This window comes from Apteryx mantelli, chromosome 15, assembly GCF_036417845.1.
Source record: "Apteryx mantelli isolate bAptMan1 chromosome 15, bAptMan1.hap1, whole genome shotgun sequence".
Lineage (NCBI taxonomy): Eukaryota > Metazoa > Chordata > Aves > Apterygiformes > Apterygidae > Apteryx > Apteryx mantelli.
Window position 1 is genome coordinate 18283674 of NC_089992.1, and position 250157 is coordinate 18533830.

General features: G+C 38.1%; 5 protein-coding genes and 1 long non-coding RNA gene across 20 annotated transcripts; 1 reads left to right on the top strand and 5 right to left on the bottom strand.

Moving 5' to 3' along the window:
• Positions 1 to 3177: 3177 nt before the first annotated feature.
• On the bottom strand, positions 3178 to 63706 carry LRRC49 (leucine rich repeat containing 49). The gene is made up of 16 exons (XM_067305690.1): positions 63631 to 63706; positions 62841 to 62900; positions 62167 to 62254; positions 59575 to 59677; positions 58251 to 58454; positions 53191 to 53257; positions 42395 to 42538; positions 37809 to 37870; positions 31028 to 31175; positions 21458 to 21541; positions 16213 to 16364; positions 11263 to 11500; positions 9882 to 10067; positions 7061 to 7170; positions 5887 to 6043; positions 3178 to 3852 (listed from the first exon to the last, which is right to left on the bottom strand). Exons 1-16 carry the CDS (start codon positions 63682 to 63684, stop codon positions 3649 to 3651), a joined length of 2061 nt encoding a protein of 686 aa, XP_067161791.1. The 5' UTR covers positions 63685 to 63706; the 3' UTR covers positions 3178 to 3648.
• Positions 63707 to 69306: 5600 nt separating this feature from the next.
• LARP6 (La ribonucleoprotein 6, translational regulator) lies at positions 69307 to 76508 on the top strand (the record flags this gene model as incomplete). The annotated part of the gene is made up of 4 exons (XM_067305798.1): positions 69307 to 69432; positions 69922 to 70049; positions 74223 to 74415; positions 74868 to 76508. Coding segments are annotated over 4 exons (1524 nt in total), but the record flags the coding sequence as incomplete, so codon positions are not given.
• Positions 76509 to 84370: 7862 nt separating this feature from the next.
• On the bottom strand, positions 84371 to 93763 carry ADAL (adenosine deaminase like). Of its 3 annotated transcripts, none has more exons than XM_067305673.1 (10): positions 93668 to 93763; positions 92248 to 92378; positions 91629 to 91689; positions 90695 to 90782; positions 90064 to 90145; positions 88941 to 89067; positions 88146 to 88226; positions 87684 to 87822; positions 86852 to 86952; positions 84371 to 85356 (listed from the first exon to the last, which is right to left on the bottom strand). In XM_067305673.1, exons 1-10 carry the CDS (start codon positions 93725 to 93727, stop codon positions 85165 to 85167), a joined length of 1062 nt encoding a protein of 353 aa, XP_067161774.1. In that variant the 5' UTR covers positions 93728 to 93763; the 3' UTR covers positions 84371 to 85164. The 3 variants fall into 3 exon arrangements, with proteins under 3 accessions (XP_067161774.1, XP_067161773.1, XP_067161775.1); XM_067305672.1 differs by lacking the exon at positions 93668 to 93763 and adding an exon at positions 92813 to 93028; XM_067305674.1 differs by lacking the exon at positions 93668 to 93763 and adding an exon at positions 92549 to 92704.
• A 182-nt stretch (positions 93764 to 93945) lies between these two features.
• Positions 93946 to 100164, bottom strand: TM2D3 (TM2 domain containing 3). Of its 3 annotated transcripts, none has more exons than XM_067305625.1 (6): positions 100022 to 100164; positions 98891 to 98986; positions 97885 to 98042; positions 97061 to 97235; positions 96367 to 96442; positions 93946 to 95095 (listed from the first exon to the last, which is right to left on the bottom strand). In XM_067305625.1, the coding sequence occupies exons 1-6, from the start codon at positions 100113 to 100115 to the stop codon at positions 94930 to 94932; spliced, it is 765 nt and encodes a 254-aa protein (XP_067161726.1). In that variant the 5' UTR covers positions 100116 to 100164; the 3' UTR covers positions 93946 to 94929. The 3 variants fall into 3 exon arrangements, with proteins under 3 accessions (XP_067161726.1, XP_067161724.1, XP_067161727.1); XM_067305623.1 differs by having other exon boundaries at positions 98891 to 98989; XM_067305626.1 differs by lacking the exon at positions 96367 to 96442 and having other exon boundaries at positions 98891 to 98989.
• A 1923-nt stretch (positions 100165 to 102087) lies between these two features.
• TARS3 (threonyl-tRNA synthetase 3) lies at positions 102088 to 118170 on the bottom strand. 11 transcript variants are annotated; one of them, XM_067305408.1, is made up of 20 exons: positions 117928 to 118170; positions 117573 to 117665; positions 116561 to 116751; positions 115915 to 116038; positions 114627 to 114748; positions 113744 to 113861; positions 113048 to 113112; positions 112264 to 112342; positions 110852 to 110998; positions 109259 to 109357; positions 108736 to 108902; positions 108021 to 108183; positions 107008 to 107145; positions 106437 to 106514; positions 106241 to 106341; positions 104888 to 104995; positions 104375 to 104460; positions 104008 to 104080; positions 103200 to 103314; positions 102993 to 103076 (listed from the first exon to the last, which is right to left on the bottom strand). In XM_067305408.1, the coding sequence occupies exons 1-19, from the start codon at positions 118168 to 118170 to the stop codon at positions 103248 to 103250; spliced, it is 2262 nt and encodes a 753-aa protein (XP_067161509.1). In that variant the 3' UTR covers positions 102993 to 103076; positions 103200 to 103247. The 11 variants fall into 11 exon arrangements, 9 of the variants coding, with proteins under 9 accessions (XP_067161507.1, XP_067161508.1, XP_067161509.1 ...); XM_067305406.1 differs by lacking the exon at positions 104375 to 104460 and having other exon boundaries at positions 102088 to 103076; XR_010885688.1 differs by lacking the exons at positions 102993 to 103076; positions 104375 to 104460 and adding an exon at positions 103412 to 103544 and having other exon boundaries at positions 103252 to 103314.
• A 109524-nt stretch (positions 118171 to 227694) lies between these two features.
• Positions 227695 to 230921, bottom strand: LOC106496463 (uncharacterized). The gene is made up of 3 exons (XR_001294610.2): positions 228948 to 230921; positions 228575 to 228654; positions 227695 to 228324 (listed from the first exon to the last, which is right to left on the bottom strand). It is a non-coding gene; the product is annotated as an uncharacterized lncRNA (long non-coding RNA).
• Between the last annotated feature and the right edge of the window lie 19236 nt (positions 230922 to 250157).

Here is a 250157-nt window from a genome sequence, read left to right on the forward strand (position 1 = left end):
TCCCTTAGATTCAATTTCTTTAAGCTCATGCTCAGAAAACCATGGTCTGAGCTGATGTGTAAGCAGATACTAATTACCCTTTTGTAAGAATGTCTTAAGTCTGTGTAACCTAAACTCTAATTCTTAGGTTAAAAATCAACTGGTTTATATTCACTTCAGAGTTAAAGCAACTTTATCAGACCACAAAGCAAAGAAATAACTAGTCTCCTCTTTTCCCATTCCTTATGTGCATGTAGCAGAACACCAAGTCTTACAAATACCCAGAAGATTGATGCTTCTGGTTTAAACTAAAAAGAAAGTGTTTTCACTGAAGCTGGGCTTCAAGATGTAGTAAAGCTTATGGGATCTAGGAATAGGAACATACTCATGTAATCTATTTTCCCAGTTAAAAAAATTTGCTATTATTGTAATTCTGAATATGCCCACTGAAGCCCCAATCTATAGACCACATCTCTGTGAATGTTGCTTAATAGTATGAAAGAGCAAGTATTTGTTTCAGTTTCTTAAAATAAACCAGCTAACTAAAAGCAGTTAATTATGGTATGTCACTATGATATCAAGTAGCAACAGAAAGCATCAATGTTAGTCACTTTTACAATCTATTGCTCTGATTTAAAAATGTAGTTGTTTATCTTGAATTTGTAGAAGGTATGCACAGATTGTGGACTTGCTACCTTTTGCACAATAGCATAACTTAGTTTACAGGTTGGCCAGTGTTTTAATAGCTTAACTTTTTTTTAACGGCTTATATGATAAAAGTATGATTATTTGTAGCAGTGGAGCAAGATATTTTAGTATTTTATCATAGATTTACATGAACTGGAAAACAAAGTTTTCAGCTGTTTCAGGATTCAGATCTAACACTTGATCCTAGCCAGTAGAGCAGTTTTACTTACTTTACTGTGCTTAGATAAAACCTCTTCCCAGTACCCTATTTTCCTCAAAACTGACAGGATCAGCTTTTGGGTTGTATCAAGTGAATCACTTCTCCCTTTGTTCTACTGTGGCAGCATATCTGCAGCTCTGTTACTTTTGCAGATTCCATATCAAAAAGTCTATGAAATACAGTTCCTCTACTGAAATCTGATCTTCAGTAAGGAGACTGATGCATAATAAACAACGACTCTGCGTGGCATAATAGGGCCTTCATGCATGACATGGCTAAACTGAAATTGAATAAAAACAAGATATATCATTATCTGTCCTTGTCTGAAAAAGAGGAAATTTGTCTCAGAAAACATGAGAAAACTGTAAAAAACAATTCAAGATCAAGGAAAAAACACGTTTTCAAAAGATTTAAAAGTCAAAACAGTATCTTTTAACCCTTATTTCCAAATGATGAGGAATTGCTACATAACATTCTCACTCCCTGCCTGTGCAGAAAGTCAGATTAGATGAGATCACAATGGTCCATTCTGGATTGAATGTATATAAAAGATTAATAACAACAAGATTTGGTTTTATGAAATACTTAAATGTTTTTTAAACACAAAATGACTGTTTTCAGCCTGGAAAGTTTTACTGAAAAGGTCCACAGCTTCAAAGTCAATGGCTATTCCAATCTCATGATTTACATCTGGAACTGGAAAGTCTATACACGCAGTGCCTAGATTTCAGAAGCACTAAGAAGTTGCTCACACCAACTTCAAACAGATTTGTAGGTTTCCAGGAACTCAGTAATCAGCACAGCAAGTAGAGTAATGAATCCCACAATTCTGTATGAATTGACTTAAATAATTTTGATATACACATAAACAATATATAGCATGCTAACAATTCTAAGATTCTCGGGCTGTTTACAATTCTGTGCACTCTTTGGTCTAACATCACATTAGTCCATCATTCACTTGTTTCCTAAAAAGACGACAGATTAGGAAAAACATAAGCATTTTTGTTCCTGCTGGTCCTACTTAAAGAAAATGTACACAGACCAATATTAATCTTTTCTTCATTTAAAATAGCTGCTTAGCTGCCCTCACTTTAGTCACTTAACAATCCTGTTATGAAACAGCTGCTAGAGACAAATGTCTGAACTGGCAGCATTCACACACAGCGCACTCTAAGGAGATGTTTCTACAACTCACAGTCAATCCCCTCCGATGCATTTCATTTAGTTTTTATCAAGACCCTACCTTATAAAGCCTCCAATCAGGATTATGCTTCTAAAGCCTCAGTATCACAAGGTCTGGCTTTTCTCTGGATTTTCCCATGGAGAACTTCCTGTTCTTCTAGACCAATCCACCCTTCTTAAAATGCTTTTTTCCAATCTTTTATTGCTGCTGAATGTGATTCAAAAGGGGCCCATCTGCTCTGGCTACATCATCAGAAGAGTTTTGCACTTTCACACAGCTGCTGAGGTTTCTGTCCCCATGCAGAGCTGGAATTGCTCCACCCCTCCCCCTGCACAGATGATGTAAAGGAACTGATGGATCCAAAAAGCTTTTGCAAGATCATTTCTATACTGACTGTATTTCTATACTGTAAACTCTCTTCTCACTTCTTTGCAGCAACTTAATTTGTTCCCTTAATAAAAAGCACCATAAAACTTGAGAACGCAATTTTCCAAAGGATAGAAAGAAAATCCTATCAAATACACTCATTTTACTATAAATTCCATGAAATAGTTCAAAAAGCCTGAGGAGTGATTGTTTTTCTATTAAATTCTACCAACTGCTAGAGTAGTTTCTACAGGACTTTTTTACATTTCCTTAGAATCCAAGTGATTTAACCTCTATTAAATTCCGTAAAGAAGATTGCTGCCATGCATCGCATTTTTCAGGTAAGAAAAATCTATTAAGCTGAAGAGCAACTACCTACAGCATGTTTTTGAAGATCAGATATAACATAAACCAAACCTGCCATGTTTGAAAAGTAGTTTTAACACTATGCATACCTTTGTTAACCTTAAAGGACATCAGTAACATGCACTAAAAATGGGTCACTTCTGACAATATCAATGCACCAGTTTCACCTGAGTGCGAGCTGACTGTATAATTCTCACGTTCCTATGACTACCTCTCTCCTACTGATCACCTGGCTGTTAGTCTGCTAGTTACTGTTGATAATACTGAGCACTACAATAATGATCTGAAAACACGTTCTATAATCTGTCAAATTATATAATATAAAGTCTTGATCAAGTTTAGGGTGTAAAAACAATAATTTATTAGTTTCTGCTCATAAAAAAAATTCCCTAATATTCTTGATTTTTTAAACAGCAGCAAATAGTCAAAAAGCAGATAATTGAAAAGTGTTCAATAAAAAATAACAAATGCATTCCTTAAAATCAATGTTGTAGCACTAAAGCAGCAAGGATAGCAGAAAAAAAATAAACAAGAGCTTAGTAAAACATTTATGCCATGGCATAATCACCAACTTACTTCTATGCTATCTCATTACTTCAGCCAAAGAAGCACTGTTAAAGCTTTATACAAGTAAACTTTTGTTTGAAAACTACCAAGAAGGAAAGCAGTGGAAACAGAGTTCATTAAAATTTAAAGGTATCCCAAACAGGGAGAAGTGGGGGAAGAAGGGGAAGGGAGAAATGTTCTATACTGATGGTATTTTTATATTCTATTGTTTTAAGTCTGTGAAACATCATACAATACTGAAACCAAAAACTTGCAAAAACAACAGGCCTTGACTCTACTATTTTTGATCAGCAATCCGCTGTAAGCAGAGTTTCATGTAGGAATTTTTATTGCGTATTTCTATCACTGCATCTCTGACAAGCTCAATGAACATTTGAGGCCAGAGCTTCTGCAAGGACTCATTTTTCATATTGATGTCAGCAGCTTCTTTCACTAAGTTCTCGATGTATGTCTGGCAAAGCGTTTTTCTTTCCTTGATTTCCTGGATGGGAGAACCATTACACATTGTAAAAGACAAAGGAAGAAAAGGTTAAACAAGAACAAACTTATAAAACAATCAGGAACATATAATGAATTAAAGAAAATAGTAATTGACATGAAAAGAGGTCATCACAACTTCTCTGTTAATTTCAGACTGCACAGTCCAGGATCTACTTCAGCTTTGATGCATATGGCCATATAATCTTATTACAGTTTAAATATTCATAAACTAAAATTTACTTTGAAGGAGCTATGTAAATATCTGAACAGCATTACAGTTTTTATTGCCTATTAGGATAACAAGGAAAAAAGTACAGACACTATGAAGCTCCAGACTTTTTTTTTCTTTCTTTTTTTTCTTTCCTTTCTAGCTTTTCATGATTATACAGCTAGCTGCCCTAAGAACACTGTCATTGAGAAAAATAAGCTAGTACACACCCCTTGCAGGTTTTCCCTAATGAACACTGGCATGTGCATAGCTAACATAATACGGTATTAGGTACTGAAGTAACCTGAAACTTAAAAATATATATTTTTAATAAAAACAGGAAAACACAATGCAACTACTGGTTCTGCATTTTAGTCACTTGTAAACCATATTAATTCCTCCGTAGAATGCCATAATAAGCTTTGAACAGTTATATTGGTGCTAAATATCTAACTAACTTGATTTATAGCATTGCCAAAAATGTTAGGTAGTGCTTTGGCCCAGCAAAACAGGGCTTTTTTTTAAATGAGATATAAGGCAGAGAAAATATTTTCCAACTGTTTATTTGAAAAACAGATTATTCAATAAACCTGACCTGCCTTTTTTAGCAATAAACTTTTGTTCAATCATGTTATGCTAGTTTACTGCTGATGGGAATCAGGAATTGGCCCTTATTGCCTATCTTACTCTTCTCTTGTGATATCCTCTAATATCTGCAGTCACATATAACACGCTATAACAAAGGACAAGGTGTGAATCACTACACTGTGAAGAGAAAAAAATGCATATTTTTTAATGGACTGGACAAAAACTATTGCGTTATCATAGTGTTTGTTCCATGGTAAAGGGCAAAAGGAATCCCTCTCTGGCTTACTCTATGCCATTTGTAGTTTTAATGGCTGTCTATTACACAGCTGCTATCACTCCTTTTGAAGCTAAAAATTTTGCTAAAATTTAATCTTTCCATATATGCAGTCACTGTCTCTTTTCCATGCGATCTATTTGAGGTAAGAAAAATGCAATGCAATAATTGAGTTCAGCGCTTACTGAACTTGATTACATTTCTGGCACTATAAGATTTATATATTCCCACATAATCAGAGTAGCTAAAGGAATGTGGAAAATAGTGCATACTAGCTGGAACTCATGGAGATTGCTCAGAAAGGAGATGGTGGCTGAAAGAAGCACGTCTTCCCCGGGGCAATCTCCTTTTGCCCAAGCAAAGGAGTTAGCAGGTCAAAAACACAAACTGAAACAAGTTTGACTGATGCACTTGGCTGAAAAAAGTCAGCCTGCAATTTTATTACTAACTACAACTTATATCTCTTTTCCTCTAACTCATTTAAAAGCTAGGAAACAGCTCTGTACTACTACAGCCTATGCTATCTCTAATCTTGTCTGATGGCGCTCTTCACCAATTCATTTTGGGATATGCTTTCTGACTTTCTAAATAAATTAAATAATCCTGGCATGTGCAAAATCTATTTATCCTTGTGAAAAACCATGCTTACTTCTTACATATTACTAACGTAGGCACATTTCATTACCAAAGTAAGGTTCGTAGGTGAGAATGTATTTGAGACCATGGCACTGTTCAGGAAACGCTTCTTTAAAGATGCAAATGGTTCATTATCCTGTACTCTGGCATAAATTAGTTAGATGAAATGCTTGATCAAACTGTTGATTAATACATGTAAATATGGTAAGCAGTGATATTTTAAATTGCCATTCTGAAGAGCCCAACTGAAACTTGATATATTGACAAATTCCACAAGTAATAGTCAAAAGCTATATAATAGAGAAAGTATTTTATAATGATGTACTTACCTCAAGCTTTTCCATATGAAAGTCCTTTGTGCTGTAATTCAACGTGGCTCGAGCTGTGCTTTCTCCTCCAGCTCTTCTGTTATCATTACTCATTTCCTCATTTCCAATTCCAGATTTCTTTCCCTTTCCCTCTAACAGATAGTGGAATTGCTTCCTCCTGTGAAAAGATAATAAAAAGATTTACAGTTTTAATTACTGGAAACTTTTTTAAAGTGCAGATGTTTCTAGTTATCTAATGGTCTTTCTTTTTCCTCTCTGCCTTTGAACACGTAGTTTATGAGCTTTCAGGTTATTGTATCCTCAAATCACTTAAAATATATAGATGAGTCTAGATAGTCCTCCATTAATTTGCTTCAGTACAATTTGCTCTTTGACATATATCACATCGCATGTCCTAAATAGAAAGTCTTGCAAAGAAGACTTAAAGTTTTATTAAGCAAGTCATCTGCAGAAGACTAAAAATAGCCTTTAAGCACCTTTTTTCTTACAGCACTTGCCCTAAGTCTGTCTTCAGTGCAGAAGTCCATAAATTTTCCCCAATACCAGCACAATCAGAAAATTAAACAAATAGTGCATTTGTGTGCAAGTGCCTCCTATCTTACCAAATAAACTTCATAAAGTTTCTGAGAAAACTTTTGTCTTCATGAATGAGGAAGCACTAGTATTTCTGCAAGAAGCAAAAAAACCCTTTTCTCTAAGATTTTGTGAAATTTTTATCTTTTTACCGAGAAAAGATTTCTCATGACAGTGGAAACAATTAACCAATGCATTCTAGCCAAATTCCAATTCAGTTCATTGTATTTTACCTATATACAGTTTCTCTGAAATTTCAACTGCATATGATAATCACTTTTTTGTTCTAAGATTGCTAACAACTATAACAGTATATTCTTCAAGTGATGATATGTTCCACCCAGACAGAAATCCCATTTCCATGGTAAGAAATCAATATTCTAATATTTAGAGTTCTTGAAGCTTATCAACAGGACAGAACCAAGTTTTCTCCAAAAAAGGAACTGAAGAATGTTCCAAAATAGAAAAACAAAACAAGCTAAACAAAAAAAACCCCTTTGTTCTCTCAGAAACATTTGTTGCAATTTCAGTCACTAACTGTTGAATTAAAAAGTTTTTATAGTCTCTATATTCCTTTGTATACTTTATCAACTATTTTTACCTAGATTCTCCAAGTAGTGAAAGCATGCGATAGTGTGGCAGCTCAGAAGATGCTACATAGGCCAGAATGCCAAAGAGCCTTTCAGCCATTACAATATCATTTTGAGTAACCTGTAAGGAAAAGGAGAAAAGCTTCAAAATTAGCACATTTGTATTTCACCAGATAGATGCACTGAGAATCAAGTGAAGTTTGTTATACAAAACACTGCATACAGATCTGTTCTAGGTATATCTTCAAATTTCAATTTGCTTTTACTGGCACTTCAGATATACTTTAAAAGAAATCAAATGACTTGCTTTTGCTTATTTCCTGCGATTCTGGAAGCTTTAATGTATACACATTGTAGCCTGTGCTTCAGAATATTATCAAATGACCAATTTTATAACCCTTCAAGCTGAGTATCCCAAGGCCAGACATATGAATTCTGCTCCACATTGCATGCACTTACAGAAAGTCTACTGGGAAATTTCTGATTAAGTTATGCTGTAGAAATGAAAAGACCCTGGGCACCTACATGATAAAAGATAATTTATGGTCTCTCTGATTTTGGCAGCATCACAGAGAAGACTTTATAGAAAAATTTGTATTTTCTTTAAGGTATAAGTGGCTCAATTTCTCAACCCAAGAAAATTAGTTTTCTTCCATTATAATTCTCTAAGCATCATCTATACAGCTGTTTCAGCATAAAGTTACAGATGTGCCTTAAATAAGTTTTCAATGCTTGAAAAAATTTTCAGGATGTATTTTAGACATTTCAATTTTGAATTTTGTTTAAAAAATGTGGAAGGGTTTTTTGTGTTTTTTTTTGGTATTAACTATCAACCTCTGAAGACCATGGCTTGCGACTGTCCTGCCCTGAGGACCAGACTATGAACTGACTTGAAATGCCAAAAGTTTGTTGGCACAGTTTTTAGACTCCTGGCTTTTCACTGAGTGCAGAAGGAATCATTATGATCATCTAAATCTGACCTGAATAGCACAGGCCAAGGAAACTCACTCAGTGACTTAACTTGTGGATCAAATTAAGTTTCTGGTCAAGCTATAACATGTTTTTGGAGATGGACATGTTCTTTATTTAAACTTCAGTAATTACAATCTTTACTATGTACTTCCAAACAGTTCTTGTGTTCTATACTACACAAATGTGTGAATAAAATAAGATTGCATGAATTCCTGTTTAACATTTATACACAGTGCAATCTACCCTTGCCTAAAGTACACTGCAACACAGCATAGTAGAGGTAGGAAGCCACCAGAGAACAGACAGCTCAGGAAGTTAAAAACGTAAAGAGTGATTTGACTGAGTGAGAGAGCACGTGCGAGTGCAAGAGAGCACGTATTTATAATAAAATAGATCTTATTTAGTAGCTTCAGAGTAGAGGACCTCACTAAACAATCTGTTAAGAGAGCAAGGTCTAAAACAAAGAGAGCAGAAGGCATCTATGGAGATAAAGGACATTACAGGCAGAAATACCTGCCAGAGAAATAAATGATTTTTTTTTTTATGTTGAGAAGCATAAGGAAACAGCTAACAGACACCAATGCTGAATTCACTCTCTAGTTCATAGAAATTCATGTTCACTATCTCACACTAGTACATTCTTTTCTCCATTTGTCACAAAAAGATTATAACGCTAATACCACATAAATGTAAGCCTACTATGCCTGCTCCTTGCCGAGTAAGGTATGTTAGGAAAACAAGCACTGAAAATGTCAGCAAATGTGATGCATCCATTCTAATGTATGCCATACCACTTAGTGCAAAGCATTTTGTGAAGTTTAATAACTTCAAACCTTTGCAACTCTTAATTAATCTGAGATGACTATCACATACTATAGCATATTGCACTGAGCTAAGAACAAGTAAAACACAATATTCACGCTATGGCTGTATCAGATAACTAATAAAATATCTAATCGAAAACACATGACGATGACCAAGTTAAAATACTAGATCTAAACACTAAAACTATTCAGTCAGTTAAACTAATGCTTGAAATTGAACACACATTCATAAGTTTTGTTGTATCAGAACTATTCTCATTTCCTTGTATGATCAAAGCCTAAGTATAAAATGGTTACACAATATGCTTAAATGAATTTACTTTCTGGTGATGTAAATGGGAATATAAGATGCAAATGAACAGCAATACTAATGCTCTAACTTTCTTTTCATTTTAAACACTAATAATCTTGAACACAGCAAAGGTAAAAAAAAATCTATTTGACAAACTTTTCTGCAATGAGATTTTTAGCTATATTTTGTAACTAACATTAAAAATATAAATGATCATGTACTGTAGGCTAAGCAGTCAACGCAATTTCTGTACAAGTATTCAATGTCAGTATTGTGAACCTTTTGAACTGAGCATTTTGAACATGACATAACAAAGAAGTGATTCTTAAAGAAATTCAAGAATAAAATCTTACAATTCTTTAAATTTTTAAAGATGACATACAGAAATAATAATCAAAAAAGAATAAGTTCTCCTTTCAGGTGTATCCATACCACTCAGGCATAGGTTTGGACAGTCATTTACAATTGCAACATCTGAAACAATATGACTTATCTTTATAGCAACCAAGGGTCTTAACTTTGCTAATTGTAGTACAGTGCAGTTGTTAGGCTTAAGGAATGCACAGCAAAACAAATTATGTGATGAAGTGTACTTAGTTTTTTTTTTTTTCTTTCATAAGATTGAAAGGACACTGACATGGTTCTGCTAATTTCATTAACAGTTCACCTGTGTTTAAAAAAAACACAAAAAACAACATTAGTTTGTAAGACCAATAGTAACAAAGAAGCACCACTATGTCTTACCTCTATTCCATTTATCTTCTGTAGATTAAAATGGTTCAGTCTAAACAGAACATAATATTTCCACAAAGTGAAGCTGACAACCGGATTTCCCTGAGGATCAACAGTCAACTGTTCAATGCGATTCACCTGGGCTAATGCATTGAATTGCTGCAGTGCCACCAGATTTGTCTCCTTAAACTTCAGGTGCTTTAACAAAAAATGTCAAAGCACAATGAATTAAATAAAGACAACAATAATGAGTCAACCAAGTAATTCCTATTCTGTGCTACTCCAATTATTTTCAAATTCAAATAAAAAAAGCTTTAGGTCTGACTAAAGAATTGGGCTCACCTGACTTGTACAATCTACAAGGCAAAACACATCACTGCATGAAGTAATTTGTGTATTACATATATTTAAAAACAGCAAAATTATAAGCTCTTTTAGCAATTTATAATTCCTTTAGCACCGACATTAACAGTTCCAAATTACAAAAAGCAGTGATACCACTTGAGCAAGGTTCATTTTAATTCTCACTGACACAGAGAATTAAGTACAACATATATTTAATATTCCACTCTTCCAGCTGTAGCAGGCTGGCATCAAGTCACACCTGCTATTTCTTTGAACAGCGCCATACACTAGTGTTACCGCAAGTATGGTATATTGGGCTCAACAGCAGCATTATTGCAGGAAGTGGAAGGAAGAAAAAGTGATGGTGAAGATAAAAACTTTTCCTGGGATTCTGCAATCCCCTATAGATGTATTTGTCTCAAAGAAGCAACTAGGTTCTGTTAAACTCAAAACCCTAAAAAGAAGCAGGGATTTGACCCAATTTAAAAATTAATGTAGGCTGTTACTATTTTATTTGTTTCAAAATTACTGATTTAAATGTTTGAGAAAAAACATGCAGAAGGGACTTCTTTATTCACATTACTTTGGTTCACCACAAATTTAAGAATTCCAAGAGTTGTATTGATTTAACTAGCTGTTCTCCTTGAACTTTCTCTTTTTCTCCTATCACCTATTTGGACTGTGGACTCATAACAAATGGAGGTCTCTTGATACCATGCATCCATAATAGTATTGTAGAATAATAATACTGTATTTCCACATCAGTTTTGCAACTTAAAAACAAACAGCTAGGTCTAAGGAGTTGTAAGAAATAATTATCAGTCTAAAAAGAAAACATTATAGTGTTTCAGAATTTGAATTAAAGTCTAGATAAAAAAGTATCAAATTAAAATTAGCAATATAGATAAAAACAAACAAATATTTAAGTCACAAATGTATCTACACAGATGAATACTATCCAGCATGACTTGGCCAAATTAATTTCCTAATGAAGAACATCAGATATCCTGTAGCTGTTCCCCTCAGTGGAAATTTGAGGTCTTCTTACCACAGAATTAGGAAATTTGATCTTCAATTTTGTTAACACTTGAACAATTTCATCAAATTCTATGAACATAAAGGAGACTGTGACAACAGTTCCAGCTGTTTGAACACTCCAGTTTCGATCCAGGCACTCCAGAGCTCCAGAACCATACAAGTAAAGAGTATCTCCTTCCACTTCCACCAAGTGAGACTCTAGAACAGACAAGCCTTGTACTGCACTACTCAATATTGTATCAAGAGATCTGTGAGGAGGAAATAAAAATGCAATAATATAAAAGAGAGAATTTTGAGGTAGTAACTGAATAAAGTCATACTTCACTAATTTACTAAAACCTGAATTGTCAAATATGATTGCAGTTATCAGTTTTTGTTCATTTGCAGTACCCAGTCTGGTTCAAAAACATTAAGGGTTGGAAAATCCTGTTTCTATCAAGTAATATTACAGATGTTCTGCTTCTTTGGCAGAGAAGCTCTGGGTGTACTTTGAGTGGGAGAGACAAAAAGCATCACTCATATTTAATAACCCACTTAAAAATTCTAACTCAATGCCAACTAAACATACTTTTTGTTGTTTTAGATATCTAAACACAAAGCTTCAACCAAAGTATTTATTCAGGCAAATTCACCTTCATATTCTGTTCTCTACATATGACAGGAAAAAATCCCACAAAAAGTTTCACATTAATAAGTACTATAGGATCCAGTCCTTTAAGGCCAAACAGTTATTATCAAAACCAACCAAGGATAATGCTATTCGCAGTGCTGAACAGTCATTTCCATTTATTAACAGTATCATTGCTTACTTAGAATCCATATATTGCATTTCATGACCAGGATTCATTATTCAACTTAAAGATGAGAATAATCTTGCATCTTGCTAAACTCATTTAATCCTTTGAAAGCATTAAGATATTTAGATATTTAACTAATGTGATTTTTCCAATTCTCAAGATTATTTTTTAAATTAAATAAATCCAGCTATTCTCAACTGTCATCTCTGTGCATCTTACTTCCCACATGACACATTCAGCTGAGCAGAGCTGAGGCGCACACAGAGTTCAAGATGAGCACAAGTCACAGATTTAGAAAGCTGCATAATGTTGATTACCATCTTGCTCTTTACTACCTTCCTAGTATTCCGAGCATATTTTGCTTTTTTGACTACTAGTGATTACTGAGCTTATGTTTTCTTGAAAATATCTACCACAACTCTAGGATTTCACTCTTGACTGGAAACATATTTCAGAGGCCATCATTTCATATGTGAAGCTGTAATTATTTATCTACACTGAATTTCACCTGCCATATTATTGCCTAATCCCTCATCTTGAGGGAGCCTTCTGAAATTATTCACTGTGATAAAACATAGTAGTATATCCATGTCAATTTTAACCTAGCTAGTGGGGGTAAAACAGCAACACAGGCTTTAGGGTAACAAGCTGACAAAATTATCTCAGGCTTCTCTCTTCGAACACATATTGACAGGTCTTCACTAATCTGTTCAAACCAATTTAAATCAATGATCAAGACTGCAAATACTTTCTCATTTCTCTACCAATCATGGAAAAAGTCCAAACTTTACATGAAGATCATTCCTACAACTTCATGGAAGAAGTCTTAAAGCATGACTTCTCAAGCAATGAGAATGAGTTCATTAACAGGTTAAACCTCAAGCTACTGTAGTTACAGTAGTAAATTGAACTTTATTAAAGCAGAAATAATCCACAAAGCAATTTGGAGAGAAAATACAGGATTTTGGTTTAGCTTGCCCCATACATGAATGCTGAAAAAGAGAGGTAAATTAATTCAATCACTTCCAAGGAGTACAGGCAATTTTTGGTGATCACTAAGTCAGCTGTGGTCAAGGAACAGCGCACACTTCTAAAATGCTGACTCAATACTTCACTCCCTGTTTAGAACCTATAATGGAACATACATAGACATTCCAGAAATATGTTTTCTGAATTACAGTATTAACACTGTCTCAACAAAATACAGCAGTATCTATGAAATTACAGTAGCTTGAACTAGTGGGTCTTAATACTAACAGGCACTGCACTGTGCTTCTAGAAGGACTGCTCAGAAGAACATTAGTGAATGTTACTTCAATATATTGAAAGTTAGCTAGAAAGAACAAATTCTGTTCTCTCCTTTCTACATATCAATTTCTTCTAACTTTTGCATGGTATACTAAGGCATAAGCAAAGTCCTCTCTTCATATGCAGCCAATTTTGGTCATCTTTCTTCAAAGAACTTTTATCTCCTTACACATTTCTTAGTTTTCAACAATTAGAAGAGGATACTAGAGATAAGAAAATTACTGTCTTCTGAAACAAGAGTCCTAGAATCCTTTCCCCTGTCCCCTTCAGCGAGCACTGAGAGTTATGTACTAACAAGTTAATTGCCATTTTACTTTTGAGTACTGTCAGACTTCAAAGGAATTGTATGCTTCCACATAACATGATAGCTTTAGAAGTAAACTTCTAAGGTTTGCTCTATGTCTGTTCATCACTCAGCTCCACTCCCAAACGCTTATCTCAATTAAAGTTACATCCTCATATTAAGTAGTTGTCTAGATAAAAGTAGGAGTCAATAAAAGGAAAAAACTGGACTCCCCTGCTGACTCAAAGCAGCTTGGTGGCCTGTTTTATTAACTTTGTTTCATTGACTCTGTTACACTTGCACTAGAATCTTTTCATCATTATATGAAACATCATAAACGGAATATAATGGACTCCCTTGGTAGCCTCACAGTGAGTTGTCATAAATATCTTGAGATATTTATACCTCTTGAGAATCACAATGCATTGAAAACGGACCTTAGCATGTATTTCCTCACCAGTCTCCCACAGCAATATATTTAACAGGGTCTGTGACTTAAGTTTATACCACTTCTGAAATGCACTCTGAATTATTGTAAAACAGTATCCACCTAGGATTAGAAAATGACATTTTTGCATTTGTTCAGTGCTTTAAGTTTCTGTATCTGAATTTATACTTTTCAAAATGTGAATCAGGATCACAGGGGAGGCATCTACATAATGTGCATATATAATGCCCATTCATATATATTTTAACCTAAAACGGCTATTCTCTTCTGTCAACTAGCTTGTCTGATTTTCACCAATTTGAATTTTCCCCAAACTGCTTTTTTTTTCCTCCATGCAAATACTCATTTTAAAATAGCAATATTTCCTTTTTTTTAAAGGAAGGTCTAAAAATTCCTAGAAAGTGTGTGTGTATATATTGTGTAAATATATATATTTTTTTATTTTTATTTTTTTTAACTTGGATGGGCTAAGCATAGCCCAGAATTGTATAAGCAAGGCATACACAATTCTGTAAGATACAAAGCCTAAGTAAGGTAAAATTTACTGTGAATTTATTTTTACAAGGACATTTGTCAAAGAAAAAAAATTCTAAGATTTCTAATTTGGATGTATTGCTCCTCCAGTAATTGTGTTTCATTACAGTAGCATAATGCACTCCGAATTGCATACAAATTTACCTTCAGGGCAACACTGATGATACTGATGGAGATGCCTGCTTGAATAAGGGTAGAGATGTAGAGTATCAACACCTTTTCTCCAAAAATCTTCCCAGGCTTTCAATTTGCTTCTTTTGAGATCAAAAATATCACTCTTGATATGCACATGTCCCTTTACAATGCTTATTTAAATTGCTTTTTAAATAATTTTATAGTGCAGCACATTGACTTTGTTATGGGGGGTGATTACTAACACTGAATTAAACTTTTAGGAAAAAAAGAAGGCAAGAAAGCAGCCGCTCAACAGATACTTGGCGGAAAGTTTTGGAAACACAAGAACAAAAAGGACTATAGCAATTTAAGAAGGCAAAGGAAAAAAATCTTTTAAAAGATGCAACACTTGGGATAAAAAAAAACAGCTCTAGTCAATATGATACTGAAACTGTTGAGATCTGATGGGTTCTGTTTTTGAAATGCAGAAACTTTCTGCCTGTACCTAATGCTTCCTGTGTCTAACAGTCATGGCAGGAATTTGTACTTGCTATTGAACTTGTGCAGACTATTTTTTCAGGTTTTTGCCTGAGCAAGTCAGGTCAAAAGTGTACTAGTTTGGTTGTAACCCAACTGAGGCAGACATTGTTCATTAAATTCTGCATTTGGTTTTTAAATTATATGGAGTGTTAGATGGCCACCTTTTAGATGCATGAAAATAAATCACAAAGTATGTCACATAAATGTAATATACATAGAATACTGACTATACATAAACACATTACATTGTGTATTTCAATTCACCTTTTAAAAAAGTAACTGGATTATCATCTAGCTTGTGAAGTTTCTAATCTTGGAAAAGACCAAATGACAAAAATATACTTTTAATAGAAACATAATACCAACCTTAAATTGGGTTGACTGTAGTATCTCTAAAGGTGGAATCTGAAAGTTCATTTAGCTTTCACTCAAACATATGCACCTATTGATTTTAAATGTGAACTATATGCATACAGAAATATCAATAGATTTTCCTGATGCATAGCAAGACTAAAATTCCTAAGTATGTTTCCATTTAGGCATTAAGTCCTTAAAGAAATACCAATATTTTAAAACTTTCCTAACTTTACTTAAAAAAAAGCAAGATAATCTTTTCTTTGCAGTCTTAAAACTAAGTTTGTTTTTTTTGAACTAACAATACAAAAATTTTCTTCAGAATCATTAAGTGAGGAATAAATCCAAGTCGAAGTCAAAGAACTGCTATTTTTGAAATTTACCTTTCACTTCTTTTGTCAATTAGTTGCTGTTATATTACTTGTTACTAATGCCCAACAGATTTAACTGAGAAATAAAAGATGTTTTCAGGATGAATTTGGATATATTACTTCTGATAGTGAAATACAGTGAGATCTCAAAGTTAAGAACTAACTTGGAATATAAAACATGAACAGGAAGAAATATTTCCCAATAAAATACCTGCTTTCTTCAGGAAATACATATGCAGCACTGCCATTGATCTGACACGGTTCATTATCTTTATCTGGATTCAAAGAAGCCACAAGGGCTACTCGATTCTGCTGTATCTCCCACTGATGAGCAATATTACAAATCGTTAATCGTTTCTTTTCCTGAAACAAGATATGAAAGTCATAATAGGTTATGACAGTGCAGTATCACCACACTGATTTGTTCCAAAAGAGATACGTTGCTTAATCAAAACATTTTAAATATTTTAAACATTTTGATTTGAAGAAACAGTAGTACTAGTTAGCAGTTATGCATTGATTTCAATGTGTCTTTTAGCATTATTTTGCATAACTGCCAGTGAACAATGATTTCACAGAATTTAGGATAAGAGAAACAAGAGAAGTAACATAAATAAAACCACAACTGTTAGAAGCCTAGATTTAAACTAGTTAGTCTGGATAGCCAGAGAAGTCTTGCTGAGCTGGCTGTAATATTCCTCCCACAAAAGAGGGCAGACAGCTTGTGACAAGCTCCATGCTGCTAGTGATCTTAGCACCTAAACTAACAGTTATGCAACTGCTATAGACATAGCAGCAAATGCAACATAACTGTGTGGGGAAAGTTACCATCTTCCTAAGAGGGGAAAAAAGTCTTATTTTTTAAAAACGGAAGAATGAAGTTACCTTTGTGATAGACACAAGGACTAGAACAGGTCTAAGTTCAAACATTATTTTTAAATTCTAGAGAGGTCCTGTCAATGAACCGGTGAAAGTCTTTGAGATGTCTATTAAATACTTGTTCTTGTACAGTCATGTAAATCCTGTCAATTACCTACAAGTCTACCTTTTAATATATCCAATTTAGTATGCAATACATTCACCACAAGGTTAAACAACAAGGTGCTTTTGGACCAGCAGTTGAACTCTCTTCAAATGAAAACTGTGCACAAAATAAGTCGTTTCAAAGGGTAAGTCAGCTGTTTTAGTTCATTTGTTTTTTCTGAATCGGATCTAACTGGTTGAGAGTTAGCTATCTCTGCATTACACTACTTCTTAATGAAACTCAAAGAAACAGGAACTTAGAATTTCTAAGGGGAAAGCATTTTACGGAGCTTAGTATAAAATATATTTACATCTACAGAACATGGTCACAGAGCCAACCAAAGCCAATGATTTCTTGGTTTGTACATGTTGCACTCTAAATTCCTGCTGCTACAGAAATGTAGCCTTTGAGGGCTACAGAGCAACAGCCTTAAAGTTTCCCAGTTCCTAGGAAGTACAAAAAACTTGATATTCTAGGAATGCTTAAATTTCTCTAAAATACTTCAACACATCATCACTGGAAGGGGAACAAAATATTCTTACTGATGTTTTAGAATAGAGAGAGAAGATCTGAATTTGCCATGTAGTATAAACAGAACTTCATATGCAGCCTGTTTGTCAATTTTACACATAAACAGGGAAAGAAAAAGAGGTGTAATACTGAATATTCTACTTCAAAGCACTGAAATTTTGGACTGAAATCGTAAAAACTCATTAGTTTCAAGTTGCAGTGATCTCAAATCGAGTCCAAAAGGATCTTGTACAAGTTAAATCACCATTAACAATTATTTCCTTGAAGTGTATGCTAATCACCTTTAGTGGTTTCTTACCAACATGTTACACCTGTTTAATCTCATTTGAAATATCATTACATTAGTTCCTGTCTCCATTAGAATATTTTTAGGCTGATTCAAATGCACAAAAACAACACTATACTGATTAGGATTTAAAAGGCTGTACTTAATATCCCAAAAGTTAGAATGTTAATTTATTATAAAAATCAATGCTTACATTTCTGCTTAAAGACAGGCTCTATGGCTAGTTTTGTAAAATGGAGCTACTTGTGTTTTCACATTGATTTAAATCAATTTGGTAGCCGCAGAAGAAAAATCAATATGAAACCCAAGGTTTTATTATAGCCTCTTCTTTCAAATAGAAGGAAAAAAAATAAAAAGTGTATCTGATATGCCTGCAGAGACAGGTGGGGGACCAGAGTAAACCTAGTTTTACGATTTGAAGTTATTACTTTTTAGATATATTAAGCTTGACCTGCACTCACTATGCTCCTAGTCTTAATCTCTAAAATTAATCATCATGGGACTATCACCATTATATTTTTACATAATTCCTATCACAGTGAATGAGTTCTGGACATTACTGCAATGTAGTTTATTAAGAGCTTTCTTAGCACGTGTTAGCACATTCCATGTTGGAGATATGAGGTATAAAGCTCTACAAATGAACAGTTCTTTGAAAAAGAGAAAACAGTAGATGAACAACAAATGCTAGCATTTGTTGATCTGTGACTGCTTATTTGTAAAGCCTAAGTATTTCCTTAAGATACTATTTAAATTGGTAAATGAAGGACAACTGCTTACGTTTCACAGAAACATTTAACACTGACAAGTGAATCCCACATGCTGTAGCTATTGTACCCATTACAGAGAAAACACTAAGATCCATTTAAATTTCTGATAACAGAGATAAATCCACTACACTTTAAATGCTGATAAAAATTACGTCCATGGAGATGTTTAACAATGACAAAGTATAGGGAAACTAATCTAATTGTACTTAAAATGTTTCTATTGTCTTTATTCTTTTCAGAATGCATATTTATACATACAAGAACACTCTTTTAGCCAGTAAGATCTTTCAAATTAGTACAAACTTAAAATGCAACCTTTACCTGAGAGACCATCAGATTGCTTTGTACAAATTTTCTTTAAGTCTCACAGTATCAGAAATCTTAAGAGTGTTTATTGTTTTTAAAATGTTCAAGTTCTTCATTTTAAAAAGTAAAGAGCACAAAACTCTGCTGTGTCAAACTCAATTTGCCAAAGAAGTTATTGTATTATCTGACTACATAACACTGAGTGCACATATTTCAGAGATGAATGCCTTCATATCACAGAAAGCAAGGGAAGCTGAAATAGTCAGGAGTTTTTTCCATCACATTTAGAAAATTTTATTTGTTCTGGAGGTTGGGGGTCTCTTCATTACCTCACCTACTGCACAGCTCCACCATTTGCTAGCCCTTAATTGTGGGCTGCTGACTCCTATGGAGCTTTCAAAACTTTTTTTTATTTTACAGAAACAAGTTTTAGAAGTGGGAAGATTCTGCTAACAATAATTATTTCTTTTTCTAGTTAATACTGAGTTCAGACACAACTGAAAAGGAACTTGAGACTTTCTCAGAGCAGTGGGTTTTAGCAGAAAAAAAAGTCTGGACAAAAGAGAGGAAGAAACTCCACTGTGAAGGCAGACAAATATCAGCAAAGAAAGAAGACATGGCATTGTTGAAACTAAGTTTTTCAAAACAGCACAGGAAAACAGCAATTCTTTGCAACTGAATGACTGGTTTGGCATTTCATTTATACCGCATACAGTTTAGGAAAGGTGGGAGGAAAGTGACAGCAACAAAAATTGCAGAATGATTCTCTAAATATTTCCTTCAGAAAGAACTCTTATTAAAATCATGTACATTGCCAATTATTTCACTAGACTTTAAATCTATCCACAAATTTGTTCCATTCAATTCAAAGGTGTAAAACAGAAAAGAGCAGAATCCAAACACACAGGAAGATCATAGTTAGTAAGGAAAGAGATACAAATCATCTTATTGAATCAAGCAAAAGATAGTGACATTCGGCTGTTATGCCACTTATCTATTTGAAGATAAGAAAGATACCTCCATTTAAGCATAAAACCTTCAATATCCTGTTGAAACCTGAGTGACAATGGCATTACGCATTAAAATATGACTTTTTCTTCTAGAGAAAATCTCCACCAGCAAAAAACATTAAGAAATCTAGGCCATCAAGACAAACAAATCCTCTGTTATAAGGAAACATACCTCAAAGGTTAAGTACATGAAATAAAAATAACACTTTCAACAAATACAATCTTCTTTCCAGTTCAGAGACAGTCAGCTTTTCAACGACAAAATAATGCAATGTGTGAATGCTACTTACTAATTTCCCATTTCTTTATATTACTAAGGACTGTCAAACCTTCTTACCCAAACAGATTTTAAGTACATCTGTATCTTATAAGGAAAAATACTGTTCTGAAAAAATGGAAAAATGACAGTATTTAAGGCCTCTTTGTAGTTATACAGATCCAAATTATTTCTTTGGTAAAATACAGAAAATCAAAATATACTTGGATGCAAGTATATAGAAAATTAAAATACACTCTTAGGCAGTAGACATGGAATTTTTTTTCCTTCCATATATTTGGTTCTTTTTCTATAGTTATTTTTTTAATATACTATTAACATTCTGCTCATGTCCTTTTACTTTAGAGTTTTATACATTTGCTGTACTTCTCTTTACAGCTTCCCGCAACTACTTTCCCTCTAAACTCCTTTATAAAATATGACTTTGCCTAGGCAACCTAATACAGATACGTGAAAATATTTTTTTCATTTTGATCATCAAGCTGAAAAAGCTTCCTGTATAACCATTACTGGATGACAAAAGGTTTTATTTTAGGGCATTTTTAATGAAAGCAAAGACGATTCGGGAACAAACGGCTATATTCAACAACTAAGGGAATGCTGATGCACTCACATCCTTGAACCTTGGTCTCCTATTTCCAGCATAGGCCATTTAGTCACACCAGCCTGTAAGAGTATTCTGGAGTGCACCTCAGTCTCCCCTGTTAGGGCTATTCCACCTTGTGCACATAAGCATCAACCAGGCCAGAGTTCTGTCGCCTGGTAGATGCAGGTCCTTCTGAGAAGGACAGCAGCTGCAGTCTCGCTGCTGCTCTGGTGACTACTTAACTCTTACTACAAAGAGGAACAACTTCAACAGGAAAGAACAAAGGAAAAACTACCTCAGAACACCCTATACGGCAGCAGTTAGGGCACTCATCTGAAAGGTGGGAGACCAAGTTCAAGGAATTTGAAATTACTGAAAGTCCTTTACTCTTGGATTTACTTTATTTCTGGATTTGAGAAAGTGAAGTTTGCCATTTATCACCAGTCCCATGTAATCAGTTGGGTTTTTGCTACAGTATAACTTGAATGGTTTAGGGAGGAGGGTTTCAGTTGTGGAGTGCACTGTTTAAGCTGTAAAAAAAATTTTTTAAAGAGATAGAAGCATATGGGATATAGAAAAACTACAGAAAAAATATCAGGATGTAGAATATTACTGCAAACTAGTTTACAGTATATTTATCTAATTTCAATCAATCATAGAAAATACCTTAAGCAAGGTCTGTTTATGGCTTTCACGCTTTCTTTCTTCCTCTTTCCTTGCTGCAACCGATGCCATGCGCCTTTCTTCTTCCTGGATGAAGGAAAAAACAATATTATAAAAGTAGAAATGGACCAGGTTATAAAAATATCACTGATAAACTATTAACATACTCCTTAATGGGGGTATTCGAAATATTTTTTTTGAAAGATAATACACCTTTAGAACAGTATCAGTGAGAATACAATGGGATAGATAGGCTTTGGCACAGGCAATAGAAACTCACATGGACTATGACACATACTTGGGCAAATTCAGACTGAAGCTATATATCCTTTTTTACCCCAACCAAGATCAATAGTTTTGAAGTGTCTAGTCACGCTCAAACTGCCTGTCTTGACTGCACACAACATATGCCCTGTAATGACTAGATTAGTGCAACAGTTATATTCATTTTGAGAGTGAAAGTTAACAAATTGAAAAGAGAAACATTATTTAGACCACATTAAAATCTGTTGCTTGCTTTATTAAATCAGAAATATTTCTAAGTTTAATGCCATTACTTATTATTTAATTTTAGCATATACTAAGGATAGAGTTTAACGAAGGAAAAGAAAAAAGGCTCAGCAGACATGAGTTCTCTTCCCAGTTCTACAAAGGATTGCGCATGAGCTTCTGCAAACCACTTTCCTGGATCACAATTTCTCCATCTATCAGAGAAGAGCAGTGTCACTGTTCTGTTACTTTGAGCACTAAATATGAAATGTTGTACAAAAATTAGGCGTTATTATTTCAGCATTTTAAATAAAGCAAACCTCTGAAAAATTCAGCATAGTGAATCTTATGATTTTCCAAACACATCTTAAGGATGTCAACCTAGTCCTTCCTAAAGGAGGAAGGAAAGAAAAAAAATCCAAACCCTCAAAAACAATCTCTACCCCATTTGCTACCCCATATACGATAATAGAGCAGACAGAGGATAAAAATATATTCAAAATACATTCAAACTACCCTTAAAAAAATTTTTAACAATGAGAAAAAATAAGTTTTCATCACCTCATTCTCCAAGTTTTGCTTTTGCATTTCTTTAGTTATTCTACAACTAATTGCCAACAATGTACTTTGTCACACTGCAACCATTTGCTGTTTGACAAAAGGCAGAAAGAGGAAAATTAAGTAGTAGGGATTTTCCACTGTCCTGAAAACAGACCTGAGTCTAAGAACTAAGTAATCAGTATGTTATGCCTTGAACAAGACATGGACATATAAAGAATATACAGGAGAAAATCTAATGGATTTAGAAATTTTGCTACTCAGACCTTCCAAGTGGCCTGGAGACTGGATTCTTAAGGATTAAAAGGCACCACAACCTATCACACCCCCCCAATCCCAACACATCCATCTGACATGTTAATTTCTTCTAACAACGAGGCCCATAAAAAACAATAAACAAAATTCTGGGGAAGAAAAAGGTTATAAATCTATGTGAATGGCTTGTTTTATTTTAGAGGGTAATGCAACTCTTAATAAAAGCAATGAGAATTCTTTGTTTTCATTAATGTGAGTAGGATTGAGATGTTTACTTGTTAAGTAAACATTAGAAAAATAAAAAGAAAACAGTAAAGGAACAAAACCAAACCATAAATGTTTCTGAAAACTTGAAAGCTTCCTCAAGAAATCTACAAGAAATACAGATACCTACTCAGACTGAGATACGAAAGACAAAGGTATTTATACATTAATATTCATACAGTCCTTTGAAAATGCACAAAACATGACAAGTATACCTTTTCAAAGAGCATTCAAAATATAACAGTGCGTTATATTCTTAGTATTTTTGTACCAGTTATTGCACTTAATAGCTTTTTTTTAATATGAAAATACACAAAGTGAGTGGGCTGAATTCCATTTATGCCTGAATTCTAACCCAAGAAGATTAATTTTTATAAATATAAACTATTTCTAGTGGCTTACTTTTCTCAATCAGTAACAGAACTTGATAAATAAACAATATTTTCAAAATTAACTATAATACACTACAATATTTCTCATCAATATTATTATCTATTCACATTCAAGAAGAGAGGCATTGATTCCTAAGTGAGTCATGTAGCAAAGATGTTTAATTCTCCTGGCATAGCAATTTAATGCTGCAGTACAGCCATATTAGGTTGAATGTTGCCTATTTACTAAAGTCTGAACATTCTCACAGCACGGTATTTTTAGAACATATATTTTTCAAGTAACAAAAAAATGTTCACTACAGAGTAAAAAGTCTAGAGTTCTTCCAACACAAATATTTGGGAAGCATACTTTAACTTGTTTTAATTCATATGCTATTTGGGTGTTTCTGTTAAAGTGTCTTCCAAGAACATAGAGAAACTGCTTGGTTTGCATTAAAAGAAAAAGCTCCTTTTCACTTTCACTTTCCAGAAATTTGTGAGTTAAGTGCATTAACAAACAAAAATAAACAGAAAGCTTCATCAACCAAGACAACATTTATATTTCACATTTTCTGTACAAAGAGCTTATTCTGTGTTCAGAGTATCATAAGAACCCCTAAGCATGGGGATGAATGCTTACTGGAAGATGAAATAAGACAGGAAATTCACACCTACCATTGCTGTTACATCTTTAGGTAAATCATTTCCAAAGTTTAAGTTAAGTTTCCACAGCAAGGGCATTTGTTTATGCGTATACAGCTCACCTGAAGCCCAATGGCAAACCACAGAATTTGACACCAATCTTTAAAGTGATTAAAGAAACTCCAAAACTGTCTCTCTATGACTTTAACCTACCCTGCATATATTAAACAAGTGGTCTACCCTAATTCAGATTAAGGCATGAGTCTCTGGGTAGGGGAACTTCTTATCAGTCTTATGCAACATTTCCCTGGAGCACAAATAAGACCAACTTTTTTTTTTTTTTCCTCCTCTAAAAGCTGCTTATGACCTCTTGAAGATGAAGTTTTGTTGGCAGCTTCCTCTGCTACAGGTCTACTCAGTTCTTCCTGAATGGGGGATTACCAAGGGGCTGATGTCATAGAAATAAAAAATAATTCAGTTTGGAAGGGACCTCAGGAGGTCACTATGTTTCTGCTAAAAGGAGCATCAACAATAAATTCTAAAAACAGATACAAAAGGCCTTACAGAACCTACTAGCTCAAAATACTGTGTAATGAAGCCAAATACCTGAACAGGAGGGTAACAGGCTGAGGCTGTGAAAATCATGAAATAAAACCCATTCCAGATACGTGCCACAAACATCAACATGTAATTACTAATGCAAGATAAAAATACACTGGTCCTCAAGGTACGTTACAAAACATTAAGAATTACAGACAAGGATTCTCATGACAGCTATTTATCCCAGTTACACATTAAAATGCGTTGTTTGTCTTTACTTAAATTGAAAACAGCCTCAACATAACATATAAACACTATTATACTAAATTAATGATATAATTGTACAGAAAACAGTTTAAAGCTTATTTTATTTTCTGTTTAAATCTATTCATTTGGCATTGGTTTATGCTTTTAAACTTGGCTTCCTAAAGAAACAAGATTTTTTACAATTTCAGAGTCTTAAACTTCTCTAATGACTTTCGAGCACATTAAATAACATCTTAAAAGTATGTTTAGAAGTCTCAAATTACGTTTTATTCCTGAAAGTGTGATTATTTAAAATTGGAAATACAGAAAGACAAGAAATATAATCTAGTATTCCTACCACGGGAAAGGAAACAGAAACTACCCATTCCATTTCAAACGGAAGTATTGCTGTCTTTCACACTGGGGAAGGTGAGAGGGTTAGAGAACAAAGGGCACTAATCCATAGCAAAATAGACTTACTTAATACTCCTGCTTTTGAAACAACTTAAGTTTTTCCTTCATACTTTAAGACAAACATGCACAAACTTACTTCCCTAATTCAGTTTTCTCTCCACTTCCACAAATATCCCTTCTCACCCTCTCTGCCACCTCATAAAGCCTTCCTTTAATTCAGCTCAAGAAACATACTTCTTGACACTATCTTCCCTATTTCCATACACGACAGTCTACTGCCCTCATTCAATAGTCAGTGCAGTGCATTCTCCACCAATGCAGCCTCAATACAAAGAATGAAATGAGCTAATGCAAATTATGTTCTGACAAGAGCCTTTCAATTAACTGGATAAGACTTTCTTCATGAAGAGTTTATACTAATTATGGGCATTGAAAAAAACACTTTCTTACCTATAGTTGTACAGAAAAATAAACTTGGCCTAAAAAAATCCAAATTTTACTCAGTATTCTTAGAAGCAAAATGATAGAGAAAACATCTGCATAAAGATCAAGGGCCAAAATCTACATTTTATGGAAATCAAGTCAGTATACATTTCTTGATTAATCTTACAGAACACATGCAATCAATCAAGAAAAAACAAAGTTATAAAACAAAACCTTTAATAACCTTGCCACAACTCATTCATTATCACCCATTCTTTTTTTAGCTCCAGCTCTTTTGAAACTCTTTCCATCTCCATTTTTCTTTGCTTCTCCTCATCATTCCGTTGCTATTGTCAGTAACTTTATGTCTCCTCTTGATAGTTCCCAGATGAACTAAGGCTATTTTAAACCATATCTTCTGTGTCTTGTCTTTTTGTGTGTTCAAAACAATAAAATATTAGGCTAACAATAATGCATATTTGATTTCTGTTAAAGAATTGCTGACAGCTCTGCCACCTACAAAACTGGTCCAAACCCATTTTGCCCTCTTTCCCTAAATTCAATCCTAATTCCAGATTGTCAGGACCCACTATTGAAAGAACATCTCCAGTATACCTCACAGTAATTTAAATCCCAGCTGGGTGTTTGAAGCAGCACACTGAGCACCTGTGGAAGAAGGGAAATGTCCTACTCTACCAGTCTGTCAGGAAAGAAAAATTCATCATACTAGAGTCAACTACTACAATGACCACAGGAGAAACCAAAACGCCGTAGCTCTGTTAGAGACGGGCAGACACTCTTCCAGAAGGCAAAGATGCCAGACCATTGGGAAAGAACTTGGATGTCCTCTCTTATGTTGAAATCTTCTCCATTTACTGCTTCTCCACTTCCCACCTAAAAGCTTACTAAATAACTAGGAAGCCATCTTCATGAAGAGAAACAGAAAAATAATTCTTAAAGAAGCAAAAGTCTCACCTTCTGCAATCCAGAAACCATTGGATTGAGCTTTTAAGGCTGCAGGTTTACATTTTCAGTGTGAAGCAACAGTGGTGACAGAACACAAAAAAAAACAAGGCATAATAAAGCTATTATCATCCTTACCAAAAACTTTATTTCCATAGTATTGGCATACTGATAGCTCCCCCTGCTGCTAATTGTGCACTATTGTAACAAAAACTCTACAAATCTTAATTTTAGCCAAGCCTATCATTATGCCATGCCACCAGTCTTATAGGATGTAACATCCAGCAAGACCTGAGATGGATCCTAAACAGAGCATACTGGAATGCACATATTCTTCACAACTGGCTTACCATTGTTCAAACAAGTTATTTCCAAAAGATGATACTATTCAAGTGACTGAAAAAGATGATAACTTTACAAAGAATGAATGCAATGTTTTATTTCCATAGTACATCTACCTTAAAATTATTCTAATAATTTTCATATAGATTAGCTAATATCACTTTAGCTAATGCAAAAAATTAGGAGAATATGAAATATGGCCTGGAATATAAACTTGAGTTTTCAAGTTGTGAATAGAAAACACAGTACACTTAAACTGCACAAAATTCAGTTGCCCTATATTTGCAGATGGCAGACTATGTTACATATACCACATAGGCTGATTTAATATAAGAATGAAATATGAATATAAGCATGTTTATAGCAGGAAAATATGCATGGAAAATAATAAATACAGAATTTTTGACCAATCATTGATCTTTAAATTATATTTGACAATGAGATATATGTCCTTTTTTACTTTTAGTATTAACTTCTCTTTTTTTGGTAAGATCTTATTTAAAGGGGAGGATTACTATCAGCAAGAACAAATCTGGAAGTTCCTGAGGTATCTTTTAAGGGCTAGAAAAAAAATTTTTTTAGATATTCTTCTGTAAAGAACTAGAACACTATTGTGAAGCGAGGAAGTGTAACCAGCTGATGGAATGGATAATGTAATTCTGTTCTGGATAAAGTAGTAGAATAAACTCCCCGATCCAAAGAAATGCCTAAGAAAAAAAACCACAACTAGCTCCCCCCATCCCCAATCTAAGCACCCTAAGTCTAAGTTCAAAGTGAAAAGAAGCAAAGTTTTACTGTTAAAAATATGCAGTTTAACTTTTGATCTAGAAACCACAGTGCATTTAAAAACAAACGTATACATAGCAGATTTTGTTGGGAAACCGTAATGAAGTGAGGGATAGAAATTGTGTTCCCAGTTAAATTATTTCACGCTAAGAGATACGCATACTTTTCATTCATATTTAAATATTTACTCTATGGAGGCAGACAATATCTGTTAACTTATGAAAGACTAGAGGAAAGCTGAACTGTATGCACTACTGAATAAGTCCACTTTTGAAAAATTTCAAACTACAAAACATATTCAAAAAGCTTCAATGCCCAGAAAGGCAGCCACTGGAGCATGTTAACCGGATAATGCAACAGACTATAGACGTGACTGGAGCGCACTAACTGTAATACACTTCAACTTCATATAAAACTATTTCATTTAGCCATAAATCAAATCATTTTACCTCACAACTGAGGCAGACTAAAGGTATAAATAACAGATGGTTACTGATGATTACTACAGGTGACACATGGGAATTTGTCAGGCCACTGTAACTCAGCCTTTCCCACACACACCCCTTAAGCCTTTACATTAATTTATCAGGTTTGGAGAAAGTAAAAGATTTCCAAAACAAAGTTTTAGATATGCAACAGCAAGTGGACAGGTTTTTTCAAATGGAACTCATCTTCTAGTGTGGACAACAGATAAGCATTTACAGCCTTACAGTAATTTTTTTCATAGATATGCAAAGCCCAAACTCATTACAGGTGCCTAACTCCCTCCAACTTCACTCCCAATGATTTTTTGGGTCCATGCCTCAGGGGTTTAAAAGCTTAACCCTTATGTTCAGAAACAGCTTAGGAATGAGATGCCCTAAGAAAACCCCAACTTCCTCACAGGAAAAAATTAAAAAGTTGTAAAAATATGACGCATTCTCTTGAATAAAGCAAATCTGTCCTGGTTTACAAAATACTAACACAACTACAATGCATAATGATTTTGTTCCAAGTGCAGAGTATTTTATTTGCAGGGCAGCTATATGTTTCTGAGCAGCTCCCTAAGGCAGTTACCATCCATCTTTTGCCCTGAGGTTCCCTTTCTCCAGGCAATCCTAGCAAAGAGGCCTGGCACCACAGAGTGGACATCTTGAAAACTAACAGAAATAAGCAAAGTCTCTCAGAAATTTTTGAATATATCCTTTAGCTTTTATTCCAACTTGAAATAGTTCTCACCCCAGCAAAGACAGCAATTAAAAAGCTGAAAGCAGAAGTAACAACTCTGTAAAACTCAGTTTTCCAGCAGAAGAACTTCTGATCAGGTTAGTGAAGAATTTCTAGTCAGAAAGAACAAATGTCCAGGTTCAACTCTCAATTCTTTGCAAGACAAAGCAATACTTAAGTTCAGAATGGTCTGGACATACTTCAAACTAATGAAGAAAAGATTTTGTTAGTGTAATTAGAGTTTGATTCTACTAATCAAGTGAGAAAAAGCATATACTCATACTGTACTTCCATTCCCCCACTGAGTTACATTTACCCTTAAGTTTGATGGCAACAGCATGCCACATTACTAGTCAGAATAGCTGGATTTGGCATTGCCAACTCTCTAATTTTATCACAAATCTCATGATACTTAAGTCATATGAATATCTGGGTAACACAACTTTTATTGGAAAAAGCATATAGCCTCCTCTACATGAAGAAAAGTTTAAAAAGAAATTCAAGGCTCAAAAACCAGAAGGCAAATAAAAAGAATGCAAAACACATTCCTTTTACAAGTAGTTTTATGAGCAGCACAACTAGTGAAGCCTGGTTTTCTATGGCTTTCTGTCTTGTGGTTGATCCTCTGATGTTTAACAAGCTGCGAATCCAGACTAAGCCTTTCCCATGGTTGTGCACTTCTAACAGCTCTTTCCCATGCAGAGCCCATAGAGTTTAAAAAGGGTTTAGAGCTCTTTCTGCAGTTTTTTCCATTGCTGAGAGTACTACTAGAATCTCTCTCCACTGTGTTTAGGGGGGAAAAAACAAGACCTCCCTCACACACACTCTGCGGCCTAAGTTCAGGGTACAGATTTATTTATGTTACTCAGGTTTCTGAAATAATACTAAGAAAACAGTTTAAAAGCAAAGCAATTTGCTGGTATTCAATTAAGTCAGTATAAATTCAAAAAGAAAAAATCCCCCAATACATGGGAAGAAATGATTACTGAGTATTCTAGATACTGGTGTAAACCCCTTTAGAATACATGTTTTCCCCATACATGTTATACTTTACATCATAATTGGGTCTATTTTAGATTCACAGTGGTTTGGTTACAACACAACAGGATAGATGGTACAATAGGTGCAATTTATAATGCATTACAGCCTTTGTACAAAGTAAATGAGCACTTAAAATACAGCAGATGTATCAGCATCTGGTCAAAGACGATAACTGTTGGTTGTTAAGCATATTATACCTGTTATCTTGCTGTTATGTGGATTCCTCTTGTAAGCAGGTCAAGCTTACACATCAGAGTAGATAGAGAATAATTAGCACATTTACTCTTTTATTAAGAGACAAAATAGATGCCTTAATGGCAAGGCCCCAGTTAATTTCCATACATGCTCTACCTCACAGCATATTTTCATGAAATCTGTAGGAAGCTAGCTGTCCACAAGTCCTTTTCTCCTTATCAAGATTACTTGAACTTGACCAGTAGATGCTGAAGTGAAGGGGGAAGAGCAGATTACTCAAGGTAGGGAGAAAGGCAGACAGACACACAGAAACAGTGCAATCAGTGGGTTTGCTTACAGAGGCAGACCAAAAATACACACAATTTTTAAATGAAAGAGGATAAAAATAATGCTCTTTTTAGGGTAAACAGACTATTGCTTTGGAAGAAATATGCTGTCACTTTTCAGCTACAGAACAAGCCAATACAGACTACGTTTATGTCTGTACGTTTACGTCTACATATATGTTGTACTGTATATATCAAATGAAAGTTTGAACAAAAAGCTCTACAGTTTCTACCACTGTCACATGGCATTTGGTGACCCAGTACTTGTTAATGAAGAAAAACAGTTTAAACATTTAAGAATAAATAAAGTGAAGCAAAGAAGCACACCCTTACATAATACTGAGCAAAATAAAAGGGTTAAAGCTTTGAATATTTTATGTCTAAATATCATTAAATTCCAGATTAAAATAAGAAATGCAATTTTTTTCCTCTATATACAAAACTCTACATTTTACTCTTAAATTTAAACATCTAGTAAGTTTGACAAAAATATGTTATAGAATATTTCTTACTGTGATTCTCTTCATATCTAGCTGTCGGAGCTGCATCATATGATGGAGAACAGTGTGTTTGTACCATGTCTCCTGAGCTATTGGATTGCCATCAAGGGTGATATCTGACAAGGATGAGGAATCAGCAAGGCACAGAATATCCTCAAAACTGTAACCAAAAAAGTTTATAGTTTTAATGCCATGGAGTAGGAAGAACTTTGAGACGGAAGATTTTTTTTTCTTAAGGAAAGAATATTTTTCTATACTGAAGAAAACAGCATATCATATATGACAAATCAAATTAAAAGTATTTTGAAAGGTCAAGAACAGCTGCTGTTCTACTTTGTCTCTCCACACACAGGTATAAAGAGATGCAGAATAAAGAGAAGTTGTTAACTAAAGGAATATAGTTTCACATTAAAAAAAACTAAAATAGTATATATATCAACTTAGAGCCCCCAAATAGTATGAATTGCATTTGCCATTAAAACCACCATGAAAACCACAAAAAATGTAAGAAAAGTCAAGTACAAAGACACCAGCATGATCCTGGGTGTTTGTGACATTACTATATATTGAAAGAAAAACAAATACAAAAGTGTCATAGTATCTTTAAAACAGATCTGCCTATTGTTCCAAGTTGTCTACATACACTAAAGAGTTGGCTGGTTTGGTTTCCTGACAAAAATAATTGGCCTATGTAAAATGTATTTAGAGATGTACAGCCTATATGCTCTTCCTTTTATTGAAGAAAAAATTTGATAAGAAAGTAGCTGACCCAGATAAATTGTATTTTTAATATCAGGGAACTATTTAATCTGATTTTTAAAAGAAGCTAAAACACTCACAGTAGTAAATAGGACTCCAACACCTTTTAAGAAATTGATTACAGTGCATACGTGTACAACTGCGGCCATCCTCACGCCCTGTGGCTTTGAAGTGTTGAGTCTCTGTTACAAAGTTAAACAACCAAGTTCAAATAAAAGTACAAAATAACTCCATTCTCAAAAGTACCAAGTCAATTAAAAAAACTGAAAATAACAAAAGAATGAATGATGATCACATCAAAATATAAACAATAAAGAGCATCACTTTGCTAGACAAGCAGAAACACTTAATGAAGTTCTGAAATGTGACTACTTCTGAACTGGAAGATATGGAATTATTGTCAGAATATCCAAAAATGGAGTTCCTACTGACTGCATCAACTGGTTATAGATCTTACTACTCTTAGTGGCAGGAAAAGTCTTCCTCCACTATAATACTTAGGAGGATGCAAAACCTAAAACATGCACTGGACTGTGACTCAGAAATGATGTGCAATACAGATGCTCAGACTAAAGACTGCCATTGAAGAAAATGGCAACTGCCTTTATCATCAGTATCACTCAACTTTCAAAAAGCATACCATAATCTGCTGAGGACTAACATTCAGGTGCAAAAGGCCAGAGAGCTACCATAATGTCAGATGTAAAATGAGATGTCTCTGAAAGATTCTGGATATTAGATAAAACATTTCCACAACTAAAATAAATATGCAAAACAAACAAACAAAAAAAACAAACATCACCAAATAGCTCTCAGTCTTAACCAGCAGAAGAATGGCCTGTGTATATTAAGGATCTGGACACCAGCATAAGCCAACAGGAGTGACAGAAAGAAAGCTTCCAAGAAAAGTGTCAGAACAAACAACACAGTTAATATGGCACACACGTAACTTCAACGTGACATACCCAGTGGCTGGGTATGAAAAATAACAGAGTGAAGTAGAAGACTCTACTACCCTTTTGCTCAATAGATTAAAACAACACAAGGACTAATGAAAAATGAACTGTTTGCCTTCCAAAGGAACCAGCGCAGGTGCTTAGCATATATGATTTTTTTTTTTTTTTTTTTTTGGTACATGGGGTTAAGATGAAAAATTTGACTATTGCTTTCTCTGCTCCTTTTTGTGTCCTGGTTACCTTTCCATAAAACAGCTTGCTTAACTGCAGTATTGGAAGATCATGTTGACATATTACTTAAAATATCTATTCAACATCCTCTGAAGATAAAAGATGATTTTCCCAAATGACACATCACAGAAGTCAGCAAAGCAAACTCAAATATTTTAGCAGAAGAAAGGATAATGGTGAATTTCTGTTAGACTAGAATAGATTTTACTTGACAAACTGTTTTAAACATGAAAATATTTGGTCTTCAAAATTAGTTTCAAATAATTTCAATATATTCTTTAAAGGGTTCTACTCCAAGCATTTCCAAACATTTAAGCAAATAGTACTCCTACCATTACATATGATTTACAGAATTTAAGTAAAACCAATATCTTCAGGAAATGACAGAAAAGTTGAAAGTTTGCTAGTGTTTTCAAGACCTTCCACTTAAACATACTGCCATGCTCTGAAATTCTCAGCACTTCAGCATACCAGAATATTAATTCTGGAGCTAAAACAGATGTGCTTGCTTTATCCTGCTTTTAGCTGCCCTATTAGTAACCCAATTTTAGAGCAAACAGTAGTGCAAACCAGTGAACTTTTCAGATCTTTGCATATACATATGAAAAATAAAGCTCTAGAAATTCAGTGTAGGAAACAATATATTGTACTTACTACACTGGCATCCCAATCCTAAGAGAAGCAAAGCTTTAATATAATACATGTACCAAACAGACCGCATACTTTACAAACAAGCTTCTGTCTGTTTCCCACCACAGGGACAACCGCAACAGTGGTAAGTGCTGACACTCTATGCGAATCAAGAGGCCACGTCTCAATGCTCTCTCTGGCCTCTGTTCACCACAGCGGAGTTGAGCCACTCACATAAAGCAGCTGCAGATAATGCTTTTTCAAACTGGCTCAAATAATCCTCTCCTCTAGTGCTCAGATGGAACATTTACCCTTCTTTCCGAAAAACCTTCTCCTGCAGGAACCAGGAGCAACTAGCTCTCCTTCCTTTTCTGTCTTTCTTTCTAGCAAAGGTGAATTCACCTCAAGTAGCAGTTTCAGTAATACAGACAGTATGTGTGAATTTAGGTTAAATTACCCAAAAGTGTTTTCTGGAGATTTTTTCATATTCACAAAGTAGACCATTCTGAGAACTCTGTCAAGAGGTAGGAGTCCTCCAGTCCATCCAGTTCTCTCCTCTGCCAAAAGGGATACAAACACACTTCTCCCACCTTGTATGTGACTACCGCAATTATGAAGCAGAGTACTCCGGAGTGGTGCATGTTCAACCTCCACCAGTGATACTGGTTCTCTTCTAAATATTTAGCAGGCACGAACTGGAACACTTGTCTTCTGGTAAACAGCCTGCTTACTGAGAAACACAATTGTCCTTCCTCTCTACGCTTGCACCCATGACTTTTTAAAAACATGTTCCACAAAGTGGAAAAGCTCTGGAAAAAAAGATGGAAAGCAACATACTATAGTATGGTAACTTGGGTGGTAACACGCTCAAGTTGTAGGTTCAAAAAACATTCAGTCGAAGAAAACTTGGGTCTCCCATCCCAAGTCTCTAACAACTAAGCTACTTATGAAAACAGACATTTCTACCGCAAATCAGTCTTTTGTTCCCATTGTACTTCTCTGTATAAATGTTTAACAAAAGTATTTATAATTTTTCATTCTGATGAAAAAAAAAAAAACTTGTTTAGATTAGACTAAGAACATTCCTTCTCTCAGGTGTCCAGTTCAGCAACCAAGTCAAGAAAACAATCACCAGGCCTATTGAACTGGTAGCCATTTTTCTCAATACGGCTAAATACAACGCTTGCAAATGCAAATGAAAAAGCAAACATAGTGCTGACCTGGAGCAAAGTATAATAATGAAAATACATGTTTGTTTAAAAAAAGTCTTTCCTTTTTTCACATTATAAAATGCAAGCAATAATAACCCTCCTTCTGAATCTTGGTGGGGTATCTTTCCTGAAGAAAATTATTTCTGTAATCTCTTCCCAGTACCACCTGACAAATTCAAAAACTGATTTCTCACTCCTCCTTTTAACTAGTTCTAGAGACACAAACTATAATCAGCCATACAGAATGAATACCTTCAGTTTGTAATGGCTAAATTTTTTCTGGGCTGAAGAAATGGGAAATCCTTTGTTTCAGACCTGCACCAACTTTCACAGTGTGTGGTTTTAGCTTATATTATCTTGCTAACATATACCTTTAGTGAAAGATCTGCAGAGAAACAGCAGCATTCTGAGGCCTCCTCTGAAGGTGGAGAGGAAAAGACTGTTCAGTGATGAAACCTATGATAGATTCATATGTCTTAGCTACAGACAATTTTAAAAAGGCAATCCTGAATCTTTTACTGAAACTACAATTCATATATCTCAGTGTGTATCTATTTAAGACTCAAGGATTCTTGCTGACATAAAAATAGAAAGCAATACAACTTTACATGGAAACACTGTCTAAGAAATCCTCGAAAAGTACTTTATCTTCTGAAGCACTTCAAATTTTTTTTGAAGGATTTTTTTTTAATGGTCATTACAAAAACATTTTAATGAATCCATAATACAAATATATCCAGTTTTTGGCAACATACTTTGTTGTTTCCACTTGCAGGTTTTCTCCATGCATCTACAGATGAATGAATCAGAATATCTATTATAACTAATTACCTAGAAGTCATTGGATAGAGACAGATGTTTATAGAGAAAATTGTTTTTAAAGATTACCATATGGCACATAGGAAAATCAGATAACTCAAAAATAAAGCCATTTAAAAGGGCTGTAGGAATGTTCGGACTTAGCACTGAAATTCACTACTATTATGGTTGCAGGCAACTTCTTTGATCAGTTCAAAAGCATCAAGCCAAGTATCAGATGGCTACGGAAAATGGCCAAGAACTTACTGTTACATTTAATCATTTTGCTGTTAGGTGATATATCTACAGCATAACACAAAATGAAGCATTAATGAGGCTATTTAGCCTTCAAAACTCCTATTATGCAACGGAATGTCATTACTTCAAAAACCTAACCAAATACTATAATCAAAAAAGTTTTTTTTTTCCTTAATGTATATAATTACAGGCACCTGAAGAGTTAAACCAATCCATCCATCTACCTACCTATATAGGTATTTAAAATTTGTAGCAGGGAAATATCTTTTTTCTCTAAAATTAAGATTTTATTTTTAAATCTATTCCAACTACAAATTAAAACCAAGTTAACATTATATATTTGCAAGACTGTTCAAAGTAAGTATTTCTAGCTTACATGTATGAAGCTAAGACTAGATCTACTAACATTTTAACTAAAGCTCCAAGGAATAAAAGATAAAAATCAGGATAATATACTCAAAACAAGCTACTGATGACAAAGTGAGAACTGATTATGTAAAGTTTGAGAAATCTTCTTTAAGAAACTTGCAAAAAAGTCGCAAACATTTTTCTTTCCTTGCACACTGCAAAAATAACACAATGAATCTACATAAAGCAATGTGAGAAAGGAGTCAGAAAACCACATGAAATATACTAAGTACATAAAAAACATACAGAAGTTCCACTGACTGCAGTGATGCTCCCCGATGACAAGGGAACCAGCTACTGCAGTCCCCCCACTGCTCTTGCCAGGCTAAGACATTTGTTAGAAAAACACAACAAATGGCATGTTTCAAATCTGGGAATTATCCAGCAGGAGAGAAGAAAAAAAAGAAAAAAGCAAATCCTTCTCTTCATTATCCCAATTTAAAACATGAAGTAAAGAAACTAACAGATGAACGAAGGGAAGAGTATATTAAACACTCCTGAAGTTCATCTGTGAGTTTTTAAAATGCTTAATACCCATGAGTATTTAGGAGATCACTGCATCGGTACTTTAAGAGCCTAAGGAACACAGACAAGTAGGTTGGAGCTGTCTGCAAAAAACATAATGCAGGTCAACTTAAACCATTCAAGCAGCTATTACAATAAAAAGCTCATATTAAGTATAACATTTTTACAGAAGAAAACAGGTACCACAGCAACAATGAAGTCTTTTCAGTAATTAGAGCATGAAGCATCTTTTCCCTATCCCTATTTATCTGATTCTAGCAAAATAAATCTGGTAAAGGCTTGTGATGATTAAGGGATAAAGGCAAGCCCATATCACTCAAACTGAAAATTAATGCAGGGACAATTTTTTTGAGCTTTTTTTTTTTTAATATTGGCATGAGTATAAATGCAGATTCTGAAGATGCATGCATATTAAAAAATATAGAAGATATAGAAGACAAATCTATTTATTACAAAGTATGCTTAGCTGCTTGAAACAACAGAAGCCTTTCTTAAAAATCTGAGTTATTCTATTTCTACCATCTGGTTTGAAAGTGAAAGTACCATGAATATACCTTTCAGGCTTTACTAATAAATGGGCAAGTAAAATATAATCGTGAAATACTCTAATCAACATAAGTAAGCAGAATCTGACTCAGCAGTTTGTGCCAAGCTCATATTTCATTTAATATGCAATCACTGTATTTAAGTGCCTTGTGCAATACTACTTTAACAGATATGTAGTTTAACAATAAAACATATTACTTTTTCTAATTTTCATAATTATAAATATGATCATCTTTAAAAGAAAAGTAGAATTTTCAAAGTAATTTCCATAGTACAATTACATTTAAATGCCAAAGGTTTAAAGAAGTTTTCATGTTTAAAGTAGGAAATACATAATGGCTTGATTATGCAGTCTAACATGTTACAAAGAAGCATCTGCATTCATAGTGTAAGAATTTAAAATTTAATAAAATACAGCTTTAATAGCACACCTCAAATTACTGATAGAAAACAAACTGCTACTCCCCTTACCTAGATATATTATTGAAGCTGAGGAACAAACGCTGGAGACAGGGCAAAGTATCCACATCTTTCTAGAAGGAAAGAAAGAGGCATAAATTCAGTTGCTGAAAGATAACATCTTCTGAAGCTTTCTATTTTGCCTGATGATGAAACACATTCATTTCTATATACTATAACCTTGCTGCAACATTGATTTCTGTTGAACATGCAGCTCCATTTCTCCCTAGTGCAGACTGCAAGGGAGTGTTTCAGTGCAGATATCTACTCTGCAGAACAAGCTGCACCACCTGCAAGGCAAACAATGTTAAAGAAGAGGATGAAACTGCTGCTGGTTTCTGAACAGGCTTTTGGGAAAGAAGCCAAGGTGCTGTTTCAGCATTTAAGCTGCACCTTATGTACACTGTAACCAAACTGTTAAAAAAAAAAAAAAAAAACACACAACACACACCCCTTTTGTGAGCATGCTGCAATAAGGCTTTTGAAGTGCTAACTTGTGCCAAGCAGCAGGGTAACTACCACTTTGAAATAGCAATGGCTCTTCTGCCAGAGAAAAACTGAAGGATTTTGTACACTCAGTAACCTCACTGATTTTAAGTTTATATACAATTTGCAGTCTGATTAAAGATACCTTTAGGCAAAATATGGAATTACAATTTATAAAAAAGAGCAAGCTTTAAGAATGAGTAATTCTGAGTTTAATAAATACCACTAAAGACCTTTGCAGAACACCTTAAAATAGTTCAAAGAATTAGTAAACTGAAACACATCAAGTAAGATTAAACTATTTATGAAATATAAATCCACAATGGCCAGACAGCAGTCTGCAGTGATGCACATACCATTCAAACTGTACAGTTTACCCTTCAGTCATAAGAGGGTATCTCTTCATCCTACTAAGGAGCATACTCCAACTTGCAACCAGTGGACACTAATCTCATCACTTATGAAGTGGCACAGGGGCTCACTACTTTGATTTTAGCCTCCAGTCAAATCTATAGTCCTTCCTCCCACCATCAGATCTGGAACACATCTGCATAGCATTCTGCAAACAGACAGTAGCTCATTCTACCCAGTCAGCTAAGCACAAGGCAGCTCTGAAGATGCTGTGTTGCAGCTATTAATGAAACATTGCACATGAGCTAACAAACCATACCGAGAATCATAGCTGTCTATAATAAGCAGGTCTTATTAGCTCAGGTCTGTATTAACTGCAGTCGCAAAACTCCTACTTTAGAGCTATTCCGAGTCCACCTAGATCAGACCATGGAGAGACTGAGTTCACAACTGTCATCTAGATGTACCCTCAGTGCCTAAGGCTACTTATAGTGTTGACACTTAGGGAAGGAGGGGGGGCATGATACTAGTTGAACTATACACAGACTGTGCACAGTAATTCTTCTTAAGCAGCACAGATTTTAAGTGATCAAAGATTTTTGTGTTTGGGAATACAAAGTAATTTCCTGTGAAGACTGACTTCTATAACTAGCATGATAGTCTGCTGTCCTGAAAAATATGTTGCAAGCCTCACAGGCATGAGAGTGAACACCTTAGTTACAAGGCCTGCAGCAACTTCAGTTTCAGCATGAAGTCATTAAGTCAGCCAACCTATGAGGCAGGAGTTTTCATCCTAAGAGGATGCACAACTTAACCAGTTCTCCTCCAAGTCTAAGATGAGGCTGCAGATGACAAAGACAGAATGTCCAGCTTTTAATACCTGAAAGTAGGAAAGCAGGTATTGCTTTCAAACAAAAATACAGATCACCTTCCTAATTAGGGATGCTAATTCACTACTGAATGAAAAGTAAATAGACATTCCATAATTCCCGGTGTGTAAAAATTCATGTTTTTAGTGCCAGATAAGACCCTTTGTAATCATTTATTCTGCCCACTTGCCATTCCTCAGAATAGTCTAACTTCTTGAAGACACTTCCAGTTCACCTCAGGACTGCCTTTTCCAAATCCTACAACTTTGGATGAACTAGAATTTATTCTTTTAAATTCTAGGTCCTTTGGATTCAAAGATTTCCAGTGAAATCTGATGAATATTGCAAAGACAAAGAATGGCCCCAAAATTACTAATCTAAGACCAAAGGATTATAGGAGATGATTACACATTTAATTGCTCAAACAGGCTGCAATCGAATTGGATAACTTTAATTATCTAATAGAGTCAACTGCAACTCAGTATGGAACCTCATTTTATTTGACAAATGAGAAAATCATCTTTCCTATAAAATAATAACACATTTCTAGGCCTCACAGGAGGAAAAAAATATATTGAAAATAAGGAAGATTCACAAAAATGTATTGAGAGAGAAAAAGAATTTAAATATTAATTTTAAGACTAATTTAATGATTTTGGGAGGGAAAACTTTTTCAAATTCAACATTGAAGATTCTGCCATTTAGAGGAACAATCAAGTTAAACAAGACCCCATAATTATAGTGTTGTCATAACAACTGAGTAACTAAACCACAGCCCATGCAGTAGAAGCCTTTTTTTTTTTAAATGAATTCAGAGTGGAAATTTTTTGGTTTAGCTCCATACCATACCTATATCATGATTTAAATGCCAAAAAGCAATTATCTCGCTCAGTCAACAAGAAAACCTAAACCTCTTCCTTGAAGGAAAGAAATCAAAAAAACCCAACTCTCTCCCCCCAACTACTCAAGTACTCTAGCAATAAAGTAACTTGAATGTTCTTTCCATAAAAGATAAATTTGTTTCTATGTTCCTGGATTTGCAGTAATGTCATATTGCAACAGATTTTGAATTCAATACAAAATAGTGCAGCTTTCACTCTTCCAATGCCTTTCTACTTCAAAAAATCAAAATAAATCTAATACATGAGCATTTAAAAGAAAGCACCTACCATTAAAATGGGAAAGATCTGATTTTAGGAAAGAAACATACATTTACTTCATATCTCAAACACCATGAACTGTCCAAAACTTGACTTCATATGACTTCAGAGTCCTTCTCTAGAGGAAGGAGAGCTAGTGCCATGTCTGCTAAAAATCACCATCCAATTCAAAAAGTGATCCATTAAAATTTAACTGGGGTAACAAACAATTTTATATTATAGACAAAATAAAACACTTCCATAAACAGAATGTCTTCTGAAACAGTGCTTCTGGCCAGGGAGGAATAAAACATTAAGGTGAGATATAACAGAGCCCAAGCCTACAGCTCATTAACTTTCATGTTAACTCCCCGTTTGCAGCTAGAGGAGACAAGGAGAATGCAGGAACTACTCCTGAGAGGGGTGAGAAGGCACCAGCCGTAAGCAAGGAAGAGAGAATCCAGGAAACAACTGCTGTGGGGGAAGGGACAGTGACAGAATCAGAAATCAGCAGAAATTTGAGGAAATAATGTCTCAGCAACAGCAGAAGGCTTCTCCAAAACCAATGAGAACCACCGACTTAAAACCATTTTCTAGAAACTATGAATTACAACAGACAACAGAGCAGCCTTCCCACAAACATTATGTTCTGTAAATTGCTAAATACAATCATTTTTTCAAAAAGTTAGGCTGCATTAAGCCCAAGACCTTATTAACAAAAATATGAGGACCCAAATATATACATTTAAGTAGACTGTATTATTTTAAAAGTGCTCTTCAAGTAATATACGTGCCATACACAAGTCATTTCCACAATTCCAGAAAAACAAATTAAAACCCTAAAGTAGTAAATGAAAAGCTTAATTCTGTACAGCACAAAGACTTATAATGCTAAGTTAAAGCTCCAACTGGGAAATTTTGCCTATGAGATCAATACCTGTTTTGACTTTTAGTATGAGTTTTTGTGAGGGAAAATGACTGTTGGGGGGGGGGGGAAGGGGGGTGCATGCGCACAGTTTTGCTTGGTTTTTGCTTTTACTTGGCCCACTGAATGACCCAACAAATAGCAATCAAATCTGAAGAGAGATGCTGGAAGAAATCTTGGATCCCATGCAGCCAGCAACAAAATTTCCAAATACACAGAATTACTATCCCACTTCTAATCAGCTTTGTGGGAGAGGGAAAGGAAGAGGACAAGGGATAGGGCAAGGGATAATTTGCACCAAGATTTCTGAATTTGGCTGTAAAAACACATGAAAATCTCTCATAAAGAAAACTCAGCAAGATTCTCCTGATAAAAGTAAAACCTATTTCCTTCCCTTTGAGAAAGAGGCATCAACTATGCTTTCTCCCCCAAAATATACATAAAAAGATTAAATCTAAGATGACCTAACTACTTAACTGAGTTACAGAAATTAAGGGGAGAGAGCTTTGCTTTTATGAAACAAACTTGTATAGAAGTCTCCAAATTCATGCATTAGAACTATAAAGCTTCTCCAGAAACCTTCTCCCCTGCTATCATGTGCTATCAAGATCTGTACAGCTACAAGCAACCCCATTTAAACAAAGTAACACCAAGTAAGTCACTATGTTATTTTCACCTTCATGGTATAAAAATAAGCACTGCAGAAAAACAACAAAAACAAAACAATACAGAAAGATTTCACAAATCTGAAATGCTGACATGGTTCAAACAAGTAATAGTATATCTTGGTTTAAAACAAATAAAGAGACATTTGGTTTTGTTCCTTACTATAGCACAGACTTGATTATGACGAAGGTTGAGCTCTGTGAGTGAATCCAGTCCATTAACATTTTCTACAATGGTTAGTAGGTTTCTGGCAAGGTTTAACACTCTCAGTTCACCCAAATGGTTGATATTCTCTATTTTAGTAATCTGTAAAAGAAGTATAAACATGCACAGTGTGTTTTGCATAGCTACACAATAGGTATATATAGTATAAACATATACATTTTTAAAAAGCAACATATACAGATAAAAACAGAATCAACTTAATCCAATACTGTGCTTTTTACAACTTTTCTAAACTGTGATAATCCTGTCATAAATTGCTGAAAACAAGCTATAGTCTAGCGGAGATTAAGTAGTAGTATCCACTTCACTAACATCTTTCTAGTCATACTACAGTGAAACTAAGTCAATAGTCCTCTCCTTGCCATAAGAAATTAAGTTACTTCAGCTATGCTGTCCTGTAGCAGCACCCTCAAAGAGGCTCCTTGACCACTCATATCATAAGCCTAAGAGGACACTGATGATGTCATGGTATGCCAAAATAGGGAAATTTTGTGCAGAGCTGATCCTTAGATTGTCTCCAAAGGTACTCAGACACACATCCAAATCTCTCAGTACGTCGCCACAAGAGTATGTGGTATTGTAGCTCCATACCATCACAGAAGTTGGCACTGACTTCCCTTCATGCCTTTAAAAGGTCAGCAGCAGCATTCACAGCTTTGTCTCTAGGAGCTCCACAAATGGGCTTCCCAGCAGGTCACGAGGCCTGGGACCTGCTGCACATCAGGAGCCAAGAGCAGCCACAGCCCTCTGCAGAAGGAAGCAGTTATTCTGGCACTGGAACTTGTAAGGAAGAGTTTTACGAGCTGATGATTGCTGGACTCAGCGAGACATGCTCAAATAAAAGTCAGAAGAAGAAAGCAGCAGCATCCTTAATTTGGATACACAGCATGTTTGCTTGACAGCCCCCAGCATTTCTTTGGCAACTCATGGCTTCCTGTGATCAGAAAATGGAGGGATCAAATAAAATGACTAACTTACACTGAACAGGCTGCTGCTTTAGGTTTGCTTTTATTTTCACTGTCTTAAAGATTCAGGTGATACTGAATAAATTTAATTGAAAAAATAATGATGGCTACTGACCCTTAATTTTATTTTTGACTTGTGGGGAATGTAACTGTTTTACAAGGGCATTAATGATTTCTCAGCTAACCCAATATGGCTTCATTTTATGCTGTTTGTATTTCTCAGTGATCCACTCAAGGATCTCTATCCAGATATCTGTTTCTCAGAGTAATCTGGGATCTGTCCTCCAGTGTCTATCCAGATGTTCATGCAGGACTTGCACACAGCAATATCATGGAGTAGACTGTCACTGCACAGAAGGATATTCATATCATATTCTTACCAAAACCCATGTTATATGGCAGTAAATGGGTTATCAGGTTTTCCCATAGAAAAGACTTTGGCCTTTCACAAGGTGTGGCAGTGTATCCAAGGACAGAGTGCACAAAGCTACTAAAAAATACAATGAATTCCCTTGCAACTAGATTGAACATCTGCCCCGTCTGCTGGAAATGAGATCAGCGAAAGCTCCCTTCAATACCCTGTACTTAGGCAGGCACGCTATTCCTCCTGCAAGCCACCAACAACAATTAGATGCAGACAAACAAGACAGTGATTAGTGTCAGACACCTTCCCAATGATAATGAACTTTGCTGCTTTAGACCAGTACAAATCTGGCCATGCCAATTTCAGAAGATGTCTAGTAACTTCTGGAACAGGAGAAGAGGTAAGGCAGCTATTATGAGTTTTCAAAATGTAAATAGTTTCACACGCGTGTGTATATATGTATATATAAATGACATATGACTTGAATATACTGCAAGTATTCCAGTAGTTCTTCCATAAAAGCTTTCTGAAATGCATACATGTTAAGCAGATAACAAAACTACCTAAATCACACCTCAGATCAACTTTTGATTCAACTGCTGATCAAATTATTATGCATCACACCTTTTTGTGTATTATATGCAGAAAAAAATGTACACAGGAAGTAAAATTGTTAGGATACCAAAACAGTAAATAGCAGAAGGAACAGAAAATACCACTGTTCAGAACAATGTATTTTGACAGAGACTTGTAAAAGCAAAGCCAAGAGCAGATGGTTAGCATGAAGAGTACAGGCCTCTGCAGATGTCTGTTTAGCTGGAATTACAGCAAACCACAATGCAGAATTTGAAGTGATCCTAGCATCTTACTGCTACTGCAGAGATATGGATTTCATCAACAATTTATAGCGATCCTATTTATAACTTTGCTCAGTTTTTAGACTGTCAGCTCTATTGGATTTTCTCTATTTACTATCATGCATGCATGAATTTGGTATATACTACATCTATTAATTAACAAGCCACTCATCTCTTTCCAGGCAATTCAAATAATATTTCTTTTAGCAAAAAGAAATTATATCTATCACTTTTAATGGTATTTTCTATTAATTATAATTTAAGATTATTATGAACCATCTTGAAATGCTTTTTGAATACATAAAATTAAAAGATTTTACTTGGAAATATTGAACAAAACACTGTTCTGTACTTTGTTTGCCTGTATTTTTGAATCCTTTGGTATGAAATAATTATAAAAAGGAAAGAAAATCAGAGAAGATTGTTATGCAGAGCATAACCACTAATCAATAATTAAATTGTACAATAGTAGTATCTTATGACATATTTCTGAGATAATTTAAAAAACGACCATGTTTGCAAAAATCGAGCTGCATTTTTTTCATTATGCTTGCAGCCTTGAACCTTTGGAAAAGAAAATGATTCATTGAATTAAAAAGTAGTTCTGTTTTTGTTTTCTTTTAATTTCAAACAGTATAGAGTAAGTTTCATTACAAATATACCTACTCAAGTTCTGCTTTCAGTAAAACCTAGCTTATTTTACTAACTTTAATGCACTCATTCATTAGAAGACAGAATACATTCTAATACAACTCTACCTAAAATAAAAATGCTTTAAAGGGATTTATATAGAACATCCAGCATTTATTACTTTGTTACAGGAAAGATCAAGCTAACAATTAGAGTTCTCTACACAGGCTACTCAGTGTGCATGGAGGCACATTATTTAAAAATTAAATGTTAATCTAAAGACATGTTACTATTAAGTTATAAAGACCAGGTGTAACTATCAGATAATAATCTCTCATAGCCTTAAAATATTAGTAAATAATACTCTGTGAAGCTCATTTTGTAGAGTATTTTTAATAGACACTTTTTTTGTTTCTTACCCTGATCCTGAAAATTTAATTAAAGACAGTAACTTTAATTCCAAATAATTACGCTATTTATTGCAACTGTTATTTTAACTCATAAGATATGAAAGTATTGTCACTATATTTCTTGTCTAAACAGTGCTTTTTCTTAAAAGCTGCTTCACCAGAACCTTCTATTATTGCAGATCAAATTCACAAGGAGGTAGAGTGTGAGCAGCCCTATACTGAAACCTTGCTATACAACCAAATCCCTCAGTCCTCATTAGAACGATAGTGCTGTACAGCACCGCAAAGCAAGTCTGACACTAAGTAATCAACATAATTAAAATTTGAATTATATTACATTAAGTGTACAATACACACAATCAAGTGCAAGGTCTCTGAAGAAAACAATGCTGTACTATTATCCATTTATCTGTATTACTGCTGTTAATAATAGAGGTTTTGCACAAATTAAAATTAATGTTATTAGGAGGTTGTATCTTCTTACAAATTTTAATGGGCAGTATTAAAATTAAGCAGCTTACTAAATCATGTAATAAAACCAGAAAAAAATTACAACAAGGGAATTAACTCTTTTTTTTGGTCAAGCACAAGCATTAAGTGCAGTATTTTATTGGGCATTACACAGATTTTTTTTTTCCTGAACCTTCTTATGAACCTTTATTATATGAAAGGGTTTTCTTTAAGAAATAAGATTTAAAGGGTTTTCTTTAAGAAATAAGATTTAAAGGTTTGATTTGGAACACCACCACCAAAAAATATTGAACAAAGTTTTGCATTTAAGCATTTTAAAATACTACATCTTGATGTTTTAAAGCACATTCAGTTCCCTATTACAGTCCTCACTGGGGGAGGAAGCAGGGGGACAGACAGGACTCAAAGTTCAGAACAAACTGTATTTAGCCAAAATATCCTGTACCCAAATAAATCAAAATATTTTCCAAAAAGTGAACAACAACAACATTTTACTCCTTTTATTTCTCCTCCCCTCCAAGCTCTTGGAAACATTCCAGTCTTACAAGTTTCACAAGCTGCACCCGGTCTATGGAACTGATTTACATCTGAAATGGGGAGGGAAAGAGGGACTAAGGATAAAACAGGAATCTAGCTTTCCTCTAAACTGATACAGCTCCACAAATATTAACATAAAAAAACTATTTCTAGCTAGGCTCTAGCAGTATTTTTGAAGAATTTGAAAATTCTATTTGAGTATTTATACTGGGTCCATTAAGAGCGACTGATGAAATATCTTACGTAGAACTACTGTGTATCATGAAACAGTCAACTTCTTGTTTCAGTTTAATGCATTTCAAGTAACTTTAATATAATTTGTACACAGGTTTAAATTTTTTACTGTTGAGTGATCCTCTGGAATCAGAGACAACATATAAAAGATATGTACATTAGTAATTATAGGTTCTAACCCCAATAAATTTAAAGTGATTACAAGAACCTTAGAATATTTCTTCAGTGAATTACACTACTGAAGTAAAGATGAAAACTATTTGGTCAGATATTATGCCGTAGGTATTACATATAAAATATTTTAATATTTTATTGCAAATAAGATGTCCTATGACAGCTACAAAATTGTAAAGGGAAAAAAGGGGGTGGGGAATTAAATGACAATACTTATTTCTTTCCAGATATGTGAGTACCTTTAATGTGCTCAAAAAGGACTGTGGAGTATCACATTCACTGAAGAGCCACTCTGGCAGAATAACTTGCAGGAGTCAAGATTTACTGTTTATCTCTATAGCCTACTACACTAAATTATGAGTTTCATTTAATGACATCAGAGAAGCCAAACTATAGAAAAAAAAGACTACAGAGAGACTCTGTTCTGTATCATCTCAGTTACAAGCAGTAATACTACTGCAGCGGTTTATGTTCTGTAGTGTAGTAGCAATAGTATTGTTGTCAGGCAATGTCATGCATACTATAGCGTTTCAGTTAGATGACATAATGCATGTCAAGTTATTCTTGTACTTCTTTATGTTGGGATCCATCCTGGGGACTGTATCCATGACGGCCTCATTAGGGCAATTTTCCTTAACAATAACAAAAAAAGACTCCCCTCACTAAATCATCTAATAGAATCTAGTAACACTCTAAACCGCCTTCTGGTGATTTCATCTGTCTCTCCCCATTGAGTACAGAGGGAGGCTAGTGATATTAGAGCTACTGAATTTAAGTTAGTTTTTGGTAACATTTCACCCTCTTGTATCTCAAGTAAACTAATCTTCAAATACCACTCTACTGTGCTGAAGACTGCTCACCTGATATTCTCTTGTATTAAGAGACTGCCTTCTCTAGGAAGAATAATGTGTGCTCATTAACTAAAGTGTGGCAACTTGAAAAGGTAGGAAACCCAGTCAAGACAAAGCTGCTGTATAGAAAGACAAAATGCCTTAAAATAGAATACTGTTCTAACATGTATGAGAATATGAATCACATAGGATGACTGTATAAAAATAACAGACAAATCAACCAGTTTGAAGAAAATTCAACTGTGGTATTTTTCAACAAATAAATCACTAAAATACTCTATAAAATGACATGTGATCGACCTTTACTCTAAAGCAGTAAGAGAACTGATGAATAGAAGCCTTCAGCATATACTCCACAGGAAGTGCACTAAAGACCAACAGATTTCTTACATAATTCCATCAAATGAATGGGATTTATGAACACCAAAACCACAGGAACATTGCTATCGTAACCTCAAATATAGACTGCCATTCAGTGAGTACTGTAATAGGATGTTGTTTCAGTGCACTACAGTTCAATCTACTGCCACAGAAGTTTTCATTCATGTAATAGAGGTTTTTTGCGGCTTTACTAGTGACATTTTTGCAATAGAGAATTATTTGTCACTTCACTAGTACCCTCAAAATAATTCTCTACTTTTTTTTTGGTCTCTTATTTCCCTAAACAGGGGAAATAGCTAACTAAAAGAGAGTTAACTCAGGCTAAAGCTACCCTCACCTCAGAATCAGAGAATCACAGAATAGTCAAGGTTGGAAGGCACCTCTGGAGATCATCTACTCCAGTTCCAGACTCCACAACCTGCCTGTTTGGGTTTGACCACCCGACAGTAACATTTTCCTTATGTTTAAACAAGTTTCCTATATTTCAGTTTGTGCCCATTGCCTCTTATCCTTTCACTGGACATCACTGAGAAGAGTCCAGCCCCATCTTTGTTACTGCCCTCAGTCAGGTGTTCATACACACTGATGAGATCCCCTGAGCCTTCTCTTCTCCAGGCTGAACAGTCCCAGCTCTCTCAGCCTCTCCTCACATGAGATGCCCTTCCTCATCTTTGTGGCCCTTCACTGCACTCCCTCCAGTAAATCCATGTTTGTCTTGTACTGGGGAGTCCAGACCTGGACACAGCACTTCAGACATGGCTTCATCAGTGCTGAGTAGAGAGGCAAGATCACCCCCCTTGACCTGCTGGCAATGCTCTTCCTGATGCAGGCCAAGATAACGTTTGGCCTTCTTTGCCACAATGGCACATTGCTGGCTCCTGCTCACTTTGTTGTCCACCATGTCCCCCATAAGCTTTAATGCAAAGCTGCTTTTCAGCTGGTCATCTTCCAGCCTGTACTGGTGCACAGGGTTATTCCTCCCCAGATGCAGGGCTTCACTTTGAAATTCATGAGCTTTTTGTTTGCCCATTGCTCCAGCCTGCTGCTGAATTGCAGCACAACCATCTGGTGCATCAACCACTTCTCCCAATTTTGTATCCTCTGCAAACTTCCTCGGGGTACGCTCTGTCCCACTGTCCAGGTCATTAATGAAAACAAATGGTATCAGTCCCTGGGGCAGATTACTAGTGAAGTGGCCTCCAAGCTGGGTTTCATGCCACTGATCACAACCTTTTCAGGCTGGCAGTTCAGCCAGCTTTCAATCCACCTCACTGCCCATTCTTCTAGTCTGTATTTCATCAGTGTTTCTATGAGAATGTTATAGGAGACAGTGTCAAAAGCCTTGCTAAAAATAAACAGCATTGCTCTCCATTCATCCACTGAGCTAGTCATTTAGTCATAGAAGGCTATCAGGTTGGTCAGGCATGATTTCCCCTTCATAAATCCATGCTGACTACTCCCAGTCATCTTCTTGTCCTTAATATGTTTGGAAATGCTTTCAAAGATTAGTTGCTCCATCACCTTCCCAGGGACTGAGGCAAGGCTGACCTGTTTCTCAGGATCTAACATGTATTCATTTATATGACATCCCTGTCTTAGGCCAATTACAATCTATGCAACAATTTCACTGTTGAGCAGACAACATTCAGGAAAAAATTTACATCCAAATTTTAGCTCATCAGTACCATTCTTAAAGGAATCTATTTACTTCTTCCTGGACAGTTCTGTATCAACCTCCCTTCCCTGGCCAATTTTAACTACAATAACAATTTTTGTAATACAATTAAAAAAACATTTTTGTATTTACAAAAAAAAATAGTTTGTAATCAGCACAACCAAAAAATAACACATGCAAATCTGGACAATGCCTTTAACAGCACAAATTTTACATTGTGGCCCAAGAATATATTAAGAAAATCCTGAAAATATTCCTGGCAACAAGATACAGATGGTGTCACAAAGACAGCTGTCTTTTCTAGAAAATAGCCTTAAAGCTGGATCAAGAATGCACATTTCCCATGCCATATCATTAAATATTTTAAAGACATGTTTCTTGTAGATGTGAGAAAACAAAGACAAAAGTGCCATAAAAATATCTGTAGCTCATAAGAAAGAGTATGACCGAAAAGATGGTAGCATTAAGTAACCAACACAATGTTTCAGTGACTGAAATTTTTTTTGAGAAATTGAAAATGCTGTGCAGAGGAACTAGCAAATATTCACACAGCACATACAAATCATACTAGAATGGCAGCCAAAGACACTTCTGTACAGCAAAGTGAATTTCAGTATGTTTATATTTTTCCATAGTTATGAGAAAAAAAACAAACAGGAGTGACCCACACCACAAAAGTGCAGTTAAGTCTTTTACTTGGAATGAAGAACCATCCCATCAAGGAAAACTGCTGCTCACCCCTGATTTCAAGCTGTAAAACTCATTAGATATATTGTAGATTTTTTAACCTTCCTCCAAGAATTATGTACAGGATAATACCATAAGCAATGTAATAAACTGGATGTATCAAGTGCTTGTTAAGATACAGCAAGTCCTGTTTTCTATTATTTTTCATTATGAGTGACAAATGAGATATTCTGTTTCTGCATTCTTGTCATTAATCCCTACTGAACTCATGGAAAAAAAAATATATATATATATGTATGTTAGATACAGGATATTGTATCAACAGAACACTGACTAGAATCAGACATTTTGAACTATACACCAACACTTCATTTTTAATTCCACTGACCTGTTTTAACTGCTACACTCTGGAATACCTGAATGCATCTTTTGATGTTCTCAAATCCAGTTCTGTAGTTGAAGTGAATTCTTGAGAAATTTGTGATTTGGGAGAGATACAGTTTCAGCTAAAATAGAAGACTGTCCAAGTAAAGGTTCCATGAACCTCAATCTCAAGTTAAAAGGCACACAGACTCTCTATTATTAAAAAGCAAACAAAAAAAAACAGACTTGAAAACAATGCAGTGGGCTGATGCACTCTTAAACAGTGTCTCAAACTCACTACTTCTTTCTTTCTTCATTATGCATTCAAAAAAACACTAAATACATACAGCAGACTGGTATTTTAAATCATTAATTCCTCAACTAGAAAAAAAAGTTTGAAAGTCAAAATTTGCCTAGCCAGAAGTTGGAAAGGAACAAAAAGATGTAATTCATTAATGGAAGAGAAGCCAGAGCCTTCATTTGGTCTATTCCATAAAAAATACACTCAGCTTACAAAAAAATCACACAACCCTGCCTCCCCCTCCCCAGAAAACTAAACATCCCATTTGCAGATGCTAGCATTTGAGTGCTTCACATGGACATATGACTCAAACTTTCTAAAGAAAAGCACTTATCATGCTCCAGAGATTTAATATTGAGCCCCCGATACAAGTTAATTTGTGATATTCTCTGGGCCAAGTTTGGCCTATAGTTATGAAGCTGACCTAACAGCAGCTGGTTGGGCACTATGCCTAAACTCCTGATAAAGTTTAATTAATTTAAAGGCTGCTGTATGAACACTTGAGGAAAAAAATCTACTTTATGAACATTTGAAAAGTTGTACATCATTTATGTTTTATTTCCACTGGTGATTCTTCCACTTGTGCTATAAAAGTGTGCTGACATTTTTTTCCCCAGCAACGCTTAAGAGTACAGACTCAAGTCAAAATGTCAAGATGACACACATGTAATTGCTTAGACAAAAATGCCTGCACATCTGCATGACTAATCTGTAAGAAACTATATAAAAACTTACAGTGGCATTAATGTGAGGATTATAACTACACATCCACAAACATTTTAGCCATCCTAAAAAGCAGCCCCTCCAAGACTCTAGTGGCAATGTTACTCTATTCCTATACTGCATGTGTCACTACTGCACAACATGCATACTGCTAGACTAATTATGTCATTTACAGAAGCCATGAAGTTATCACACATGACAATAACTGATTATAGTGTTATTTGGGGCGGGGAGGGGGAGAAGTTGATAGCATTCCCATTCCCCACTGTCAAGCAGTAATATAATAAAGAACACGCAACACATCAGTAAGAAGTCAAAACTGTCAAAGCAGGAATCCAGAAAATTCACACATTGGCTTTATACAGTCACAATAACTATATGCTGTTTTAAACAGCTCAACCATGGAACATTTTATAAAATAAATTTAAAACACATGTGATACAAAAGAACACCATCTGGTTTACCCTTATTTACTTTATGCTGTTTCTTTCATATCCATTAAACAGTAATTTTTCTTCCATATATACTTCAGCCGAAACTTCATGCATCATACAGATAAGCTATTTAGAATACACAGACATGACTGCATAGTCTCAATTTGGAAAAACTCAATAGAAGTTAAGTGACTTAAGTCAGTTCAGAAGCCTGAATGAATCAAGGGCTTGGATCCATTCTACTTTTTCCTGTAGGAATCTAAGTCTTTTACAGATATGTAAGGATCTTGTTTTGTAAGATCACCAATAGCAGAAAGAATTAAAAAAAAAAAGTGAGCTTAAATTTGTCTGTGAGTGACCATACTATTTTAACTATATCACAACTACTTAAGTTAGATGATTATTCTACAGGTCTACCTGAATGAGTGCTGTTATACTTGGTTGTCTCAGCGTTTTCGTTGCTCTAACTTTCTGAAAGTACAAAATGCTGGAAATACAACAGACTGAATACCAAGATTCAAAATAACACCATACCACCTTTGATTAATTTACTGATTTCTGTGAACTCAACTGTTGAAGTTCACTATCAGTTCCCCTTCAAAAAGCAACAGTTTAGACATGATGCATTTTCTGTCTTTTAGTATGCAAGCAGCTTAAACAAATTTTTGCACTGTACCTGATTTCCATGAAGATCTAAAACATCAAGGTTTTTTAGGTTCTCCAGATTTGAGATTTTCTTTAATCTGAAACATTTAAACGATGACAAAAATTGTTTTTGTTATATTAAAAAATAGCTTTGATTTTCCAACTAATAAAAAGTCTAGCCTTTTATTTATGCCTACAAAGAGTAACAAAGAAAAACAAAGCTCTCAGCTATCTAAAATCAATAAACAAATGAGTGTGCCTTAGGCTCCCCTGCCTTCCCTTCTGACTGTCAAAAATACAACATAGTAGCAGTATGCACATCCCTCTTCTATGAAAGAAAGGTAAGTAACACTTGCACCATTAGAAAACAAAGTAAACAATCTATCCAAGTAACAAGACATATTATTACTGGAAAGCAGCTAATCCCAAACCAGTTTAAAGAAAGATTAGAGAGACACAGACTCTTGAGAGTTTGCTAGAAAAACTCGGAATAAAAAACTGAAAAGCACTGGCCCTATCTAAACCACATGGATCTCCGAGTTTTGTAGTATTTCTTCTCCTTCTGTACAGCTTCAAAATCTTAGAGCTTTTCTGTCCTATCTTATTTGTAGAGATGACAAACCCAGGCTATTATACAGCCAACAGCATCATCTACTGGTGGATGATACCACACGTCACATACATTACACATTTGCTTCAAGAATAATTAAAAAACACACATAGCCCAAGCTGAAAACCAAGTCTTTGCTAGGAACCATGTCTGACATGCAATCTTTTACCAATATGTCTCCTCATGGTTATCTACAAACCATACTTCCGTATAAACAAAACATATTGCACTCAGAGGTGTTACAATTTGGAAAATAACTCTTAAGAATAACTTAAAGTTATCATTCTTCCTCTCCCCCCAAATAATTTGCTATAAACAGAATTAAAATCTATAGGTGAAATATTTAATAAAAAGGCCATAAACCCTAATAAAATGCTGTATTATTACAAGTTCTCAGTTTTTGAACATAGGTTGAGTTAGGAAATATATTCTTGGTAATCTGCACATGAATTTCAGTTTATTTACTGGTTCTTCCTTTACCAAGTATAATCAAAAGAGAAACTGAACAAATTCAGATCACAACCCTTCGACACGTAAGCAATTCCACAGATACTTCCATTGAATTGCTAGAATTAAAGGCTACAGGACTTGGCCTGTATATTTAGGAAATAATGCAACTTGCTAGTTGTGTCTCCCAAAATAACAGAATCAATAAATAAGCAGTAAAATCCATGATACATCTGCCTGATTCCCAGCTAAACAAATGAGGCAGGAAGTATTTTTATTGGTTACAAAGAATCAATGAATGCTTTACTTGATGCGAATAGAGATTCAATCTGTCACACAGAAATCTACGAACAAGCATTTAATAGCCAATCAGGACAGAAGATTAGATGGAAACACCTATATGACCTGTATGTTTAATTAGGAAATACTTCAGAAGTGTTGCTAGAACTTACATAAAAAGAAGCTTCTGAAGAATATTACAAGCAAAACTTGTGCGATTCTCCAATGGGATCCTCAACACTTACTAGATGAAAAACTGACTTAATACAGTTTTGTTACAAGACATAACAGCTGAGCTAAGAAATGGCTATGTTCAAAAGAGACTACCACGAAGTGTGGAGAAAAAATTCTGCAGATTAGCTTTTGCTGAGAAGACAGAGAACTTCCCTTTGGATTAGTCTCACATGAAAGACACATACTGGGCTGAAAGAAAGTGCAGACAGCGCTGGGAACTGGCTGGCTGGGTAACACCTCTACAAAAAGAGACCTGGGGGTGCTAGCACACAAGAAAAGGAACAAGAATTGGCAGGCAGTGAAGGCTGACCATGTACTGGACTGCACTAGCAAGAGTGTAGCCAGCAGGTTAAGGAAAGGGTTTACTCTTCTCTGTTCAGCTCTCATGAGGCTGCATTTGGAGTAACCTGCCCAGTTCTGGCCACTCCCATCCCAGTACAAGACAGACATCCGACACACTGGAGAGACCATCAGAGGGAAATTAAGGAAAACAATGCGGAGGCAGAGGCTGAGAAAGCTAACAGCAGATCTGTTTGCTGCCTTCCACTATCTGAAGTAAGGTTATAGAGAAGATGGAGCCAGATTCTTTTTGGAAGTGCACTAAATAACAAGAGGCAACACATCACACACAAAACTCAACTGGACAAGGCCCCAAGTGACCTGGTCTAATGTACGTGTCCTCTGACAAGAAGGTGCGTTAGATGACCTCTAGAGGTCCCTTCCCAACCTAAATTTTTCTATGATCTCATTTCTGAAAGTTTTTTGAGAAGACTAGTTTTATACAATTAGTAAGTCTTACCAGTTATTTCTATAAAACTAAATATAAATTAAGGGAAAGGGGAAAGCAAATGACAAGCCAGAATAGTTTAGCTTCAGCCAATTTCAGCAAATTCACGAAAGTCTGAAAGGGCAGTAGCCAGCAGGTCTGGTTTTGGCTCAACTTAAATATTGAAAGCATATACTACATAAAAGAACCACTATGTCTATATCCCTAAACACACATATATGTATATTCATATATACATATTTTTATATATGCGTATGTATATATTCATATATATTTTCCCCCAAACACATATTTACTCCCCCAATGAAGTGTTATCATCAAATACTTTAGCTAATCCTTATTATACATTCTGAAATATAAACACACTACACTCCTCTAAAATATAAATAAATAAAATATGATGTGAATGCAGTTTGCCCAAATTTGGAAATGTCTGTGGCAGGACTAAGTGTTGATTTTTAATTTCATATACAACAACATAATTTTTATATGAACGCAGAATAGAAGATTAAATTTTGAATGATAAACTTGCAATGAAATTAACATCCTCCTAACATATAATGTAATTGCTTTAAAAAAAGAAATACAAAATCTTATACTTTAATACATTTATTTATTGCCTTTCTAGCTCTGTCATCTTGAGTCATTCTGTCACTTTGGATTCATGAGCAAATTAAGAAGTAAGATTAATCTTTATTATATCTCTGAATGTCATAAAGAAAAGATATTCTAATCTGTGTACATGAAAACATAATATTTCTGTGTGTGTTAAGACCTGATGCTTGACAGGATAATGACTATCATTCCCAGTATGGGTTAAAAATTAGTTGCTTCTGATTTTTTCAGAATTCTTTCAAACCACTAAGAGAAGCTGAGAGCAAGACAAGACACCTGTTTTAATGAGCATTTCCATGGCAACTCCCTGGACTGGTGCCTGACAGCTTATCACCTAAGGCCATTCTATTTTCATTCCTTTCAAACTAAACTGATTCAAGTTTGTGGAGATTCCACCCTTGAAAAAGAAACCTTGTCACAGGATTGAATTAAATAAATTAGTGTGAGCCAAAGCGAAAACAGGGCAAGCTAGCTTTAAGATTCATAAAGAAGCAGAAGAAAGAACAGAGTAAGGACCAGAAATTACTGAAATTGGTACCTAACAGGAAGATATAAACAGGTGAGACAGAAGACAAAGTCAAAGAATATTCTGTATAAAAAGCATGCAAGTCTTGTTTTAATTCTGTTAAAGAAAAATTAAGTACCCACACCACTCGGAAGGAAATTCACTAGTTAAAGAATCAATTCCTACAGAGTCCAATTCCTACAGTCTGCAGCTAGAACCTCAGATTTTCTGACTCTAATTGAAGAAAATAAGATCTGACAAATAAGATCTGAGAGAGAGAATGAATTTTAGCACCTCCAGTAAGAATAGCCATGAACAACGGAAAGTAATATTAGATAAACTGCTTGATATCTGCCATATGAGAGAAAAGTATCAGTTGATCTAATTGGGGGTGAGGGGAAAGGAAGAAATCAAATGCCATGTGTCACTTTTTAAAAGGGTTAAACTCTTTGGCTTCAACTTAATTTTCTGATAAAATCACACAAAAACATCTGTGGAGCAGGTCATACTGAAAAACTTAACTACGCAATTCACAAGTTCTAGAGGTATTTACTTCTCTTCAGACTTATAGAACAACAAGTAATGCAGTCTAGACCTAATTTGAAACACTGGTTATTCATAGGATGATTAGCAAAGTTTTATTTATTACTTTGGTATAAATCCCCTACACTTACACATGAACTTCACCAAAATAGTTATGATTACAGTTTAGAGTTCCGACAGTTTACAGTAGCATGCATGTAAACATCTTTAGCTCACTTTCCTTCCTATATTTTGAGAGTTACTTTATTTTCCTTATCTGCCTCTGTATGCTCCTATGCTTTCAGTTGTTGCTCATTCTACCTAAACAGCGGTACTTCGAGATTAGATCAATAGGCCGTGGGGGGCAGGCAGGAGCAGGTAGACAAAGGCCCAATATGAGACCCTCTAGAGAAGCACAGGAAATCTTCAGACCCTTGAGATAGTTGTGCCTGTTACAGATCTTTTCCACACTCTTTTCCTCCATGCTAGCCTAAACCTAAGGCTGGATATCTTTGATGATTATATCCTGAAGAAATTCCTTATAAAAAGTGTCATTACAACCTTAGATTTTTAGATAAACTTCATATTGTATCATAAATTGACAGCACATTACACTTCAGCCTGGATATTTCAGAGGCTTTATCAGAAATTTTCATCCCATCTTTGCATCGGCACAGAGAAGGCTTACTGATAAATTCTGCAGGGGTCCAGTGCTAGCCTCAGGTCTCCTTTTCCAACTGATACTGCAGAAGCAAGATTTGCTTTACCAGCTTCAGAAGCTTAATTCCACAAACACTGTATTGCCATGATGTTGTTCTTTTAGTTCGTATTTTTATTTTCCTCACTTTGAGGCTGAAAGCTTAGAATTATTGATATCCATCAAACAGTGCAACAATCATACACAAATTCACTCTTCCATGCAAGTATGTGTCACAAGGATAGCAGCCTGAAGACCCCAGGTAAAATGAGTCATCCCACTGGTCTCACAGCCAATATTACAATACGAAAACTCTGCAAACAATTGATACAATGATAGATCACCAATATTACACCACAAAGTAGGCTGCTTTAAGTTAGTGTTATTATTTTTACCTGTTCTTCCCCAACAAAAGGACTCGTAGGGATCTCAGAGTTGAAAGCCCACTAATTTCCTCTATCTGATTATCATATAAATCTAAGAAAACAAGATGCTGTAGATTAGAAATATTCTGGATCCGAGTTATAAAGTTATGCTGAAAATTCAAAAGGCGAAGATGATCTTCCCCATCAATAATTGGGCACACCGTCAGTTTTTGCCTGGAGGGGGGGAAAAGAAAAAAAACAAAAAAACACACACCCTTAAATAACAAATCAGTAATTCACCCTTTGTATTACTCGCTCTGACTGAAATGAAAAAAGTGCATTATCTTAATTAAGGTAATTAAGTTTGCTAACTCCATTTTAAACAATCATGGGATGTGGCAATGACTCTAATATATGAATATTCGCACCAAAATGTAGCAGAAGTGTTTTCAGAATTTTCAGAATGCTTGTTCTTAATCAGAGATGTTTGTTACATAGAAATCTTGCACAATAACCATCAGTTCAAAAGTTTCATGTTGTGACCACACTATAAAATTTCAATATATACAACCTGCCAAGGTTTTATCAGACACTACATAAGCAGCCTGTTTAGATTAGAATTCAGTGTGCTATGTCTACATAGTTTGCTTTGGTTTATAGAACTTTACATTTAGACTACAAATACATGAAATAGTAAGTGTTAATATGTAGAGTAAAAATACAGGAAGCGATCCTAGAAATGGTTGTTCCCATCTTAAGACTACCTCCAGACTACCTCAGTCCTACTGAGCTCACTCAACTCTTTGGACTATGTAAACCTTAAAATAGAAAGAAAAAAACAGCAGCTCTCCCCCTCAAATAAAAAAGCTCTGTCTTTACAATTAAATGCGTCTTTCAGATAACGAGGCCAGGGCCAAAAAAGTTAATCCATCAAACTAGAACTAGATATACATTAGGCTCTGATTTTCCATAGATTTCTTGCTTGACCTCGAATTCAACGCTTAAGCTAGTTCCGTAGTTTAAAGTGGAAAAACCCTGACAACACATTACTTACTACCTTAGATGACTGCTCTACAAATATACCTACAATCATGTTGAATTTTTACCACAAAGAGACTGATACAGAATTTCTTGATGGAAAATGATTCATCTCACTAAAAAAAACCAACCAAACAAAAACCACATACACACCACCACCAACCCACATACCATCTACCACAAAGGGCATTACCAAAATACTCATCGCTATAGACCATTAGACACAGGAGTCGCAAGTTATGATGTGTATAAATCTCATGTACAGAACATGACAACCACATAATCTCAAATACACCCTACTAAAAATATTTCTCACCTTTCCAGGGTAAGCCTATCAGAGTTCAGTATTTTTTCTTCAGCTGTACGTTGCAATACAGGAAATGATGTTATTGTTGAACTGCTCCCAAAATTTGTGTTATCTATCAGAAAATCATATAGAGGATATTTGAACTACTACTTCAGAAAATTATTTCATTAACTACAAATATTAAGAGCAGAATTTTCTTTCTTATTAAAAGGAAAAAGTTACATAGTGCATGAAACTGCACTTTGCCTCCATTAAATGGTTCTGAATATCAGCTCTTTCCTGCCATTTAGTTTACCACAACAGTCCTCCATATCCTCTTTCAAAAGTATGTCTATTTGCTTGATTTGTGACAGTTTGTGACAATTTGTTATAAAGCAGACATTGCAGATTCTTTTGTTTTGATTAGAATAACTCAATGCTGTTTTAAGGTAAGGTTGTATATCAGTTTCATGGCTTCAATACCTGAACTCAAAGAAGATATTATTTAACTTAGAGAAATTTTATTTTATAAAAGAACAGGTCAAGCAGGCATAGATACTACTAGAAAGTAATGGACCAAAACACTTAACAGTCCTACTGAGACAGAGATGAAAGTAAATTCTTCTAAAGGTGAAGTGTATTCAGCACCTAATAATAACTGTTATTTTATCTCACTTCATTATCAAGAAAGAAACAGGCAGCCCTTTAAAACACATTTACATAACTGTCCATCTTTACTCATATTGTTAATGTACTGAAGAAGAGGGAAAACGACTAAAAATATCTGAGAAACACACCAACAAATGTGCCCTCCAAACTCTGGCTTATTTGGAAAACAATCCACTGAAAAACATTAGTTGAAAACATATTACCATGCATGTGCACTGGCACAAGAAAACGGGCTCAACTTCTACAAAAGTTTGCCCTTTTACTTCAATAAATCAGAGATGTCAATGAGAAAGGCATGAATTTTTCAACAAGCAACAGAGATTAATTTCTTTACTAATAGGGAAAGTGAGCTCCTTATTGTCTGTAGCGTGTCAACAGAAGAGATATTTAAATAACTACCAGCTTTGCTGGGCTTTAATCTGATTTAGAACCCTTTCAGTGCTACCCTCCAACTTCTTATTACTAGCTACTCTAACAAATGAGAATGTAACAAATTAACATTCTCTATGTATCCTTCAAAGTGAAAACAACTGCAAAGAAGAAAAGTTAATCAATGACACAGAAAATAATGAATTAAAGTAACTGCAAAAGTCTATCAAATGAGTTTTGCGTCAGGCTTCAAGCCAATAAACACAAGATTGAAGATGTAAAAATCAGTCTGAAATACGACAAGATGGCAATATAGAGACTTTCTTCTTATAATGTCATCCTCCTAAAGACATATATGAAAGAGCCCTATTACTGCCCTTTTATTATATAAAGGTAGATTAAAAAGCCTATATTTAAATGCCTATATTATGTTTTGAAAGATATTGCTAGTAGTTTCCTGACAATGATCACTTAACCTCTCTTTATATGCCAAGGGAATAGTAGGAAACACTTGTCATTTAATCATACATTCTGATAGCTAGAAGCACATCTTGCAGGTTGCAATTTTTCAGTAAGACACCCAGTTTAAAAAGACTGGCAAGTTTTCACGATTACCTGAAGCATATGAACTAAAGCTGTTTTGTCAGGCTCTGGATTTTGGAGGTGTTTGAATCCTGATAGAGGACCTGTATTTTGCTTCAGCTCCAAATCAAAAAGTTCAGTCAGACTGGATGGTACTGGAACATATATGTGCTTATTACACACCAAAGGACTTAGTACTCTTGGATTTCCCAGTGACAGAGGAAGGAGCTGGGAGGGTGACAACTGCAGAACTGAAACTCATTCCATAATAAAGTAAACTGATACAGTAAAGACTCCTAAAAAAAAAAATCACTCTGCACTGAAGAGCTGTTGGCCTTTATTTTTACTGGAATGAATAAAGAAATGTTGTACCAGATAATTCAGTGTCATTATAATTAAACTGATCTCCTGTCCTAATCAACCACTGTTTCCGTATGACATGCAAGCAGCAGCAATATAACAAGAATTGTTGCATTTCAAGGCTCCCTCAGGCTTCAATGCAGTGATATCACCAAATGTCTTGCTTTTCAGAGCCAAAAGAACACACACAATAGGAAAACAATCTCCTCATACCAGGTGCTCTGTATTAGTCACTAATTTTGTCTAAATATATTAGAAAGTTAAACACCCAATAAAAGGTTACAATAGAGACTTGCGTGGCTTCAGAGGGAATGTATAGTAGCGCACTCGAGATAGACTATGGCTTTGTAGAAAAAAAGATAACTCCCATGAACAAAATGAGGAAAAGAAAAGCAATGAGAAAAGCATAAAAAGTAATGAAAAAATGAGAAAAGAGCTAGGTAGTAGAAGGATGGAAGCTTTAGGACATGATGCATCAATAATTATTGAATTACCATAACCAGTTAGGAAAAGCTGCTATACTTACATATGAAATATTGTCATGTTTTCCAGTCACTATATAGTCTTTCTTTGTAAGAACACTGTCTAATTAATAAAAAAAGATAATGGAGACAAAAAAATTCAAACCATACTGAGCATTACCTTGCCTTCCTGAATAGTTTTTTTCCAGATCATGCTGCAGAAGTCTGTTGTGGAAAGATGACTGCTCTTTATTTATCCTGAATTCAAACTGTAACGCAATGTTTAAGACATGACAAATATGAAAGTTTTCAAACATAAATATATATATATTTTTTTTTTTACATAGACAAAAAAATGAGTAACAACTACAGTTCTCAGGAAATTCTGCAAATGCTTAAAAGAATAGCAGAATTACTCCACCTTAAAAAGAATATTCATTCTATTAAGATACTACCACTTAAAAATTTCACCTTTGGAAACCAAAATGAACACATTGAAGTTACCAGCACATTTATCTAGAGTTGACCAAGTGAGGTTATGCTCTATTGAAAACAAACAAACAAAAAAACCTACAAAAAGAGCATTGGAATAACAGTAAAAGAAATACAGACAGAAAAACACGACATCGTATATCAAACTTATGGTGCACTACACTATAATTCAGTGCTTTTACTTTATGTATCTTCCACAGAATGAAATAAATTACCAGACTATTAGATACATCAGATAATACATTAAAAGTAAACTTCTTGCTATTAAAAAAAGGCAATTCCTATCAGCAAGCATGTAAATTCAGGTGCACTATACCCTTGCATTAACTAGTATTATTACTTAGAGGAAAAAAAAATAATTACTGGTTTGTTTTTATCTGCTATTGATGACGTCTGGATAACCAGCTGAAGGCAATTGTTAACCTGCAAAATGGAGAAAAAAAGAAGGAATATTACACTTTTCAAAAACTTCTCTTAAAACAAAGAAGTAGAATGTAACATTTTTACAAGGAAGGTACTTCCAACAGTATAGTTGGAAACTATTTCCCAAAACTATTATTTTGTTACTAACTAGTCACAGCACTAAGTAAAACTAAGTAGTCTTCAGTATTATAAATACACTGAAAGAACTACTTTCATCTAGCCATTATCCTCATGAAGATGTAAACGAATGTTTACTTTTAAATATATAAACACTTTTTTTTTTTTAAGGGCAAGACGTGCTGACCTTTTAATCGGATTTATAGCACAAAACACAGTACTTACTGCTAAACAACAAAAGCGTTTACCTGAGATATTTAACCAGACAGCTCTACGTATACAGATACGCACACCTCCAGCTCCCCAACAAGCCCCACGAAGCGCACGGAGACACAACAGGGGCCTCCCCGCGGGGGCCACTGCCCGGGGCAGGCCGAGGCGCGGGCCGCCCCCGCCTCACGCGCCGCGCCGCTCGCACCTGCCCTCGCGGGCGCGAGGCCCGGAGGCGCCGCGCCGCCCCCTGGCGCGCTGCCCGCGGCGGGCGGGACCCGCCCCAGCACCCGCCCCAGCACCCGCCCGCGCAGGGACGGCGCTGCCCGGGGCAGGGTCCCGCCCCCCCCCGCGCACACCGACAAGAGGCTGCCGCCCCGCCGCCCTCCGCGGCCGCACCTACCGGGCCGGGCGCGGCCCGGGGGCCCCTGCCGGGCCGGCACTTGCTGGGCACCATGGAAACGAGCCTCCCCACGGCAGCAGCGGCTGCCGTCGCCGCCCCTGTCGGAAATCGCTCCGCCGTTACCGTGGCAACCGCTGCTTCCGGCTCGCCCCCGCCGCGCCCGCGGGCTTTGTAAGCGCGGAGGGGCGGGGACGGGGCGGGCGAGCGCCGGCGTCCCGGTGCCTGCAGGGCCGCTCCGCGAGCGGGGCGGGGCGGGGCGGGGCGGGGCCGCGCCGCCCGGCCAGGCGTCCAGGTGAGGGGCGGGGCCCGGGCGCGCGCAGGCGCGAGGCGGCGGGGAGGGGCCCCTCAGAGCGCCTCGCGCCCGTCAGAGCGCGGCGCGCGTTCGTGCCCGGCCCCGCGGCCGTTAGGGCGCGGCCGCCTCGCGCCCCTCTGAGGCCCGCGGCCGTTAGGGCGTGCCCGCGGTGCGCGGGCTGTCCTCGTACAGAAACGTGCCCTTGTGCTGCGGGAAAAGGACGGGGGAGTACTGAAATCTCTGATCCTTTTTGCTCCGTAGCCTAAAGCAGTGGTTTGGGCTGATTTACCCTGATGAAATTGCACTCTGAGACTGTTCAGAGCAAATCTAAATACAGCTTTTGGTGATGCTGATTGCTAAGCCAGCTACATGAATAAGAGGGGAAAAATGCAACTCCTTCCCAGAACGTTTACCTTGGCACAGCTATGTCAAAATAATATTTATGTTGGCTCATCTTTCATGGTTTAGAAAGGCGGGCTAGCTCATCTGATGTAAAAGGTGTTTCCGTGCGAGTATGCTGCATCTCCTCCGGAGGGCTGTGCTGCCACAACTGCGCAGGTGATGTTCTTCCAGTGTAGACAAGCCCCAGGGGAAATTATAAAGATTTTAAGCATGGTTTGTAAAAGTTTTAAACTAAGTTTCATCACAGATAGCTGCATTTCACTGTTCTATGAGTAATTTTTTCTCCCACAATCTTTCCACATTTCAGAAGCCTGTTGGATGAAAAGTACAGAAAACAAAAATATTTATTACCTTTGCTTTTGAGAAACAATAGTAATAAAAATACAGTAATACCATCAGATTTTTCTGAAATCTAAATGTAAGTGACTATGCATAAAAAACTGTGAAAAGGCAAGAAGCTGAACACAGCTTCTGGGGTCCTATCTGCCTCAGCAAATTGCCTAGCAGGCATGTACTTGTCACCCAAAATCTGAAGACACTCAGAAAGCAGGGTACAGCCATGGTGCTTTGAGAGTCTGTTGCCTGGTCCACTTCAACCTTGCATCAACTCTAGCTGCTGGCAGACTGCTATCTGCTAACTCCAGATACACACAATTACCTAGTGTCATCTGTAGCTGGAGGCAAATCCACAATGGGCAATTGTTGCTCTGATTGCTCTTCTACCTATACTCATTTTACAGATAGATTAAGCAATTTTGTTAGATGCACACCAGTCAATATCATTTCTCTTCCACCTAACCATACTTTTGATTAAAACTGAGGATGGGACAAAATCCATAACTTTGTATATTTTCCAGATTTTATTTTAGGAATGGACTATGGACATTACACATGAGTTGAAGGCTTAAAACATTTCCTCAGAGCTAAGCAAACAAATGCTTATTTAATGTGTAGAGATGTCTTTGTCAATATATACTTTTAACAATTTGTCTTAATAGGCACTGAAGAAAGTGAACAAAAAATAACCCTCACACCCACAGATGGGTGTAAAGACAGACACAAAACTGAGTGTCTCATTTTATGACTTAGCAAAGTAAATATAAGTTCCCAGAATTTACTGTGTTAAGACAAACTGTTCAGGATTGTGACCACAAGGCAGGCAAGAGAGGATCAGATACTGGTGGAGAGAGACACGCAAGGTTCATAAGGTGTTAAACAGGATAGATTTAATAAGGACTTACACTACAGACTGCATGGGAAGCCCCAGGAACCACGCGGAGGGTTCACCGATGGGAGGCTGCTGGACGCCCAGGTCAGACGCCCAGGCAGGACTCGACTCATTGTATCCTAAGGGTCCCTTGAATCTACTAGAACTATTTCCTTATCTCGGCTGTGCTAACCTTGAGTAGCTACTGTCCGGGAAGCAGCTAGACATTGTGGACAAAAGGGAACATGCATGCCTGGCCCTGATGGGAATTTGCTCCGTGTGTAGTTTCACACGCTGGGGCTGCTACCACGCACTCTGCCAGTCGCTGACTCCTCGCCAGGTCTTCTGCAGGTGTTCTCACTACAATGATGAACACTGTAGTGGAAATGTAAAAAGACAGTTGATGTTATAAAAATTAGCAGAAGATTTATTGTAGGTTTTTAATGGACGTTTAAACAATTATGATAGCCTATAGGAAAATACAGTTTTACTTATTGGCAATCAGAGATAATAATGTAGATGCTATTATTTTGCCAGTGCTGATTTGACTGAATTAATAGTGACTGAAAGCAGTCATCTGCTGATGATTATTTAGCGGCCTGTGTCAAATACATTAGAATCTTACTCAGATACCTTTTGGAAGCATCACATAATACACATGGGGAAGACAATGGGGACCAAAAGTTAATTGGGATTAAAAAAAAACCAACACAACTCTGTCTACAGAAATATTAGAGTAGGACCATAGTAATGGGGCATAGCAGGGGAAATTGGCATTGCCAGAACCTCTACTACTGTATTTGTTCTACAAATAAGCAGAGGGATTTCAGCACGTCACTCAAATTCATCCGTAGTAGTAATTTTATTAAATTCTTGAAGCATGGATAGGAAAATTAGAGAATATTTTGCCCAATCTTTCCAGCAGTAGTATCAGTTAACTGATTTAATATCTAAATATATCAATCACAAATGAAATGTATAGCATATGATTTTGTTTTGAAAATGCTGAACTCCATTGCTTTGGTTTCTGAAGCATTTAAGAGGCTGTTAGAAACAAAAGCTTATTAATAGAAGCAAGCTAGAGGACTTGGAGAGGATGTAGAAAGCCAAGATGGAAACAAACAAATGTTGTTGTGTGCTGTGATAAATTTTTAGTTAGTTTTCTAGGCTAAATGGTGTCAAAGTAATGGCCTCCTGCTATAATCAAGAAAGTAATATTCAGTTCATTTTTTGAAAGGGAATAAGATTGCATTAAAGACATTCTTGATATCCAGCATCAGCTTTTCCTTTTAAATGGGATAACCTGCTAGCCTCTAGATTCAGCAACTCAGATTTAGAAGGCTTACCACAACAAGCGTGAAGAAATACAACACTTAAGCATGGTATTCATTGTTTTCCAGTATCTATTTTCATTATTTCTAGAAGTTGAAAACTGTTCCGATATTCAGCATGCAAAGGCATGCCATGGACCACAGTGAGGGGTTTAAAACTCAGATATATTCCCAACAGCAGGCCCAGGAGGAAACCACCACCCGAAAATGAGTATGCAACTTCTGCTTGCCCGCACAGCTGCCCTGAAAGGACTGCTTTAGGAGGGGAAGGACTGCCTGGGATGAAGCACCGCACCAGCACTTGGGAGATCTCGATTGTATTTCTTCCTGTTAGAGAAATTGTATGTCATCTTAGACAAACTATTATGCTCATCTATACTTTTTTTCCAGTATATAAAACAGAAATAGTACTTAGTTCGTGACAGTAATAATCTAAGCATAATCCGTATTTGGGAGATACTCAGATACGTTGGTGAGGGCCTGTAAGTGTCAAGCCAGATAGTTTCTAAAAAGGACGAGCAGCTCTTGTAGCCCATAAACCCCACAGATGGGTAACGGGTGGTTTTAAATGCATAGATCAAGAACTAGCCAGGTGGCTAGAAACACCACAGCGACAGCAAGGGTGTCTGCTTACGGGGTGGCTGTGAATTCCACCGTGTTGCCTTCCCCCGTCAGCACCCCAGTCCTAGCTTTGTGTAGTGTGATTTTTAGTTGTCATTTGCTGAAAGGCTGACAGAAAAATAAGGATAATAAAAGTTTATTTTGTGAGAAGTATAAAGTATGCAAATATTTAGACATTACTGTGCCAGCAATGCCCCATAAGAAATCTGTAAAAGCTTTGCACAGCTGAGGTTTGGGGGGTTATAATCCTGATGGGGCATCAGAAGCCCTGGTGAGATACAGCTTCCCCTCTAAGGACTTGTCTACATTATTCTTTTAAATTCTACCACCATTACAAATACTGTTTAATCTCTGCTGGTAGTTAAGCATTATAGACCATTGTTATATATATATTTTTTAATAATGCTAATTTGTAAAAGAGACCTAACCAACATAATATTTGAAATGACATTGGTCTTCATCTAGGCTAATTCTCTCAGCATTATTAACATGCCTGTAGTGGACTAGATGATAGCAGGATATTTAGAGAAATGTAGGCAAGGCCAAAGGCCAGCTCTGCGCAGCGACCATCAGGAAAGCGGAACAGCAGATCCTCTGTCATTCCCTGTGGGATCGGGTTCACTGCTGAAAAATATCTTTAACCCAGGCAGAAGGAATCATCAGGTAATTTCAAATATGTCTCAAAAATCTTTTGGTTAGTTGTAGCACAGAATAGTTCTTCGTTCATACTGGCGCTGACCTTGTTCCTACCTAGGGAGGCAAACAACCCCCATGAATTTAAGAAATACATAATCAGCCCCACAATCCCTGTACTTACTCCCTCCTAGAATGTCTTTTGTATTTGAATTTCTATTCCCATTGAAACCAGTAGCAAAACTATGCCTTACCCAAGACTTCTTATTACAAAATGCTGTTGCCTTAGCAGAGGGTAGAGATTTGGTTAGTGATGCATGTAATCATATTTCATAAACAAAATTTTTCTTAGCTTAAGGCATGTTAAAAAATAAGCCAAACCCATTGAGGCAAAGCAGTAGTTTTAGTACGTTTTAATGCCAGCAAATCTGACTCATGAGTACTGTTTGTTACAGTGATGAGAATAGTAACTGGCCCCTGCGTGGAGCCTACATTTTTGCCAATCCAGATTTTTAAAAGCAAAATATTGAAACAACACAGGGAAGTAGAGTACAGATGAAAACAGGGTTGCAACAGATGAGGGAGGGGGGTAAAGATCCTTCTTCCGTTACACAGTTTGCATGTGGATAGCATTGAAAGATCTTCCCCGATTGAAGAATGGATATTTACAAGGCAAATTTAAACACCTTCGATTCTCATCCTGCAAAAATATACATTATTTTTAATACTAGGAATAGTCCTCTGAAATCTAGAGTGCTAGTCTTAAATTCAAAGTTAAGCCTGTGCATAAATGTGTCAGAAATGGGGCTCTCTATTTCAATAAGCTCTGGGGGGGGAATGTTTTTCTGTGGTTGTTCAGTACCTCGCGGAATTACGGAGCAGTGCTCTAGAAGAATAAAGTACATCCGGCCCGTCCTCGTGCGTTCAGTGCCGACGTTTCCAGGTCTCATCCGCAGCACTTACACCCGGCTGACTCCAGGTTAACAGTTTTGAATCTCCGAAAGGCCGCGGCTGGCCGGGACGCCGAGGGCAGCGCGGGGCCGGGCCGGGGGTGGAGCCGGGCGCGCCGCCCTTGCGCTGCCGCGGGAGGCGGCGGCGGGAGGCAGCGGCGGCAGCGCGGGGCTGCGCAGCGGCTCCGGCCGCCCGGCCATGGCCCAGCTGCAGCCAGGCCCCGGCCCCGGCCCCGGCCCCGGCCCCGGCCCCGCGGTGCTCATCCGAGTGGCCGCCGAGGCGGAGGCGGCGGGCGGCGCCCCCCGGCCCGCGGCGCGGGGCGGCAGCGGCAGCGAGGAGGACTGCGGGCGCGGCGGCAGGTCCAGGTGAGCCCGCTCCGCTCCGCTCCGCTCCGCTCCCCTCCCCGGGGCTGCGCCGGGGCCCCGCGGCAGCGGTGCAGCCGCAGCTGATGCAACGGCGGGCGAGGCCCGGCCCGGCGGGGCTGCGCGGCCCTGCTAGCGAGGACGCGGCGTTTCTTGGGAAGAGCGGCACAGTACGTGCTACTGATCAAATTAGCGATAAGTTATTCCTGACAGACGTTTCTCACAGATTTTCTTTTCTTTTTTTTTTTAAACATAAAATCTATGACTTAAGTAGAATTAAGCCATGAACTGGCACTTGTTTTATAGCTTTGGAAATAAGTTGGCCAGTCACTAAATCAAGACTCCTTTAAATGCAGAAATAACTACGGCCATATAACCTACTTCTTACTCTGCTCTTCCTCTACGGCTTGATAATGCCATTGATGTTTCTGTATTTAATAATAAATTGTGGGAATTATTATCAATGCCTGAAATTCCTTTGATGCCTGCCAGGACATCTGTAAAAGGAACATCCAGGATTTTGTGTCAGGAAACTGCAGGGAGACAAAGCTCATTTGTGATCTTGTGCTTTCTACTAAAGCTGCAGGTGCTGTAATAGATCCAACCACAAAAAGATTCAGGTATAGTAACATGAAATTCAGTATTTTGTTCAAAGAACAGTTATTTCTAATTTATTCTCTAATTTAATATCCTAGCACACATTAGAATGAATTGCAATGCATTATTTAAATTACAAGGGTATAGTTTGGGGGGATTTTCTGCAGCTACCAAGGTTGTCAACTATGCACTACACAAATGGGAGGCAAGGATAGCTAAACACAAGCAAAATGCTTAACCTGAGTTTCCTTAGTCTTACCACAATCATACGTGATTATTGTCTTTCTGTAAATCAAATGCGTACCACAGTCTACAGTATTACATTCTACTTAAGTGATTTCTTAAATTTGAAATATCTCTTGTTTACCTCGATGACTTTGACTTTTCTTTGACATTCCTTGCTTGGCGAGGAAGCTCAGCCTGCAGGTGGGCGTTGAAGCCGTGGTGGCGATGGCCCTGTACTGGGGCAGCCCGGGAGCTGGTGGGCAATCCACGTCCCTGGCTGCAGGGACAGCGCAGGCAGCAGGGGCTGCAGGGCAAGCCGGCCGGTTGTGCTGAGGCCCAGGCGTGTGCCCAGCTCCTGCCTGCAGCCAGCTCCTGCCAGCAGCGGCAGTCTCGCCCTTCAGTTCTCCCAGGCACCCCCTGGGTTTCCTGTGGCTCCTAAGAGTACAAAGATTTTAGTAAACAGTTAATTTCTGGGAAGATGGGCCATGCTTGGCCTCTAGGGTTTCACTGCTCTGCAAGTGCTAAAAATATCACGCTTGTGGCATACGCAAGGGTCTGCCAAAATACACCATTTGATTTTTCTTCTTTTAGTGAGGCATTAGTAATGTAGACTTTCTGTTTAAAAAGTAGGAAATTTAGAGCTCTCAGGCAGATTGGAAAAGCAGTGCATGTACAGATGCTCTTGCATGCACAACAACTGAAGCTATGTTTGAGGAGTTCATTAATTAATTTTTTTTTTTTTTTAATAATGCACAAGTGGGCCAAATGAAGAGTAAAGCTGCTGCTGAGTGAGGACTATTTCCAGCCCAGACAGTCATCATATGGCTTAAAATGCTTTTCAGTTATCTGGTTTTGGTGTGCACACTTTCTTTTCACTGCTTTAGTGGTGTGAATCTTGCCAAAACTAGTACAACGCCTTGTGGACATAGTTAGGCAGTTCTAAAGATATTGTATACCATTAAAACAGGATATAACTATAAGGCCACTGTAATAATACCAGTATCAAAACTAAGATATGGCTATTAATCTATAAGACAAGCATGCTGTATATACAAAGCTTGTGTAAGAGCTTCTAACCCTGGCCAAGACCAGAAAAAAATGTGGTTATTTTCAAGCTTAATAACACATAATAGCTAACTCTTAAATGCCAGTTATTTAATCCGGTGCAGTAGGTATTACCTTCAAAAATGTTCTCTGACAATGCTGATCTATATTAAATTCTTGGTGGAGGTTGACTTTTTGTAAATGGCCTCTTCCTGATCCAGAAAAGGCCTGAAGTATTGACACAGAGAAAGCTATAAAGGCTTCACATCACAAATAGGTGAGTATAATTCACACATGCTTTTGCAATTTACATGCAACATTAGCTAAGTAAATAGCTAACATGAGCTATTTACTTTCAGGAATGTAGCATTGGGTAAGAAACTATTTATCCAAGCACTTGGCATTGTAAGGCCTGGTCTAACCCCCCAGTGGGAATAAGCCATTTAATTCTTCAGCTAAGCTAAGAGAATTTCTAGATTTTTTTTTTTTTCAATTTCTTGATTCTGTAACTTAAAGTCATTTCCTCAGGGCCAAAACCCTACAATTCTCAGGGAGGTCTCTTCCTTTTAAGTGTTTGTGACATTCAGTCTCCAGCCACTTAGCTGCCAGGTATTTCACAAAACTCTTCAGAATGTGTGTCACAAACATGATGTCTCCTTCTACACATGAAGCAAAGCTGTTCTTGCTCAATTTAAATTTCTTCTGGGTGCAGCCAGACACTGGAAAAATCTGAGCTTTAAAAGGTGAATGTTTTTATGTTTATATGAAAATGGGAGTCTTCAAATAATGCTTAATAGAAATTAATTTGAGATTTAAGATTGCTGCTGCCAGTCCCATTACTAGGAGCCATAATATTGTACCCAGTGGTATTTTTTACCAAACTTTCAGTGGTTGCACTGTTGGAAATTTAGCTATGCTGCTAATTATATTGTCATATAATGCTTATTACTACAGTATCACATTCTTTTCGAGACTTGGCAAAATTTTGTCAAAAGGTTAGGTTGCATCCAGAACTCTTAATACGTTGTTTGTGAGTTTTGATAACCAGAAGACAGTATCTGTTCTCTATGCGCATATGCATTTAGTTTCCTGTATGACTAACAGCTAGCTGAGTCACAATTCAGAAAGGTGGTTTTTCATACTATCCAAGTAGTTTTGACAGGCTTATCCTTCATAAAGCTCTGAATAAAGAAATAAGTAAATCAAAGTGGTGAATGACTACTAGATATTCTCACTCTGCTAAGAAAAGGTTACCTTAAATGCAAGATGGAGCTTACAGCTTTTAGAGGGTTTATTAGCACAGACATTCGCAGGTATTTGGAAGGTTCAGATGGAAAGAAAATAGAGCATCATGCTTGGGAAAAAAGGTAAAAATTAACTGCATATTTGTTGCCCTATCTGGGGGTGAACCATAAGTCGAAAAATCACCAGCTTCAAAAAGACAAGCCCTAGACAACTGCAAAAACTTGTGACAACTGTGAGCACACTCCTTATGCAGAATCCATTGACCTAGGTAGGATCTCCAAACATAAACCAAGCATTTGCCTGGGCAGTATTTTTGCCCGTGTGCAGGCACCGGCAGTTCAGGGCTGTGTGGGCATACGTGATACCATCATTCCGCATTAAGATCACCCCGGCTGCTGGACAAACTGCTGTGCAGAAAGGCGATTCAGCAGGCTTCATCCTCCCTGCAAGGCTGCCTTCAAGGGACCCTAGTATGGCACTTGCTCCCTCTTGTTTAATTATTTCACAAGTTCTGCAAGTCATTTAAGACAATTTGGGGAAAAGCTGTGTGGCTTCCCCTTTTCATTGAGACCTTATTAATAGCAATTACATGATTTATAGGGTCTAGAGAGCTTACTGGGTTGTTTTTTTATAAGTAGTAGTCTTTTTTTTTTAAACTTACATGATGGTCCTACTGCAAAACTAGACCTTTAATAGTTTTGAAAAAAAAGGCTCTGGCTCAAGATATCATTTAGACTTGGGCACTACAGTTCATGTAGCAACATTTATGGCTGTAGTCTGTGGGTGAACTATTTGCCCCAATACTACATAGCTTTTTTTTTTTTTTTCCAGCAACAAGCATGTGTTGCTGTAATTGGATGTGGCAAAAAGTTTATCTCAAATGCATGGTTGCAAGAGCTTTTTTCTGGATAGGATTTTCAGTAGTGCTCCGTTTTGCACGGACCTCTCAATGTGATTGGCGTTGGGGGGAGATAGGAAACATAACAGCAACCTGCATATAAGTGTGCACCTGATCATCTGTTCCTGAGACATGGTACAAGAACTGATACTGTACTGAAGTCCTTAATCTGAAACATACCTACAGTTCAAGCCCTTCATCTGTTAAAGTAACTTCACTTGTGGTTTGTCACTCTGGAAGTGACAAGTAAAAAGTGCTACAGTGCTCTCACTATTTTTTTACCCTCTGGATGCTGGCTCATGATACCAAATACATTCATGAAGTGAAGACGCTTGGGAAATTATCATCGCATCAAGTTAGAATATTACTTGTTATACAACAGTACTTGTGAAACAAAAATATTAAGTCTAACAGCTTCAGCTTGGAAAGTAAACTGCTGTCACTGGAGGAACTCTGCATAGCACCAAGCGCCTGTGCACCTGCGTTTCACGTTTTAGTGCCAGACTGGGGTTGGCAGAGGGTTTGTAAGACGCTAGTGTATGTGACTCATTGTTCTACGCTAAGATCAGCTCTTGGAATGAGCTCAGGAATCTGATTCCTGAGGCTGACTGGAGAGCTTCATCCTCTCAGCTGGCCTCAGATGGAGATGACTGCATCTATTCAGTGCCCATGTATAAAATAAGTTGAAGTCAGCACTGTGATTAAGCCCGTTCATTTTGAGAAAATTTTTTGCATCCAAGGCTTTGCTGCGGTCTGTTAATAAAATGATTTAACTGTTTTCCAGTGGTGGGGAAAATGATGATGACTCTGACCAGAACTGGAAGCCTCCAGAAAATGATCTGATCCAGAAGTTAATAGCACAGATTGAATATTACTTCTCAGATGAGAACCTTGAGAAGGATGCCTTCCTCCTAAAGCATGTGAGAAGAAATAAGATGGGCTATGTCAGTGTTAAACTCCTCACTTCTTTTAAGAAGGTAAGTTAACTTTCAAAAACTTTTAGTACCTTGTGTAAGCCTAGTTCATCTCAAAAATTTAGAGGGCATGAAGAAAACTTCATAGGGTCAGTTTTATAGTCTTCCTTTCTCTGCCTCTCTGAGTTGATGCAGTTTTGATGTGATGGTTAGTTTTGCTAGAACTTTAATTTCTAAACTGTTTCACGATTGTCTAGGGGAATCATAAGCTTTAAAGTGACTACATTTTTTAAATATTCTGGGAGGCAGTCGAGTCCTTTTTTTTTTTTCCTCTGAGAAGGGATGGTGAATTTGATACCCTTTGCAAAAGTATGGAGATCCAAAAACTATAGTAATAGAAAGTATCCGGCAACAAAAGTCAATTGGTCAAAATCTGCGTAGACTTACCGTAATTAATTTAGGTGGTTAGTTAATTTGAGATTAACTGTTATCCTTAAACTGTGTCTGTCTTAAAGGTGAAACAGCTTACCCGTGACTGGAGAACCACAGCATATGCACTGAAGTACTCGGACACTCTTGAGCTCAATGAAGATAACAGAAAGGTGAGAAGAAATACTCCAGTTCCAGTGTTTCCAAGTGAAAGCCATCCCACCAAGATGTTACTAGTGTATGATATCCACTTGATTTCTGAGCTGCAGGCTCTCAACAAAGAACAAGAAAATGGATGTATGCAAGAAAAGATAATGGAGCATCTCCTCAAAGCCTTTGTAACTTTTGGTGTAATTTCATCCGTTCGTATTCTCAAGCCTGGTAGGGATCTACCACCTGATGTCAAGAGGTTCAGCAGTCGGTACAACCAAGTAGGAACACAGGAATGTGCAATTATAGAATTTGAAGAAGTAGATGCTGCCATACGTGCTCATGACTTCATGTGTGCTGAAAAGAGAGAGACTGGCATGAAAGTTGTCCTAATAGGCATGAAACCTCCAAAGAAAAAAGTTCCCAAAGACAAGAACCGTTACGAAGATTCCACCAAGAGTCTTAACAAGGTTAGATCCCTTAATAAGAGAGTTGAGGAACTTCAGTTTGTTGGTGATGAATCTTCAGCAAATAGCTCTTCTGACCCAGAGAGTAATCCTACATCACCATTGTCAGGACGCAAAAGTACTGCAACAAGTACTACGAATAAATTAAGCCCTATTATTCACCCAAACAACCATTTGAGTCCTAATGTGTCACCCAGATCAAGTCCTTGGAATAGTCCTTCTTCACTAAGAAAAGCAACCAAAAAGTCTCCACTGGCTGAAGACAGCAAACTTAACCCAAACGCTAGCCCTGAAATTCCAAGGAAGGGCACAGATTATTCTTCAGATAGCAGCATCACTCCTTCTGGTAGCCCATGGGTACAGAGAAGACGACATGGTCAAACTGTATTGCAAGAGAAGAGCCCAGTCAGTAGCCCCATGCTAGCTCGCAAGATACAAAATGCAGATGGTCTACCTGTAGGGGTGCTGCGGCTACCTAAAGGGCCTGATGGCACTAAAGGATTCCATAGTGGATGTGAAAGAAGGAAAGCTATGAAGAATGAATAAATCATTCTTTAAAAACAATTTTGCAAGTCAGCCAACAGCTTTTGTTCAAGCTTGGTGAAAGACTGTCAACTGAGTGACTGAATTAAGTCAGTATTTAATTTTTAAAGATTTTGTATTCATGTAGAGACTTTATCATTTGTATATTGGTGTACTCACTTATCTGCATTTTTTTTAAGTATTAGTTTGAAATGCCTAAGCATTGAAACAGGCATCTAAAACCATTCATGTAACTATTTACTATTTGTAAAGCTATGACCCTGAAGAGTAGTGTGTAGACACTTACTGTTTAGCAGTTGTATTTTGATAGCTATGGTATGTTACCAGTCTAATCTTAAGGAATAGAGGTTTTGAAGGCTTCCTCGTTTTGTCTCAAAAGGAACTAAGAAACTTATGTTATAGTGAGCAGTTCCTCTCACCTTGCATTTATCTCCAAAGACACTAGCTATGGTTTACAGGACCAAAGTGTGTATTTTTCTGTGATGTGAATAAGGATGCTGAGCATTGAAGATTGTTCTGTAAGTTTTAACTTATAATCAGGTGGAAATAAACTAGAACATTAACTCAGCCTAAATCTGTTTCTTTAAAGAAAAAGCTGCAGCTGAACCGACACCTAAACCAGATCTATACCATATAAAATTCTAGTAGTTACTCAATTTACAGTGCATTCAGTAAAAAGAATAGATTGAAATGTGCTCTGCCCCACCATGGATTGTTATTTCAGTGGTGATACTTCACTCTCATATTGACTATATGGCAGACACATTTTTACACAATATTGTAAACTAAACAGTGGTAATCTCACATTAGCTCCAAATTTAACAAGAAGGCTCAGTAACAAATGCCTAAATTAAAATTACTATTATCTTATCTGAAGCCAAAGAAGGTACCTTTGCACTTTTATTTAGAAAATTATATTCCTGAAAAACAGCCCAGCTACTAATTTAAAATTTGAACCATACAAGACAGTTCTGATTAGATTCTTCTTCATTGAATAACTTCTCTACATCCTTTCCAACTTTCATTTCTGTTTTAAGTGTGCTCTTCTGCAGTGGAAATAGCTGCAGTAACACATGGTTAGCAACCACCGTACTGCTGTGCACGAAAAGCCATCAGTCCTGAGGTATTATTCCCTCTCCTCCAAACAGATTCCTGGTTCTTTTCCTTTTACTTTACACAAAGGAAATCCACCAAGTTACCTCCTGATTTCCACTACTGGTAGAGACACCACAAATCCAGATACTGTTATATTCAACCTTTTTATCAACAGCAGATCTACAAGTATCTAAGTGACAGGTAAAGAAGATACTCTTCAGAAGAGTGATTCCCTAACTCTAGATTACATACAACAGCACTGTCCCAGTAGGTATCCAGACCATCTCCTTTTTTCTTCTTTATGAGGAATACTGTTGTCTCATAGTAATCAGTTGTTTTTTTTTAAATATTATGAAGTTACGTAGCATTCATGTACCATCAGATACCAAACAGTTTGAGAACAGTAGTTCAATGGATACAAAACAATAGTTTGAAGGCAAAAAATCAGTTAAATGGTAATATCGAGAGCTATATGTAATAGTCTGTAATGTTAAAAATCTCTAAGGCACTGTACAGGTACAGGGAAAAAAAAAGGCAACATTTACCAGAGCTGTGCTCTTTGAATGAACACATCTGCATGTTACATTTAACATGTGGATCTTAAAAATCAAATTTACTTCTGTGCAACACTGACAATTTTGAACTAAAATCTCATCAGGCACTAATTATGCCTCTATTTTGCTATAGAAAAAAAACATCAAACAGAAGACAAACAGTTTCCATATTAGTATATTCATATTCAGTACTCCTTTGAAAAGCTTCAAAAGTTTGCTTGTTTAATAGCAATGCAAAATATTCTAGGCATGAAATACCTTCTCTCTGGCTACTTTTTACACTAGCTGGCAAACTTTATGGGTTTGTTTGTATTCTTACTTCAGATTTTAGACATGAGACCTTAGTTGTGTATCCTTAGAATTTGGCATAACTTGTAACTTGACCCAGACCAAAAAGGATTCAGATCTGGACTGTTAAGGTTCAGCAGAGATGCCTACGATTAAAGTAGGGGCAAAATTTGGTTCTTGCAGTACCTGACACAACGTACTCCATTATTCTGATGCCCATTTTGGCAGAGGTATGATCTGTGCATAACCAAAAACTAATGATAGAACAGGAAATTTTGAATTAATGATCCCACAATTTGATCCATGAAAGATTCCAAAGACTATGTATTACCTTTATTAGAGGTATCAATTTTAATCATCTTAGTTATGAGTCTTATACTGCAACTATGTGTTCTTTACTTCACCTAAAAAAAATTAGGTGAAAAATGTTTTGTTTGGGGCTTGAATTAGTTTTATGTTTTGTAGCATTAATGTGGCTGGCATTCTTCAAATAAATGTCAATGCTAGTCTGCAAATAGCTATAACAGGATCATTTCAACAACATGAACGTACATTATTGTAAGGCTAAGTCAGTTCAGAAACAAAACAAAAAAAAGGAAAGACTCATCTGATGAATGTTTGTGAATTAGAATCTTGAAAAAGCAGAGGAAAGCAAAAGGCACAAAATAAATATGCACTGATTTAATAAATTAGGAAAACACAACATTTGTAATTTCAATATTTTAATTCTCTTTGAGTTAGGGTAAATTGACACAAATTCATCTTTCCCTTTGTAGAAGTACTCTTGTGCCTTTGTGCGAGTTAAAAAAAAAAAAAAAGAAAAAGAAAATCCTCATGTAAGTGCTGTTAGCCATCACCGATCACCCCACTGGGTCATTAGCACCCTTCTGTGCCTATCCTCTTTCCCAAGGCAGCTTGTCAACAGGACTGATATTTCTTTGTCTGACCGTGTGCGCCCACGCTGCTGCTTTACACGTCAGCGGGATCGCCGGGGCTACATTGTGAAGTCACCACTTCAAATCAGCTGCACTGAAAACAACTAAAACCCATCCTCAGTTCAACCACATCAGAGGTCTCCTGGGCAACATTTCATCATTAAAGATATTTGGTCTTAATTGGTTTACCGTAAGTTTGCCCGTTGAAAATGTGTATTAGAATCATGTGTATTCTGTATGCACTTTTTATGTGAAAAAGTAAAATGTTTGAAATAATGCAAGTGTAAAGTTTCTACTTTACAGAAAGAATTCAGCTTTTTGCATCAGTGTATTATTTATCATTCTATTTGTCCTTGTTTTCAGAGGCCAACTCCAGTTACTATAGTACAGTTGTTTTTGAAACACAACATGAAAAGATCAAAGGTGTTTGTAATTAATCAAGTAAGTCTGTTTTTTACTTACAGGCAAAAATATTTGCTATTGTTTTCTGAGGTAATGGTTTTGTCCCAATTCTCTGAGATAACCGGTATGAAACAAACGAGATTCTTCCCCTGTTCATGTGTTCTAGGAGCAGAGGGACTTTCTGCTCAGCCAAAATGGGACAAGTACAATGAATGTCAAAGTTCAAGACATAATACCAAGATGTGCTACCATATCAGGTAAAGTTTAATTGATTTTAGGTCGACCCAGCACACTACACAGATTTCAACACGTAAATAATCACACATTTTGTTTAAAAATACGTCCATTATAAAGTGGGTCTTCTTTAATGTGTAGCAACTTAGTTATTTTTGTAAAAACAAACCACAATAAGATTAAAATAAACTTAAAATATTTCTATGACATAATAAAGTCACTCAGTAAAGAAAAACTCCTTTGTGTATTAAAAATTACAACACTAATAATTTGCGAGAATCAGAAATAGGAATTGATGTAAACCTATTTAAGAAGTCCAAACTGCGAAAGTTGGGGGGGGGGGAAAGAAATTAACAAAACAAAATTAAAAGGAAATCATTATGTATGCTCTATTAACAAATTAATAGTTATAAAATACAATGCAATACAAGTTAGTACTGCATAGTTTTGGGGCACACAGAGGAGAGAAACACTGACGACTTTCACTGAGTATCATCCTGTCAACAGACACAAAGCAATTTATAAAACTACTGAAGTGAAGGAGCCTATGTCTAGGAGAGAGAGGAACCAGAGTCCTCAATGGCCTTATCAGAGATATTTTTGCCAAAGTACAGGCTGAGTTCAATTTAAACCTACTTGGAGCTGCAGTGTAGATAAAACTGATACGACTTGAACAGCCAGCTTAGTTACACCCCAAAATTTCCTATTCACCCTTCTAAAATTCCTCCCTGTTGATCATGGCCCATGTGTCAACGCAGCTGCAGTCTTAAACTGAAAACGAGGTCATGCCTCTTTTCAACACATTGCTTATACCAAGTATATTTAATTAATGCAAACTAAAAATCTTAAAAGACTCAGCTGAATAAAACGAAACAAGCCTCAACTTTAAGTGAACCTTTAAGATAATTACAGATATGCATCACAGTTAGTACGCATGTATGAAATAAAATGATAATTCTCAATCTGTCATGTCTACAAAAAAGCCTTACTACAGAAAGTAAAATTTGTTGTTACATTGTCACCACATCTCCTGAAATCCTTCAGTGGACATTATTTGAAATTTACTTTGCTGTATCCATACTTGGTATCCTATTTTGAACAGCAATACTGTTTACTCTGCTCACTATATAATTTCTCCCTAAAGAGAAATTACAGCTTCATCAAAACAGAGGCTAGATTTTTAAGTACATTGTGACAAAATCTACTCTCATCTCCTTCACATTCCTTAATGAAGGAGGACCTAACACTGCCAGACTTGAAATAACAAAATATTTTAGATCCAATTCCCAGCCTTTGTATGCATGAAGATTACATTACAGTCATGTATAAAGGTTGCAGAATTTGCACTTACCAAAAACTAAGGGTATTCACTGCAAAAACATTTTCTTTTTCAGCCAATAGTCCTGTACTGGACAGAAAACAACTCAGCCATATCAAAGTCATAGACACCATCAAGCCCTGGAGAACAGCTGGAAAACCTTTTGGTAAGAATCATTTGCTGTTTTATCCTACAGTGGATCCTGCCTGCAGGTACTTTAGTGCATGTGAAGCAGGATATGACCACAACAGGATGAGGATAACATTTTCAAAAGTAGGTTAATTGAGAGACTTGGTTTCTCCATCACTTACCTGGTTTAGAAGATTTGTCCTCATCATAAAACTGACCTAAGAGCTTTTCAGACAGGAAATTTTGCTACCATCAACATTTTTTTTTAGCACTTTACACAGCCATGAAGATACCATATCATTGCAATACAAACAGATAAAATGACTGTAAGTGAAATACACTGCCCAGCTTATTAAAGAAGACAACTAGGTAACCCTTTTGATCCAGCTTTCCAGTGATTAAATGTATTAGGAACCTACTGACAGTTGTCAGTGTTTTATAAACTTTAGTCAAGCTTCCTAATCATGAAGTGCTTAAGCTTAAAAATAAAAACAAGCAAGAGCAGTTCCCATCCCAGCAAAGGGAGCAGCTTCTAGAAGAAGATACACCTCACAAAATACTATTGCTATCCATTTTGGAAACAGAGATGGATTAATAAATTATACATTGAAATTAACTTTAGAACAAAACTCTAATTCTGTCATCTTTATGTCCCCAAACTTATATTTCACTGGTTATAGGCAGTGCAAATTGTGTATTACTGCATTAATTAAATTGTGTAGGTGAAAGTATTATAATTGGTGGTTATTCTGGATATTAAGAAGATAAATAGACCCATACTGTGTAATCATTTCATGAACAATTTTAAGCTAAGTATGTCCATGCTTTCTTATAAATATTAACAATTGAAAGCGTGCATTTACTGTTTACTTGCCTTTTTATTTCCATTTATGGAAATAATGGCAAGAATTCCAGCCAATAACGTAAGATGTGTTTAGAACACGATTTCTTGGATTCCTTGCTTTAGTTATTAAGACAGCTGAATGTACTAGAATTCAATAGTAAATACACTATGAGCTTGCAGTTACTCAAAACTCACACTGCTGTAGCCTAACCACAAGGGGGACTGCGGAGAGGTTGAACTAAGGGTCTTGAAGATTCTTCATATAGCTACACTTTCAAAAATTAAAATGGTCTAACAGTTATGATGCAATGGTGGTTGATACCTGATTTATGCTTTCTGCAGTGTGTGACCGCTTTACTCTCTGGGCAAGTTAGAGAAGTGGACAGAAGAAAAATGAAACCCTGCTGAACAACCACAACTCTTGCTTTCTTCATGTTCCACTTGACTGCTGCTAGACATTACAGACACCTGGCTAAGTTTCATTGGCAGATCAAAAAATAAGCTACATAAAGAAAAGATTTCAATCAGTCCAAGCACAGAAGTATTGATCTGTAACTCTTAAAAGATACTCCAAAGAGTTAACTGTCAAAATACTTATTATAGGAAGAGTACAATTAGGACGGAGTTAGGAGCAGAGTAGAGTAATTAGATTGACAGTACACAGTTCAATCACTTCTTTGGAGTTGGGGACCTATTACAGCCCATTTTCAGCTATAATATCTCATATTAACAGCTGTACCTTTCAACTTCTCTGTGACTTCAGAACTCTGCCGGCTGGAGGGAGCTAGAATTGAATGTGACAGCTGGTTCTCGCTCTTTTTTACCCATATACAAGCAGTCACCTGAAAGTGGACAAAATAAACAACTAGATGCTTACCTGGGACATCACAGAATGAGCTCCTGGCCCCAGACGAGGTACATTGCTCAGCCCAGACAGCTGCTTCTCTAAGGAGCAGACAGCAAAGCTACATGTGTTTCCTCCAGCTGCTGCTAGAAGGTCATATTATTCATTTTAGCATGTAAGTAACATGAGTTCTCAGCAGAAAAACTATCCTTCAATGAGACATTAAATTTGGTAAGTTGACAGAGACAGATCCACTGTGCACAACCAAATTACATTGCATTTAAATGCATTTATTTAGATTCTCAGTGTCTACATATTAATATGCTAAAATGGTGATTTACATTTTTACTAGATTACTATATTTTTCCTTTGATTTGTCTTCAGATACTTTTAAAGGAAAAGTAGTGTTCAACTGAAATACTGAAAACCAGAGTTATAAAAGTGTTCTTTATTATTTAAATAAAGCTATGTTAAATATCTCAGATAAATAAGAAAAAGTTATCTAAATATTCTTTTTGCAATTAAAACAAGATTATTACACAAGGCAAACACTATTCATACTTATTATCCATACTTAGTGAACAGAATTATTTCATTCAAGATACAAATGTAGCAGATCTGTTTCTCAGGCACAGCACATATTAACAAAGTGGAGGAATTTTTTAACCTTCCAGTCAATTTCTCTGTTATGGAAGTCAACTGAAAAAAAATTCACAAGAAGAAGAAGAAAATATTACTTCTGCAATTGCTGAGCTGTCATAAGCTAACTCACTGTTTTAACATATTCTAATTTCATGTGTGATTGGCCAGTGACTTCTTCCAATTTAGTAATTAATTCAGACTTCAGGACTTCAGACAGATTACTACTACATTAATCTTTATCCAAGCTGTTATTTGTATTCAAATAATCTTAAGGTACGCATATGTAAATGGATATTGCTAATCATTTAATTGTTTTAGATTAAAAAATAAATTTCTATTCAAGCTAATACTCCAGGCTTTATCATCAGAAATATTCTTCAGCTGGCTCAGCCATACTATCTAGTTGTCCTGAGATACTAGAAGCAGCAACGCTACAATTTGACAAGCTGAGTTTGGACACATCACAAATATTTGAAGACACTGTATTAGCTACCCAAGGCTTCTGCAAAATAGCCCCTTCTCACCAAGAAGTTTATGGAAAGATCCAACAAAACAGAACTGATGGTGAATTCTGTCAGGGCAACACACAATCCATGTTCCTAATCTCTTCAGCAAAATCAACAACCCTGACAATTTCATTAAGAACTAAATTTGGCAACAGACTGGTCATCCTCTCATTCAAATAAGCTGGTTTTCTGCCTTCAGAACCACCACTCAATGCTTTCTAGTTTTGCTAGAACTGCAAAAAACATGCCTGGTCACTTTATACTTCAACCCTCTCAAATTCAGAATGGTTTCCTCAAGTAACAGAAAGTTACTAATAAAAGTTTCTAATAATGGCTGAGGTTTCCCCAAAACAGTAATCTCTTTGGGGGAAATAGGTGGTGGTGGTGGTTCTGCACAGTAGCAGATCAAAATGCATCTACAAACATGCACATGCATATACACACACCCCAAGTACCTTTCACTGTTTGAATGAAGGAGCTCCCTCTGCTGTCAGAACAAAAATGGCACCACTCAGAAGAAAGCAAGTATACCTCTCAAAACGGACAATTACTTAACAAATTCTGAAGCAGGTTATATATGCTTCTGTTCAATAAATACCACACACACATACACTAGAAGTATCAGTTTCAAAAGCATGCAGGTTGTTCAAGTTATTTTTATTGCTTTTTCAAAGCAACAAATGACAAATTCTAAAAAGCATTTTAAGAACTAGGCCCTTTCCTCCAAACATATCACAATCTGCTAGGTGTTTAAGATTCTTAACTTTATATAGTATAAATATAGTATGGAGGCACTACAAGATACTATGGATACTGAGTGCATTGATAGGTACCACCACATACACTAAATGATCCACAGCAGGTTTCAGTCATACGTATACATCAATAGAAACAGATGCAATATTTAATTCCCTTGAGACAAATATTTCATTCTCCCTGAGGTTGTCTCTGTCTTCATGTTCACTCAACTGCTCAAAACTTGTTTAAAAAACAAACAAATAAAGCAAGATAAAACACACACACACCAAATATCCAAACTGCTTGGTATACTGTTGCCAACGGATACTTCTTTATCCCTCAAATTTTGCCTTTATTTTGTTCTGATTCTGAACTTTGTGATATGATGATATATTTCAACAGCATAATTTTAAAAAATAATATTATATCAACTAGAGAGAAACTACATGATGACACATCTAGAATTTTAGTCACTGACTGAAAGCTCTTCCAGACAAAGGGACTGTCTGGAAGGACTTTTGCTTCTATCCTCATTAACGAATAATGCTTTCTTACATTCTTGATTTTGCACAGGCACAGCTTCAGGACTGGATTCATAACCCTGAGATCTGAAAAATGCCAAAGCCAGGTACTTCAGTAAAAAATGCTTATTAACTAAGCTAATACATCCAAGATATTTAGAACAGCATTTTGATTAATCAAACAGAGTTGGCTTCAGTTTACACCACTGTTCCTTTAGCTTTGATTTTACCACACTTGAAGCAAAGATATAGTCGATTGATTCATAGGAAAGATCCCACATCTGTGATCGAGTAAGATTAAATGTTTTTGCAACCAGCTGGTATTCCTGAGATAGATCTGTTGCAAAGATGCCTTTATCATCAGTCTAGAGTTAAATTGAAAGAAAAAGTAGTTTAAATTAGTTCCTTTGTATCAAAACAGCCATTTTTACACGTCACAAATCATTTTATGTTATTGTATTTCACATTTTACTTCATACTTCTTTCATCTATTGATAATTACTTCATACCTTATTTGCCCCATTTTCCTCAAAATTAATATATTGTTCAAGCATACAAGAAAACTTATTAAAGTGATAAGACAATTTGTCAAGAAAATAGGATTTTCTATAAAAATAGGAAGCGTCTATTTTAAGCCATCTTCTGTCCATGGAGTACCTGAGCAAACTATTTAATGAGCTCACTACCTGCTTATTCTCTTCAGAAACTCTTCTATAACTTTAGATAATAAATAATAGCTAGAAAGATGGCCTGTTGGGCCCACCAAATGATGCATGCATGTAAGCTATGTGTGTATGCGTGTGTGTGTCCTCCTTATCCCTTTCCTCAAATTTGGGACCTGGAACATATTCTGTATTCCTACATCTTCAGGGAAGAAACTGTTTCACCATCTGCATTTATACAGTGTCAACTGGAACCGTGTCTTGATACTGACTGAAGTACTGTGCTAGCATCTTAAACACATCTAACAGAAAGCAACTTAAAGATTTTTAATCTAAAATGATCAAATCAGGATTATTTAAGGGTTAATGAGATTTCTGATCTGCAATTCAGAGCTCTCATGTCCCTGGATAGGGAAGAGACCCTGCTATTTCTATCTTGTTAAACTTAAGACACTGTAATATCTCTCTCTCTTGCTATTCTTGTTTTTATAGGTCTTTACGGGTAAACAGTTTTCTCACACGACTTTACTGTTTATCTGGACTTTTCACACTTCAGAATATCTCAGAATAACATCTAATCATGGATTATTTTTCAACAGACAAATATCACAGAGTTCAAACTCAGCAATAAGTACAATAAAGATCAACACTTATTTGAATAATAATATAACAACTCTATGCAACTCTAATACACGCATATATGCCTGGACAATACTAAAAATTGTAAGGGTTAAATCAACAGGATGGTAGGGTGTAAAAACCTGCAAATGCCAGCAAAAGTACTTGGCATCTCAAAGTTTCAGGACTTTATTTAGCTGTCAAGAGTACTCCCAAGAAATTTCGTTCAACACAATAAATACCCTAGTATGTACAAGCTTAAAAGCAGATGTTGGACCAATACGTTTAAGCAAAATCTGTCCATATGCAAACACTTAAAAAGTTCACAGCATACATACTTTCCTTATAAATAAGATAATCAACTATGTCTTGCTTTTACAATAGAAGCAAGATAAATATCAAGAATTTACATTTGTACCACAACTATTTCTCAAAGCAGAACATTATGATTTGCTATAAGGACAGAAATTATAAATAAAGTTAGCCCTGAACCATATAAGGAGATATACTTCTCCAATTTCACACTAGTTTTGGTTCTAGGGTCTTTGTCTAAATACATGTTTAAAATCAAAACTCTTACACAAAGCACTGCAGGGTGACCTATGTTGTACCAGTATCCAAAATGGTGTTTGTCACAGGAAGGTACTGTCTGAGTTTTGATGTTTGATGTCATGCACAATTCTAAGGAAAAAATGAAGAAGCAAGGATATATATCAAAATAAAAGACATGTTTTTGACACATTAATGGATTTACTTCTGCCCCTGAATGAAAATTCAAATCAACTGTTGTTTCTTTCATTTTCAGTGCTTCTAATATTTTTTGAATGTTATGAGGAAAGTTCACCAGTCAATTCCTTCTCACCTACCCTCTGCATGTACAGTTTAGGGAGCTTGCAAACCAGACCCACAAACACCAAACAGTCTTGCACAGTAACTAAAGATTATGCTTTGGTTTTGTTTTCATTTGAGACATCAGTTGTTGGCTTCTGCCACAAATATGACACCAAACCTAAGAAGGCTGCAATATCAATGCCTCTCTCTATCCTTTTGCTTTATTTGTTTATTCAATACCAATAACTGGCATTAAGGTGAAAGAAGAACCATAATTAACACAAATGCATATTTTAAAATGTATGTGAAGTGAGGGGTAGGTTCATAAAATATCTAATAAAGCCTACATAGGGGAATTTAAAAATCATCAAAAAGTACTCTCTGATAAAATTTATTTTACATAAAAAAAAGAAGCGTCAGCAGTACACCTTTGTCAGTAATTTTCTCACATACCCTTCCATGTCAATATCTTTCTAAGTCACCTCTGGTCAAAGACAAATCTTTTAGAGTTACTGGATCAGTAGTATGATATCCTGAAGTATAGAGATTACCAAGCGATTTTCTGATTTTACTTTTCTTACCAATAGGTATATGATTCTGTCTAACAAGTGGCACTAATTCTTCTGAACCTGTTGTTGCAGAGTTGAGAAATGTTCCATGTCCAATTCTGTCAGGAGGCAGGCCAAGAAGAATTTTGGTCTCCTCTTCTTGATTTGGAATCTAGAAAGGATATTTTACATTATGTCATGGCAGCACAAAACAGTACAGTAACAAATTACATCTGAGTTCAAGTTCGACTTTCATAGCATGCTTTATCAAAAAAAAGTGTTAATGAGACTAAATATCCGCATTAATGCACCACTACTCTCTCTAGAGGGTAGTAAAGTGACTCAGGATGGAATTACAATACAGAAAGAAGCCATAATCCTAAAAGAGTATGTAAAAACAAACAATAGTTATTTGCAGTTCTAAAGTACTTTCAGTTGGAGGCTGTCAAATCAGCTTTAGCCTCAATTGCAGAGAATAATAAAGAAAACTTTTACCTCTGAAAGATGCAATGCCAGCTTAAGACCTGCCTTTTTTGCTTCTGAGAGGGGTTCCAAAAAATCTTGACCATGTCCCGCCTTGAAGACAGAAATACATCATCATTCTACAGCTTATTTTTATGAAACTCCTCCAATTATGATTGTTAAGAAGTCTAGCAATATCAAAATGCTTAATTAAAATACAGATAAATTTTAATCATTTTTCTTTTTCCAATACTTCACTTTTGAATGCAGTAAGTTAGCTGATGTTCTGTTATACGGACACAATTTAGTCAAACTGGCCAAAAGTCAGTAGTTCAGATGATGCCAAACACTGACTCAAGCCAATTAAGTCTCGATTTTGATACCCATTTCACAATTATCACCTAAAGCTAAATGTATTTCATTTCAATTAGACAGCTATCCTTAAACATCTCTGTTTTCTTAATAACCAAAGAGTATTTAGTACTTCTAAACAGAATTTAAACTAGCGTCAGCTTTCAATATTATTTAAGTTACCTCAACCCCATTGATCTGACTGGGACAATTTAGCAACAGACACTTCCCACATAATCACTGCTTTTCACTGGCTCTCTTCTGAGTACCATGTAATAAGCAATTGATTCTTTGTTAGAGTATCTGCCCCCTACAGCAACAGGGATAAACCAAGTAGCAAAAATACAAGCAATCCATTCAAACTACCAACAAACATAGGACAAAAACACTTAAAAGAATAAAGTATGACTGGATCTGCTGTTACACAACATTGAGTACTTACCTTCAAGGACAGATAAAAACAAAACAAAAACTTACGGTGGGATCACCACTGAGGTCAAGTCCTACTACAACCCCATCAGTGGAAAGAAGGAACTCTTCAGCAAGTTTAACAGTCTGCTTAGCAACTGCAGGGCCACCTCTTCTATTTATTGCTATTAATAATCTAGGAGATAAATGTACTTATTAAGTTAACTACAAACTGTAATAACAGGAGACTGACTAATCTGATACCAAAAAAAAAAAAAAAAGACACTTCCTTCATGGTTGAGTACAGAGAGTATTTCTACAGGCAACTGTTCAAGTAACGGAGGTACTGAAGTGCAGAGGGACAACAATTACAATAGCATGTGCTGCTGCTATCATCAGGGATTAGTACACTTTGTACCATAAAAGTTTGCTCTGGTACTAGAGCTATTCTCACAATATCTTCCTTCCTGTCCATAACACTGGAACAAATGACTGGAATTATCCTGCCACCAATTTCAGCTTACACTAATACGTTAGCCTGTGAAATGCAGTAGCAACAGTGGTGGGAAGGCAGGGAAGAATACCCTGCCATTTGCTGCCTGCACTGTCAGGGAACAAGCTCTGACAGCAGCAGGCATGAAGAATGGGAATTCTTCGACTTCCACAGGTAAATCTGACAGGGGTCGCTACTGAGAGTATAAAAGACAGAAACAGGCTCACTGTCTCCAAGCAACCATGGACACTAAAACCCTTCTGCCAGTTGGAACTGCCTCTCCTTTAGGGCAGGCTGCTTGTACAGCTAAACCAGCAAAAATCTTCACAAGGAACTTAGGCCCTGATAGAGGGGTCTTTAATGCAGTATCCTCCAAAAACCACTGCTTTTCCTGAAAATGTTGCAGAGAATGCATAATCTTAGACCTAAAAGTTTCACCCAGTTTCATCGTCTACCAGTAAAAAGGAAGATAAAAATTCATGTTTCCATATGAATTATCTGATTTATAGAGGACTGTATGAAAGCATTAGTCAAATTGTAGGTTAAAAAAACAACAAAAAAATAGAAATCACTAAACTTCCTCCAGTATATGCATAATTTTCTTTCCTACACTGATGGTTTGTACAGCTGTCTGCAAACCATGACCGAACATCAGACTCAACAAAACCTTGAAACAGAGGCACTGTGTGCGTTATTTACCTTACATCTATATCCAAGCCTTCTTCTTTACACTGCTTTATACCTTCAAGTACAGTCTCAACATACGTCCTTTTGGTCATACCTACAAAACACATGTACAGTACTCCTTTTGAACCAACATATTTAAACTAATATCATTAAGTCATGTTGCAATAAGACCCAGCTCTCTAGCCTCATAGTTTAATTCTGCACCCTTGATTTTGCTCCATGGTTTTCTAATTTGTACAGTTCTGAATCTATTTAAAAATATACATATTTATTTTCAAGCATACATTAGGATTAGGTGTCCTCCTGAGTATCTGGAAGAAAGAAAATAATTTCGTATGAACCAGAGATTAACAATAGCTACTTCTCTGATGCATTTATATTAAACCACACGTAAAGGAAAATAAAAATGAAGTAACTAAAAGAAAATATATTAGCTATTAAAAGAAACAGTCAGATATCCTACTAAAGTGCATGGTCCAAATTCTTGGATAATGGAGTCAAAACAACGCGCGTATGTCCTCCAAAATCTACATATATTTAAAGTACCTTTTTACTGAACCAACTGAATTGCACTTGATACTAACAGAATGTTAATTAAGTTTTATAGTACAATCAGATTTAAATTAAAAACAACACACTGTACCTGTGGCCTTTTCTTCTCTAGGAGTGCTCCTCAACTCCAGATACTTGACCCCATCATCAGCAAATTCTTTAATAACATCTTTAGTTATCTGATTAAAAGACAGCATATTCAACATGATGAAAGTAATGCTTATAATTGGTTACATTCTCTTTTTCAACTTAAAAAAAAAAAAGTGAGATTTTGGTGCAAAACACTTGTGTAATTTTCAGGCCCCATGTGTTTCCATCACTCTCCATCCCTGGAAATACTACCCGCAGAGGGTAACTTCAGTTCCCTCAGCAATACTCAGGGAGTACACAGGGAGTTATGACAAACGAGAATTTCCATGTCTGAACAACAATACCCCGCAGCTGGCGCAGTCACAATCCCTTTCACAGCTATCTACTGTTCTGAATGTTGAACAGGCTGCTAAAAGACCCTTTACGGAAGGAAAGATGAGGATGCTAAAGCACTTTTTTGGCCTTATTTTCATCACACAACAGTCTTCCTTGTCTGTTTTGTAATTGGTGGCACCAAAAAAAAAAAAAAAAAAGGCAATTCTAGTTCAGTAGTCTTGGCATATACCGAGCCAAGGAAGAACCAGGAGACTACTGTAAATCAAAGCTCTGATAACCATGAATGGACATTTTTAAGTCATTATCAGTCCAAGCAGCTGAGAGCTCAGAATGACCACCATACTGGAAGCTCATTGCTTTAAAAAAGAGAGTTAAATGGAGGAGTTACATAAAATCCTGTATTTCTAAATTTTCATGTTTTAGAATAATAATTTTAATCTCCAATTGAAGGGACCACTGTTGATATCATTGTTACTCAGAACCCAATGTTGTTAAACCAACTAATTTTGTTTTTATGTAATGCTAGCCTTGTTTTCAAAAAGGAAAGGGAGATATTTTTGTTTGTTTGCTTGTTTTAAGCTAAGTTTTGATTAACTTACCAGTAAAATGTCTTCAGTCCTAGTGGTAATCTGATAGATGATCTGAAACATCTGAAAGCATCTAAAACAAAACATTAAAAAATTAATTGGATGAAAGTTGAATGGCAATATGAGTATTACAAAAACAAAAAGGCTATACCTGGAAAACATGTATTCACTACGCTCAGTTAAACAGCTTCTCTGTAGCTTAAAATACATGTCCACTTATAGGACAAGCAAGACCATCTTAATAGCCATTTCTGATTTTAGGTGCCAACAATTCATTTGCAACAGAAATTATTATTACATTTACCACAAAGCTTTTTAAGCACAAAGGAAAACATGAAGTTTCCAAATGAGGACACCATGTGAGTCAATTTTCTCTAAAGAGCCCATGCTATAAGTGAAACTTTTCAGTCCTTTAAAAAAGAAATTAAATTTAATCCACATGACATTTCCATTTAATTTGCACATGTCTAAGAAGTGACTTTATAGATACAAGAAGCAAAAAATCTACAAGATCATATTGTAATTAAAACTTCAGCAGTCAGAGCAGGGCAATGTATTTCTCTGTTTTGAACTTAGTCAAAAGAAGCTTGGTAGATGTTCATCACACACACACACACGTATGTACACTCACTCATCTAGAGTTCTCTTATTTCCTTTGTCAATCACAGTCATTCCGTTCTGGATCTGAAGGTACGGTTTCTGCGCCATAAGTTTCTTCATAGTGGCAGAACTGATACAGCCATTCAAATGAGCATGAAGTTCCTACAACAGAAAGCCATAGGATTTTTCTTTCCCCTCAGTGTAAAGAACAGCTTTTATATCTTGTCTGTATTATGGTTCCTGATTCCCACATTCTTGTTTCACTATAAGTAAGTAAGAATTAGCTCTATGTTTAGTTAATAATGATCGTTTCCTCGTGCTTTTACGCGCACCAATACAGCTGAGGGTGTCCTGTTTGCTTCTCCCTTGGTGTGGTGCCATCGGTGCAGACCTCAGCGGGGGCACAGCTGGCTCTGGAAAGAGCTCATCAGCTAATCGCTGGAGTGCACAACTCAGGGTGAGGAAGAAGGAAGGGAACAAACGTTTTAGAATTAAGAAAAAAATACATGGGATTCAAGAACTTTCCCCATCAGTTAAGTTTATAATTTCAGAGTTCTACGCTGTTTGAAAGCAGCAACATTTTTATACCCCCTCACCTTTCTCTTCTTCACGCTTTGAAAAGGTAACTCACGCCACAGAGACGCAGCAAGCCGCTGTCGCCACCCGTTAACAGCAAACGGGCTGAGCAATCGCCCTCCGATGCCCGAGGCCGATTTCTGACAGACTCTCTCTCGGCCACCAAACTTTCCCCGCGATCCTTGTCTCGGCTCCCCTGATGCCCTCACGGCTCCTCGCATAGGAAAAAGCCCCCTGCCCCCCCCCCCCACTCAAAAGCGGCCTGCAAGCCACCCGCGGAGCTTTGCACCTCCTCCCCCCCGCGGAGCCCCTCGCTCTTGACTGGAAAAGAGCGAAACTGCCACTTGTCAACACGGAGCCCAGGCGCCCCCCAACAGCACGAACAGGTGAAGCTTCCGCGCGGCGCAGGCGAGGCCCCTCGCGGACCGGAGCGGCACAGCGCGCCCCGGCCGCGGGCAGGCTCCCACGGGGCGGGAGAGGGAGCGGGCGCGGGCCACGGCGCAGCCGCCCCGCCACCCTCGGCGTGGGGCCCCGCGCCGGCCCCGGCCGCGCAGGTGGCGGCGCCGATAGCCGCGCAGGGAGCGCGGCAAGCGCCACACGGGCGCGCCCAGGCTGCGCCGCGCTGTCGGAGCCCGAGCCCGAGCCCGCGGAGGAAAACAAGATTACGCGGAACCGATTCAGCTGCGGGGGGATCAGGCTGTGAGAGCTGCAAACACGCTGCACGGGCAGAGGCTTGACACCCTTGTTCCGCACGCGCAATAAGGGGCTTTAGAAGGAGCTTGCAGAGCCACCAAACGCTGCCGGCCGCGCTGCCCGGCCCCCGCCCCACGGCCCCCCGCGGGAACCGGCGGGCACCGCCCGCCCGCGGCGCTCACCACTTTGGGCAGCTCCCGGTAGAAGCGCAGCTCCCGCTGCCGCTCCGCGCCCGCCGCCATGACGGCGCCTGTGGCGAGCGGGCGGGCGGGGACATGGCGGCGGCCCCGCCCCGCCCCCCGCGCCCTCAGGCGGCGCGAGGCTGCGGCGATCCGTTATTTACCGTTGGAAGCAGCGTCTCACAGGGGCGGGCAGCGCCGTCACCCCTCCCCCCCGGTACACTGAAATACAGGAGCAGCGAGAAGGAAGGTGAAACACAAAAACTACATTTCACATTCAATACAAGCTTCAATGTTCAGTTTATTCAAGTCATAATTTTCAGATTTACTGCACCTTAGTACTACACAAGCAACAGTTCAAGTCCAGTGTAACAGAGCACTGCGAGAGGCCATGGAGCGGAGAGGTAGGCAGCCAGGGCTCAGTACTTCAGTGAGCTGAACTATTCTTCAATAACGTCACTACAGTTTGCTACATGATGATACTTCATTAAGGAAATATCTTGTTACAAAGTCGTAAGTGGATAAAGGTATTGATTATATACCAGACCTCTTTTTTGAAATTAACTTCCAAGTTTGCTAGCACAAGAAGAACAAATGTAGCGTTCACTGATATGCCAGGTCAAACCCAACCATAATAAAGACATCTTGGAATGATCCTAAACTGTGTTTTAATTATTTCATATTTAGCTTTCAATGTTATTGCAATCTAATTCTAAAACCCCTCCACACTTTTAAGTCAACAAGTCACTAAGCAAAGGTTAGATCTTGCTATACCCAGAAAGAGATTAACATAATTAAGATCATAAAACATGGCAATCTATATACTGCTAAGGTAGTTTAGGCTTAGGCAAATAAATTATCCTCCAAATATGAAAACAATATATTACTGACATATCTAGGGAATTTAGTTTTGTAGTTAAACTAAAACATAAATATGAAGTAAACAACTCAATATGAAGTTAGTTTACATCTCTTTTGGTGCTTGACAGATCAAGAACAGTGTGGAATTCAGTTAGCAGTTCAACTTTTTTTCATAGAAAAATAGCATGTCCATAAACAAAAAGGAATTTCAACTTACTCAGTGATCCACTCTTTTATTTTACCTTAGTTAAAGGCAAACTAAGTACAGATACTGTACATTAAAATGTATGCACATAAAAAGAACAGTTGTTCTTCATTCTACTTTAAAGGCTCAGTTTCTACATTCTTTTATTTATGTCCCTTTCCAAACAATTACCCCTCTCTGACACATATTGCATCTACATTTAAATATAAAGAGAGCCATCTGCAGGTCCCACATAGCCAACACCAATCAGTAGCACATCAATTAGTGTCCATATTCCAAGTCCACCAAAGCTGAAGAGTTTTCCCAGACCTTCCCGCCACTGACCCAAATAGAAACGATCTGCTCCAAATCCACCAAGGGTGATGCTACAAGAATAAAAACATGATTATTTATTTCTTAATGAACTCAGGTTGGATATCCATACTTGCTTCTTTTTGATATACCTACAAGTTGATGATGGTTTTGCTTTATATCACACAGGAAACCACAAAGATTTTATAATTACCAAGTCCGCTTTTTTTTTTTTTTTTTTAAAGTAATGAGTAAGTTCTTGATGAAAAAGCACTATTTCTTAGCTAATGAGTATTATTTGGAGACTTGACAGTTTTTCATTTGTGAAAAGAGATAAAAAACAAAACAACATTTTTTCAAGCTTTGCAAATTTGTGTTTCAACTTTTCTAGCCTGGGAGAAGATTACAAAAAAAAAAAAAAAAAGCTATAGGAAGGTTATTCAGCCCAATGCAGTAGTAAGGCAATGATAAATTTCTCCAGCTGGTGGCAAAGACAAGAATGACTATAACGAGTGCTTTAGATCACTTTCTTAATCTGTCTTATTATATCTGTGGTTCAGGCAATATAGTCTTACTACCTAATTTATCATATTAACCATTTTTGAAATATCAACTTAATGAAAAAAATAGTCTTTTGAAAGTGCTTCAGTTACTTTCTAATCACTACTGTACTGCTCTAATGGTTTAATATGTCAAAAATTAACCAGTTTATTTCAATACTGCCATACTGGTCTCTTCCCAAAGATTTCAAAGCACAAGAAACTTCCCTTTTAAAGCATTTCTAGCTGTTACAGTTGGAAGGGAAGCCATAAAAAATCCAAGCCAGTTCTAGACAACTCAGTGACATCTGTTAAATTCAGAACATCCACATTCATTTCAAATGCCAAGAAACAATTTGTACAAACAATTTTCAGCACCATTTAAAAAAGGGGAGCAGAAGTCATAAATCTACAGAATTTTTTGGGCATTTGCACCTTATTTGACACCAGAGTAAAACACATGTCCTCCCTGTTTAGAAAAATGATCACTTTGTGAAGCCTAAGAATCATTGGCACTTATTCTGAAGAAAGTACATTAGTTGCAGAAATAAGGTAGAGGTTTTCTTTCAAGCTCTATTTATTGAAGACCACTAATATCATTGTGTATGAAATCTTAAGGCATCCTATGTGTCCAAATTCTAACCCAGATAAATACAAATACCCAGAAAATAATGGGTACTCAGTTCTCAATTAAGAAATACCCATTGAGCAGAAAAACACACAGACTGAAAATTTAATACTCAGTTACTATAATATTTATAATCATATATAATTTAACATGAAGTTCTCTAATAGCTCTTGTGTACCTTAGAGCCAAGGCAGTAGACCACTTATAACCTCCAGTCCAGTTGCAATAGAGCATCTTAGGAAAGACACGATTACCTAAACATCAAAACACATTCAAACCTTACTGCAACAAACAGACAAATGGCTCAAAGAATTAAATATGAAGCAAGAACAAACCATATTTCTCTAACAAGAGACTAAAATGGTTGACATTAATTGAACCAAGCACCGTCAATAAGACAATAACAGAAAAACCCATATATTGTCTATTGCACTCTGTTCCATTAATCTTTGTCTCATACCAGAAAAAGGCAAGGTAATTGAAAAAATAAAGAGGGGGGAAAATTAAATTAGTTGGGTGAAACCAACATGAATTTTTAGAAGTTTTTTTAATTGATGACACTTGAAATTGATTCTATTAATGGTGTCCAAATTAGTTTAATTCATAAAAGTGGACAGAAATAAAATAGAACTATTTTCGCTCACCTAAAGGTACATAACAGTAGTCTTACAAGCCAATGGTTACAATTAAGTGTCATTTTTATAATTAAAAATTAAAATGTAACTATAAAAATACTCAATTGTCAGATTAATCAAGGTGCAGACTGTTACTGCAACGGACATAAACAATCATTGTATTGATTCATTACCAAAAAGTTAAGAAATTCTTTAGAAAAAGAGTTTCTTTACAAAATCTATTTTAGCCCACCTTACCTAGACAATGAATATGATCCCGTACTGTACAAGTGGCATTATATCGTTGTCGCGGACAAGAAACTGTCATGCAGTTTGTAGAATTGGTACATACATAATCCGTTGTCGCAAGCTGCCAGCAAAATTGGCATGTCATGTTAATCGTAAAGTTCTCCTGCTCGTTGTTATTCTGATCCTATAAAAGGAGAGTATTATCACTTCATTAATAATCAAGAGTTTCACAGTGTACAGTATCCAATTACAGATACAAATCACAAATCAGTTAATAAACTGAAACTAAACAGATACAAATCACAGATAGAAGTTTCAAGCAAAGTACAGCTTATTCTATGTTTGCCATCTCTATGCAGTCAAGTATAATAGAAAATCAACAGTAGAAAACTGATAAGAACAGTCATTAAAGCCCAGTTTAATATTGCTGCTTAGTCCAATCTAATTGTAGGCTATGGCCAAAAGGAGCAGCCTCAACTTATTCAGTCTTTTTTATATATATATATATATATATATATATGAATGATCAGTTTGCTCATCTGACAGACATTTAGACCCCTACCCTCAAAATGTTTCATTTTTCATTAATCAAACTGATTTAACTCAACCACATGGCTGCATGACAAAAAGATCCATGCAAGGGGAGGCAAAAAGGAGTGTAGGTCTGCCTCTTTCAGCAATAGCCTATGGTTAAATCAGATTAAATGTACATAAATCTGCAAACCTGCCTATATAAGAAACTGGTATCTTGTCATTAAAGAAATTTTAAAAATGAATTTCCAAAGTTTTAATTAAAAGACTTAAATCCAGATTAAAAGTAATAGGTTACTTACAACACAATGAACATGTGGCTTGACTTTGCAATCGAAAGTGGCTGGCTTCCCATATATACAGGAAAAGTTTGTGTTACATGTCATACAGTCTGGTGGCAATCTACTGCAAAGCCCATTGCTAGGACATTTAGTCACATAAGATGGCATTTCTGTAGTTTCTGAAAAACGAAGTGAATAAAATGAAAAAAAAAAAGATTCTATATAAAGTGGGTGTGTACATCTATAAAAGGCTTTCCCTATTATGCACTGAACAGAATTAAAGGTTAGTATTGCGCACCACCAGGGTCTGCTGAGCTAGCTGAATGGGCTACACAACACAGTAAGGTACGCTGCAAGGATCCTGGCAGAAGGTCTGTACAGGACAGTGCATCAACACAATACAGTACAACACCAAGATTAGGGCTTAGCATGAATCCCAGAAGTAATGTAACCGTCTAGAAAGAGTACCACCTCAGCCAGTGTTTCTCAGCAGGAGTAATCAGCTTCGGTACAGAAACAGGTTGACACCAACCTACTTTTGCTTCAGCACTAAATAAGTAACAGCTAGCTCAGACATTTGCTGTTTGCATGTGTTCAGAATCACCTCTTTTAAGTTGTTAGCAAGAAGAGTATTTCAGCCAAACTTGATTTATCCCTTAGTGAGCTACAAAAGCTGTATTTTTGTTGCATGTGAAATAGTAACAACTTCTTGCAGAATGCTAGAGTCTTTCAAGAGCTTCCACAATCCTGAGAGGGTGTTAAACATGTGAACCATGATCCCAGCTTAAAAGGTCATTTTCTATCTGTAAGGTTTTATATGGACAACCTTCCCAATTATATAATCCTGACTAGTTGTTTAAGGTAATTTAAAAGTAATTCTAACTGTGTTATGCTACAGTATGTCTTTTACGACTGTAAAGACATACACAGGTTTACATAATTCTAGAACTTTACTACTAAACTCAAGATTTGAGGAAGAAGTCCCATAGAAAAACAACAAAAGAAACAACAAAAGCAATAATTGTACCTGCTGCTTTAAAATAGGGAGTATTTGTACTTGTTGAAGTTAGACTTTTTGCAAGTGTAGACTGGGTCTGAGAGTGCTTTGTGGTCATCAAAGATCCTGCTATAAGAAGAAAAAAATTGGAGAAGGTGATACTTCTTGAAGAAAACTGTTCTTCAGAAACAGTTCAATTCCAACATCCTGATATGAAATTACAAGTGGAAAGTGTAATGAGGATAAGAAAACTGTAATTATAAAAATCCACTTTCCTAGTTTAGGAATAGTAGGCTGTTCAAACATTAAAAGTTAGTGCTAGAATTGTTCCTATTAGACAAGGAAACATTTTTGTCTCAACCCAGCCTCTTTTTTTTTGATTCTTGAGCATCCTACGGTGCTCAGAAAGCTGATCATATGCTACTAACAAAACCATTTAGTCAAGTAACACAGTTGACTTCCTTAGCAGAAAACTGGAACAGAAGAACTGGCTGGAAACCGTGGCTCTACTTGCGCAAAACAACGTTTGCCTCTGCCCAGGCTCAGCAGCTCCGAGGAGATGCGGCGCTGCGCGGCGCTCAGCGCTTGTCACGTCTGCGCTCGAGCCCGCAGCGCATCACAGCAGGGGCGCGCTGCGCCCGGGCGGAGGAGGAACGCGTTTGCCACGTCTCCCTGCCCGCACGGCGCCGAAGCGCCAGCGCCTTGCCAGCGACGCTCTAGCTCATGCCCAATTCGAGACGAGGAGCACGAATAAACCCGCCGCATAACACGCGAGCCACCGGCAGGCCGGCGCGGCGCAGGGGGCAGGCGCCCGCCAGCCGCTGCCCTGGCGGCGGGCGCTGCGGGCGGGGCGCAGCAGCCCGGCAGCCCGCGACTGCCGACAGCGGGGCGCCGGGGCAGCGACGGCGCATCGCCCGCCGAACAGCCCGCGAGTCACCCAGACGGCTGCCCGCGAGCCGCCGCGCCAGGGACGCGCTCGGGGCCCCCGCCGCCGGCCGCGGGAGCAGGGCCCGGCCCCGGGGCAGGGCCGCCGGGCGCCAGGGCACCGCCGGGCGCCGGGGCACCGCCGGGCGCCGGGGCCGGCACCGCCGGGCCTCCCCCACCCCCGCCGCCCCGCGGAGCCGGGCCGAAAACGGCGCCCGGCGGCGCGGGCGCGCTCACCACGGCCCGACAGCACGTAGAGCTGCGAGAGGAAGAGCGCGACGCTGCAGAGCCGCTTCAGGGCGCGCAGCCCCGACACCGCCAGCGCCGCCATCTTGCCGCCGCCGCACGGCTCGGCTCGGCCCGGCCCGGCCCGGCGCGGGGCGGGGCGCGCGGCCACTACCGGGGCGGGGCGCGGCGCGGCGCGCGGCCACTACCGGGGCGGGGCGCGGCGCGGCGGCGCGGGGCGCAGCGGGGAGGGGAGCGGCGAGATTCCGCTCGTCTCGCGGCAGGGACGGGAGCTAAACGGCGGCGGCCCCCGGCAGCACCCGGCCGGCGGCTGCGCGGGCCTTCGCCTCGTGGCGGCACCTCTGGGACACCGAAGTCCCGCGGGGGCGCGTGGCGCCTCCCGGCCTTACGGAGGAAGCTAACGAGAACGCAGGCACCTGCCCGCGCTGTCAAGGCGAAACCAGGCCTCGCTCGGCCGAGCGCAGCCTGAAAAGGGGTGAAAATCAGTGCGGGGGGGGGGGGGTCCACCTCCAAGAATGGGCCAGGAGCGCCTACAGAAACGGGCATTTGGGGCACGCTGGTACCGCATCTAGCATTTCCCCCTTGCAGAGAATTTTGGCTGAGGGAGAAAATGCAGCTTCTGTTTTTACTGGAATTGCTTTCAGTATCGCAGCCGGGTCGAATATTATTCAAGACAGTGTTTACCTTTTCAGGCTACTGCTAGAAATTCGTTTTGCTGTCCTCCCTGCTTCTTCCTTTGCCCATCCTGCGTCCTTTAGTCTATGTATTCCTCCCTGTTTATATCCTTTAAGGGCTGCAATTCATACCCTTCTCTCTGCAAACATAATCTTATTAGTGAGCTATCTCAGGATTACACAAGCACACCGAGAAGATTAAGTTTCGTGGATGCCACCATCAGCAACCCTATGCCACCGACGCGCAAACCGGGCAGGCACGCTGCCATCCTTCCTACCACCGGCATCCGCGCTTTCCCTAACCGCGGCTTCCCGCTGTTAGGCAAAGCAAGCCCAGAGCGAGCCTATTCCCGCTGCTCTTCACCCTCCCGCCAGCGAAGGCCTCGGCATGAGGCCTTGAACACCCTTCCCGCCTCCCTGCGCGCCAGGCCGGCCCCGGCGTCCCCTCCCGCAGCGTCCCCTCCCGGCCCCTCGCGGCGGGCACTGCCACGCGCGCGACGAGCTGCCCGTGCTCAGCTCCACCACCCTGCCCTGCCTCGAGGAGGCTCGCGCGCCGTCGGCGGCGCCCGCCGGTGTCACTGCGGGGCCCTCTGACTGAGAGGGCTGGAAGATTTGAATTTCACACCTCCGCCATCGCTGCCGGTCACCTGAAAACCTGGATGGGTGGCTGCAGTATAGACACACCTGAGCTGAAAAGTTATTCTTACATCTGGAAAACCTAGAAATTCACCTTAAAAAACTGAAGCTTTCAGTTCTGGAGTACATCACATAGGGCACACATATATCATGAAGGCCGGAAGTCCGTAAGAATGAGTGAGTGTATAAATATACATATATAATATTTGTAAATTTACATACATACGTGTGTGTGTGTGTATCTATACACACACACATATATAAAATCACCCCTCCGCACACCATGTTAATTCTGTAAAGGTGAGCAGAAAGCCTTTTTCCCAGCACTTTTTCATTTAATTTTTCCAAAAATGTTTTTAAAAGCTGGGGGAGGTCAGTTGGTAGAAACTGATTCACAAAACCAAACCAATACAAAATCAGAAATAGGCCTATAGAACGTACATATGCACAAGTGTCAGGCAGAAGGAAAACACTAACTTTGCATTTGTGTAATGTTTATGCACCAAATATTATTTTCTGCTTCATTTCAGTGGTATTTAAAATCACTAAGGTTGTATGCTATATTTGAGTAACACATCAAACAACCCTAGCTAAGCCTTGTCACTAAAAAACAGCTTATAAAAGTGGGAAAAAAAGTATATCGGTGACAATTCAGCTCTCCAAAAGATTTGATTCAACTGCCTGTAACATTAACTTTTAAAATCAGTGTGTAAGTGTAAACAATTAAAGTCAGATAAATACAACCAATTCAAATTCCAACATACTGTATTATAAAAAAGAATAAATGAAAATTATGTCATCCACACCTTCTCAGCATGCTCAGCATCCCAAATAAGCACAGCAATAAATTACAAACAGAAAGGTTTTCAGAGATGAATTTAGTGTTTTTTGAAAGGAGTTAAACTGACAGCAAGCACAAACAAAAGTAAAATCTTTGCACACATGGATATGGTAGGTAATTCAACTTCTTTCTTGGCAGTCACGTTTACGGCAACCAGTTATCCCATTCTAACGCATTCAGTGCCTTGTTTCACTGAGATTTCCAACAAAGACACTAATGTATTTGTAGCCTGTGAACATGGATTCAGAAATAATTAGGCTATCCCCACCTCGCCCACCATATCTGACATAATTTGGAGTCAGGAAAAAAAAAAGTCAAGCTGTTCCTTATAGACCCACCAACTGTCAAGTTTTGGATTCCAGGTCACGTCGGTTATGTAACTACTACGTGACTGAGGTAATTCAGCGATGGCAGCAGCAGCCAGGACGCTACCCAGCGTCCTCTTCCTTGACTTAATGGCATCCCCGATGCATTTACACAGTAAAATCAAAATAATTTAGTAGCGGTGTAAGATTTTTTTTTAAATAGCCTTTATCAACTAGTGCAGATTCACTGGGTTGTCAAAACAGTCGACAGTTGCACCTGTCCTTTCATGCTATTCCTAAAGCACCAAAATGGGCTGCATTTGCTTGGTTTGAATACGCACTACCTGGAAATTCTTGCAAATGAGCATTACTGCAGTAGAGGAGGAAAGAAATACTATTTCACATGGGCAGTTAATAAACTGACAGTAACTAACAGCAAAATCAGAATTCTTCTTCTGCATTTGGAGTATGTGAACTCTTAAATTTCTTGAGTTTTTCAATGGCAGAAGATACTGAAATCTCTCCATGAACTTTGTTGTCTCTTGCTCGCACGTTGACAGCATTATCTGCTTTCTCCTTTTCTCCAACCACTGCAAGACATACCACAAACAGTATTGGGCTGTCTCCCTGCATTAAAAACCAGAGTCTAGGCTAACTCTATACCCAACATTCAAACCTTCACAATGTTCAGAAATATAAGATGCTGTAATTACCTAAGATAAAGTTATACTGGGCCAGCTGTGCATTTCTTATTTTCTTGTTTAATGTGCAACTCTGGTCGAGATCCACATCTGACATAAATCCTGCTTCAAAAAAATCACTGCAAACCTAAAAAAAATGGAGTATATATTCTACACCATGAAATAGTACATCCTGTAATCCCCTCCAATAAGTAATTCACATATGTGCATAATTTTGCTCTTACGAATAGATATATGGAAGACAGTAAAGTTGCTTGAAGAAAACTGCACACAGATTTAAGCACTTGGCAGGACTCCAGTTAAGAGGGCAATACAAGGTAACATCCATACCAGATGTTTGCTGATCTCCTCACACAGCTACACTGCTGAATGTCAAAAAGGTTTCCCCAATCAGAGAAAGGAGAAAGAGGAGAAGGAACAAAGCCATTTATGCTTGCATTAAAGAACAGGGGGGAGGGCAGTAAAAGCACACATACTCAAATGTAGTCAAGAGCATACGTGCTGGGGAAGGGAGGAAACTGGTTCCATTCTTACTTTAGGGCAGATAATTTTATAATGAAATAGGAGTTACTATATAAGGTTTGTAGTCCAGAATATTTTTTAACAATTACTGAGGTATATACATGATAGCACAGCCCAAAATATTTGTTACATATCCCTTTCTCGAGCTTACACAAATTTTACAAGGTATGAAAGATTTCACCTATGGAAAAAAAAATGTCTGCAAAGTCATTAAAGCAATCCTTTGTTGTTCTAGGACAAGCATTTAAGAAGCTATTAAAATTGCTTGCTACTATAAAAAGGAAGGCTCTGTTCTCACCTGCCGGGCATACTCTTCAGAAGCAGGTCCCACAGGTACAACCATGACCTGCCGTGGAGACAGCCAGAACGGCCTGGCAAGTATATTAACAACAATATGAAAGAAATGTGTATTTTACACCTGTGCATCAGCAGTCGTATTTCCCAATAATAAATTTCTTTACTTTATAAAAATATTTATGCAAGCTAAAGATGTTGGATATGCCATTACATTCACCCTTTCCAGTTCACATAAAATGGCAAATAGATTAATCCAGGTTAAATGACATATGCACAACTTCGAGCTTCTGTTCACTTCCTAGCTGGTTTCACAATTTTTAACATAATTTTAATTTTACACATATTATCCACTTTTATTTATTATATACCTTTATAGTGATGGGTGGACAGTTTGAAAGTGAGAATTAACCCTTTCTTAATACTTCCATCCATTAACGGAGATATATCTTCAGAGCTAATTCAAGATGAAATAAAACATCTTATAAATTAAAAAAAATTTTCATTCAAGACTAATTCATGTCTGTATATATAACTACTTTACACGTTTAACCTCTTCCCAGTATAAAAGCATGACTTTTTAAGATTAAAAAAAGGACCAAGTAAAATGGAATATTAATACATTTAATTACAATTCTTATTTCTGTTACATTGTATAATTTTTCCTTACAGTTTCATAAAATTGACTTTCTAATCATGAACTACAAATATAAGGATATCATACAGCTCAGACCACAAAAATAAGACTTCTTTTTCTTGTTTTCTTACCTACTAACTTTGAGAAAATTCTAGGAAAATTATTTTGCATTATGATATACAGGAAGCATCTATATTTTCTAGCTACATTGTTAAATGTTCCCTAAAAATGTATTTGTGCCACTTACCATTTTCCTCCATAATTTTCTGCTAAAATAGCTATCATTCTCTCCACAGACCCCAAGATAGCTCTGTGAATAATCACTGGCCGTTTTTTATCATCACCACCATCCTTACTGGAAAAGATAGGTAAAGATTAAAAAAAAAAAAAAAAAAAAAAAAAAATCCTTCTCTTAGCCCATACACAAATATTCCTACTAACAATTTTGACTCTACTTTTCATGGAAGAACAAAATGGAATTATTTATGCTTCTGTAAAATCTACTACTTTTACTAAAGAACTTGCTTTCTCTATGTCATCCGGGCTTTTAAAGAAACATCTAATAATCATAACAACTAAAAACATTCATGCCTAGTGGCATAGGCACAAATTCCTAGATTTTAAAAGATGCTCAACTCTACAGTTTGAGTCCAAAGCTCTGACTCAGGTCCATTTCTGTGCATTTTAATATTTTATACTCTTCCTCTCCGTTTTCCTCTATGATTGCATTTATTTTGTTGCAAAGAATCTTACCTGCTCTCACTGTTCATTTCCTTCCTTAAGTTACAATCCTGTGATTAAAAAAAAAGAAAAAAAGAAAAAAAGAAAAAGAAAAGAAAAGAAAGAAAAAGAAAGAAGGAAGGAAGGAAAAAAAAGAGCCAGCTGCTGTTTGTATCAGTATTATGATCTACCAGAGGACTAGGACATCTATTGAAAAATATGCAGCAGGACCAAAAATAATGAAGATTCGGTTTCTATCTTCCCCATCAAGTTCTTTAGAATATACAAAAATAATCATTTAAAAAAAAAAAGTGTTTTCAAGGCAACATGGTACTAAGACTAATTTACTCAGTGGATAAAACATCCTTCTTCCTAGCTGGAAGCCAAAGTGGGATTTCCTTTAAAAAGTGTTAAGGTGTGTGTTTGTCCTTCAAGGTGAAATAACTTTAACTGATAAGAACTATGAACATACCAAATCTTTAACATGTGTTTGAATTTGTATACAACATCTTCACAGGAGAGATGGTGACTAGGCTGAAAGTGAAAATTAGCTCAACCCAGTCTCTTTAAAGACTATATATGATCTGGAGAACTGGCAGATAAGACACGCAGATCATCATTTTTTTCCTGTAATTAGTGGCATTTACAATTAAACTGAGTTATCATGACACTGAGGAAAATTTTCAAGTTCATGACTCAGTCCAAGTACTAACCTCCACTCACAGATGTTTCTCCCCTTAAACCATTCACGTTACTTACATACAGAATAGCAGTTTAATGAGCAGTTTAACCTCAGTTTAATGAGAATTACAAATATTGAAAGTAAATTATCATTTTTGAGGGCATTTAAAAGAGGAAGATAAGTTGTTTAACCACTCACCCAACATAAGTAAGATTAAATCGAATGGGTAGTTGAAAGTCAAGCTGGATAGTAGCACACTGATGGTATCTGCCAATAGCATCTTTAATTTTAATATCAATCTGTCAAGCAAAATATCACAGTTACTAGGTACAGTTTGTCTGCATTTTGTCTGTAATCTTGTCCCAAAGTTGTATTAAAATACTGATTTACTAACCTTGGGACCATAAAAGGCTCCATCTCCTGGATTCAACTGCCATGGTTCTCCAAAGTTATTCAAGCTGCTTTGAAGTTGCTAATTATAAAAATAAATAAATAAAAGAAGAATGTTTAAAACTTTACAGGTATCTCAGGGTCTTCCATTACTGTAAAAGTAAAAGCATTTGGCTACACTAGATCATGTAGCCTCTGAAATACCAAGGGTGCTTTGTACTTTGTCACGCTCCCCATGGGCAGCATGACTCCTGCTGTTCAAACTTTCAGTCGTTTATGATAAACAATCTTGAAATAAGAGTAGTTTCTTGTAAAAATTTTGTGATTATTCTGAATTTGAAAAAATATTAATAAAAATAGAATCAGTTCAAAATAAGGGCCTAAGTAAGAGCCAGACAGTTGTCATTTTATACAGAAAGTCCATATTTTATACAGCTTTTCAACAAGCATTTTCATTTGGTATGCTATTTAGCATCTGATTTAAACAATCTCACTAACTTCAGTATTCAACATGAAAAAAATTAGTTAAATATCCATTTCTGAAAATACAAATATTAAGGCTGTTTATGAATTACCTTTTCAGCATGATCCCAAATCTCTAACTCTCCTAGATAATTTTCAGGCCTTGTAGAAAGATGCAGTTGAAAGGTAAAACCAAAGACAGCATAAACAGACTTCAAGAAATCAAGACAGCCCTTAATTTCTTCTTCAATCTTAAATGTAAAAAAAAAAAAAAAAGCTTAAAAATAGAATAAAAGATACATTTTGATGCAAATAAAAAAAGGAACTGGATTTACAGTATTCTTCATAACCAGGTTTTAACAGTTTCTGTGCACACAGACACATATAGATACATTCTCATAAGAGTTCGTTAAATTAAAAACAAAAAAACCCCTATGTATGAAAATTATATTCTCCAAACTCAAACCTAGACAAAAGGTTGCTGTGGCTTCAAAGCATGGAAAGAAGAGTAATATTCTTACTAAGCCTAAGCTTCTGGAGCCAGACTGCATGAGTCAGACTTTATAAAGTGCGTCAATTTATTTACATAGTTCCACTGAAACCTATGGTATTATTGTCTGAATAAAGCATTTATTCAGCCTTAGTATGAAAAGCAAAGTGCGATGGACTTTTTTTTTCCCTTTGGGGGGGGGGGGATTTTACCTTTTGGGATTTAGTTGCACCCACATATCTTTCCACAGGGAAAAAAACTAGAGTAAGTCTTATTCAGTAATTCACAGTTAATAACATCTCTCAGATGTTATCTTATCTTCTTTTGCTATAAGTATTTCTTAACCTCTAAGAAAAAAATAAACAATGCAAATTACAGCACTGGCGTTTGATAAATTTTTAGCTAGGAAGCTAAGATCAGCAGACCATTCATTCAAGCAGTACTACAGAAGGCTAAGACATATCGAATACCAGATGAATAAGAAGGAAGCAACCTAACAAAAAAAAAAAAAAAGGCAAAAAACGCTGCAAATGAAGCATTATACTACAAAGCAACAGAGAGGAAGAAACTAAAAAGTGGAAATGTTTTAGGTTTGTTTGCTTTGGGTTTTTTTTGTTGTTTCATTGTTGTTTTTACCTGTTCCATTGTGCAAAAGATGTGAGCATCATCTTGCTGGAAGCGCCTAACACGCGTCAAGCCACTTAAAGTCCCAGAGAGTTCATTTCTGTGAAGAACCCCAAAATCTGCAAGTCTTAGAGGCATTTCTCTCCAGGATCGCGGACGATGAGCAAACATCAAGCTAGAAGGAATGTGAAGGAACTTCGTTTTTATCCTTCGTATAGAAGACTTAAGACAACACAGAAACTAAAACAAGATTAATATAGACAGTAACCACAGTATTTTTAAACATTCATTCACTCAAGTTGTCTGCATTCTAAAAGGCAGGCAAACCGAGGCACTCGGCTTGCTGAAGACCTCCTAGAGAAGCCACTGTGAGAGTAACAACCAGAAACTGTCGATTTGTACCTCCCTGTGATACACCACATCTTATGCCTATCTCTGTCCAATTAAAGTCATACTTACTGAGAGTGGTACAAACTAGTGTTAGCACGCAGACACCTAGCTCATTTAGTAGGAGGATCTTCCAGTAAGTCTACAAAAGAACTGCATTTGGTCTGCTTTGGGGCACCATAAGGGTAGATCTCTGGACAAATTATTTGCTTAGGAAAAGTAGTCTACTGTACAGCTAGCACACACAGGATAACATGCATTGATACTCCATTAATTTCCCTCAGCCCCACACTGCACAGATATAGTAAAATAAGAACATTTTTCAGTTGAGAGTACAAACCAATGTCCCGGACAGTTCATCGGCTTAAGGGCAAAAGTTTCCTTCTCAATCTCAAAAGAGAACATATTTTCACTGTAGTGCTGCCAGTGCCCTGAAGCTTCCCAGAGTTTACTGTTGAAGATGTTTGGGGATACAACTTCAGTAAAATTACGCTTGTGATATTCCTCCTATAAAACAAATTCAATGTTTTAAAAGGCGATACAGACAGAAAATAAATTTCAACAAGCAAATTCCTGATTCCATAACTGTATTCTTACGATGGCCATTTACTGGGAGACTAAAGGACCACTGTGCATACAGGTTTTACACAACTGGAAAAAGCACACGTCAATTAAGAATGCTTTCCCCTGCCCTAGTTTGAAAAAGGCTAGATCTATATAATCTTAGTGAAATTCTGGTATGTGTTTACATACAGAAATGTTTTTCTTTGTGAGGGCAGTTCAGTACTGTGAATGACGTATCACTTAAGTCAAGATCACAGCTGATACTAAGCACGTTAGGAATTACATCAGTATCTACTCACTCTTATGAAATCCGTGAGTGTATTATAAAGAAAGGCACCTCTGGGGAGGAAAAAGCAGCTTCCAGGACTCAAATCATGAAAGAAGAAAAGTTCTTGCTCCTACATCAATTAAAAACCATAATTAGTGCAAGACCACTTCAACTGTATCCCCAGTTGTTGAATCGCAGAAAATGAACTCTCTTTGAGAACACTCTTTGTTCACCAGAGTGAAAGACTACAGCAACAAGATGACTTCTAGAAGCCTACAAATCCTCAGCAACAGAAGTTATTTCTAGTTCTTACTCTTAGAAGCTTTATAGTAATATCTTGACTTTGTGACTATCTAAATACATGTTTCCTCAAAAAATCAAAGCCTTAAGAAATCTTACCATTAGTAGCCAAAACAATTAAAAACACATACCCATCAGATCTGAGGGTTGATGGCTGAAGATTATGAGACAGTCATTCTTTTTCAGAGCCTGGCTCAAAAAACAGCCTCAGAAGTGTGGCTCTGGAGAATCTTAGTCTCTCATATATCATAGATACTAGACAATTTGTTTGATTGATACTAGATAATTGAGTGATACTAGATACACAGATACTAGACAATTTGTTTTTGAAAAGACAAAGAAGGAACCATCGAGCAAATATTCAAGGCTTAATGGAGTGATAGCAACAAGCATGAACACTTCAGCGAAGACCATTTTACTACTCCCTCCCTTTGTCACTGTTCTCTGTACATTCTTCCTTGACTCTTCTTCTACTGAGTTACCTGTAAGTTGTTCATTTGTGCTTATTAAGGCCCTTCACAGTCCCTTTCTCAAATCCATCAGTAATTACTGCGAGTTTCATGCCTGCATCCTCTTTGCCACTGATGCTAACCTTCACTTGCACTTACGTTTTTTTAAATAAATGCCTTCCTGCTTTCACTTATACTGCCTATTGGGCCTTTGAACATCGCCAAAGCTACTTACTATCTTCCTTCAAATCCCCTCCTTAAAACTCCACTTGCTCTACAAAATAATAGTAAAGGTGACAACAATTAGGCAACTGATTTGTGGAATCATCGCTTACCAGCAAGGCCGATATTAAGTCAAAATCTTTCATTATGTCAATCTAACACCATCTAACACCAACACTTAATTTAATACTAACATTGTTTATTAAATCTGGCAGAGGGACATACGAATGATACTTAAAACACCAGCTGAAGTACTATGAGTATACACTTAAGCTAGCTATTAACTTATCTACATCTATAATGAAGATTGACCAAAACAAATTGTAGAAAATTGTATAGAGAATATATCTGCTCTATGAATAGTTTAGTCTTTTAGGTAAGTAATCTGAAGAGATCACCGTACATTCAAGTGTTTAAGATACAGTTCCCTGAACCCAGGGGACCACCCTATTAAGTCTTCCTAACATTAGAGTAACACTTTGATGCAACTAACAGGTCGAGTTTGTAGAATTAAAATTTAAAAATAAAACTGACACTTCAAGAAATTCACAGAACTGACTCCCATTTGAACTGTCCAAATGTAGAAAAACATAGAAAGAGAATGAAGTCTTTAACAGGATTATAGAAGAGAAGTAGGCCATAAAATAATGTACCTTTCCAATTTTCCTATGATCCCGGTTTCTGGCTTCTTCCTGGAATTTTTCCCATTCCTTCATCATTTTGTTATCAGGGAAGGATATTCCATAAATTCTCTGCAAAGTCTCCATGTCAGCTTTTCCTTCCCAATACGTAGAGGAATTCTGATGCAAAAAACCCGTATTTTAAGATAGTACTATATAATCTCAGGAAGAGGAAGAATAAACACTGATCCACTCAAATGTTATGAATTTTCCTTGGGAAAAGATCTGTATCTAGTCATCCAGCATTTGCTTATAGCACACAGACACTTGCAACATCTTTTAGTCAGTATACTAAAACAGAAGGCATAAACACAAGTGACTGGTCAAGTCATGCATTTTTTTCGACTTGGGTACCTTATTTTAACTCGCATCATGTCATGTTTTATTATTTCACATTATATCTTCTAAAAGAAAAGCACTTGTTTAAGTTCAAAACATAATGCAGTAGGGAAACAGTAAAGACTGAAAATGTAAAAGTAACGCTCTCTTTCACAGTTAAATCCTATCCATTTTGACAATCAAACATTTAAATTCTGTATCTCAGAGTTCCAGAGATTTCAGTGAGGAAGCCAGCAAAAGCAAGTGTGCTGCATGCTCCAATGAGGCCAGCCAGGGAGGCTCGCAAAGTTAGCATCTGCAGGTAACTAACACTACATAGTTATCAGAGGCACCTGCAAACACTAGCTCTGGCTTCCCTGCAAGCAATGCCATTTTAAAGATCAGCACTTACATATCTGCCAGTGCTCACTTTACCTCCTTTATCTCAAAGATCCCATCTTACTAGGTCAGAATACTATTTCCTGACGCAATGAATGTCTTAGAGGTTCATTTACTGTAGAATAGAGGCCACATGCATACTACAAGGACAGCATGGCACATAATGTCCTAACTACTACTGATCCAAGCTAGGACATGTGCGCTGCACAACGCGATGGTGGGTGGAGACACCAGCACAGTCCCAAAGCGGTGCTGCCACATTCGCTTAGGCACCGAGCGTGCTTGAGCTGGTTCCACAGCTAATCTAGTCACTACTAGCTTGACTACTTTTTGCACTGCTCTTCATTACAGTGCAAGCATGTGTGTAATGACATGTGTGTAGTTACTCTGATAAAAAAAAGATGCTGCTAACGTTCACTGATGTAATGGTAAAGGTCACTGATGTGATGGTAAATAATCAGTAAGCCCTGGAAGCAGATGAAGGAGGAAAGTCAGTTCTACTTGGATGACAGGACAGGGGAAAGAAGTTAAGGATTATTTTTATGGTAATACGCAAACAAAACAATACAAAGGACGCTGGCATAACACTTTGGGGGGAAAAAAATCACTGATTTCAACTGACCCCTGTTTTAGATAAGTTTAAAAGCAGAGTTAACTTATGAACTTACCTTAAATATTTTAAGAGCCTTAATTTTTCCAGTGTTTCTTACATGCGGGCCCCTGCAGAGATCAATCAGTGGACCACACCTATAAAACAAAACAATAGGTTATTTTAAAACACTCAAACATTTTTAAGCAGAGTCACTAATGGCATTCAGGGTATTGCTTGATATGTTTAAATTAGTAGGTATACATGTTCAAATTAAGTAAGTATCATACAACACTTTGCAAATTCAGTACATCTTAAATGTAATCGCGCCTTCTACTTGAAGTGAATATTCACCCTGTAAACACTCAGCACGCTTGATCCCCTACAAGGGCATCACAGCACACTCAGCAATTCACATAGGCCCATATGTAAACTCTGACAAAGTTGGTCAGGAAATTTCAAACTAAGCACATCCAACAGCAAAAATATTTTTGTCATTCTCCAACTACTTTTACTCGTCCCAACTGAATGAACAGGATCCTCACCCTACACTGAGCTTGCTTTACCCATTACCCAGCCATACAATTCCATTGGTGGTAACTTGTTCTAATATTTTTCTTGAAAGCAGAGGCAATTAGTGAAAAGCGGGTTTGCCATTTGTCCACCAATGGAGACATGATTTGTCCTAGCAGAGGAAGAAAAGATCTCAATCTACAATATAATATTAATTACAAACCTAGGCCCCAGTCACACCAGTACTCTGAAACTGGAATAAAGAAAATAATTCCTTCTCCTTTCAATTTAAATGAAATATACCCAGCTGTAGAAATATTTTGTAATATATTTTTATTTATTTTGTTTACCTGTATATTGTGGTAGTTGGTGTGTCAACCTTCTCATTCAGGATACGACACTTAAACTTGTTATACTACACACGGAAACATAAAAAGTTAGGGACATCATTAAAACAACTACTAAAATAATATTCTAAAATTATATATTAATAATGTAAACGCACCAGTAAAAAACACTATCACAAATAAAAAGTCACATGATCACATATACATATGTGCACATTCCTTCCAGAAGAGTTATAAACCATGAGTTGAAAGAGAGAGAGAAAATATCTTAATTTCCCTCAGAGCATGTTAAGCATGGTCATTACCACTTGAACACCTCAAAGCACTTTGGAAAGCCAATTAATACACGGTATAGCAAGACTGGTAATACTCCCTGCACAAACGGAGCGCTAGAGAACACAGCCTTTCTGGCTTGTTTCTGCACGTGAGCCAGAATGAATGTATGCTTTTTGTGTACCAATCTCTTTGTAACCTCATTGAGTTTAAGGTGTTTTTGAGGAGTAAGAAATTGTTTTATTATTGCTTTAAAACATCCTGAACATTTTAAAGTGATACGGTGAGGGCCAAAAAGATGATATCATTTGTTTTTGCTGTACTAGACAGGTCCTATTCTGATGAGTTAGTCACATGCACTGCTTAATAGAAATTACAGTTTTAAAAGGTCATGATACCAGAATCATAGCTACTCAAAAGATTTACCTTAAACATGTCTAACAGAATCTCCTTTTTGACTTCTAGCCTTTCAAAAGGCTGCTTCTCTTTTATGATATTTTTACAGCAATTCTCTAGCACTGGGAATTCAGAACTAGATACACCTCTAAACAAACAAGGGCAAAAGAAACACAAGTTAATTATATTGATATTCCCATTTTAAGTGACTATTTTCTAGTATTCTAATTTGAAAAACAAAGGACATATTGTGATTTTTCTTAGTTTCTTACTATCAATTGTACTTTCAGAGACTAAACTCAGAAATACGAACTGTATCACCCTAAACAATCCCACTGAAATCATTCAAAAACAGTCTTTGACATGTCTAAGTCTCTGGAAGATCAGCAGCTCAAAGCATATATGCTTTAAGGAAAAAAAGGTTCAAGTCAGCTGCGAGAGATAGTTTATCAGCTGATGCAGATTCTATATTTTTCCTGACTACACAGAGATAAATGAGGAAAAACAGAATTGTAGAAGCTGTGCACAAGGATTAGGCAAGTAGTAAACGCCTATAAATGCATACGTGCACTTCTACTCGGTCACTTTGAAAACAAACTTCCATACTTCTTCAAGGAAATCCTGTCTCCTATATCTCTCAGGTACTTGAGCAAATTTTACCCAACACAGTATTTCGCAGAACATTCAACAGCTGCAAGTCTTACGGAGCAGAAGTCTGAACACTGCTCTTAAATAAAATAAAATAAAATATATATACCTATATTATGAAGAAGAGAGACTCACTGGTTATTTTTAAATCATATCTGATATACAGCATTTTACTTTTAACATGCAGAGACATGACCAAGCAAAAATAATTCAAATCCTGAGCTTTAATGCTGATTATTAAAGTCCTTCGACACTGAAATTTTACCTATCTTCAATGTATATGTCATAATAAAATCCATTTTCAATAGGTGGTCCATAGCACAAGCAGCCACCAAAATAACTTTCCATGGCCTCTCCAAGAATATGAGCGCTTGAATGCCAATAAACCTGCAAATAAATAAAGTCAGCTGAGCAAGTCATGGGCTCACTGGTGCTGCATAATTAAAAATGAAACAGAGCTATATTCGCAGATGAGAAAAACACCAAAATTGTTGTTTAAATTCTGTGTGAAGGATAACAATTCTCTATTCTCATTATGAGCTACGCTAAATGATTAATGTTCATTTGATTTTTTTTTTAATCTGATAATTGCTAGTTCAACAATACAATGGCAAGTGTAGCATTAAAATCCCTTTTTATTCTGGTCTGAAAGACGATTATACCTCCGCATGATTTACTCGCTTTTTATAAATAAGTTTCTCGTGAGTTGAAAGTCCATGCAGTAATAACAACAGTTAAAGCAATCTAGCCAATTAAGTTGCCATTTTTCAAATATGGTACATTTATTAACAGGACTGTAAACCACATTACCAGAAATATCAGAAGAGGGAATCTAGTGACCCAGTAGATCAATAGCAGTCTTACATTCTAAGCCCATATTAATTTAGATCCTTTAATAGCCACTGCTACAAGATAGAACCTTTAGGGGCTCTTGAAATGCCTTGAACAAACTTAATTGCAGGAAAAAGTCTTTGAAAAATTAAGTCTAACTCTGGTGCATGAAGATAAACATAGGCTTGAGTCTGAATCCCATAAAACCTAGGTGTGTGACTTTATGTATATTCATCATTTAATTGACTAAGATATGCCTACCAAAGTTTCTAATAAACACTGCAGGTACAGGGACATATACATTTTATTTATGGCTCAAATCCGATATTGGACAACTTTTAGAACAGTCTAAGGCAACCGCACTTGCTTCCAGTGTCTGATCTTCAAACACACGGACAGAGTCAAACAACAGGACACATGCACTTTTAAAACATCAAACTGTTTCAAATTATTACATGAATCAAGACACGAAGTACAAAAGCTAAATCTCAGTCAAGAAATAACCTGTTTATGTAGAAGAGGAGGAAAAAAAAAGAATCCTAAGACTTTATTCACCCAGAGATTATAGGTATTTAATATTCTTTGACATATTGTGACAAATGTAATTTGAATAGTTGTTTAGAATTTTTTTTTATTCAAGATTTAAAAAGTGTAATACTGCAATCAATTCCATGTCATTCGTTCTTTTAGTCACATAGAAACCAGAGAGAGTGCTTACTTACAGCTTGCGCTTCTTCGTTATCAAACATAAGCAGCTCCAGAGTACAATCTCCCTCCAGTGGGCGATCCAGATCCCACAATTCACCATTCACTTTGGCAACAACTGCATTCGAAGCCAATCCTTGGCTGAAGAAGACAAATGAAGACATGAGACAAAACATTTGGGTTTAGATTTGTGAAAATATTTAGGTATCTAAACACCTTGAGACACCCCTCTACATCTTGTAGCACCTAAAGACCTTTGCATTTTTCTGCTTTTAAGGCACAGACAGTAAGTCCTTTAAAGGGCTTAACCTCATTCTACAGTTGTCACTGCTGGGGATCAGCAAGGAATACTGCTTCTAACAATATATTTTACAGTTATCTGACAACTCATAAGACTTCAGATATATGGATTAATTCCTAGCAGTCTCACTGCTAAGAATTTTTATGATCCAGGAACATGATCTCAAGCATCACCCAGAACAATAACTTTATCCAGCTATTTCTACATTAAACCCAAGTTTTATTAATGCTTTCCAAGTAATCCAAAATAAGAGAGTTGTCCAGCTACTACTGACTGTGACTGTGAATGCAACTGGGTAAGAGAGAAATGGTAGTAATGGATTTACCACTCCAAAAGTACAACTCCTTCAATCTGCAGGTTACCTAATTCCTAGAGCTAACTGATACGGCGTGGTTTTCCAGGATTCCCCTTCAGCCACCTTTCCATCTGTCAGAATAATTTTGATTGGTTTGCTCTGGTTGGCCGCTCTGTAAGCTAGCAAAGCATCATGTTCCTTTTTCAGTGCTTCATAAAGCTTCAGTCTGTCTTCTATGAAGCTTGGCTCACACTGCAGCTGTAACAATAAACAAATACATGAAATCACACATGATAACAAAAAAAAAAAAGTATGAGAAATTGAATACAGGCGTTTACAGTGTTCATGCATCCTTGGAGGTTCCAACTGAGATCAGGCTTCACTGGCTAGAATTTATATTAACGTGCAGTAAAGTATTTGTAAATAATTATACACAGAATGGTCCTGTTCAAGTTGCTGATTGCTTTATAGTGGCTTTTCAGTTTCCAGTGCACCTTCATTCACCTGTGCCTAAAGGCTTTGCGTGTTCTGACTTCAGGAAGCACCACACGTTCTTGTCTCAGAACTTGCATTTGGCTGACTTCACGGAGAAGTTTGGAGCACTTCAACCAGACCTCGCTTCTGCCAGAGCATTCAACGTATCAGATCCAAATAGCTCAAGAAAGTTCAGAGGAATTTTCTTTTAGCTTAGCATAAAGAGAATTATTAAAGCCTGCTGAACTGTGGCCACTGCTGTTAGTATCCCCTACAGCCATTCCCCGCATCTTCCACTGCGCGACTGTTCACGAAACACCGAAGTATCCCGCCCCTACCCCTTCTTTCCCCATAGAGCTAAGAATGCGTAAGTAGGCCTGCTAAAGATGCGCAAGATAATCAGACAACAGAAGTTTTCCATATGCATGCTACAGAAGACCTTCCTCCCCAAACTGGAAATTACGGAGTACAGCAAAGTATTCCAGATGTCCTACGCATCGCACGCAACGCCCGACAAAGCTAAGGACGGCTCCTTTCCTGAACCCAGCCAAAGTGCAGGTCCTCCTCTTTCATTATGTTATCTTACGCCTCAGACAACCGCTTACATGGCGCCGGTGTCCACTCACGACTTCTTTTTCCTTTTTCTGTTCACCTTCATCGTCGCTCCCCGCAGCGGCCGCACTCGCACGGGAAGCCTTCTGCAAAGAGCGACGAGTGAGGCGCAGCAGGCGCTGCGGGGACGCTCCCGCCAAAGGCGCCGGCCCCGAAGGCGGCCGCAGCCGCAGCCGCGGGGGGTGTCGAGGCGGGCGGCCGCCGAGCCGGCTGTGCCGCGGGGACGCCGCAGCCCGGCGAGCTCCCCCTCCCCCCCCCGGCGCCACCGAGACCCCCGCGTCCCCCCGGCGAGAGCCCGGCGGGCCGAAGCAGCCCAACAGCAGTAAAACCCCGGGCGGCCCCGGCTACCTGGCCGCGCTGCGCCGCCCGGGCCAGCTCGGCCGCCAGGCTGCGGCGCAGGTGCAGCAGGCGGTAGCGCAGCTTCTCGTTCTCGGCCCGCAGCCGCTGCAGCTCGGGGCTGGGGCTGGGGCTGCGGGCGCCGCGCGGCGCCTCCGGCTCCCGCAGGCGGCCGATCTCCGCCGCCAGCCAGCGCAGCTCCCGCTCCTGCCGCGACAGCCGCAGCGACACCGCCTCGGCGGCGGCGGCGGCCATCTTCTCCCGCCCGTCGCGCTGCGGCGAGGGCGCCTGCCGCGCCGCCCCGCGGCCGCGAGGCGAGGCGGAGGCCGCCGCGCTGCTGCCGGCCTGCCCTGCCCTGCCCTGCCCTGCCCTCGGCGGGCGCCTCGTGCTCGTGCCGAGCCCTCGCCGGGGGCTCACGGCTGGCGCCTAGCCGCCCGCAGCCCGTTCCTGCCCCTGCCCTTGCCCCTGCCCCGGGCGTGCGCGGCCCCTCCACAGAGCTCTGCCCGCACCCGCCGCCCGGGAGAGCGGGCCGCACCGGCGGCTCCGAGGCACCACGGCGGCCTGACCGTGCCCTTCCGCGCCGAGCACAGGCAGGAGCCGCTCACGTCTGCAACAGGGAGGGGAAAAAAGCATGTTAAGTTTGGGGTTTTCTGTATTCATCCCGAGTAGCCCACTTAGCACCCGGAGACCTCCTTTTTCTGTTAACCACCCCCCCAAAAAAAAAAAAACCCACTAAATAAATAGTACTCGGTATATACTTTCAAAAGACCTGCATGTAATACCACGGATGCCTTAGTCCTTGTTCAAAGGAAAAAGGGATGCCTGCTGGGCGCCGTGCCGTGCAAGGGCGGGTGCTGACCGAGCCCGGAGAGGGGGTGGCACCGCGTGGGACGCGGTGGCCGAGCCGCTCGGCAGCACGGCCTGCGGGCGGCCCGGCCGCCGGCCCAGCACTGCGCTCTGCCAGCCCAGCTCCCGCGTACAGCTGATTTCCTGCCCCCTCTCTCTGACGGCCACCCCTCGAGCGCACCCACCAGCTCGCGAGTCGCTTGCAGCCGTGCCTCCGCCAGAGAGCAGCCCGCAGCCAGGCAGCCGCGTCTCCACGGAGCCGAGCTCTGCGGACAAGAGAGGGGCGCTGGAAAGATGAACGCAAAATGGCAAAAGCGATCGGCTGAGGAGCTGAAACCCAAAATACCTCCGTATGAGCAACAGTTCACCTGGCATGTGCCCTGTGGCCTTCAGCCCTCCAGGCCGAGCCACCTTCCCTGCCACTGCTGGGCCCTGGGCTCCCTCCCCGTGTGAGCTGGTTATTCATGCCTCCTCCCCGGTAGCTCTGCATAACCAACATTCATTTTTTTCCCCATGGTTTCCCATAGGGTGATAAGATTACACGAATACTGTTTCAAGGAGGGCAGTTTTCTTGCAGGGCAGGCCTGGGGCAGCAGCCGGGGCCAACCAAGAGTCGAGGCCATCAGGCACGTTTGTGGGCTTAGTAGTGCAGCCAGCGCCCTGACACCCTCTGCCGCATCCCTCTTCACTATTCCCACTATGAAACAGTGCCGATGTCAAAACCAAGCCAGAGCTTCTTTCTGTGGATGCTTCCTGTTTGACACCTGCATTTATGAACACCTTATTATTCTTTCCAAGGAGCTGAAATCAGTTTTATCATTGGCATATCTAGTGTCTGAATAAATTAGATTGTCTGAGCTAAATAGCATCTTCGCATAGATTGCAGAACATGGTACCAAATTGAATCAGCTGAAGAGGCTTGAGTTGCTAGGCAGCGTGCTTGAACTTACACACGTGTCTGCTAGGACTCAGAGTCTGGAAAGCTGCAGACTGTAAATCTTGTATTGCACATTCAATCATTCTGCATTGCATCATTGCAACTAAACCCCTCAGTTCCTCTACCTGGGACAATAATCGTTCTCCATCACAAATCCTTTATTTCCATGTACATTTCCATGTATCCTTTTGTCTCAAATATTCCTCCATCATCTTCAATTGCTCTAATCTCCTCCCTTGTTTGTGTTTCACACCCACTTCTCTACTTTTGGTTTCTCAACACACACTTTCAAATTTTTGCCTCTATCCTATACTCAGAGTTTGCAAGGTGTGGATTTTAATTCATTCTGGTAATTACCAAATCAGAATTTTAACATTTTATCCTCCAGTTTACAGCACTGGAAGTAACTACATGGTATGTGAAGAGGTGGAGAATCAACTCTTGTATTTGTCCACAGTTTGATACATTTCCTATGATATAGCCCATTATTCTTAGTGGCCTTAAGAGCTTAGAGAAATGTATTTGAGATTAAAAGGATATATTCTTTCACCAATAAAGTCATGTGGACACTGCTGGCTCAAAAGATTGTACTCCTTTAGAAAAAAATATAAGGTATTCAGAGCTCAAAGACCCTCTCATACTGCACAATCAAAAATTTCAAGCTGCCATTTGTTTTCCATTACCCTGGATGACTGCTGTGTGTAGCACAACTCACTGTCCATATTAACCCGTTCATATTATGCCAACTTTTGCATTTTCATGGCTGAATACTGTTTCCTCTCCCCATGAATGCCCAGAATTTTCTAAGAGCTTTTTCTAAGAGCTAAGTTACACTTAGTTCTTTTAGGTGTTTTTTCCCCCTAATCAGGCTTTTCAGTGTAACTGGTTTGCATGCTAATTTACTTAACAGATACTGGGAATCTCCCTCAGCAAAGTGATACCTAGGTACAGTTTTGCTTTGCACTAATTTTTGTTTCTGTTTCTGAAGAGATGCAACTCACTGACACCTATGTGTAGCATTTATTTTAGCAGGGTCACTCTTCTTTGAGGAGGGACTGTCATGGGCAGAACTGCCATGCAGTGTCAAAATAGGACATTCTCTGTCCCTTCCTTTAAAAATTCATTTCACTATTAATTTGACAAATTACCCCTTTTTTAACTTCTAATTCACTACTGTGCAGTTCGTTACCTAGTTTAGGATAATCATGACAATCAGTGTTCTCAGCTATAAAAATAAATAAATGCAGATTAAATTTTGAGGTTAAACTCTAAGAAGTATATTCAGGCTAAATCCTCTGTATCCAATATCTGGGCCATTATCCTATGAACTGAAAAACTGTAACTTTGGGCTTGATCTAGCATTTATTGAAGTAATTTATTGAAGTAAAGGAAAAACTTAGCATTGTAAGTTATAGTGGCTGAGAAGGCTGATTCATACCAGAAATCCTTTAGGGCAATATCAAATTATATAAACTGGATAAAAGTAATATAATGATTCTATTAGATAAATGATTCAATGAGATATAAAATGACCGCATTAGGTTAAAAAAAACCCTCATAAGATGCTGTCTAACATAAATGGGGCTGCAGGCTTTATCAGGAGCTTTTATGTGCTGAGGTATTGCACTATTAATAATAGTAAAAATAGTAACGACTTGGGGAAAAAAAGCATGATGTTTGACTGAGAATATGGAAAGAAGGGGATGTAGTGTTTGTACTACTCCCGTGGAGGTTCGCAAATCAAAGGGAATCTTAAAAATTAGGCTTATGAAGGAGCCCTAACTTTTAAAGGTTGCCTAGAGGGTGCCAAGCCCTGCAGATAGGTTGGCTGCACTGTCGGCGCAGCGCGCTTTGCGCTCGCTCGGCTGGGCTGCCGGGCTGCGAGCCGGGACAGCGGCGCCTCGCGCTGCATCTCCCCAGGCGCCGGGCAGCGCGGAGGCAGCTCTGCCGGAGCACGTCACAGAAGCAGCAGCAGGGATCTCATCGCTGTGTTCAGTAGGCCATCGCATGCTAAAAGTGGACCATCAGTATGGCTTAAAATGATGCGTAATTCCACTTTCCTTGCTCCAGATAACCTGTAGGCTTGTTATATCTACAAACAACCACGAGGTGACAGGCATCGCTTCCAACCACTTCTGTGCAGCCTGGCTAGTGAATTGTAGAGCTGGTGATACACGTAATACAATTCCTAAAGGATAAAATGGCCAGTGGTCAGCTGTAATGCTGACTGATAAATGCTTGCAACTTCAGAAACAGAAGCAGCCTGCCAGGAAGACACCAAGGTTGCTTCTTAAGGTGGTGACGACTAAACATATTGCAAAGCTTGGTTTCCTTAAAGGTTGGCAAAATGTTTTTGCTCACTGCACAAGCGGCAAAGTACCGTTCAGAAAGCTCACAGATAAGGCTGCCCAGGTGAGGACGTGGATGCATTAGCAGTTGGAAGAAACAGAAGAACTAGACTAAGAAGCAGGAGGAGGAGTAGACAGAAGTACTAACAGCTCTTCTAGAGAGGGAATTTATGCTGGCAGAAAGTATGAGAACAAGACCAAAAAGTCCGTGTGTTACGCAGCAGTTGCGTAACGAGGTTATGTAAGTGCGTGATCCTCAGCGAAGGATTATGAGTGGCAGAACACCTCCGCTGGGGCTGCAGTAATCGCCACCGGTAAACCTCGTTCCAGAAATGGAAACTACTCTGGTGTTTTACTTTTCTTGGATGCCATTTAAAGATGTAAACATGCAGAAATGGTGTTCGGCCTTAACAGAGACATATATTCATCTTCACAGAAAAAGTCTTATTCTATAAGCTTCCTTTTTTTTCCTTGCCTTTTGTATATATGCTTACAGCATATTTACAGAAACATTTATTCTTTCCCTGTGCTGAAGCTAAATATTGCATTGCTAAATGTATAATTCTATTTTGTTGTAAAGTCAATGTTTTATGAAATAATAAGAGAGGATCATTTATACTGTGATTTGTGTGATTGTCTCTGAGGAATACAAAACTAAAAGGTACAGAAGACATTATTTTATGTCCTATAGCAGTTTGTACACATTATTTCAGTTTGATGAGCTATCTTCTTGAATAAATTATTTTTTTGCAAAGGGATGTCTTTGAAGATCAGTTACAGAATTAAAAAGTAACAGTAACTAAGCAATTCTCAGTCTCATCATTATGGTTCAGAAGCTGTTAACAGTTGTAAAGGGCTAATTAGTGTAATGTAATCCTCTTAGGAGGCTGCAGGCACTGAGCTAGATTTCTTTGTAATTTGTATGTAGGCCTTCTTTATTCCATTAGAATTACAATAATTACAGACAGCAGTATGTATTTGCATTCTATATATCCACATTATGTTTACTCTGCATACTGAAGACTGCACAATAAATGCAGAGGTAGATTTTTTTATTTTAAATACCAAAATGTTTGGAAGAACAGCCAAATCCTGGTTTTATAACTGTGTAAAATCTACCAAAATAGAAAATGAAAACAGGAGTAAGTGGCTTTCTGAAATCCCAAGCAATCAGAGAGAGAAAATACTGGAAGAGCTGGATGTGAACAAAGTGCTGTCATATTTGGTTTACAAGAGAGTCTTTTCCTTGGAGGAATACAAAGACATTTGGTCCCAGGAGAGCTACAAGAAGAGAACTGAATATTTTTTAGATAAACTCTCCTTAAAAGGCCCAAGCGCTTTCTCTGTTTTTTGTTCCATTTTGGAGGAGATCTGTCCTAACTTGCTGACGTGCTTTCTCCTTGGCTATGAAGGTAAGGTCACTGTCTGCTCTGAAATGCTTAAGTGTGTATTGGTAATGTCTTGGAATCCTTTGACACTAATAGTTATTTGCTATAATTGGTGTTTACTTTCTCTCTTGCACTAAACAAAAGAAAGTATTCATTTGCTTTATGTTGTTTTTTTGTTGGAGAAATTCACAAGAAAGGAAATTTATGAATAAATATTTTTATGTGATACCTTGAACATTTAAACTTAGCAAAATACTGTATATTAAACATTGCTGCTACTAATAAATAATAGGCAGGATATGGAAAAGTATTTCTAAGTACTACTGATAAGGCTTAACTCAGATATATAACTGCTGTTTTAGTTTCATTGCCATTTCTACAATATTTAAACATAGAGTGAGAAGTTTTGTAGGCAAAGTGCCTGAGCGATCGATCCCTTTGAAGTTTTTGTTGTGAGCCACATTATTGGCTATACCCTTCTGTATACAACTGCATGAAAAAGATTGTATTCTAAATATCAACAATACAAAGTTATTCAGAATGTTATTTGGACATCAGGCCCTATTCATACCTGTTTGAGAAACAATGTTTTACTAGATGTTAGCAAAGATGATATGAAAAAATATGTATGGTGTTTACACTCATATCCTAGTGACCTGTTTTTAGTTTTTGTGTGTCTCTATATATTCCAAACTGGAGCCTTTCAAGTCAGTTGGAGTTTTCTGAGTAATGATTGCTGGCTTGTGCTCAAAGGTTATGTACAGAATGTCCTGTTAATATTTAAAACATTAATGTCTTCTATCAATTCATTCAGTAAAAAGTTTAAGACACCTTGGAATTACAACTAGCCATAAACAAACAGCAGTAAAGCTGAGTACCATAATTTTAACAAATCAAAATAAATATGAAAGATTAAAATCTAAAACCATTTTCATCTTTAAAATAGCTGTAGTCTGTGTCCTCTCTTGAAAACCTGATTACTTTTAAATTTGTTAGAGATCCAATTATACTAGAAGGCAGCAGATATTTTACCATAATTTACTTATGAACAGATGTCCATTTAGTGTACTTTTCAAGATCAATTTACAGTACAGTTTTATGGCAATTAAAATAAAAGCATCAAAGGAGGTTCTCAAATAAAGTTTTGGTGTTCTCTGAACTAACTATAGAGACAGAGTGGGAAATTTTTCTTCGATACCACCTAAACCTCTCATGCAGGGGCTAGTCACAGAGCAGGCTTAAATCCTCCAGTGGGTATAAGGTTGGGGGCTACTACTGCCCTAGAAGGTGACGGCCTCCGCAGCTGGAGGTGAGTCAAGGACTCTGTCTCCCTGACAACATCATAGCAGATACAGAGAATAAAGGAGAAAGCCAGTGCTGCACATTTCCAAAAGAGTAAAGGATACTGCTGGAACAGTTTCCCCAATCCATTCTGTCTGTCTGTGCCTTGTGTAGGCAGAAAAATGCCCCAGGCTGCCTCAGCTCAGCCACTGTTATTCTCTCTCCTCCTTCCCCTCCCCCAGGAGCATACACCTAATGTGCCAAGCTACAGTTTCAGAATCTATTATTGCTAATAATAATCTGCTACATGGCAGGGAAAGGAAAACACATGCTATATATTCACATTAATTCATGCACATATTTTGTTTAAATTCACACATGAATACATTGCAGATTCAATTAAATGGATTATGCATTATGGATTTTCATGCGTTGTGGATTTTTATGTATTGATTTTGATAAGCCCTTTTATAAGGTACAGAGGAATGTATGATGAAAAAGAGCATTGTTTATTATTTCCATTAAAATCATTTTCTTCTCCACCCTGTTAAAGCTGATTGATTGAACAAAGGAATCAAAAGGGAAGGAATACTGTCTGGTCTAGACGCGTCAGTTGAAGGTGCTATCTATACCTGTGTTACATGGCTTCAGTACCACAGCTGACACAGCTGTTGCATGCCATGCTGTCCCCTAGACTTGTTAGAAGAGACTGCTTAGCCTATATTGCAGGCTGAACAAGCATACAAAACAGAATCAATCTGCATTATTGATCAACTGCATGTACAGTAGGGGCTAATTTCTGTTTCTGGACGGGCCCATGCTGGCAGATATGGGTATTTTGATGTGTTCCCATCGTCTCAATGCCCTACAGAAAGGTGCTGGAAACGGCACAGTTCTACGAGGTCACTCAGCTCTGGACTAATGCAGTTCACTGTAAAAACTGCAAACTGTGCTTGCTAGTGAACTGTGACCACTGAATGATATTCTGCTGCTTGCACACAGTTGATTTAACACCATTTTGAACTCTTCTGTCTCATTATTTCACAGAATTACACTCACAGTAACTTAAGGGGTGATACAGCAGTATTTATTCTTCAAGACACTAGTGACTTGATCCTTCTACGCTTCTCTTGTAGAATTCTCATTATAGCATAAAGCACAAGTCTAGCAACTTCAAGGGGAGAAATGCTTTGGATGTTACTTGTCCATATAATACATTAAGAAATCAATTCTTCATTGGCCAAGCATTTTATATGGAATAACAATTTCAGGTTTATTTCCAAAATTCCTATAAATTAAGCCTGAGCTGTACCTCTCAAGGCAATTGGCAATATGAATATGGAAACAATCTTATCTATAATAGGTCAAAAGAAATTGTGTCCACTGAAAACAGTCACTTACCCAACTTCAACATCATAGATAGCACCACATCAAGCAGTAGGTGTGACTTTGAACTATGCATCAGCTATCAGAGAAATGTCTTTATTGTTATCCAGACCATATGCATAGATGTTTCCCAGCGATATCAGAGCAAACAAAACTGAGGACTGTATCAGAGATGGAGCTGCCTGAAACCTGTGAGATGAGTGACCAAGAAGGAAGCCCTTCTACCGAGGAACAACTGAATCAATCATTCGTCAAGTACAGGTTAAAATTATCAATGTCATGATGTTTTTAATTATCACAATAGCTGCTGTTCAGACAGTTTCCATGTATATGAAGTACACCACAGATGCTTACAAGAAGATTCTCATTTGCATCTGAATTTACATGGTATTTGTATAATATGATGCTATTTTGTACAATTAATATCTTTTGATGCTGATGAATGCTGGGGGTCATCTCAGGTCTTTACTACAGGCATTCTGTAATGATTAATATCGATGACACTGCTAGTTTTCAGCATTCAAGGACTAAGTAGTTATGCAGAAACTTGCTTGGATTGTGAAAGAAGACCTAAGTTAATGTCACAATTCCTGGTCATTCAATTTATTATAAATGGAACAGAAACTGAGGAAGACCTATATAAGAAGAGCATGTAACTTGATAAACTACACTGGGGCTTTAAGTCCCTGCTTCAGGGATTTGAACCTAAAATGGTAACACACACAAAAGTCTGGAAAATCCTGGAATGCTATATTTTATGCAGGTAGCATCCAGTTCAGGCATTCACACTTGAGTGCCTGGAATCATTTTCTGCTGAATTCAATGAGGATTCCAGCTGAGAATGGCCCACAGCTCTTAACAGCTCATTGCCTGTGAAGAAATACTGCGTTTAGATAGTTATCATATGGCCGGCTACGGCAGAAGCTTACATTCTGAGAAAAATACTTGAAAGTTAGGTAAAAGCTGTACTGCTGTTCTGATGTGTCCATAGCATATAAATGGTATATTTAGGGGCCTTAATACTTTTGCATGTCTAGCTTAATTTTGTAAATTAATTTTCAGCTGTCTAAAACAGGGATTGTATTACACTAGCCTGTAGAAGTATTGCAAAACTTAATGATTGTGAGGTGGTTGAAAAAAATTGAGAAGGTAAGAGGTAAGGTTTATCTTGAGCAGCAGAGATACATGAAATGGTATCACAATACAACGATAAACAGTACAATACAGTGTGGGCCCAAACTGCAATTCTGATCTCTAGCCCCAGCTAACGAAAGCCCAGTCAGCGCTCTTTTCTCCACACAGGCAATCGCAAGGCATCCAGGAGGTCGCAGTCATTCATAATCTGAGTCTGTGCTGTTTGCCTTTAAATACATTTGTTCTATAGCACTGCTCTTGTAATATCACACGACAATTCACTTACAGAAACAAATCAATTAAAAAGTGCCTGCAGCTGAAGAACCATATTCGGGAAGCAATAGTCAAATATGAAAACTTTCCTGAAGCCAGTCCATGCTGGAAATCCTTAATAGCTTAAAAATCGTTAAAAAAAAAAGTCAGATATATACCATAAAACATGACACTATCAGTATTTACAGTCAAGTAGTTTCACTGTCAGACTGTGATATGCATTCCACCTGATAAGAAAGCATAGGTTGTATCAGTCCTGTGAATACCCTGGAAGTAGAAAAGATGCTGGAGGTATACTCTCTGCAAGTGCTGTATCAGTGTGAAGTGTGGAAGCTGCTGTAGCCCCCGAAGTTGCACAGAAAGAAGGGATTATAGCCGCCTCTGTTGGAAACACAGAACTCGATGGGAAGACAAACTGGCATGTAACAGCACACAATTTACTCCAAGACCAATGTGCTGAAAAAAATAATTTTTCTTAAGTATGTTGACACATTCTTAAGTATGTTCAGTATGTTGATTTAAAAAATCCAAATCTTTCCACACGTTGCTGTAAGCTGACACTCTTGTCCTCCATCCAAAAGAAAAAAAATATAATACGCAACTAGCTTATGCTAGCTTCTTCTTAAGTGTCACACTTGTGTCAACCATCAGAAAGAAAACCTTAAACACACAATCAACACAGTATTCGTGGAGACTAGAGTCTCAATTACTTGTAACAATTTGTGAGAATGACAACCCCACTTTTGAAGAAAATGGAATAGCTGGAAGCTAAGCAAATGTGCCACCCACACAGATCTTGCATAAATTCTTACATTACAAACCACGGTAACAGGCTCCCTATCAACAAGGCAACCAATCGGAGACAGACAATACTGTCCATAAATATAACAGTGCAGCGAGGATGGGGTACATAGACAACTAGAAAAATGTAGCAGTAGTTAGAAAAGAAGGGGCAAGCATAAAAAGAAAATGGAAAATAAAACTACTGCCCTTTCCCCAATATTTGTAAATATTCTCAATAATTTGTAAGTTATTTCCAATGATAGAAAAATGTCAGATGCAGATACTCTAAGGACAAGAACTTCCCGTCTCTGAAGCAGATGGCAAAATTCCAAATGTTAATGGGAACATCATGGTGAGCTGGAGCACTTTCGTAATACACATAATAATAGATGCTATGCAATTACATAGCAATTGCAAAGCTATGTTTTTGTTATACAAGTTATCAGAGTCCTGTCACTGCAGAACACAAGTGCTATATATGGTTACTTCACACAACTGAAAAGAGCAAAACCATCTCAGTTCTAAAGCTTCTGCAAAATTAAGATGATACAGGTAGTTAGGAGTCAGCCAACTATAGTCATTGCATAGTTCAGTCAGTGAAGTACCCTGAGTTAAAAGAAAACAAAATAAAAGATGCAAAAGGTGTGTAGATTAATATTTTTTAATATTCATATTCTTTAAGAAATGTGAAAGCTCTGCTAAGGATGCCTTGCTCTACTTTCACAAGTTTCCCTCTTGAGACGGTCAGCTCCATCACAGAATATAACAAGAATATAATACAAATGTGGTCACAAGTGAGACTAAGTAAGTTAGGGCTTTGCATATTGTGATTTGGTCTAGGACTTCACAGGGCAAGCAGCCTATCCATAAGCACCCTCAGAAAGGTACCAGACAGAGCTACCATATTTCATGTCTTCTGCAAATCAGTGTTTAGTATATACTCTGGGTCTGGTTTCAGATTAGAAAGTAAGTGCTGTCCTTAGATCTGTTGATTGCCCTCTGTTCATCTTCTGTTCCAAACTATTCTTTCCAAAAAGGACAATCTCTACTGGGCAAGAGGATGGAATTACAGTTTGGGTCAGTAGTTGCCTGAATATGGTCTCAAGTTAGTACTGCTTTCAAAACTCCGTTTTGCTATTTTCCTTTATTCCTCAAGCATCGCTGGACATTTGATGCTGGCCCTATGAAAATCAAACAGATCAAATACAAGAAAATATTTAATTATTTTCCTCAGGGTCTCTGTTTCCCCCTCCTACTCAACAACTGTGTTTGTTCTCTTATTGTTTGAGGACTAAAATTCTGAAGCAGACAACTCTCATTTGCACTAACAGAACACATATGTGTTACTTGGCATGTATTAAGAAAAGATTGTGTGACAATGTCTGTCAAAGAAATTATCAGAATAAAAAATACCTAACTGTGACAATCAGATAATATTTTTACAGATGTTTTGACACGAGCCAGTTATTCTCACCCTGCAAGCAACAAGAGATTTTTCACACAGCTTTTTCATTTTCATGTAAATGGACTGCTAGCTTCTTCCTAGGTGTCACACTGTACACTTGTGTCAACCATCAGGAAAAAAAAACCTTAAACACACAATCAACACAGTATTTGTGTGTGTATACATGCTTTAGAGTGTAGTTAGTTTGTATTTGAAGTCTGCTTTGCAGATTTCCTGGTTATGTTTAAAATTTTGGAATGGTTCAGTTCTACACTAGACTATACCTTTCTGAAATCTATTGGAATTGTATTTTAAAGCTTTAAAGTAAATTTTTTTAGTTTTCAACATTTGAAATTCAACATTTTGCAGTGTGAAAAACCTCAGATGTGGCAAAACTTCACCCTAGTTAGAAGTCATACTGGGAGGGAGACAGTCCCTGCATTGCTTTAGATAATCAAAAATAATGTGCACAAATTGTATAAACAGCATCTATTCAGGAAAAAGTGCAGAGCTAAGCTGCACCACCAGATTTTTGTAATTTATTTGGACAGGACTTTTGATTTCTGATCAAAAAATACTAGCTAACTTTTTGTTAAGAGTAGACAATGTAGAATATATAGCAAAGACAGAGGGTATGAACTCTCTGTTTCACCCTTTTTTGATTTCATCAGAAGTCAGACTGGTGGTCATGTAAAGCAGATGCAGTTCCGTATATTGATTTCTGACACCCCTAAACATAATCATCAAATTGGAAATTGGAATGCTTATGGCATTTTGGTACGTGTTATGCATTCCTTCAGGAACCCGGTAAGAGCACAGGGAGCACAATCCAAAAAATGCAATTCATGCCCTAATCTTGGTGCTGTTAAGGGCAAGACCCCATTATCTGACAAGGCACTAAGGCCTAGCCATCACAAAAAGATTATATTTTTCTGAAGCATAGCAATCTGATGCTTATAAATGTAAACTTCTATTTAACCTTTCACTATTTCATCAGCTTATAAGCATCAGATAATATCTACAATATATGTCAGGCTCAAAATACATGATTAATTCCAGGCTTCTGGTCTGGCTGAACAAACACAACTTTTTGTTATTTTTTAGAATATTTGAAAAGAACTGAGTAACAAAAAGTAAATTCAGGCTAAAACAGGATGATTGAGAAGGTGTTACAGTAACAGGCTCATACACTACATGTCGTAACTTGATTTTTTCTCATTTTCTGTACCAATTGTAAGTAATAGGATAATCACCGGGATTTTCAGTTTTAAGTATTATTTATATCCCATTGAAAATCACTTTTTCAACCACAAAGCAACAATTTTCCAGACTAAAACTTCAATTCCACTCAGTGAGTCAATTTCTGCTCTCAAAAAGACAAGGATAAATTATCCCATTGCCGCCAGGAGAGCTGGATTTGCACCAACAGACTTGCACAGCTCTCACACCCATACAACCAACTCTTGGCAGGTTCAGAATAAAATCATCCATGTCTGGTTTATCTGCATTGCAGAACAACACATAATTTTATATACAAATAGGAGAGCTAACTTCAAAATTAAATTAAATAGGTTAAGCTAGAGCCGAATTTTACCCTCTCATATCAGAATATCAACAGAATTAATCATTCCTATGTTCCTTTTTCATTATAGATTATTTTATTGGCAGTTGTTAAAAATATATTTTGATAACGTGATAATGCTTGCATATATTTCTTTGCCATTTTCCTGTGTTGTAGGACTATCTTCTGAATAATTTATTTAAATAAAAATAACCATTATGTTTCTGACAATTATTATCTGACAAGCTCAAACCTTCCTTACAGCTAAACTCTTTGCTTTAGAGAGAGAACTTACCTTTCTCTAGAATTAATACTCAGTGAAATAATAACTGACATAAAAATTGTCAAAGAAACAATGCTGGATTCCAAACTGGAAGACTTTTTTTTTAACATCTTTGGTTCTCCCCAGTCAAAATCACAGGATTCAAAAAAGCAATAACTATGCAGTATTTGGCAGTTCACACGAAATACTCAGTGTACCAGTTTTTGATACAGTCCTGTTCAATTTGGCCACTAGATGGTACTGTCTCACAGTTGTTAAAAAACACCTTTGCTACCTATTTGAAATTATTATTATGAATTATTATTTAGACTTGTAATATTATCATAGCATTTAGCAGTGCTGATTACATCGTCCAGTTATTCTGGACATAATACATGATGCATGAGTTGTGTGCATTTCTGTGCTCCTCACCAACCAATGCAAATGTAACTTAGGATGTTTCAAAGGCATAGTGACAAATACTGCCTGTCTTTTATTGCATGTGGTAAACAAAACACTCTTTCGGAGTCTATGTTCCTCAGACAGGGGCAAAGAGCATCCAGACACAACTCAGTGAAGAATACAAGCCCAAATTTGGAGATGTGTTAATTTTTACACTTTGGGAATTTGGATATGATTCTTTGTTTGTTTGGGAACATCTCATGCCCCCTTTCCCATATGTAAATGACAACATTAAGTGCGATGTCATGGTACATGACACAGTACTGCATGGCACAGTACCGCAAATGATTCTTATGCATGAAGTCTGAGATACAGGACCACACAGCTCTGTAACAGCCTGCAAACCAGTGCTGAATGCCACAGTCCCCAGCCACCTAATCGTGCCCCCTCCCAAACCTCCGACTGTGTGAGCGTAGTGACATTATGGAGAAATTGTCAGTGGAATTCTGCAGGGGACTGATTCTGCTTAACAAACTCATAAATGATCTGGAAAAAGATATTAGTTGTGAGATGACAAAGCTTGCTAAGGATACAAACTCACTCAATGTAGTTATTACAACAGCTGAATACAAAGAATTGTAGACAGGCCTTGTAAGACTAAGTGACTGGGTAATAAAATGGTAGAGGAAATTCAGTGTAGATAAATGTGAAATGATGTATGTGGGGAAAAGTATTCTTGGCTTTATGAACAAAGTGATGGCCTCTGAGCTGCCTGTTACCACTTGGGAATGAAAGTTTGGGATTGTGATAGATAGTTACATAAAAACATCAACTCAATGAATGGCAACAGTCCAAAAATGCAAATGTTAGGAATTGTTAGGAAAGGAAAAAAGAACAAAACAGAAAATATAATTATGCACTGTATAGCTCTACCATTTGCTCATACCTGGAATACCGTGTGCTGTTCTGGTGCTAGCATCTTGAAAAGGTTACATTAGATCTGGAAAAAGTTCAGAGAAAGACAACAACAATGATCAGAGAAATGGGACTCAATGACTTCCATATGAAAAATAATTGACTAGGCTGGGATTCTATTCTGGAAAAGAGACAGATTATGGAAGGAGACAAAAAATGAAAAAAAGGAGAGGGAGAGGATTAAAGGGTCAGATATGCAAGTGTGGGGAACTGGGTTGAAGGAGGGGACATTGAGCATGCTACCCCTGACAGTACCCACCACTTCTAGAAGGTGTCCAAGGAGCTAGTAGGAGACACCTGGTGGTGTTTTGTCCAGACACATGGCAGGATAAGGAAACACAAACTGGCTCCACAGTCAACTGGATCCCCCTTGTCAGGTTTCCTCCTCCTCCTGGTGTGGTGCAAAGCCACGCTGGCAGATTGGAAGGACCTTAGATGGGCCACCTTTTGTTCATTTTTTGTCAGTAATTTATAAGATGAAATCAGCCAACCACTGAACAGGCAGTTCAGCGTAATCCAAGGCTCCATCCAAAGATGGAAATGAGGTCCATTGTGCTTTTAGAACATGTTTCAGAATGCACCAACCAACACTTTCCAAAAATACGCTTTTAAATCCTAGTAAAGACAAGCCTGTGCTGTATCAGGCAGAATTGTCACATTGATGTAATTCATTAACTTTTTAATATTTAAACGAATGTGCAGGGAATCTGAAATATACCTGGTTCTAATAAGATACCTTGAACTATGAACAGAAAACATGACCATCGAAATCTAGACAAGACAGTCTTCAAACATAATTATTACCTGTAATTTTAATCATCTTTATACTACTGATGTAGTAAGCCTCATTTTTAGAAATGTAAAGCAGCATTCCAGTGAGCACTCAGAGCTGCCAATGCCACATGGGGGTAGACTGTGCCCTGTACTCTGCACAGAGCAATTCTCTAGGTTGCCGATTTGTTGCCGTTGTTCTGAAAGTAGGCTCATAGACTTGTAAAGTGCTACTCTCCTTCCCTCCCCTTCTCAAACCCCTGTGCTTTGTCTGGGGAAGGCAGTTGGAAAGATGGGTGTAAACCACCTTCCTGACGTGTCCATGGAAATTAGCTAGCAGAAAGGAAAAAATGGAGCCTGGGACTCTTATTTTTCTAGCTCACACTTTTCCTACTTCTCAGGATTACTAGGAGAAGTGGTGCTGGAAAGGGGTTCTCGGTACACGCTTGGTATGGAAATACAGAGCTTTGTCATGAATGGTCCTGGAATCATTGTTTTCTCCATGTCTGAATGACCGGGGTGGGGGGAAGGTATAAAACCAGGCCTGCCCTCCTGATGGAATTAATATGGGAAGATTCTACATGAGGAAATCCTCATGGAGTTTTCCTGCTTTACAGCCTCCTTCTGCAGGTTATTCTACAAGAGAGGGTGAATTGAGCCCATGTAATTACACATCAAGAAAAGCAGGAATGGCTATTTCCTGCCAGCGATCATTGAGATAAAACTTTGACTGACTTCCTCCAAACATTGCTGCTCAGCACGATCAACTCATTGCTAGTATAACTACTGTGGAAGTGCCATCCCTAATTTTACATGTATTTTTAGTGCAAAGAACATGCATGTTTTGTAGATTGCGAGCTCATACAGGAGGTAATAAGCATATGGAAGAAGTTTTACTTAGATTACGACTTATCCCAAATGTTTATTGAGGTACAACAGGATTAGACTCTGATGAGGAGATGGCACTGTTGTGTTTTTTTACCACCTGATATTTTCATGAGATGCAGCAACAATAAAAGCTAGGTTTGACCTACCTAACAATCGTTACCAGCTACCTTGCGGCTTTTGGCATCACAGCGCTCAGGTCAAGGTCAGTTTGCCCAGTAGCATTAGCTTATTTGACAAGAAGCTGCTTGTCTCTGCTTGCAACGTGAAACAGATGTGCCATGACTATAGTCAGCAGTAGAAAGAAGTGTAAAACCAAAATGAAGGATTAGAAGAGAAAAGCAAATAAAGATGTCAGAACAAGTGTTTTTACCCTGTCATTTTAGAGATTTCCCTTTTAGAAATCCTATAAACAATAGTTTCCAGTCTGTTGTTGGCATTCCTTGCAATTGTTGCCACATTAGCAGTTATCAGATACTATATTTAATTGTCTTGTAAGTATAGTATGTCATAATAAAGACAAGACTGTTTCTTAAATAGTCTTCTCAGCTAAAGGTAATAACTTGCTTGTTCATCTATATAAATTTTAAGTTCCCTAAGCTGTTACCTTTGCTGCACACACAATATAAAATGTGATGAGTTTTATTATATTATAGATACTTAAAAGGCAGTTCTGACTGAAGTGGCAGTTGCTTATGTAAACTAACTACATTAGATGATAGAATTTTAAAAATTATTCCATAAAAGATACCAACTATGGTAACCATTACCATAGCAATGCATTGTGCATGCTTCCTAAGACAAGATCCTGCCTCAAAATATCCAGAACACAGTTATCTATTCTCCCTGAATTCTGTTTGCAAAAAGAACAGAGAAAGGAAAAAGGTGTCTTTTGGGCTTGAAATCATTTTTTTGATCTTTGGATTTCCCTAATTTCTGGCTTCTACAGTTAATTAGTGCAGCCTAAGACTACTCTAATTTATTTTTGGCTATTCTTGGCTAAGAATGCCTGAAAGTTTATTCTTTCAGTCAGAAGAGTCAGAGCGCAGTGGTAATCCAGCTAAATGTCATACCGTGGGAGCTGTGACAGGGCTACTATACACATATTATGCCTTCTCTTTGCTATCCAGAGAGCTTCTTGGCACCAAGTGTGCTTCCCAGGTATACTTTGCATCTTTACAGTACCCTAATACAGGGAAATGAATTGGGCCTTGTAACCGTCTGTCCATCCCTCTGTCCATCCATCTGTTGTCCCTCTATCTATCCAACCATGCATCCATCCAATATTCCCCTCTTAAGAGGATTCTTCTCTTCTATATTCTTTTCTTCTTTCAAAAGTGAAGGGTTTTTGGTAAAGATTAATAAAATGGAAGGGTCAGTTTTGAGAAAGGGCACGTGTCAGAGGAAGTGAACTTGGTAGCATGCACACCCACTGTTACTTTTCTGATTACAGATCAGTCATTTGGAATCTGGGTACATTTCTGCCACAACTTAGTTATTTTACATTCAAACCAGTCCTTGAGTAAAAGATCGTAACAAAATGACTACACCTGAGCAAAAACTTCTCACAGAAGCACTCTGTCTCAAGAATTGTCTGTATTTAGAAATCTGATTACCTCCCCGTAAACTTCCATACTGTTTGCTACAGCTCCACCCTAACAGCAATGAATCATAAAACTAACTGCCATAAAAATATTTCACCTAAGAGTGCTGTTGGCATATGCTCTGCTTGCACAATGAGAAAAAAACTTACTAAACTACATGTAATAACGTCATTAGATCTTTCTGTCATAGCAATACTTCCATAAACACATATTTAGATTGCAAACACGTGTAGGTGGGAACACATGTTTATCCAGCGTGACATGGGACATCCAGGCATTACAGTCATTCAGATAACACTAATAACAAAATACTGATACTCAGTTTATGCAAAATAAATTTATTATTGCTGCTTTTTGTATTCACAGTCTGTATTGCTACACTGTTTTGGAGACTCTTGTATTGGATATTGCATGAATAGTCAAGTGAATCTCTGCTAATTTGTGAAGAGTTCTAGCAGTGAAAATGTATGTAGGTATTACTATGCAAGTTGATGATTTCTCAAGAGGTAGACAGAGCTAGATACACAACCAGTTAAAGCAACATTTCAGTCAATCGAATATCTTTTTCTTTATGTCTTTTACAAAACTGAGCTATAAATAAGAAACTGCACTATCCACAAATGTAGGAATAGAGTAAGGCATTAAAATTAGAGTGTGTTTTAGACAAATATATTGACCCTAATGTCCATTCTTTCTACACTTTTAAATCCAAGTGGAATGTTAAACATACCAAGAGATATTACAATACATGCACTGCAACATTTGGGATGTTTTACAGAGTCAGAAGAAAACTGACAAAAGTAGACACAGGATTATGAACTGAGTTTAAAAGGGATCAAGTAATTTGTAACCTTCAGCTCTCAAGAGTCATTTAATAGTTGTTAGAAAGTTATACATTAGTCTACACTGGCAATGCAACCTCTGTACAGAAATGGCCCAAATAATTTTCAGAAATAGATCCTAGAGAGTATCATCTTCTACTTACAAATTTTTATTTACGTTGCATATATCAGAGTGATATAAAAGATGTTGAAAGTTTAGGTTCAAGGCAGTTTTTTTTTTACAATAAAGTCTGTCCCAGAGCTTAGGTTTTAATTGTAAATATGGATGAAGATTTTAACCTCATGTCTAAGGCATGCCTATGTTTAGTATTGTAATCTTTTTTTAAACTGCATTATATATTATATTACATATCAGATTGTAAAATTCCCACCTAAATTGTGTCTTATTTTGCATCTGGGGACAATTCTGCACACTTTGGATCTTAGTATGAGCAACAGTTAATGTAGATGGAAGTGGAGGAGATTAGTTAGACATTTCAGAATAGTCTTTTTTTCTCTTCCCTATGACAACTTCCTAACAATGATACAGTCCAAGGTGTCAACTAAGCTGTTAGCATGAAATATTATGGCAAAGGTTTAAAAGAATGAAAATTTGCTAAGGCTGTTATACTGCAAGATTTTTAGGGAAAACCCTTACTGGTTGCCACATGGCAAATAAAATATGCTATCACCGTATTATCACTGTATTTTTATGAACAGGATTAGACAGGAATCTTCCAGGCTAAGGTTTAATCCTTTACACCCATATCTATATCAGTAATCCCTATTTAAATGCATTGCTTATTGACATGAGTAAGGCTTGGGGAAACAGTCCCAGGATAATGACATTCAATTTTTGGTGTTTTATTAAAGAGCTTAGCAACAAAAGCACTGCTTGTACTTTAAATGTTTTATACTTTATTGGAGTAGTAGCAATGATGATCTTATTCACTGGTTTGTCTGCACATTTATGGCTACATTTATAACTGAGATGAATGGAACTACCTGCAACTTAATTTGGCCTATTATCTTTATTTCTAAATTTAGAATTACCATATGGGGGGAAAAAACACTTGCCAGTAATGTGGGGAGCTCAGTGAGGACTGATGATTAGTGGTCAGTGGCAGTCAAAAGAGCAAATAAAACATCAGGGGGCAGAAAAAATGTACTGGAAAATAGCATTGAAAATATTATTTCAGATCAGTAGAAAACTCTCTGTTCACCATTCATTTTACTCTATCTCAGAAGTATATACAAGAAATATAAAATAAATGCAAATAAAATTAATATTATCAGGCAATATATATTATTACTGTAATAAGCATAGAATTTTTTCTATCTGAAGAGACACTGAAAAACAGGATTGTTTGATTTGGACTGGAGAGTAGGAAAAGGCAAAAGGTAAGTAACAGAAGACATGAACTGAACTTTTGGAGTAGCCATATCAGGAGTCCCTTTTTACCTTCTTTTCTGAGATGAGAAAAAAATGGAGTTTGAAAGCACAGAGCAATTAACTGTATTTTTAATTTTGTTATCAAAAACTAAGTATTCTGTTGAATTTTTTGCCACCAGACATGATCAAATTCAAGAATTCAATAGGATTCAGAACTATATTTTACTTTTGTATGGATAATGTACACATCTATAATCACATTAACAGCAACTTTAATTGCCCTCCCATATTGTAAAGCCATGCCTGTCAGAAGAGTTTTAGGAAGAAACATCTCCTGGGGAGAATTTAGTACAGATATTTATGGCACCACCCTAACAAAAATCCAAAGATAAGGCAGCTGTAGTAACTCAATGCACCCTCTCTAGAGTCTTTAGGGCTCGTGCAGGAACACAAAATCTATGCTGCTTCATGCCACTTGCATGGCTTTACCAGAAGTCTATGAGCAAAAATACTGTAGATAAAGATGGCATACAAATGATCATAGCCTCCATCATCTTTGCCAAAATATCCCTTCAGAATCACCGAAGGAATTTCAGAATGCAATGACTTCTCACATAATGGTGCTGGCTTCTATTAAGGTTCAGATTCTACCGTGCCAACCAGTCCCTGGCTTTAATAAGGTACAATCCATCAGCTGCTCCAGGAACAGTTTGGCCCCCTATGTGCACTGGTTACTATCTCTTCTTTTCTTCTCAGGGCTACCTTCTCTCTCAACTCCAAATACAAGGAGTAAAGAAAAAATACAGACAGGAAGTTTTAGTATGTTTCTTCATTTTATAATGTCTCTGGAAACCATTGATGTGATTTTGCATGGGAAATAAAAAGGAAAAGTGAAAAACTTTGATCTTTTTATCACCTTATGTTTAAAAATAATAAAGTTTAGATTATTTATTTAATGTTCAAAATTAAGCAGTTTTTGTCCTAAGATTACCGAATAATAGGGCTTTTATGATTTAAATACCACAGAATATCTTAAATATGTTTTCTGATAGATCTGGGGCAGCAAATCCCTTCTGGACATTTATCTCTGAAATTACATTGAGAGGAATAAACAGCTGTCGGGAATATAAATGCTAACTCATCAGAATGCTGACTCAGTGCTGTGGAAATCACAATATGTTCATACACTGCAGAGGTAACATGTCATACACCAACTAGTCATTTTTTCTGTTGGACAACCATAAACCAGTTGAACTAAAATGCTGGAACAAAAGTAGGGAATAGAAATCAAATTATAAGTGAGGAAGATTTTAAGGTCCTTGTAAAAGACCTGCCATATGACTGAAAAAATGGTAACCATTAAAGTCAGGATTTGTTAATCCATCAGCTTAGTGCTAACACAACTACTCTTTAACAAGGATTATCTCTTGAATCATCATGCGAGTAAAGGTCTACTTCTGTTTTCCTTGCAATTAATAGAATTAATTCTTTAATTCTGTAGAAGCAGGATTTAGCAATGAAAGAGTTGGACAACCATTCTGCAATGCCATATTTATGCAAAGGGTCTCATTAGAAACAATGGGGCAATTTCTTTATTAAATATGAGTCGAATGCTAGTGACTTTTTGTACTAAGATTTTTTAAGGGCAGAAATTTGTTGCAGAAGAAGATTATTTTACTTTGCTAAAGTATCTGATACTCTGCCAAGAGATGTGAGAAGGTTTTTTTTTTCCAAATAAGTTTTGTTCTGGTAATAAATTATTTCAGGAAAGTAATTGCTATCTAGGCATTATTTCAGGGCTTTTTATCTAGACAAGATTTATCTTTGATACTTTGGGTCAACTATTTTGACTTCAGTTGAAGCTGTCTGCACTCAGTGGAGAGATTTTGGCTCGGTCTGGAGTTTTGTCCAGACAAAGAAGGACGTGGACTAACAGCTCACAATATGTTTTCTGGTGGAACAAATTACATTACATTTAATGGATTTCTCTCCTATCATTCCCAAATTGCATATGCATGTGTGTGTATGTATACAGATTCCTAAAACTATTTCTACAGCTGCTGAATTTTCCTTACATATTTCTTTACTGATCTGCATCTAATTCTTTGTGCCAGACGGATCCATTACGAAATTCTACCTATATCTTACAAAGGGACAAGTGCCTAGTCCTCTGGATATACACTCTGCCATAGGTCCTGCAGCAATGTTGCAAATAAAGAATTTGCCTTTCAAAAGTATGACCTTGAGCATTACTCAGCAGTGATTGCTGTCAAAGGGAAAAAGCTAAAGAGAGCAAGAAAATTTCTTTTAAAACATGATATTAAAACTAAAGAGTCTTTCCACTGAAAAACAACCTCTTCCAAAAAAGAATTCAAAAGCAGAAAATCTTAAGCACTTCATAAAACGAAATCTTTCTAAAGGTAAAAGATGATAGAATACAGGTTTATTGCTTAAAGAAGCAAAAGTATTCATAAAGACATACTAAAGCATAGACTTCCATTTTTAATTTTGTATCCCCAAGCTTAATTCCTTTCTTCATTTCAGCTCTTCAAGCACTCAAGATTTCTCAAGCTAGAATATTTCCTAGCGGCAAAATTTCTCTTCTGGGCTCCCTGATCCTGTGGCATCTTTGTCACGACTAAGTTATCATACAGTTTCACAAGGGAGCCCTAGGTTCTGCAAAAGCCAATCTAGAGGCATTGTTTTATTGCCCTAGGTAAAATAGTCTTGTTTCATAAACTGAGTGAAGTTTGCCCTGCACTGTCATATTAGGCTTTCTGGTTCCAAACCATCCAGCTGTTACTAATTTGTTATGTAGTTAGTATCTCTTTGTGCCGCATGATCTATGAGCAGCCAACCTTTCTGCCTATTTTTATACATCAACGTACTTAATAACCTATAACATTATAAATAATTATGCAGGTATTACAGAACAAGACTGAAACTTGGACCTGTTTAAGGTCTACCATAGCTTATTGCTTTCAGTTTCAGAAATTACTTAGTCCAGCAAATTGATATTTTTAGTCCTTGGACAGATTTTCTACATATTTGATAAAAATCCATCAGGCAATTTTTAGTTACTTTAAAATAACTACCATAATTTAAAGTTTTGACTCTCACCCAGTATTTTTTGTTTCTCCATTTCAAAAAATAGTTGTATCTCCCTCCATACTATTTTTTCATTTTTCTTGCAATAACCTTACATGAGAAGTATCAAAGCAACTTTTTCTTATTATACTCCTAGATACAGTATCACTGATCTTGCCTCCTAAACTTCCCAGCCTATAAAAGACTTGGCGGCTTGTAAAGATGGTTATCTTGCCCAGGCAGTCACATCTGGCACCGAGATCAGCATAAATACAGAAAAACTGAAGCAATTTAACCTCTTGCTTAATTCCAACTTCTGTTGAACAGCCTTTCTTCACCTGTTCTGCCTTCAAATTAGCTCAGGATTTCTCATGTCGTGGGAGTTCTCATCCTCCTCGTTAGAGACATGTTGTCCAGTGGCAGACCCAGGAAGAGATTTTCACCCTTAGCTACATACATTCTTCCTGCAGAATTCAGAGGAAATTATGGTTTTATTCGGTTTTGCTTGTTCCTCTTGTACTAGCAATTTCATTTTCATTGATGCTGGAACTATATATGTCTTTGTGGATTATTTCTGTAAGGAAATTTTTACCTTGAGTAGTCCTGCCAAATAAACTTAATTTATCCAGACTTGCCCCCTGGCTTCTGATTCTGTGGTTTAGCTTTCTTGTTTGCATTAACAATAAGCCTTGGATTTGCTACTGATCTCAGTGAGACTTTGAAAGGCTCCTCTTCTTAGGGTTCTTATTGGATTATGCAGTTCTCTTCCATCTTTTCTCTTCTTCTTGACTTTCTCCTGCTCATTTAATTCACCTCTTGAAGTCATGAAACTATTGAAGTGTAGGCACAGAATACCTGATTTTTTAATTCAGGAGCATAATTTTTCCAGGTTTCCTAAGCGTTCTGTTGTGAAATTTCTGTCCTGATATTCATATTCTCCACGTTAAGCTTATTCCCTATCCCTTTGGCAATCTAATCCCTTCTAGGAACATATATCTTGAGGAATTTTACCCTGCACAAAAGTAAAGACACTGCCTAGTCTCAGCTTTGGGCACTTCTGTTTGGGACTCTGGAGTATGCAATAATGAAGCCTGATTAAGTATGGTTGGAACTATGCGATATTTCTGTGTAACAAAACCAAAGATTGAGCATCTTCATTGCTTCAGATCAGCTCCTCAGACAAATCTAGCACCTTAGATTTTTCCTTCTTTTAAAGAGACTTGTCTTTAAAACCAGTCAGTCCTTTAAAGAGACGTGTTGAATCCTCAGCTAAAGTCTAACCCCAAATTCTTTGTGAGAGCTCTCTTTATATTCAACAAACAAAACTCCATTTTAAATCAATGTAAACTTTTTGAGTAATAGGAATTTTAAGAGTGCCAGTGCCGCAGGGTAATAAAAACCTGGCACAGAGACATTGCTGTCACGGAGAAATGTTAGGTTGTTGCATTAACTAATAACAATAGATCAATTAATCAGTTTGCTTGCATTTCTTTGCTGCCAGCCTGCAAGACAGTGATTAAGTTCGCTATTGCTGGTCAGGTTGAGGGTTTTATTTTTGTCTTATTTTCTTATGCATCTATTTTCCTCTTGCCAATACAGTCCCCATTCTATTCTTAGGTCTCCAGAGACATCTCTGTGTAAGTGTAACACTTGTGATAAAGAACAGTCTCAGAAGAGTCACAGTCTCCTTTGGGAGGCATTTGCTCATTCTTTTTATATGGATCACTTAAAATCTTCAAAGACCAGCTGTACCTGGGTATTAACGCTCTTTCAGGAACATATGTTCCCCTTCTGCATAAAACCCATGTAAGGGGGATGCTTATATAAAAATCTTGCTGCAAATTATTGCCGCATGCTCCTTCTGTAAGGGATAAGGAACAAGCAGAAGCACATGATTTTAATCAACCCACAGAAAACATAAGAAATCCTATAGGATATTTAAACAAACGGGTAGATCTTTCCCTTTCCTTCCTCCAACCCTCCTCCGAAGTAATGGCAAATACTGCCTGTAACTAACCCCAGACTATTCAGCTAAGTAGAAATATAGGCAGCTTTTTTAGAACTAGGCACAGTTGGTTTTTGCTTGATGTGTTCCTCAGTTACAGAATGTATATGTTATACATTATGCTATCTGTTGCTACACAGAGCATACACAGAGCATGATGGTTACCTGATCTAGGAAAATTAAACTGTGCAGACATCTATCCCACTCTGCAACATTTTGAAACACATTCCATGTATGACTTTTGGCCATCTGCTTCCCCTGCTCTACACAAGCAAATGAGCTGTCATTATTAGGAGTAGATGTAGAAAAATAAAGACAATATGCAGTAGGAAAGCAAAAGAGGATGAGTGATTTCCTGGCTTTATCCATTCCTTTAATGTTGTTTTCCTATTCTTTATGTGTATTTTCTTATAACTTTATCAATAGTTACCAATGAAACAGATGAAAAGATGTGTATTCTTTGTACAAATAAAAGTAGAAAAAAGAAAAATATAAACTATCTGCAAACCTTGTTCATACAAATAGAGCTTAACTATGTGAGCAGTTTCCATTGATTTCAATATATTTGTTATTCATATGATTATGGAAAATGGGCATGTGCAAGCCAGGAGATGGAACTGTTCCTCTTTTCTCTGCGTTGACGCAGGTGCATAAAATAATTATAGGTTCTACAGTAACTAGCAGTCTCAGGAAAACACAATTAAATTACAGAATGAAGGAATAATATCTGGGGAGGAGGGAGGTGCCTCTTCCAGTGGCTGGCAATGCAGTCAAACGGACAATACAATTTGTGAGTAACTTCAGGGCTGCTCCTTAAACAAATGGGAGACAGCATTAACAGCCTGTGTATGTAATAAAAGATCAATTTTTGTTGCTCTTAGAACACTTCCAACTGACTGTAAAGAAGAATTTAGCATCTTTTTTTTTGGAGGGAGAAGCATCGAAATGGAGGCACATCAAAAGCTAGCAACAAAGTTTCTGAAAATGTCTCAAGACATTTCAGCGTTGGGTCTGCATAAGAAGCTTTGTGGAAATCCTCAGGGCTTTTATGTGGGTCTTTTCCTTGCTAACCTCCTTCTGTTCAAAGTTAGCTAGAGAATATGTAAAGAACAAGAAAGTGTGTTCATGGTCTCTTGATAGAAAAAAACAGCAGAAAATACCACCTTCTCTTTTCATTTAGCAAAGGCCAACAGAGTTCAAAGGGCAAATAGCTGATTGCTAGAATAAAGAGTGCTAATAAGATTCAGAGAAACACAGACTGAGACTAAAGGTGATAAGTGTATGTATGATTAGAAGGAAAAAGGAATGGAAATATTTTAAAATACAATCTACTAGAGAAGAAATGTTTGTCCTTGGTGCATGTTAGGTGTGTGAACAGATTAATTTAATTTATACTGTAGTATAACAACGTATTTGTAAAGAGAAGAGCAATGCCTGTCAAACTTAAGTTCTTTTCGTACTGTAAAAGGCCAATGACAAAGAAAATGCAAATCAAACTTTTAAGATTTCATGAAGGCTCGGATAACTCTTATAGCCAACTCCCCCCAGAAATTCATCAGCCACAGGACTGGTGTTATTCACCATTATAGTCCTTCAGTGAGGCTGATATAAATTTGAGGATGACAGAAAAGGGAATGTGTTTCTATGCATTGTATTTAATTTAATTATATTCACTCAAATTCTTAGCTATGACCTTGAATCTGGTTATATTTGTAATATAATTCATCAGAGAGAATCTGAGCTTCTGGAGCATCAGATTTATCATGAGATTTCAAATGTCTGTACCAAGTAGGAGGAAGAGTAACTAAGACATGACATTGGTAATATCCTGATTTTTAAGCCATCACAAGAATAAAAAATTCTTAGAGCCAAAATAGCACCAGGATGTTTATGTATAACTTTTTTCCTTGCTGATGGACAGCTCTATCCTGCTGCTATCCTGGATGATTTTTATTAGTTGCTTTCCACCCATTGGGAATTGCTGGGATCAAAGTTATGTAAGTCAAAGGAAAGCTTCCTTCTGCTACAGTATCAGTACATTGTCAAAACCTACTGAAGTCGATGGGAACTGAAGGTATTTAATACATCACGTGATCAGATAACAGGTGCAGCACACAGCTAAGGCAGAAATGCTTTCAGAGGTTGCAGTAGTAAGATACTGTTTAAAAATAACAGACTGCTCAAGCATGAGAAGTGAAATTCTTGTGTTCACATGAAAATACAGGAAGGCAAGAGCAGAGACTATTTCCATTCTGCTCACTGTGTAGACACCACGCACATACATAAATGTCCAAGACAGATGGTACGTATGCTCCTTGCATAATACCAATAGCCAGAAACTTGTCTACTGAAGGGAGTGAACCCAATGCAGTGTGACCCACCCTAATCTTTGGCTTCAAGTGTATATAGTTCACAGAAAGCCTTCTCTGCAAACTGTTGCAGGCCTTGTGATTTATTGCTGCTGTCACAGTGATATGCACAGATCACTGGGCCAAATGAGTTTTGCAGACTACTTGCAAGTGTTGGTGTTTCTTTTTTGTTCCAACATACACGATATCTTCTGTCTTCTACAGAGATCCATGCATTTTCTTTTAGTGTCAAGGGCTACTCTGGTACGCTTTCAAACTGGCAATGCTTGCAGAAGGGAATCTCCAGCCACTGCCAGATCACTCACAAACCAACTTTGGGCCCAGAGAGTTTGGCAGTAGCGGGAAGATCACCACTTTTGCGTACATGAGCAGGTATGAAGCTTGATTTCATTATTTCCATTTCAATATTCATTGTTATTTATTATTTTCTGATGTTTGATCACTGCATAATTAATTATATTTGGTTCCCATTAAGGTCCAGGCAAAGTTTTGGAGGTGGAATATCATACTGGACTTCTGCATGAAGTCAGTAGAGTTCCCCTAACAGAAATGCACTGAGCTTTTGTAGTGTTGGTATCTCTCATTTGGGAGTGAGAGTAATGAATATGTGCTAGAGCAGCCTGGACAGTTGGCCTGAAGATAAGTGCAGTGCGATTGAGAGTACCTTCGTTCTTTATCCATTAAACAATGGTCTTCTTTTGTGTTCTGGTTTTCAAATCTCAGTAGTCAGGCAGATGGTTCCGAGGTAGAGTTTGCACTACTGCAATAAAATAAACAGATTTGTAGAGATGTGTAGCATGCCAGGACAGATCTCTATTTATGGATCTGTTAGTTATTCTCCAAAATTTGTCCTTTGTACATTATAGAAGAATCTTCACAAAATCAGAAAGTAGGGCTCTTTAACTAAAAGTAAAATAATAAAACTTAGAGCTTTATTTTCTTAATTTTGTTGTATCCCCTCTTGCTGCTCCAAAGACTGTGGAGACAGTGAAAAGCTCGAATAAAGACGGTGTGGAGTAAGAACCAGCCTTGGTTTCATATCTGCTTGGGTCTCTTTACATGCAGATGGTAGGTAAATTGCTTGGTTGGCAAGACAGCAAATGAGCTCTGAAAGCTGCTACCTTATAATGAGAAAAAGGGTTGTAGATTGTACTGAGAGGAGTAATTACACACTCTAACTGCTATGCAGTGTATGCTGGCATTGCAGCAGTGAAGATCACAGCACGATGCATCTCAGGATAGATACCACCCAGGTCAGCTCCTGTAAAATGCTCGTTAGGAACAGTGCTTCCAACACTCATCAAAATGCAGAAACTAAATTGAGCTGCCAGACCCTCACATGGTATAAATTGATGACTTTTGTGAGGCCTTGTCATTTTACATCAGCTGAGCACCTGACCCTAACAGGGTCTTGATAGTAGCTTTTTCTTTGGCTGCTCCATGCATAAACACTAAATAATAAAAAGAGGCAAACAAAGGGCAAGGACAGAGAGTGTAATAAAATATTGCTTCATTTAATATCTCTTACTGATTCATTTTTGAAAAATATTAGAAATTGAAAAAAATTTGAGATTAGAGATCACTAATATGATGACCAATTTTAAATTAAAGGAATAAAATCTTGTAATGCCAGTGCTGTATATATTTCTGTTATTTGTAATGTCTAGAAACAATCAGAGAAGCTGAACTGATCAGAACAATGTCAAACAAGCTGCAATAACAGCAAAAGGTGACTTAAGTCTGTTCAGCTTACCAGATAAAATCTTAGTAGTGCATTATTTACTTTACCTTATTTTTGCTTAAAAAGAACCAACAAGACTTTACTCTGTGTGAAGGCAGAAATAGTAGGTTGCTTAATTCTCTCCCTTTTCCCTTTTTCTACTAATGTGTTTTTTGCAGGATGTAAGGGCTTATGCAATTGGATAGTGCAACATCAGGAATGCCATAAAGGCAGTTTTATTTTTATACTGGAGCAATTAAAAAAAATTGGTCTACTCACAGCAAATTTGGAGCCAGATCATCTATGCCAGAAGTTGCAATAACTGCAGTGTATAAGAGAAGCTAGAATTGATTGTGCCTTCTCTGAAGCAGAGGACAGCAAATTGCTTATTTGTTATAAAAATCTGTTTTGTAGCAAGATTGTATTTGCACATGAATTTTTATAATTTTAAAATAACTTAGTGGAAGCACCAGTTAGTAAAAAATAGAGGATTTTAAATCTCTTATGCAATTAACAAAGTAAAAAATACATATTTGATGTTCAAAACCACATGTATTTGTAAGGAACAGATCTGCTCTTTATTTTGTATTAGATGGTTTTCAAGGAAACTTAAGAGAAAAAGTGTTTTAATCTCCATATTCTTGAAAGAATGTAATACAGTTGTTGATTATTTCAATGACATATTTAAAAATTTTATCACATTGTTCTATTGAAAAAATATTTTATCTTCATTTGGACCAATATTTTCAAATTTGAACAATAATTTGGGATACCCAGTCAGAGATATAATATATTGTCTGAAGGCAGGCTCTCAAAAATGGAAATATTTTTAAACTTTGGCCCAAGAATTTCTTTAAACTGATTTTTATAGCTTTTAAAATAAATATATATTTATTTCACTGAAATATTACTAATGCTACCTCTGCATTAAATTTTTTTTAATTAAAATTTTAATGATTAAAAGACCAGATCTTGCAAACTTTTAACAGCATTAATAACCTTTGCTCTTGAAAACTTTCATGTTGGCTTTTCAAAAATTTTGTAGGTGCAAACTGTAACCCACTACTGTATTTTTTACCCAACATCTCCAATAGGATAGAAGAGCATGTCACTAGGCTATGGCATAAGCTAATTACCAATGAAAGAAAAAAAAGATATCTTAGGAATCAATCCATCAACCTGTTACACTCAAGTTGATTCTTTTACAAGGTGTAAGCCCAGATATTCACAAAATAAGTTTCTTACAGCATCAAAGCTTTCGTTATTAGGTGTAGCTTTAATTTTTGGCTAGCTTTCCAGTTCTGAATTCCCACTGCTAGGCTTACTGTGTGTATCTTAAGTCTTATGATGTATCAGGATGTTATAGCAGATAGGTATATAGTAACAGAATAATCACTTGGGAATTAGATCTGCAGTCTACACCAAAACTTCATGCAGGTTTCCCTACACTGGAATTAGAGGAATATTTGATATATATTAATACTGTTAAGGGGTACTTACAGGTTTAAAACCATAAATTAAAAAGCTGCTTCCTTCATACATGTTGTAGAAGTCTTGTTTATCACTATTGTATCATTTATACTCTTTGTTTTCATTTTGCCTTTTATTCAGACAGGACAATGAAATGAGTAGCTTGTAGTGCTTTACTTTTTAGCTGTTTATATTCAGTTCCCACTTCTCTCTGTCCCAGACAAAAGTAATACTTGACTATAAATAACCCTTCTGGGGTGTAACTGTTTGAATAAATTTTGTCAAAAAATTTTCTGCTTAAGATTAGGCTTAGTATGATTTAAAAAATCTAAATAATTAGAATGGACAAGATCCCTCTAACGAGCTCCACTAACATTTTTGTGTTTTTCTCATAGTAGGTAACTGTATACTGGCCTCTAATTATAGTAAATCCTATTACATGAATTTTCATTGTACTGGTAATCTGATTAAAAGAGTACAGTGTAACAGTCACAAACATTGTAATAAGAGCTGCTTCTTTCCCAAAAGTGAAAATGGTTTTCATATTTGTAGCATGTGTGCAAATAAACAACTAGACATATGAAACAGCCTTCAGCTAGGATTCTGAACAATTTCAATATATTCGTGTAACATCTAGCTAGCCTTCAGGCTTTAGTCTCATGGATGTGGAAATACTTCCATCAGGATTTAATCAAAGATATTAATGAAGTTAAATAAGGGTCTGAATTCCTATTACTTTGTAAAATGAAGCATGTGTATAATTTGTGGCAGCAGAAGGACCTTACATTTTAGTAATACTCTCTCATTTTGATCTATTTATCTTGATGTGTATGGCTACCATGTGCAAAAGGCACTATGCAAAGTAAAAAAAGTAAGGGAAACGTAGAGAAATATTATTTCTAGACAATTGTGTACAGTCTTATGTATTGATCCTCATTCCCAATTTTTTCATAGTAGTTCTACAACATCTACCACAACAATTCAGAAATATATATTTTTTTTTTTCTCAGCCTCCAATACTCTACATTTTTATTTTTCAGAATTCCACACCCTCAGTTCATGGAACCATTATTAACCCTTCCTTTTCACAATTTTATTTTCTCTTTCAAATATTGTGTGCTCAGAGGCTTCCCCATCAGGCATACCACCTAAAAATGAAAGCTATTAGTGATCCTGCATCCCAGAATGATAGCAAAGTCAGGTCACACCTTGCCTCAGAGTGAGGTATTCTCGCAGTTCTAACAATATACAGTTAGCAAGACTAATTAATTAGATCTTTGTGTACTGAAGCTGTGATATGTTGCAGATGATAATCTGTTTCTTAAGATCTTTTATGGGAAGTGATGTTACTTGTGCTTCTTTTTCTGTCGCATCTCACACTGAAATTGTATGCTTGGTGATTTCTTCCCTCCAGTAGTTTTCTACATGAATAAGCTGTATCAGAGAGCACTAATGGTATTCATGCATATGCTTATTTTTTTTCTACATTCAGCTTATTTTATCCTGTGAGAGGGTCATATTTGTCAGGCATAATATGATATTTGGATAATTTTGACTTAAGGTGTTTTTCTCTTTTTAAAGTAAAATTACAGTATTTTTACAGTACAGTATTTTTTAAGTAAGACTTGCAAGTTTGCAAGAAATGGGTAACTGTAGAAGTACTGGATAGGTTGTGGCAACAAAGGTCTCCTTTGTCCTATCCTGAAGTCTTGGCCTTAATAATATTCTTTTTTTTGCAGTAACCTAAAATTTGACAGAACTAGTATAAAGAAGCTCCACATCAGACATGCTAGAACAGCACTAAAACTATTTGTACAGGAAGCCATTACTACCATAGCCCTGACGGTAGTGAAATGGGTATGCTTGTTTGCAAGTTTCTTGTAAAGATTTCAATTAATAAATCTAACAAACCCTTTCTTCTTGACAATCCACAGACAAGTGAAAGTAGTCTATTTGGTGAAGATATTCTTCTTTTGAGAAAATACAGTGAACATTCTTTCCTTCCAAAGCAAGTTTATTTACAATTTGTGTAAAACCTCTATTTACTTTGTCAGTTTGAATGACTAGAATAAATTGCTTCAGAAAATATAAGTTAATTCTAAACGACTGAGTGAGTTTATTACCATACCCACTTAGACCCATAGGTTTCTATCACCCAGTCAAGCCAGCCTACTACAAAGATACTTCAGAGAAATGTGAAAACTTCCCCTGTTGTAGATGATCAGTTGTGCAGTAATGTGTGATAGTTTGAGTGTTTTTTTGTTTGCTTGTTTTTATGATGGTACTATATGTATCTTTATACATCTTCATCTAACACGGAGTTAAGTGTAGAAGAAACATTAATATCAGAAAAAGCACCTGCATTATATACAATAAATATATTAAGTTGTGTATAGAAGAAGCCCTAGTAGAACAAAAGAAGTTGCAAAATCACATATTGTAAATACACAGATAAGAAACACAGACACACACAGACTTTTTTCTTACTTTTGAAGAGGGAGATAACCACCACTGGAGTCATCTCATCTGACATACTTTTAGATTCTGAGGAACTCTTTTGTGTTTGACAGGTAAGATCTTAGTTCCCCTTTCTTTTCTGGAAAGAAAATGGGAGATGCGTGAAGCTTATACAAGACATTGAAATGACAAGAAAGTCTGTTTCAGTAGCTTTCCTGCCTGAAGGATCTACTGTGTTCTTGGTTAACACAATCTTTATTAATATTATGATCATAATTGAGCAACTGAACAAATCAACAGAATAAACTATTACATAAAAAGTAGTGCAGAAAGAGAATCCTCTTGGTAAACAGGAAGATTTAGATTAAATTAGATTAGAAGGAGATCAGTTATCTAATGTCATGTTTTAATGTCAATGTTGTATTGTATTAGTCTCTGGAATGTTACAATGCCACTTTACCAAGTAAACTGTGTAATATGAAGTTCTCAAGTCATGTTAAATATCAAAATAGCAGAGAATATGCCATATGTATATCTCAATTTTTTTTAACCAATTGTTAGTGTAAAAGTCAGCTAGGGCAACAGGTATATTGCAAGAATAAGAAAAATCTTAATTCTTTAGTCAACACAGTGGCACATTATTGAGAGATATATAGAATGGACAACGTAATGTTACAAAAAGTCTCTCTACCATGCAGAGCAAAACTATATTTAAGTCTATTCTAAAATGCAAATACAAGATCCTATTTAATATGTCATAGAAAGAGCAACAAATTTATTTAATGTTTAGTTCTAATATGGTTTTGACAGCTTAAGAAATGGATGCATTTAAAAGCTTAAATTCTGTCATTAAGGCCTAACCTACCCTCAAAAGTTGCTGATATGGCATTACAGTAGTAATAAAGATGTCATTTATTCTGGTAAGAGATTTTTTTTTACCAGACAATGTAGCTTATACAGGTTAGCTGAACAAAATAAACTACAGCAGCAAAACAGAGTATTTTTGCTTGTTCACAAGCACAGCTATGCTAGCTAGAGATGTGGTTTCTTTTTACTCACATTACTGCAAAAAAATTACATTGTCTGAAAAACCGTTAAGTGTAGTCCCGACTTTAAGAAGTGCATTTCTGTAATGTCTCAAAAGAGTCTTTTGAGTCAGGCCTACATTTCACCTCCTCACATGATCTCAGTCAAAACTGAGTGACAGGTGACAGGTGGAAAGGGTGGCTCCTAGTGACAGCTGGCACTATGGAGATGTGTTATGTGCTAATGATAAAGGAAAGAAAGTCTAGGGTTTTGCAACCCCTTTTATACCAACAGGCTTACTGAAACCAACTCTTCTAAAAATAGCAGAAGTAGATAATACTGTAAAATTTTGCTTTTAAGTATCTAGAATCTCAAATATTTTCTAGTAATATTGAGACTGCAAAAATGAGAGGTGCAACTCGGGGGAAATAGCTTTAGGTCACAATTATACTCCCTTATTCTTAGCTGCTCTGCAGCTGACGGGAGTCTGCAGTTGCTCTAAGTCATAGCTAGTCACTCTCCTACTGCTGACTACTCTCCAGCTATAAACACCAAAGTATGGACCAAGACAAGGTCACCCACACTGGCATTAAACTCTACCTTCTCAGGGGTTCTCCATCTATTTGCTAGACACATCACTGAGCTAGAATAAACATACTATCATGAGTGCAGTTTGGGCCAAAGATACGTTTATTTAGGTGTAACAGTCATACTGAAGAAGCTCCTTTCGTAACTCTTAACTGTCTAGACAAAGCAGTCTGTTCTTCCAGAGCCAAGAAGTGTATAGGAAGGTCATAACAGAGGCAGGCTTCAAAAGAGACAGGGGCATCAGAGATTGTAAGCAATAGATAGACTGCAGAGTTCGTTCTAAAGTAAAGCATACAGTTAATTTACCTGAGCAAATAAAATTAAGAAATGATTATGGTTCTGCTTGTTTTTGTACTCAAAAAATCCTCCTATGAATCAACTATATTAACCTGAAGTAATGTAATAGGAATTAAATTGTTTTTAAAATGCATGCTATGCCTGAAAAAATGTAAGCAGCTTTCAGCTTTCTGACCTGTAGTGAAGGAGAGTGTATCGTGTCAGACAGAACAAGTTTGTACAGAGAACAGTAAATCAGAGTGTCTCCATTGCAGGGATATCTACCATATAAATTCTGGCAATAGCTCAGCTAATGGGTCCACTCAAGCCTCAGAGGTAACAGTGGGATGTTTGGATACTTACCCTAATCTAGAAGCTGTTGACTGACTGCTGTTAAAAATAGGCAGTTCATCTGAAAGGCAAGAAAAACAGGATCTTTTTACTCTTTCAGCTATATAAAAGATGTATGCTTAAAACAGGATGCGCTGAAAGGAGACATATAATGGAACAGCACTAAGACAGAATGGGTATGACAGAAGCAGAAATAAGAGGAATTAAAATTAGAGGATAACATTTCCTCATTAATATCTGGTTTTGTCTCTACAATATGCATCAAGGAGTATGATGATACATAAAATTGACAAAAAACAATTAATATGTTAGTCTCAGATTAACAGAGTACGATCAATGAAAATGATAGAGTTAAATCTGAAATAACTAATTATTTTGCAAATTTAAATAGAAACAGGAATTCCAGTTCAAGTAAGAATAGGAATCAAATTACAGGCTTTTAAAGAAGGCGAGTAAAGATTTGAATATGCAGCTAGACTCCAACATAGAGTTTTTGTGCAAGTTTTTGTCTGTGCATTTCTTAAACTTCTTTGTACACAGATGCTTAAAATAAATGTGTGTTTCAACTCTGCCACTGTAAAAATGGAAAAAGTAATGTTTTGGGCTCAGAGTCCCTTCATCAGGTAAGAAACTCCAAAAGCTTACCTGCTTCTTCCTGTTATACTAGCTTTCAAATAAACTTTGCTTCCCTTGTATCCTTAGACTGTCTTATCCTCAAAATTTCTAACGCTACAACTCTATGAAAGTCTTACCATAAGACTGTATTTTTCTTTCAATAATTTCTATATCAAATATGAGACAAGAATAATAAATGTTTTTCTAACTGCCAGGTATTACATTCAAACTGAAATGTGAAATTCAAACTAATAGTCTCATTACTATTATAGCCAACATTTCCTACCATTTCAAGGTATAGATGATTTTCTTTATAGATTTGCACAAGTGTAAATGAATATTTCAATTAGAATGTAGCTAACATTCTGCTAATGATGGCAAGAATAAAATTCAGCCCACACTCATTCTCCCATTACTTGTGTGGGCAACATGTTTTTTCATTCAGCTAATGACTTGTGGATACACAGAAGGAGAAAGCAACATGTCAGTTTTACAGTTCTTTTTAATCCCATTTTAAGGCAAAATAAGATCTCTAAAGGTTTACAAATTCATTTGATGATCTGTCTATAGAAGATACAGACTTTCCATTCAATATACCACTAGCTTTATCTAAGTACAAAAATGAATTCCTCTTCTTTAACCTTCCTAATGATTTCAAGTTGACCATCCCTCATTGTTTTTAATGCTTGATCTCTCAAAAGACAAAGAACCTGCAAACAGTATCTTGAGAGCTGCAAATGAGCAGGCTCCTGTTGGAACACTGAGTTGGCATTAGAATTTTTAAATCATCTGTGACACAGAATTTCAGGACTTTTCTATATATCTCAGGTTTCTTGGCTTAAAAAACAGAACTGTCCGAATCATTGGCCACAGTACTACAATCATTATGATATGTTTCTAGTTAGAATCTGTTGTGCTTACAAGAAATATATTGATCTTCTCTGTTTCCTGCTTAATGGACAGGTCTAGGTAGAATGTAGTCTACTACAGCCTTGAGGTATGTTACATATAAAAAAAGGAAGAAAAATAATGAAATCTAATCTTTGAGTCTTAAAGTGACAATGCTGCTCACAGAATTTTTCCTAGATGATAGTGCCAGCTTAATTCATCTGCTCTAAGTATTGCAAATCATACAATTTACATTATAGCATCTTCATGAAAAGTTGTCACTTCTGTAAGGATTTGTTCATATCTGCATTCTGCAAAATATATACATGGCTTAAACAGTACCAGAGCAGCCAAAACGCCCCAGCTGGTAACAGAAGAGCTTAAACTGCCCCTGGTCTTTGATCACCTTGGGAGGAGATAACAAAACTTTCTGAACTGAAACTTTTAACACTCAACTGCTATTTCTTACCAGAAGCATCAGAACAACTTCTACAGCATAACTTGAAAAAAGTTTTACCTGTTTTAGCAGGTTTATTATGTTATTTTAGATGTTTTGCATGCGCATTAAGCATATTTTGGAACTTTCTGTCAGAGTACAAATTCACCATGCTATCTTTAGCCAAAATATTTCCCACTACTATTGATCAATGTGTCAGCTAAGTGCTACCCTTCACTTCGGAGATGTTTGCACTGTAGCAGATCTCTTTGATCTTATTGTAGTATGTTTCAGAGCGAATTCTGAATGCACTTGTCAAAAGCCATGATCTCCTATGGCTCTTAATACAGAACTTTAGGAGGAAGGCATAAAACAGATTAATGTTGCAATGATAATTCAGTGTTGCACCTACGGTCACTACGCAGTTATATTTTTGGCTTTTTTTGTCACAGCAGCCAGAAGGTGGGCACCCACCTAGAAAACATTTAATGTGTTTAGTTTGATTTAATCACCATCTGATTTCCAAACACACTTTAGTTGTTTTTCTCATGCGAAAGAAGAGGGAATGATGTTTATGTTCTCTTGGCAGTGGACTCACTAGGCTTTTTACATGCGACTTCACACTCCCGTCACTTAGGGGATGTGCAGAGGAGGGTGCCGCGGTGGGGATCTGCTCTCCAGCCACCTCGCACACACAGAGTCTTTTCTGAAGGCGGCTTGGCTGGTGGTGCGGCTCCTGCTGCAGCGCTGCCCTGCCGGCCCGGCCTGGCTGCCTCTGCACCTCCCCTCCCGCTCATCCCATGCTCGTGCCCTTGCACCCTTGCCTTCATCCTCGCCTCACCTTCATCCTCACTTCATCTTGCCTTCAGATTGCCTCATCCTCACCTCACCCTCAGACTACCTCAACCTCACCTCAGCTCACTTTCATCCTCACCTTATCCTCACCTCATCTTGCCTTCAGATTGCCTCATTCTCACCCCACTTTCAGACTACCACACCCTTGCCTCACCTTCATCCTACCTCATCCTCGCCTTCATCCTCACCTCGCTCTCACTTCACCCTCACCTCACCTCACCTTTATTCTCATCTCACTTTACCTTCATCCTCACATCACCTCGTCTTCAGACTACTTCAGTCCCACCTTCACCTTCGTCTCACCTTCACCTCGGCCTCACTCCATCTCCACGCTCACCTCAGCTTCACCCTGGCCTCGCCTCGCCTGGCGCTCGGGCTCCCCCGGGCCGCGGCCGCCTGCACAGCGGCGCGGGCGCTAAGGAGATTGGCGGCGGGGCAGCGCGGGGCAGCGCGGGGCAGCGCGGCCGCCGCCCCCCCCCCGCCCGCGGCGGCCGGGCCCGGCTGCGCGGCCGCGGCATGGCGCCGCGCTGAGGGCGGGAGGCCGCGCCGCGGGGGTGGGCGGGGGGCGCCCCCAGGTAACGGCCGCGGCGGCGCGACAGGCCCGATGGTGGGGGGGGAGGAGCGGCGCGGCGCGGCCCGGCCCGCGGGGCGAGGGGCAGCGGGGCAGGCCGAGGCGCCGCCGGGGGCCCGGGGAGGGCGGGAGACGGCGCAGGTGAGGCGGCAAAACGGGGGGCGCCGGCCGGGGCGGGGGCGCGGCGGCGGGCAGCGCGGGCGGAGGGGCAGCGCGGGCGGAGGGGCGGCGCGGCGCGGCGCGGCGCGGCGCGGCGCGGGGAGGGCTGGGCGCGGAGCGCGGCGGGAGGCGGAGGAGGAGGAGAGCGTCAGCCGGGGCAGGGATGGAGGGAGCGCGGCGGGAGGCGGAGGAGGAGAGCGTCAGCTGGGGGCAGAGATAGAGGGAGTGCGGCAGGAGGAGGAGGAGAGGAGCGTGAGCTGGGGGGGCAGAGGCAGAGGGAGCGCGGCAGGAGGAGGAGGGGAAGAAGCGCGACGCAGGGACGGCAGATGCCTGGAAATAAAAATTTGATGATTGCATGCAGCGGCTGGAGAGACTCTGTCGGTGGCGGCGGCGGGGACGAGGCAGGGACAGGGGGGGCGACGGCAAAATGAAGTATCAGAAATACCTGACTGTCTTGCAGATGGCCATAGGGGTGACCGCCTCCAACAGGGGCAGTCTGATGCCCTTAAAGAGGAAGCTGTGGTGAGTAGGCACAACGGCGCCGCGGGCCGGGCAGCGCCGGGCCGCGCCGGGCCGGGCGGGCGGCGGCGGCGGTTTTTCCTGTCAGGAATAACGGCCGCGCGGCGGAGCGGGCCGCGGGCCCCGGCCGCATCTCCGCGGCGCAAAGTTGGTGGCGAATTCAGCGGCGCCGGATCGGCCGAGGCGAGGAGCCCCCCGCCCTCCATCGCCGGGCGCGGCCCGTGCTCGCGCCGCCGGCACCGCCGAGGCGCCCGGGGGGAGCCGCCTTGCCGGACCCCGGCGGGCGGCGGCGGGGGGGCCGGTGCTCGTTGCCGAGTGATGCCGCCCCGCTGCACCCGGCGCCTGCAGCGAGCCCAGCCCGAGCCGCCCGCGGTGGCAGGTGCACCTCAAAAATGGAAGAAGCACGCAGCAGGCAGGTCCAATACGGTAGCGAGAGGGCGTGCTGCTCGTCTGCAGCGGTTCCTGCGTAAAATACACTCTCGCTTTGCCTCATTCCCACTGTTTTTGTGCTTGCTGATGGGTGTGCTGAGCTGGTTTTCTAGATGGATCAACGCCCCGTGGTGAAAAACGTAGTGTGGAAGTAGCGCTGGGGACGTGGGTGAGCGCGGCGCGTGGCGCGGCAGCTCCGCGCCCGCCGAGCCCTCGCCGACCACGGCGGCGGCGCGAGCGGCGGGACGCGCGTCCTCGGCAGCACAAGCGATGAGGGGGAGATCTGGGAAGTGGCCGCGCTTCCTGGAAGGAGACCATGGAGAGCGTTCATGCACATTTCCGCGCGGGGAACTGCTTACCTCCAAAGGGTCGAGGGTGCCGGATGGGCGGTCGTGGTCCTGGGGCTTGCTGTCGCTCTGCTTATGTGTCACATTAAAGGAGGGGGAAGTGTCACGGAAGGCACAGTAGGCCCTGCTGTTTAAAAATGGGTAACTCACAAATAGGAGTATGTTCATGACAGCAGTGACAACAAATATGGATCTTACATAGATTGTAGGGGTTTTTTTCATTTTATCAGCTAGCATAGACAATGTCAAGGAAATACATCAGTTGAAGAAACAATGTGGAACTAGTAAGCTTTCTGATATGCATTCCAAATCTTGATATATTACTTGCAGAAAATAAAACAACTTGACAAATGTCCTATTCATATTAACTGTAACATGCAAAATCAAATATAGTCCTAGACAAAAATATTCTGTCATGCAGATAACTTTTATTACATTTGTTCAAATCAAAGGATTTTTATACTGTATTCAGTGGTTTGATTTTGATTATGTAAGTTACATAAAGTGCTACCATACCTATCTTATTCTCCTAAAAATGACATTCCTGTCAGTGTGCAGCAGTATGCATATTGATGTATTATTTCTTTTAATATTTTAATTATGGAAAATAATGCTAACTCTTGTTCTATGTCATATTTTCTCTGTCTTCTTGAAAATGTCTTCTTTGCTGACAAATTAAAGCGAAACTATCTATATTTGCATACTTTAAAAAGTAAGTCTGGAAGGACCTGATATAACTCCTACTTGATGCCTTCAGTTGGAGTTTAGATTGGCTCTATATTGCCTAGTTTCATGGTGAGATTCTGTGCTTTCTGAGAGATATCAAAACAATATAATGGATCCCAAATAATGCATGCTCTAAGCATTGAATTTCTTAACATTTTTAACTTGTCTTCATGTTAGTTACAATGCTATGCTGTATAAAGATTTAGTTGATTTAAGAGTGTTAGAGAAAAATAATTTTATAGTAGAGATATGGATGAATTACTTAAGCATTTGAGAGTGTGTCTCTGGGATATTTTTTTAATAGGTGACATGATATTATGTAGTCACATTTCCTTTGGGAACTTTAATAGCATTATCTGTATAGGTAGACTTTATGCTTGTGGATGAAATAGTATTTTCTGATGTGTTTAGAGAAATGCTTAAAGACAATTTGTCATGACTTTTATTTGTGTTTAGTCTGTATGTATAATGTTGTTAATGCACGCATTAAGAAAAACTGAATAATAGGGAGATGAGTATATTTTTATGACTAAAATCAATGCAATATAGTGTATATTGCCAGCATAGAAAGCAAAGATGTGTTCCAATACCATATTACTGGGAATCTCCAAAATACATAAAGAAAATATATAAATCAAGTCAGCTTATAATCCGAGGATGCTAAGACTTTAATTTCTTTTTATTTTTTTTTAAAAAGAATTATGACCAGTCAGATTCATAAGTTGCTTGATGTGTTAGTACATATTGTAAGTGGAAGCAAAACATATAATTTAATAAAAAAGGTTTAAAATACTTTTTGTTGGTGGAGATAATCCACCTGAATCCTACTGAATGAAGATGAAAAAGGTAGCAGCAATGGTTTATTTCTTTATAGAGCATCTGCCACTCTAATTTCCTCTGACTTCCCCTCCAAAATGTGAGTCCTGCTCTTCAATACACAAAAGCAAAACTACAAACCAAAATAAAAAAGGTGGACACTGATTGGTAAACTAGCTAGGAATAAAACACACAGAAAATTGAGCAAAAAGGAGGGAAGTTATGCCCCAGGCTTGCAACTGGAAGTGCTGGAGCTGGAAACTTAACTGTGTTTAATGTAGAGCTTGAGCATTTCATGATGAGGTTTAGCTGGTGTAGTAGAGTTCTGCACTCGGTGATCAAGGAAGTTGCTGGAGTCCCGAATCGCTGATTCAGACCCTGTTCTGTGTCTGTGTTGTAATCTAATATGTAGAAACCTAAATGAGATGAGTAGGATGTTTTTAATCTTGTTGCTGGGAGGACTGTATCCGGATCCAAAAACCCACCACCATAATGCCACTAGTTAGCAGAGTTTAACAAGTCAGTAAGCTGTTTTCAGAGCATGAGCCTCCTTCCCGTTCAGGGCTGAGACAAGATGAGAAGCTTGCACTATTTCTGTCTAGTTTGTACCTCTTTTCTGCACAGAGAATTTTGTTTTCTGAGGTTGTCCAATAATGTTTCTTAGCAGCACTACCTTTATTTTCTCTGCAATAGAGTATTACCTGGTTCATTATATTTAAAACAGTTGTCAGAGGTGTGTAATTATTACTTTTCTTCAGACCTGCTATCTTCCTGTTTTGAAATGGGATATTTTATAGAGTTTGGCAAATTGTGAAACCTTTATTTTGATATTGAGCCTTGGCTACACCAGTTACTAGAGAAACCAAATTAAGAATTGGCATGTGGCAATTCACACTTTGAAAGCTGTTTGGCACTCTCTTTCACCTTGGTAAGACAACTCAGGATTTTACTCTCAGCATCAGTTGATAGCTTTAATTTTTTTAAGGCAGCATGGATTAACACATTTGCTAAGGTTCTCAAGGAAAATTAACTTCTGACCTGGGAGTACTTTAAAATAGTAGATTGACATCAATATTTACTGAACTCCCCATACCTGCAAGCTGAATGCTTTTGTAATGGGAAATTATAAATCATGTAATTAAGGGGAAGTATACATATAGACCATAAATTCTTGCCAAACTGCAAATTAGGTTCCTCTGCCCAGAGGAGAAGGAACAGGCCAAAACAAAAGAAATAGGGGATCTTTTAGCAACTCTAGTAATTCTTCTCACTAATTATCCTCATCTATTTCTTACAGTATTTGTTTCTACTTTGAAAGGCTTTAAAAGATCCCCTATTTCCTTTGTTTTAGCCTGCTCCTCCTTTGGAATTATTCAAGCTATTTGTTTATTGAAAGTGCAAGCCCAAGCCTATTGTGAGAAGAATTAGGAAATAAGATAAAAAGCTCAGTCAGTGTTATGTTTTCTTCATGAAGAACATTATGGCAATGGCTGAGACTATTCCATGTTTACATTTCCAACATCTTTTTTACATGTTTGTTAGTTCTCTGAGGCGATCTATAGTTAATAGAAAAGAAAGCAGATGGAACGCACTATAGAATTTAAATTTTGACTAGATCCAATTCTCCCCTGTTTGTCTGGTGTTATTGTTAAAAGAATAAGTGGTATAGAAACCTGCATGTTCATGATAGGTTGTTCTTGTAGGATATTGCTTAAGCACATTTATTTTCAAGCATGTGAGTAAACTTGTTTGAAATCAGTGAAGAGTAACCAGCATGTCTGGAATTAAGCACAGTTCTAAAAGTTTTGTTGGCTCAGAATCTTTGTATTTAGCCTGGGACTTGGATGTGGAAGTTCAGGCTTATAATGAAGGATGTCTGTTGTATCATTAGGACCATCCATAGGGAGGAAAGTGTCTCAGCTACTTTATGTTCTAAGTAGAATCATATTTAGAATAATTAAATAATGGAAGATGTCATTTTAGTATAGGAGAAGAAAAGCATCAAAGATTGAACTTCTTGGGTGTCTCTGCAGGACTATGGAAAAATATAGCTCACCAGAATGGTTGTTTTCCATTTTTCATTACTGATTCCTGTTAATATTTGTTTGAAACAAGGATAATAATCTCATCTTAGTCCATTGTAAATGTTTATTCATATTGCAAATTAATTGACACAAATTTTATTCTCTGATGAGAGTGGGATACTGTGATTAAACTGAAGAAGTTGGCAGAGATACACAAGAATTTTTCGTAGTAGCTGACTGCTCAGTGCTTGGCTTTAACCAGTGTCATTAGTCATTGTTTCAAATTAGTCATTTTTTTTTCAAACAAATATTAATATTGAGCAATTATACCTATTAAGTCTCCAGGCTGATCAGTGAGAGTGAGCTTCAGCTTTTCCTCCCTTTTTTGGAGCCAGGAGGTACAGTGATTCTGTAGTATTGGGGAACCTTGTCTTCTTAGGGGAGGATACAATCATGGAAGTTTTATGTCTCTTAAGTGAGATCTGTATAACTACTAAAGATAGCAGTTTCTAAGAAGTTTCAGAGTTGTATACATGAGACCATTTATGTAAACCTTTTGCTACAAATACCTAAATTCTTTTTTAATATCCTGGGCAGACAGCTTGCATTATAGGAAAACTGTAATAATTATGTCACTGCTATAAGTTGAGATATATGCTACTTGTTGAGATTATATAGCTGTCACAAATTTGTCTTCTTCTGTGTTAATTGTAGCTTTGATATTGTGCTCAGAAAACAAAAGCAGAAACTGTATAATTTCAAGGCTTACGTTTTAAATATTCTGATACTGTCTTTTATAAAATTGTTCAGGACTGTAAACCATCACTAAATAGGAAATTAAAAAATTAAAAATTAAAATTTAAAAAACTATTCAATCTAACTGGTCTGTCTAGAAAATAACACGACATTAGTTCAGTCATTTCACCCAAAATTTAACTATAAAAAGATATAAAGTAATTATGAAGTTTATAATAAATAATAATCATGTGCAAACAGGGTACAAAGACTTTTTAAAATAAAAGCTATGTTACATTATATACATTCTATCTAATTATGTTATGCTATGTATTAAGTCATTATCCCTTGATCTGATGCTGTATCTTGAGGTAACTGTTGTGTTATATTTTGTTAAGCTAGCATGTTTGCCAGTTGTCTCAAGGTCTTTGCTTATTTCACCCACTGGAAAAATAATTTAAAATCACAATTATGTAATGTGGTATCTGATCAGGAACCAATCAAGGTCAATGAAACTGGTGTAAGAACTGTGGATGTTAAACGAGGGCCTCAGGCACCAGATGAGTTTTACAAAATGTTTGGAATTTACTTGTCTGATATTTCCAAAACTTGGTAATTTGGGGTGCCTTAATTTAGGGTCAGCCATACGAGCCACATTAGCAGGTGTTATGTTTCCAGAATATTAAACACATGTTCTTTGATGAACAGAAACAGCACATTTCAAACAAGGCATCCAGAATTGTTCACTGCCTTCAAAGATCTTGATGCCATTTTATACTTCTTAAAACTCTAGACTACTTTGGAAATCTCATTCTTAGGCTTTGATTCAAGACTATTTGCCTTCAAGTAGCTGATGAGCTGCAGACATTTTAAAAGGGCCCTCACCAAATCTCTGTGCTTTAACCTGTTCCTCCATATGCCTGATGCATTTACTGCAGCCAGTGACTTAGAAAGTCACTTTCGAATTTTCTATTAATCAAACGAAATAAATAAACAAAAGTTAAAGGAAGAAAGGAGATAATCAGATGTGGCAACTTTCATTAATAATGTAATTAATTTTTTTAACTTAAAGTTCAGATGCCAGAAGCATATTACTGCATGAGAGTTGCAATGTTCATCTAAGAAAGAAACTCTGTTTCTCTGGTTGCAGTAGAAAGTTTGAGAAAGGAAGATTCAAAAGTAAGAATTAATTAAAAATCAGTTTTTTTGATTTTTGAAAAATGTATTTTCAAGTCAAACTTGAACTCTTTGGACTGGTACTCCTGTTAATCTTACATCTTCATAATCTTAATTTTGGGGTTCTATTCCTTGTGATAATTTCTAGTACTTGAAACAGTTCCAGCTCTGCAACAGTATTATTGGAAATGCCAATGCTGCATCCCACACTCTGAGAACATGCGGTGAAATAGATCCAAGTCTGTTCAGATCTGTTATTGTTTCTCTTTGCTAAGACTTGAGGAGTAGCAGAGGCACTGAAGATGTTAAGACTCAGCAAAATGATATTTAATTCATTACACTTGTTCCAAGGTTTCCTCCTCAACCATGGAGTCAAAAACCCATAATTCCGTAGATTTGGCTATTTTAGCTCATATCCTTCCTTTGGTGCACCATACCATGCAAAGCTTCCAGTTTCCCACTGATGGTTTTTACTAGATTTTTCGTTGGTTGAATATTGTTTCATTTTCTTGTAACGACATAGTGAAATTAATGATTTTTTTTTTTTTACTTTGAACATTAAATATGATGTTTAGAAGCATTTTTCTAAATCCCAGAAGCTAGTAAGTATTAGCCATCATCTATTCTCCAGCTGGGTGAAATGATGAGTGTATTCCAGAAGCAGCAAATCGTGCTCCTTTCTTTCACTTCTCAAGTGGCTTTAGAAAATGGAGCTCCCAAGTGGAAGGTCCTTCAAAATACATCATTACCTGTGTTCTTTGTAAAAACTACATGACTTCAATTAGCCTGTTATTTTTACATGTTTTTCTTTCACAGACATTGGAGGTGGGGTTTTTTTGATTCCTTTTTTCTGACAAAACTTTGCAATATGAGAAAACTTTAAAAGACTTGCAGCTTTTACATACATAAATTTACTGCTAAGACCCTAGAACAGTTGGTTTGAGATGTAGTTCTAAATGAAAAAGAACACAGTGCAGCTTTCAGCCGTTTAAAAACTTTCCAATTAAGTATAAGGAAGACGGGTATTGGTCTAATGTACTAAGCATTTAATTGGCTGGAGGTGAATGTGAAGATTTATAAACCCAGTGATAAGTATTGAAATGAGAAACCTGCAAAGATTTTCTGGAGAGAGAATCAATCCAGACCTTCGAGCTGTACTGAAATCAAGGTATCTTTTTGTGGGTTCCAAAGCATTTGACATGGAGTCGGAATATATACTGTTGCTTACATTTGGATTGACTTTATCAGAAACCTTTGGAGCACTCTGAAATATATGCAAAAAAAACATTCATGTAATAGAAATTTTATAATTTATATTATATGTATATTATAAATGTCACTTTTGTCTGTGGAGCAAGAGTTGAGACTGAGCAACTGTCTTATGGCAATTTGTCCTGGTAATTCTTTAAGACATGCTAATAGGGAATCTGTGGCGTTTCTGTTCTGTAAACAAACAGATTACTGTGGTAGTCAGGCATGTTTTTCAGAATTTAATCCCCATATAATTATACCAAGAAATCTGGTGCAGTTTGAGCAGAAAGTGTATTAAATAATTAAGATATCTAAATATTATAGTTGCTTTTTTGCTTAGAAATTTTTATTTAACTTTGCAGTTAGAAGCTAGAAGTAAATTAACCCAAGGGAAAAAAACATCTAAAACAAATTCCTTATCTCAAGAGAAGTGACAGCAATTTGTTTGTGTGAGTGTGTGTGTGTGTGTGTGTGTGTATGTGTGCATGTGTAAAAACAAAACCCCAATCATCTAAGAACAAAATTTTGAAGTGGTAATCACAGTAAGTCAAAAAAAATCAAGATCTTTACCTTTATAAATTGAATAAGGGATTTTGAGACCTATTTTCATTTACAAACTTTGTTATTGCAACTTTTTTGCATCTCTCTAGCCTCAAAATGAACATGCCTCTCAGCCTACCACAAACATGAATTTGGACCTTTTCTCCTAACCATGATGCTGTGTAGACCTAGGAGTCCCACTGGTGGCGCAAGTGTATTCAGCCTGTGGTTTTTATATTTTGTACTTTGAATTTGGAATTTCAAGTATTGACATGGTCCAATCTAAGCAATGTCCATTTTTTATGACATGTATATTTAAGAAATCTCTGCCTTTCTTTCTCCTTTGTAAAAGTACTTATGTACATACCAAACCCATTAATTTTATGAAAGCAAACCTAAAGCAAAGCACATTCTTAAATATTTTTCAGGAGAGGAATCTTAATGATTACAGAGAAGTCCAATGCACTGCTGTCTGAAGTTTTGTGAAATGCTGAAAAGATATATTTTTTTAGTTATGGTATTTTTTGACCACTTAAGTCTGCAGTTGAGAAATCATACAAAACGAATCTAAATTTTCATGTTAAGTGTTTTAGTTTTTTTGGTGATTCTTGGTGAGCATATTTGCTGAAATGCCAGTTTTTCTAATGTGGTGTCAGATTGACTAGAAATCTTTTTGCATTTAAAATATTGACCTCACAATCCATTCGGTTAATTGTTAACCCCACTTACTTTACTCATTAACCGCTTTCAACAAGCTCCTTGAAACATGGATTGCTTACTTAAAATATTTCAGTTACGGACTCCCCTTACAGCTATGGTTGGACAGACTACCTTTGTGAGGAAAGACCTTTTAAAGTGTAGTTCCTTAATATATTACCCATGTAACTTTAATAGATCCTATTCATTTCATCATTGTTCCTCATTAGAACAGCCGAAGTACCATTAGTACTCACAAACTGGAAAAGGTCCAAAGCCAAATACTGCCAGTCTCCTGCTGATATAAGTGGCAGCCATCAACGTGTATTACAGGACTCAGTTTTTCACTCAACTGATAAACATTCCTTTTAATTTTTGAAAAGTTAAGTATATTTCTCTGTTTCCTGTGATTTTTCTGTTACCTCTTATATTTGTACAAAAAATGGCTACTGTTCATTCATTTTGCAGTTACAATGTGCTTTTGACTAAATCTTCAGACAGTGTTGGGCTTGATGGCAGATAGATTCCTACATACTTTTGTGGGTCTAATTTTGGAATGAGATTCACTGGTTTTATAGTATGACAATATATTTATTCCTTTGTACATTTTTTACTTTAAAGAAAAGCATCCAATAAAATCTATGTTTGTCTGATATGTGGCTTTTTCTGTTTGGCAGGGTAACTCCATCTTCTGAAAATCCCAACGGTGCTACCTGTAGTGTAAGTCAGGGAAAGCCCTCTTTAAGAAGAATAAAAGGGAGAATACATAGAAGCAAAAGTCTCGATAGCATTGATTTCTGTGAATTCACTGTAAGTATTATATCCTTAATATTTATCCCATTTGAAGTTCTGAGAATTTTGCTATAAAGCAGAAAGATGAAAAAGATTTTGTCCCTCTTAAATTAGGTATATCTATTTGTCAGAATTACAAAAGGTATTGTACTAGAACTTAATGATGTTATAATCACAACTCTACACTGCTGAATGTTAACAAAAGTGATGCTGCTTATATAATTAGTGATATATAGTTACATTTTTGTTCCTGAGCAAACATTAGTTATACATTTTCATGTCAGGTTGTAGTATTGCCTCCTACATAATAAGATGCATACAGTTAATTGGAAATGGAGTAAATTTTTACAGATGTGCATCTATATGTTGTAGTAAAATTCTGGAATATGAGAAATGAAATATGTTTTCAAATTATATTTTCATATTTAGAATTTGGAAGTGGCACTCAAAGCAAAATACATTATTTTTTACAAAGGTCTCAAAATTCTTTCCATAGTATATGGCTATAGTGAAGTCCTAGAAAAAGAAATAAATGTTCCTAAAGTATGCATGTGCTTATAGCTTTATAGTATCACAGATGATATCCTGCGATAACTAAGAGGTATTGGTATATCCGTGTTCGCTTCTCTTTGGCTAGAGTTTAGATAAGTTTGTTTTATAGATGCAGAAAGTGTAATGTCATCATGATTTCAAAGAATTTGAACAGGTGATACTTTAGAATTTTAGCTGAAGTAAGAGGAAGAATGGTGGAATAGAGGCGTACACAAATTTTAATTCAGCAGAAGGCATTTACATCCAAATAATGAAATAAAATAAGGTGATAATATGAATAAGTATGGGACATAGGGGGAGGTTTCCTGCTATTTATGCTGTTCACAAAGGATTAGAGTTGGTCCCAAAAAGTCACAGTATGTTTTTAAGTCTTTACTGAAAAGCTATTAAGAGCGACATCTCTTAACCAACTGGGGGGAATTTGGCCAAAGCAAATTATACTCTTACCTATTATAACAGGTCATAGAGTTAGTTATAAAATATTGAAATAATGTTAAAGAATATCTTAACATAAAGTTATGAACCCATTATTAAATTTGAGAATGAAAGCGATAGGCAGAAATATGTGTTGTTTTTAAGGTGATATACAAATCAATAGGGACATGGAGAGACATTGTATTGCCTGGCATTACACAAATGTAGGTAATATAAACAACATAACTAAAATAATCACATGTGGTTGGGGAAACATCATTTCCCCAGACAAAGCAGCAGACTGAGTATGTTGCCACATTCAGTGCAATGTTTCTTACAGAAAATGATGCCAATACCATATTCTTGATATTTTTTCCTCAGGACAATTTTGTTTGGGATTAGTAAGTCTTGTAGAGCTATCTTTGTTGGTACAAAGAGCTTGTGGCTTGCTGTTGTTGATAGTAATGAAATTAATAGCAAGGGTTGGTGATTTATGTATAGTTTGGTGTCCAGATACTTCTGCCAGTGCAGGTATCACAGCATGGAACCTACAGATGTGGCAAAGACAGGTCCGCAGCTGGGGAAACAGTGTACGGCGAGCCAGTGCTGAGTCCTGTACTCTCAGTAACTAATCCGGCCTCAGTTAAAGCTAATTTTGCTGCATCTGTGCAAACTACTGTCACAGCAGTGATATCAGTGTAGTGATTCCTTTACTGAAGGATAATAGTTCCTTTAGGGAATGAGTTTACTAAAACAATAATTTCAGTGTGTGCTATATGGGTCTTTATTTGTGTGGTCCTATTAGGGAGTTTTATCTAAATCTCTCTCTACTCTTGGGGCCTTTAAAGAGAAAGAGGTTATAGGCAAGGGTAAAAAGAGTATCTTGCAGGCCATAGAATCTTTGCAAAGAGATTTGAGACACATAACAATGGGGCATATCTATATTTGTAGTACACATATGTGTAGAATATGTACATCTATATGTACAAAATCTATACATTAATAGCTAGGTATTAATTATAAAGACCAGGAGAGGAAGATCAGTGTTACTCTGAAGTCTCATGTTAATGGATGATCCAAGTTTAGATAGTTAAGCAGAGAAATCAGTTATAAATATGAATTTTCTCACTACTGTGCAACTAGTTTAGAATCACACTGAAATATTCCTTGATACTGTATAATAGTGCTTTTATTGTTTATAATTGTGATTAAAAAAAGATCCAAAGAAATAGTTGAGAGAATTAGTATGGGTAAGTGTTTCCAGAGTGCTCCCAGTACTAAGTGTTTGTCTTGTTATGTATCTTTTTCTTGTAACCAGGCTCAGGCACTGGCAGATAGAATAAAATTGAAGATAAAAGTTTTAATAGAACTGAGAAGTTCTTGTACATAAAGAGGGAAAGAACTTTTTAAACCTTTCTCTTTACAACTCTTTTAGGCATTAGTATATCCATTTTATACACAACAAAGAGGAAAAATTGCATATTTAAAAGACAGTGATGATTTATGTGCTGACTAATTCAAAATAATTTTCACTGATAAGCATCCAATGAATCGTAGGTTTTCTTCATTATATAATGAGATTAGAATCCATTGATAATTCTGATTGCTACAGAATTTCAGTTTAAAGTAATTAATGTCTGTATGCATCCCAAACTGATCACTTTTGTAAACTTCTGTTCACCATCTCTAAGCAAAATTCTTGTTGAGAACAAATCCTGACAGTAGGAAGAATTAAAAAATAAGTTATGCTTCCTTTTCTCCAAGTGTGAAGAGATGTGTCCCCAGTGGGAAAGTAATGTTTCTGGATTTCCATGCAGTATGTATATATGAATATTCAATAAATGAAAATACTGTACTTTACTATGACTTCAGCTATGGCAGGGGACAGGGTTAGGGAACAGCATTAAGCTGGGAGGCTGATGAAAAACTTGGTTTTTCTTTACAAGGGAAAAGATAATCAGAGAAGAACCTATTGCATGTGTAAAACTTCAGCAGAGGCCAAAGAGTGGCTTGGAGAGAATACCAGACTTCTTCAGAGGGTTGTCTGGGACAAGGCGATGCTGCCAACTTTCTTGTTTATCACAGATGGTAAAGTCTTAGGTTTGTGGTATTAATGGCTCTTAGTTATATCCATGGCACTTAATATGCATGAAATACCTGAAACTCTGGGGAGGTGTTTGTGTATAGACTCACTATAGGATGGTCTGCTACTACAGTGAAGTACTGGGAGCCTCAGATATTTGTGGGAGACTGTCAAAGCCCAGGACCGCTGCTTGGTGCATTATATAGCCGTGTTACCATCTAATAGCCGGCTTTCACTGTAGTATCCTTAACAGCCTTCTAGGAGACAGAGATTCTCCCTGATTACAAATGATAGAAGTCTGCGGGATTGGTGACAAAGATTTTGGGTGTTATTTCTAGTGATAACTCTAATGTCTTAAGTGGGTGATACTGGGGTTTGTAATAGTCATGCGTCTCATTATCATTTTGCTGAGATAGTAAGCAAGAAAATAAAGTGGTGAAATAACTGATAAGCCACGCAGTGATAGGACAGCAGCTCCTTTAAAAGGTGTATTCATCTTCAACTTCTTTCATACGTTTCTTTATCCTTTCCAAGTAGTATTGCCGCCACTTGGTCAGGTTAGGACCTGATTCCCATTACCTAAATAAAAGGGGTTTCACTATGCTATACTTCCCCAGATACTAGTCCTTGAAATATTCAGCTTTAGTGGCACATATCAAAAATCCATATTTTGTGTTGTATACTAGTAGCTGGTTATCTACAACCTAGAAATGTTGCAGACCTCCTACTCCACATTTCAGAAAACTTTCCTCTAGAAAAAGAATAGGATTATCAGCTCTGAGAAAGATGTGAAATACATACTACATTGCAGAATTAGCTTATCATGCTAATGTTCATTGCATACATATTTTTAATGTTTGTTCCATTGGAGCAAACTCTGGCTTTGTATGAGCTTCACTGTATTGCAGTAGCACTTCAGAGTCCAAGTCATCGACAGGGGTTTTGTTGCACTAGGCACTGTGCAAACACTCAAAAAGTGTTGACTCTCAAGGACCTTACAATCTATTTATAACAATTGGTAAGATGTGACTAAACTTTGATTCTTTAGCTACAGATGGCTCTCAAGCTGTCCAAGTGCTGCACCAGTCCTAGGGCTCCTGAAGGTCACATTGGGACTCAGGTGCACTTCTGGGCTGCCCTTTGTGATAGAGCCCTGGGGCATCTAAGATACCTTCTTTTCCATTTTTAATATTGTAACTTTTTGATGGGACTTGAGAAATTACCAAAATTATCATCTTCAAATGTATGCTTATGGGGGTGAATGCTTAAAGGGATATGAACGTAACACCTTCCAGCTAAAATCAGCTCTAGTGGAAAAGGGAGCTCCCCTTGCAAATCAGAATATTGCAGTTATTTGCAATACAAACAAATTTAATTCTGCATGTTTTCTGGAGGTAGCTGGTGTTAGCCTACTCTCAATAAACAAGTTTCCAGTTAACCTAAAGTCATAATGAAGCAGATTAATCTCCAATGTACTTCCACTTGCTGCCTCAGAGCTGGGATTCCAAAGAACAATTTTGCCAAATGTTATAGAAAGGCTGAGTCGTCTTTTCTCATTTTCCCATTCTTTTCTAGTCTTACCTTTTTCAGATGTTTTGTCTCTTCTAATCGTATACCGACAATAAAGTGAAATTGGCTCAAATCCCTGTGTACCAGTAATGCTTTAGAGGCTGTTGGATGACAGCGGGTAAAATACCAAAGTAACACAGTAGGATAGGAGATTACACAGCAGAGGGGAAGAGCGATAGAGACACCCCAGCACAAAGGGCAGGCTGAACAAAGCGCCGTGGCGTGCGCTGCGAAATGGAAGAGGCAGCAAAGGAAGAGACCACTGGAAGGAAAGTGAGAATTAGCTACCATGCAGTGGCCTCTTTGAGGTAGCTGGTGCACATGTTCACCTATTATGTTAGTTTTTGGTTCACTCTAGTAAGCATTGTGCCGTTGAACGGGCATGGTATCTTGTGTGCTTTCTTGCAGAGGAGATGTGGAAACTGCATTTCGGTGCTTGTGTGGTGCCGTTGGCAGGCAGGAACGAGTGACCGGGGCGCTCCGTGGGGACGGGTGGGAGCCCAGGGTGCCCGGCGCACAAGGAGGTGCCTGTGCACCCCGAGTGCCAGCAGATCCGCGGGGCATGAGCGCCGCAGCATTGGTTTGTTGCTGCTGCTATGAATTTCACTTTCCTTATGATCTGTAATGGCGTTTTAAGGCTGTTTAGAGGCTTTACTCATTGACTGTCATGGATGTTTGTGATAACATCCTTCTTTCACTTCCCTAATCTCTTTGGTAGATTTTTTCAGGTATACAACAGGCTGAAGAATCAGTCTGTTGTTTGAAAATGCATTAGCAAGAAATCAGGTAATTGTTGTAGTTAAACCCCCCAGTGAAAAAATCCAGTGATCAAAACAGGATACTCTACTATACTGCTCAGCTGGTTCACAGAGTATATTGCTGAGCAAGGCAATATGGTCTGTACTGTAAAACATGGTTTTATTGCAGTTTCTGTTTTATTTACTTTAACCCAAACTCCTCCTCCCTTTATCATTTGATAAATGGCTATCGTTTTTTAACAGCTTTTGAGGTGATAGATATCATTCAGTAGTTTTGATTTTAAATAAAATTATTCTATTTTATACTTTCATTTGTCTTGTTTTTCCTTCTGGGTATTTTAATTTGAATATGTATCTGTTAAAGAAGTAAAATGATAAATGAGTTATGTTATAAATGATATGTAGCTTAGTTTTTTCCTAGGATGGAGATATAAGAACACTGACTTAAAAAAAACAAACAAACCTGCTGCAGGTATTTTAGTCCTCTTTGTAGCAGGGGAAAGAAGAATTCATTAGCACAGCTGGAGTCTTGTAGATGTCCTTAATTTGTTACTGTTCAGAGAAGTGTAGTTGTTATGCAGCTGTTTCTGAGAATTAAATCCTCGGTAGTAGCTTAGACTTCCTTCACGGTATTGCTGTTACACAAGACAAATTTCATGCAAGTGAATCATTTATTATGATCATAATTACATATGAATATGTACAGCATTGACTTTTTGCAGTGAGCAAGTTTTCGGCAGTTTGTTTTATCTAAGATAGTTTAAACGATAAAACAATTATTTGTTTTATTTAACCACTTAACATATTCTACAGTTAATAAAATAAAAGTACTTTAAGTCTTTCTTTTGTATTTCACTGGTAGAATAAATAGAAAAAATGCAGAAAAATACATATTACTGTTTTTAACATATGTAGTTAATCATTTTAAATACAGAGAAAATAAATCTAATTTTTAAACTGATTTTGATTGGAACAATTTTAAAATAAAAAATTGCCTGAAAGAGGAAAATACTGCAGTTCTTTGATCCAGGGTTATAACTCCTCTGGGAAGGAGGAGTATATTTTCAGCATTGTTCATTTCTCTCATCTTACCTTTTATTTGAAAAAACAATCCGAAGTTTTATGTAAGAACTTTTCTAAATGTTGAGACAAATTATTAAGTCTTAAACACCATGCTCGGTGACACTTAAGCAGCCTTAAGATTAATCTAAGGATGTTAACCGTAAATGAGCAACTAATTTAAATTGCTAAGTTTAAAATTGTGACTGACTTTTCTTCTCATTGTTAAAATTAGACTGTCATTAGTATATAATAGCTGGAAATGTTTCAAAAGCACTTATTCTGTATTTTTAGTAAGGTGTACTATGAATATAAGTAAAAGAGGAATAAATTAAACAGGACATTTACTTGTCTGAAATGAACATCAGGGTTAAATTTCTGAATAGATTCAGTACAGCAGTTTAAAACTACCACAGATATTAACTCAGTAATAGCTATCATAGTAGCAGCTAGATTTTTATTTAAGTTTAATTAGGAATGTATTTTTGAGTGAGTACATTTTTAGTTTATTTTTTCTTTCTTGTCAGAATAGCATTATGAATTGGGGCAGATGGAATTGTATTGAAATACTCTTTGGTATTTTTTAAAGTAATAGCCGGCTGAGTACTTTGACACTGTCATACTTTGCACATGCGATTATGAATTGTCATGTCTCTCCTTATTTGTTAAGAAGATGTCGGAAGATATGTAGGCCATCATGTAGTTTGTCTTTAAATTATGTAATAGCAGATCCCTTACATGTGGTTGTATAGGATCTTAGCGTACTGTATTCCTTCACTCTCAGTATTCCACACGTGCACGCACACAGTTTCCTTCCAGTAAGCTGAAGCCCCAAGCAGGGTAGAGGTCCAACAGTGCATCCCTCCGTGAGCCCTAGGAGCCAGGGCAGCCGCCGGGGGACCGAGAACCACCATTCTCTCTGTCCTGGAGGTGCCTCTGTGCTCCCTTGAAAGTCTTAATTTCTGAACAAGGTTCTGGGTGCCTCCACATGAAGATCAACGTTGTATTAAAGTAATTTGATAGAATGACTCAGGAAAAAGAATATCATTCATATAAGTATAAGCTTCCTAAACAATGGTTATTTATCTGCTATTCCTCAGGCAATGCTAATCTGAATGTTTTTTTCTGAAAATCAAAGTTTCTTGATTTTCATATACCAAGGCTAATATAGCTTAGAATGCCTTAGCATTTTTTAGGTGTTATGTGTATATATATATGTAGTAAATGATTATTTCTGTCCAAAAGAGTTTATAATTTTATGTGAGTGAATTTATACTGTTTCTGAGCCTGAACACATTTCTATTTCGTGCCAGCAGTTGTTCACTGATTTATTTGTAGAGTCAAAATTAAAATTATGTTGCTCAATCTATTTTCCTCTTATTGATAGATTTATTTGTTTGACCTTTTCTCCACCGTTGTGTTCAAAGAGAGGCAGACCAGCTTGTATATGAGGAAACAAGGACAGCAACAACTTCTCTTGCAGGCTCTCAACCTTGTACTTAAAAATAGCAAATAACAGAAGTGTCAGTATGAATGGCTTTTCAAATATTACACTAGAATATATATGCTGAAAATTCTAGTACCTTGTCTATTTTAATATTTATATTTGAGGATTTTTTTTGCTTTTGCCAACCTTTTGGCCTTACCAGAAACATCTCCCCTTAGAAACCAGACTTTGTGCAAGATTAATTCTAAAGGTCTTTAAATTTTAGTTTTTATTATAAAAAGTCCTTATGAGTTGTTTTTGTCTGTAAAAGCTGCTTGGAATTTTTAATCAAGAAATCCATTGCTAAATCTGGGCACTATTGGCCAGTCTTCAAGGATATAATAATTTCTTGGAAATGGTAAAGATTCTATAATGCTACTGTAGTCAGCCTCAGGATAAAGTGTTCAGGGAGGGCTGAAAGTTTTCTTCTTTTCTTGTTTCTTTTTCCATCCAAAAAACTGAAATTTTCCAGTGACCTTCAGATACCTAGTCTGTGTTACTCTCTCAGAAACAGATTTCCTTGGTCTGTGCTCGGCCATACTGAAGGAACTCTCCTGGTTAGGGATGGGAATATTAATGTTCCCCACAATATGAAAATCTTAAAATTTGGGGGGCACTGAAATGAGCAGAAGAATATTTTTTTTCCTGAAATATGGGAATTCATCTACATAAAAAATCAGAGTATCTTCATAAATTATGCGCAAAGAAAATAGCCACAGCTATAATTATGGTCTTTGGGGTTTTAGGAGTTTTTAAGCAATCAGATGCCTTTCACAAAGTGGGATTCTTTTAAAGCGGTATTTCAGTCAGACAAGCCAACTTTAGCATGCAGCTACTTTTGGACCCTTTCAGATAAACAGACATAGATTTATTTGTAAATGATGTGAACAGAATATCTACAAACATTGCAGTCATACTCAGTTTATTTTTGATAAGCCTGAAGATGCATTTAGTCAAATGCATAAAGTAGAAGGTGAAAGACAAGCTGGGCAAGATCTTGCCCAGACCTTCTTGCCTTGCAAGATCTTGCCTCATTAGATGGTCTTTGAAACTAATTCTTCCTTGGGTTACAATAAAAGAAATACTAATCAAAGTATTACATAACTGTAGCTTAGATACTCCATTCAGAATTGCTGTCAGAACTCTCTCAAAGTGGATGTTTCACAGTACTGGGCTTCTGAAAAAGCATCTCAGAGAGATGAGAAGATATCATGAGTTGCTCATTAGCGACAGAATACCTCTCTTTACACCCAGTCATGCTCAAGGTTATCTGCTGCTGTCCAGCTCCTGTAGAGCATATATACACATGCTCACACATTGCATTTAGGATACAAAGTGTTACTGGTTAAGCTCATTTTCTGTCAGCACGTCTTGATACAAATTTGAGTGTTTTATTGACTATAAACTCTTCCTGTCAAATTATACCATCCCTGCCGAGAGCAGGGCCTGACCCTAGTCCTTCAGCAACAGTTGTAAATTGTCAGAGTCACCTTCCAATGTGTACTTTCACCAATTTTTTTTGCTTTGTTGGTTAAAAGTCCCAGTGGGTGCTCCAGAAAGTGTCATTTATCACCCAAGTAAAGTATTCCTTTTCTTTAACGTTCTTCATCATTTGAAACAGTTTCCTGCCCAGCCTATTCCCAGTCTCTCTCATCCAAATGGCTGACAAGTGTGCTTACGCAGGGAACAAAGGAATTTGCCTTAAGCAGATGGTTTATTTTAAGAGGGTTCACTAGCACTAATGTGGAAGAAGTGATACTCTCGGCAGTCAAAAAAGATTTTGAAATGTATGCTATGGCATAAGGTTTTGCTGCAGTCACTGGAAAACTCTTGAAAAGAATTAAAATGTTAAAATATGGGAAATACAATTCTATGCATTGAAAATTGAAAAGAAAGTACCTTCTAAGCAACACCTAAGTCTTCAGCCTGAGTACTCAGTAGAATAAAATGATTGTAAGCACCTTGGAGTTCAGACTGCATGATTTTGCAAAAACGTCTTAGGAAATGTCTAGGAGAATTTTTTTCCAGTCCAAAGTAATTTTTTGTTTCTGAAGTCCAGAACTCTGGATGCAAAACAAACTGCTTATATGCTGTCCTTAGACTGAAAAAAAAGAACGTGTTAATGGTCTAGGGAAGTTAGCGTGGACTGACTCAGTACTTGCAACAATAAAGACACTTTTAGTTTGCAAAGATTCTGGTTTCTTTTGGCTCAGATGTCCTTTTTGTCCTCTGGCACAGTTTTACTTGATTTTTCAAAGAAATATTGAATGTTTGTTACCCATTTATATATAAGAAGAGCAGCTTGCTTCTCCCACTGGTATAATATGCCTTTGCTTATTGCTCTGCAGTATTTGGTGAGGAAGCATACAGGACTGGATAACCTCTAATGAGCAGCTGCCTTTGGATATTTGGCACTGTTATTAGCAATATACTATTGGGATCACAGGCTCCTGTAATAAATTTAGCAGTCTTGGCTGCACTATCGTTATACTTATCTAGCACCCCTCAGAGCTAGAGAATTTGAAAAGTACATCTTTTATTCTCACCATGGTGAGTGCCACTGCATGAATAGGAAGCAACCCACGAGTGTATTTTTATGAAGATTTGACATTTAAATTTTGATATCTACTGACTTCCTCCAGCTGTATGCTATGCTGCTTTTCATCGCCTGCGAGGACAACCCAGGGCACAGCTACTGAAAGGTTATCAATGGCAAAGACGGGGAAGAATCAACAAGGAGAAAATAAGCTCTTGGAGCTGCCCAAATATTCTGAAACCAGGGAGTGCTTTCTGAGCACGTTCCAAAGGGAAGCTGGGAAAAACAAATATTCAAGTCTGAGGGATATATTGAGTTTCAGTGAGGTGTCCTGCAATTCTTCAGATAAAGGAAAATAATGAAGTCAAGTACTCCAGTGTAAAATGGAGAACATACACCATAAGCTACAAACATAGTTGATTTCTTCCCACTCTTAGGAAGCACTCTTTGACTTAACTGTAACAAATGCAGAAGATTATTATGAACTCATGTACATCAAAGTGGGATCCTGCCTGAAGTGCCCAGTACCTCGCACTTTTTCAGGTCTCCGTGTTTTTTACACATGGACAGTGAAACACTGCTTTTTGAAACTGTGATTCATTTACTCTAACAAGATAGAGAAATAACCTCCCAAATTAACAATACCTCAAGAGGTACTTGAAAGCTTCTCACAATTTATAACTGGCTATGCAGTCTGTATTCTTTTATTCTTAAGCATGTGATCCCTGTGAAACTTGGTTGACCAAGCTAACCAAATTAAACTTACATGGTTATCTGCCAGTGTTTGCATAATCATGAAAATACATGGCTTTTCCTTCCCTATCCAAATGGTAATGATGTGGGGTGACCTAAATCAGGCTTATTCGTATTGCACCACCTTACTAAAGATTTTTCCGGTAACTGCATACAATATTTCCTCTGTATTCATTGGTAACAATTCTGGGCGGTATAACAAAATAGCTTTGCATACCTGGATGATTCCTACTGAACTGAAAACTCGCAAAGCAACAGCAATCGAGGGATACAAGCATCTAGAGGTGAACTGCCTTCATTTCTCCACTTCATAGCAATTCTTTTACTGTATGTTCACTGGCAAATAAGGATGAGCTCAGACACATACCCAGAAATGTGATGCGTCGATGCAAAAGTTTTGCAGCCAGTACTTTGTCATTTCAGATTTGCATCATTAATCTCCTTTGAAGTATTCATTTCATGGACCCAGAACTGCTGCTGCATTCTGTGGGGCAGTCTTGGGGCTTCTAAAGATGGGTGTAAGAGGAATACAATTTGGGATGGAAAACAGATAACCGGAATAATTTTTAAAACGAGTGCAAAACGATACAGATAATGGATGAGTCAGGAGAATTTGTTGGACTCGATCCCAAACTCCTAAAATTCCCTGGCAGGGGTTTAATTTCTCTTCTAGCACTGCAAACTTTTCCACTTAAGATAGTGCATTTGCAGTGGTGCTTGTACTCTGTGGTGTGTTCACAATATTGGTAATACTGTACACAATTTGCAGTGCTGTGTTTCGTCTGCTGATACATACTGTCTTGTAAGGATATTATATACTGGCACAGACAGCAAAATGCAAGTGTAAGTTAACGACATAGCAGTGTAAGTAGCTGTGTGCCAGCAGAAATCTTACTTACAAACTTTCTCATTCAACTCATAATCTGTGGGATTTTCAATATGGAGATTGTGTTCCTTTCAGACCATTCCTTTAAAAAGGGTCTTTTTCAACAAGGAGATGGGAATAACATACTTGGCTTGTTTGGGATGAGACATTAGATATCCTTGACTAGATCATACTCATTTCATGACATCCAAAAAACCCAGCTGATGCACTGCAATTATATTTTGTCCCTTAATGGTTCTCCTCACTCAATGGTTGCCGCGGCTTTCACATTAACATTTAAATAAGCTGTCTTCCTTCTTTTGTTTTCCTCTCCAACTTTTGTTGTTCTTATTACTTACATTATAGTAGTTCCTAGAGCACCCTGTTAGGATCAGAGCTCCACTGTACCAGATGCTCTACAGACATGTAAGAAGATCCAATTCTCTATGCATCAAATATGTTCACATGCTAAAATGTGTTAAAAAACACTAGTACAGATACCTCTATTGAAATTAATAAGGGATGGATGGTTTATCACTATGGTGATAGTTTTGATTCCCATAATTTTATCTGAAACAAGACATTGAATATACCTCTTCGACATTTACTCTTCCATCTCTTTACTTTCATGCAAACAGTCTTAAATATCAAATATTCAGCAAATTGAGCTGGGGTTGTCCTGAAATTGCTTTTCCCTGGGCCAATAGTTACTGTGGTGCTAAAACGTGGACACCCATGCTGCCTCTTCTCCGGCTGCTCTTTGCTGCTCCCGCTCAAAGGAAAAGAGAGAAAGTAGATGCTCGGTATCCCATCAATGGGAAAAACATATGTAAGAATGTTGGAATGAAGCTCATTGAGGTGAGGGATTTGGGGAAGCGGAGTGGCAGCAGATCAGGGTGGTTTCACAGATCTCCCCTGCTGAAATCTTTTCTTGGTATCTAGTCAGAATTTGCTGTTGGGACTTGTGTCTGTCGCTTCTCCTCTTGTCATGGTGCACCTCCAAGAAGAGTCTGGCTCCATCTTCCCTGCACGTTCCCAGTATGTGGCTGGAGAGGGTAGTAAGATCTCCCTTTAGCCTTCTTTTGTAAGGCCAAACAAACCCAGTTCTTGCACCCTCTCCTGGTATGTTGTGCTCCAGCCCTCTAATCATCCTGATGGCCCTCCATTGGACTTGCTGTAATTTTTCTTGCGCTAGGCAGACCAAAACTGGATACAATATACCAGATGTGCTCTGAAAAGTGCCACGTGGAGGGGCATAATCACTTCCCTTGGCCTGCTGGCTACACTCTTGCTAAGGTGACCCAGCGTGGCGTCAGTTGCCATCGCTGCAGGGGGGGCACCTCCGGCTCGTGTTCAGCTCGCTGCCCACGAGGACGCGGCGTTCTGCTGCACGGCTCCGCAGCTCTGCCCAGCCCAACGCTGCTTTTTGCAAGGTGCTGTCTTCTGGCGTCTTAGCTTTTCACCTTATCTGTTTGATTAAGTGCTTTGAACTCAATGAGGAAGGGATAAGTGGTATTGTTATTTGTGTGACAGAACTATAGTGTCTTGTATCAGACATTAGATAGGGTACATAATAGCTAGCTTTAGGAGAGATGTAAAAAGTTAGATGTATTTATTCAAATTATATTCTTAAGTAACTGATTTATAACTCTGCGGCCGTATTTCCTGCAGATGAACAAAGCAGATTGTTTCTAATAGGATTGAGAAAGAAAAAAAATCTTTGTCTTCTTGCATGTAAAGAAATGATAAAATTTATACAGAGATGTATACCTAGTTGAAGGGGCATTTAACCAAATGGAAAATGAAATGGAATGGAATCTAGAAAGCTAGCAAAATCTTTAGGTTAGCACAATGCGTTTTCATAGTCATTTTAGAGGAACACCAGTAGGGTGCATAGTTGTGCTGCAGTGATATGGTGTTGCCATTTATTGTAGTTTTAGTCCAACTTCTTTGATGTGTGGTGTGTTTTTTTAAATTCTATCTGCTAGAGAAGATTTTAATATATTCCCTCAGAATTGTGGGATCAGCTTTAAAACGTGTTTATAATATATTCCAAAAGTTCAAATAAGAGAAGGCAAAAAACAGTCAGACCTGAAAAAAATGAAAAAAAAACTCAAAACACCAGAACCGTATGACTTTAAGTCACATATGACTCACAGTTTTGACTGGTTGGACCTGGTAGTATTTGTGGTATTTTGGGTATATTTGTGGAAACCCACAATAGTGTGTTTCTTCCTCTTTTATATTCAGTAGCATAGCGCAAATTTTAGTCTTTAAAATCTGTCATGTATTGGAGGCCTTTCGAGGTCTTTTCAGGAGTGAGAGTTAACTTTGAGTTACTTGAAAAGAGTTGTTAAATAGATTGTGTTAAAAGGTGTGATATTCTTTGGAGGTGTTGTATCCTTTAACCAGGGGCAGAAAACCTGGGAGCCGGGCCAAAAGCCAGGAGTTGGCAGGAACTGTGCCTCCTCTGTACCAGAGAAGGGAATCTGGAGCCTAAACCGAGCAGACCTGGGGGATGAAGGAGAAGCAGCCAAGCCCAGGCTGTGCAGCTTTGAGGAGAAGGGGCAGAAGCCGCAGGAAGCGAGGCGTACTGACAGCAGCCGCTTGACCGCACCAGACTGCACCGTCTCCAGCGCAGCGGGAGTCAGCCTGCAGGAGGTCTCCGAGGTACAGCAGCCTGCCCTTGTGCTGTCCTTTGGGACCGCGCTCCGCAGCGCTGCGTCCCCACGTCGCTGTCTTGCGTCCACCTCCCTGGCAGCAGGCTTGGGCCATGCTGTGGGACGGGGTCGCCTGCGCTGGGCAGAGGCTGCCCCAAGGCGCTGCCGGACCCTGTGTGCTGCTCGCGGCCCTTTGCGTAACGCGAGGGGCCGGCAGGAGGGAGGGTTGCAGCCTCGGTTCCCACGAAGAAGAATCATCCAAACTAGCTGTTAGTCAGCAGAAATAACTAGATATGTGCAAGATTTTAGGTGTTTGGTATGAGGGTGAATCAGCTGCAAAGCTTGGCAGCATCCAAGAGCCTGAACCCCTATACACTGTGTTTTTATTAAATTATATTACAGGAATTAAAGATTTGACATAGACTTTAGAGAAATTATACTGACACTCAGAGGTTGAACTACAATCTAAAATCTGCTTTTTGCCCTTTGATGAAACTAATTAAAATACATTTGAATATAGAGATTAATTAATCTTGAAGAAAATATTTAACAATTATCCTGTACTATTTTCTTATGTCAAAAATGTCGTATAAAATCTGATTGCTATGTCAATTAAAAAAAACAGTTGTTATTTAGAATATCAAAGTTCAAATAGTTCAAGATCTAATGAGTGGTGTTGAAAGGGGACCAAAGGTAAGGCAATGTTAAATCCCCGTAAGCGACTTCCCAGAACTGTGTAGCTTTCTCCAACAACTAGGCACTGAAATTTAGTCGAAAATAAGACTGTTTGAATATTGGCAGAGTAAGTACCCCAAGTAATATAGCTGCAGTCATTTCGAGTGAAGAAGCCCAAAGTGATCTGTCATGGGCCAGTCTCTTGACAGGAAGGTAAAGGCTTTAAACATGACACACAATTTTCTCCTTTTTGAAATATTTTTTTATCTCCTCTGTAAATATGCTTGCTTAATTTTTAGTAAGCAGTTACTTAATGACACATGGGAATGGTTTCTGTGACTGGTTCACAATTTGCTTTTTGTGATTTTCAGTTTATATGATTAATGAAAATAATGAATTTACAAAGGAAGTAAATACTCGTGTTTTAACTAAACCCTCTTGACTTTGTTTTTCCACCTTTTGGATGTCTGAAATTTGTTTCCTTCAAAAGACATATAAGAAAAACCTAAAACTGCTTTTGGAGAACCATCTCAAGCTTACTGTTCTGCCCAGACTCACTAATACCACAGTCAGTGGGGCATCATTTCAAGCAGGGTGCAAAGCATATTACGTCAGTTGTTGCTTTCACAACCTCCCATCAAAGGCAGTTGAGACATACCCTATGACACTGCAGTAGGGGTGCATAATGGTTTATACACTAGACTATTCTTTTTTGTGTCTTTTTCCTTCTTTTTATTGTTTTTCACCATTTCACATTTCCAGACTAATCTTGTTACACTTTTAGTTACAAGAGAAAGTTAAGAGCTTTTGCAATTCCATCACTATGCAGCTCTGACAACTAGAATTAAGTGCCTAAATTAGGGTAGCAGTCTTTTCAAAGTTGTATGTGGGCTAAATTTAGATGTGATGTAAATGGTATTGCTAAGTCAGTGGAATGCAATGAAGGAGTGAGATTTTAAGCAGGACAACCAGCCAGAACAATCAATGAAACAAACTACGTACGTTGTGTGTTACCAACCATGACTTTACAGACTTATCTGCCTGTGTAAAACAGGTTAGCATGAAATAAACTACAGAGGCCTCACAAATATAGGTTAAGGATGGATCCTATAAAAACATTTTTGGAGAGAATGCTTTTTGTCTGTGTGCATGAGTTATAGTATCACAATTAATCTACTCACAGAAAAGAAGCAGCATTTGGGAAATGAGTAGAATTTGTTAGTATATAGTCAAACATTTGTATAAAAAGGAATACATATTTCCATCCAGAAATCCATTGGAGTTTTGTTAATAAGGGCCAGTTGTTTCTCTTCTTCTCTCTTACTGCTGCATTTTTTCCTGTTTTCCAAATCTTGTGCTAATTAGCCTCCTACCTGCTTTTTCCCAATGCCAGTTCTCACTGTCTCACACCATGTTCAGTGCCTGAATCCCCTTCCTTCTGTCTTATGCTGGCTGAAATCCATCTCTCTGCATGCTAAATATGTTAATTAATTTTCTCATATACTGGACTGGTATATAAAAGCTTTAAACTTGTTTTATCTAATCATGCATATTAATCACATAGCTTCTTACAACATGTATGTACTTTCATATATGTTCTGTAATAACGTTGGGAAAATTAACTTAAGAGGCCACATCTCCAGCTATATATTTCTCTGTCATCCCTAGTAACTAAAAGGAGACAGAAATGCATCATGAAGCAATCCATCTCTGGCTGCATCTTTGCTCTTCCCTGTCCATTTTCAATGCATTCACAATTTACTCTTTGAAAAAGTAGGAATGTGCATGGAAGGGAGAGCTACAGTGGTAGTGAGCAATGCAATAATACTGTAAGTTAAAACTGCTGTACTGCAAAGGACATTACAGGACAGTGCAGTGCAAAGAATCCGTACAGAATACCACAGTGTTACAATGTCTTTGGACTGTTTTGTCCCTAATAAAAGGTAAAATCTCTGCTAAGTATTAAATATTCTATTTACATAGTATTAACATCAAGGAGGGTAGCAAACGATACAAACATACCAATTATACTAGTCCAGTCTCCTGTCTGAGAGTGGCTGGAACCAGATGCTGAAGATGTTTCTGGTAAGCATAGGTTTCCATTTTCCCTAAAGGATTCCGTGTCATCTTTATTTCTAAAGAGATTAGTTTAGGCCCTTAAACCAAATTTTTAATTTTCTTTTCAAAACTGTTAGCATTATTGGTATATTCTTGAGATGCAAGTATCTCATCTCTCTTTACAATTTCTGAAGTTTCTGCCCTCAAAACTTCATCGAGCAATGAGTTCCACAGTTTAACTACATTTCAAAAATGTTATTCTTTTTACTATTTTTTACTATTGTTCAGACAGCTCAGCTATTAGTTTATTAAATCCTCTTGTTCTGGTAATCTGAGAAAAAAGAAGATACTCCTAATCTCCATACCCATCATACTTCCAGTTTGTCCTGTTGCAGTCGTTTTAGTCTTTCTTCGTCAAAGAGATTTTCTGTACAGTCTTGTATCTTTCCTCTACAGTGCCTCTGCTTCTGCAGTTCCCTTTTTAGGAGGGATGACACAAGTGGAGAATTCAGGTGAAGACCTGTCACCGATTCCTTGAGGGTATTATAATGTTTCCTGTGTTATTCTCCATCCAATTCTCTATATATCTTAACATTGTGTTACCTTTTTTTTGGCTAAAGATATATACAATGAAAGCTCAGATCTTTTTACTGAGCTTTCTACAGCTAACTCAATGGCCACAAAACCTATTTGCATTGATGCAGTTAATTTAGAGCTCTCATTGTAAATATAATTTCAAAATTTTTCCCTTTTAATTTGCATTAGGTGGTATTTTTGAGTTTAAGTTTTATTTGTCTTTATGTTGCCTGTTCAGCTTGATTGTTTAGGATCTCTGAAGTTGTTCATGGTATTTCTGGTTCTGACTTCTGTCAGTCATTTTATGTCATCTGCAGATTTTTTAATTTACTATTCATTACTCTAGCTAGGTCATTAATTACTATATTAAACAAAAGAGGACTTAGTGCAGAAGTATGGAGCAATACACTGCTATGTTGAAAATTAACCATGTATTTTTATTTTTCACTTTAGAGCCAGCTTTTGACCCAACACAATAATTTTACATTGGGCCAAAATGTTGCGTCACATATTAGTGGTCATTGTTTAGCAACAGATCTAAAACATTCCTTTACTTCCTCACCATAAGAAGATACTTCTGTGAAAAGGATAGATTTTATAAGTTTAAATTACCTTTGTGAGGTTTCAGGATTTTCATGTTTTAAAGGATTCTGTTGCGTATTTGTTCAAGTAAGGAGAAATTAATGATATTGCTGTATTTTTTATTTTGTTTGCACCCAGCAAGCCTGCAACCTCACTGTGAGTGCACTTAGGTGCATCGAGAACCAAAATGAGGCATCTTGGTATATTAGAAACCTTTCACCATCTCATTGCTTCATTTTAGCTGCACTGCCACCTGCCTCCCTGCTACAACAGATACAAAGCTGAAAACAGTAATGTAAATGCACAGTGCAATGAAAAAAAACATTAATTGAATGAAAGTCCTTTAATTCAATTTTGTCAATACCCACTACTAATCTTCCTTTGCTATTTTTCTCCTTTTATTGTCATACAGCATTGAGACCTCATTAGTGCTGTCTTGCTTTGCTTGTAAGAGTTTTTCTTTAAAGCCATTAATGCTCTAAATGGGATTACTCCAAAAATCTGAAGGGAATCTTCAGAAGTGGATTGTTACATTTTTAAAAATCAGTACTATTAGTAAAAAAGTTAGTGAATTTTTGATAATCATAACTCCCTCACAGATGTGAACAGAGGTATTTCTGTTGAGAAGATCTGACATGTAGGTTAGAGAGCAGAGAATTAAGCTTTTTTACCTCCTCCATTTTTCATCCCTGTCCTTTGGAATTTTCTTTTGGAGCTGCTTTGTCAGGGAATTGTAAAAGAGGATACAGAAAGGTAACTGTATGAGTAACTGTAGATTTTCACAGATTTCTTGGGATATATTACATCTGCAGGCACAGCTCATAACTTCTTAAGCTGTGGAGCATGGCCATTTGATCACTGGTTTGCAGAGAAGAAATGTGGTAGAAGACAATGTGGTCTATCCGCAGTGAAGGTTCTCTTGCCCAGAATGATTTTCCATAGGTTTACTGGTGCTTTTAAGTAGCTTTGGCTTGAAACCTATATTTATTCCCCATACATCTGTGATACAATCATAAAAGTAATCAGAAGATGGTTGGTTATTGTTTTAAATGATTGGGTTATAAGAAGTCCTTGAAACAGCCTAAATTTTTAAAAACTCATGTTTGGTTGTCTGGTTGGCTTTGATTTCACCAAGTTCTTGCAACGTGACAGGCAGCAGACAGTGGGACCTGGGGAACTGGGAAAGACCAGCCAATTTAGAAACACAAAGCTGCTGCCTGATGGTAGTACTTGTAGTTACTGTTTACCAACAGGAATGGGTTTATCTCATTACTGTTCCCTTGAGGCCCAGCCCACACACATACCAGAATATTTAAATATGTATAGAAGCTATTTTCAAACCCTTTGAATCAACTTTTCTCTCACCCCAGCTAGCTTTACTTCTGCATTGTGGTCTCTGTTGGGTTCCCATGCTGAACTTGTAGTTCTTTCATGGATACTTCCTTAAGGGAAACCACAAAATCTGCTGACACCAATGAATTTCATCATTTGAAAGACTAAATCATCTTTAAATGTCAAATTATGTTCCAGGTACATCATTCTTTGGTGTCACTTCAAGGCTTAAGTTCACACTGTGTGCTGGAATGCATCAGCGTGTTGTATACCATGAGTCATCAAGAAACCTGCGGTCTGTCGTTGCAAAAATAATTTATACTGTGTCTCTTATTCTGAATTGTAGATCAGAGAATGTTTTAAACAACCTTAAATTGTCTAAAACTGCAAATGAAAGAAAATCAGGGACTAGAACTGAGAGATAAGGCTAATTTCTGCAACAAATAAATTCAGAGGAACTTCTGAATATTGTCTGGAACTTTTTTAACTTTTGTCTTTTATCTCCGTAGACAATAAGATTCCTGGACACAGTAATGATTTCACCGAAGAGATGTACTCTTCTTGGCTTTTGGGCCAAATCTACTGTCTCTAGATTGTGAGTTATGCAACTGACTAGTGAAATTCATTTGACTAATTCTTTCTTAGAAAGAGTAGAGGGTGCCATAATTATTAATTCAGTTTGGAATAGAGGCATATTATCTGCTTAGAGTTAAGCATGTAGGTAGTTCATTGAACTATGAGATACGATCACAAATAAATACCATCCTTTTGAACATTCTGTTTTAGGAAACAAAGAGCTTGCTTTCCTGACATTGAATTCCGCTTGATGCTTAGGAGTGTAAAGATCCAGGAGTGTAAAGATCCTTGTGATTTTTTGTAGTGAAGATAGAATGTATAACATCATATAGTGGTGGGAATATAATAGTTAGATAATGAATCTTTTTACACTGATATGTATTACCACAATTCTTAACATTAAGACTTTTAATATTTAGGTTTGGTATTCATATTTATACACTGCTGCATGGACCCTGCAGAGGTGCTCAACCTTCCTGGTACATTCAGAGAATGGAAAGGAAGGAAGCTTTAAAATAGTATGCTGGGTGCACAGCTGGGTTGGATGGTGACCAGCATCTCAGAAGGCCTTAGTGACTCGTTCTCACAGCTGGCTTGGCATTCCGGTTCCTGAGCAGCTGCTCTTCAGGACAGCCACATTGCTGACCCTGTAATGTATACGAGTTGACTTGAGCTGCTTCAGATCTGTGTGTAGCTCAAGAGCCACATGTTGGTCCCTCTGGCATAGATTGTTCAAGTTTGTTATGTCCTATGGTGCACTGGATGTGCTGTATGGTTTGTTATCTCACTACATTATGTATGTATTACAAGGCAAGGAGCATATCCCTGAGATATTCCTTGTGAAGGAATTCAGAAAAATAGTATGAAATATAGATATTTCAGTTTATTCTGAAAATCTCTTCATGTATCACCTTCATTCTGCAATGAAATTTGCATTCTATAGTTCTATTTCATTTCTCCATAGGCGTTTAGCCATTAGTGATGAAGACTGATTAATTCTATGACTGAATTTCTGTCCAATTTCTGTTTCCAAAACAGATTTTTTTAAACAAAATTTAATTGGAATTTAATTTTTATCTCTCTGCTATGAGTAAGTTATATCCTTACATTTTTTATTTCCATTAGTATATTATACCTTTCTTCTTTCCATGCAACAGAAAAATCAATGTAAAAGTCAGCCATAGGCTGACTCTCATATTCCTCCTCCCCCCATTTAGTGCTTTGATTACATCACAGATTTTAGTATGTGGATGAGACACAAGCACTGAATGCTTTTCTGACTATGAATGTCTTTTCGCCTACTGTCATCACAATTGCCTCATGTGGACTTTTTTAGTTGGTGCTGATTCTTACTGACCTTAATCCCTCTTCTGAAGAGAAATGCCTGTCGAACCTTGTAATACTGTCAAAAAGCATGAAGTTCAGAGAATCATAGCCTAGCGATGGAAAAGACCTATTAGGTCATCTAGTCCATCCCTTGCCTGCACAAGATTCTCCGTGGGGACACTCTCTAATGTTTTGCCAATTCAAGAATGGTCTGTAGTTCTTCAACTGGAAATCCAAAGATTGATCCATTGTCCATACAGACATCCTGTTATGTGGCAACATTTCTCTTTTGCTTAAATTTTGAACAGGAGACCATTCAGATAATAACTGAAGGTAGATCCAGGGCATCTACTTGTGCCTGTGGCTGTGTATATCACATGGCTGTGGTATAACATATCCAGAAGACATGAATGAATACTGGCAAAATAACAGAAAATATTACCAATGTCTAAAAGGACAAATGACTGAGCAGACGAGCATTCTGTTTCTGAACTGGCAGGAAATTCTTGCCAAGAAACTGAATATCAGTGACTAAATTTATTAGTTTAATAATACGGCAGCTGTCTTCTCAAGTATCTCAATAGTATCTTGAGTAAAATTTTGAACTTAGCAAAGCTGGATGTTTTTTTCAGGTTACCTGACCTAAGGTATAGTATGTCAAGCTGTAGTTCTTCCAATAAAAAGTCATTTGTGATACTGGAGGATCTTAAGTAAACAAATGTGGAGTGATATTACTGAAAAGCTTTCTTCCTGACAGTAGCCTCAAATGAACTGTATATATACACACACATCTTAGAGTCTGTTTGTTTAAAATAGATGCAAACTCTGCTGTAACAGTGGCATATATTTTTGTATCAGGATTAACTGCAAACTAAGTACAAATAAAATAGATATGTTTTCATGACCGCAAACATTTTTTCAGAAAAAAGTGAAATGAATAGACATGATCTGCAAAATCTTCACCGTCCAAGGTCTTAACTAAACTTGCTAAGATTCTTTATGATTGGCTATCAACCTTCTAGAGACCTATGACCAATCAGTCTTAGCTTGAAAAGAAACCAGGTGATACATATGATAAGTTGAGGGATATTCAGGAGGAATCCTGCTTCTTTTAAGTGGTCCTGGAGCATAAGACTTCTCGGTTACTACAGACCGTGTGAGGAGAGACTGTTTTTTGGTGTTTTTAGTTTTGGAGAGTTCTATATGTGTATTTGTAATGTTCTTATCTGAACAAATAAAATGTTTCTTAATGAATAGCCCATAACTCTGATACAGAGTTTGGAGTTCAGCATATTCCTCTGGGGCTGTAAGGAACAGGCTGTCAAACCTCTGTAGTGGCTTTCTAAACTGTACAGCCAGTCCTTATATGCTCAGTTTGTAAACTACGTGTTGTAATTGTACACTAGCCAGTCTTGTTGCAAGCTGTAAGGACAGTGACTGCCTTGAATTACTATGCATGTAATTAATCCTTAAAATAGCTGTCTTTTTGAATGTAGGTAAAAGCTTTAAAGGGATATCTACAGTAATTTTTTTTTCCTGAAGTTGTATTTAACTACTTAGTACAACATAGGAAAAGAAGTGCTTGAAAATCTTATAATTTAAGAAAGAGCGTATGAGGTACCGCCTTCTTGATATTAGTGTGTTTAAGCTCAAAGAATGCATCTTCCTGTTACAAAAACTACAGACTTCTAATTTTCCTGTAAAATACTACATGTTTTAAAAGTGCAAATAAAAATTTGATTAGCTTAAAAGCTAATTTAATTATACAGAAGTGAAAATGCACAGCTTTGAAACATGTTTTCCTCAAAACATCTTTTGAGAAGACTGTATCTGCCTTGCTTTGTTCCATCAAACTAGTCTTTTGGTAAGAATTGTGTTTTATTGTGATGCCCATTAAGACACTGAACTCTCTGACTTGCTGATCATTGATCAAAATAGCTCATAAATGGATTCTAACAGGGCGATTCATTCTGTAAATAAACTTTGAATTAATTGAAAGGAAATGCTCAGGCAATTATTGAAAATATCTCTTTTCCTAAATATGATAATATGTGTGCAGTCCTCTTGCAAGCTTTTAGGTGTATTTAGCTATGTGGCATCTCAGTCCTATGACTATATCCACATCACAGATTTTATTCACAAAATCCTTAATAAAATTGATTGTGTTCTTTTAGGGGAGAGTATCATCTCAGGTAGATCTAGGAGCAGATCTGGGTCCAAGAGGCTGTCTTGCAAATATAAATCGGTATTTCATAAGGAGTGTGAAAATCTATATAGATATAGAAATCCAGGTTTTCTTAAAATATTAACTTTATCTGTATCCTCATCATCAACAGAAGAAAAAGAAAGATTAAATTTAAAAATATGCTTCAGTTTAAGCAGTCAGCAACGGACCTCCTTTCTAGACAACAAGAGTAGCTGAAAACATGTACTGGGAAAGTGTTTTCACCTATTCTCTTCATAGCCATCTTTGTTACAGAAATTTTTCTTTCTTCTCCCAGTTAGGATTTGAATCTACTGTCCTTGTAAAAAAATGGTAAAAATTGATAGGATTTTGAAAATTTAAGTCCTTGGCTCATTATGTACTCTTAAAGACTCGACAGCAAAGTAGTTATTTGAAACAAAAATGTCATGTAATCTATGAAGTTAATGGAAGGTAAAAACTTTTGACATTCCTTAAATTTTAATCCTTCTGTAGAGCATGTGATTTCATGTGATCTCTTGCCCTCTGAGAAAGTGCTTCATTATCTTGCATAAGAGTTTGGCAGATCTCCATCTTTGCTCTTCTGAATAAAGAAGTAGTGTTTCTAGAGAGACAAGTTTGAGAATTTACAAGATGGAGAAGGAGGTCCAGGTTTACAATCCAGTCCATAACTGCTTGTCAGAAGCCAAGCTTTTTTTTCTGTAGTCATGTGGCTATTAATAAGTATATTTTAACAGGGGTATTTTTGTAGGAGCTGAATTTTATAAAAAATGTTTACAAAATATTTAGAAGCTGTTTTCATTTCTAAAATAACAAGCTGGTACTATTTTCCTTTCTCTTTAGATTTAACATTTGTAATGTCTGTTTAATTATATTTTGTAGTTTTCAATTGCTACCTTAATTGTGGTCTCTCTTGCAGTTTTAACACTGTGCAAGTTCAAGGATTCTTTTCTAATTTATGCCAGTGTAAATAGGACCAGAGACAGATGCCTGGTATTGTGACAATTTTATACTCTCATAGAGTTACAGGTTTCTTTTTCACCCAAAGAGTGATACTGTGCAAATTTTATTACCTAACCTGTATTCCTACATTTTTTTTTTCCTGAAGCCTGTTAAATTTAGGTCATGACATTTGGGGAAAAAATCTATATTTAATGCACAAAAACTCTGAACCTTTCAATTGTGGTTCAAGGTTTTTCTGTCATGTGCGAAGAATTCCCAACTAGCAGAACCTGAGTGGTTGCTCTTTGTAGGGGAGGAAGGCTACCTAAACTCTGCATGTCTTTTCCTATGTGACAGATCTGAGCTCAATGTCCAGGGTGAAAAGAAGCTCTGCACCTTGCATGCCCACAAATTACGTGCATTGCGCTGTTGTCAGACTGTGAGGTACCTACGCGTTGGAAATCATTTTACTTTTTAAAATTGCATACTTAAGCGAGGTACAGAAGACCAGGATATCATTCACACTTCCTATACATTATCTATCTACCTATTACTTATCTGTCATTTTATAGACAAGAGCGCGTTTAGGATGCTTGGTCTGGATAAGAGCACCAGACTAAGATGCATGAGGTCAAGCAGCAGGATGGTTCTGCCTGACCCATCATCTCCTGGCTGGGCTGCACCCACCAGGCATTTAATTCCCAGGGGCGACCATCATGTCCATGTGGAGAAGAGGGTTTACTGTCATTTAACTGCAGGAAAAATCCTGAGCAAGGGCCTGAAACTGCACACAGTATCAAAAATTTAGAAAGAAAAATCACAGGGAAAGGTATCTTTTCTATTCAGTTGTTATCAAGGTATGCAGACAGGTTTCTCTATTTTGCTTACTGTTCCTTTTTTCTTCCACAGTGACAGATCTAGCCAAGTACTATCAGAAGTTCAATTAATAACCCATTATTGATAATCGCAAAAAGAGATGTTCATTCTTAAAAGCCAGATTTTAAAGGAAGTTTCTGTGCAGTTTATGCAGTAAAATAAATGTCCACTGAGTAAAACATCTCTTAAAAAAATCTGTATATAAGGAGGCAGTTCCCTTTCTTGATATCCTGGAGCTGCTTTTTCCTGGTATTTTAATATGAATTATGCAGATCTCATGTTAGTGCACTTATTTCATGTTGGTGAAAAAATGTTGCTTTGTATTGTTCTCCCTTGCCAGTTTTTCTTCATGGCTTTATAGATGCTGTCTACAGAGAATATGGCGTGTGACTAAACTAGTAGCAGTAGTAGTTGTTTGCATGGCTTATCCAACTTTCTGCCTATCCATCCACTGCCAGTGGATGGCTGGTATGAATGCCCCGGTGGCACAGTAGGGCACACTATGGATGACAGGGTCTCCTTGTTGAAATAGATTGTAGGTTTAGTCTTAGGGGCAGTTCTCAAAATATGTATAGACCTACCGATAAAATCTCCAGCTAACAGGTACCTAGGGAAGGTAGGCTGTCTTGCACAGCATTTCCTCCAACTTGTATTTATGGAGAATCTATGCTTTAAATAAAACAATATTAAAATAAGTGGATGGTCATAAACTTTCAGGACCTCGTCCTAATTTCTAAATTGCAGAGGAGTCTTCAGGGGACAAGAAGAGGCAGGTCCAGGGTCTAGAGCCCAAGTAAGTGACTTTATATACATAACAAGGAGTGTATTAAGTAATTAATCTACTATTGGTTTTCTGTGTTGTTTAGGCAAGTCATTTAATCTCTTCATGGTTCAGTTCACTGCACAAAACATGAGTAGTATAGTGTTTTCCAGGTGCATGGAAGGCTTACAGGATAAATATGTGGGAGACTGTGAGCTACTACAATATTATGACAATAGCTTTCCTATAGATATGTGAGCTTTCTTACTACAAGGTATTCCGGGTCAATTCTTACTGCAAGGTATTTGGGAAAGGGACTATGTTATTATAAAGTGTTTGCAGCAGCCTCTAGCACAATGGGTTCCTGATCTCCGTCGGATGTTAGTGTAAGATACTGTAATAAGAAGCATGTTATTAGTTGCTATATAACAAGTATTCTTACAACAACCTGTCTTAGCTTTTCCACCACTGTGGCTGTATTTACTTTAAAGCAGAGTTAATTTCAAAACTAATTTGAATGCTGTTAAACTCTACAAGTATAAGCTCCACTAAGCAAAATCTAAGCGAGAGTTTGTGTTTAAAAAATTGTGGTAAAAAGGTTCCAGGATATAAGTGTTATTGTAGATATGGCTTATGTTTTGCTGTTGAGTTTTCTGACTTTTTCTGATCTCCGAATAATTACCAATTATGTCTTGTTTTGATAATTTTACATTTTTAATTTGCTCTGATTGGCTTTAAAGTATACATATTGCTTTATTTATGAGAGAATCCAAAAGAAATATATTTCATACTTGGAGCAGAAGATAGTGAAGTTTGTGATGGGTTGTAGTTGCAATAGGAGTTTAAATCAAGTTTCAAACCTCTGCTAATATTTTAGTCTTCCATATAGAAGTGATTTACCCGTGGAAGCGTAGTTATTGAACACAGACTTCATCCCTAGTCTTAGATGGTATTTTACTACTTTACATACAATTTCAAATCTGTGCTGTGACTCCTGTTACTGTCGGGATTTAATCATAATCAACACTTATAAAAAGAAGCTGCACATCCTTTAGATCTGAAAAAAAAAGACAATTCCTGGTAATATCTGGTATTTCATAATTACTCTGTTGTGTATGATGTTCATTTTCAGTGATCCTAATATTTAATGCCAAAAAAGCAGCAGAGAGCTTAACCTTGCATACTCCCTCTCCAATTACTGCTTCTTCTCCCTGCCACGTTTGCAGCCCTTCCCTACACCAGTGGTCTGGAATGGGGCACTAAAAATGAGCTCAGTGACTTGGACATCCTTAAATGTAAGGTTCCAAAGGTGAAAACAGTCTTTGGAGGGGACAAATTAGCTCCATTGACTCCTCCCCTGAGGTTGTGTGGTATCCTTCTCTACTTAGCAGAGAAATACAGACATCTTTCTCTGTCAACTAGAGTGTAAGATACAATATTTGAAAGGAAGTTTTCCAACTGAGAATTCTGTCGGAAAAGAGAGAGCAGCAGATCAAACTAAGGCCAGAATGAATCCCAGCAAGGAAGAGAAAATGATGATGATATCTCAGCGTAAGCTTCATCAGCAGGGCAAGGCACTTTTACAAATATTTTATGTATAAGCAATCATAAAATAGATGATAGCTAAAGATTATGTATAAGGGTGCATGCATCTGTATTCAAGTATATGTGTGTTTGCATGTGCAGGAATTAGGGATTACATGGAGTGACTCAAAGTGCCAATTCAAAAAATATTTATTTTACTAGTAAGCAAATCAGTGGCAATCACTAAAGGTTTCATTAGATTAATAATTTACGCTCATGTCATGCAATTGATTTAGTTATTGTGGATGCACTTGAAATCATTTCAGCTCCACTTAAATAGTTTTACTTTAATTTAATGAAACATTGGACGAATCTAATTCCTCAGAGGGTTATTTAAATTGATTTAAATGTGTTTATTCTAAATTGGATATGAAAGTAATTTAATTAATTTAGAGCACTACAGCAAAATAATTCACCTATACAGCCATAGCAGATACTTCTGTGTACATTGTGTTTACAGTGGTGTAGTATCAGTTCCAGTTACAACACAATCAATACTTTTTCGGACTTACTGCATGACCATGGGAACAGACAACCTCTTTTATTCCAGACATCCATACCAAAAGCATTATCAAATTGATTTTGAAATAGCCAGAGACATCCCTATTCTGATTTGCTGCATTCTATGTGGAAACTCTGACCAAGATTTGACTATCACATTGATGACAGCAATCAATATTCACTAAAGATTCAATTCTTTCACTTAAAATAGCTGTTTTCACTATAGATCCGGTAAGTTTAACCACCTCCACTGGTTTTTTGCTATCTATGTAGTGGTCAGGCACACAGAACATTTTTCAACAAGATGTTTGTCAGATCATCTTAACTTGTGCATAATCTTATATCATAAAACTCCAAACATATATTGCAAATATAAATGTACCTCATGTTTGTTCAAAGTTGTTTTAGTTGATGTTGCTTGGTATTAGCAACTGCCTCTTCTCTGAGGTGAGCTCAGTTGGTCTGCACCCTTCAGAGAAGGGGCTTGTCTGATACCCAAGGGCATTTTACGTATCCATATGGTCATGTCAGTTCGAGCAGCCCCTTGCCCCCTTCCTTCACCTATTCCTGACCATGTCTTCATTTATTCCACAACAAATCAATGACATTCTGCACCACCCTTTTGGAAATAGTATAAATATTCCTTGTTTAGGTTTGAAAGACTATCTAAGATGCATATAAGTGAAGACAAGTCTCTGTATTTATGTTCATAGAGTTGTCTAACAATATATACATGATTAGTGTATTTCTTTACTGCAGCAAAAAGATAAGCTTAATTAGAATACTGTTGATGAACTGGTGGTATCCTTAGGATGCTGAGGAAATTTCAGTTAAATAACAGTATCTAAACTTGCCAACATAAAAGTGAAATGCTCTTACTGGTAGTAAGACTGGTCTTTTAAAACAGGATAATTTGCCATTGGCTAGAAATAAAGTTTATAGATATGACAGAATGAGCCCTTGTGCAAGAACATGCCATTGGGACCCACAAAAGCTGTAAGCATTTTATGATATATGCCAACTCCATTTAGATTTTATTTTTAAAAAAAGACAGGACAACTGGATGCAGCAGACTGATGTTATATTTGAATCATACTTTACATAAAGTAAGTGATTTCGTGATGGACATGCTTAGGGGCACATTCTACTCGCTTAAAGCAACCAGTTTCAACTATATTCACATTTAAAAAAATAAGTCAAATTTGTCCCCCATGAAAATGTACATGGCTGTAAACAGTGAAAGTAAGTAAAATTTAGCTTATGTATGCATTACATGTTAGTAAAATTATAAAACCTCAGAATGGAATTTTCAAAAGTTTCAAAAATTTTTTGTATTTATTTATTACATCTGTTGAATCAAAGCATGTTTTTGCACTAAGGTAGTTTTTCCATGTAAAACCACAAGGGAACAAGGTGCAGATAGTTTTGAAATGAACCATTCAGATGAATATGGGGTGAGATATGAAGTTTGCTAAATTAGCAAAGGAAGTAAATGCACTTAAGCTTTTCTACTACTTTTCTACTTCTGTGTTCTTCTTTTGTTTCTACTTTTGATCCACTTTCAGTTGTCCCACTTGTATTTATTACTTACATCCATAAAGTGAAAAATTAAATGTATTTTACCAAAAGGCAAGATACCACCCTTAAAAGTAGCTTCTGTTGGATCTATTGGTTAATGATTAAGTAATGGATGATTTTTTCAAGGTCATTTGAGCAAATGAGGCAAAGCTCTTGCTGATATTGTGGCTGGTAACTTTTGTCCTGGGACGTTTTATCAACTAAAAGATTTCCTTTTTGATTTGCTGAAGTTGAGTGAAATAATTAGGAAGAACAAGGCATTAGTTGTGTGTATAGCATATCAAGGAAAAAATTGTAAAAAGCAAGAAGGTAATAGACTGATCAAGGGCCAAGAAAATTTTTTCAGAAACAAGATGGTATGGAGAAACAGACTCTCAATTTAAAGATGTAATAAACATAATGCTTATAGCAATAACACTGAAATACTGAGAACTAGTTAAACTGAAAAACCAAAAGGCCCACTTTTCAAAAAGATCCTAACAGCATCATGGGGAAGATTGTTCTCTTTGATTGCTTCTGCTTGATGAGAGTATTGAGAGAGTATTCTCTGTACTGAGACCCTGATGCAAAAAGCAAGTCTTCCCCCTCCCCCGGAAAAGCAAATTATTTTTATATATATATTATATATATATATATATAAAATTTATACATAATATTTAGTTAATAATGGTAAGTACTGCATATTGATCAGTATAGTCAATCCAGATACTGCGCAAAGAGGAAACCCTCTGTTGCTGGAAGGAAGGCAACTCCCTCTGTGAGCCTTGCCTCTTACATACCTTGTAAAACCTCAGAAACAGGCTATATTTTTAATACATTTACTGTCTATATGAGAAAAGATAGGGACCAAATTAAAAGAAAGCACAGAAGAAAAAAAGGTGACCTTTCTATACTGTAAATTTGACTTTTGTTGAGCAGTGTAGAGGTATCTGTTGAAAACACGCTGGAAGGTACTTCCCTGCATCAAGTCTTTATCCATGCACAAAAATGATAGAAATCCCATTTAAAAACAATAGTATTGAAAGCCGGCCTTAAGTAGAACCCTTCAGCAAAGGGAGACACCGCGCAGATGCCGGGCATTGCCCTGCCCTGGCCCCGCAGCCCGTGGCTGGGGAAGGAGGGGAGCAGGGCAGCGCCTGTCCCAGGCCGCGGGTCGGAGCGGTGGGCCCAAAGCTTGCTCCCCCGGCAGCGCCTGGCGGGACTGGGCAGGCGCTGTTACCAGCCTGTCCGAATGAGTCCTGATAAGGAAAGGTAAACAAATCCAGCAAAAGTAGAAAGATTACTTTTGCTTTCCTTTTATTATTGCCAAAAAGAAGGGTGGAGTCGCAGGGCATAATAGCACAAACTGTTCCCTTAAGCATTTGGGGACGAGATGATTCTGCTAGCAGAGTAAATAACCGGAGTGCCATTAATGTCTTGCAGTTTGTATTTCAGCATGATTTCAGAAGTGGAAACTGTTAACTTGACATTTAAGTCATAGCACGTCCTTTTATGGTCTTTGTACAAAGAAAGTTCATTAGAAGAGAATTCACTTAGAAAAATAATTTTACAATCTTTAGATTCAGAGTGAGACTTTAATTTTCTTTGAAGTTTTAAAACAAATTATAAAAGCAATGTTGTGGCTTAATTTAATCACAGTTATGATCTCTAGATACTGTTGTGGAAATAAATGAGCATTACCTGATATCTTTGCAATATAAAGGACCTGTCCATATGATGCACGGCAGTTGGCTGGTAGAAGGAAAATTTAGCTGATAGCTGCAGCATTCTTGCAAAGCATCTTTCCTGTGATTTGTCTATTGATTGCTCACATCTCTTGTGGAATTATTCTATACTTTTAATTGAAGAAGAATAGGAAATACACCATTCGGTTTGCATTGTGGCTTGCCTGCTGCCCAGTCACAGCATTTGGAGCCTTGGAAGTTGCTTTGCCACTGGAGGAAAAAGGCATGACCTGGATGCTGGCATACCTGCTGAAGGTGACCTCATCTCCTACCAGTCATCATGGTCTTGAACAAAGATATCCACAAATGGCAGGTATATAATCTCCTCCTTCAGCCCAAATATTAGTAGCCTAAGAAAAACTGCATCAAAATCTAAATTAGATACAGAAATTGAGAAAGCAAACTCTCTTGCTGTTTGTATGAAACCAACGTATCTCACCAATAGTCTTTTTTCACAGACTGTAAATTAGCTATATGCTAAGGAAAACCATTTGTGAACCTGAGTGTTACAGTGCCATCTAGCAATTTTCAACTTAGCAGTGTTTACTGTTATTTGCTTTGGTAGCACTGAGAGATCTCAGCTGATGATAGGGTCTCATTGTGTTAAGAGCTCTAATTGTGTGTGTGTGTGTGCGTGTGTGTGTGTGCGCGCGCGCATGCGCAGTAAGAGGCAGTTACTGCCCTGAAAACCTTACATGGTTAAATACAAAAGACAAACAAAGCAGAAGAAGGAAACATGCTAATAGTTGTTCACCAGGGCAGTGAGAAAGCTAGGAGCAGCATCCATCTTCTGACCTCCAGGCCGGTGGTCTGTATGCTAAATGAGAGAGTCTCAGGGAAAAAAAAAAAAAACATTGAAAGAGTAAAACCATTCTTTTATTTTTAGAGGAGAAATACACAGAAACAGAAGACTTTCTTAGCTATTTCTTTTAAACAGCTTGAGATGAGTCTCTCTGGCCTTCCAAATATACCTTGCAGATTTAATTCCTGAAGATTTATGCGTGCCTTATGGAAAGTGTATTTAAAAAAAAAAAAAGCGTTTAGGTCCTTGAAGTTCTCCGAAAAATCAAAGAATCATCCAGGAAGGCAAAGAACTTTTTGTGCTAACTGGTCTAATTAGTGTGCAGTTTAATAATTTAAAATTTTGGATTGAAAATGTTAATGGAATGTGAATTATGTTTTGGTAGGATTATGAACACCATTTACTTATACAGCAGCAGTAGGTATACTTTATGCTGCACAGGGCATAGAGCTGTTAGGCTTTCTGCCATTTGTAGAAGACAATAAATAGAAATTTTCTACCAGAGAATGTCAAACTCTTTAAGAATATAATATATGGGATAATTGTAGACCAATATATTGTCAGCATAATTAGCATTTCTAGCTCAGAAACGGTGGAATAACCATCATCTTTTTAGTGCACAGCAGAGTAGGCAGTGTTTGGATTGAGGTTTTTATGGAACATTAAAAAAAATCCTCCAGATGGCAGAATAACTGCTTGAATGCATGTACAGTAAGTGGGGATACAGTTTATCCCTCACTACAGAACATTCCTGTTTTGGGATTGACGCAGTAACTCTTATTCTGATTTTTCTTTGAAAGCATTATTGATCAGAGCCTGTGGGGAATTATGCAGTTTGAGTAATGCTTGTTATGTTCAGGATGTTTCTTACCTTTGTTCTATTTTTAAATAACTAAAATACAGAATCAAACTAAAGGCAACCTAAAGATGCAAACTTCTTTGTTTGTAGAGAGGCAGCAGATAGATGGATGCATCCCTCCTATTGCTTTGAGTTCTGCATGATGGTAAATGATTTCCAAAACAACACTTTGATGAATAAAATATGAAATATTCTTGAAAGATGCTTGCCCAGAGTTCTCCCTTGCTTAAGTACAGTATTTGCTCTGAGAGACATTTTGACACATGTGGATGCACAGCATGTTGTCTGAAGGCAAACAGGCATTGCAGTGATAAGGGACAGCTGGGTCCTGCTGGCTCAGCACACTGGGGGCTCGCACTGAAGTGCTGACATTGCATCACGACCGCAGGTCCCAGGTGATCCCTCCATTGCCTGTGACATTAGAAATCAGCAGAAAGTTAGCTGGGAAGTCATGCGTGCAAACTCAGAGAGAGAGAAAGCAAGGGAGAAACCACCGTTGCCTCCCTGGAGAAGAGGCAAATTGGTAAGTTTTCCATTAGGGAAGTTTGGGCTGGTTCATTGGTCAGACAAAGCTAGAGGTGAATTCAGATAAAGGGATGTACATTTGAACAATCCCTATGCCGCTGCATCAAGACATATGAAAAATGCAGGCTAAATTTTATGAAAATTCACATAACCTGTATTCATTTGTAAGTGCATAGGACTTTTTTCATGTTAACTCTCCTTCCTATCTGTTTCTGTCTTTTGCTAATTCCAGAGGAACTTTAATATCTTTACTTATATTAATTGGAGGGGAAGGAACACATAAGCTTCCATGTAGCTTTTAGCCATTATTTATCATCTCAGTATACAGACACATTCAGTGGTTTGTTCTTTGCTGGAAAGAAAACTTTGGAACATCTGATCAATTCAAGCTTTTATATAAATTTATTTGCTTTATCATGAAATTTTACAGTTTGGCAAGTAAAAGCTGTAATTGATGCAGAAAGGAAGAATGGTCATAAATATTTTTTAGATTTATGGCATATTACATTTTGCTTTGCACTAAGCAGTTCCAGAGCGAATTTATTTGGTCAGAATTCTGCGTACAGACTTAGGCCCCGGGACCTCATGCGTGTAGAACATTTGCAAGCCAACAGTAACATGTTGACTGAAATAGGCTTTCTGCATTAATTTCAAAAGGGCATGTCATATAGTTATCTCAGAATATCATCAAAAAAGAAGTTAAAATGACAAGTATTCTGAGACAAGCACTTTTCTTTGTTACATGTCTGGACCAAAATAGGTGAAGTGTGTACAAATTGAAGTGTGCCCTTGGCATTTTTTTATGTTTAATCTGAATTGCAAGCCTTATCTGCCAAAGTACTGCTTTAACAATTCCAAATGAAAATTTGTAAAGTGCAGTTCTCTTATGAAAAAATAAGCATCTGTCAAAGGAAAGAATGGGTATGTGTACAGTTTTCTATAGAGTGCTACCACAGTGAAAAAAAAATCACTATATCCACCAATCTGGCAAAAATTATTAGAAAGGGAATGTTGTTTATTACCCTTTGCATTAGCAGGATAAGTCTACAATATATAAAATACCAGAATTAAAATTAGAACTCATTAAATAGTACACCCTTAAAATAAAAAATTAAAACTCAGTGACAGCACACTCTTTCTTTTCCAGTGATTCATTTGTAGACTTGGGGGTGAATGCTGGGAAAGATATGAAGATTAAGCATGTGATATACCTCTACATAAATGAGATTATTTAACCATGGAAATCTCCATGTCTGTCAAAATTTGGAAGTTGTAAACAGAGATACTTGGGAAGAAAGCAGGAAAAGCCTCTTTAACTATTTTGAGATGTGTTAGCTTAGAAAGTATTGTCGTAGATACAGAATGGGAGAGTTAATTCTTCTGCTTGGAATTCTTGAATATTTATTTTAAGGCTTAAATTTAAAATGCAAAACCCCAGATACTTTAGTTATTATTGTACAGAATTTAACTTGGCTTTAACATATCACCACGAGAACAAATGATAGATGACACAGGGCTTCAGGATTTTCGTAAAGCATAAAAGGCAGTTCAGAACAGGAGGGGAATGAGTTAAACAGTGTTTAGGTAAGTTGGATATATTCAGGTTGGCAGTGCCTAATGGAATTCCTCCCAGACTACCTACGGAAGTAGCTGAAGCAATCTCTGAAATACTGGCAATTATCTTTGCAAACTCATGGAGGATGGGGGGAGGTCCCAGGGGACTGGAGACACGCATGCTATCATGTCTCGTTAAACAGGAGAAAAAGAAGAGCTGAGGAATCATAGACAGAGGAGCTTTACTAGCATCAGCAAAGGTGCTAGGCCAAATTGGCTAACAGTTTAGAAGAGTCTTGAAGATAGTAAGGTGGTAAAAACATTGAATGTTCCTTTGTGAAGAACAGATTATATCAAGCCAAGTTACCTGCTTTCTTCAACAAATAAGTAGCCTGGTAGATAAGAGAAAACAGTGTTATGTATCTGACTTTAGCAAGGCTTTGAACGCAGCTCAGAGTAACATTCTCGTTAGCAAACTGATGAAATAGAAATCCAGTGTAAAGCTGTTGAAAACAATAGAGTGCGTTACTCTCAGCGGTTTGCTGCCAGAATGGATAGGCAGTTCAGGTGTGGTTCGGCAAGTGTTCATCCTTCATGTGGTTCTCATGGAAGCTTTCACGGACAGTTTGTTCGCATGGTGGAGCAGAGAGTAGGCTTATCAAGTTTGTGCATGACACCAACCTGAAAGTGCTTGTAAACCCTTTGAAGGGCAGGTTAGAATTTAGAAGGATCTTGATAAATTGGAGAAATGATCTGAGATCAGCAAGATATAATTCAGTAAAGGCAAAAGTAGAACAATTCAAAGGAGAAATCAGATGTAAAACATAAAATGAAGAATAACTACAGGCATACCTCATTTTATTGCGCTTTGCTTTATTGCGCTTCTCAGATATTGTGTTTTTTTTACAAATTGAAGGTTTGTGGCAACCCTGTGTCAAGCAAGTCTATCAGCGCCATTTTTCCAACAGCATGTGCTCACTTCATGTCTCTGTGTCACATTTTGTACGTTGGTTTTTTAGACATAATGCTATTGCACACCTAATAGACTACAGTATAGTGTAACCATAACTTTTATATGCACTGGGAAACCAAAAAATTTGTGTGACTCACTTTATTGCGATATTCGCTTGATGACGGTGGTCTGGAACCGAAACCCCAATATCTCCCAAGTATGCCTGTAGTTGGCAGCAACAGTGCAAAGAACGAGTGGGGAATTGTAGAGGACCACAGACTGAGTATGTCAACACTGTGATGCTCTTTCAAAAAAAGGCAGATGTCGTTCTGAGATATATTCATAGGATTGTCAATACCAGACATATTGCTGAGATCTCCTCTGCAGCCAGGAGTCATTTATTCACTTTTTTGCTCTCCCCTTAGGAAAAAAACAGATAAATTAGTGTTCAGAAGAGGGCAGCAAGAATAGCATGTTTAGAAAAATTTGGCAAATGGAGATTGCTAAATATAGAAAAGGATAGAAAAGACAGAATGTCAGTTTTCAAATAGGTAAAAAGTTGTTGAAAAGTAAATAGCAGCTGTTGTTCTCTGTGACCACTGGATATAGGATCAGAGATATAAAATGCTTTGTTTCCAGCAAAGATGACAGACAGACTAGGTAAACCTAGCTTAAGTTAAGGTTTTACTGTCCTTCTGTGTCCATTCTGCCTTAGTTGTTCTTAATCTCTCAGCAGAGGTTGTAGAATGGAGTTTGTGTAGATGCTTCAGGTATTTCATTGCAAAATCCAACTGTTTAGCTTAAATCTCCTTCCTGTTACATTTAAGCTAAGTCATTAACTGCACTGTGTGCTGAGGTGCACATGCATACAGAATTTCCTGGAAATTTTTGAAAATGGGTCTTAAAAACGCCTGTAAGAGATTTAGTTACATTTGTCCTGACTCACTGTGGGGGAATGGGCTGAATCAGTTCATACAAAACATGTTAATGAGAAAATGGTTGGATTTTTCCTGTACAGCCTTGCCTGGGCACATTTGCTGTGACCTGGCAGGGGGTGTGCGGCCCCAGCGAAGACGATGGCGGAGCGGCAGCTCCTCCAGAGCAGACCCTCTGTGCCGCAGCTGCTCCTGGGCGCTCCCTGGGAAAAAGCAACGGACCTTGGCTGACACGGATTGTCTTTCAGGCTGTCAGTCCAGCTCTGCTGGGCTAGGTGGTCTCTTGACATCTCATCCTATAATTCTGTGATTCTCTGATTATTTAAATGTCATTTTGTGTGGTCAGACTTACAGGCTAAAACAGCAAGTCCTATTCAGACTTTTCACTTTATGGTTCATTGACTAATAGAGCCATTATGGTCTGTTGGTTTACTGTGGGTGATAAGCATGTAGCTAGTCACTACTTGGTAGGAAAAAAGAATATTTCCTCAGTATGCAGGTTGCAGTAATTTTTCAAATATATGTTCATATAGTTCCATAAAATAGAAGATGTTGTCTAAACGTCTCCAAGTTTAGAAAATAAGTAAAATCCTTTTTAAACATTGGTACTGTTGTTGAAAAAAAGTCTGTGAAATACAAATCTGTATGGTAAGCTAATTAAATTTCTTATGTAATTTTTTCCATATTATATAAAAACATGGCAGCTTAGAGCAAATTGTGACCCTACCCAATCACTTTAAATGGCTGACTTATAATAATATCTAAAATTCATGTTTTGCTAGAAACACCAACAGGCTATGAAGTACGGAAAGGTGTCACTCATGAGCTGGTTCCTATGAACGTCCTGAGCTTTCCGTTTCTCTCATGGTAGCTCAGTACTGCAGGAAGGATTAGTTACTCAGCTGGTGTCTCCCTAAACCACAAGAGATGCACTGACTTAGGCAGTTTGAGAACCTTGCAGCAATGCGACCTACAACAGGTACATTTTGAGTTCCTACAGTTGGCTTTTACTAACCACTAAATAAGTTTTAATTCGCCAGGGCCAATCTGCACTGGCTAGTTGCAGACCCGTGGGTTTAGAATCCAAGCAGACGTGTAGATGAGCCCTCGAAGGGCAAGCTCGTCTTCCGTTGCTGGTTTTTGAGTCTATTGACTCAGATACGTGCGTTGAACTCCCTCGTGTGAATGACGTGAATATCGTTTCTTCCCTCTCCAGGTATATTATAGAAATATTCCTTGTCACCATAGCAGCAAGCAGGCATTTCAATTGAGGAGTAAAAGTCTTTTCCTAAAGGTGACATTAAAGCATTTTTTATCAACTGCTGTTTTATTTTTACAGTAAATGAAATGATAGGGTGTTTTGTATTCAAACTTCCAGCCTCGAATATTTCGGCTGGGAGGGAGAACATCTTCAAGCGTCACAGGTTGAAAAGCTGGGTGATGCTCGTTGTGAATTACTACCTTACATTACATGGGAATACTGCGGCTCCCTGGGATGCTGTGCTTTCCTCAGTCATGTACTGTTTAAAGTAAAAGGACTTTTAGTTTAGAGCTGTTATTATTAGGCAGAGCTATTAGGGTTCTCCTAGAGGGAGGTATATAATTATTTTGGGGAATACAAAGCATCATCAAGGAGTTTCTTTACACACTGAGCTCTTTTTCCCAGTGTTGAGAGGATTTTCCAGTTTGTGTTGTATATTCTTTAATGCCAGGTACTTCTAGTTCCTATATCAGGTCTTCTAAAGAAACAAAGATGCTACAGAAATAAAGACAACCTCTCACAAGGTAATATTAAAATCATTGGTAATAGTAGCAAATAGGCTATGTAACTAATAGAATATAATAACAAACATTTCTTAGTTTATGCATGTTAGGGTTTGCAGAAGCTGTTTCCCTTTCACTGACATCTTAATATTTTGCTGAAGTTGAGTCCCAACAGTGGGGGATACTGGTTGTTAGTGAATTGCAGAGTCAGGTGTTTATTTTGCTGTTGATGAAAAAAGATCAAGATGAGCAAAAAATTTATTGGAAAAAAAGTGGAATACAAAAATTGAAGATCATTGGAATTTCCCCCTCAAATGATTTACTGGAAGTGCTGCTGCTAGAAGATAGTTGCCTGATGTGTATTTGTTTCTGGGGTATTAGGAGGAGGGGAGGGAAGGGGAGGGGAGGGGAGGAGAAACGAGAAGCCCCTGCTCGTATCTCATGCCTGCTTCAGTGACTGGCTATCCCATGGCCTGCTTCATTGCGGGTTAGTAAGAACTAGAGGGAATCTGCAGCACATACAGCATTTGGTGGCCATGTTTCCTGTCATTTTCTTCTGCCGTAGTTCCTCAAGCTCTGTAAAAGAGCTGAATGGGGAGAGGACCTTCCTGTGGCTTTCAGTGCTGCCTTGAAATCCTGTTGCTGTAGTGTGCTTTTCTGCCAGAGAACATAATAATTTTGTGCAAATTCTTCAGCAGATCGTATGCGGCTGACCCCAGTAAACCATAAACTGCATTCTGGTTCCCTCTAGAAAATAGATGATAGTCTATGTTATTTTCTGTAGTTACAAACCTGAGCTGTCACATCAGTTGAGGAAGCAACTGTTTCCTGGACTAGAGTCTGTTGATCCTCATACTCATGTAATACTGTGCCACAGCCAACAAATATAGCAGTGCTTCTGCACTGTAAACAGACATGAACATGAATGACCTAGAGGAAGAAAAAAAGATGTATTCATGGTTTCTTACACCATTTGTATAGCCAAAAAGTGGTTTGCAGCAGTAAAACAGAAACTTCAAAGGACCGTAAAAGACAGATGTGTGTATTTAATGAAATCTGCGTAGCTGCCTCTCTTTATTGCCCTGAGAAATCTCAACCAGAACTAACCTAAGTAAAAGGATATCCCTGTGGTACGGACTCACTTCATAAATCTGTGTAATTCTCCTGAATGCAGGGTTTTACTTTTGTTGCACCTGAGCCACATCTCGCCCTTCGGCTGCGCTGTCCTGTGCTACGCTTTCCTTCACGTCTTCCCGTTGCTTTCTGCTGTGACCCCGCGGCTCGGCCCCCCTCTGCCTGGCTGCGGAGCCAACTCGGCGCCCGCCCCAGCAAACGGGGCAGCGCTGCTCTCGGCACAGCTCGTGTGCCGGGACGCTGCGTTATCCGCGCGACAGGAACCGCTGGCAGCGGGGTGCCGTAGGTGTAGGTGGTCCCGTAACTCAAAGGCAGGAGCTAGGGGACAAGTTAGGAAAGAATATGCCTGGAAATGGGGAGGAAAGTTACACTGCAGAGAGCGGAGGCCTGGCAGATGACAGAGCTAAATCGCTGGGATGCTGAAGTGGAGAGAAAACCAAGCAGGCACCTTTCTTGTGACCACAAGCCCACGGCTGTCGGAAGCACGCTGCGTACGCCCCCATTGCTTCCCCGTGGGGACAGGTGTCCTACTTCCGCAATTCAAAAATCTGGTCATGCTACCTTGTGAATTATACAAAGGAAAAACACAGGTCTCTTCACCCACCACTGAAAAGAAGCTGCCTCTAGGCTGCAACGTTGTAACTGTTTGATGGTGCAGGACAACTGTATGGAGCACTTATGACTTCAGGAAAATATTAAGCGTAAGATAGCTATTCATTTTTTAAAAATGACCAGGCTACTAACACTCTAACGTTGTATGCATGGAAACACATACACGTTTGTTGCTTTTTCATGGCCATGCATTTTCAAGGCAGTGTTACACTTTATCTGATGGAAAGCAGTACCTTAATGCCCTATCCCATGTTGACCTGAGAGAAAAACCGACTTACTAAATCATTATTAGGAGCATTTCTAACGACGCCTGCACTTTCTCCATACTGATCTTTTGTACAAATAGATAGCCAAGCTAATCCTGGTATTTTAAGGAAACCAGCGAACTACTTTTCCAACAGCTCTGACTGCAGAAATGTATTTGCTTTGATTTATGAAAATTTAAAATCTTTTGGGCATAGGGGATCAAACTTTATGTGTCCTTAATAGCATTTTTTGCATTATTTATGTCTTCAACTGCAAACAATAGCAACAGTATTTATACTCAGGAAATAAATTGCGCAGTTAAATGTGGCCTGAGTTATTTGTCTGCAGAATAAGCTTTCCCCATTCTGAAGGAGGTAAAAATACTGTAACAAAAGAAGTTCTGGGAAAATATTTGAGCAGAGAAAAGTACACAGGAGTGGCAGACCAGTCCTGGAAAACAGTGCAGTACTGAGTATTTTCTAGCGATACGCCAAAATAATTGGCAAACGTTCGGGTATTGTGGCTTGAACTTGGGTGGGAATGATATTTTAATGTAACTGCTTTTTCCACTTACATAGAATAGCAAGTACTCAGTGTTATGAAAGGAAAAGATGGCTCTAACTCTCTCCATTGATTGAACAAAGTAAAAAGCATTGTATCTCCTTTACTTGTTTCCACTCTGGATAACAAATACAAGTTCACGTTTGGAAATTAATTCATCACTTTTCTCTGTCGTGCACAAGCATTTTTGCTGTTGTTTCAAGTGTCCTGCAGAAAATTCAGATGGCTTCTTCCCTCCTCCCTCTGCCTCTCCCTCTGCCTCTCCTCAAATCTCCTCAGCTCTTCCGACCTTTTTTTCATGGCACAATCCCACATTTATGCCTCCAAGTCCCACACAGATCCACAAACATATGAGTCTTTCTGGACTATAAAATCTGAAGGCCGTGGTGGCTCTGCCATAGGCTGAAGTTTTCAGAAATGCTGAATTGCTGCACTCTTTTCCACTTCCCATATAAGCACTATAAAATCACTGCTTTGTCTCTTCCTCCAAATTCTTTTGAGATTAAATGCCCTACAAGGTTTCTTGCAATCCTAGTAGTAATTTCTTTGTACAGGGCCTGGTAAGAAAAGCAACAGTTTGCAGGTGACATTTACAGAATGAGATGATGGCACCTCTTTTAGGACTAAATGGAGTTGTCAGACACAGTAACTGGTTCATGTTCTTACACACGTAAGGTGAATACAGAGAATTACAGCTTGCAACTTGTCTAGCCTCAGGTTTGTTTCCAGTATTCAGATGTTCTCACTAAAAAATGTTTACTCTTTACCACTGTTACTGCATTGTAGTATGCAATGCAATAAGTCAAGAGACCTCCAAAACACATGTTTCTAGAAAATTAAGTTTTAATATTGAATAGTGGTAGGAATCTGGGTCATTGCTTCTGTCAAAGTAAGCATGTCTGTATGATGTATTGAAATATATAACTGTAAGTGCTGTCATTGAAAACTGTCTTCAGGAATTTCTGATACAGGTTGGATTAGGACATCCAAACTTGATATATTGTCCTTTTACCCCTATTCCTCACCTCTCCATGCTGCTGGCTTATATTGTTACAAAGCATCCCAGTGATGACTGTTGTATTCAGAAGGTTTTTTAAAGTGTGTGCATCTGAAATTTCAAAGTAATATAGTGTATAGCAAATGCCTTTGTTCCCTTTCTGTGTAGATGCTGTGCTTGAATGACCTTAGAGGAGAAAAAAATCCTGTCTTGAAGTGACAGTGAAATCCTGTCTATGAACAGGAAATGCATATTTTTCACTCTAATTCCTTCAATGAACTTAATATAAAAATAACCTGCCATTGCTGTAAGGTTAATGGTGCAGAGAATTTTCGCTGGACTTCAGCTGACTTCCCAAATTCTCTTTCATCCTCTTCCTCCCAGACCAAGAGCTGCTTCTAATAGCAGACAGGCCCAGGCTGTGTTTAGAAATGCAAAGCTGTGTGGATGCACATGTGCATGTGAAAGCATGAATGTTTACTTTCCAAGTAATTGAAATGCATGAGAGAATAGATGTGCATTTTTAGTATATAATTGTATCCTCTATAACCAGTTGATCTTTAGTACCTAAAGAAGAAATGTGTTTCTTGGGAAACTGAGAAGTATGAGTGACCTCCACATCCTGAGCCCCTCTGTTTCAAAAACACGCTGACGCTCCCTCAGAGCTTCCTCCCCATGGCCTGAGAGTGCTCCCAAATTCTTTGGTTATTAGTCCAGAGCCATGCAGTAATTGAGAAGAAGGTGCCCAGGAGCTATACAAACCACTTTCAGCAAGTCCCCACATCCAGCTTGTTGCATATTTTTACAGTCATCAAAATAAAAAGCAAATCAGATTCCGTTATATTATCATTTACATATTTGCAAAATGCTTTCTCAGGGGTTTGGCATGTATGGCATGAAGCAAGATGAGCTGCTGTACTTTCTTTCCTGAACATTGCTCTATGCAGACTTCTCCTGCTATAGGATTACAAGCTGGCAGAATAATGCCTGACAGGAATTGATAAAGAATTGCAACATGAATCCCTGCAGGGCACGTTGGGGCAAGTTTGTTATAGGAACAGTCTTCCTCTGTTTACATGAACAAAAGCTGGGTTTGACAGCTTCACTGTTCAGCAGCTTTGGGAGTGTGTGAACTCACTGTTATTCTGTGTTGCTTTTTCTACATTTTTCGCTATGGTAGCAACAATCTCTCTTTTTAAGCAGTTCTGTCTCAGAGTGTTCTCACCCTGTTTCTCACTGCTACACAGTGTTTTCCAATGCAAAGTTTATAGAGAGAGTTTCACTGGTCAAATTAAATTTAATTTGCCTTGTACATTAAGGTATTAAAGAAAGCAAGTGAAGAAAGAAGATGAATATAGGGAAATCTACCTTGACTTCAGCAAGGCATTTGACAATGTCTCCCATAACATCCTCATAGACAAGCTCAGGAAGTGTGGGCTGGATGAGTGGACAGTGAGGTGGATTGAGAACTGGCTGAATGGCAGAGCTCAGAGGGTTGTGATCAGTGGCACAAAGTCTGGCTGGAGGCCTGTAGCTAGCGGTGTCCCCCAGGGGTCAGTCCTGGGTCCAGTCCTGGGTCCAGTCTTGTTCAACTTCTTCATCAATGACCTGGATGAAGGGACAGAGTGCACCCTCAGCAAGTTTGCTGACAATACAAAACTGGGAGGAGGGGCTGATACCCCAGAGGGCTGTGCTGCCATTCAGAGGGACCTGGACAGGCTGGAGAGGTGGGCGGAGAGGAACCTCATGAAGTTCAACAAAGGCAAGTGCAGGGTCCTGCACCTGCGGAGGAATAACCCCCTGCACCAGGACAGGTTGGGGGTTGACCTGCTGGAAAGCAGCTCTGCGGAGAAGGACCTGGGAGTGCTGGTGGACACCAAGTTAAGCATGAGGCAGCAATGTGCCCTTGTGGCCAAGAAGGCCAATGGTATCCTGGGGTGCATCAGGAAGAGTGTTGCCAGCAGGTCGAGGGAGGTGATTCTCCCCCTCTACTCAGCCCTGGTGAGACCACATCTGGAGTACTGTGTGCAGTTCTGGGCTCCCCAGTACAAGAGGGATGTGGCACTACTGGAGCAAGTCCAGCGAAGGGCTACAAAGATGATTAGGGGACTGGAGCATCTCTCTTATGAGGAAAGGCTGAGAGAGCTGGGCCTGTTTAGCCTGGAGAAGAGAAGGCTGAGAGGAGATCTTATCGATGTGTACAAGTATCTGAAGGGAGGGTGTCGAGAGGATGGAGCCAGACTCTTTTCAGTGGTGCCGAGCGACAGGACAAGAGGCAACGGGCACAAACTGAAACACAGACGCTTCCATCTGAAGATGAGGAAAAACTTCTTCACTGTGAGGGTGACAGAGCACTGGAAGAGGTTGCCCAGAGAGGTTGTGGAGTCTCTTTCTCTGGAGATATTCAAAACGCGCCTGGATGCAATCCTGTGCAATGTGCTCTAGGTGACCCTGCTTGAGCAGGGGGCTTGGACTAGATGATCTCCAGAGGTCCCTTCCAACCTCAGCGATTCTGTGATTCTGTGTGAAAAAGTGTGTGGTAATCATAGCTTGGTTGTCATATGATTTCCACTGAAATTTGTTTCCACAATTATTAGGTAACAATGCATTTAAAATTAAATTGTGCATGAACAGAAAGCAGACTACCCATGTTAGTAATGGCACAGATACAAATCCATCAGTAACTTTTGTTAGGGCTAAATTTCAACCACTCTCCAGCTGCCATCATCATTCTTATTTAGGGAAACTGTGCTGTTTCATTTATATAGCTACTCAAAATTCAGTCAAGCTGATGAGGCTGTACCAGCTATTTCACACTGAAAGAATACATTTTATTTTCCAGACATTTTTGTGCAGTATTTTACAGAGACACAATGTAGCATCTCTGTTTAAAAATTGTGTTGTGTTTATTTTGCCAGTGGCATTTGCGGAGGCCACATACACACGAGTCATTCATTTTTGAAGGCTGCTTCTCTTCTGCTGAGCCCACCAGAAAGCTGCTGTTCCCCAGCCGCGTCCCCTGCAGCTCCGGGGCCTCGGGTGCAGAGGGGCGGCATCCCCGGCTCCAGCCTCCTGTGCTCTCGCCAGCAAACTGCAGAAGTTGTATGGCTGTTTCGGACCCAGAATCAGCTCAAGTGTTTTCTCTGTGCGAGTTAAATGATGAGCATACAAATTAATTGGTGATTGTTATTGTGCAGGCTTGACAGTGTGTTGAGTCATGACATAGGAATATAGCAACGAACGATCTCTTTATGGTTTTACACTGGTTTAATTCCACTGACATCAGTGGAGTCATTTTTGATTTATACCAGCATAAACAGTCTGACTGAGGCCCAGTGAGAAGGCAGACTGAGTTGTGGATTTTACATTGCCACTGACATCCTCAGAAAGATTTGGGTTCTTTATCCAGTTTTCGGAATGATCTGGTATTACTCAAATCATCCTTGTTTACCTAAACGCAGAGTAGAAAATTGTGTGACACATGGTATCTCAAGTGACTCTAGATAAGAATGTAGAGGGGGCAGAGTTTTTTCTTTTATAGTTTGATTTTAGAAACATCTCAACGGCTTTTTAAGCATACAGCTACTGCTTCATTGTGTATTTCCTGTTAATCATTTTGCAGTTGTGCTGGAGCCTGGGACAGAAAGAACTGTGATAGCAGTTGTAGGTGATTCCCCTTCCCATTCCCCTCCCCTGCCATCCGCCCTTCCTCTCCTCTGCTCTGCTCTCCTCTCCTCTGCTCTGCTCTCCTCTCCTCTCCTTCGCGTTTCAGGGTGTGCCTGTACCGAAAATTATCCTCTCTGACGAATGGAAAACAGAATTCTGTGACAACACAAAACTGCAAGGCTACCACAGCTATCTCTGATTTGTATTCTAGAAACAGTAATTTTCCTAAACTATATGCTGGGAAAATTTGCATCAAAATTAATGGGACGTGTATACCGGCATTTTCCATGGTAGTATGGTCAAACTGCAAGTCTAAATTAAAAAGGACTTTAATCTATCATTCAGCCTCTTGTTATTTGCTTTTCCTGCTACACCCGCTTCCGCCACTTGGAATTATGATTAAACAAAGCAGCAGCAGCAGAATCAGTTGTGGCCAGAGAATCTCATGTGCCCCTTCTTTGGCTTCGACTTCCTCTAATTTGTTGCTGGCAGCCTCAATGAGAACAATTGCAATAGAAGTGGCTCCAGTTCACTGTTTCTTTGAAAAAATTTCTACTGCTTCATTACAAGAGCAAAAAATATGAAAAAAGTGACTCCAGCTTTTGTTCTACCAGTGCTGTGATTTTGAAAAGCTTGACTGTGCGGGAGGGAGAAAGGTGCGCAGGCAGGGAGTGGGCAGTGCAAATCACACAGGCTTTGACTCCCAAACATCAGCAGGTCCAAGTGAGTGGATAGACTCCCTATCTGTGCAACATTTCTTTTCAAGTCCATTATACAGTCCTCTACAACATGCACATCACCTTTCACAACAAAGCTGGAAATTTCCTTCTCTAACAGATCTTTGTGGAGGAAGAGTTTTATTTTTTTCCTAGCCCTGCCTGTTATGAAAAGATATATAGGCTAGTTGGAATAGGTAATATAGTCATAAATTATGGTATATTTTCCAGGTAACTTCTATGGGACTAAGAAATACATGTTAAATAACCCTTTTTGTCCGTCCCTCTTCTCCAGTCTCGGTCCATGCCCCAAACTGCAGAGCTGGCGGGGGAGACAAATGAGACACGAGAGGACTGTCCCACTCCTCCAGCCTTGTCCCGCGCCTGCATCTACAGGCACAGTCCAACACAAGATATTTACCACGCTTGGAAATAATTTCTTACAAAGGACAGTAAATTGCACACGTGAGGAAAGCTGTGTGCTTATAAGAGAGCACTGCACTCTGTAAAACAGTAGAGGGTACTAATAGCAGACACTGTTATAAAACGGTAGTCCCTGGATAAAATTTTCATGAATAACTATGTATTAATGTCATCTGAAGACTCACTTAACTTCACTGGGGAGAAAATAGTATTGGTCTTTGTTGAAAAGCCGTTTAAATATAGTATCACAGCATTGTCAGGGATTTGCCTTCCAAGGACTAAATGGCAAGAAGGCTAAAAACTGGAACCTGGTTCACTGTGCATGTGAGACTGATGTGCGTTCATCGTGCTGCCCGGTGAGCGAGCACTTCGGAGTGGAATTAGCCATGCTGCGTACACACACAGGGGTATTTGCAAATGCTGGTTTAGGAAGCTATTTTGAAAATGTAATTTAAAGAGGCTAGGAGGAAATCGTGCCCCTTTATGAATGGTCTGCTTTGACAGTTTCATATCTCTAAAGTCTTTCTTCTTTTCTGCTGAGCTAATTAGGATTTCATATAACCTAGTGTCATCATTTAACTTAGAGGATATTCATTCTCTTTAGAGAATTATGCTCTTGAAACATGTTCTAATCATCTGGTATTAGTCTCATTGTGTGGAGTATTAGCAGCAGAATGTTCTGGGGGGGTTGGGGTGTGTGAAAAGGAGTCAGACTTTAAATACCAAACCAGACCAAGAGCTATTCTTCTGGTACACACAACTAGGGATTTATCAGCATTGTTGATTTTTCATATTGTGCATATGGCTCTTTTATATGTAACTATGAATAGAAAAGACATGCAAGCACTGTGTAAGCTCAGTATGTTTTCAACAGATATTTAGATTAGCTGTCTTTTGCTTAAGGACTTCAAATTCTGTATTATTTGTGTAAAGAAAATGAGTGAATAGTTTTGTAAATCATACAGATTTTATAATTTAGTTTAAAATCAAATTTTAAGGTATTTACTCAATTACCTATATAGGTTCTGACAAATCCATTCAGAATATTGAGGTGACAGTTTTGTAAATGTTCAGGCAATATTCTCTAATTTATGACTTTTAAAAATTGGTAGTATATGCCTCATTTAGCATTGGTTAGGTACAGATAAAACTGTTACTGTGTGCAGGTCACCATAGTTGCATTAGTTAGAACTCAAGTTTATGCTACTTTTCAAAACCTCGCCTTTGGGCTGAAATATTCCCTTCTTTTTTTTGCCTAAAATTTATATTTTGTAAAGGCTAAGCAAGACTTTGGGGGGTTATTTGGTATTCGATTTGAGGTCATTTTGTGTTTTCTTATTTGAACAACACCTCAGCTGAATTATAAACTGAAATATGGCCTGTAAATAGTCCTTTCCGAGTGAGAGTGCCTAAGAAATTAGTTTTTACCTGCCTGATTTGTGAGCATGTGAAATCTGACTTCTGAGTGTTTGCAGTAGGGTTGTTTTCTTTATTTTGCTGAGCTCATTACTGTGCACCTAGGAAAGGATGTCCTGTACGTGCACACGTATCTAAATGAACTTTGCAGTGAGCTGGCTGGCCAGCCAAGGTCAAAGTTATGGTGAGGAGTTGTTACGACTCTGTAAGATCATTCATCTAGACTTCCTCAGCACAAAGAAGAGAAAATCTTTTCCTGCAGACTGTAGAAAAAACAGTTGTATTAGTAACACATGCAGTTAAACTAATTTTCAGTAAGAGTAATGGTATATTTACAGTAAGATATTTTAATAATACAGCAGACATTGAAAGTGGCCGTACTTTAATTCTACATCTCTGTGAGAGGCAGCAGTGTTTGATCATGCTGTTCTTATTCAGGCATGTATTATTGTTGGTCAGGACTCCACAGATACGGAACAAAAATCAGGTTTCTGCTCAGCGATCCTGCAGTACAAGCCAAGAAACAAGTGATGATACAAATGGGGCAGCACAGGGAAACAGCGAGACAGCACTGGTCAGTATGAGAGGAACGCTCTCAACGCACCTTCCGTCTAATGATGGCCGCTTTTTTGTAGGCAAAGAGAGTTTAAGAAGAGTTGAAGCAGAGTATTATTGCAGGAAGCTCTTTTCAAGGGTGGAGGAGGTGCAAAAATGCTTACGTGGTAACCCGTAAGCAGCCGAGGCTGAGATTTTTGGCTAATCAGTGAGGAGAGTGGCTGCTTCGGTATTTAAAGAGATCTGACTGAGAGGTAGATTAGGGAGGTGTTCCTGTAATGGAAGGATATGAAGATCATGGAAATAAAGGCAATTTTTTTACTATTTCTTTCTAATGTTTAGAGTATATTACATATTTTTCATATAATAACTATCACAGTTGCTATTTGTCATGCATCTGCAAAGGTTTTCTTGCTATGCATGTATGTTTAAATACACAGGAAAAATAAAACTACTATTTTTTATTTTTGGAAGTGCTTTATAGCACTTTTAATTAACAGGGAAAAACTTCAATAAATAGAAAAACAAACAGCATCAGCTCAGGATTTGGTTAAAAAGAGCTCTCACTTACAAAGACTGCCTTGAGTAACTTGTAATAGCAGAACAAGCCAGATCATAGCTTAGATGAAAGAGGTTATTCCACTGGGAGTATCAAATTTGAACTAGTCACCTCTGGTTTAGCTTTTGAAATATGACAGGAGAATCAATGATTGCTGCTGTTAATGTCTGAGGAAACCTTTGGCTTACTGAGAATCTAGATATTAACAATTTTGAAGTTTCTCCATACCAAAGGACTATTAAGATGAAACAGTAGCTTTAAATTAAGTACCATCATCAAATTGAGGAATTTATCCTGAAGGAGAGAAATAATTAGGCTTGTTTATCTAAGAGAAATGAAAGATCAAATTACAGGGAATGTTCCTAAACTGACCCTGTGACTAAGATGAGTTTACCAGAGACTTCATCTTTTTTAGCATTATAGTTCCCATATTTTTTAAGCATGTTTCCCCTTGCCATTTAAACTGGAAAAAAATTGTCCAGACTATGCACTAAATGTGGGTATTTTCCTGTTAGCAAAGTCGGTCAACGATCCCATGCTTCAAAAATCGTACAGCCTCTTTCTCTGCTATGCAGGTTGTTACAATATCATAGCAAAGATTATGACTGGTAGGTCTCAAATACATTAAAGACTGTATTAACTGGCAGCAACCTTTTGGTGTTAATAGGGTGGGTGATACTCCCTTAACTGCCTCTTCAGTTTCAGCTACATCCTTATTCTTTTCTTGCTTACTCCAGAGAAAGGTACTGCTGTGTTCTGTCAGCCAAATCCAGCTGCAAAGGCGAGGACTTCGGGACTCTTCTGAATCAATTCCCATATAGCAGAGCATCAATATAGTTGTCTTTTTAGCATACTACTGCCTTGTACTTTGCCACAGATAATGCATTGAATTCAAGAACTTTGAATGCATTGTATGTAGCACTGCTAGCATCTTTTGACAAACTTTAAAGTTTCTGTCTGCTCCTGGCAGTATGGTTCAGGGGTAACTCTGCTGATGCTAGTGCTAATGAAAAGCAATGAAAGGGAAAGCAGAAGTTCTAAGACCTAGTAAGTACTACTGAAAGAACTTTGTAAAATGATTTAAAAAAAATCGGAGGGTTTCTGATTTCTCTGTTGGCTATTTTTATATTGGTTAAGTTTATTAAGTAATTTATTTAATTGATCTTTAAGAATAAAATTCACAAAGCCATTTAAAGAAACTGCTGTGATAGCTTTTCCAGATTTCCCTGATAAATATTTCACACTTTCATTAAATTTATTCTGCTATTTCTAGTTAGGCCGTGCATCTCATTCCACATTTAAAGATCATTCAGTATCATAGCTTCAAGCCAAGCAATGGCCCTGTTTGAGATGAAATAGCTTTGTTGAAAGCTATCTCTGTCTTTAGTAAATGGTATCATTCTTTAAAAAAAAGATTATTTAAATGTGAGGAAGTAAAACCTAGACAAAGGCATTTAGAGTAAAAAAAAGCAGCCTTTTATTTCTGATTTTGTCACCTTCTGTGCTGCTTCTACAAATGATTTCATATCTCTGTGCTTTTTTTGTTTTTCCTTCTGTATTTAGATGGTAAGATGTTTGGGACAAGCTTGTTTCTTATTGCATGTTAAACTTCTCCATAGTTTAAAAAAAAAAAATTGGTTCAAGTGTTATATCGGGGATAGGTGTGTTTGAGTAGCTGTAGTGATGCCCTTCCTCTTTGCTAGTAGAATAAGAGGGTAATTGTGAAATGTGTTGTGTGTTACGTGCTATATGCAGTCCTTTACACATGTGTGCCTGGGTGCCAGATGGACTTGCTTTTGCGTGTGCCTGAGCAAAAGGCCAAAGGGAAGGATCTGGATGTCCGTCTGCAGAAGGGAAGGTGCTGCTGCACGTGGCTGTTAGTCTGAGAGGTCCAGCTTCTGCAGATTCCTCTGCTGAACTTTTCTCTTCTAGCTGTTCCCCAGCAGCCCCTGGGAATCAGCTCTTCTCTCCTGACTGAAGGGTTTTTATGCTTCATTTTTTGTTTATGCTTCCCAGCCAGCAAACTAAGACAGACTGTAGGATCCTCCAAGCTAATAGTCTTTTGGGTGTGTATAAAATATTCCTATCTGGGGTCCTGGTGTAGCTTCCTGCTTGTTCTTCCAGCAATCCACATTAAACAGGCTAGGTGTGGAATAAATACTTAGCCTTCCCAATTAAGTTAGGCAGACTTCAGTTAAGTTACATTCCCGTATTCTGACATTGTTATATAGTCACGTCTCACCCATCCCATTACTGAGGAATATTAGTCAGTAACGTGCACTAAGCAGATTTCTTTGTAACATCACCAGAGAATTTAAGAAATTGTAACTTTATGCAACTTCTTTATAAATTCGTGTATTCTTCCACATTGGACTCTGGGGTTGCTGGAAGGAAAGAATAATATTAAAGCTTGTATGTGGCCTGAGTAACATTCCTCTGAAACCTGCTCCGGTAACACCTGAAGTGATTCCTCAGGCATCTATGTAAGTGTATAGAAACGTATGTAGCGATTATTAGCATATTTATGAGAAATGCTAATAATCAGTGAGAATTCAGTCCAGCTTTCCGGCATTAAGAAAATGTGCCTGATTACTGAAGAGAAAATTCCACCTTAAGTAGGCTTATTTTATGCAGTGTGACTGCAAGTCTCACACATTTACTTTTATTAAACTCTGACATTTGGAATTTAACAGTCCAAGAGTGAAAGAACATTTCCAACATGTAAGGAACTGCTATCTTAGTATGTTGCAGCATCTTCCATTTAATCTGCTTTTAAATTCCTGTAGAGATTTTTGTTGTTGACTTTATGTTAAGAGATATATTTTCAAGAACACTGTAATTTAACGTGATAATTAATATTTTTCAAGTGCTTAGAACATACAAAGTGTTATATAAGTGCAAATTATTAGTAAGGGCAATGAAATCAACAGTATATGTTAATTAATATTTATTGTAGAAATGCTCTCCTACTAGCAGTTGAACAGGAGAGGGAAAATAATGTGGAATCAGAGAGGAGAGCTGAACACCTTTGGTCCTTATAAGAATGTAGATTTTTGCAGGCAGTGCTAGTTTTGGAAACTTATATAATCATACACATAAAGCCATCATTCGGTATAATCCCCAGAGCACATCTCTGAGGCTAACCTTTGCAATCATGTGGGCAGGTTGCCCCTCTCACGGAAGTTTCTGACGTTCCCGGCAAAAAGTAATGCTGACTTCCTTCAATACTGATATTAAAAAATTATTTAGCCTAAGGATATCAAACAGAAATTGAAGATGCTAAATAATAGATACAGCTTGACATCAGACAGACTATACACATAAACAACAAAGGGTAGCTATACAGAAGGCTGAAGCCATGTCTTAAGAACTGTTTGAAACCAAATCCTTTTCATCAGAAAGCTTTCTAATTTGTTCCTGAAGGTTACCGTGCAGAAGAGTTAACTGTTTTTTAAGTAGTCGTTTACTTTGGTGACATTTCCTGTTTTTTTAGCAGGACAAGCAACTAAAACACAGTCCTAGAAAGCAGTGAGCTTCATTTATGTGTTTGTAAGCCTTTTTATTTGTTGAGTCATGAGACTGCACAATCAGTAGGCCATAGTTACACTATCACTGCAGAACAATTTAGAACAAAGCAGTGGTAACAAATTTGCTTATTTTGGACAGGTCACATGCAAAAATCTATGCTTTTTTATCCACAAATTAAATAGGAAAATCAAGAAAAAAACAGGGTAAAAATTGCACGCTAGATCCTTATGCATGCATCAGTATGTTCAGTGTGACTGAAGAAGAGTCCTACGTGCCTGATCCTGGAACATGTACTGCATCCTCTGGCTGCTGCTCTTGATATTTGTTAAGCCAGGGTGTGGTGGCATGAAGCCAAAAATGCCAGGTTTTCACCACCTTAGTATATCTCAATCAGTGGGGAATCCCCAGTTTACTTATTAAGAAAGCTCTCACCTTTCTTTATTCAATTAATGCCAAGGGGTGGAGTCAGGAGCTGAACAAAATATCATGTTCTTTAACAGAGTGTGTCCTAAAGGCTTCCCGTGTATACATACATGTTAACTGAGTTAATGTTTCTGTAATTTTTATTCAGAATGAATGTTTCACTTTGTGGCAGTAATTATATAATGCTATGAGAATCCATCATTTAAACTGTAAACCACCAACTCCATAATTTTCATACAAATTCAGAAGTTAGTTTGTTATGTGGCATACAAAGACGGTTTTGTTTTAGACACAGTATGTCCTCTTAGCTAGAGAGGATGATCTGCCAAGAAATGATTTAAAAAGAAAGATGCACGTGGCACTCTGGAGATGAGTAGGAGTCCTATAAAATGCATAACTTCGTTAGCTTGAAATCTTTTAACACAATCAAAAATAACTCTTCACTTTCTATGTAAACCATGAAGAGAATGTGTGCATGTATTTAACTATTGCAAACCCAAATTCTGCTGCCACGGTAATATTTTTGCACATCAAAATGTCCAGCAAAAATGTTTGTCCTGGCATTCCTCAAAGCCAGCCAAAGAAGTGTTTTATATGGGAGGCATGGAGTGGTATTGCAGCACAAGTTCACAGATCCGATCCATCCCCGGGTTACCTGTGGGAACACCTTGATCTAGCTAACAGGACCTACTCGTCCGTATTTCTGCTCCTGGCAGAAATGCTCTCTGCTGGAGACAAAACACACCAGGGCAATTGCAGCGTTTGGGTCCCCAGGTTAATGACAGGTTTTCTAGATGTCATTTTCATACAATTCAGAAGTTAGTTTATCATGCAGCATACCAAGATAGTTTTGCTTTGGATACAGGGTGTCATCTTAGCTAGAGAAGATGGGCTGCCTAGAAATGGCAGGGGAAACCAGGGGAAACTGAAAAGTGGTGGTAGAATATTACCTCCTGTCAAAACCAGTTTATTATACTGTGTCATTACTGAGTCACGGGAATGATTTTGAACCAATTTAGAAGCAGAGATGTTGCTCTCTTCTAAATCTCTGTTGCAGACTGGAAAGAAGTACAGGAACACAAGAGGCGTTTCCATGAATGTTTATGTATATCATTTTAAGCAGATAATTTTAGTGAGTAAACTTCTAGAACCTATTAGAAACAAAATTACATTGATGGAAACTTTTTGATGGGAATAAAAATCAGATTAGCGAATAGATTAAGAGAGATACGGCCCTACTGGAGCAAGTCCAGTGAAAGGCTACAAAGCTGATTAGGGGACTGGAGCATCTCTCTCATTAGGAAAGGCTGAGAGAGCTGGGCCTGTTCAGCCTGGAGATGAGAAGACTGAGGAGGGATCTTATCAATGTGTATAAGTATCTGAAGGGAGAGTGTAAAGAGGACGGGGCCAGACTCTTTTCAGCGGTGCCTAGTGATAGAACAAGAGGCAACGGGCACAAACTGAAACACAGAAAGTTTCATCTGAAGATGAGGAAAAACTTCTTAATGTGAGGGTGACTGGAACAGGTTGCCCAGAGCACTGGAACAGGTTGCCCAGAGAGGTTGTGGAGTCTCCTTCTCTGGAGATATTCAAAACCCGCCTGGATGCGATCCTGTGCAATGTGCTCTAGGTGACCCTGCTTGAGCAGGGGGGTTGGACTAGATGATCTCCAGAGGTCCCTTCCAACCTCAACCATTCTGTGTTTCTGTGATTCCTTAATTGCCTGAGTGTCATTTACTTTGCTGCTGTAGACATCTTGGATTAAGGCTGAGCTGTAAATGGAATTGGTGTTGATAAGTCTCATTACCATCAGTAGCATCATCTCCAGTTGGGGAGTTACAGCTGTAGCACTAATATAAACAATAAAACTGATCACACCACAACTTTGGATCCTATCCTACTCTTACTGAAGTCGAGGGCTGCACTGCTATTGGCTTCAGGAGCAGCAGGAACAGGCCCAGCTGAATTATTTGGCATGAAGATTTTTCTTTAACTGCATACCTGCTGAGCTATCTAAGAAAATTGTCAAAATCCCTGATATGCATTCCATAAATCTGCACAGTTCAACAATGCTGATTTTTGCACTGTCTGCTGGTGATAATGATATATTAGCTAAAGAATCTTTCCGCCTTCAGCTCTATCATACAAAAAATTTTCCATGTTTCTTGCAAGGTTCTGGCTTCAATTTCTTGTTTTCCTAGTAATCTTTGAAATTTGAAACCTTAAGGCCACACCTAATGTTCTATTACTCTGTTATTTCTTTAAATAGAGATCTAAATTCACTTGTTTTTACACACTATTTATTGCTTTTCAAGAGTACTTAGAAAGGATATTTTTAGACAACTGTGTGTTGCCATTAGCAGAGTTTCAGACAAAAATATATTTTTGCCTTTTTTGAGGCAAGAGTATGAATGCAACATATCTATCTTTGGAGCCTATAACAACATAGAAATGTCTGTAAATGATGGTCGCAAGTGTATGGCTCTTGCTCCCTGGCCCAGCAAAGGACCTGTGCATATAATGAGGGAGAAGTTATTTCTGGCTTTAGTTGTAACAGATTGCATGAGGGAACCATTTTGGTGAGCATGCAACAAACTTAATGTTGACTTTCCAAAGTATGTGTGCTCCTATTTGAGGCTGGATTGTCCTTCCAGCAAAAGAATGCTTTTGAATTTAAGGGTAGGAATGTCAGGCTTTTGACAAGGAGCATTATTTTGTCTGTCATTTAACACTACACAGTACAAATTTTTTCCCTGTTACATGTATACAAATAAAGTCATTTTTCTGTGATACTAGTTAAAATGTCACTTCTCATTCTATATCTCTTTCGTTATTTCTTAGCATTGGATTACATCCTTTTCAGCAGAAAAAAGTGAAACTTTTTTTTTTAATTCCCTGTGATAGAATTCCTGAATAGGAGGATGCTTCTGTCGTACATTTTGTTTGTATTAGTGTGTATGTGTATGACTTTTTACTTCAATTTGTCTCATTTTTGGAAAAAAAATGAAAAAGAATTAGAATATATAACCCAAAATACTCTCTGAAATATGACAGCTGGAAAAAAGCTTCTTCTTGACCAGCAGAAATAGTGATCGCAGATTTGCTGAGTTAGTGTCCCGAATGCCTTACACTCCTTACTGCAATAACTTTCCCAATAGCACATCCTCTAAATCATTCTCTGCTTACAGCCTTCTTGTCCTCGCTACTCTTCAGTGTTTCCAGCCACTGGCAGCAGGTAGACAAGATGATAAAACAGCTTTGTTTTTGTAGGAAACCATGCTTAAAATGATCAACAGACACTTTCTTATTTTGAACAAGGACGCTGATTAATATAATCAGCATTGCCAATCCCATTTGGCACTAGCTATTGTTTAAATATCCTCAACAAAGCATATTGTAAACGAGCCTGTAAGAGGAAGCAGTGTAGGCATGTTGCCATTGCTTCACTGCAAGCTGTTAGGAGTCAGGAGATAAATTTGTCAGATTTTTGCTTTTATTTCACCTAGAAAGATCAATTTGGTATGATAGTCAACACTGTGTATTTCCAGTCTCCCTCCAGATTGAAGTTCTGTTCTTTCGGTCATTAAAAAATGAGACTGAGTTTTTAATTTAAGTTGTAAACATTTATGTCCTAGTTTACCTTAGTAAACTGAGAGTTGGCAGTGCCAGTCAAAAAGATCTTTTAGGATGAAATAAAAAAAGGATAACTGTAGTTCAATGATGGAAGAAACAGTCCTTCAGTACTTTTTGCCTTTATTTTATTTCCATTAATTTTCTTCCTACAACTTGCTGCTACTAAACACAAGATTTTTTTAGTATTAAAAATGTGATCTTTTATATGAATGTAAAGGAACACCATAGATGTGTTCAAAATTATTAGTAGGTTTTAGAAATTATAAACACCAAATTCTACTTCAAGTTGTTTATCAAAATTAAGATATGTTTGTGGTACTGTTGATATCTGGCATTTATTCTGCTAAATAAGCTGTGTAAGCTTTTTGCTAGAGGATATTTCTTAAATATTACTGTTACCATGGATAATGCAAGTTGACAGGATCTATAGTTGAGGGGCAAGTCATATGGAGTCTGCATTCAAGGGTTATATTTTGTCGGGCAGAGGACAGGTTGGAAGTACTTCAGCAGAAGGGTAAAGTTTTACTGCTTTCAAATATAGGTTTTTGCCAGGCTTGTACACACACACAAAAAAGGCATATTCAGATCAGCCAATTGTCTTTGAAGTATGGTGTAATAAAAAAATTGGTCACTGTAGTTGCAAACTGTGTTAGAAATTACATCAGATATTAAAGCAAAAACCTCTCCAGAAGCCTCCTCTGAGTAGAGTGAGTGTGTGTGTGAGTGGAGAAAAAATTCTGCCTGAAACAGGTGACTGATGGCAGTGTTTAATTTCAAGCCCATAACAAGAACGATTTCTAGACTCTGTGAACTATTCGTAAAGCCTGATAGAGTGCAACCTATTTTTAAATAATGTTCACACACAGTTCAGCTACATTTCCACAGTCTGGCAAATCTATGTTAGAAGTTTTTTTGTTGGTCTGTGTCTGAGCACTGTTCTGCAGGTCTTTTTGAACTTTGGTATGGATGGGAAGCTGCGCTGGAGCCAAGGACACTTGGTTTTCCCTTTTTAATCATGGAATTAGCTCTAGTGAAAGGAATTGAAAATTGTAGCCTCCAGTGCTGTTGGGAGCCTGTCAGGGAAAGTGTGGTGGAGAGGTTTGTGTATTGTATTGCCAGCTGTTCATTCTGGAAGATCTTTGCTGTTTTGCTCTATCAAAAGCAGGGATTTAGTCTGCAGGGACTGCACTGTCACGTGTTCAGAGCAGCCTCAGCTGGACACCACTGGCATGTACCCTGGTCCAGGCACAAGTCATTTAGATACATGTGAACTGAACTTTCTGTCCCTGAGTTGCAAACTGCCCTGCCTAAAACAGCGCGAGCCTCTCCACACTGCTGCTCATCTTGCAGGTTCATTTGTTACTGAAATGTGCTTTGTTCTGCCTGGGTGATCGTAGAGAAGACTGTGATGCCACAGGGCGAGCTCAGTGCTAACATTAGCCGGAGGTGGCTGGGTGGAGAAGCTCGGAGTAGGGGGGCAGAGTGCAAGAAGAAGGTGGCTATCGTGCATAAGAAGGGATGGAAAGGAGCTGGGAAAACAATGAGGAATGTGCAGATTCAAGGGAGAAAATGCAGAGGGGAAAGCCAAAACTGGCAGGAGGAGCATCATGCCAAACTTCTCCTGCCAGGGCTTACGAAGCCAACCCCTAGGCAACATGGAGCCAGTAACTAGTGAGCAGCTAAATGGGGGGAAAGTCCATGTTTAAAAGGTTGAAGGAAAGAGAGCTCTGCCCTCAAAATAGTTCAGAAGCAATATTGCAAGTATTGTACCGGTGTCTAAAACTATTCCAGGGAGCATAATCGCAACATACCTAGGAGAGAGTCCATCAGTTAGGAGGGACTCCTAACACAAGTGGATTTCTCAGCTAGTTTACCCAACTGCAGAATACCGCAATGTGTAATACTGGCACAGGATCACGGTTTGCAAGGAATGTTATGTTGTCTGAATGCTCGTATCTGTGACCTAGACTCATCAGGAGCACTGGAAGTGCATGCACTGCTTTGTGGATGGTGAATTACTTGGGGTACGTTGTACTGGTGTTACTGAAGTCACAGGTTTTTAACTGCCTGCTTTCTTTGTTCCTTTAAGTTCCTGAGTGAGGAGACCCTATGCTTTGTAGAATTTCTCATGTCTAATTAATTTTAAGAACTGCATTGGATAGTGTATTATGTCTGTGCTTAAATAAAACATCAGCCAAATCTTTGTGCAATCTAATTGAGGAAAGGTTGGGGAGATTGCTGATTATTCCTTAATATATTAATAAAACCTTTTGGCATAATTGTGGCTTCTAGTTTCATTCAATTAAGTGAACAAGTCCTGAGCATGCACAAAGAACTATATTAAATTTGCAGATAGATCTGAGGAGAAATTAAAGACAATGAAATGAGACTAGCTACTGCCAACAAGGAATTAAAACTGAAATATAATCAAAAATGCAACCTGTCAGACTTTCTTTTTTTTTAATCAGGCATCTTAAATACTTCTTTCATTTTTCTTTCCCTTCTGCCCCTTCTTGCGTGTTTGGCACAGTATTTTGTAGGGATTGGCGGGAGATTATGTGCATTCTGCAGTTGCTCGAATTCTCCATCTCCCAGGGAGCTGCGAACAATGCTGGGCCGTGAATAGCTGGAGATAACGGCCCGGCGGCGGGCAGGGGCCAGCGCGGCGCCTCGGGGGCGGAGGGGGCCGCCCCGCACGCACACCTCCGCTGGTGGAAGGCACCGCAGAGCCTGGCCTGGCCGAGAGTCTCCCGCAAGGGACCTTGCGTGACGATTTGGCCCTGCACAACGCCCAGCAGCCGTGCGGACGCTGGCGCAGTCATGGGCGCTCACGGGGCCTCGTGGAGGCTCACCGCTGGGAGCGTGTTGGCTGCAGAAATCCTGCGGTCAGTCTGGGGAATTCGTGCGTCGTTTCAAGAACTCCCCCGTGTCCAAGTCTCTCGCCTCCTGTCCCAAGTACCTCTAGTAACTCTTTGAATCTGGTGCCCCACTTTTGCATTTCTTCCATAAATGTTACTGATAGGTCACTGTTTTCTCCTCTGCTGCAAAGTGATTGTGCTCAAACTCCTGAGCAGAATGTGTGGCCCTTCAGATCTTGACGTGCCTGCAAAGAAAAAGAATTATCCATTCTTTAGGACAGGGGAGAATGGAAACAATAAATTTTTGCTACATTATTTCTGTATCTCATTGTTTGCAAGGTTTATCATTTCTGATCTGCAGTCTCTCCCGTTTGTGAGGTTATCTGTCTAGAAGTAGTAGGTGACAAACAGAAATTTTACAGCTGAGAATACCTGGGCAAATTTTCTTTATTATTAAAATGTAATAATTTTAAATAGATATAGACTTCTACATACCCATGGCGTAGTGAGGTTGAAGAAGGGCAAGATGATTCATAACAGAGCATATGTTACCATCTTGGGTTTTGTGATTGTTTCTAGGGTGAAGAGCACATAAGAGACAATTTTACTGTCCCGAAATAAATGAGGTGTTGTTCTGCATCCATGAGGCAGGTTCTTTAGCCTTTTCAAAGGAGATTTTAAGTAATGTGATGATGGCACAATAAAATAAATGGAGGAGGTAAAGAGGTGCAAGACTGGTCTCCCTTACCATCTAACCCAGTCAGTCAGCCAAAATTCCTATTGTGTAACTAACTTTCAAGCTTAAAGCTTACGAAACTTGAGAAAGTAGGCAAAGGCCCAGAAAAATATTGTTGTTATGAGTACTTACTTGACTAGTAACTGCAAAGTGATCTCTTCGGAGGGAAGGAGCTCCAGTCTCTCTCAGTTGCCACAGAAGAACAGAAGTGATCTGGTATGAATTTTGTCATCAACAGACCCCTGGATAAATTTAGTGTGCTGAAGGGGAGCTTGAACCTTAAGACATCTCCCCAGGGAACAGGATTAACAAGAACAGCACTGATATCTGATAGCTTTTGACTGCTGAGTGTTTATAAATTTTAATAACTGAGGAGGCTTGCATGAAAAATCACAGTATCACTTTTATATAAAACTTATAAGATGGAAATCCATGAACACCGTAGTTTTATAAATTGTGTAATGCTTCATTGTTCATGTATCATATAACAAATCCTGAAGGAATAGGTAAGGTTATACTATGAAACTTTTGGCATTTGTCTCATGGAAATGTTTTCTCTCTTGGGGCAATTGTGAGAGACATAAAAGGGGAACCAGAGGAGGTTTGGCAAGTCCTCTGTAAAGGGGAGAAGGCTACTATGTAAATCCCTTTCTTGGAGACAATAGTGCATTGCCGGAATTCACAGACTGCCCCAGTGCAGGGAAAGCAGGATTCCTTTCAGCTGCGAATTTAGCCATCTAGCAGGAAATTGCTTTCTCTTTATACTGAAACTTCCCATCAGCAATAACAAATATAACAGGAAGCTCTAAATAATTTCTAGCAGCAGCGCTTTCTTGTTCTTTTGTTTTCAAGGTGGGGTTTGGAGTGCGGAGTGGGAGGGTAGGGCATGCCATCGATCCACCACTGAACGGATCTTCAGAAAAATTTTCTTGAATGTTCAGAGGAACAATTTATTGCTCTGGGTTCAGTTCAGAGAGAAACACTGCCATTAGTGTTGCATCACAGGAACTTTTCCAAGATCCTCCTTCTTCTCTCCCCCCAAAGAACGGGCTCGCGCTGAAGAGCCTCCTGGGGAGGCTAAAGGTTCAGCGCTCAGAGCAAGCAACTCTTCAGGCGAAAGCAGGGAGCCTTGTGGTCGTGTTGCTCCAGCTGTTTGACACACTCCTCTGCTGCAGTGCGGGGCCATATACACGCAGGGAACACTCTGGCCTTAGATAGTGTTACAATAATTTCCTTGCTGCCATAGTCAAAATTACAGTGTCTGAAGTATTCCTTCCAGGTATTCATCAACACGTGTGTGCACCCTTCTTGCCACTGGCTGCAAACCTGGGTCGGGCCCTCAGGGTGGCAGAGAAAGGTCAACGGTCTGAGGTCAGAAAGTCCCTGCTGAAGCAGCGTGAAGCAGCCTGTGGAAAAGGCTGAAGACTTGGCAGGACCATGCTGAGGGTGTTCAGTGTCTCGGGAAGGGGCTAGGACCAGTGGTGGCTCAGAGTACATGAAGGTGTGGAGTTGCCAGTGGGTTGCCTGGACCTGAGGTGGCCAGTTCGTGGCTACTTGGCAGCCACGGGGAAGCGTCAGCGTGGAGAGCTGAGGAGCAGCTGAGATGAACACAGACCGAGACCCAGGAACTGAGGCTGTGTGTGTCCTTCAAGATACAATATAGACAGAAAGATAAAAAAGGGAAGAATGTGAAGTGGAGCAGGTGGAAACCTGGCAGCGTTAACATACTTTCATACTGAAAGCGGTGCAGCGCAGAAACTTGTTTTCCCCTAAGTCTGCTAAGACTAATCTACATTTAAGTGCCATGGACCCCTGGTACTGTAACGTGGTAGAATAAGCAATGTTCCAGGGTTTCTTTCTGTTCTCTAGGCAAACCATTTTGCTAGTCTTTCCTGAATCCATCTACAACACTGCCATGCTTTATATGATCTAGTCACTTCCCCCGCTTCTGTTTGACCTATTTTTGCTGTTATGAGAAGCAAGGTGATTAATAATGGCATATTTGGGGAGAAAATGGGAATAATCTTTCTGTCTTGAACTCTTGGTCACACATGACTATACTAGTAAGTCATGGAGAAATAGACGTTGGGTACTTGAATCAGGCATTTTTCCATTTTCTACCACCTTCTGTTTCTCTTCAGGTTTTAAGCTCTGTTGGTTAGAAAATGCCAGCAGACTATGGGGATTGCCAGAAATTAATAATAATTAAAATTCCTTGCTATAAAAAGCAGTGTACACTGAGCTGAAAGCAAAGGAGCACCGTCCAAGAATTCCAGCATATTAAATTCTGCTGTGACATTTGACTTACAGCATGTTAATTTATTTTTTTTCTTCCTCAATGCAGTGTAATGACAGTAGTTCCAGTTTCATAAATAAGTTCCCACACAAATACTTCATGACATAGTGTGTGGGAGTCCATATAATCAAAAAGGAATGTTTCCCTCTTCTTTGTGTTTTCTTTACAAACCTGTCTCCATCACAAGGAAGATTTAAACTCATGTCAAATTTTCTTTAAAAAGAGGTGCCCACCTACCGAGCTACTAGATTTGCATTTAATTACCTATATTAATGTTCAGAAGTTCTGTATTCCTAATCATTCTGAATCTACTCGTTGATGGGCAGATAAAAAAAAAAAAAGGAAAATCTGTTGTAATATTCAACAGCATAATCCAGTTCCTGTAGTTGATTGAACTGGTTAATTCAGGGTGCTTTGGTGGCAACTGCAACCTCAAAACAGGCTTGACTAGTTCCCTAGCAATTCCCCATCTGGCCTGTTGACACCAAACCAGCAGAGCCACCGTCAGCAGTAGGCTCCAGCTCAGGCTGGGATTGCTGCAGTGAGGAGGAGGAGGAGGAGGAAGAGCGGCCCCAGCATGGGCCTGTGTGCTTGAGTTTATGCTCTGCTGAATCCCAGCCATGAAATGCTGGTAAGGTCCTTACCAGTCTAGTCAATTAAGTTGCGCTGATCCTTCTCTAGACGATGCTGAGAACTAAACTCTAGGAGCAAAAAAGGCCATTTATATCCAATTGCCCCCAACACTGATATGTTGACACTAAACCTCTACTGTAGCTATGAATCTATTTGTGTATGCCCAGGGCTCTGCAGGCAATATCTGCATCACCACATTAACAGAAGAGCAACTCTCTTTAGTTTATCCCTCATGTACAGGACAAGAAAACTATCCCTTTTTAGTGATCTGCGTTCAGTTAGAGAGCACTTCTTTTATGTTTGTAAAAAATTGTGGACACTTGGATAGGGGCTTCGTGCAAAGAGAGCGGTGTCGGAGCAAAGACCTTGCAGCTGTTAGGCGGTACCCTTGCAGGGTCCCTGTCTCATCGGGGACAGCGTCCCGCTCCCCAGCTGCCCTCCGCGGCCGCCGAGCCGTGGCCCTGGCCAGCTGTGACCTGCTTGGCACGTAGACGCTAGCATGTTTCCCGAACAAGATCAAATCTTCTGATGTCTGGCTGCTCTTCTTGCACCAAGGCACAGTGGAGCTGTGTCAGACTCATTAAAGGGAACATATTGCCCGTTTGGATTTAAACTGTAATTTGACTATAATTTAGTGTCTTAATGATGCCAGACACTCATTCAGTTTCTATGTTCTAGGTGTTTTGTGTGTTTCACGTGCGCTCTAAAGCACTTCTCTTATCATGTCTCAGAAGAATGCTTTAATCGCTGTCTTCAGCGGTGGAGGTACAATATTGCTGTTGTTTAGGTGGAGCTGGGTTGCATCAGGAGCTGTAGCTGGAGTGTGCTGACTGTACTGTGGATTGTTCTCTGTCTGCCCAGGACACCTGGAACTTCAGCATCTGAATTTCATTGTCAGGAGTCTAAAGAAGAAATTAAATTTTGAAGTTTTGCATTGAAATGAAATTTGTTTAGAAGCAAACATAAAATTTTTAAAGAAAATAGATATTTACATGTCATAAGTGCTTAATTGTGGTACCAGTGGTAATTTTTTGGTTATTTTTTGTTATTGCTGAGAATTCTGCATAAAACATTAAATAATTAGAGACTAAAAACTAGAGGGATATCATTTTTCATCCTGTATTCTCTTAACATGCAAAACCATATAACTTTTCTTGGGTCCATTATTACCCGTGCGTCTGCATAATCCATGTCTCTGTTATTAATTTTTTGAATTGAAAGTTACTTCATTATATTTTGTAATAATTATAAGAAAAGACAAAAATAAAGTGTGTAAGTATTTAGCACAATGTAAGGAGAAAGAGAATGGAAAGCAAAGACAGAAGGGTCATTCTCAGCAATTAGATACCTTCTTTCTCCAGTAACAAAGTAATTGCCAATTATACAAGTGAATTCAGATCAATGGTAACAGTATTTTCAGTGTCTTGGTCACACTGCAAACAACCTTTTGCGTTACTTTCCTTCAGCATCTCCTTTATAATTCTGTCATATTTTAGACAATCTTATTTAATGGAAGTTCTGGCATTTTCATATGCTAGCTAATATGTATTTGTTCCACCTTTCTACTTTTTTGTGAATGGATATATGCTTTGTATATAAAACTAACAAGGAAGTGTGCTAATGTTTCTTCTGTTTTGTCTGTTGAGCTTTGAACACTACACAGTGCGCTATAAGGTGCTGTGACATATCAATTACTTATAAATGACTTATGTGGTTCTGGTATTACAGTAGGAGTCATCTGGAAAATACCATGACCATCTGCAGAGTGGAAATCTGGAAATACTGTAATGCCATATGTAGCAGCCTTTCAGCCCACATGGCAGCGAAATCAGTCTGCAGAACAGCAGTATTTGACTCCAGCTTCGTATTTCTCCAAAGAGAGGGCTATAAAATGCTTCAGGCTGATGATAGAGATAGGTTTTAGTAGTGTCTCCAGTATACATCAGAAAGTATCCATGCAGTACCTGATTTGATATTTTATAGGAACTGTTTAGAAGTAGAAAAATTAAAAATATTAGCATTATTTTTAGGATAGTAATAGTGTAGTCATGAACAGAGTGGGGGTTCCAATGGTCTGGGCAACAGCTGAGTTTTTTCTAAGACTGCAGCATCTCCAGGAGCAGCAGAGGTGCAAAGCGATGTGAGGAGCCTGGCGTTCACAGGACAGCGCCCCATTGCTGTCCTGTCCCTCCTGCGCTTTTTGGGTGTCTGCCTCTGTGCAGGTCTAACTTGCTTAGCTTCCTTTTTGAGGCTCCGAGTGCAAGTTTTATAGCCCTTTTTGCCTCTTGCAGTTACTCAGTTGAAGAAATCCCTTGTTTTGCTGCGGTGCAGAGGTTGTTGCTGAGGCTGGTGATTCTACTTTTCACTTAGCTGAGATTCTGGTTTCCACTCATCTTCCCGTCCGCTGCTGCGACATGGAGAGTTTCAGGGACTTGCAAGAGGCCAGGAGGGAATTCCCGTGCTGTGCTCAATGTTGGGAGCCCCTGCTCTGCCCCAGGGGGTTCACTGGCGACATGCTGCAATACTCTCGTAGCACTCTGCTAATTCTGCAGCTGCACCAACCCTTAGCGTAGGCAGAGCTCAGGCAATACAGATAACGGCTTAAAGCCATTTTCCCCTTCCCCTGGGCTGCACCTTCCGTGAGAAATGAAGCACAGTATCTGCCCAAGGAAATGCAGAGAAAAGCTTAGTTTTAGTTATTCAGGATCACCTAGTGAGTCGGGGGTTGAAGTGGAAGGACAGCTTTGAAATTCTTTGATCATACTGCTGTGCTTGGTTCACAGATCTCCCTGGGTTTTCTACCGAACTCCTGTTACACTCTCGTTATTATTACATTGCATGAATAACCAGCTGCTGCTTCTTACCTTTATTTCCAGCTATTAGTTCCTTTAAAGGACAGGTAAAAATATGTTGAATAGTATCCTGATCATTTTTTCCTTTCGGAACATTGCTGTTGTTACCGCACTGCCAAAATTGGGAAGAGGGATGTTGCCAGCAGAAGGGAGGCTTCTCTCGGAGGGCTGTGAGCGCAGGCATACAGGCGTGGGACAGCCTTCTGACTCCCTGGCTCTGCCTCGTTCAGATGAGGATCTTACTGTGTGTAATGTGCTAGTCGCTATGAAAGAACTGACAGAATCAGCTCCTGTGAAAAAGCATAGGGATCCCTGGTTTAGAATAGACGTTATTTTTATATTTAGGCCTTCCTAAAATATCTTTGTTTTGCTCTGGGATTATTGCCAAAAATATGTTTTTGTGACATTTTGCAAGTGTACCTGCATCCTTAGATAACATTTCTGTTGTTGCTCAAAATTATTTACAGAAAGAAGCAGAAAGAAAGAGAAACAAACGCGAACAAAGTAAGTGCAGGAAGTTTCTTAGCAAGACAAAAGGAAAATGACAGAGCTGGTGAACAAAAAGCTGGATCTGGAACATGTACAAATTAATATCTTGCAAAATTCATTCTAGCATATGAGTTTGTTACAGTGGATAAATGTGGTCCAAGTGCTAATCTTTAGATCAGGTGAACAGAGAAGTTTACAGGCCTCACTTAAAATTAGGCAGTGATCCAGTAGGTTAAAGGCAGTCAGAAAGCGAATCGCAGATTGCTGAAGCAGCACAAAGGAGATGGCAATCCCTGTCTGGGGAGCAGGGAAACAGCACAAAGAACGAGCGAAAATGTAGATTGAGCAGATGAGGACATCTATGTTTAAAATCAAAGTTGCGAAGTAAAGGATGTCAATGGAGTATTAGCAAGACATGTTTCAAATTCAGTTTGGAGATAGATAAGAGAATTGTGAATGTAGCAAAGAAATGTTTACCGTGATAATTAGCATTTATATAACATATCCATCATGAGATCTTGAAGTGGTTTACAAAGCTGCATATTTCTTTTATTTTGACTTTATAGATGACCAGACTGAGCAAATTAAGTGACTTGGCTGATACAAAATCAGTAGCATAGCCAAGAATACTATAACCCCAAACTGCTGATTAAGAGCCACTGTCTACAGTAGTCCAAGTGTAAAGATGCTAGAATGTACTATTTAATGTAAGGTAGCTGTTCATCTGACAGCTGACATTTCTGTGTAACTAAACCACAAAAATGCTCATCTGTTCTATTATCTTCCCTGTGTTACCTGAATTCAGAGCATCACAAAAGCATTTCTAGGCACTGGACACTGATGTCAAATGTCTATCAAGACAGCTTGTGATTTCTCTTTGCATTTTGTCTGCATTTCATAGCATATTATAAGTGGCATTTCAGCAAAAAAATAAATAAATAGATTCAGTCTTGCCAGCAACAGAAAGCAAAGAAGGAAGCGGCAGTAGTTGGCTCCCAGCAATTTTATCTTGGGAACAAGTCTGAACTGAGGTAGCTGTAGGGCTCTTGAGTTAAATTAAAGTTTTCCTTTAGTCCTCTATGTGATGGGGTTGTTCTTTTAAGGACACCACCATTTTGCAAACATCTGAAGAAAGGCTGAAATACATGCTTATGAAACAGGCATCTCGTACCATTGCATTGCTGAGGTTATAGTATATACCCGTCCACGATACACATGAGAAAATCTCTCTCAGTACCAAAGGAAAGGCAGCAGAAGCGTTACATTAAACACTTGAGGAAAACTGTCTCTGGCTGATAAGTTTTTATGTAAGGCACAAAAATCTTGGGGGATGTGGCAAACAGCCATGGGTATCTTATGAGAACAAAAGATACTTGTCAGAGGCGTCCTCACTGCTGGAATTGGCGGGCAGGGCTGGAATGCCGATTTGCAAGTCAATCCTTTCTGCTGCCCACTGTTTCATAGCACTGTATGGGGCTGAGTTTTAGAGGCTGTTTACATTTTTGTTTTTATTTATTTATTTTTCTTCAAGAAAACTGTCCTATGTCCATATTTCTGTTGTAAATTATCTGTCACTTTATTACTATACTGGATTCAGTTTGATCTTCGGGTTAAGTTTTCTTAGAAGACAGTAGGTTTGGATACATTCCAGTCCCCAAAGGAACCATTTCCCCCCTTCCAGCCCTCATTTTAGCACCCCTTTTGTTGATTCTCTGGCATTCTATAGTCATTATATCTCTGAGATAGCAGCGGGTTGTTTATAGCCCTTATCAGGATGGTGAAATGGCTTACCAGCGCTGCTTCCCTGTGGCTTGTCGGAACTGGAAAATGGTGCTGACTATCCTGGATGAACTGGGTAAGAGGATGAACAGATAATCATAGAAATTATTAAGTTTGACACCGTGATTTATTGCCTTCCAGTAGGGCTCAATCCCACAGTCCTTGCTGCTAAAATCTCCGCAGCAAATACTAAACAGATGAGCAGGTATAGGAGTGCGGTGGTGCCAACTTATTTCGAAAGGTCCCATTGCCGAGTGGCCACAGCAAAGGAAGCAAAAGTGGTTTTATCACAGGATAATCATGCAACATTGACTCACTGATCATGTGTGGACTGTGTCACTCGTGTATCGAGAACCCACCCCGAGCTGTACGTGTGGACAGGCTTTGGAAAGGAACGGAGAAGTGTACAAGGGTCTGCGCGAACAGAGGCTTCTTTTTTCTGTAGCTCTCAGAACAGCTGTCTCCTTGGCTGCTTGATCATGAGGATGGCAGTACTCTCACTGTTTTGCTTAGAGCTGTAAGCAACCTTCAATAATGTGGATAGTCAGAAAACATGCCAGACTTATGTAGTGGCCCTTAAGGAAAATTACTCACTAGATCCATTTATACCAGCTTATATTTGCAAGGAGAAAAAAGATATTTTGCTCTAGCATTACAGATCTTAAATCCATAAAAGCAAGAATACTAAAAGTGTTTGTGCTTGGATATTGCATAGTGCTTAAAAGGGTGTAAGATATTGGTGGCAATTAACTGAACATCTAAATATAGAAAGGTTGAAAGTAAAAAAGAATATGTCTTAGTTGTTCATTTTCTGGCTTCTCTTTCTTGGTTCCTGACTCCAGCAGTCATTTTACTATGTTTTGTGTGTAAATTATTTTGTTTTCATGTTAATTATCTTTTAAAGACAGTACAAATTCTCACACAGGTGAGTGCAGAGCTGTCCTGCTTTTTAGAACTCTTATAGTATCTCTTGGACAAAGGAATAAGGAAAAAAATCTAAAAGCACACGGTTTTCCAAATGGCAGTAATGTCTCCTATCAGACAGTAGAAGGGGAAAAAAAGGACATAGTAAAGTTCACTGCTATTATTGAAGCAGTTTGAAAAACTGAGCTCCACTGGAGATAGATAGAAAATATTTTGGAAAGCTAGTTAGTGAAGTTGAAAATGTGCAGAACATAAAATGATGTTCTCTTGGAAAAACATGCTAATACAGAAATGAAAATCATGAGAAATCCTAATTTTCACTAGGAAGAAGAATTTTTGAAAGAGCAAGCTTAGGGTTACACGATAGTACAGGTTGGAAGGTTGCTCAGTAGGGCTCCGACCTCCTGCTCACAGCAGGGTCAGCTGTGAGGCCAGGACAGGTTGCTTGGGGCTTTGGCCGGTCTCGTCTTGAAAACTTCCAAGGATGGAGATTGCACAACTGTAATGCTGAAGGAGAAATTGAGGTCATTAAATGAATAAATTAAAAAATCAGTTTGTATTTTGCACTATGGTGTAGCTTCCAAAAAGGCCCAGGCTGTTTGTACTGTATATGCAAAAACTTTATACTACAGGACAAAGAGATAATATATTAGTCTTTTCTGTGTAGGAACAATTTATCAAATTCTCATACTTTACCAGTAAACAGCAAGTTATAAAAAGGTATTTTCTCTGCAGTCTTATGAAGGGGATTCAGAAGTAACAAGAACCTTAAGACAATCAAGAGAAAAAAATGAAAATATTAACAATTGATTGTGCAAGTTGCCTGAGGTTTTAATAATGATTAGCAATAGTTAGCTTAACTCTGCCCTTTTACATTACTATTTTACAACAGTATTATATGTTTATGTATGACCATTTAATTTCTAAAGCACATAAAAAGCTTATTAAAGATATGAATTTGATGGCATAGTCCCCTGTTGATGGCTTAGCGATGTGCAGAGGGGTGAAGTGATTAGCCCCAGGGCGCAGCGCGTGCCTGCGACAGCCGGGGTTAGAGCCTGACCGATCCTGCCTTCCGTCGCACCGTCCTCCTCGCAGGGGAGCAGCTGATGCCTCGCCCTGTACCGAGGCCATGCCATGGGATTTTCTGTGAACAGTGAATATTCTCTTCTTAAAAAAAAAAACAGAAAATGCTTGAAAAGGGAATTTGGTAAAGCAGTCTACTTCAAGCAATGTATTTTACACTTGTTTTTCCTTCAAATACATACAGCAGCAAAAATGAAGAGGCTAGTAAATGCTCTCCGTATTCAGGAACCTGAAAAACTAGAAAAGAGAAATGAAAAATGAGCAGCTTTGAAGCCATTGACACAGCTGAAGGGAATGTGAGGCCAGTACAGTCCAGAATTTAACATCTGTATCCTGCTGCTGCTAAAATATGGGTGTAGACGCGGCTGTTTGCCCTTTCATTGCAAGGTGGAGCTTCATAAACATCCCTGACAATAGCAGCAGGTATGATTTAATCACAGCTGTTACCACAGGCAGCACTGTGCCAGTTAGGTTTGCCTTGCGCTTGTATTTGCAGAAACAAGTTTGTTCAGAAGAAAATAATCTGTCTGTGAATCTGTGCTTACATCAAAGTATGTCTATTAAATACTTCTTCCACACAGCAAAGAATGGAAATGGAAAGATAATATCACGAATTAAATATTTGTTTAAAATATTAAAATAAATGTTAAAAATAGAAAAAAATGGTCAGTTTCTGGGGCATCTTACTATTAAATATGTTTCCGTAATCAGCACTGACTTCCCCAGAGAGGAGAAAGGGCAGAGGACAGTTTCCACAATACCGAGCAGATTGCTTGCGAAGGTTACTACAATATTTGTCTTGCCCCTTCCCTGCTTTGCTCTGCAGTCAGGAACAGATCTCTGGGTTTGCAGGAACTGTTCAAGGATAATTAGTGGCTCAGAATGAGTTGAAGTCTCAGCTGGTGGCCTAGCAATTTGTTTTCATGCTGCAAATCATTCGAAATTTATATATGCGTGGCCTTTTGCTGGAGTAAGGGGATATCCTCGGTTTGAATAGTCTGTTATACCCCTGTTTCTGTGCAGGGTACGCGCTTGGTGTCAGCTGCCTGTTGGCTTTTGCCCCTCAAAGTGCCTGAATCTTAGTAGCTGCTTTTGTCCGTCTGAGGCAAAGACTGCAATATAATTGTATTAATGTTATATAATGGTGCATTTGTTTCTTTTGTAATACAGTGCAGCAACACGGTCATTTCTAAAAATACTGGGAATAGGGAGAGCCGGGCTCCTGCGGAGTGGTGGCGGCGGTGGCGGCGCCGGGGGCGAGCTGTGCAGCCCGGACGGGGCGCGGGCCGGCGCGGGCGCCTCGAGGGGAGGCCGCTGATTCAGTGCGTCCCGCAGCCAGCTCTCACGGGAGGGTTTTGGCCGAGTCCGTCGGCAGGGATTAAAGCCACCGTTTCTCCCGCAGACACAGAAGTGCGGGTGGCCGCCACGACTGCCGCCCGCTGCCTTCCAGGTGACTCCCCTTGGCAGCGCAGCTGGCCGGCTTGTCCGGGGGGCTGCAGCTCACAGCTGACTGCACGCATCGAATAAACAAAGAAATTACTCCCGAACAACTTTACATGCATGACTTTTAAAAGCACCTCTGTTTCCTTATTATTCAAAGGGCCTTTTAATAATGGAGTGCATATGTTGGCTGAATTAATTTTGGTTTCAAAACCAAGAAACATCTCTTTAAAAACAGAGAAGATGCTGATGCCGTAGAATATTGTTTCTCATATTGTCTCTTGAGTAATAAGAGTACTGGCAAATCGTGTTGTATCCAGGTGCTCCTCGCTCTTTAAGGCAGCTCCCTTCTCTTTCTCTGCCTGCCACACAGGACTGTCTTGATGGAGAGCTGCCATCGTCATGATGGACACATGACGGATTTTGGATGGAGAGTTGGAGGGGGGACATGTAAGCTCTGTATTTGTGTTGCCAGTGTTATACAGGCAGGAAGGCAGAAAAAAATTGTTTTAAGAAAAAATCAAAAGGAATTTATCTGAGATAGTGCGTATAATGCAGTGTGTGTAATGCTTTTGAGAGACCTCAGTCAACTTAGCCGTGAGACCACTGCCATTATGTTTGCAGTGGCGTGAAGCAGCCTATGATGGAGATATCTTTCAATTACACAGTGTAGTCTGATCACTTCAAAACAAAATACTAATTTTTAAATGAAGTGATACTTAATGAAATTTTCGTTTTAAAAGTCTAATTCAGGTAACAATGTTCACCTGCTCCCCATTCAGCTCGAGTCACAGTATTAAATCGTGTGCTGACACGGTCCCATTAGGGGTGTTGTGGCCTTGTTGGCGGCTGCCCCACGTTCGTCTCGTTGCTCTTGTGCCTCTCGCGGGCAGGTTGTGCAGGCCGGGGCTCGCTCTGCCGCAGGGAGGCACCGCTGCTCACGCCCTTGGCTCTCGGCCCTTCGTGACCTGCATGCCTACAGCTGACCCTGCATATATGTGAGCAGAGATTTTGCAAAGCTCGGAGCGGTTCGTTGTTTTTGATATACTGCGGGCAACAACTGCTATATTACCGCATGCCTTTGCAGATATAATAAATACCATAGGTGATTTGTAATCCTCGTTGGACCTGTTTATGTAGGTAGAGATCGTTTCACTGATTTTCTGAAAGGGTCTAAACATTCGGGGATTGCCCCTGTAGTTCATTTCTGTGCCAGGCGTAAGCAAGGGGGTTAACTGTGCATGAAGACGCCGCGCTGCAGCCGGGCAGCGGGAAGGAGGCTGTGTGCGAGCTGCGGCTGCCGCCGTGTCCCCCAGCACGCGGGGGGAGCAGGCCGCTCCTGCCAGCCTCCCTTTCTCCCCTCCTCCATGTAAGTCTCTGTCGACCCCAGTTGCTGCTTCCAGATTACAGGGCTTTTAACAAGAAACAACTAATTATCTTCGTAATCAGTTTGTCAGGGCCATTAAGGCCTATTAGTGCGCTCAGGGCCCTGATGCAGTTATGGAAGTGGGAAGAAGTAGAGGGAAAAGAAAAATTAGTCCACATGGGAAGGTGAGCGCATAGAAACATCGCGGTGTTTTCTTCTAGAAAAATGCTTGCAGATGCTTTCTGTGGTTGTTTAGGGGCTAGGTTTGCTCTGCTTTTTTGCATGATCTTGGCATATGTTCTTAAGAAAATGAAGAGATGCCCAGTAATCAAAACAGAATATCTAATTTCCTGATATGAGAAGATTTAGAAATAGTATGAAATCCAATTGTGTAGCAGCCCATGCCTAAAAAGCACCAGTACATGTATCTGATGTTCTGAGAAATGCCAGGATGACACACAGTATAGTATATAGTCATATAGTATAGGGATTTATTTCAACCTCATTATAACTAGGCCTTCAGGGGACAAAAAAAAGTGGCAGTCTGTTTCAAGGGCTGCCCCCTTCAATGAGCAGCTTTTGAAAAGTATGGGAAAATAAGTTTAAATATAGTATCTATGGAAGACCTATGAAACACTTGTTACAGTTATCACAAAAAGTTGTGCACATCACTAAGATATCAAGCATCTTGTCACCAATTATAGCATTTACTCATCTTAAGACACTAAACGCAAGAAGTAACAGTTTATTTGACTCCTGAAAATCCTGACACCTGGCAATATTGTCCTCTCTTGATTTAGAAAAGACGTCCGCAAAGGCTTTCAGAAAAACCTGCTAGTTAAGGGAGAAGCCGTATCTGTTATTAGACCAACGCGTAGCGCTGGAGATAGATAACGGACAAGCTTTCAGGCACGTGCAAAAGGCAAAGGGACCGAGGGACGGAAAGGGTCCGGAGCGAAGTCAGGCCACGCCGACCGGACTCTGCAGGGACGCTTCTGCTGTTGCCTGTCCTTGCTTTACCTGCTCTGAAAGCAAGCAGCGGTTCATTCTCTAGGCTCTTGCTTTAGCACCTTTCACAAGTATTAAAAGCTCACACATTTAAAAAAAGATGTGGCAGTTACAGTTTTTCAGCTTGAACACTGGATTGAACTGACAGATGCGTAAAGAAAAGGTGTAGCTAACGAAATTGATATAATGTGTATTTTTGTGTGAAGCCTATGCTACATAATAACCTAGAAATGAGATGTCAGAAACACTCAGCCAAGTGTGGTAAATAGTGTCCACCCTTGCCAGTTCAAGCACAGAGATTTTGAACAATTAGCTTTAAACTGTAAATATTTTTGCTTTGAATCTTTCTGTACTTTCTGTATATGTTTAGCTAGATTAAAGCATAGTTCTAATTAGGACCTCTTGGCATCACTCTAAAATAGGTATTAAATAAATTCTAAAATAGGTATTAAATAAATGTTGTGGTATGTGGTCCTGTACAACAAGGAAGGTTTCTCTGCTAGTGCAACAGAACCAGCACAGTTTCCGACTGCTTATTGTTCAGACTTAAAGTCAGAGTTTAAGTAAAGATGCACACTTAGTTATATATTTTCACCTCCAAAAATGTGTTTTCTGAGTAAGCAAATACACAACCAATTTTAACCAGCAGCACTCAGCTGAAATCAGAATTGAGCCCTTACCTGGAGACAGATGCCACCTGTGAGTTTTTCTGAAGAACTTCTGATTTGGCAAATCAAAACCAGTTTACAAACTTGTCTGTAGTACAAATGCCTAGAGAGCTGGATTTAATCTAATAGATCACATTAGAAGAACTCCAACTGAGAGAAATAAATTAAGTTTGGGCTCTGTATCAGTACAAGCAGTGTGAAGACTATAAAGGAAATCGCGTAACATTTTTCATTCTTACCTAATGCTTCACTTCTTCAGAAGAAGAGGTTCTTCTTTTTGAATCTCTTGCTTACTGCATTAAACATCATCCGGTATTACTATGTCATCAAAATTTGATTTTTTAAATCTTGAACTAAAATATTATTCAGTTATTTCTAATAAAAAAAGTCTCATTGAAAATATATTACAGATTGCAGTTAGTAGGACTGAGTTTAAAAAGCATACAGGTTTTCTGAAGGCTTTTGAGTGAGCTGGTGACAACTAGTTTCACTGAATCTATGTACAGCCAATATTGTATAAATCTTCAAACTCAATGAGTGTGCATCTAAAGATTTCTTGCACACGCATGACTGGATATCTTGCAGGACCACTTGAAAAATGTAATGTAATTACCCAAGGACTGAAGCAAGGAGTCTTACCTCAGGTTCTCTAAAGTACAGGGTTCCTTTTTTCCATAAGTTTAGAAATCTGCAACTGAAGAACTCTACTACTACATGCCTGAAGTGTAGGTACGTGATATGTAAGTGTAGTTACATGGTATGTCATCTTTGCCAGCAAAATCAACTTAAAAAGGCCCCACCATTGGCCACTTATTCCTGCCTCTGTGCTACAAGAATAATTTTCTTTAATGGGGGTCATTTTAGTGATCCCAAAACATGGTTACATTGATGCAACTATTAAGGTGGTGAATCTCACTGCAAGAGCAGAAATGAGCGGCCAGGTAAGAAAGTGGGGTTTCCATCACGCTAGTGTCTATCGTCCACTGACTTCTGATGCTGTGACATACCAAAGCCCAAAAGCCAACCTGTGACATGTTTTTTCTTTGCTGACAACAAGAAGTCAGGAAATAACACAATATCCTCCCGTACTAAACAGTTTCTATTCTTCTGTCCTCTTTTGTATATTGCCGGCTTGAAACTGTTACATCAAATGAAAACTTTTTAACTTCTTTTAAAAACTTGTAATGAGTTATAGCTATATAATTTAAAAGGGTAATATTAAGCACACTGTAACAGTTACAGATGAAATATCCCTCCAGGGCAGACTGCAAACCACATGCTGTCCCTGGGAGCTAGATTCTGCTATTGATTGCAGGCGCTGCTGAAGTAAAACTACGTAAGGTCACAGATAAGAAGATGTCTCTTTAGTTGCCACACACTGGCAGTGACTGAAGAGCACTGTTCACTCTGACATGGGAAGTAGGTGATGCTCAATAAATTTGCCTTAAATAAGACCTGTTTCTTATGGTGGAGGGTGGATTGTTGAATCACAGAGTTAAAATTTGTTAAACTATGCCCTACTGTAATATTTTATAGCAAAACAGCATTTGACATATTCATGTGCCAGGCTTAATATATTTTTGAACCATAATGGTTTTGCAAGGGAGCCCCAGCAAAAGCCTCACAGACCAGTTGTGGCACCACTGTGCAATCATCCAATAACATATTGTTAAGAAAGCTGCAGGGATACTAATAAGATAACTTGAGTTTCTTCCACTGACACAAACAGTGATCTTTTTTTAAAGTGTTTTTCTTTTAACTGTTTTTAATGTTGCGAATTAAAAACAAAGGCAAATACTAAGGTGGAAAGGGTTCACAACCCTATGGGCCTGACCATCGTAGCTTAATCACCTTATTTATCTCCTCTAAACTTTACGGAAGTAACACCTATAAAACGGGTGCTACTAGGACAGAGCTACCAAGTGACGTAAAGGTTATTTTGGAATTACTGGGTGTAATCTTGTGGCCCTACTTTTAAGTACACTTAGTCCCTTAACTTGGTAGAGTTGTGCATGTGAAGTCTAAAAGATTAGATGGAGTCTTGTACAAGTTGCAATAAGAAAAGTCAGAGGCTAAAAAGCGAGAAGTCTTGAGAGGCTGAAGATCAGAAGCTGAGTGGCAATAAAAATGGATTATAGTGTCTAGGTTTCTGTAATTTAAGTTTCTACATTTCTGCAATTATGCAATAAAGTATTTCTTAAATGACAAATTAAGAAACAAACAAGAGCTCAAGCTTTGAGGCATTATCTCTAGCCTTCTTTGTTAGCAGTGTAACAATTTTCAATACATATTTTCGTGTTGAATATAACAATTTTCAGTATATATTTGCATGTTCAATATGCATATCCTTCTCATTAACAAAAATCCATCACAATAATTTCCTGTGGTACTCTTTGACACAGGAATGTGTGTGTTTGAAAAAGTGGAGAAGCGATCTCACATTTCAAAACAATCTGGGTAGGAAAACCACACCTTTGCAAAACAGACACACACTGCTTCATCAGCCCTTATGCATGGGGATTTCTGTTTGGTTTTCAGAGAATAGCTTTGTCACTTTGTGTAGGGTGCAAGAGTTCCTGGAAAAGTCCTGCTTTTGACCACAGAGCTGGTTGCCAGCAAGTTATGTAAATCAATCTATTTTATTAAGATATCTCTGGGCTGCCTTTCCAAAATATTTGTAGTTTATAAGAAAGATCTTTATGTTGATGTGTATTAGTTCTTCACTTCTACTTTTCAAAAACATCTTTGGTAAACGTTGCTTTTTGTCTGGGCAGGAATTTTTAAGAAAGAAATGCTAGTCACATTAATGTGTGTTCTGAAAGCAAAATATAAAAAATAAGAATGCTATATCAGTGGAGCATGTACGGTCCTTGTCTCTGGTGTAACTCTGTGGATCTGGATGAAACCACATCAGTGGTGAATTTATGCCTGCTGTCTTTCACAGCTGTCTTTCATTATTTTTACTGTCCCTTCTGTAGCAAATAAAGCTAGAGAAAGCAGAACAACACAGAATAAGTAGATCTGACATTTTGATATACAGTGGCTACTTATAAACTGAAGCATTTCATAAAATCAGCTTTTATCAGCTGCAGTGTATTTAAAATACACAGTCCCATTCACAAAGTGTCTATCTCAGAGGGGAAGTAGAACAGCTTTACATAACCTTTCTGTAATAAATTAGCTCTCTTGTCATGAACCAAGATTAAAACTTCAGGGTAATATTTTCTTCAATGCTGATTCCAGACTTTGTCGCTTGACATAATAATATGGATGACAGAGATTTGCTAAGACCTGGCCAAAAACAAGGAGACAGAATTTCTTTTTACAAGAATATCCAAAAATAATAACTAAAGAGATCAACCTAAGTTCTTTTCAGATCTACAGTAATAAATTCTTTAAATATGTTAAGGCTGAAAATAATCTTGCTTTGCCAGTACAACCTACTCTTAATGCTATTTGTATATTTGTCATGTGCTTAAATCTAAAGTGATGTTCTGACTGAGCAGAAAAACCTTGCACTGTGTTGAACCTAATACACTTTTAAGGTGATGAACAAGAAATAACAGTGAGTTTAGAACAGCAGGAGTTTAAGATTGGCAGACTGGCAAAACAATTCCTTATTCCTGTTCAGGGCATCCCCAGCCTTTGGTGTATACTTTGATCTATCAATGAGAGGTAAATTGTGGATGTTTGGGATTTTGTCTTTGTCTAATAAATAAAGCTTTGTCTTTGTTTTATTATGTGAGAGGCAATGAATTACTGGAAGACTCTGTGGTGTTTGTATTCACTGTATATTGAGAAATTATCTGCAGTGTTTTTAGGAGAGGGACCAGCAGAGGTACACAGCCTTTTCAAGAGGCAGTAGATGCAAATAGAAAGCTTTAACTGCGTGGAAGTGGGAGGAGGATAAGAATCATTACTGGACATCATTACCACATTAATTTTTTCCTTAGAGACTTGAGTCAGCAAGACACTGAGAATTTGCCTAATTTTAAGCACATGAATATCTCATTGATTTCTTTAAACCACTTTCTTATTTCTTGAGGAGGAAGCCGTTTCATTTTGGAAAAATGTACTTTCTTCTTTTGCGGTTTATATTGTGAGTTCTGATTTTTTCTGCCCTTTTTTTCTTCATTCCTGAAATGCTGAAACCAGGTGGTAATTACAAATACAGAATGTACAATATCAGCTAAACTGCCTGACATCATTGGTAATACACAGGCATATTTATGGCTAATTTTCCCAAGACTGCTTCATATGGCAGCAAGAACATCTGATATCATTGAAAGATCTTACATGAATTGTTCTCTTTTCAAGCCACATACACCACAAAAACCACAGGAAGTTGTCTGTGTAGTGGCTGTGGTTCTGCAGTTTCCTTTTCCCCCCATCTTTAAATGATCAAAACATTTTTAAAAAAGTTAAATCAACATAAAGTAGAGAATAGACTTCCTGCTCTTTCGATTTAATAGATATACGTACCTTAAGTTAGAAATAAGGATTCACACATCTGATTGTCCTTCTGTGTCCTATGAATCAATTTAGTTTTATGGCTTGAACATTCCTGATTAAATGGTAGTTTTATTTTTAGGTTTCCTACCAAGAAAATATAATAGTATCTTTTTTAGACATCTCTCAAGATCAGTGATTTAAAAGATGAGTTACGCACTTGTTTTTCTTCAACTGTTATCTTTAAGACAGTTTTCTTTCTAAAGGTGAGGAAGTAATCCTGTTTCAACAGGATTTTAACCTAACAGGGCAGTATCGGTATCAGGAGTATGATTTAAAGTTCTGACCCTTCAGTTACATCAAGAGATGGAGCTTATATATCTGTATCTGAATGAATGCGCTATATCTATAGTGCATACACATGCATAAATAATGATATATATGTCTTAGATGACTAAATACCAAGATGTTTGCTGTTTCCTTAAAGTATTTATTCAGGGAATTCATGAATACACTAGAATCCCAACATTCTTCAAGAAAAAAACCTTTCTCGTTTCAGAAATGACTTTTGTAATACTTTATTAAGAAATCGTAAAAGAAGGTAAATAGGGGTATCACTCAAGGTCTCATTTCATTTATTATAATTATTTTTAGGATGATTTGATCATTTTTCCAACATTTGATTTGGCCAACATTTGAGTTGGCATTTTCAATATTGTGAAGTTAGCTTTCCTTTTGAGTAGTTTATTAATGAAGAGATGAAAAAGTTCTCCCAACAGAAGAATTTGAAATGACAAGAGCATGTTCCTGCTATTGCTTTGTTTAAAACCAAGCAAAAACATTTGTTAAAATAAGTTGTATCTATTAAGTTTATCTGGGATACTAGCACATGACATTTGCCATACTATACTCTGTTAAGGCACTAATGAGTGTACACATTTTACCAAAGCTAATAGAATAAGATGGCATTTCTAGCTCCTCAAATTCATATCAACAGTAGAGATGGAGTACAGAACTGCTATTGGAAGGAAGGAAAAGGAAGGAAGAAAAGTAGGAAGAAAGAAAAAAGAGAAAGAAAAGAAAGAAGAGAAGGAAAAAGGAGAAGAGTAGAGAAGAGTAGAGTAGAGTAGAGAGAGGAGTGGAGAAGACAAGTCCCATTACCCTCTGTGGGCCAATACCTGAATAATTACTTTTTTTTGCCATGGTCCTTCTCCCTTATATTAAGCATTCCTCTCCCCCGTCTGTGCTTGCAGCCCGTACGCTGCTCTTTCATTCCCCTGCGTGACGTCTTTAATCTTAGTCCCCCGCAGCCTTTTCTCCTCCCCAGCCTGCAGCCCTTGCCCGCTCTCCCCACAACTACTCTTGCTCAAGGGAGGGCAGATGAGGGATTATTTTACCCTGCTTTGAGGATGATTCTTTCACACCCTCTTTTTCAGGTCACTCTCCCCTCTTTCCCCTACTGAGCATTTCTTCGTGTGCCTCCACACCTTGAAATCTTCCCACTCTTTCCTGTTGTGATCTCAGCCTTTTCCTTCCTGCTTCCTCTCGTGCATACTCACAGACGCAGAGAATAAAACATCGTTTCTCCCGCAGTATGTCCAGATACATTTAAAGAGAATCCGAGACTAAGTTACTTCAGCAATAATAAACAGCAAAAGCTGGAGCAGTGTTTTCAAGTCCCAGGTCAGCAGCGGAGCTTGGCGTGAGCCGCGCCGCTGCGGCGTGGGAAGCTTCCCGTGGGATCGGCCCTGCCGGGGCTGGGCCGGAGCGTGGCGGGCGCAGGCCGGACGGGCGCGGGTGCCTGGGAGCGGAGGCGGGAGCGTCCCAGCACGTGCCGGGCGGCGGGCTGGCACGGGCTGCGGTGAGGGCGAGGGGCAAGGGCGGCGCAGGCCTGCGCGGTGCTGAGCACCCCTCGCCGCGCCGAGGAGCTGCCCCCCCCCTTGATTTCAGGCTGCTGCCTTGGGAATTTTGTGCAGCTATTTCCTGGAATATGTGTTTGTTTATTTTCAAAGCAGAACAAACGTAAAACTCGCACAGAAGCCTCGGGTAGGGCGTTTCTCTCTAAAGGAGTGATTGGGATCATTGCATTATTGCCTCTTTTTAAGTATTTAGATATTTCTGAAGCTTGCATGGAGGCTAAAGCAGCTGGTAGCGCATAATAAGCACAACTGCAAAACTCTGGCCCTGATACCATGTCTTTTGCCACCATCTATGCTGGGTAAAATGTTTGCAAAGTGGGTGCAAAATACTCCAATTTTGGTAGGTGAGTGTTTCCCACCTACTCTTCTTTCACTGTAAGCGGATTTATCTGACTGTCCAAGGTGCAAGAGCTGGCATGAAAATTTTGCTTTA

Coding starts and splice junctions, on each gene's coding strand:
- LRRC49 (XM_067305690.1), bottom strand. CDS start 63,684: ATGGTGCCCAGCAAGTGCCGGCCCGGCAGGGGCCCCCGGGCCGCGCCC. Junction 59,678..62,166: donor AAACTATTCAGGAAGGCAAG/GTAATGCTCAGT, acceptor ATTTTCTGATAG/ATAACACAAATTTTGGGAGC. Junction 3,853..5,886: donor TTCATATGGAAAAGCTTGAG/GTAAGTACATCA, acceptor TCTCCCATCCAG/GAAATCAAGGAAAGAAAAAC.
- ADAL (XM_067305672.1), bottom strand. CDS start 93,013: ATGCGAGGAGCCGTGAGGGCATCAGGGGAGCCGAGACAAGGATCGCGG. Junction 90,146..90,694: donor TAGAGAAGAAAAGGCCACAG/GTACAGTGTGTT, acceptor TGTGTTTTGTAG/GTATGACCAAAAGGACGTAT. Junction 85,357..86,851: donor GTCACCCTGCAGTGCTTTGT/GTAAGAGTTTTG, acceptor ATTTAACTCTAG/ACTGATGATAAAGGCATCTT.
- TM2D3 (XM_067305623.1), bottom strand. CDS start 100,115: ATGGCGGCGCTGGCGGTGTCGGGGCTGCGCGCCCTGAAGCGGCTCTGC. Junction 98,990..100,021: donor CTACGTGCTGTCGGGCCGTG/GTGAGCGCGCCC, acceptor TTCTTCTTATAG/CAGGATCTTTGATGACCACA. Junction 96,443..97,060: donor GGATCATATTCATTGTCTAG/GTAAGGTGGGCT, acceptor TTTGATGTTTAG/GTAATCGTGTCTTTCCTAAG.
- TARS3 (XM_067305406.1), bottom strand. CDS start 118,170: ATGGCCGCCGCCGCCGCCGAGGCGGTGTCGCTGCGGCTGTCGCGGCAG. Junction 116,039..116,560: donor CAGTTAGCTCTAGGAATTAG/GTAACCTGCAGA, acceptor TGTCTTCTTCAG/CCAAGGATTGGCTTCGAATG. Junction 104,081..104,887: donor GAAAATTATGGAGGAAAATG/GTAAGTGGCACA, acceptor TATACTTGCCAG/GCCGTTCTGGCTGTCTCCAC.